This window comes from Cupressus sempervirens, chromosome 8, assembly GCF_028749045.1.
Source record: "Cupressus sempervirens isolate cs-2001-9-10 chromosome 8, ASM2874904v1, whole genome shotgun sequence".
In the NCBI taxonomy this organism is placed as follows: Eukaryota; Viridiplantae; Streptophyta; class Pinopsida; order Cupressales; family Cupressaceae; genus Cupressus; species Cupressus sempervirens.
In genome coordinates, this window is record NC_143125.1 from 572,039,943 (window position 1) to 572,328,300 (window position 288,358).

Below are 288,358 nucleotides of genomic sequence, written 5' to 3' on the forward strand. Positions count from 1 at the left end.
GGTGATGCATTAAAAAGAATCAAATTGAAAATCAAGCTGATGTAGTATTGACAAGGACATATTGCAGATGAATCTATACTCAACGTACATTGGCACTAATTAGAATTGTCTTAGGCATGTACTGTCAAAGAGAGAAAAGTTTACTATCATATTTTTTTTAGAAATTTTGTAGAGGGAGAAGTTAAGAAATTCATTCACAGAGGGAGAACACTATAACAGAAGTTTTCTGCATAAAATCAAAGAGGGAGAAACTTTCTGATAGAGGGAGTCTTGTTCTCAAAATTTCATTGTGTTATGGCATGTTGTGTTGCCATCAATTCCAAAGAGGGAGATTGTTGGATACAATTGATTAATTGTGTGTTGTCTTTGATGTTACACAAATGTCATATCAGTTGGTAGTTAGTACATGCTAAGCTCAATTGATCAATGAAGACAATTTTCCTAGTCTACCGAGCATTCATGAGTTTACTCTGTGCAAAAGGCAGTTTCTACCGAGCTCACTCGGGCATCGAAAGAAGGTAAGTAGAAAAGAGTGTTAATCAAGCTCACTCAATTAATAGAGGGAAAGTTGAACAGAGTCAGTGTTAACTGAGTTCACTTGATTACCAAAGGAATTTTGTAAGTTCGCAATGTTAACCGAGCTTTTGTTGGTTAACACAGGAAATCACTTCAGAATCAGTTTCTATCGAGTTGGGTCAGCTACCAAAGGATTTTCTTATTTTGGCATGTAAAGTTTAATTATTTTACCTATTGATTCTAGTTGACTGAGGTGATGAATATTGTTATTCTAATTTGTATTTGAGCTGACTTGACAATTTGAAAGGTATAAGTAAAAGGTCAAGTTGTGATTTTAAGTGTTAGATGCAAGTTGAATAAGTTGAAAGAGATAAGAAAGGAAGCAAACTTGAAGGATAAATAGATATCCTTGTGGAACAAAAAAGTATTATTCAATTAGAAAGAATCAAGTATGAACCAGAGCAGAGATATGTAATCAACAATTCAATTGCATCACAATCAAGTCATTTCATTGTTACTCTCTAACCATTGTAGCAGTGAACTAAAATCTCTTAACAGAGTTGGTTTAACATCCATTTGTAAATCCTCTAACAAGGTGGCAATTCCATTGAATTGTTTCAAGACCTTTTGTAAGGCCACTCCTAATAGGGTGATTAAATCCTTTAATAGAGTCACACCTAACAATGTGTTTTGTAACCTTTAACAGGGTTGGCTCCTAACAAAGCTCACTTCAGAAGAGTGAAAAATAGTAACTAGTTACATTGGTGGTTTTTTCCAAATTGGGTTTCCATGTTAAATCCTGGTGTCTCATGTGTTCATGTTATGTATTTCATATTTGCAAGTAATTACTGATAACATCTTAAGATTCACTAAAGTAATTCACACTTACATTTACTAAGTTACAACAATTTATGTGTGTTTACCGAGTAGCAGCAGTAATCAATTTTATCAATCTAAATTTTATAGTTGACGTCTAAGGGATCTAGGATTTATTTTAGTCGTAACTGATTCACCCCTCTCCCCCCCACTCTTAGTTACTCTTCTTATATTTCCAAGAAGAACACCACACATCTACCCATATGTAGTGAAAGAAAAATTATAACATATCTACCCACATGTATATTTCTTTTAAACTAATGCATATCTACACATGCAAAAATGAAAAAAAGCATAGTCACACACGTATGCCACTTTTTAGAAATCAACATATTAAATGCATAAGTAAATGGTTTGGCAAGCACTAAAATTTGTCAATAAAATAGAGATCGATACAAAACATAATGAATCCTATTCTTTGAATGTTGACAGGCTGAGAGAAGAAAAATGTAATGCATCGATCCCCGCCCTTCCTGATGCCACATTACACCAAACTATGAAGGATTTAAACATCAACAGTCAGACCCTGGAACTTATATAATCAATTCCAAAAGTTGCTTGTACATATACATCATTATATAGAAGTTTTTTTTTGAATTCACATACAATTGAGGGAACATTTACATCTAGGAATTTATATTCAATAAGAAGACAACAACCTATCTATGAGTTTACATTCAATGATCATCTCACATAGTCTATTGTGAAGTTCATACTTTGTTGTAAATATACATAATCCATCTAGAATTTCATAAACAACAAGTTCACAACATCTTATCTAAGATTTCACTTTCAGCAATCATACAACAATCCAAAACATAGAACTGAAATTCACTATAATATGCATGAAGGAAAGCTTCTTATCTACATCACAGGCGAACAACACACACATATAGCTAATTCTTATTCACATCTTTGGTGAACAACATGCACAAGTGGGTGTCTCAACTACATTTACTAGATGGTTCTAAAGGTATTATATCATTTATCTGGTTAAAACCTACAATTAATGTGCTTAAAGAGAGAAGAGTTTGTTTTCACAACAATGGAACCACTTTTCCCCATTCCAATCCCTTGTAGTGTCGTTGTTGTTTTAAATTTTTTTTACCTTTGCTACTATTGTTTAGGAATGTTGTACATTGCTATTGTTGTCTTAAAAATGTCTTTAAATTTGCTAAGGGTCATCTTGTGTATAAAATTTATAGTTTACCAAGTAGTCGTGCATGCATTTGATTCTACAACATTCCTTGCTATGTTGGGAACTATACAAGTGAGAAAACAGAGTGACAAGGTATACCAACATTTTGTCAAACAGTTCACAACAAATTCTCTTAAAAATTTGGGATGCTTACATTGATACTCCTATCTTATGCTACTGGCAGATAGTTCACAATAAGAGAATGAATGAAAGCTACCACATGGTTAAATACAACACTAAATTCTTCCTTGCTAACATGAATATGATGTGGGAAAAGAAATAAGTCACAGATTTCTATGCATAGCCAAGCATTTTAAGGAAAAGTTGTATCAAGAGTAAACTTTAAGTATTTTGCTATTGCTTAAGGGTTTTTGGAATCATTCTCCCCCAATTTGTGTAAAAACATAAAAGAGCTAGAACATAACAACAAACATGCATTCCATTAGCCAACCATGATTTATAGAAAGAGAAAAGAGTAAAAGAACCTGGAAACTCACGTGGGATCAATTCTTTCCAGATTGACTATCCTCCAATTGCCTAAGCTTGGCCCCAAGACTTAGTCTTTGTCTTCTAGCCATTAGATCTCTTTTTCCCCAATCTATTGAACTCCTTTTATCTTATACACTAAGGTCCTTATCAAATAAGTGTAATACAAGGATTCAAGAGGACCATAGGTCAGTAGACCAAGCTAAAAAGGATTTCCTTAGCCCCAACTTCACTGAGCTTCTCCCCAAATTCTTCATGTTGTCCTCCACTACCTACAAGTTCCTTCTTTTTACCTCCAACTGTCCATAATTGACCTAACTTGCATTCTTTTTCCCCAAAAAATAAAACCCCCCAAATTGTTTTAAAATCAAGATGCACATATCTAATCATAAGTAGGCCATTTCATCATTTTATACACTTGCTTCTCTTCCCAATTTTTTTAAAAATTGAAATATGATCATAGCCTAAAGAAAAACACATGTAATTAGTTGATATAAACATAATTTTAAGAATGTACATTAAATAATTAAATTTAACCATTAACCTTTGGAACTTAGAAATATTTTTATCCTTACATGTATCTTGTAGGAATTGGCATGACATAAAATATATAAGTAAACTACTCATGTTTAAACTAAGTGGTGTGTGGGTTGCACAGATTATATGTCTATCCCCTTTTGAGAGGCCAACCCTCTCTACTTCAAGCACACCCTCGCCTTTGACAACTTGCAATCACTCATTCGCTCTCAACCAGATAGAAGTTAATATCCATAAAAATAATAACTAAATCAACATCTTAAAAATGTAAATGTAATAATACATACATTAATATCCTCAATTTCTTCATCATCATGTAATCTAACTCATTACATCATTAGCACAAAATGAAGCCTATTATATCATCATAAAACAACTTAAAACATAATCATGTTTAACATTAAATGACATAATGAAGACATTTCAATGCATTTAATTATTCATTTAAATCTTCCTAATTAACACATCATAATTTAGTAATTAACTTAATCATTAAATAAGTCATGTTTAAACAAGGTTGACCAAGACAAAATTAACAGGGTTGCCACATAAGCTAAGACAAGGATGGTCACAAGATGGGACATGACATCCCTCCACTCTAAGAAGAGGCATTGCCCGATGTCAATCACAACAAAATAAGCACACACACACCCAAAACTGAGATATAGTTGAAAAAAAGCAAGCTATCCAAATGATGGGAAAAGGATTTATATAAATCCTCTGCATCCTCCCAAGTGGCACTATCCACACCAAATTGGTCACATTGGACTTTGTACTAGAGGAAATCCCTATCTTGTACCGTGATGGTACACTGCTCAATGATTCAAGTGGGCTGAACTACCATCACCCCTGGATCCTGTACTTGCAACACATGCTAGTCAAGAACATGAGATATATCACGATGGTATAGCTTAAGTAAAGAAACAAGGAAGATGTTATGAATGCAGGATAAAGTAGGAGATAGAGCAAGCCAATAAGCAACTAGGTTGATAACTTCTAAAACCTCAAAAGGGCCAACAAATCTTGGTGCAAGCTTTGAGCTTTTACCAAATGAGAGTGAACTCTTATGTGGTCTAACTCTCAGAAACACCTTATCCCCAATCTGGAACTGTCGAAAAGTGTGTTTCTAGTTACCGTAGCTATTCTGACGATTTATTGCTTCTCTTAGCCAACTACAGATCAAGATCACCTGCTCTTCCATCTCGTTTAACATTTTAGGACCCACGATAATCCTATCCTCAACCCTATCTTAGTTGATAGGAGTTTGGCACTTCCATCCGTAAAGAGCCTCAAATGGATCCATACCTAAGGAAGAATGACAGGAGTTGTTATAGGAAAACTCCACCAATGGAAGATACTCCTCCCATTTGTACTGTTGATCCATGCAGTACATGCATAAAAAATCTTCAAGCACTTAGTTCACCTTCTCAGTCCATCCCTCAATCTCAGGGTGGTAACCTACACTAAAATTTAGGCATGTACCCAAAGCGGAGTTCAAGGTTGTCCAAAATCTTGAAGTCATTTAGGTATCCCTATTAGAAATGATGGTTTCTAGAATACCATGCAGTCAAAATATCTTTTAGACAAACTTTGTTGCGAAAACTAGAGATCCGTCATTTAGACTGCAAGGAATGAAATCGGTAGCTTTTGTTAATTTGGCAACTACAACCAAGATGACATCATGCTTGCATCAAGTCATGGGTAAACCCTATACAAAGTCCATGCTAATAACCTGCCATTTATATTGTGGGATCTCATGTGGGTATAGAAGTCCTGCTGGATGGACATGCTCAACCTTGACATGCTGACATTCTAAACACTGGGCCACATACTCTATCACATCTCATTTGAGTCTCAACCAAAAGTATGAAGGTCTCAAATTAGTCATCATCTTGTTTACCCTCGGGTGCCCTAAAAATGAAGTGCAATGCATCTCCTCAAGAACAACTTTCTGCAACCCCTCATGGCCGGGAACATATATCATGTTCTGGTAACTAAGCACACCATCATCGTTAAAAGAATAGTCATCAAAACATGAATTAGTGGCATCGATGTCCAAAACTAACTTCACCCATTCATAATGGGTATCTCCAAGAAGGTACTAAAGAATATACTCTCTCATACGATTTCAAGATGTAGTGATAGCAGTGATATGCCTCCTATGACTAAGTGCATCTGCTACTCTGTTCTCCTTGCCTTTAATATACTCAATGTCAAAATCATATTCACTAAGGAATTCATGCCATTGCTTCTCTCTAGCATTCAGATTAGGTCGAGTAAAAATAAATCTCAACCCCATATGATTTGGATGTCAACTTTTGCAAGCATTTAGATGCATAAAGATGATTAAATGTTAATGATTACATTGATGATGTTATATGTGCATGTCATTATATTTTATGATGAATCAAACGATGATGAATTAGATGTGTTGGGATTGCATTACTTGATTATGTTTCATGGAAATTGGCCTAATGATGTAGACGATCACTCAATTAGTGAGCACCACATGTTAGATGGTAATATGGTATGAGTTTAAAGGAAAACATTGACTCTTGGTGATTATAATTCCATACTTGTCTTCTTGAGCTACTGACATTGGAATGAGTTAAAGGTATTGTGAGTGTAGATGAATAAGTATGGCAGGAAATGGATATGAAGTACATAATGGTAGGGTCAAATCTAGTTGATGTCAAGGTATGATAAGTAAGCTAGGGTATTTGTTTGGTATCGTGTAATTTTAAGGTAATATGTTACTTAATTTTGAGACTTCTTGAGATAAAAGAGTAATTGATTTGATATTCCTTGGGTATTTGATTGATTTGTGATGTATGATGGACTAATACTTTGGTGTTGTTCCTATAATGCCATAGAGGGAATGCCACATCATAAGAAAGGGGGAATATTGTCGGAGAGAGGTAGTCCAACCTTCTAAAATTATAGAGAAGTAATGGAATTCACGCACTCACATGTAGAAAATGTTCTTGAAATGATTACTTATACGTGTGCTTCATTAAATGTGTGTTATTTTCTCTAACTTGTTACTTCAGCTATATGTTAATATTGTCTTGAAAAGATAGTTCCATGACAGTTAATGTGTTAATGACATGAAGGTTTCCTTTAAGAAAACACAATTTTGACTTTATTGAGTATATGAAAGTCAATATTATTGATCATTAAATTATGGATGTTTTGAATTCTAAGCATATATGCATCGGGACGATGCATTTTCTAAGAGGGAAAGGATATCACAACCCGTTTCTCCTCATCCTAATAAATTGACATTATTGTTGCCACTCGTCTAGAATTTTATTTTTTATAAAATTATTGAATTCGAATTAAGCTTGATTGTAACTGATTAAAATTATTTGGAGTGTCAATTACAGAGGGATCCGTTAATTAGGGATATTTACTACCACTAGGGTGGTTAGCGATGGAGGAGGGGTTGGAAGAATCGAGAGAAACTGAGAGAAGTGGGAAAAATAAAAATAAAAATCCTTAGATCATTAGCTATTTGGCAAAGATCTCCATTACGGCTCGTACATATTTTGGAGTGAGCGAAGAAATTCCAAGGCTATTAGAGATGTAGATGGGGTTAAAGATTACCAGAGACATAAAATGGGCAGTGCAACATATATAGATTTTAAGTTGTGTAACTAAGAGAAAGGATGAAATAAAGAGCAGCAATAGTCAAAGTACAAGCCACAACTACTTATAAATTGTGTCCACTTTTTTTTTCATACTTCCATAATGAATGAGATTAGTCTAGGCACAGAAGCAAAGATATGAAAATTGGTGTGTTGATCAAATAGTATCAATGCAGACATAGCTACAAACCCTCTCTATCGATGGTGCCACCATTTGGTCAAGTAAGTATTACACTTGTTTCTCTGAGAACCTTTGCTTATTAGAAAAAGAAGACAATTGTTGGGGAATTGGCAGCAAAAGCAAGAAAGAGATTGGGAAGAAACTCAAGGAAGAAGCTTGATCATCGTACTCCAAGTTCCCTTCTTTAATGTTGCATAACTTGAATGAATGCAAATTTGGAGTTAAAATGATTTTGATTCAATAAGTAGCTCTAGCTTAATTCTTGACAGTTTTGATTGTAGAAGAGCATAGAACATTATTTTGTGTTTTTTTTAAGTACCTATGTGTAGTGTTAGTTCTGAATTGAAGTTTGATGGTAATGACTTATCATGGCAATTTCCTTGTTCAAATAGAAAAACTTCTCCTCCCTCATCACTATTTCCCTGGCTTTGTGCTTGATTCTTACCCCTTTTAAGTATAGCAGTGGTTGTATTATTTACTTTTACTCAATTGAATTGCATGCAAAAGAGGTAGCCCTAATCTTGGTGTTTCTCCTTAAAACCATTATGCTCACTGGGACATAAATAGATAGTTCTTGACATCAAATGATAGTGAGAGTAGAATCATAGGACTTTGACCTTTTTTTTTTTTTTTCAGATAAAATTTAATGATGCCAATACACTAACAAGGCAGTCCATTGCATGTTATAAATAGTGAGGTTGTCAGTGTAGTCCATTGCATGCTATAAACATTGAGAATGGATTGAATATGAAATTAAGAAATGTTAGATCTTTACCAATGAAACTTAAGGAATGTCACTTTGCTTTTGTTTAAGGGGTTTTGATACCCAATTGTATGGGATTCCTTTAACTTCTTGCCTAGAAATTATGATATTTTTAATTCTACTTCAACATTCTGAACAAGGTTTCACGAGCAAAAATATAGATACATAGAAAAAGGAATTCAGAAGTTCCAGCTTAACTTAAAACACATAATTTATGCTAGAAAAATGCACACTGATGGCATTTTCTTTTCAAACCAAGAGGTATACAATTGAACAACAAGTTTAAACTATGCTAGTAATTTTTGGTTGTTAAAGTTTGGATAGAGACGGAAATGTACATAGTTAGTATACTGAGTGTAAACTTTTAGAGGCATTAGACTTTAAATTGAAACAACATTGAACTACAAGGAGTTAGCAAAGAGCTATGAGGGGTGTAGATGTAACTAGCTTTGAAGTGATTGATTATAATTTTGAAAAATGTGGTCTTTTGTCATCCAAGGAGTTGAAGAGGAAATTTTGTTAAATTAGACACATTTATGTGAGAAAGTTGAGCATTTCCTTACACTAGTGAAGTGGTGTTGGTAAACTTCAATGAATATTGAACTTATCTTAGTATGTGTAAGAAGAATGTCTTTGTATTATCTACTTAACATGATGTGATTGTGGACCATGATATGCTTTTTGTGACAATGTAATATGTGGAAGTTATATTATCTTGCAATAGTTATCCTTGATGATGTGTGATCAACTATGATATTATTGTAGGAGAATTTAGGATGGAATAATATGTTGATTCATGTATTTTGCTACCTGCCAATAATGTGGTCATTAAGCTTCCTTGGGCTAAGTTTTTATTGCATATCTATTTTCTATGCATGGTCAAAAGTCCACCTAGATGGCAAATATTGTATGAGTTGACCTAAATTCTTGTTTATTTCATTACTATGGAAGTTCTTTAATGTAATTATTATTATGTTTAAAATCATCATAATGACTAATAATCAATAATTCATTTTCTTATAATATGATTTTGGCTAATGACTAGATCTTTAATTTAGAGGAAAACATGCAGGACAAATATGATCCTATGTGATTGGAAATATTATATAATGGGTGCACCTTGAACATTATGGATGCATAATTATATTAAGTAGTTGACTTGTTTCATGTGGAATCAATAATTGTATTAAGAGGGTTACCTACATTGGATTAGATATCTATAATATTGCACATAGAGATAACTAAGTATTGATAGTGGGCTCAATATTTAGATTTATTGTGACATGATTTAATTGAAATGAACTACGAGTCACTAAGAGAGTGATTCTACTAACTTGCTATTATGAGCTGAAGTCCTAATTTTTGGAAAGAGGTTTCCTTAATGTGTGATATGCCTTCCTAATGGAGATATGAGAAGAAACCTATTGGGCTTAATTACTTTTCCTATGTGATTGATTGAAATATATCATCTTGCATTTGGCTACAAAAATTTGTGTTGCTTGTCTTGCAAAGATGCATTACTTGTCTGGTTGAATCATAGACAATTTGTTGCACAATTCCACTACTTTTATTGGTTTTACCTTTTTAGTCTCCCTTGAAGTCAGGCTAGGTATCTTTCATGTCAAGAAAGATTTTGGGGAAGCTTAACAGCTTCGTGGTAGGGTGGTAAAGCACTTCTAAAATATTCTCATCCTTGTATCCTTAGGTTCTAGAGCTTCTGTTGAAATGGTAGACATAATCGGTACATCATGGTATTCTGGTAATGAAATTTTGTCAAATAGTTTCGAGCAGATTCTCTTAAAAATTTGGGATGCTTACATTGATACTGTCATCTTATGCTACTGGCAAATAGGTCACAATAAGAGAATGAATGGATGCTACCACATGGTTAAATACAACACTAAATTCTTCCTTGCTAACATGAATATGATGTGGGAAAAGAAATAAGTCGCAGATGTCTATGGACAACCAAGCATTTTAAGAAAAAGTTGTATCAAGAGTAAACTTTAAGTATTTTTCTATTGTAGTTAAGGGTTTTTCGAATCATTCCCCCCCAATTTGCCTAAACACACAAAAGAGCGAAAACATAACAAAAAACAAGCATTCCATTAGCCAACAATGATTTACAAAAAGAGAAAAGTGTAAAAGAACCTAGAAATGCACGTGGGATCAATTCTTTCCAGACTGACTATCCTCCAGCTACCTTTTTCCCAGGCTTGGCCCAAAGACTTAGTCTTTGTCTTCCAACTATCAGAGTTATTTTTCCCCAATTTCTTGACCTCCTTTTATCTTATATGCTAAGGTCCTTATCAGATAAGTGTAATACAGGGATTCAAGCAGATCATAGGTCAGTAGACATGATTGTAATCAAGCTAAAAATGATCTCCTTATTCCCAAATTCATTGAGCTTCTCCCCAAATTCTTCTTGTCATCCTCCACTACCTATGAGTTCCTTCTTTTCACCTCCAACTATCCATAAATAGCCTAATTTGTGTTCCTTTTCCCCCCAAAAAAAAAACCCCAAATTGTTTTAAAATCAAGATGCACATAACTAATCGTAACTAGGTCATTTCATCATTTTTATGCACTTGCCACTCTACCCAATTTGTTTTAAAATTGAAATATGATCATAGCCTAGAGAAAATAACATAATTAGTTGATATAAACATAATTTTAAGAATACACATTAAATAATTAAATTTAACCTTTTACCTTTGGAACTTAGATATATTTTTGTCCTTATATGTATCTTGTAGGAATTGGCACGAGATAAAATGTATAAGTAAACTACTCATGTTTAAACTAAGTGGTGTGTGGATTGAATGGATTATACTTCTATCCCCATCTGAGAGGCTAACCCTCTCTACCTCAACCACAGCCTAGCCTTTGACAACTTGCGATCACTCAAACACTCACAACCATATAGAAGTCAATATCCATAAAAATAATAACTGAATCAACATCTTGAAATAATGTAAATGTAATAATACAACATTAATATCCTCAATTTCTTCATTATCATGTAATCTAACTCATTACATCATCAACGTAAAATGAAGCCCATTATATCATCATAAAATAACTTAAAACATAATCATGTTTAACATTAAATGACATAACAAAGACATTTCAATGCATTTAATTATTCATTTAAATCTTCCTAATTAACACATCATAATTAAGTAATTAACTTAATCATTAATTGAGTCTTGTTTAAACAAGGTTGACCAAGTCAAAATTGACAAGGTCACCACATAAGCTAAGACAAGGAAGGTTGCAAAATGGGACGTGACAGTTTATGTGGTATTTCCCTTGATTTGTCTTCACTTGTGGGCATCTCGTAGTAGAAATGTAATTAGTGGAGTTGCTTATGTTTCCGTTAAAGCCATTGCTCTTGTTAAAGTGTTAGCAATGACTTTAACATGGGGGCATACACTGTTCTCACCTATTGCACACATGCACTTTTCAATACATATATATTATTTTTCAAGATACCTTTTTCCCTTTTGGATTAGTGACTAATCCTTAAAGCCTAGATTTATATTTTAGGATCTCTTGACATGTCCAGTTTCAAATATTTTTTATCCCTTAAGGTCGAAGGTGTCGTTAAGATTGGACCTCTTTTGCTTTTTTGTTTTACTCTTATAAAATAGAAATTCTTAAGAGTAAATCCTTGATAGGTTGACTAATGAGTAGCCACACTCACTAGATGGTTCAATTCCATCTTTCTAGTTGCATAGTTTCCTTGTGTGGTTCACAATGGGACATAAATTTTCATTGGGCGAGATAATCACACTCTTTTTCCTTTTCTTTTTTTTAGAGATGTCTCTCTTATTGTGATCTTGGAGTTGATGAAGACTTGAGTCTCTAGGGACTTGAGGATCTTTTGGTCACTTTGATTTTAATAAGACTATCATTTCATTACAATCAACTTTACCAAGAGTTTACATCGAGTCCATACTCTTGCTAAAGTGGGGACTAAATGTATTGTCTTAAAATGGAAGCACTTCCACATTAAGAGTTTTTAGCCCTTCGAATAAGTGGTTTGGGGTCATGTCAAGTGCCTTGAATAGGTCTTTACATTAATCTGGCTATTTTTCCCTTGTTTTGCTTCTCTCTATCTATTTCCATCCTATTTCTGGCAACTTTCTCTATGAAAAAAACTTTGACTTTCTGGGTCAAAGATGACCTAAAGAGTCAAGGTTGACCTCAACCCTGACCTAGGTCAAGGACGACCTTGACCTTGACCTAGGGCAAGGTCGACCCCGTACCTCACCCTAGATCCAATTTTCATTTTCCAAAGGTTTAAGGATATCGAGCTTCGGAAAATTTCATTTTTCCACTTCCAGGTCGACTATTTTGGGTTTTAGAAAGGTACACTCTTAAATTAAATTTAATATAGGTCCATTTCTAGAGGTTAAGGTTCATTAGGATTTAATTCTCCCATGTTGGCCTTTTCTAGAAGTTTGTGCCCTAGATCTCTATATAAGGAAGCCTTCTTCCCTCATTTTGACATCTATGATTTATCCACCTACTATGAAGTTTATGCACACAAGAGATATTTGATGAATGATTATTCTATGAAGTGAAGATCTATTATCCTTCAACCATCCAACTCATCAAGGAGGTCCATTGTTAGCTATTGAAGGATTCAATCCTTATGGAGTCGTCTTGTTGAAGATTTCCCCATCCAATTTCATCCAAGTCTTTTTCTATGCAAAGATCCATTCAAGATTAGTGTTGAATATCTAATGTCATTGATTTGAGACATCCTACATACATTTTTACATTCATTTAGAGCATTTGTACTTGTGGATTCGAAGATTTGAATCCTCCATAAGGATTTTAGTATAAGCAAGGTGAATAATTCCATTTACTTTGTTTATTTATATTGCAATTTAAATTACATTTCAAGGTTGATTCCAAACTAGAGTTTGACCAAGGCAGACCCCCCATCCAAAAAAAAACCCTTTTTCTTGTAGATATAGGTGTGGAACAATGAATTAAAGAGTAGATTTGGATACTTTTTTGTCAAACTTGCAAGATTCGCCTACAAAAATTTTGTTTGAGTTGTGCAGGTCAAGGTCAACTTTTCGGGGTACAATTGTGCCCCAAGGTAAGATTGTGCCCCTCTACTTGGGTCAAGGTCAACCTACCTTCAAAAAGTCAAAATTTTTCTTGGATTTCTCTGTCTCGACATTTCTAGTCTGAAATTGGTTGCAGAATTCCCTCAAACTATGCACAGACATCAAAAATCTACATTTTCCATATTTTCTCTACTTTGAGGTTAGTATTTGTCTTCTATTTATTCAAGATTTCAAGTGCATACTTTTCCATACCAAGATTATAGAATCTCCTTTCTTCGTATTCTTCATTGCTTGATCCATTTTTGCATTCATCACTTCCGTGTGGTTAATCAATTAGGACCATTCCTTTTGGGAATTGAGGTTGAGGATAGGTCCTATTTTCTTCCTATTCATTTTGGTGAACCTGACACACTTACCCTCTTTTCTTTTGAGGAATGCCCTATTGTGTTTTGTGGTGTTAGATTTATTTTATCTTAGTAGTGTTACATTTGTCTTTTATAAATCTTGCACGCTAATTCGATTTCTTGCATTTATATTTCATAAAATACAAAAAAAAAATTGCAAAATTTCTTTCAAAATAAAAAAAATATTCATGTTTTATGTTTTCTTAGTATAGTTCATTTGCATTGCATTGGTTTATGAGCTTTATTACTTCTAGTTCTACTTATAATCTTTCAATTAGATGAAGTCGTAGACTTATGGGTATCTTTGAGCCTGAGTCTTCTTCTCCTTTCCATAGGATCCGAGATGAGAATTTGATTCTTCCTAATTCTAATCCTCTTATGGAGAAAAACTCTTCTAACACATCCCATGATGAGGATCATGCTTTAAGAGTTCCTCCTGAACAAGTCCAAAAAATTTCAACTGAACTTGATAAAATGGGTAACTAGCTTATTCAAGAAAACCATAATCAAGATTATATTCAAGCTATAGAGGCTCTTAAGAAATTTCTTCGTGATAGTGACAAGGTATTAACCTCTTGCATGGAATTACTCATATTGTGCATTCCAATGTTAAACCTTTAGCTCAAGAAGCTCAAGATTTAGGGTTGTTTCCTCTTGTCACTAGTGTAGAACCTTCTCCCCTATTCCTTTACCTAGTGTTCCTATGTATACTCCTTTGGTGACTACGACAGTTCCCTCTATGAGTGTTCCTCTTGGGTCCCTTCCTACATTACAACCTTCTTATCATAACGTTCATTTTACTTATTCCAATCCTCTGCCAACTGTAGTCCCTAGCGTTTCTCTAGTTGTGTCTCCTATTCCTATAGCTTCATACACTTTACCTAGTGTTTCTAATGTTGTTATTCCTTCTATTTCCTCTAATGGTTCAACACTTGTCAGTTTGGTTCAAACTATGTCATCTTTACAACAACTTGCTACCTTAACTCAAAACAAGTTTAGTATTCCTACTTGTGACATGGGAAGTCCTTTGTCTCCAAATATCATTCGTACTCCCATTCCTCAGCAAGTTGATATGCATCGTCTTGAGAATTACAATGGTAAGGGAGACCTTGTTCATCATGATAAAACATTTCAAATCCTTTGAAGTGATTATGCTCATGATCATAGGATTTTAGCCAAGTTGTTTGCTCAAACTTTTTGTGACAAGGCCTTACAATGGTTTTGTTCTTTGAATCCTTATTCTATTACTTCATTTCCAAAACTTTCCAATTATTTTATTCAACAATTTCAAAACAACATTAGCCCGCAAGTGTCTTCGACTGATTTGATGCATTGTAAACAAAGTTTTGAGGAAAATTTGACTGAATTTATTGGTAGATTTAATCATTTACATGTTCAGATTTCTTATCATGTTCCGAATATTGATATTTAACATATGTTTATTCCAAACTTGCAAAAGGATATTAGATATAAGATTTTTCTTACTAAAGTTACCTCTTTTCAACAACTTTTTGCAGTGCTTCATCATTATCAATTACAAGTGAGTCAATTTGAGAGCAACACTCTAATGGCTCTTGTTCCTATTGATAAAAGTGATTTTGTTCCTAATCCAAATAAATTTCAAAACTTTAACAACTATGTCAAGATAAATAAACAAGCAAATGCAGTTGTTGATAAAGTTGTTGTTGCATCTCACAATGCCACTTCTGCATCCACTACTTTTTGATTAAATCGTACTATTACTCCTTACTTGAATCTTTACATTCTATTATAAATAGGTTGTTAATTGCTAATATGATTATTTTACCTCCTATTCAACCTCTTTTACCTACTATGATGGCGTTTAAATCTTTTGACCCTAAAGTTTTTGTCTTCTCTTTATTCAAGATTTCAAGTACATACTTTTCCACACAAAGATTATAGGATCTCCTCCTTTCTTCATATACTCCATTGCTTTATCAATTTGTGCATTCATCACTTCCTTGTGGTTAATCAATTTGGATCATTCCTTTTAAGAATTGGGGTTGAGGATAGGTCCTATTTTATTCCTTTTCAATACATACATACATGCACATATGCATACAATCATCATAATCAGTTATCCTTGAATATGACCAAAGCTATTATATATGAACAAGAGATGCATGTTTAGAAGGGGAAAAAAAAAAACTCTCCTTGAAGAAAATCGTAGAGCAAGGGCATGACACAACAATGAAATGCATTGATCACATGGGAACGACAACACAATCCTAGATCACCATTGATCTCCACCAATGTGCAGAGCTCTCAACTCTTGTTCGGAGCTCTCCACATGCATACATGAAAACAACAATGCACTTTCTAAGAGTTTACAATTGTTCAAAAAAATTAATCTTTTACAAGAAAATGCACTTGAAGAACTATTAGCTCATAAGCAAGAACATGGTGTTGAAACAGTACAAAAAGTGCTTGACATGAGAGGTCCACAAGTGAGGTTGTTGACCAATCTTGAAAACTTGAATGCTGAAATGAAAGCCATTGATGATCAAACACCTATGCCAGAGTTACAACACAATGTGAAGTTGATTTTAGATAAGATAGAAGCAGATATTCAAAATTTTGATAATCAAAATTTAAGGCAAGAACGCGAAGGAGAAGGAGCAGCTTAAGAAAGGGACTGCATGATAGAAAAAATAGCTGGACAACATAGAAGATATCATGGGAGCCACTGAAAAGAATTCAGGAAAGTGTTGCAATAGGTAATATGACATTGTAATCACTTGCGTCTTTGAGAATTTACAATCCAAATATCAAATGCTTATAAGAATGTTTCAAGTATTGGCATAGTCTCCCTATGTTGATCCCAAGTATCAAATGCTTATAAGAGTGTTTCAAAGTTGGGAACCACTTCAACATCCTTTGCATGGTTTAGAGGTAATGTCATTGTGGTAGAGGCTTTTGTAAGGGAATGAGCCTTGTGATTATGGCATTTACATAGGAGCAAAACATGCTTCTTCAAATTCTTACACTCAACTCTTCACTGAAGTTATTCTTCAATTCCTTGCCTATGCAATTTTATCACCTTGAAAAATTGTATTTGACCCTGCTAGTAGAGAATAGCCGATTGTTTGTTTTATTGTACATAATTTGATGACAATTCTATAGGAATTTTTAATCAACCCAACTAATCAAACACTAGACCCATTTAACTAGGTTATGGCTAGTTTCTTTCTAAAAATATCTACTATAATATTTTTTTGTAAAATTTCTTGTGAACTCTGCCCATTTTCCTTGGTCTACATTGTTTTTGTGGAGGATCTTGACTAGGTAAGTCACTTCGCATGGGTTGAGTGAGTACTATTGTTTTATTATTTGGATTTTGGAATATGTATGTAGCTGGACCAATTTTTCTATTGTGCTAAGATGTAATAAACACCTTTAAAAAAATCTCTAAATATACATGTTTAGAAGGACATATAAAGAGATGCATGTTTAGAAGTAAAAGAAACAAACATTTATATAGCCCTTGAAGAAAAGCTAAGGCACGACAATGAAATCACATCACAAGGGCATGGAGATCACAAGGGCACGACATGGCAACAAAATAGTAGAGCAAAGGGATGACAACGAAATCATAGAGTAAGGGTGCAACAACGAAATGTAGAGATGACAAGGCCATGGAAATGAAATCGCAAAGGAAGGGCACGACAATGAAATGCAGAGATCGCAACAACAAAATTGCAAAGCAAGGGCATGGCAATTAAATGTAGAGATCACAGCAACAAAATGCATCAATCACGAGGGCATGGCAATGTTCAAAGCTCTCCACCCTCGTTCGGATCTCTCCAGCGTCTTTTGTGTGCAGCTCTCTACAATCAAAACAAATGGGGAATGATTTATGTCATGTTTTCTTTTTTTTGTTTATACTCATGCGGGCATCACAATTATGATGCCAATGATATCATTGTGATGGCATCAGGGACAATTGCAAAAAAATACATGAAAAACATCACAAATTAAACTGTCATCACAAATTATCGTTGCAATTTGACCCCAAATGTTGTAGTGATAAGTGACTTAATAACTAAATCAATATGATTTAATTGATAAGAAAATAATTTATTACTCTAACAAATTCCATCAGGTGATTGATCTTCCCCATTGGGAGTAATCCATCAAGTACATTATCTAACACAATATCTGGAAACTCTTCCAAAAAAATTATAATTTCTGCAAGCACCTCCCCAAATCTTCTAACCCATCTTTTGGATTTTCAACAAAACACATATGCCACGCATCATACCCTTGAGAAATTGTTTTCCATCAACAAAAACATATTTTGGCAACACTACATACCTTTTCTTCTTTCTCCTTCAATGGCTTCAACTTATGTTTCATTCCATCTTTTGCCAGAGTGTAGGTATTTGCATGCCCATCATGTACAACATGTCTATCAAACTGCCACAACCTACCTAATAACATATGACATGTCCATAGGTATCATATCACAAAGTATCTTATCCTAGTAGCTTCCAATCTTGAACTTCACTAGGCACTGTTCATTGACAATGACCTTATGATCATCTTGCACCCAGACAATATGGTATGGACGCAAGTGTTTCTACATCTTGATAATTAGCTCTGTGACCATTTATTTTTTGCCACATTGTCAGTGCTTCCATAATCAATGATCACATCACAACACTTATCTTCATATTTGCACCTACTATGAAACAAGATCCTCCTTTGATTAATTTCAGTCTCACCACTCAACAAGACTCTTCTGTTAACTAGGACTTCTCCTCTTATGAGAACTCAATAGAACTTCTCAGTATACTCTAGAACTGAACTTCTCGTTTGCTTCAAACCTTGCATTTTCCTCAATAGATCAAGCTCATAATCCATGAGAATGAATTGTCACTTCAATTTGGCCATCATCCAATCCCATCTTGTGATTTTTTCATTTCCTCTTCTATTTTGCTACAACTAAATCTCCTACCACGAGATCTTTGTATGACTCGTCAATTTGGCCTTCACAAATTTGACCCTATCTGAATCTTTAATACCTAAATACTCAAAGTGGTCCTCCAATTCATTGATCCAATCAATAAACTCCTCTAGGTTAAGATTTCCTAAAAATGTAGGACCTCAAAGTTAGATCATTTTTCGGTGCAAATTGCCTCCTAATCTGCGATATGTTTACACACTCAAAAACTCTCACTATGATACCACTTGATGAGAGGTGCTCTCCTTAATACCACAAGACAACATAAACAAAAAAACAAGATGAATTGAGAGAGCAAAATAAGGATTTCTTATTATCACCACAAATGCAAAATTATAGAATAACAATATGCAAACTCAAATGGGTGTCTTCCTTAGAAAAGTCTGAAAGATAGAGCTACGACTACCACCCAAAATTGTCGTAGACAACCTATGAGCTTTCTTTATACATGCACTTTTTACCACTTGAGAAGGTTCTTGACACTAATCCCTAACCCTTGAGGCTGACCAACCTCATATTATATCATTTCATTACACTTCATTACAGAGGACAACTCAAGGCACATGTCCACTTCTCTAGACCATAACTAGCAAACCCTTGACCCGATGGGCTATTATAACCACATTCTAGAATCCTTGACTAGCAATCTACAATGTTTGATCATGCAAGTGTCAATTAGCCAAGGTTTCACCTTGTTGTAAGCTATTTAGGCTTTCATCACTAGACCTGAAGTTCGATAACAAAAATTCATGCTCAAAATCTACAATAACTATACAAATACATAAGATATGACAATAAAACTCATCTGGCAGGCTGATATGTCAAAGATAAACCTCTACATATGAGATTAGAACAATTTAAACACATAATACCAACTTACTAAAATTAGAAAGCTCCCTCAAATAGAAACTCTACACAAGAATAACCCTTATTGAAAACACAAAATTGGAAAATTGGAAAATTGGAAATAGCAATCATTTTTGGGTGATGCAAGACTACTCATGCACCCGACATGCTCATGCATTAGTATTATTTCATTTTATTGGCTTAGATTTACTTTACTTACACTCTTGCATTTCATTTAGTTAGCTTTGCATTTGCATCGAAGATCATGGATACTAGAACTCTAATTGCTCGATGTCTTTGAATCTTTCATTCTATGGTGCAAATTGCAAGTGTTTTGCTATTGGATTCATTTAAGAGCCACCACTACCATTTCTTACTTCCTCCTTGCGCGTCATAGATAGGAAGCTATAAGTCAGCGTTTGGGATTCCATATCCATTGGATAACTCAAATATAAGGGTTTATAAAAGCAGACATATTTTTTACACACATTTTTTATGCCCACAATGGGGGTGGCACTAATTTTCAACTCTAATTCTTTGGAATTTTTGGATTTTTTTTCACAGTTATACTATATTTTAGCTAGAATATGAAATATCATATGACAGAACTCTAGTCTACATATAATATTTCTCTGGTCTATGTACTACTTCTTTCTAGAATATCATCTAACTTTTGTCATTTTATCATTTGATTTGTAGGGTTCTATCATTTCTGTGATTTATATCACACAAATTCTAGAACTCTATCGTAATATACCCAGTTGAAGTTTTATTTGTCATTATATTTCTAACTAGATAGTCCTCAGGTTTTGACAATAGATTCTTAGTTTTATCTTTTCATTTTTGGCTTTATGATTTTTGACACTAGATTATTAGATCTAATCAAGTGGTTTTGTATGTTTATTGTTCTTTCATTTTGATATTATATGTATTAACTTTTAGGTGCATTGGCTAATATAGGAGCATTGTTGGGTTGCTAGCAATTTTGCATCCACAAAAAGATATTTTCTTATTTTATGTTTTTCAGTTGCCTATCTAACAGTTTGATTGAGGATCATGGATACAAGCACTCTTATTGCTTGATGTATTTGAATCTTCCATTCTAAGGTGCAACTTCCAATGATGTTTCCATTGGATTCATTTGAGAGCCACCATTATCATAGCTTACTTGATTCTTGCATGTCATAGATAGGAAGTTATAAGTCAACATTTGGAACTACATATCCATTGAATATCTCAAATATAAGAAGGGTTTATAGAAGTGGTCACATTTGTTACATACATTTTTGGTACCCATTGTGGGGATGAAACTAGTTTTCAACTCCAACTTTTGGAATTTTCAGATTTTCTTATCACAAGTCAACTATTTTTGCACTTGGGTATGAAATATCATATGACAAAACTTTGGTCTACATAAAATATTTCTCTAGTCTGTGTACTATTTCTTTCCATAATATTGTCTAGGATCTACATTTTTATTATTAAATTTGTACGATTCTATAGTTTTTGTGAGTTCTATCACTTGAATTCTAAAACCCTATCATATAATGCCTTGGTGAAGTCTAATATGTCATTCTATTCATAGCTAGCTAGTCCTCAGGTTTTGACAACATATTCTTGGTCTTATCTTGACATTTTTAGTTTTCTATTTTTTCACACCAACTTATTAGATCTAATCAAATGGTTTTGTAGGATTATTGTGCTTTTATTTTTATATTATATGTACCAACTTGTAGGTGCATTGGTTGATGCAAGAGCATCCTTGGGTTGTTGGAAATCTTGCATCCCCAAAAGAAAAAAATTGTTTATTTTCTAATTTCTAATTACATGTCTGACAGTTTGAATTGGTGTACACTTGTTTTCCTTTCTAGATTCCACGAGCTTGGCTTATTATTGCAGACCTATCATGGATCATTTTCTAGCATGAACATAATTTAATGTTTCAATTGGTAGCAGTTATGCTTCATCTTCTTAGGTGTTTGTTTCCTATGTTGTTCTTCATATGATGTGTGGTATTTGTTCTAACGAGGTTCTATATGTAAGAGCTAGATTATGCACTCTTGGAGCTAGATAATTGGATAATGTATGGACCTATATCTAAGACCATCGAAGTTATTATAATGTATTATGTATTTTGTCGTTAATTCACTAAGGTTCAGTCCTATATTGTATAAATGTGTTTCCTATTATTAGAGATTGTGAACTCAAAGTCAACCTGTATGTCCTTGTCGCTATATATGTAATGTAATTACGTCTCGTGAGGTAGTATGGAAGAGCATGGTTAGTGGAGCAAGAGGATAGCTTGAGGGTGAAGAGTTTGGTCTATAATCTGGAATGTGTTGGCCATAACTAGGAAGGCCTTACAACTTGACATGTATGTGGTTCATTTGATGTAATTCAAAATTTGTTGTTAATAAAAGAGTTTATTTTCAATTGTCTCATGTTTACTTCTATTTTTTTATTTGTTGTGGGCTTAGTAATCTCCTTTGTGGATACACTTGCCATGTAATACATCGGATGTTGTCAGAGTGAAGGTTGATATGATTGTGACTGATCTATGCATCATTAATCTTGGTGGACTTATCAAGGTCTCAACTTCTTGGTTGTGAGGTGGCAAATTGTGGCTTTGGCTCACAATTGCACATGACTTGCACAAGTTGTGTTGGCAACCTATTACAAATCTATTGACTTCTTGTTGGTGGATAGATTTCCAAAGATTGAGGTAGTTACACCTTATTTTAATTCAGTATGTTGCTTAGAAGGGTGAATCCTAAGAGGTTAGAACATATGTTTGAAGAATCCAAGGAAGATATGAGGAATGAAATCTAAAATATCTTGAATGGCTTAAGAAGAAATCCTAAGACAAAGGATGAATATGTGGATGTTGTTGAAGATCCTGAAGTACTAGAAGTAGAGATCCTCACAAAAGAAGAAATATTATTGAGAGTTGTGACACAAGTTGGTAAGAGGCATAGAATGGAGGTCTGAAATTAATTAGGTTCTTTAGATCATGAGGAATTGATAGATTGGATAAAAGAACTTGAGGATTATTTTGAGCTTTAAAATATTGTAGATCCACAGAGACTTAGGTTAGCACAAACTAAGTTGAAAGGTCATGTTGCCTTGTAGTAGAAAGAATTGAAGAGGGATAGAGAAGATACTGATAAACCTAAGATTACTAGATGGAAACCCATGGTTTCTAGATTAAAGGCTAAATTCATCCCTGAAGATTATGAACTTGAATTATTTAAGAAATTGTAGAACTTCAAATAGAAAGGATATGTCTGTGAAGGAATACACTAAAGAATTTTACAAGATACAAATCAAATCTGGACATCTTGAATCTTTTAAGGAAAAGGTTACAAGATATGTAAGTGATTTGAAATTTAATATTCAAGATGAGTTGAGTATGTTGAAACTTAATTTAGTTGAAGATTATTATCAATATGTATTGAAAGCATTGACAAACGTGGATAAGGGTAAGTAAGTAGTTTTTGATAACAAATAGACATTCAAAGGTACTTGTTTTAATTGTGGAAAAGATGGATACCAAAATTTTGGAAGTCCATGTATGAAGATTGACAAACAAAACTTGGTAGTACAGGAAGATTAGAAAGAGGATATTTCTAATGCTGATTTGACTTCACCTGAAGTTGGAGAATCTCTTTTGATGAGAAGGACCAAGTTGGCTAAGCATGATAAGGAACCAGTGCAAAGAAGGAACTTATTTAAAACTAATTGTAAGTCTAGAGGTAAATGTTGCAAGTTTATTATGGATGGAAGTAGTACTAATAATCTTGTTTATGAATGAATGGTTAGGAACTTGGATTGCAGAGATTGAAACATTGTACTCCTTATGGTATCAGTTGGTTTCAAGATGATTATTGGGTGCAGGTCAGAGAACAATACTTGGTTAATTTCGGCATCAAACCTTTCAAGGATGAAGTATTATGTGATGTGGTTGATATGAGCACTTGTTGCATTTTACTTGGAAGACGCTAACAATTTGATAGACCAGCTATACATGATTGCAAAAAGAATACTATTACAGTTGAGAAAGACAAGAGAAAGTTTTTTTTGATTCCTTTAAGGATGAGGAAGGGGGAAAAGAAAAGAACCCGAGTGGTTTTAAAACAATCAATTTGAGAACAACAGAACTAGTAATTAAGGTTAATACTCAAAAATGACAATCTGACTAAAGGAAGTTACCTAAACTTGCAATTAAGAACATAGGTAAAGAAAAGAAGACTTCTAATCAGATGAAGGAATGGAGCAGGTATGCTCCATTTGATCCTGGAAGTAGCAACAATAGAATAACTTAATATCTGATGGAATAGTTGGTTGGGACAGTGAGTTTGTGCATGCTTTTGTGTTGATTGATGAAGAGGATTTACAGGTTAAGAATGAGCATGAGATTTATATTCTGAATTCTTTCGGATGTTCATAAGTCCTTATAGAACATCTTTTGTCACCTTCGGTGTGTGCTGCAAGCGCATCCTTGGGCAATTGGCAATCTTGCCCCTAAAAAGATATTTTCTTATTTTTTGTTTTCTAGTTGCCTATCTTACAGTTTGATTTGGAAAACACCTACTTGTTCTTTTCAAATTATGCAGGCTTAGCTTCTTATTGTTGACCTATCATGGATCATTATCTTATGTGCTCAAAATTTAACTTTTCAATTGGTTGAAGTTATGTTTCATCTTCTCAAGAGTTGATTTCCTATGTTGTTCTTTAGATGATGTGTGGTATTTGTTTCGATGAGGTTCTATATTTAAGAGTTAGCTTATGCGCTCTTGGATCTAGACAATTTGATAATGTGTACACATATATCTAAGGCCACCAAATTTATTATAATGTATTATTTGATTGATCATCAATTCATTGAGGGCCAATCCTATACTGCATAAACATATTTTTTATTATTGGAGATTGTGAACTCAAAGTTAACCTGTGTGTCTTGATAGTTATATATGCAATGTAATTGAGTCTTGTGAGGTAGTATTAAAGAGCATGGTCAGTGGAGTAAGAGGATAGCTCAGATGTTAAGAGTTTGGTCTATAATCTGGAATGTACTAGTCATAACTAAGAAGGCCTTACAACATGTATGTGGTCCATTTGATGTAATCCAAGATCTATTGTTAATAAAAGAGTTTGTTTTCGATTGTATATTGTTTACATTTGTTGTGTTGTTATTTGTTGGGGGCTTAGTCATCTCCTTCGGGGATACACATGCATTGTACTACTTCAATGGCTAAGCAAAGGAAAGCAAAAATACATATCTTTTTGTTATTAGCTTTTATTTTTATTAGGCACATTAAAAGCCCATGAGTAGGGGTTATTCCAATGGTAGGAAAGTATGCTCTTGTCTTTCTAAGACAATTAAAAATATAGAACCTTTAGTTTAATCATAGAAAATAGGTTGGGAGAAGGTTGCTCTTTAATGACGTTAATAAACTTTTCTTGGTCTGTTTGGGATAAGCTTGTGAAGTAGAAGAGCATGCTCTTCACCTCTATGAGGGAGATGAAAAAATCTAAACCTTCATAGGGTGTGTTGTTAAAGGAAAAATTTCATGGCAATGACCTAAGTGGGAGCAAGTGAACCTTTCTAATATGAATCATTATAATAAAGAATCCCCTCATTGAGACTGAAGTCTTCGAGGAAATAGTATTACTATCCAATTATTGGGGCCCTTGTGGTCTTAATATTTCTTGAGAGACAACTATTTTGGGTATGCTTATTTGTTCTTGGGACCCTTGAGGTCTTAATCTTGCTTGGGAGACCATCACATATAAGTACTCTTGGGGATGCGAGGTCTTAATCCTATATCGAGTCCAAGGGGGATACTTTGAATGTAACACTCACTAAAAACCTTAGTTTCGATGTCACCCTATTTTTATTGTATCACTATCTTTGTGGAAGGATTGATCCAAGTAGACTACTTAGATCGCCCAAAGATTACTCACCATATGTCTTTTAGGTAGATATTGCTTGATGTGTCTTCTAATTGTGCTAGATCTATGGAAATATATTGAACATACACATTGATGGTACTATAGGGCTTACACCTTTGAGACTTCACAAGTGTTTGTATTTTGCAAGGTTTCTTTTTCCCTTGTGAGATTGTTTGAAGACTGCCGGTGTAACATTTTTCTTTGAGTGAGTGAATTTGAACAACAAACTTGCTTCTCTAATTGAGCTTAAACATTATCAAATTGTTATACATTGGTAGAATCATCAAAATAGTGAGTCAAACTAAGCTTTTTGAGTCAAACTTTGGGGCATTTTGCATTTCTTGATTATTTGGTTTCCTGAATTTCTAATATATTGCACGACTTTAGGTTCTATCATCTATTAGCTTTCTAGATTATGGCTCTTCTTCTGGCGATTTTCTACCTAGGTTCAACAATATTATCATTTATGAGAGTTTTGTCACCTACTTTTAGACGATTTATCATTTTATTTATAGCATGTCACCTTCATTTTAGAGTTTCATTGTACGATGTTGTTCCAAGTCTCTTTTGTTTAAACTTAATCTTAGTTGCTTAGGGCCGCTAATACTTGGTCATTTCTACTCTTTGGGTCTACACCAAGTTATAGTTGTCTTTAGCTGAAAAGATTGCTTGAATTACTTGACTACAACCTTGGTTGGTAGATTGCATCACTTGCCCACATATTTTCTTATCATCTCTTATGATCCTTTTTATCTTAGTTTTGCTTGTTCACAAGTGTCATACATAGGGCATATCAAGCCTACAACTTTGGCATCTTGTGACAAGTTACCCTTTTCTATTTACATCATCATTTTGGACAAGTGTACATTTTTCTTACCTAATCAAGTTTATTCTAGTTATCCTTAGCTTTGTGCATCTCCTCTCATGCTAGTTGTAACCAAATATCATATTTTCCAAGGAAATCAACCCGAGGAAAATTTTGACAAGTCACCTAGAAGAAATCTGAAACCTTTGGGGTTTAATCCATTTGCTAATACCTTTAGTGAGTCTACACTTTCCTCCCCTATGTCTAAAAATGGCATTTCTTACACTTTGACCATGGTAAAGAAAAAAAGGAAACTTGACCTTTTGAAACAACTAGGAGACAAACACTATGGAAAAGATAATCGGGAACATTTGAACAAATATTTCAATTATCAAACTTGTAGACATGGTTCATAACATGCGTCACAATATAGTAGACATGTATCACAATATATATCCCAAGATGATGATTTGAATGTAGAGATCACTGAAGAAGGCATTCTACACTTTTAACCAGACAAAACTTTGCAAAGGCGCATGTATTTCACCTTGAACCAAGATAGAAACAAATATTTCACGCATCTAGCCTCTCAAGGAGTGAAACTACCACACAATTTCAATGATGAGGACATGATCCAAAAGGAAGAACCATCACCGTTAGAGGTTGTAATCAAATAAATGGAACAAATGAGGAAGGAAATGTTACAAATGAAGGAGAAGGACCAACCAAAGACATTTTTCACTTCAAGTTATATGTTTATTTCCTTTTGACAAAGATTTATTTATGCCTCTAATGTAAAGGCAAATATGGGGTTTCTTCAAACTTGAGACAATCATGTCAAATGCTTCAAAGTGTTGTAAAGTTGCACAATGTTCCTTGGTAACTTGATAGGCCAACCTAAGAGCCCAACATTTGAAGGGGTCTACTAGGGCTCCAATGAACTCCATAAACAAAACCCAACCAAAAGGATCAACTCAACAAGTTTCAAGTGCCTATCTTATCAACAAACTCCAAATGTTGTTCTACTAGGCCTAGAGGGTAATTAGGCCTTCGGTGACTATCTTCTCAACTTTTCCTAGACTCCTAAACAAATTGAAAATTTTAGCACCCATTTGGCTCTTCTTCAACATATCATAAACTCATTGTGACTTGTTTTGTACCATCACACCCTAATGGTTAACTATGACAACATTAAGGGCTTAAATACCCTTACTTTTACAAAGAGGCTCTATCCAATTCTTAACTCTCAAGCTTGTGACTTGGTATTGACTCTAATTAGAATAATATCCAATCAATTTGGATCTAGAGGATTTTTATATCCAAAAGCCCCAAATCACCCCACAAAACCTTCTAAAACCTAAGGGTTCCTCAATGTCACCCTTCCAAACACTATTTCAATCAAACAATGGTTGATTCCTGCAACAATAACCTTACACCAAAATTAGTATTCCTTCAAACAACTATTCATGGTGATCACCCAACTTCATCAAACCTTTCTGCAAAACTGGATAAGTTTCATATTGTAAATGTTAAATCATGACCATTCCATGAGAAATGGAGAGAAAATATTCATGGAATGGCCATTAAGCCACCAATGCACTCAAATTGTCATGTAGAACCAAGGAACTTGAAGGCTATCAACAACTTTTGAAAATGGCAATACAAGATTACCTTATATCATTCATAGGGCTTGTAGAATGTCTAAACTTAATCCTTAAATCATCCTAGGAAAAAGCTAGCACCTATAAAAAAATCTCTACATGTGAGATCCTTCTTGTGCCAATGGAAATCTCTTCATAATATATATGTATAAGTATTAATACCTTTTTTATTGCAGCTATTTATTATTATAGATTAATATAATTAAAGTCTAAAGCTTAAATATTTGTTATCAACTAAATTTTACTTGGGATGATCTAAAGTTTGCAAGTAATGTGACTGTCAATAGCGAAAGATCATAGAAAAGAGATTCAAAAAATAATTTTCCACATAAATCTTCCATTCAAAATTCATTGCATTGGATGCTTATATAATCTACTTCTTTCTATTGCTTTAATTCTCTATACATGAAAGTTCAACAATCAAAATGATAAATTTTGCTCTCTATTGTTCACCAAATTCCTCCACGTTAGTGACAGTTAGAGGCTCATTGGTTTATCCCATACGAAATATTCCTCTATTCATTGCATTGGATTCTCATATAATCTACTTCTTTCTATTGCTCCAATACTCTATACATGAAAGTTCAACAATCAAAATGATAAATTTGTCTCTCCATTGTTCACCAAATTCCTGCAAGGTAGTGACAGTTAGAAGCTCATTTGTTTATCCCATACGAAATCTTCCTCTAACTTGCCCACTCACTTAAATTTGACCATTACAAGGTATTTATAACCTTCTTACAGTTCCCTAACTGATCTTAACTACCCTTATGGAAAAGCAATTTCTCATTTTCAATGTTTGTGCAACTTTGCAAAATCTTGCATTTTGTAAATTTTTGACAAGCTTTACATTATGACACAAATGACTTCCAAACTAACACATCAAAATGGACTATATATGACCATTTACACCATTTTTACCCTTCCATGGGCTTATTTGCATAACTAGACCATATGGACCAATTGAAGACCTTACTAGGTAAATTTGAAAACTTTGTACAAATGGCTTTATTTAGTCTTTACATATTGATTCATCATGACTCAAAATGACATTTAATTGACCTTACAAACTTGAGAACTGATTAAGATATCACTATTAACCTCCTTGAACCAACAAGAACTAGGGGTTCTTGCACCATATTGTTGACCTTGAAAAGGTTCTTAGTATCATGGAAACATAGAACAATAACCTTTAAGGACACAAGATTGTCCTTGTAGTCACCCTCTTAGTTACTCTTATTAGTAGGGCATTTTAGTGGTTGCATCACCCAAGTGCTTTATCAGTGAAAAGTCCACCTCTTGTACTACTGCAACACTCACACAACTTTCTTTTGCATCACCTAAGAGTCCATTCCTGGCCTCTCCCTATCTTTTGGCAATAACTAAACCATCCATCTTACCCAACAATTGATCATAGAAAATACTTGTCACTCTTCACCTTGCACCATCTATCACCCAACTTAATCTCCATTAGAGAATGGTCATAACAGACCTTTCCTTGTCAGTCCACACACAAGCAACCTCAAACTTTTTGCAATTAGATGGACAAGCACCTGCAACCAAAATTCATTAGCAATATCAAAACAAAAAACTTTTTCTCAACCTAGATCTTTTGCTAGGCTCTAATTTGAATATGATGTAGAGCATCAAGGAAATCCCACCAAGAGCCCCAAAATCAACCATGAAGTTCCAATCTCAACAATCAATCACCTTCATCTTCACAATCATTAATCCATTATCAAGATCCACTCACATAGGTATTAACCAAACATTATCTTTTTAAGATATCACCATAACCATTAAATCCTAACACCAAATCACAATTCATACATCAACCAAGACTCTAGGTCTATTGGGCCTTATCAACAAACATAAAGCTAGGTGTAATGTTCCCAATCCCATAGGAGTGGTCACTGGATTCGTATAGAGCTATGAGATGTTGTACAGTGGAGGTAAGGATATATGAACTAGAGGGGAGAAGGCATACAGGTTGGAGAAGAGATTAACATATAGACTAGAGGAGAGGTTGGCGTACAGATTGGAGAGGTTTGGCATATGGGTTGGAGAAGAGGTTGGCATACAAGATGGAGGAGAGGTTGGCATATGAATAGGAGAAGAGGTTGGAGTACGAATTGGTAGTTGTGTGGTTACTGCCAGGAAGTTGTTTGGATCCTGTCAAGAAATTCTTGGGCATATGATATCTGAAGTGGAGGTACTTTGTATGGGGTGTTTATGTCATGGGGACCAGGTCAATATGGAGTTTAATATCCTTCATTAATGAACCAAAGAAGATATCTAATTGCCAACATAGACATATACCATATAGAAGATACATAAGCGAGCCACAATTTACAGAGAATATAGTTGCAAACAATGATAGTACTCAGATTTGCTAGATCCAAGTAAAGTATTACAGAGAATGGAATAGGGTGGGCGAATCCCACCGAAACCATGATAGCCAAGTAGGGAAGGTCTTGCACTTCTGAAGTGGCGAACAATACTGAACTCCAAAAAAAAAAGTGCAGTACAAAGAAATAATCCAAATCACATACCAACAACTTCCTACATATCACACATAAATACCCCTTTGAAGAAAACTCCTAAGGGTTTACAAAAGAATCTTGACACAGCAAACACCTAAGGATAATTAATAAAAAATGGGCCCCTTTATTAAATAATTAAAGGTCCACAAAATATTATTTACATTTTAGGACCCTTAAGTATTTAAGGTTTTTTATTAAAATTGGGAACATTACAAATCCTCACCACCCAAAGATTGCTTGTCATCAAGCAATTCACAAACTCCAGGATCTCAAACATAGCTATATATATTGGAAACTCCATGCTTCTTCACGATCAAATGAGCATATTTGAATTCAATTGAGATGAGTAGACCACCACTAGGCCTTCATTGCACCACTCTGATATAATAAATACTATGTCCAAAACCACTAGGATCCCATGGAAGAAAATCTTTATACACATTAGGGCTCTAATGCAAAACCTTCATGGGATCACACACACCAATTTCCTCTAGATTCTCTTGAGTCGGGTGAATCTTGCTACTTCCATGAGAAATGTCTTGCATCAACACAGATCCAAGTGCATCACACTCCACCACCATCACTATACCCATATTTGTCGACATTACGATCATAGCGCTGAAGAATGACTATCTTTTGCTACTCCATTCTAATATAAACATCCATTTCAAATTTTTTTTGTGCTACATTGTCATGTCTTGAGTCACAAGGATCTAAAAGAAGTTAGTCACAAACTACATCGATACTAGATCCACAATCTTCATGTAATCATCTACCTCCTTACAAATCTCACAACCCGTGTAGATCCTATTGTTTTATGAGCCCTTTACATTGAGAAATTGCAATCATGTATGAATTTGGCACAATTGAAGGATAATCCATATTCAACCAATTGTGGTTGCTCCTGTAAGGAATCATTCGTAGCATGACCATGAAGTTGAACAACTACTGGTAGAGAATTTCCATCAAGTTGATCGAGGAGTATTGGTTTAATGAAATTAGTGCAAGCATCTTCTTCACCATTTTTGTCATCTTGAAGTTTCAGGTCTCCACTAGAGGAGGGGAATGTGTACAAGCTTAAGGAGAGGTTGGAGTACAGATTGGAGATGATAGACATACAGGCTAGAGAAGTGGTTGGCATACGAGATAGAGGAGAGGTTGGCATATGGACTGGAGAGGATAGATGTACGGATTGGAAAAGAGGTTGGTGTACAGACTAGAAGTTGTGTGGTTCTTGCTAAGAAATTGCCTGGTTCCCATCAGGAAGTTGCCTAGTTCCTATGTGTGTGTGGAGATGGGTGGAGGATCATGTGGGGTATTTGCATCATAGGGAGTAGATCAATATGGAGTTTAATATCCTTCATTAATGAACTAGAGAAGACATTTAATTACTAACAAACAAACGTACATCATATAGCAGATACACGAGCAAGTCACAATTTATAGAGAGAATATAGTTGCAAACAATGATGGTACTCAAATTTGCCAGATCCAAGTAAAGTATAATAAAGAATGGAATAAGGTGAGGGAATCCCACCAAAATTGTATTAGCCAAGTAGGGAAGGTCTTGAACTTCTGAAATGGAAAACAATATTGAACTCCAACAAGAATTTGTACTACAAAGAAATAATCCAAATCTTGTGCTCACAACTTCCTACATGCTACACATAAATACCCCTTCGGAGAAACCTCCCAAGGTTTTACAAAAGAATGTTGAGATGGAGAACACCTACGTATAATTAATAAAAATTGGGCCCTTTTATTAAATAACTAAAGGTCCAAATAAAATTATTTAAATTTTGAGACCATTAAGTATTTTATTAAAATTGGGGACATTACACCAGGCTTTTCTAAAACACTAACTCCTTTAGTTACCAAACAAAATGCCCATTAGAGTACTCAAGCAACCAATATCCTCAAAGGATTCAAAAGTCCCCTTTATTGAGGTGTCACAAGTACTCAACCTCAACTCACATTTCAATATAACATTATCGCATTCATGGTCAAGGTCATCCAAGAACCATTTCAATCGTTATTATAGGAATTAGGCATCAAAACCTATTTAGTTACAATGTCACTTATTCACAAATACTCTTATTCCCCTTGCCTTAAAGGTATCTTACCATACTGTCCCTTGTCTCATATCCTTCAGTCTTCTCTATCTATTGTCCTTATTTATATCTATTGTATAGAACTACTAGACACAATCATGTGATCCAACCTGTTCTCAATTCAACCTTTGATAGGAATATCATTTTATCTCTAAATCATCCCTTAAAATGCCAAATAACCAATCAACAAACAGGATTGCCCTTCATTAATGTGACTGTCATCTCTTTGACAGTTAGACTGCATACATCAAACACATTTGTGAAGAACTTCAACCTTTTGTGAAATTGCATTCCATACATGTTCCAAGGTTTATACGCATTGTCATGATCTCATTTAATCATTAGATTCAATTCAAAAACTATATTGTTTTCAATTAAAATTAGTATCACTGTTTGTACCATCCAAACACAAAATTTCACTGACTTCTACCTGCTAGTGTATATGCTACTTTAGTATGTTAGAAACACTAAATTAAAACAAGCAAAAGCATTTGCATACTAATTTAACATAACTTCATGAGAGACAAAGTGAAGTCTTCAAATGAGAATATGAGCCATGGATAGGCTCTCTCAATGAGGATGATCACTTGATGTAGAGGTGTGTCTAATAGCTAAGATGGCTTGATTATTTATGTATGCTCAAATGCTCAAATGGGCTTCAATAGAGAATTTTTGATAGATTTTGGTGAATGGATTTGATGTAAAAATGGCTTCTCAAAATGGCATTATGGCTTTACTTTCTAGATTGTGTTAAAATGGCTTGGGAGAGGATTCCTTAAATAGGCAAAGGGCTTGAGGGATCAAGGGCTAGGATGCAAGGATGGGAAAAAGCTTATGGAAGGTTTAGATTGAATGAGAGGAGAGCACATGGATTGTGCTTCCTTACAGCCAATCAGGGAGTGACACATGTCATAAGGTCATTGGTTAGAGCAAGAGGGGTTGAGGGGTCAACAAAGGAGGCTCAAAGCTCATAAAGATCCTCATAATGGCTTGTAAGAGCAATGAATGGGCTTGTAAGAGTCATTTATGGCTTCGTGGGCTTCATAAAATTTTATGGTTGGGATATTTGTGAGAGAGTTGAGATATTTTGACTTGGGTTGGATTAAAAAAGTCTTAAGCTTGACTTAGGAATGTGCAAATGATTAAGGCTTGGATTAGGCTTGGGTTAAGATTAGATTAGGGATGTTAGAGATGGGCAAGTGGATGGCATTTACTGAGGGTGGGTGAAGGAGGAGATATTTGTTAACTTTGGCTTGGGTTAGCAAGTCTTAACCCATGTTGAGGTAATGTGACAAGGTTAGGGGGGGGATTAGGATTAGAGGTAAAGATAAGGATTGACATCTTCTAGAAGAGTCTAGGCTTTGGATGAGGATGAAGACTTTCTAGAAGAGTCTAGAACTTCCTAGGATGAGGATAAATAAGGTCATAGTTTTATTTATTTCAAGGGTTTGGGTTGAGCAGATATTTATTAAAATATTTTTAATAAACATGAGGATTAATATTTAATCTTAATTAAATATTTTGAGTTGGGATTAGGGGTAGGAAATGATGGGATTAGCCTTTAATCGAAATTAAAGAAGGATTAGAAGATTTTGGAAGAGGTTAGTGGTCTTAAGGAAATTGACCAAGTTTTGGGCAAAAAATAAATTATTTATTTATTTTGAGATTTTTGGTCAATTTATTAATTAAATAATTAATAAATAAGGAAATAATGTTTAAATAAGATTTAAACATTTTTGGGAGGGATTCCTTAATTAAATATTTTTAATTAAGATAAAGGGATTTAATGGCATAAAAATAAATAAATTAATTAATGATGATGTCATCAGGGACTTTTTTCAGAAAGTAAAAATATTTTATTTTCTAAAGGATTTTTAGGTGTCTACAGCTAGGGCATCAAGTTTCTCATAAAGTTTCAAACCATTCGATCCCAAACCAAGTACATTACAAAGTTCATTGAGTCTACTTAAAAATGAACCAAGAAACCAATTTTTTCATTAGTTAAAACTTTGTCATTGAGGGTTTTACTACAATTTTTACAAAATCTATTAGACTTCTCTCCAGGATCTGCAACTGCATCTCTAAATTGATTGAAAAGAAAGTTCATTCATCATACTACATTTTTAAATAACAATTCAATCAACTTACATATAGAAAGATGCACAAAACCGATGAGTAAAGTGCCTGTCAATAGTAAAAGGTCAAAGAAAAGGGATTCAAACAAAAGTTTTCCTCATAAATCCTCCATTCACAATTCATTGCATTGGATTCTCATATAATCAATTGCTTTCTATTGCTCCAATACTCTATGCATGAAAGTTCAAAAATCAAAATGATACATTTTGTTCTCCACTCTCCACCAAATGCCTGCAGGGTGGTGACAGTTAGAGCCTTGTTGGTTTATCCCATACAAAGGTTTCCTCTAACTTGCTCACTCACTTCAATTCAATGCATTACAAGGTTTTTCTAACCTTCTTACAATTCCCTAACTATTGAACTAATCTTATGACCGATCAACTTCCTTTTTTCAATGTTTGTGCAACTTTGCAAAACCTTGAATTTTTGTAACTCGTCAACAAATTTCACATTTTTGCACAAATGACTTCCAAACTTTGTTTAAACCCTCCTAACACATCAAAATGGACTAAATAAGGCCATTTACACCCGTTTTACCCTTCCATGGGCTTATTTGCATGATTTGACCATATGGACAATTTCAGAACCTTACTAGGCACCTTTGACAACTTTGTACAAATGGCTTTATTTAGCCTTACATGTTCAATCATCATGCCTCAAAATGACCATAAATATCACTGATAAGTCACCAATAAGCCAACTTCTTGTGAGAAGTAGAGGACTGCGAGAAATGGCTACAAATTATTGTCAATGCTAAATTGCAAAATGTCGCTGGTAAAATGCTAAGTTACAACCAATAAATCATGAAAAATTTGGCAATAAATGACTATTTTCTAACATCCACAGGTTTGATAAACTATGACAACCCAACAAAGGACCAAAATATATTTTGATAATGCCTCTTGAATTTCAGAGAGGGTAGAAAGGTTTAGGAAGAGGAATGCCATCATTTACAACCTTATAAATCAATTTATTGTGGATTTGAAGCAGATTGAAAGAGATTTTTCAAGCAAATTCACATTCACAAGTAACTTTTCAAAATTCTCTCTTTTGTTTTAAAATTGTGTTGTCTTGTATGAAATGCATCTAAGTTTATACAAACCATTTCCAATTTACTCTAACTCCTTTTAGAAGGTAATGAATAAGATCTAATACAAATTTTTAGTAATTTTTGCATATATTTTTCTCAAAATATTCATCTTTTATTTAAAAAATTTATAAGCTAACACCTTTTTTTCTTTCAAGTTTCAGCTATGTCTAAACTTATCTAAAGTTTTAAACTTTGTTTCTAAATTTCTTTATTGAATTTCTGAACTTGTGCCCTCATTTTGTGTGTAACATGTGTAGGTTGATTCTTCATCAAAATGGCAAGTACAAATGCCTCTACAATTGGGCCTGTCAATGCCCCAGGAGATGCATGTCCATCGAGATATGTAGGAATGCATGCTAAAGGGTCTAGAGACAAGGCACAGGCGTATACTTTTAAGGGCCTAACTTTAATACCATAATATGCATAAAATGCGAAAAAGTTATTGGTCAAGGCATATCTTGTGTGAAAGACCACCTTGGAGGGATCATAAAGCATGACACAAGGATTTATGAAAACACCACAACTGAAATAAACAGAGATGAATGCCTTGCTATGTGCCTAGGAAAAAACAAAGTTATAGAGGGAAAAAACAAAATTGGTCATGAGGGCAACCATTCCCAAATCACAAGGTATCTCAAGGCTCACACTATCTCTTTTTTAAGAATCATTCATTATTTCCCAATCACCATCCTTTGTTTACAATCTACATTTTGCTAAAACAATGATCATTGATTCATTTCATAATAAAATAGTGTGGGTTGTGACTAGGTATCCAAGAAAACCTCAAGGAAGAAGAAGCACTTGAGGGCATAGTGGGCTCACAACATGGCCGATGGATCCGCAAATCTACCATTCCCATGGCTTCCACTTAAGCTGGTTCTAGTAGACCACAACCACACACATCTTCCTTAGATGGCTTTTTTGTGCACAAAAACACTTCAGGAGCACAATCATCAATAGAAGGTATTGTGTGGAACAACGATGTGCATCGGCAAGTTGACATTCAATGTGTTGATTTTTGTTTTTTCAACATCTCATTCAATGTTGCAGCTAACCCCTATTGGCTAAATTTTCTGACTTGAATTATTGTAGTAGGAAAAGCCTACAAGGTGTTAAGGGTTAAGATTGTCTAGAAGAATCTAGAGAAGAGGCTTCCTAGAGCCTTCCATTGTACAACCCAGATTAGATGTAGAACATTCTAGGATATAGAATACTCTAGAAAAGGAGTTTCTAGATTTTGGTATTACATGTATAAATATGTTATGTGCACATACAAGCTGTGCATTGTTAGAAGACCTGATGCATGTAAGCAAGCTAGAGTAATATATTGTTGTTTATCGGCTATATATCTATGTTTTGCCCTACTTTCTACATTACAACAGTTATTACTTTGGTTTTTATGTTGTTCATGACCTGTTTTAACACAAGGTACCTACTGAAGAGCACACGATTACACTGAGAATGGGGATAAATCAGTACAATAACAACTTTTCCAATTTAAAACATTTTTATCTAAACAATTACTTTAATAACCTTAGATGTTAAAATAGACAATTATGCACATGAACACAAATACACAATGATTTATGTGGAACTGAAAATCTAATACAGGAGAAAACCACAACAAGTATATGCTTTTATATAAACTCATTCTTTTACAATGTAGACTCCAACCTACTAGAGGCTCCAACCCCTATGTTTATGAACACTGACTCACTAGAAGCTCCAATTCCCACACTTCACAGGCATCGACCTACTGGAAGCACCAACTCCCACTGATGTCTTTGTGAGTACCAACCCACTACACACAAACTGATTCTCCACCTTGGCAATCTTGTCAACTCAACTAATGATAGACAAATAAATCATTCCCTTTTGTACTTCACTTTATAGCTCCACTTCAAGTCTAGATAGATTCTTTGACGCACCTTTCTTTTATAACTTGTCTTCCTGAAGTCATTTTTTACTAAAGATATGTATTTTTCATTTACTCCACAAACTCTGATATATATTAGATTTTCAATCTTAATATATATGTGTATTTATTTTTACTACTCTTACTTCTGATCTCTCAAATATTTCCACACACTCACTTTTTACATTTCTTTTGCTATCTCTTATATACCTTATTGCATACCTTCTTATTGCTTATTCATTTTTCTTTTCTTCTACTCACATTTCTATTTTTTCTATCTTTCACTCATATTCTTCCTTGACTTCAGATAATATTTTAATTCTATTCAATCATCATACACACTCCACTCTTCTCTATTTTATCTATTCATATATTTGTCACTGTTTGGCTGTTGGAATAGGAATAGGGGAATAGGAATAGCTATTCTGGAATAGAAAATGGGGCTATGTATTCTTATTCCCTATTTGGTTCAGCCAATATTTGATGAAGAATTTGCGGACCCCAAAATTTATGTTTTCTAAAATAAATAAAAGTGGAATAGGAATACATATTCCAATAACACCTATTTGGGTGGAATTACAAAACCTCGTTTTTGGGCCAAAATTGGAATACGTATTCCTATTTTACTTCGTATTCCAATTTCGATTTGGTGCATCCAAACGAAGAATTCAAAATTTTAAGAATTTACGTATGCTTATTCCGCTTGTATGCTCGTTGCCAAACAGGCCTTACATTTTCATTTTCCACATCTTTTATTTTTCTTCAATCAAAGTGCTATATATATGTATAAGCTGTGAAAGGACACATCTTTTCATATGAAACGTATCCTTTTATTAGCCATATCTCTTTACTAATATATTTCTTAATTACCTTTTTCTAATCGCTGTTTTCATTAATCAATTTGGATTTTTGATCCATCGGCTACGCTTTAAAAAAATCTTTATTACTCTAATTGGCATAATTTGAATTTTAAAATTCATATGTTATCTCCAGCATGTGGTTCGTGGCTGACGTGTTTGGTCTGGATAAAACTTCTTTCATGTGTATTATTGATCATTACTTATTTTCCAAAAACCATGGCATTAATAGTATATAAAAGACGCAATAATATTATGTAATGTTGGCTCCTTCATTAAGTGTCGATTTTGTCTTACGTGGATCTTTTATATACTTTCCTCCGTGACGGTTCTTTGGCTCACCTGCTGTGCATTTAATCGCTCTAGCGAAATTATTTCATCTCTTTAAAATATAATGTCAGCCTTAGGATTATCTGTCTTCCACAATCCCTGAGTACGTCTCCTCTGTTCATGCAACTATTTTATCTCCCCTTTCATCATCGTTATCTGTATATTAATAATTGCTGCTTGAAACACTTTGAACGCTGAAAGTTATCTATCATTTCTTAACACTTTCACGATAACCATTGTCTCCAAATCTGATTTCTTAATTCTGCCTTTTCCTTATACGTTTGGAATTTCACAACTCCATCACTACTTCAAGTTATTTTCTATTTGTTTCCCTCACACGGCTTATGCAATAATTTAATGAAGTCTCTGCCTTTACTTTGAATGTTGGAATCATAGATGGTCGCTCATTACCGTCATTGCTTTATTTGGTATTTGTCGTTTCTATAGTCTTGGAATATGTCTCGCTGAAATTGCCACTATTTTCTCTGTATTACAAGCTGCTTACAATTCCATCTTATCGGGTTATATAAATACTGTCACATAACCTTCCATATTGTGGTTCTTTTCCTTTGTATGTTTTTAGTTGTTTTTAATTTGAGCGTTGTAATCAAACATAGTTACGTATAAACTTTGTTGTACGGCTATCGCTGTTGGAAAAACGTCAGAGTCTAGACTTTCTGTAATAATCGTCTTGACCAAGTCTTTCAGCACCATGTACGGTCTTACATGGCTCTTGACCATCTCTTCATTTAAATCGGCCGGGCTTAACCGGCACTTCGAGTGTGTCATACAATGTGGGACCACTTATTCTGCAACACTTCTCTGTTTGCATCTGCCCTTGTCTGGCATTTAACAGTCACGGTCACTGCAACTTCTACGCCATCCAGTTGTCACTCACACTCCATTCATAATTTAATGCTGGCGGTTACGTTTAAATTTGAATTTCAAATCTGTGGTCACTCACGATACATTTGTCGGGCTCGGTTCTATTAAATATTCTCTTGACTCGCTTCACCTGCCGAAACAGAATGCTGCTTTGAAGTTTTTTCTTTCTCTATTGTTGCATAGAAATAGAGAGAGCCATGAGCTTCAGAAGCCATTTGAGGCTACGATCTCCAATGGTTAAGCCCAATGCCTTGGACAAAACGTGGACAGAGGAAGAAGGAAAAGCTGAGAGAGATTTAGGCGTTTTGAGAAGGAACGATTCTTCATGGTTCTAAATAAAGATCTGCCCAATGACCCCGATGGCTTGTTTTTAAGATGATTTTACTTGACTTCATAGGAAAGGTAGGTTTCATTGCGAGATCAAATGAGAAGGTGCAGGTTTAATGTTTCCTTATACATTGGTGGATTGAAAATGTTGAGTTTAATATATAAATCAAACATCACTAAAATTGCACGCTCTTTGAAGAACGAAAATGTAGATTATAAGTGAAGATTACATCTGGACTACTGATTTTTTGGACTTGCTCCGCGCCTCATGCTCCCTTGCCTCACTAAAATTTTGAATCAGTACTCGTTGAATGACTTACAATAGTCAACTTTCTGGATAGTCTACCTGCAGGCTTTGTAAATATGCCCTTGTGGATTATACACTATATTAATAAATGTTGTATGGGTTATATAACATCTTCATCTAGATTCAACAGTTCTTTTGTTTCTACTAAGTTAATCATTTGTAATGTGAATAACCTTCTTTGTAAAATAACTCTCCTACAATAATATGAAGGATCAATGCTAATCAAAATCATATCAAGCTTTTGTTCTAGCCATTCCATTTTTCCTCAAAGGTTTTGCTAACTCTAACAATAATACAATATTATAAAGAAGAAAGTGTTTATTTGTTTCTTGTGAACTGTTTTAATTCAGATTTTAAGTGCTCCAAACAATAGAAATGTGTTGCTTAAGCTATATGTTGTTTTTAATAAATCATAATCTTGTGTACCTAATCTACAATGGTAAAAGAGCAATAAAAACTTATTCGTTTTACTCTCTATTATGTTTCACAACTTAAATTTCTCAAGAATGCTTGATATTTTTTCATTATCCTTAAAATGAGTGGATTGGATAAATTCTGCAGAAGCAATTCAATGAAAGTTGTGATATACATTTATGTATCCTTTCACATGTCCTATTAATCTTGTAAACTTTGCAGATTTATCTATCATACAACTTATGTTTCTTAAGGTTATATATGGTATAGTTGAAAGAATTAAATATTTGAATGTATTTTAATGATTGTGATAGTAACTATTGATTAAATATTTACATTTTTTCATCTAATACTTAATATTACTTGTAGATTTTTGCATAATAAAAATGAAGGTGTGCATGTTTTTTCTTACTAGGATTAGATGAGTCTACTATGTGAAAAATTATATTTATCCTACATTATCTTTAGATCATATTAATGATCATTTGAAAAGGTAAGCTTTGGTTGAATAAACATTTGTAGTCCTTCCACTTGAGTTCTATATAGAGATATGTTACATTAAGTCAATAATTGGTATAAGGGATCTAATTGACTTAATTTTTCACTATTCTAGATTGACAAAAAATAATTCTCACATATGAGAATCATGTATAATGTATAATCTATCATCCAAGTCACATGAACCATTGAGTAATGCTCAAAAGATCACACTAAATATGCTACACTTTAACTACATAACACCACATTATCTACCCTTGGTAACCTACTACTAGGAAGATAATTAGGAAGATGTAATATGTCCATAAATTCAAGGATGCCTCAATCACTTATACTAATAAGCCTATGCCAGTGAAAAGAGCCATATTATGCATGCACAAACTCTTTGGATTATTTTTTCATTGCATAAACTTGGAGCAAAATTATTCTCTCATGTCAATGTATAATTGTAAACTATATGAACACCCCTACAATTCAATGGTAGTTATCACATAGACAACACATTCTCCCACACTTGAGAATCTATCAATAGAGAAATCAATTTCATAATGCAAGTCATCTATATGCACAAAAATTTCTCTAATCACCTACACTATATATAAATGAAGAGAAATTATGTGAGGTATAGATAGAAATCACCTACACCATATATAAATGGAGAGAAATTGTGTGAGGTATACATAGATGTATCTGTTAAAACAATGTCCAATTTTTGAGAGTAGGAAGAATGAATAAAATATTAAATGTAAAAAGCCATCACTTAGATAATTAACAATCTTGAATAGTCACCTCATTACACATTCAAAGATTAATAAAGAAAAACAAAAATACAATAACATCACACTTTTTATAGGGTCTTTAATACATATATAAAAGGGAAAAAGGAGGGACAAATTATTGCCAGACATGGATGAGGAGTATAAACCCAAAGAGGAAGCAGAAATGATATAGAGAATATAGAGGATTTTGACTTATGCATGGAGTGTGAAAGCCTAACTTGACATAATATAATATCACTATTAAAGGTGTAACAAACTTTTACAACTTTTTAATATATAAAAACTCTGCAATCACTTGTTTAAAACCCTCTCACTCCTCTATATATCTCTCTCCCACATTATTGTCTCCCTCCCCTTTTATTACTCTCTCTCTCTCTCTCTCTCTCTCTCTCTCTCTCTCTCTCTCTCTCCCTCGCATCTTTTTGTGACTTGAGACAACTGGTTGTGAACATTGAGAAGACTCATGTTATGGTCTTCAATGGTTTGGAGACCTTTCATGTCCATTTCCACTTCCAAGGTCGAGAAATCGAGATTGCTTCATCTTACACATACCTTAGGGTTAAGTTCTCTAGGCCCCATTTTAGGTTACGAAAAGCCATTTAGCCTTGAATTTGCAAAGCATTGGGTTCCCTTGCCATGCTTGAGAGATAATTCTTTAGACATCACTTCCTAGATACCTCAATTGTGTTTACCCTCTTGGATTCCTTAGTTAGACCTACATTGTTCTATGGTTCAGTGATATGGGGGCCTTCCATTTTAGACTCGGATTGGGCCTTGATCAAGATTATCCATATTTTTCTCCTCCATCAGATTAACAAATGCCAAAAATCCACCCCCCACAATGTTATTTTGGCTGAGTTTGGTGCCCACCCTTTCAGATTGGCGGTCAACTTTGACCTAATATGGTTCCTCCACCACCTTTGTGGCTTTGCAAACTCAACTAAAGGATGACACAAATACCCTTCCTTGGTATACTACTCTTCAGTTGCTATTACAGATTCCTTTCCCACCTCTAAGGCCCATTATTTGTACACCCAAGCTGCTATCCTTCTGAGATTGGTCGGGATAGACATTAACTGTCTCCCTCTCTACCATTTCCCATTGGATGCTCCATCTCACCTCCTCCCCTCTTGACACGAGTTCAACAGATATGTTAGACTTGACATCTATAAAAGGAGGCTTAGCATTTTGTGCTAATATTTGGCCCATATGATAGTACTTGGATCTACCTCTTAGATTTTCAAATTTTTGTTCAATATCAATTTGTTTCTGTCTTTTATTTATATTTTTCTACATATTTATCTAATTAGTACCTTATTTAGGTACAAGATTGATTACTAAGAGGGGGTTGAATCAATAATCACCAATTTTTAGATCTTACAACTTTTAGTACTATTTACCAATAAGATTCAATTCTACCTATAATACTATTATCGATTACGTGCATGAACATTCACATAGAATAATAAAGTAAACACATAATAGTAATATCAATATTTATCTCGTGGAAACCTATTTTAGGTGAAAAGCACAGTGTGAGAACAATGCTCCCAAATACTACACTCTTCGAGAATATGCTATGTTAGAAGCTTGCTTGATTAAGGGTTACAAAACACTATAAAATATACCTTGTTAAACAATTTTCCTCTCTCTCTCTCTCTCTCTCTCTCTCTCTCTCTCTCTCTCTCTCTCTCTCTCTCTCTCTCTCTCTCTCTCTCTCTCTCTATCTATCTATCTATCTATCTATATATAATGATATTTACACTATTAGGAATAACCTTTCTAAAGGATTTCGACACTATAATCTAAGAATTTTACCTTGTTAAAGGTTTTACAATAGACCTATCAGGATCACCCTTTCAAGGGATTTCAACTATTACAATGACAAGAAGGTAACATAAACAAAATTATCTATAGTTTTCACTTCCTTTCTATATTAGATCCCTTAAATCTCTTTAGCATAATAATATACCATCATGCCTTCAACTTTGATTATAACTCACTTACTACTTCTACACAACTTTGTCAATAGCCTCTACTCTGCTTCCTTTTCCAACCACACTTCTTCCAGTCATGATAGAAAAACTTGTCTTCTTTCTTTCACTTAAATATAGCATGAGTCATGAAAAATCTAAACCTAGTTCCAACAATCATAATACCATGATTTCATCCTTTTGTTTAAACCTCTCAAACAATCTTCTTTGCTTTAACCTAATGCTGACTTTTGACATTTCTCGCTACTTTGATAAGATATTTAGTGCTCTGATAAGTCCTACTTCTATGGTAGTCCAATAGGAAAACTCAATTACTAAATTTCTTTTATTGTTTATGAGCTATACTGATGTAAATTGGGTTGGCAGTACAATGGACAAAAGGAGCACTTTAGGGTGTTGTTTCAGTTTGTGATCAGGCATTATATCTTGGTTTAGCAAGAAGCAAAAATATGTGGCTCTAAGTTTAGCAAAAGCAGAATACATAGCAGTTATCATGGCGACATGTGAAGCTATATGTCTTCGTAAGTTGTTAGTAGCCTTGTTTGGTCAAAAAGTTGAAACTACTATGATACACTATGATAATTAGAGTTGCATCAAGTTTTCTGAGAATCCAATAATTCATGATAGGTCTAAACATATAGACATCAAATATCACTTCATCAGAGATTGTGTACAACGGGGGGTTGTTTATCTACAGTACATATCTATAGAGGAGCGGGTAGCAGACAATCTAACTAAGGCATTGGGGAAGGGGAAATTCATCTTCTTTAGAGATAAGTTGGGTGTCATGCAAAACAACTTCCTCACTAAGAGATAGTTTTAGTTTTAGGTAGCTTGGATAGTTGTTAATCCTTATGTGATTAATTAGAAAATATTTATTTATTAATTGACTCCTTCTAGAAGTAACTAGTAATCTATTGGTTAGGTTGTTTTAATTGAGAAGAAACTAGAAACTTCTTGGTTAGGTTGTTATCAAGAAGCAACTAGAAACTTCTTGGTTAGGTTATCTTGATCAAGAAGCAACTAGAAACCTCTTGGTTAGGTAGTATAAAAGGGGGGTCAAGGGGGGCATTTGGAGAACATAACATAGGAACACAAGTTGTAGAAGCATTTGTAGTGATAGCAAATGGTCTTGCAATGTTAGCAAGGGTACAGTGATAGCGTTGGGCATCGCAATGAGGAATATCAGGACGAAGGTTGTCTGAATTTTTCTAGTGAGAGGCAAGGAATTTTATATCTCTTGATTTGCTAAAGTTAATATATTTTTGATCTACAGAACTGGTTTTCCTTTAGGGTTTTTTCCAAGGATGATTTGTCCAAAAATATTGTGTTCTTTGTGTTGTGAATTTATTTCCGTATTTTATTGGTGAAGTTGCAGTTGTGTTAGATATGAATTATTTTTTCAGCAATTTAATAATCGTTTGCAATAGGAGATAAATAATCGGTGGCTGCAACAGGAATTTTCACACTACCTCCTGAATTAAGGAAAAGGTAAGTAGAAGGAAAGTGATTCTTTAATATTAATATGAAGATTATTTTATCAAAAATATTTTGTCACATCTTTATTTTATTTTTACAATTTTCAAAATAAAAGATGAGCATTGAAACAACGAAATTTTATAAAATATCTTCAAATTAATTTTCACATTATTTTGAATATTTCATGAAGATATTAAAGTTTTGAAAAATGATAACGAGTAATCAACTTAATGGAAATTTATTGGATCTTTATGAAAGCGCAATATTATAAACATAATACCATCAAACTAAAACTTAACATATTTATATATAGTGAGGGAAAATGTTCTTTATACATTACTTAGTAGTACTTGTGAGAAAATATTTATTTTTGAATTTATTTTTTAAATCTCTAATATTGAGAAACGATGAGTTATTTAGGGAAATGTATTAATGCTACATTTTTATTTCAAAGGTATAAGTGCATATATTATATATCATTCAGACATTTCTCTTAGCATTTATCGTTAAAATAAAATTTGAAGGTAATAATAAAGTTGAGGCAAAAGGTATATCTTTGAGGGTATTAGAGTATTTTAAAGAGAATATTCTAATTCATTTTTATGTTAAAACTTTAGATGAGGAATATATTTTCACGGTTAAAAATATACACTCCTCACGATGAAATGTTTAAGGGATATTGCTTTCCTACCATATATTAATAAGAAGAGTCAACATTAGGGTAAATTTTTATTTTGAAAATATATCTTTAAATCATGTTTAAAGTCCAATTAAATATTTTATCAAAAATAAATTGTTTTGACAATGTTTTGTGTGTAGGAAGGATGCATAAATTATCTGGGATAAACATAAAGATGAGGTAAGGTTTTGATTTATTTTAAATTAAGTTATCTTACCATATTATTTTTTGTGTAGGATTTGTTTCTCGGGTGATCAAGAGCATGGGAATATTTTTTGAATAAAATAAATGAGAATCAAAGAAACATTATAAAACACATTTGATTATCAAAGATTTAATTCTCAAATCAAAGGATGTCACTATTGAAAAGAATGGTGTTCATGATTTGAATCTTTGGAATTGATATTTTAAGATATTTAAATTGCATTGTAATTAATGTAATTCAGTTGTATTTAGTTAATAGTTAGTCTAGTCACAATGGTGTCAAGCTTGTATGAATCCTTTCATTTTCTATGAAGATTGTTAAGACCGTTTGCAATAAAGATACAAAAAGATACACAACATTAGAGTATAATAGACATATCAAGAACAAATGATTTTATAGTTTTAGGTATGTATTGAAATTGAACATCACATAATTGTACTTCCTTATTTTGAAGCAATTTAAAGATTATTCTTGTCATCTCAATTTGGGAAAAAATAATTTCAATTACTTGCATCAAATATTGTCCTCTTGGATTCCTTACTGTCGTTTGATAGATTTAACCTAATATATTCTCTTGATCATCAAAGTTGTATGCTATGCAAAATTTATTTAACTAGCCTTCTTTGGCTAAAGTTATATTCATTTACACTAGGGTTTTATATTTTAAGTTCTCCTTGAGTAGTGTTTGATGGTTGTGCATGTTGTCTCCAAAAGGTTGATGATAGTTAGTCCATGTAAGAAAGAATTTGTTTGTTCACAATTGGACAAGGGATCGGTCTTGCCTATTCCATTTAAGTTGACATATACCTCTGTAGTTGGTCAAGCTCGTTACCTTATGCATATTCATATAATTGAATCAGTATCATTCATACTCTCAATTTTTTATCAAGCATCCCAAAAGCATTTTGGTCATGGTTTTGATTTATCTCAAGAACCTCTTTCCCTCTTGAGATAAATCATTTGAAGCCTACAATAAAAATCCTTTAACTAGTTTCGAAGGTTAGGGTATAGGTTAGCCTACAATAAAAATCATGTAATACTTTAAGAGCCTAAAGTGCAAGGGATTTTGGTCTTTGAGGATCATTCATGTTCATTGGCCAAATTTACTTGGAAGATCCCAAGATTGAGTAGGAAAACTCATAGGATTTGCTACTAGTCGATTTGGGCACCAACAGATCTCACATTCCATAATCATTTCTCTTAGTAATGCATATATTTTCATCTACATTATCCATAACCAAATTCATTTTGATTAAGATTTGTCTCTTGAACAAACTTTGATACAATTCTAAGATTATCACTTTGTCTCTATGACCATGTAGAATGGTGATTACAAAAACCACTACAATATGTGTGTTAGTCTTAATTATGCTTTGCATTCATCATCAATTATAATCTCAATTAAAAGTTCACCCTAGAATGACATCTCTCTTGTACCTATTTTAATGTGAATAGTGTATCCATTGTGAGAGAATTCAATTCACAATGGTCACAAGATAGCTAGAGGGACTAGTGTAGAGAAACAATATCTAATATCCTGTTTGAAATGCCCTTGTAACTATGCATGCATCCTTTTTAGCCTGAAATGGCTTAAGGAACACATTGCAAGGATTTTCATGTCATAATTAATATGAGTACAACATCTTATATTAGATGAATATATTAATGATTAGTAAGGGTGGAGACAACACAAAAATTTCATACAAAAGAGAAAACACAGATGGGCTAAACATGAGAAAAAGTAATGAAAGAATAATAATTAATATAATTTATTTTTTGCATGTAGTCATAATATTTAATATAATTTACTTAAGTATAGTAACATATAAGTTTGCAAAATATAATAATTTAGTCAAAATCGAATAATTAATTTGAAATTTGATAATTTAAGAGTGAAAACATGAATTATTTTATTAAGGAAAATATGATTTGATTTAAAATAAAACTAATTATTTATATAATAATTTTATTAATCAAAATTATATAATATTAATTTTTAATATTTATAAGGCAATAGCCTTTAACACAATGATTAATTATGAGTCTCATATGTGAGAGGTTTTGGGTTGAATCTACAACAACTTAATAAATTATAGTAATAATTCATCAAAGAACATAATAATAATAAGTCTTTATTTCTGTACTTAGGTTATATAGCTAAATATAAAAACGAAATTTATAATTATAATATACACTTATTTAAGAATATTATGCCTATTTGTGTACAAGTATAAATTTGTATGTTTTATAGGTAAATAAAAAAAGTAAAATTTGCACATATTTATATTACTAATATTATAATTACATATGAATTATTATAATTTTGAAAGTTGTATATTGAGTTTGTGAACAAATAATTATAATATAAATTATTTTTCTCACACTAATGAAAAATAATTGTGATGATATTATAAAAAAACAAAAAAACAAAAAAATTAGATGGAGATAGATTTGTTTAAATAGATGTATAGCTTATAGAAAATACTAAGGCAGGGTCTCATGAGGGGGGGCTATAGGTCTATTTTTCAAGTAGATATAAGAGGTCCCATAGGAAATGTTTTGAGGGGCTACAAGATTAATTAGAATATTTTCCTTCATAATAGGAACCTCATATTTTTAGGAAGAGATGAAAATAGGGTGGAGTTGGAAATAGCGCCACTAGCTTAGGGGAAAACTAGCCATTTGTCAAAAACTGACACTTTAAAACTAAAAAAGTCTTTATCATAAAATAACTTTTAGAAGGTTTTTCAATAAATTTGGGAGCTGAAACATTAAAGTGAAACAAATTACAAAATCCATAGGACCACTCAACTTACAAATTTTCTAAAAAAATTCAGGGTGTAGCTCTATTTTTAAGGAAGCTGGCATCCATGAGACTCCAGCCTAGTAAGTAGAAAGCCTTTTTTTAATCAAAACATGTATCTTAATTATAATTTTAAAATTACATTTTTTATAATTTTCAATTTTGCAAAGTGGTTGCTTTTATGTACAAGACGTTGTTCAACTCGTCAAATGACAGAGTAATGCAGCTGGAAGACCAAGTTGATGTTAATGGGACTATGTTATGTTATGATACAGGGGAAAAGCCCATATTGACCCGTTCTTCCCAACAATAAATTGTCACGAAGAATATTCCTTTGTTCATATATTCAAAAACAAACTATTCGTGAAACTCCATGGCATAAACAATTTTTCTATGAACAAGTCACACTACTGTAATGAGTTTGGGAATGAAACATAAGAACGTCTTATATACACATTATTTTTTAATCCTTTAGTGCTTAAGCCTTTTCTTTACGATGTAAAGTCTCCATGGCATTCAGGGGTCATTGCTAAAAAGTAGGAAATAGGTGATATTGGGAAAAAAATTGATTCTAGTAAAAGAGTTATTTTTGATGTGGACGAGTGCCCTCTCTTTTTTGCTGATAACTCTTTACAACTTTAGAAAATTGATTCTTGTTTCCATACGAAGTAACAGCACAGCAAATATAAAATCAAAGATCCAGTCAAAGATCCAGTCAGCCTAAAAGGGTGAAGAATCATTCCTTCTCAAAATGCCTAAATCTCTCTCAACTTTTCCTTCTTCCTCTGTCCACGTTTTGTCCAAGGCATTGGATTTAACCATTGGAGATCATAGCCTCAAATGGCAAGGTGATGGCTCTCTCTATTTCTATGCAACAATAGAGAAAGAAAAAACATCAAAGCAACATTATGTTTCAACAGGTGAAGCGAGTCAAGAGAAAATATTTAATAGAACTGAGCCCGGCAAATGTATCTTGAGTGGCCTGGGCGGGAGACACAGATTTGAGATTCAAATTCAAACCTAGCCGCCAGCGTTAAATTATGAATGGAGTGTGAGCGATAACTGGTTGGCGTACAAGTTGCAGTGACCGTGACTGTTAAATGTTAAACAAGGGCAAATGCAGACGGAACTAACGGAAAAGAGAGAAGTGTTGCGGAATAAGTGGTCCCATATTGTATGATACACTCGAAGTCAAAGCTTCGAGTGTGCCGGTTAAGCCTAGCCATTTAAATCTCATCAATTTTTTTCATATCGATAATTAGCCTTCCAGACCAGGCTATATTAATATCGTTGCTTCTTACTTACTTTGGTTCCATTTTTACATAGTTGTGTATCCTGATGACATTTGTATATTGTGCGACCTTGCTTCTAAATTTCCACTACTATAGTTTGATCGCTGGAACTAGTCATGTAGCCACATCATAATAAAGAATATAAAACATAATTGCCAAACTCATTAGCGACACCAGAAAAGTTAGTCAAGCAACTCCTGTATTGATGTTTTATTTTATCACTATAGCTTCAACACAGGTTTGTAACTCTTCTGAACTCTTCTTAAGCGGATCTAATTCTTCTTTATCTTTAAGTCACTGCATGTGAAGTTTGCTCATCTTTCATATCATTGTATGTATTCACTGTTCCATTCGATTTAATCATAGATTAGAACTTTAGACTTGATCATCCTTATAAACTTAGCGATATAATCACAAAGTTCTCAACATCTGTTTCCACATCGTAGACCCTTTTGGATAGCACTGATGTCTCATGCCTTTGACAATGATGATGCTAAAATATGCTCATGAAATCCTTTGACATCAATGACAATACTTTCATCACCTACTCTTAAGGACTTGAGTGGGAGGTTAGTTGACTTGTTTTATTTTTCCAATGTCTTACGGTTTTACAATTTACTTATTTTTGTTCAAAATAAGTTTTTTTAATCAAAATTTTGTACTTAATGTCAAGTTAATTTCACACTTGTAGGTTGCTCAAAGATTATGTTTCTAGGGCCAAAGATGTAGTTGATGATCAAAGATTACAATGGAAACAGTTTTTCTGCACCATACTTTCAAATGGATGGATAGATGAAAGAAATCGTACCATCATAAAAGTTTTCATTTCTTGCAAGGATCAAGTGGTCTTTTTGAAATCCTTGGATGCCTCCTTGAAAAAAACTAAAGACAACTGAAACTTTGGCTCTAATGTTAGTGCAAGTTGTGATGGAGGTGGGGGTTGCTAATGTGGTACAAATAATAACTAACAATGCGGCAACATATGTGGCAACTGGTAGGATTCTCGAAGATAAGTATAGCACACTTAATTGGTCTCCTTCTGCAATGCATGTCCTTGACCTTCTTTTGAACAAATAAGAAAACTAAATTGGTTTAGACTGGTTGTAGAGGATGCAAGAAAGATAACAAAATACATCTACTATCATCCCTTGGTTCTCTAATTGATGAGAGATTTTACCTATGGGAAGGATTTTGTTAGACCAATTGCCACAAGGTTTGCATCGATTTTCTTAAAGTTGCAAAGTGTTATTAGCTCTTTGAATCCTTTGAAGCAATTGTTTGTGAGTCTACGACAATTAAACTCAAGCAATTCAAAGAAGCCTAATGGACAAAGTGTCACATACATTGTCTTTCACAAATGCTTTCTCGATGGTGCTACAAAATTTGTGAAGGTAACTTGGAAGCTTCAAAAGTTGAATATTTGATTTTGTTGTATTCAGTAATCAAATATTTCATTATTAATTTCTAACTCTAGTCTCTAATTAATGATAATTGTTTTCTACTTTTCAATTGTAGGTGACTGAGTCCTTGGGTTAAAGTTCTTAGCTTGGTAGATGGGGAGCAAACCCCAATCTTGTATCTTTATGAGACCATGGATGTTGATTTCCTAATATCGCTGCAACTATAATGGCACTACCAATTTTGGTATGTGTTTTTCAATTGCAACAATCAATTATATTTAAATGGAGAATTGAGTTAAGAATAGACATGTCTCTTCAGGGACATGTCCATTCATAATAATAATCATTATAATTATATATGGGTATGTGTAGGATCATGGTGTGTCAAAAAGTGGCGATGTGAAAAAAAATAGAATTTGAAAACGTCTACAAGCGTTTCAAAATTCATTCTGACTTTTTTTCCACTCATCCTAGTACCAAACCTGGAAAGTAGGCCCCCAACCCTTATCGGGTATCCGATTTGATATGGGATACCCGATATTATCAGATATCGAATATAAAATCGGATATCCAATAATATCGCATATCCCATATCAAAACGGATACCGAATAACTGTATTGCTATTTTTAAAAAAAACACAACCCGAGGGTTGCTGTTTTGACAGTGATATAGCATTTTTCGAGCTCAGATATCCATTTTGTAATTGGATATGCGATAATAGGTTTTTATTTTTATTTTTTAAATCAATTTTAGTATAAATTTATCAAATTTTATTATAAATTTATTAGTTTGTTGAATTTGTTAGAATTTAAGTTTTTTTGATAGGAATTGTTAAAATTTAGGTTTTTTTTAATATAAATTATGTTTTGCAAATTAATAGGTATGGCTGACCAAAATGATGATACTGAGGCAAGGAATACTATTCCTCATAACCCCCCACCAAACGATCCAATTTCTCCACAAAATTGTCCACCAAATGATCCTTTACCCCCTCAAAACCCTCCTCGGATCGAGGATTTGATATTTAAAAATCTCACTGAATTAAGGGCTTTGCGAACAACATATAATACTATACCTACATTGGCTCCTATGTTATCTACGTTAAACACCATAGTAGATAACATTGAAACACTTACCAAGGAACAAAATGCCACTTCGTTGGCGTGATGAAATGCATGAGATGTTTGATGATGGGTTGGACTATGATGAGGTTGCGGCCCTCAATATAAGTAAAGATGATTTGGTTGACCTTTTTGTGAACCCAAAAATCAGTTTACTAGTTGACTGCAAAAAGCCCAAACTATTAATTAAGTGGTGCACAAATGATGTCATACGTGCGAACTTTTAGAATCGTTGGTGGATAGTTTTTGACATCACTCCACATAGCAATTTAGAGGTGTCATTTTATTTCCTTAGAAAATTGTATACAGAATTTGTGTTGAAACTCAAGGTGAACTATTCAAGCATGAAGCCCAACATGGGTGTAGGACTAGGAGCTCCTCAGGATAGACCCTCTTCCTAGCAGAAGAAAGTTCACACTTTTGTCCCCCTACCAATGTCTCCCCCCCTCCTCGAGTGCAACATCTTGATATTATCACGAAGGCTAGATCTTAGACCATTAGAGCCATCCATGGACTAAGTAGCCTATTGATATCTCAAGCTAGGTCAGTCCTGCCTCCCCATGTTGATGATGTTGGCATGAGTTCATCATCAGCTAGCTCATCACACGTTTATGTGTCTCATATTTGCATTACATGGAATAATATTTTTCTAGGTCCCATAAGTGATCTTCCTAAGTATCAGTTTGTATTAGCCAAGGATACACAAACCTTGGTGCAAGAGAGGAGGGGCATGCAGAGGCATGGACTCCTTCTATGTCGGTATGTGTATACATTTTATTGTTAAGACATATGTGATTTAATGTTAATTTTTATAATAGAGTAATTTTAATTTTTAAGCCATACTAACTTATACATGCATGTGATCTTCATTCATGTTTAGTTGATGACTGAGGAGGAGCTGTGACAAGTTGATGATGCCACACTCTCGGCTATTTCATTTGGCCTTGATACATCTAAGGTACATTATGTTGTGTTATCATTATTTTTTCTATTTGATATTGTAGCATATATGGTTTCTAATCTTTCTTTTATCTTGCATGTACCACCTGTCCTTGGGGGACAAAGTGCGGGGATGAGCTAGGATCGATTGCCAAAGGAAACGTAATAGGTACTTTCTATGTGATTAAATATCGATGCATTCTTGTAAAATGTTTGTGGTAATGAAATTTAATTACATTTTTTATTGTATAGGGTGTGGCTACTGGCAATGAGCCCATGCAGATTCTGCGTCGTAGACGCTCAGGCATTTCTATTCGCACTGAGAGCCCCATTATATATATAAGTATCATTTATTTTTTATTTTCCTTATCTTCATAAATAAATTCAAAACTGATTTATGTGATATTAACAACTACTATTTTGTATCTCATATTGCACACGAGGTTGGAAGGGAGAGTTTTGTATCTTTGATGATGCAACCACTATATCCTGAGGAGGAGCCTACACTAGTAAGTTGTAGTTTTCTTGATTAAATATGTTATAAATTTAGCATGCTATGAATTATAATGTTATTGTTTAAGTTGTAGATTCATCTTACAAACATATTTGAACATACACAGGCCACAATCAGTGAGGTACAAGCATTGTTGAGGGCGTACGAGAGGACTCCTGACCAGCGCAGGAGGTCAAAGAGAGAGGTATTTATTATGAAAGTTTAATAGTATAAAAGATCATTAAAAAAAAGATCACTATGCATTTGAGTAATTCAATGTTAGATACAAAGAATCATATGAATTTAGTAGTCTAACTTTGAGTTTTCCTTTTTTGTTTATGTAGGAGGCATCTGATCCACCTAGTGCAATGAAGAGACTGCATTTTGATTATCCACCAGTAGCCTAGGAGAGTATAGTTTTCATAGGATGCGTCATGAGACATTTTGAGATGGCATATGCCACATTGTTTACAGAAACATTGATATTATACACATTCTGATAGCATGATCAACCACATTTTGTATATGGATCTATGTATTTTGATGTATATTTGTGTAATTTGTCTATGGATACATCAACTTTGATATATATTTGTGCAATTTGTCTATGGATACATGTATTTTGATACTTATTATTGTCATTTATGTGCACAATGATATACATATTAATTTAGTATCTAGTATTGTTCAATTTATCGTGGATCATGTGTATTGTCCATGTTTATGGAATATTATTAATTTTTATCATGTTTGTTATAATTGATTCAAATGCAATAATTTGTGAATAACATTTTAACAACTTTTATTATCAAATTTGGATGCAATGTTTAATTTGAAGTGCTATGATGACATAAACACACTTGTTAACCTCCTATACAAGGTTCACATAACCCCAAATCTGATTTTAAACTCCATCTTCAACCTTGAAACTAACTCTTGGCTTCAAATCTAATCTCAACACACTTAAGGACTCCACTACTCAACTCTGGATTCTATTCCCAGCCACGAACTCATTCATAGACTCATAATCTATGATAACTAGACCTTCACTTTGTACATAACCTCAAGATATCCCAACTTAAGAGACTTGATTGGATCAAACCTTTTTAACTTGGTTCCCAATACTATTATTATATGAATAACATCTATACATTTCTCACATTGATCAGATTACCCATACTGATCCACTTAACAAAACTAGCTTCATTAATGCATACTATCATTTCACACCTTATATAGGTGTTTCCAACCTTGTATGGTCGTGCTCAAACCCCTAATTGACTCTTTGCACTCATTTTCACTTTGCAAGAAAAAGTTGCAACAATTTTGCAACTTTTGCAATTTTGAGCAATTTTTGCTACAACTTTAAATTCTTAATTAGACGAGTTCACCAAACTTGGTAAGGGGTTATCGATAGCCCGCACGAGCTTTGAGTTATGACCCTCGAAAGATTGACCTCGAAACGCACTTATAGCGCCTTGGAGTCTCCTCGGTACGAGGTGGCCGTAGACGATGGATGGTCTCCACGACCGTAACAAGGGTATCACTAGGGTTCATCCGCCCATCTGGAGCTAATGGCGCTGACAATTCAATGCCAAGATCAGCGGTTTCAAAGTTATGCTATGGTGCACCTATGAACTAAGGCACACTGCGAGTTTTGGCATCAAGCGAAATTGTTGTGTCGAATCCAAACGGAACATGATCTCTCGAAAATGAGATTGGTTATTTTAGGCATCGGCGTCACCGTCTTGTAGCATTCAACGTTTCATCGATAGCCCACACGAGCTTCGAGTCACGACCCTCGAAAGATTGACCTCGAAATGCACTTAGAGCACCTTGGAGTCTCCTTGGTACGGGATGGCCATGGACAATGGATGGTCTCCATTGCCGGAAGAAGGGTGTCACCAGGGTTTATCCACCCATCCGGAGCTAAAGGCGCTGACAATTGAATGCCAAAATTAGTGGTTTTAAAGTTACACTATGGTGCACCTATGAACTAAAGCACACTGCGAGTTTTGGCATCGACTGAGATCATTGTACTGAAACCAAACGAAAAATGATCTCTTGAAAATGAGATAGGTTAACCTATGACCCCTCGCAACACATTTCATGACAACGTATGTCCCTAGGGGCCCTACGACCCTTAGGGACACATGTTGGTTCTAATGCGTCGAGAGGGGTCACAAGTTCAACGCATTTCATGACAATGTATGTCTCTAAGGGCCCTGTGACCCTTAGGGACGCATTTGGTTGGTTCCAATGCGTCGAGAGGTGTCATAGGTTAACCTATGACCCCTCTCGACGCATTTCATGACAACGTATGTCCCTAGGGGCCCTAAGACCCCTAGGGATGCATGTGGTTGGTTCCTCGACACATTTCATGACAATGTATGTCCTTAGGGGCCCTAGGACCCTTAGGGACACATTCCTCTCGAAGCATTTCATAACACTGTATGTCCCTAGGGGCCCTAAGACTCCTAGGGACGCATTTGGTTGGTTCCAATGCGTGAACAGGGGTCATAGGTTCTCGACGCATTTCATGACAACCTATGTCCCTAGGGGCCCTAACCTATGACCCCCTTCGACGCATTGGAACTAACCAGATGCGTCCCTAGGGGCCCTAGGACCTATGACCCCTCTTGACACATTGGAACCAACTAGATGCATCCCTAGGCCCCTAGGGACATACGTTGTCATGAAATATGTCGAGGGGGATCATAGGTTAACCTATGACCCTTCTTGATGCATTTCATGACAACCTATGTCCCTAGAGACGCATTTGGTTGGTTCAAATGCATCAAGAGGGGTCATAGGTTAGACCCATTTCATGACAATGTATGTCCCTAGGGGCCCTACGACCCCTAGGGATGAATGTGGTTGGTTCTAATGCGTCGAGAGGGGTCATAACACATTTCATGACAATGTATGTCCTTACGGGCCTTAGGACTCCTAGGGACACATTTGGTTGGTTCCAATGCGTCGAGAAGGGTCATAGGTTAACCTATGACCCCTCTCAATGCATGTTGTCATGAAATGCGTCAAGAGGAGTCATAGGTTAACCTATGACCCCTCTTGACGCATTTCATGACAATGTATGTCCCTAGTCCTAGGGCCCCATTTGGAATGCGTCGAGAGGGGTCATAGGTTAACATATCACCCCTTTCAATGCATTTCATGACAATATTATATTTAATAATAATATAATACTGTATATTTTAATATAATAATATATTATTATTAGATTATATAACAATAATAATCATATATGTTACTAGATTATAGATTTAATAATAGTAATAACCATATATATTATTATATATAATAATAGTCATATAGTATTACTATATATATTTAATAATAATAATATTTATCATATACATTACTATATTATATTTAATAATAATACATATTACTATATATAATAATAATAGTTAATAATAATAGTTAATAATAATCATAATCATATGTAATAATAATATTAATGTCCACACTTCCCCTAAATAAATTTCCCTCTAAAACCCTCTAAAGTTTCCCTCTCAAATTTCTCCCCAAAATTGCAATTGGAAAATTTCTTCTCTCAAATTTACGTCCCTCCAAAATTGCAATTGGAAACTCTTTCTTCTTAAATTTCCCTCCAAATTTCTTCTCTCAAATTTCTCTCCTTCCAAAATTGCAATTGGAAAATCTTTCTTCTCAAATTTTCCTCCCTCCAAAATTGCAATTGGAAAATCTTTCTTCTCAAATTTCCCTCCAGGTAATTGTAAAAAGTCGCAGTGATTGGATACCCGATTTCATATTGGGTATCTAATTATAGATCGGAAACCCAATTTTATTTCGATTATTTGATTAGGCTTGGTATTTACCAAGCCTATTTGGTCAACCCAAAAAAACGTGTTTGAGAAGGGTTTCACTGACACTCAGACTTCGGGTAGCCATCTGACAATATTATTTTCATTGAAATTGAATGAAATGAAAAGGGTTTTTTTTATAACACTCTTGAGATTCTATCGATATAATTGCTATCAAATTCTGAGTTCGATAAGTATTTATTAGTTAATTTTCAATGAAGATGGTTGTAAAGTGTTGATTGACATACTGATTGAAAAATAGTTATAACTTTCAAATGGTATAACATTTTTTAAATCCAAAAGTTGCATCACATTCTATGCTTCCCCTTGTATGAGGAAAAAAAAAATTGGTAAAGTTTTCAATTAGTTAAGGTGATCAGACACAAGAATTTTTTTTTCTAAAAAAAATTTAGTAGAAAATTCATATTTAATTGTTTATTTGGAATAAAAATATCAAAAATATGTGTCACATCTAGGCGAGTCTACTTTTTATATCTATAATTATATTAAAAAATATTATCATTTGATTTTGATTAAGGTGGTCAGACATACACCTATTTTTTATTTTTGCCCTAAAATTTTCATAGTACCACATTAAAATTCAAACTTTTGACCAATCAAATATTTTTTTCTCCAAATAAGGCCTAGTAGTTTAGAAACTACATTCAATTTCCTATAGATTATTTTCTTACAACTTTTTGATATAAAGCCCAAAACCAATTTAAAATTATGTGTCAAGTTGAAATAACCTTGATTTGCTGATTTTTCACTGCCACTTAAGGCCATAGTTTGGTTGACCATGATCCTGCACATACCCATATATAAAATCTCTTTCTCTAATATATAAATAATAATGATCTGTGTGTGTGTGTGTGTGTGTGTGTGTGTGTGTGTTCACTAGAATTTATTTGACATAAGCTACAAAACATAAACACTCCCTCTTACTTAGGGAGGATAAACACATGGTTAGGTATTACCTCAATGTAATATAAGATTATCTGTGATCAGAAGATATTCAACATCTTGATATTACATTTGATATCATAAGTATTGACCTTCAGAATATCAACAAATGATATTCACCAGATAGTATATTCATAAGGTATGTACAGACGCATACTCAATGATGCTTACCATATGAATAGTCATGATCTGTTTAAGGAACTGAATCCACTATGCAAGTAATCATCTATAGTGATCTTCTCAGACATCATAAGATGTCCATCATAATAGAAGGTCGCGATCCATTTAAGGAACTTAATCCAACATGCAAATAATCTTTTATTGTGATCTACTTAGACATCATAAGATGTCCATCACAATAGAAGGCCATGGTCTGTTTAAGGAACTTAATCCACCATGCAAGATATCATCTATCATTATCTGCTTAGACATCATAAGGTGTCCAACATAATAGATGGCTATGGTCTATTTAAGGAATTTAATCCACCATGCAAGTTTACAATCTATTATAATCTGATTCAGACATGATAAAATGTCTATCACAATAGAAGGTTATGTTATTCAAAGGTTATGTTATCGATAACTTCTATAGATACTATTGGGAGGTTGGTGCTTTCGTCCCCTCTAGGTGGAGGTACTATTCAATATAGACCGATGGATTTGTGACATGTGCTTAACTGCCTCTCATAGATTCATGTCTTTGACTGTTCTGACATTCATTGATAGCTCGAGCTTTTGGTGTAACGGCAATGATGATTACAACAAGTGGCATAGGAGGTTGGGTTACAGGTTTAAATCCCTCAAACCATGCTAAGAGGGGGATTGTTGGGAGGTTGTCGCCTCCATCCCCTCTAGGTGGACGTACTCTTCAACATGGACCGATGGATTTGTGACATGTGCTTAACTGCTTCTCATAGATCCTTGTCTCTAGCTGTTGTGACATTTGTTGATAGCTCGAGCTTTTGGTGTAAGCGCAATAGTGATTCCAATAGATACAAGTGATAATCATTTGGAATTCATCACTTCGTCATGATGTACACAATGGTAGACCCATCAAAATCAAGCAATCACACACATGGATTTTCAAACTCCCTCTGAATATCAATATTCAGAGCTCCTCATCCAAAGTTAGTCAGACTCCCTTTGAATCTAATATCAATCTCCCTCTTTTTGCAAGACAATTCTTAGAAAAACAATCACAGCAAATAGTTGTTATAGTAATAAAAATCACCTATAACAATTATTCTCAATAATAATATCACTATAATAAGAAAAATAAAAAAATTGATACTATACTTAATGTATGATGAATCAATTTTATTACAATATTGGATGTAGTTATCATAATTTATTTTCATTAACATATTATAAATAAAAACAATAATTTTTCATACTTTATCAAACCCCATTTCCTATTACCTTAGTCTTTATTGCGTACAAGTTTGAAAATGTTCGATAGTCAAGGTCACACAGTCAAGGCCAGAATGCTCCCAAATGTTCAATAACATGGAATGTGATTTAAGATAATTTTGAGAAAAACTATTAGAGTAGTCTATGTAAGCCATACTAAAAACACATAAGAGTTGCATCAAATTGGTCATTTCAAAATTGCAACCAAACAAATGCCCATCTAAAGACATCACAAGGTCTCATCGATTTCTCCTTTTGTCATCTAAAACATCTAAACCGTCTCTTCTGACTTGGTCATAAAAATTGTCGCTACTCCTTTGGTGTAATTAAGAACTTGATACGAAAGCCCCTGTATTGAACCCTTATTATTGACCTAAGCACTATCATTAGTGATTATAACAACATGTGGCTCAGATGAGACTCACATTCATGCAGATTAAGTTATAGCACATGACACCCATCATATGTTGGTGGGACTTCTTTTCTATATGCCTTCCCATATTTTTTGTAGATTACCTTTATAAGTTTTCATGCCCTTTTTTAGTGATTACATGTCTTTGTTCACATAGATAGATCATTGAGCTTCCTCCCAACAACCCATTTTCTCAAATTGATATTGTTGCACAATGTCTGCATGATCCAATCTTGTTCATGCCTGGTCTGATTTGGTCCTATCAGAAAATCCTCAGCAAGCCTTACGTAGATGTGCCAAGAAGATCATAGGATCTCAACAACAGTACACAATTCTGATTCGACACTTTCATCTTAGTGGCCATCATCCCAATCATGATCAGTTCCGAGCACAAGATTGTGGTGTTCACCCAATATGATCACCTTCTCTGTTGACTCATTCTCATTTGTACAAACTGTAAAGATTGATTTCTGAAGAATATCTCTCTCAAACTTCTTTACATCTGTAACTAGGCTCTGATACCATGTTGATTTCCTAAGATTGCTACAGATGTAATGGTACTGCCAGTTTTGGTATGTGTTTTTCAATTGCAGCAATCAATTATATTTATATGGAGAATTGAGTTATAAATAGACATGTCTCTTTAGGGACATGTCCATTCATAATAATAATCATTGTAATGAAATATACACAAATTAGATATATATATATATATATATATATATATATATATATATATATATATATATATATATATATATATATATATATATATATATCTTCACTAGAATTTATCCAACATAAGCTACAAAACATCAATAATGGATAGGGCTAAAGAGTTTGTAAAAGAATACTACGAGGAGGACAACCTCAAATATGGCCCCAGATGGAAAATTATTGATAAGAAATGGAACAATCAGCTCCAACAACCCATCCATGCGGTGGGGTACTTTCTCAACCTTTGTTTTTGCTTCTCTCCATTGTTAAAGATGATTAAATTTATTTCAGAATTGACTATATATGTTGTTTTCAACTATTCATAATATGGTTATAGGTAATCATTGTACTTTTCTGTGGATTGTAATCAGAATATTGATAATCTTGAACTTGACAAATATGAAGGTGATGCTAAATCAATATTAAAAATATTGATCATAAATTCACATGTCTGAATTTTATCTAATGGTATTCAATCTCCAAGAGAATTATGTTGTAATAATGACTAGTGCATATATTTGTAGCTTATATATATATATATATATATATATATATATATATATATATATATATATATATATATATATATATCAATGAAGTTTGAACTCCAAGTAGTATGCACTGATAGATTATTGTGTACACCTTGAGGTTTGATCTTCATTGGCATATATATATATATATATATATATATATATATATATATATATATATATATATATATATATATATATATATATATATATATATATGTATGTATGTATGTATGTATGTATGTATGTATGTATGTATGTATGGAGGAGGCGGCATGTTGATGAATAAACATGCCTCCTCATAGGAGACATGTCTATTGATCAACATGTCTTTTATACATACCCCTTCATTAACTTAACATAACCAATTGTTATTAGTGGTTATGCAAACACAATATAACAAATACAAACCCAATGATTACTGGCCATAATAATAATTCAAATGCATCATGATCAGTGGCTATAATATGAAGTCTAATCCATAGTTTCAAATACCAATCGATGGCTAGCAGTATTAAGCCCGATCTTGCAATACAAAATTCCAATAATATTCGATCTATCATGTATATCGATCAATATGATTTGATCATTTTCAAGCATGATGTAAATTTGCAGCGATATAATTGGAACATATTTGATCTGATTATATGGATGATCAATTTGCTTTAACAATAAGATCAACATCATGATCTAAGTATGTATATGTATCAATAGACACAATGTATATTGATACATCTACATGCATACAATCATCTTGTTATATTGATCATATTATTATGCATATTTATCTAATCGAAGCTACCAATTTGAACACTCCCTCTTAACTAGGGAAGATGAAGGTTTGGCCAAGTAACTAGTGATATCACCTTACTAGTGATATCAGAAGATATGGTATGCTTCTTAAGATTGTCAAGTCACATGACATTCTTCATAACATATCTTCATTATGGTATGTGCACTGGCCTCAAGTCTCATGATGTCTATCGTAATAGATCATGGTATATCCATGGACACACTTATCCACCATTATTATCTCTTAAGGTCCATAATGATCTTCAACTAATAGCAAGTCTCATGATATCTATCAAAATGTCCAAGAGGTACCATCATGACATGTCCACGGATATCAAGTCATATGATATCCATAATGAGAGTGAGACTAATCATTGTAAAGTCATCATCTTACTATGTCAAAATACAAGTGTTCATTATTTAAAAGATCGTCACATTTAAATAATGTACACAAGGGGGCCCATAAAGTCATGGACTTACACATCTGACAAAAGAGTTTACACATTAAACATCTTTCGAAAATATACATTAGACAAATAAATAATTTGAGATTCAATCTTAGTAATGAGTTACATTTTTAGTCATTCCAAGTTTCTTCCTAAAGTGTTCAACTTTTACTCTGTGAAGAGGCTTGGTGAGAATGTATTTTGTCTAATCACTTGTACTAATATACTCTAACTGAATCACATCCTTTTCTGCCATGTCTCTCACATAGTGGTAAGGAATCTTTCTATGTTTTGATCTATCATGGAGCACTAGATTCATTGAAAGCTTTATACAACTCTAATTATCACAATGGATAATAGTAGGATTCAGTGGCTCGCCAAATAATGCCACAAGTGATTCCTCGAGCCATACTACTTCTCTTGTTCTCATGGAGGTTGCAATGTACTCGGCTTTTGTTGAGCTTTGTACTACTAAAGATTGTTTCCTGCTGATCCAAGAAACCACAACCAATCCTAAATTGAAGCAACAACCTGATGTGTTTTTCCAATTGATTACACTTCCAGCCTAATCTGAATCAGAGTATCCATGTAAACCTAGGTCTACAATTTGTATTTGAGACCATATCCAATGGAAACTTGAAGGTATGTCAATATATGCTTCAAAACAACAGGGTGTATCTCCTCTGGTTCACAAATAAACTGGCTTAGAGTGTTCACTGCAGAACAAATATCAAGTCTTGTGTTAACCAAGTACGTTAATGATCCAATTATTTGTCCACAAAGAGTAGGATCTACAAATTTTACTTTTATTTTTGCTTTTTTATGTTTTTGTAAGTTAGTTTCCATAGCTATAGACAAGGGTCTACAGTCCAACATCCCAAATCTCTTCAGAATATCAACAGTATACTTTCCTTGATTGAGAGTGACACCGTTTAATTTATGCTAGACTTCCAATCCAAGGAAGTAATGTAAACTACCCAAGTCCATATCAAATTTTGAGGCCAAGTCCTTACATTGAGTAATAAGGTGATCTTCTCCTATGATTAGCAAGTCATCAACAAATAAAATAAGTATTAACATATCACGTTTAATTACCTTAAGATAAAGATTTGGATTTGTGTCATTCTTAGAAATTCCTAGTCCCATAAGATAGTTATCAATCCTTTCATACCAAGCTCCAGGGCCTGTTTAAATCCATAGACTTTTTTCAATTTGCATACATGTGAATCTACATTATGTATCACAAAGCCTTCAAGCTGTTCTATATAGACTTCTTCAATGGTCTCATTCAAGAATGCAATTTTCACATCCATTTGATGGTTCTTCCAGCCTTTATTTGTTGCAATAGCTATTACTCCTCTAATAGGGGTGTACTAGGCAACAAGAGTAAACGTCTCTTCATAATCAATACCTCTGGCAATAAAACGAGCTTTTTGTTTCTCTATATTGCCATCTGCAACATGTTTGATTTTGAAGAGCCATTTGGAAGAGACAACAAATTTCTCTTTTGGTCTAGGTACTACATCCCATATATCATTTTTTACAATGGACTGATACTCTTCAATCATAACATCTTTCCATACTTGATGTTTGAGAGCTTCTGTATTATTGGGTGGTTCTGAATTAATGATCTCACTCATCAGCACAACATAGCTGGAAACAGTCTATAGGGTCTCTTACATCTGTAAAAGTTCCTTTGGGTGCTACATAATTTTCAGCTTTCTCGATCATCTTCTTGGCCCAAAGTGGTCTCTTTTTGTTGTCGATGGGATCTTATCTAGATCATATTGATTTTCATTTAAGGTTTCTTCAAGAAACTCCCTCTAAATCACAGGAGCAAGATCATCCTCTATGTCTTTAGGGGAATCTTGAATTTCAATCTCATGAGAGCTCTTAGATCTTTTGAAAGCAACATCTTCCTCAAAGGTGACATCTCTGCTGAGTTTAATTTGTTTGTGTCCAAGTATGTATATTCTATCTAGGCTTTCGATGTTTCACTATAACCCACAAAATACCCTTTTTTCCATGGGTTCTAATTTAGAGATGTTTTCATTAGGCACATGGATGTAGACAAGGAAACCAAAAATCCTTAAGTGACTTATATCAGGTCTTACTCTAGTAAATGCTTCTTCGGGAGTTTTGTTATCTAGATGTGAGTGGGGACATTTATTTTGAATGTAGACAGTTGTCCTAGAGGCTTATGCCCAATATGAATTTTCTATATTTTGGTCATACCACATTGCTCTAGTAGCTTTTACAATAGTTCTATTCTTTCTCTTAGCAACACCATTTTGTTATGGATTGTAGGGTACACTAAACTCCCTCTTAATCCAAACATTTATACAAAATTCGTTAAAAAAATTCTGTAAAAAAATTCTAAAGTGTATTCCTTCCCATTATCTATTCTCGGAACTTTGGTTTTCTTCCCGGTCAATTTTTTTGTAAGAGCTTTAAACTCCTTAAACCTTTTAAGGATTTCTGCCAAGTCTTTACACTTAAGAAAATAGATCCAGGTCTTTCTAGAAAAATCATCTACAAAGATTACATGATTTAAGAAACCACTAGTAGAGGGTACAAACATGGGTCCACATAAGTCAAAGTGGACTAAATCTAATACATTTTTGGATTTACTAAAACTATTTTGAAAGGTCCTCTTTGTATTCCTTCCTAGGGCACACCTTGTGCATGCTCCTTATGAATTTGTTTTGCTTTGGGCAACCCTGTCACCAATTTTTCTACTAAAGGTGGGCACAACAAATGAATATGTCCTAATCTTTGATGCCAAATTTTATTTGAGTCATGGGTCTCATGAATAAGATCTTGATTTATGTCTGTGCAAAGTTTGTAAAGATATCCTTGTCTTATACCTATAGTTTGTGATTTTTATGGTGCAGTTCTTTGGCCATGCCAAAACTTTTTCATACATAAAGGTAACCCTATATCAGTTGTCTTAAAGAGCAAAGATGGACATAAGGTTCCTCATTATTCCCAACACAAACAATACTCTAGTGAGTTGTAGAGAGATGCCAAACTTCAAATTTATGGTGGAAGTTCTAACCCCCTTTACTCATTGTGTGAAATCTTCCCCGATAGTTACTTCGACAATTTCTTCTACCATAGTATCTGAGTAATATTTGAATCTCATGGTGTCTCTCGATGAACCACTATTAATCACTCAAGTATAGAGTTTCTTTAATACTTGGCTTGATAATGTTGAGTAGAAAACAAATTTCTTAGAATTATGTTCTATATTTGTCTTTCCAACTTTAGCAAAGGATGCTTGTTGTTTTGTTTTATCAGGGCACTTGATTGAATTGTGTCCATATGGATCACATCTAAAACATTGTGTTTGGGAAATGTATTTCCTCTTCTTGGACGACACATTTCCATAAGTATTCTTCTTTCTTTTGAGATTTTTCTTCTTTCCTTTCTTATGAGAATTTGTGTTTAGCAAATGAATATCCTCATCTATTGAACTTGATTGTTTCCTCTGTTCATCAGTTTAGATTCTTCTTGTAAACAATATGCTCTCAATCTATCAAATTCAAGGAGTTTTTCCCTTGCACTTATTCCCTAAATAAATGATTCCTATGTATATGATAGGCCACCTAGAGCTATTAATGTTAACTCTTTGCTATCAATTTGATTTCAAACTATTGAGAGTTAATCTCTTAGTTCTGTGATTCTCATGAAATGTGTAGTGATTGACTCTCCCTTTTTCATTATTACATGATTAAGTTGCCTCTTTAGAGAAATGATTCTACTTGTGTTATTTGTTTCAAATGTGTTTTCAAGATATTTAAGCATTAGATATACAGTATCTTGTTTTGATTAGATAGGTACTATATGATCCCTAACTGCATCTACAACAAGTTTCGTAGCCTTTTTGTTGTTCTCAATCCATTGAGCTTTCTCAAGATCATTCTCTAGTTCTGGTTTGTTTTATTTCACAAAAGAGTCAAATTTATTTTCTTTTGAAATCATCATGATTCTAAATTTCCATGATGTAAAATTGGTTGCACCTTCAATATGATCCTCAAATCTGTTTACACTTGACATTATGAAGAGTGGAATGTGATTTCAATTTCAAGAGGGAAAATGCTTAAGTTTTGAATAATCTAATTTCTCAAATTTAATCGGATCTTCCTTAGCGAGTCTCTGATGCCCTGTTAAAGATTATTAAATTTATTTCAGAATTGACCATACATGTTTTCAAATTTTCAGAATACGATTCTAAGTGATCATTGTACTTTTGTGCAAATTGTAATTAGAAATTGATAATCTTGAACTTTACAAATATGAAGGTGATGCTAAATCAATATTGAAAAATATTGATCATAAATTCAGAAGCCTGAATTTCATCTAATGGTATTTGATCTCCAAGAGATTCATGTTGTGATAATGATCTGTCCTTCAAATATATATATATATCTGCAGTTATGGACTGCACTTCAATTAAATCTCAATATGAAGAATATATATATATCAATGAAGATTGAACTCCAAGTAGTATGCACTGATAGATTACTGTGTGCATCTTGAAGTTTGATCTTCATTGGCATTCATATATTTACATGTCAAGAGGAGGAGGCATGTTGATAAATAGACATGCCTCCTCATAGGAGATGTGTCTATTCATCAACAAGTATTTTATACATACCTCTTCATTACCTTAGCATAACCAATTGTTATCAGTGGTTATGCAAACACATTATGACAAATACAAAACCAGTGATTGGCGGCTACAATGATAATACAAATGCATCATGATCAGTGGCTATAATATGAAGCCTGATCCATAGGAACAAATATCAATCAGTGGCTGTCAATATGAAGCTCGATCTTGCAATACAAAATGCCAATAATATCGGATCTATCATGCATCTCGATCAATATGATTTGATCATTTTGGAGCATGATGTAAATTTGCAGTAATATACTTGGAACATATTCGATATGATTTTATGATGATCAATTTGCTTCAACAATAAGATCAATATCATGATATGATTTCAACTACTAAGTATGTATGTATATGTATCAATATACGATGTACATTGATACATATACATGCATACAATCATCTTGTTATATTGATTATATTGTTATCCATATTTATCTAACTGAAGCTACCAATTTCAACATCCACCCTATGGGGATCCCAATGGAGAGGTCATGAAGGGCTTCATTGATTGCATACAAAGGATGGTACCTAATTTTGGGGTGAGAGACCTCATTGTGGCTGAGCTGGAAGTGTATTCTGATGCATTGGGAAAGCTATTCTTCTCAAACTTGGCAAGAAGAGGAAGGAACATGCAAACCCCAGGTACAATATTTGGACATTTGGTGTCTTTCGCATGATTGATAGGTAAATAAAAACTAAGTTACTAAAATATGTTTTCACCTTGATTTCTATCACTTTACTATTTATCTTGCAGGTGCTTAGTGGCAAAATCGGGGTGGAAATGTTCCAAATGTGCAAAAACTTGCCCTATGCATCTTATGTCAGCCATGTAGCTCATCCAGTTGTGAGCGTCTGAAGCTTATTTGAGGCCATTCACACGACAAAGAGGAACAAGTTAGCACAAAGACACCTCAATGACCTTGTTTATGGCATTATAACCTTAAATTGTGCATAAGAAAGGTAGAGTTAACAAGAATTGGTCCACTTGATTTGGAATTACATAGATCCCTACTGTTATTGGTCATCACAAAAGCAACCTCTGTTGTTCATAGACGACGAGATCTATGATTTGGAGAGGCAAGTTATGGAGGAAGGTGGATCCGTAGTGACATTGAGGAGGATGCGAGCACTAAGGGTGAAGAGGATGCAAATGATTAGAAGGCATTGCCAGTGTAAGCACCATCTACATCTAAGAAGGAGGTCCAAACTCAGCCACAATAGTCTTCCGGGGCTAGATTCCCTCCCACTCCAATAGTTTTTACTAGAGCTGTTGGGAAGGGGAAGACGAAGATATAGCCTATTTTGAAATCGTACTTGACATTTGTATTTGCTTATAGTTTTACAAAGATAATTTGCTATTTTTAGTTTTCTTTAGAGTTCAAACTATCAAACTATAGCTATGAGCCATCAACATTCCACACAAGGATACAATTTTGTATCCTATTTGCATTTATATATACCTAGATCAGCTTGTTTGGTTGGTTTACTCATTTACTGACTCATTAGATGCATCTTGTTATTGAATTTTGCAAAAAAAAGCATTTCCAATTAAATTAAAGCAATTTTTGGAAGTTCCTGATGTTTTCCCGATAAGTTCCCAGCTTATCTTTGATATTTGCTGATTTTGATTTTTTGGCCCTGGCCAATAATTTGCCAATAACGACAAGTTCAACTATGGGAATGACCTTACGAACTTGAGAACTGATTATGATATCACTCTTAACCTCCTTGAACCACCAAAAACTAGGTGCTCCTGCACCAAACATAAATCTCTAGGGGTTCTCAAACACTAACATAGAGATAACAATGGGTGATATTCAAGATTGCTATGTGAACAAAACAATCATGTAGAAAAAAAAACTTATGTTAAAAGAAGTTAAACCCGCGTGGGAGCATGGTGAAAAAGAATAATTAGTATCCACAATCAAAGGAAAGGACAAAATTCTAATTGCTCAACTGAGAACCAACTCATCATTTGAGATGTGAAACTAGTAGATGGAAATTTCCCAAAAGAGGAGTGGGACGTTATAGAGGGTGGAAATGGGGTGCAATCGGGCTGACATTTTATCTTAGTTGTTGATTCGTGACACGAATCCGATTCGGGCACGTGAATCGGATCCGTGGATTTGGGATTTTTTTTTTTTTTTACCAATTATGATTCGTGGAGGATTCATGCATATATATATATATATATATATATATATATATACACACACACACACTAAAAAATAAGAGAAATATACATAATTCTAAAACTAAATCATTTCATAGTATGAATCTAGTATACTTGATCAATGACATTGATAATTAATCTATTTTCACGATTATAAAGAAAATCAACACATTCACATTGAATTACTGAAAGTGAAAGTTTGTAACATTCAAAATATAGATCATTAAACTTAAAGTTTATAACATGATTTACTCATAAAAGAGTCAAGAGTCAACACTAAAGTTTTTTATTTAATCATCAAATGGATTTTCAAGAAAATCCGCATCAGAGGGGTACTGGTGAGCTGCAAGTGCTGCATCTGTATCAATAGAGGAACCCAAACCACTAGTAGTAGAGGGGATTGTTAACTCATAATCCTCCTCCTCATCATCCACATCAATCAAAGTGGATCTAGCAAGATCTCATATGGTCATATCTAAATCAAGAGTCTCGGGTGCTACATCCCAAAGCTTTTCGGGCCCCTTCTTGTACTTAGGATCCGTCCGTGACAACAAGCGCAAATTGTTGTGAATGAACACAAGGTCTTCTGATTTTTTTGGAGCCAACCGGTTGCATTTGATTGAGTGGATAAAGGAGTAAGTACTCCTATTCCGCTCAGTGGCAGAAGAGCTGGCAACCTAAAGAGAAATTAAAAATTATCAATACAACAATCAAGATAGATAAATTAAATAATAAATTCAAGGAATTGAGAATGTTAACCTTAAGCTTAATTTTACAAACTTACTTGGGATAGGACCTTTATGGCAAGAGGTTGGAGGTACGTGAAGGCTTGCCCATGAAGGTACCACCATTTGATGGCACCCATCCTGCTTTGGTCTGCTATGGCAATAGGGTCGAAATCCTCACTTGAGTTGAAAGCAACAAATTCACTCCTCACAATTGCCCCAATCTCTGGATCTTGGAATATCTTAGCTAGTGCCCTCTTATACCCATCTGCAACCTCTGCATCTCTAAATGGTGGCACTCTACCTGGAAGGCAAAGTACATCTGCACTATAGTACCTGGGGATAACAAAAGACAATTGAACACTATAAAATATCAATAGCACAAACATTGGATAAAATAAGCACAAACATTTGATAAGAACTATAGTACCTCGAGGATAGAGCATATGCAAGGAGGTGCAAAGGTGTGGTCATCGTGTTCCATCGATGATGAACAATTTTTTCCACCTTCTTGTAAAGGGTGTCCTCAGGATCATTCTCCCTCCTCTGTATGACCTAAGATATGAAATATGAATAATAATTATAATTAGTGAATATGTTAATTTAAAATTTAGAATCTAGATATCTCTCAAATAAAAAATTGTTGTAAAAGAGCGTAAAACTTACCATTTTAATTTTTTCCAGCATACTATCCATGGAATCATAAATATCCCCAAGGCATGGCTCATCACTATCTGCGAAGCGAAGCATTGCCATTATTGGATCGGTGATTTCCAACACATAACTCACAAGACCCCACCAATCCTCATCTAGTATCATTCTTCTCACATTTAAAGCCCTTGCTATATTGGAATTCTTCCAAATGCCCCATTGGGGGCTAATGACCATATGCTTCAATGCTTCTTTTACCTTCACAAGTCGTCTCAAAACAATTGTGTGAGAGGCAAAGCGAGTTTCAGCAACCTAAGAACATGTTAAACTCAAGTTAGTAAAACATTTAAAAACTAAAACATGTTAATGTAAACAACAACAAAAATTAATAATTGTGGAATCCAATAATATTCAATTATATATTAAATATAAAAATTTACCTTCAATAACTCCAAGTCCGAGAAACTCCTAAAAATTGCTTGTGACATGTGGTGATTTGTCACAAACATTTGAATCTCTTCAGCTTCCTCATATATCATTTTCACCCAATCTATTTCGGTGCCAATTGCTTTCATCACTAAATTGAGAGAGTGGACGGTGCATGGTGTCCAAAAGATATGATCATATCTAGACTCTACAATTATCCCTGCAGCCCTGCAAACTTTTGCATTGTCCATGACCACTTGGACAACATTATCAGGACCCACAGACTCTATGGCATCAATGAGAATGCGTGAAATAAATTCTGCATCTTTCACTTGCCCTTCACAATCAACTGCCTTCAAGAACATTGCCCCCTTAGGGCATACAACAATAACATTGATCAATGGACGGTTTCTACAATCTTTCCAACCATCTGAAATAATAGACACACCCGATTGAACCCAAAAATCTCTTATTGGTTGAAGTTGAGCCTCTACATTTTTCCTCTCATCATGTAATATGGTAGTGCGCAACTTCTCATAACCAGGCGGTTTGTAACCATGGGGTGCATCATTTATTGCTTCCACCATCTCCCTAAAATAAGGTGATCTAGCAAAATTAAATGAAACACCATTTGCAATTAAACAATGTCCAATTTTGTGATCAGCAATGTCTCTCTTTTCAATTTGGAATGCCCTATCTAGTGGGCCTCTCTTGCGGGTGAGTGGAGATGGGTCTTCATCTTCATCATCTGTAGTTGGCATAGGCAAAAAAGGATGTGTTCTTGTCTTTGTTTGATCAGATGATGGTGTTGGTATATTTTTTTTTTGGAAGCACCACGTTTTGCTTTTGCAACTGCTCTATCAGCATCATCTTGTTCTTTTGCTAATGCTGCTATTTGTGCAGCTGGTAATCCCTTCTTATCACTACCTTGACACATGTGAATTCCTTCACCCGCAGGGCCCAAAAAATGTAGTTTCACTCGGGAATAGGAGCTTCTATGTTGTATGTTGCAAAAATTACATTTCCATATGTATGCCCCACCCCCAGGACATTGTGCAACTCTTGTTGTGTGTCTCCATAAAGGAGACCCCTTATCAATTTTGAAGCTTGGTGATGCAGCCCCACCCCCACCCACTGAGCCTTGACTACTCGTTCTATTCTTGCAATCTAGAAAAAAAAAGTGAAAGAAAACCATGCTTCACACTTGCACAAAAACTTGAAAATTTGGAAAACTAAAACTAAATCAATAATCTATGAAAGAATTCAAGAATATGGTTGAAATGCATACCTTAAACACTTCTTGCAAGGTATTTGAAGCTCCACAACCGATCTCCTTCGAATCCAAGCACTTCACTTCAAACTAGCAAGTATGAGAGAGCAAAATGAGAGAGCAAAATAGAGAGCAAATGAACTTGCATTGTGATTTAGAGGGTCATTTTTAGGGTTTAGGGCCTTTATGGCAAAAAAAAAACATTAAAAAATGATAATGGGCTCACGTTTTTGCAAGTTCCTCTTGTCATTGCCGCGGATTCACGCGGATCCGCGCGTGGATCCTCGAGGATCCGGGCAGGATTCATAATCCTGGCTGTGGATCCGTAAGGATCCGCGGGCCGCGGATCCTTACGGATCCACAAGCAGTATTACAAATCCTGCCCAGATCCTCACGGATCCATACGTGGATCCGGATCCAAATCGGACCCGAGTCCGGATCCGGCCATTTCCAGGCGAATCCGGTAACTAAGCAGTTTATCAAAGAATGTGTATCTTATGAAGATATTCACAACTAATACAGACATAACTTACAGGTGAATAGTCTGAATGAATGTTTTGAAGGGGCAAGATTACACAAAACAACAATTTTCTTAATGCAGATCCACAACAAAAGGGTCAACTTGGCGAAATTTCAAAAGGCAGATTAATTAGTTTTCTCTTGGTCCCTTAGACTGCTGGTCTTGTGGATGACATTAAATTCCTTCATCCATTCATTCCAAAAACAACAATAGGTAAATAATGAAGGATTTGCAGCTCTATACTAGGCTCTAAAATTTGTGGGAATGCTATACATGGGGTTAGAAGATCACACACTCCCATTACAGGGAGAGAAGATACACACGTGGAATACAAGTATTTAAAGCTACATGAGGATTTAAGAGAGTATACACACATGTAATGGAAGAATTTAAAGCTACATGAGACAATAGGAATCCTTAGATAAGGTCAAATATGAGTCATCGCAATGTTTCTTGGTACAGTGTTTCACATTAAATGATATGGGCATATCAATATTTGAAGTTAAAAGAAGAATTACAGTTTCCTCATAATGTGTGAACCTGAGTGCATCATCTATGCTTTGGATTTGAGAAATGCCACCATATTCTGCACAATGCCTTTATTATAGGGATTCTTAAATTTCTTTCCAGCGAAAGGTCGACCTGAAAGAATAATCAAAAGACAAAAAAATATACTCAGGTCTACACATTATGGAATTATAATCAGAGTGCCAACACTAGACTATTATATGAAGCACACCTGGCTCAGGAGGAGTTTCAACTTGAAACTCTGGATATTTCTCCCAATTCACCTGTAAAAGAAAATATTCGATAAACAAATAAGAATGGCAATCTCATTGAAAACAACAAAATAATGGGAGGATAGGAAATAAGAAATATGTGATTACCCATTCATCTGTTGTGATATTGAGACATATACAATACAAGTGCCAAAAGAAGAAGGGTACCTGCCAAATAAATCAAGAATTCAATTTTAGCCCGAAATTCAGAATTTTTCTAGAATTTCATACACATATAACTGGAAACAAATGCAGTTTGTTGATCTGCTCAAACAGCTAGTTTCCAATCCATAGCTTATCTCAATGACAATCTCCCTGGTTAAATTTGGCTTTTGGTAGGGCAGGGTTGTCTCTCATTAGGATTTCTAACAGACAGTTTTCCATTTTAGTCAAGAAGCCAGCAATTGATTCCACTTTTAGAGTTTTCATTGAAGCACCATTAGCACTTTACGTGAGTAGCATGCCATCTCCTTATTTGACCTTCAATCAAGCATTCATTGAAAGCCGATATCTCAACCACAGTACCAGGAAGAGCTGTAACTTACTAAAATTTGAAACAATTCTTAATTTCTTGTTAAGGGCTTGGTTGCCAATAAATGTTCAAGACTGGAAAGTTATGCCACCATACACGAAATCATCAATCAATCACAGAAGGGATGCCTCCAAGAGCTGACTGAGAACATCAATCACAATCAATGTTATCCTCAGTCACCAGGTACATATCCGTGTAGGTATTCCACATGAGATGCTGATGCCATGAAGCTTAGGAAAGAAAACTTGCACCTTTCTCATAATGTATCCACAACCAACATATGTACTTACATATAGAAAATGGATGCACTATTGATTATGATATGAACACCTTTCAAATCCTTGAAAGAGATACTTATGCCACTAGATTTCCTTTCAAGTTGCGCAATGCCCCTGGATCAGCTAGAGCGATTTCTCTACCATATTTCATCTCTTTCTTTGAGTCTTTATCTATATTGTTGATGTTCTGTATTGCTTTCCACAAGCTGAGTTTGTTCATTATAACAGTATTAATGACATGAATTTGTACAGTAACATTTCCACCAATTTAATCAACAACCAGCTTTAATCTTTATGCAGAGATGACACAGGTATGCTTGTTTTTATCAAGACACAAATAATGGTCTACATGCAAACATTGTTTCGTCAGGGCCACCATGGGCTCTGATATGACTAAGGGTGTAATTTTAGTATTTCATTATAGTAACACATGATCAATAAAATGGAAATAAGAAATTCTAAAGAACAAAAGATTGTACACAATATATTGTGCCTTATTTAAGGCACAAAAAATAGTACATGCCATGTACTTTTTTATGCAAAATTATCATGGAAACAACTACCGTTCTTGACACATTCAATCACACAAACACAAATGATGTGTCGCCCAATCACCAACCCAAATTTATCCTCTTTAACATTCTTTTTCATCCTGTAACACCAAGTGTGATATCCCTGTCAAAATAAATCCATATATATATATATATATATATATATATATAGGAATAATAAATAAATAAATTATTAACAATGTTATAGTTATAATATTGATAATATTACCATAACTATTGCAAAATATATTAGTATTAAATATGGGAATTAAAATTTAACGATAGAATATAATATTTAGATTAATAATCTAAATATATTATGCATTGAAGTAATAATTTTAATATTAATACATCTGATATTATCTATATTATTAATATAATTATATTATCTATATAATATAATTGATATTTATGTAAAGACATGACACTTAGATTTAAAGTGTATAAATAGAATTAAAAAATTTGATAGATATCATGCTGACTTGATATCTGTTGTGTATCAATATGCTCTTTATGAGATAATCACGGTGGATGTTCTGGGACGTAATATCCATGGACATGCCATGATATGTTATGGTACACATAATATGGCATAATGTCAATGCACATACCATAACAAGAATATATGAATTACGAAGACTTGATGTTCTGTATACTCCTTGATATCACGTAGTAGGTGATATCTAAACCAGTTCATACTTAGTTATCTTCCCTAGCTAACAGGGAGTGTCAAATTTAATATTGTCGGTCAGAATTTAAGGATAAACTGGTGAACTATGTGAGCATGTACATACACATACACATAGAAATATATGTATATACAGGAATGATCTTGTCATGAAGTTATCGTTGCGTTACATTGCCAAATCCAAGTATGGAAGCCTGAGAAATCGGATTATATTCATCTCTCTTGAATCGGGCTTTCTATTGCTGATTAATATTGATTCTGTATGCTTCAGCATGAATCGTGTGTATAATTCACTACAGATCAAAGGGTATTAATGAAGGATGTTTAGTGCATAAACATAACCAATCACCATCGGTTGGTTAGTAAATAGTTCATAATTATCGGGTCCGTTTGATTAATACATCTTAATGATTGTGTATCTTCAATGAGATATAATTCCGAACAGTCATGACTATTCCTTCAATGCTTCTTGGTGGCTATTTATATGCAAATGGTTCATGAGAGAATATCATCGAAATCAATAAATGATAATTATCTCTTCAGATCGGGACTGCAGTACAGTAATAGAATTACATTCAGACTTTGCATTCAGTTTTGCAGAATTGAATTAATTCATATCCACACTATCTTGATTATTGGTATTAGAGCCAGGCTAAGGAAGATCCAATTAAATTTGAGAGTTCAGATTATGCCAATGTCGCAGTCTTGAGAGATCAGTGCTCTCTCAATGTGTGCCAATGAGGCAGCCTTGCAGCAGCGAATAGAAATTCATCATGAAATAACTATGGTCCATTATGAAGGAGCCAAACAAATTCAATATGCAAAATCATAATATTCATTTGGCAGTTCCAAATTCCTTATACCTGCACTAAAAGTTGATTAAAGGTTAATAAGAACCAGTGCTTAGCGTGTCATTTGGTCTTCTATATAAACATTGATGACACACAAAGTGTCTAACTGATACAGAGATCGTTGTAGCAATCACAATAATAACTTCCAGACCTCATGATCACGGATGTGCATACCAAAAGGATTCCTCACCAAAAAAAAAAATTGATTCAATGAAACACCACATACTGATAATGTCCCAACAAGATGTTAGCGATAATGTCTATTTCATAGCTATATCAAATGCCATGGCTCGAAGGATACCAAATGCTTGCTAACCGCCAACAAAATATTCAATGAACCTCTTGCCGCTGAAGATTGAAGATACCCTTGTCAGGACCAATGCCAACAGGCACACAACTTCCACATGGAAACACAACCAATGAATAGGAGTGGTGACAATTACCATATGAAGCCATTCCACCTTCAACCACTTTCTTAGCATCAAAGAAATGTGATTGACATAAACTGTGAAACAAAGGAACAGTTGCTTGCATATTCACATGAACAAAGGGAAAGTCAATACAGTGAAATGAATAGAGCATAGAGTGATATAACAGAACATCAATTTAATGGATCAATATGGCATAATAAATCATTCACCAATACATTACGAGGCATCCATATAATATAGTAGAAGTTGACATTACATATACAAATGAATTGCAAAGAGAAGTCTGTAGGAAGATTATGCATATAGCGCACACCCTCTTAAAAATGGCGGGCATGAAAAGATATAGGAATGGATAAGCACTAACTACATGAGTATCGGGTCTCACCCTAATCAGGGTGTTCGTGCAATGACACATCTATTCAATAGAACAAAATAAACAAGAAAACCAAAATGACATTGTAGAACCTTTAATTAGATATTTGCCTAGTTATAATCGACAGTGCAAATACAGTAAGTGGATTCATCGTTCCACCAAACTAAATAATTCTAGAAGACAAGTTTTGGGTTCTCAGTATGATCGGTGATGTGAAAGTGAAGATTGTGAATTGCAACCCTATACTTAAAACAGGAGTCTCATATGTCAGATTCTTGAAACAAAAATTAAGAGCTATTTCGTTGCCATCATCAAAGAACCTTAAAGAAGCATCATATAAGATATAAGCTACGTTACCGGATTCGGACCCTGGAGCTCGAGCCCGGGTCCGAATTCGAGCCCAGGTCCGCTATGGGTCATAGCAGCGTCTGTACAGACCCTGCCTGGACTCGTAGTAGACCCAGTCTAATCTGGGAGGACCCGCGGCATGTGGGGCCATAAATTGGCCATAAAAACATTAAAAAATGAGGGTTTTTTTTTTTTTTTCAAACCCTAAAGTATGGCATATCAGATACTTTTCATTCATCTAATCTCTCATTTGCTTTTCCATTTTGCTCTTTCATTTTGGTGTGGCCATTTTGCAAGTTTGAAGAGAAGGTTGTAGAGATTGTTTGTGGAGTCTCAAATCCTTCAAATAATCAGTGTTGAGTGTTCCAAGTATGCATTTGATCCTTCCTTTTGCTTCTTTCATAGTTTGTTTTTAGTTTTTTTAATATTTATTGTTCTAATTTTTTATCAAGTTTTGTATAAGTTCTGAAATACTTTTTTTTTAAAAAATTGTTTTAATAGATTGCAAGAATCATAGAATGAGTAGTCAAGGTTCATTGGGTGGGGTAGGATCCCAAAGATTTAAAATTGATAAAAGCTATCCTTTGTGGAAGTATACAATAAGAATTGAGCAATGTGTTGGAGGGGGAGGGTATATATGGAAATGCAATTTTTGCCAAAACCAATATAGAAGCTCATATTACCGAGTTAAACATCATTTGATAGGCCCACCAGGTCAAGGGATTAGCATGTGTGAGGGCCCCCCAGAGGAAGGTAAAAAGGGGTTGTCGGCCTATCAAAGCAAAAACCACCAACACCACCCTCTCAAACAACCACTAGACCACATCCCTTCCTACCTACCCCATCTGTGGATGAAGATGAAATAGAAAGTTAGAAACACCCCCATCCCACAAGAGAGGCCCATTAGATAAGGCATTTGAAAATGAAAAGAGAGAAAAAGATTGGGCGTTGCCTCATTACGAATGGTGTTTCATTCAATCTAGTGAGATCACCTTATTGGAGAGCGTTGGTGCAAGCAATAAATGAAGCACCTCGTGGTTACCGAGCCCCTGGATATGAAAAGTTGAGAACCACCATATTGCATAATGAGAGGAAAAATGTAGAAAACCTCCTCAAACCAATGAAAGATTCTTGGATCCAAACGGGGTTGAGCATTGTCTCTAATGGATGGAAAGATTGCGAAAACCATCTATTAATAAATGTGATTGTTGTCTGCCCCAAGGGGGCAATTTTTTTGAGGGCAGTTGATTATGAAGGCTAGGTAAAGGATGCAAATTTTATTGCCGAACTTCTCATTGAATCCAAAGAGTCCATGGGAGTTGACAATGTTGTCCAAGTAACAAGGGACAATGTTAAAGTTTGTAAGGCTGCAAGTGCTTTGGTAGAAGCACAATATGAGCATATATTTTTGACACCATGCACTGTCCACTCCTTGAACTTGGTGATGAAAGCAATTGGCACCCAAATTGAATGGGTGAAAAAAGTGTATGAAGAGGGTGAGCAGATCCAAATGTTTGCGACAAACCACCATATGTCACAAGCAATTTTCAGAACTTTCTCCCACTTCGAATTATTGAAGGTAAATTTTAAATTTTATTTAGCTTCATTTATCATTTTAATTTTTGTGTCATACTTTACATAAATTAATACATATTTTTTAATTTTTGTGTTGTTTACATATTTGATATTTGAAATGTGTTATTATATTAACTCAAAATTTGAATTAACATGGTAATAGGTTGCTGAAACAAGGTTTGCTTCACACACAATCATCCTTAGACGACTTGTGAGGGTGAAAAAGCATTGTGTCAAATGGTTATTAGCAATAAATGGGGTGGATGGAAGCAAACCAATACAGAAAGGGCTAAAATTGTAAAGGATTTGATCTTGAGTGATGATTTTTGGAATAGGGTGGAATATGCATTAGAACTCACCAAGCCCATCATGTCTATGCTTCAGTATGCCGACACTAATAAGCCTTGTTTGGGGGGCATATATGATACCATGGACTCCATGCTAGAAAGAATGAAATCAATAAGTTTAAATTTTTATACAATACTTTATCCTTGTTTATTGAGAGATTTTGACTTTTTATTTTAATTAAGTTATTAATACTACATCAAGATAACTTACATGTACATCATTTGATATCCCCAGTCATTCAAAGGAGAGAGCGGGATCCTGAGGATACCTTGTACAATAAGGTGAAGAAAATTGTTCTACATCACTGGAACAAGATGACCACACCTTTACCCCTCCTAGCATATGCACTTTCTCCCAGATATTATAGCGGTGAGATACTTTCTATTCCTCGTAGGGTGGCACCATACAGAGATCCCGGAGTTTCTATTAGGTATAAGAGAGCATTTAGCAGGCTCTTTAGTGATCCTAATGTGGCATCGAATGTTAGGAGAGAGTATGTAGATTTTGTCTCAAGAAAAAATGCAGACCCTGATGCAATCAATGACCAAAGTAGAATGGATGCCATCGGATGGTGGTACTTACATGGGCAAAGTTACATGTACCTCCAACCTCTTGCCATTAAGATCTTATCATAATATGTATTTAAGTTTTTTTCCCTTTTCTTATGGCCGCTTAGCTTGTCGAATTAGCACTCTTAAATTCCTATTGTATTGTAAATTTACAATTTCTAATTTTTTTAAATTGTGTTGGTTCTCTCTAGGTTGCGAGCTCTTTTGCTACTGAGCAGAATTGGAGTACATACTCCTTTATCCACTCAGTGAAGCATAACTGGTTGGGTTCAAAAAAAGCAAAGGACTTGGTATTTATTCACAATTGGTGCCTCCTATCACGCAAGGATCCAGGATATAAGAAGGGACCAGAGAAGTTGTGGGATGTACTACCCGAGGCTTCTGACTTGGATATGACTGTCTAGGATATATCTAGAATTGCCTTGCTAGATGTTGAGGAGGATGAGGAGGAGGATGTGGTTGCATCTAGGGCTAGTGGAACTAGTTTGGGTTCCAATGATGAGGAAAATGATATAGATGAGGATGAAGCCATTGATCCCTCATATTTTGATGACCCATTTGACCCTTGAAGGGCACTTGCATCTTTGATAAACTATGTTTAAACATTTGTCATTGACTCATTTATGATTTATCACCATGTTTCAAACTTTATTAAATTATAATTTATTATCTATCAATCTGATGAAGTAGTCTATGTTTTGAAATTCCATTTTGCATTTTAATAATTCAATGAATGATTTTATTTACAACATTAACATAGATTAATGAGTGAGTATTTAATGTTTATCTTTGACATTTGGCATTGATCAATAATCAAGTAACATTGATATATTCATACTATGAAATGACTTAGTAAGTTAGTTTTACAACTATGCGAGTTTCTTTATATATATATATATATATATATATATATATATATATATATATATATATATATACTCACAAACCCACCCACGAACCTGAACCCCAAACCGAAATTCGTCCCTGAACCCGAATTGGCAACCTAGGATATAACATGAGAATTATGCCATTCGTTCTTGGATATTCGTATTGGTGTTTCTGTCAGGATTTTGTTGGAGTTTAAAATTATGAGATGACAGAGTGCCTTGGTCTAAGCACATGAAGCATACACAGTGAGATGTGGATTTATGTCTCAATCTCAAATAAATATATAGAAAAATCTCCCTTGTTGTGAAGAAGCAATGTTAAGGAGAGATAATAACTTTTATGGTTGAGAGGGGAATAATGGTCTCATAGTGTGTAGATCAACAAGGACACATAAAATCAACATGGTATAATGATGAAATAGTTGAAAATGACTGTAATTATGATAGTGATGTGTTTGTTGACCAGAACTGAAAACTCAGACTAATTGCTTCTATTGCATCGTCCCATTGTGCAAATATACTAAGGTCTTGAGATCTATTAAACAAAATGAAGTTTTCCATAATGATAATTAAATAGGAGTTTTACATTGTGAGGGGGAATAATAACCAATGTTTCATTCCCATTGTTTGACAAATAATTATATGGACGCATTTTCTAATTTGATGCATATGGACCTTCATTAGAGCAACTTGTATCAAGGATGTTGAAGTACAAATAAGAACTTATTATCCTCAAAGGATTTTCTTGTAGAAAAAGAAGAATGGTACATTGGGCATGCTACCAGATATTATGCAATCTTATGAAAGTAACTCCAAAGTTTTGATCTAGGATTCATTAGTCATCTAATGTTCATGCTAGATAAAGTGAGGCTATTGGAACAATATATCTTTTATGATCAGAATCATGAGTATCCTTCTATAACAAGAGGGGGTCTGACACTTCGTTAGAGGCAACCTTGGAAAGAGAAAGAGCAGATAGAGGATATGGTTCATTCAACTTTTGATGATCTCAGTCATATTGATTCAAAGGGAGAAGATCATGTCAAGATGACTTCTCTAGTGACTAGAAAATTGTAGCAATCAAGAAAGAGTTTGATAATCTACCAAGACGAAACCGTAGACAAGAAGGTTTGAAGGTTAATATGCTTTTGTGAGATAGGGAGTAGCTAGAGAAACTACTTTAATTGACTATCAAGGATTATATTGGTTCAGAGGGAGTGTGATAATATATCAGAAGGTTAATGTCAAGAGGTCAATGCATGTAATTGGAGCTTCATATAGAAGCCACATTATCATGAATGTTTGATGTCACCAAGCGTGAGGATAAATCCAAAGCTTATTACACTCACTCATGTTACTATAGAATCAAACAAGTATATTTGCATATGCAAAACTACTCCAACAGATAATTCAATGATCAAAACAAAGAGTGTTGCTAGAAGATCTACCTAGAGAATTTTTGTAGTGATTTTGGGGGAGTAGACCATGAAGATAGTTTCTAGACAAGGTACATTATCACTAAAGAATGAACGAGTGATATTCTCATCAAGTCCCATACCAAAGTGAAAATTGTGCATTTGGAGACTAGTGTGGAGTTGTGAAGAATGAAGCCCTTGCGAAGGAGTCTTGACATCAATAACTTCTTGAAATGTACTTTATTGGGTTCTTCTCTATGAGAAAATGTTCATCTCTTGTACTTAAAGGATGATGCCACAATCATAAATCTCCTTTGGATTGATTTTTAGATAGGATGTTTATTGCTTGACATCTCACTTTGCTTCACTCCCATCAAACATAGTATTGATCAAATAAAATGAAGACGCTTAAAGTTTTGATCAAATTCTTAACATGGGTTACTCCCTCTGAATCAATATAACCAAGTTCACCGAAGGTTGACTGAACCATATTCTCTATTTGCTCCCTCTCTTTCAAGGTTGCCTCTAAAGAAAAGCCAGGCTCCCTTTGTATCTTAGTCTCCCTCTTCCAAAAATAACATTCTTGGGGGAAAGATCAAGGCACATAGCTCTTATAATATGCATAAAATACAAGATTAACTTCAAAAAAATGGATAAAGGTAGTTCTCAAGATATAATACTTAAAAAATGCTTATCTCTTGCAGTTAAAGGATGATGCCACAATCATGAATCTCCTTTCGATTGTATTTAGATAGGATGTTTATTGCTTGACATCTTACTTTGCTTCACTCCCATCAAACATAGTATTGTGTTTGATCAAATAAAATGAAGATGCTTAAAGTTGTTCAAATTCTTATTTTTCCAATTCGCTAAATTCACTATATATATGAAAGAGTTATTTTATTTTGCACCCTTGAAGTTACTTGTTTTCAATATATATTTTATATTTATTGTTTACTTAATAAATTTGACTATTATAAATGGTGATAACTTCACATACAAAGTATATAACACCGATCACTTCAAAATGTATACAATCAATGCTTATATACAAATCTTTTAATATCTTGTTTTCAAGACCGGTCCACCACACTTTTCCTTGCGGGACCCACTTCACTTCACTGACCATTAACATCCTATACTTCCCATCCCGTACTTCACAGTAAAGTGGCGCAAGCTAATGGAGCCCCACTGATCAAATGAGGTGGCAGAGGACTTGTTTTGTTATATGTTGGGGTTTAATTATGACATGATTCAAAGTGGATATCCGTGCAAATATTTCAAATGGATTTGATCGAGGGCTAAATATACATTGATTGGTGTTTTTATTCAAGGTGAATATGTTCATTGACGGTTGCAGTCAAATCACCTAGGGTAAGTCTGAACACAAGGTCCACAATAATGAGCCAATAGTAATTGGCAGTTGCAGTCAAATCACCTAGGGTAAGTCTAAACACAGGGTCCACAATAATGAGCCAACAGTAATTGATTTTTTCCGTAATGCTCCAACTTTCAATTTTATTAGCAGACTCTATTACTTCTACACAATCATTGAAGGGGCCCGTGACTCAAAGTTTTGTTTGTACATACATTAGCATGGAATCATGATTCCTATAGGAGTGATTGATCGATGTCAATATTGCAATCGACATCAAAATATTCACATTGTGGTCAGTCCATCCACATGGTGGTCTAATTCAAACACGACACGAATAGCAATGCTACAAGTTTATAGGAGTCACAAGAGCATTTTACAATAACAACTACCAATGTTGGACATTGTCTTGGTTCCAAGTTGTAATAGTGGTTTTATTTATAGAAGGAATGCCAAAATTAGATGACGCAGTGGTTCTAGATACTTGAGACTTAGTAATTGGATGTGTTTTGTTTTCATAGGCTTCATAGTTTTCTATGGCTTTTCCTCCACTAGGTTTTGAAGCCCACAAAAATGCTAGTTAGTTGGGTTTCACAATGTCACCACATTGCTCGATAGAATCATAATGATATTCGACATGGCTTGACAAACTGTCAGATCCATTTTTCTCCTTCCGCTCACATCTCTTTGTTGGGTTTGATACCTTACTTCATCCCTCTTATACAGAAGCAAATATTTATTCTGCTCTTCTCATGGTCATTGCATTTTTATGTCCACAATAGGTAATGACTGACAATGAGAGCAAGGCTCACCATAAATTCTTCATATGTTCTTTTATATTTGAGATTTGGTTCTAATACCATGTTGGTTTTCTAAGGATTTGTTGCAAATTTACTAAGCACTACCATAATGTCCGGTATGTCTTTTCCAAATGGCAGCAACCTCTTATTTATATAATGATAATAAGCCATGAAGAGACATGTCCCTTAATGTGACATGTCTATTCATTAATTAGATAAATAATATATAAACTTTAATCATAGTTATATATATATATATATAACAACAAACTTATCTCATATATGCTGAACACACACACACACACACACACACACACACACACACACACACACATATATATATAAATTATATCTCAATATAATTATATATAGTTTTATTCGACTGAAGCTACCAAACATCACCAGTATCCTATGGAGCCCAAGCACCATCATTGTTCAACTCTCGGCCTCCCGCGATCACTGGATTGCTTGCGACATATCAATTATTGGCTCTCTTCTGACATTTTTTCCCCTCTTTAATGTTTATGGCCCTATCAAAACAAAAGACAGAGAGAGTTTGGCAGGAAATCTCCTCCATTTCCAACTAAAAACTTCTCCTTTTGTCATTTTTCTCATTTGCACTGGCCATTCTCTCAAATATGCATGTCCAAGTTAGCAAATAATCAATCCAATAATCAGATGTCTTTTCCTTCACAATGAGCTTATATTTATAATCCCTTGTTGACAAAGTTTCCCAAAAGAACTCAACTCTTGAAACTTTCAAACACAACTCTTTTAGTAACATTTAATACTTGGCTTAGGCATATAATTAATTAAATAAATGCTCCCTTCCAGTGATGACTCAACACTCAACTTAAGTGAAATTATATATGCTCCACATGGACGTGTTTCTAGCTTTTTTAGGCTCATCCCTGTATTGGATATGAAATGGGGACGCAGATACCTATTTTCGTCGTCCCTTGCAATGTCCCGAATTAGGGAAAAGGGGTACCATCCCTGAAACTTGTGATTTTTTTTGCTAGGAAATGGGGGTACAGAATCTCGTACTTGGGAGTCCATTCTCATCCCTTGACCATCCCCTTTTGCTAATGCCATCCCCTTTTACCCAGCCGGTGACAGCTAAGTTAAAAGCCAAAAAAAATTGTTTTTTAATTGTTTTTTCATTTCTGCCCAAGACCCACATAGGCATTGAAGATTTCTAAAATAAGTGAACCCTAATGTGGCTTCAAATAACAAAAGGTAAAAGAGTATTTACTATTGTTCATTTGGAGTTTTTGCAAGTTGGGAAGAGGAAGAGGAAAACAGCAACAACAAAAGGGGAGTGCATTTTGGAGGTGCAAGAGGAGGTTTTGCCTTTATTTCTACTTCATTCCAGGTATTTTTTTATTTTATTTTTGTTTGATTCAAACTTTATTGTTGTTTGTTGTCATCTTTCAATTTTTCCAATGACATAGAGAGGGCATGTTGAATGGAACATTGATATATTTATTTTTTCCATAACTTGCAGCAGTATAATACATAGTGAAAAACACGAGCAGCAATGAGAGTGAGGGAAGTAGTGATAGCATGGATGTTGTCATTCAAGAAACTCAAGTATCACATTTACAAAGACCAAGAAAAAGACCTAGGGCGGCCATGAATGATTTTTCAAGTGAGCCTAATATAGATGTCCTTATGGAAGATGCAATGCCTAATCCATCTGAGTGTCCTTCTAATGCCCTAAAAAAATATGCCAAAGGCCCATTCAACTCTAAGAAAACTCTCCTACATTTTGCCACAAAAGTAGAGAACAATAAGAAGAAAAATTCAGGGGGTAGTAGGGAATGGGAGTGTCATATATGTAAGAAACATTATTTTAGGAGCTACACAAGAGTGTATTGTCATCTTTTATGGATAGGTAGGCAAAAGGTGAAAGGTTGCAAAAAAATTATGATGAAAAACTTGAGGCCAATAGGTTGTATGTGGAGAGGGGGTTATTGAAATCCGAGGGTCCTATAGGTAGCACACCCACACCCTCATTCACTCCCACACTTACTCCCACTACCATTGCTAGTAAAGGGAAGGGAAAAGCCAAGAGAGATACCAATGTGGCTAATTTATTTAACATGCAAGCAAAAGAGAGAGCTAAAGAGTCCATTGGTAGATTTCTTATTGCTCATAACATACCATACCATGTTTCTCATTCGTCATTCTATGAACAAATGTGCAAAGATATTTATGTTGTTGGTCCCTCATTTGTACCACAGGAGAGACTAAATTACGCACCACTATCCTTGACAAAGAGTACTCAAAAGTAAACATTTTGATAGAGGATATGAGACAAACATGATGGATGTTCTATCATCGTGGATGGTTGGACCGATATCAAACATCGGCCACTCATCAATCTTATTGTCACTAGTACAGCAAGGGCCTATTTTCTTATAGCCATTGATTGTTTGGGAAAAAAGAAGGATGCATCCTTCCAATTTCAGATTTTAAAGGATGTTATAGAAGAGGTATGGGCTTCAAATGTTGTCCAAGTAGTGACTAATTCAGCTTGGGTGTGTAAATCAGCTAGATTGATAGGAGAGAGCACCTATAGACACACTTTTTGGACCCCATGTTGTGTACATGCATTGAATAACACCTTGAAGGACTTTGCGAAAATTGATTGGATAAAGACTATGGTGTTTGAGGCTAGAGATGTGCAAATGTTTATTTGCAATCATCACACATCTCTTGCATTATTTAGGACATTTTCCAAAAAAGCGTTCCTCAAGCCTGTGGAGACTAGATATGCTAGCTACTTCATTTTGTTGGAGAGGATTTTTGAGGTCCAAGAGACCTTACAAATTTACAATCCGTGGCGGTCAATGCAAAGTGGAATAGATTTCATGAATCAAGCACCCAGCATGCAAGACTTGTCAGACAAATCAAGCACCCCGCATGGAAGACTTGTTAGACGAAGAATCCTGGATGAGAATTGGTGGAAAACAATGAGGTAAGAAACTTAAATAATTGACATCATAATTGTTATTGTTGATTTAACAAAAATATTTCTGATTTAAGTACTTGCTGTTTTTTTAACATATGATGTTTCTCACTTGCAATTTTCTTTCATTTGCAGATACATTTGCTCCTTCATTGACCCTATTGTGCAGGTCATTAGATGTGTTGATACTGACTCTCCTAGCCTTCGAGAGATTTCTGAGACCTTTGATAGCATGCTTGGGTAGATCAAGCAAGCTATTAAAGAGAAGGATGTACTTTGGAGTTCTATGAGGAGCATCTTAAGCTCATTGTAACGAAAAGGTGGAACACTATGAACACCCCACTTCATATGGAAGCCTATGCAGTCAATCCGAAATGGTATGCACCAAGGCCTAGGAGAGTGTCTCCATCTTGTGATGAGGAGGTGAGTTTAATTTATGTTTAAAATTTCTGATTTTATGATATATTTTTAAAATTTTGATTTTATTTGTAAAGTTTATAAGCTCTAACTTCTAAATTTTTGTTTGTTCAATATAGGCGAAGGAGGGCTTCTTCAAGGCCCTTTCAAAAATGTATAATGCAGAGGATGCTGCAAAAATTTGAGAGCAATGGCTTGACTTTTCCAATCTTCACGGTCCAACATTTGGTAGACCAGAGGCAAGGACTGATAGAGCTACATTAGCTCAAAGGGACCCGATTGGATGGTGGACATGGCACGGTAGAGACGCACCTAAGCTGAAAGGCCTTGCCAACCGTCTTCTCTCACAGGTAGTGAGTTCCTCTGTTGCAGAGAGGAATTGGTCTACATATAGCTTCATCCAATCGGTCAAGAGGAACAACCTTACCTCTAGATGATTGGAGAAGCTTGTGGTTGTTCACAGTGTATTGCGACTACAGGAGCGAAAGAGTCTTTGAGTATCGACAGACTCCAGCACTACGTTGGGGTGTTAATCCTGAGGATGCATTGCAGATTGATGAGGATAACACACCTCTAGGGCTACTTGGTGTTCCATTGGATGAGGACCCTCTGCCTACCCCTGTCAATTATTCAGAGGAAGAGACTGGCACTGATCTTGATTTAGATTCCTAGAGGACAGCCATATATTTGGTTTTCCGCTTTGCAAATACTCAGATACATTATTGCTTTTGATTATAATGGAGTTGGACATCTCATTTACACTTCTAGTATTTACTTTCATTATGTCATTTTGATTTCATGCATGCTGATACATTGATACTTGGTGAATGGTTTATCAATGTTGAAATATATCTCTAAAGAAGTCTAATTCTCCATATACATAAAATTTTCAATCTCCTATATTTTATAGCTATCCCCCGAGGTTCTGTCCTTTAAATTTTGGCTTCAACCTGTACCCATACCAAAAACATGTTACCACCCCCTAAAACATCCCCATCCCAAAAACTCCATGGAGCATAGATTATAAAGTTAAATTATAACTTTATTATAAGCCATTTAATGATTTCATAATAATTTAGCCACTTAAAATATAATAACTCCCAAAATACTCATCATTCAGATTTGTCGTCTGAAATAGGGGCCACACCTATTATTTCTCCATGTGACCAAATGCACATTCCAAAAATAGAAAGGGTCTATCTCAATCAACACCCAACTTACCACAAATAGTAAGTACACAAAACTAAGTCCAAACGAAGACCAACCAGTAGCTTACTGAATTGCGGAGAAGACTGAACCCTCCCAAGCCAAGCCAGTGCCTTAAAAGACCCTCTATCCACAATAGTTAGCTTACGAGGATCACAATAATAGGCTAATCTCTGAAACCTTGATGCAAGCAAAATTGGGGACATTACAGATTTCCAAACTTTTGGTAGACTCCTCATACAATTCATCCTTTGAACTTAATGCTACATAAAAATGACAAAATCCAATACATGAAACCTGGTCACATTCAGTAGTATAAATCATAAAAATTATTCTTGTACAAATTGTTTGGCAAAATATCATAGTAAGGAATCAGCAAACAAGTATGTTATCTCTAAACTCTAGGAAGAACAACTGAAAACTCTCACCATAACGTACATGCAAACTGATTGGTAAATTGTTTATGAGAATAAGGCACAAAAAATTAGTTGCAATAGCGTTGGCCTCCTCCATATAAGCAACAATTTCTTCTTAGGTTCTTGTGTTGGCCAATAACTTGTCATCCATACTATTGCTAACACTTAGTGCTCACCGAACATTGTCAGAGAATTGATGCAACTAGGTGGGGCGGCCATAAACACACTCAGAACCAGAGATAATTCTTTTGCCAACCCTATCATTTGAGTTGGGAAGTTATGCAATTTTAAGAGATATATCTCTCTGAGTGCTAACAACACTTTTCACAATTAGATGCAACATGGATGCACCTCTCCAACATGTAGCTGGTTTTGTTGAATGTGATTTTACCTTAATCTACATGGATACTAAATGGAAGATACCCATATTTAACATTTGTTTATGTATCTTTTCACCCCTTTTAAGCCAAAATTCTTTTGGAAAAAAAAATGTGTTTTGTCCAAATCTATATTTTGCTAGAAGTATTATGAACAATTCCATTCATCTCTACATATAAATCTAGAGATCTAGCAAGAGTATTTCCTAGCAGTGTAAACATGCCTCAACCCAATACTGCAGTGGTAAATTTGAAATCTAACATAAGGTTGCAAATTACAGAATGTTATTGTCATTGAATTAGAAATGCAAACCAGCATTTATCTATTTAACCATTTTTCTGCCAGTGTCATAAATCTTTTTCTATAATGAAGACTCTATCCTCTAGATTCATAAAGTAATTAAACAAATAAAAAACATGTGCGCAATTTTTTTGCCACAAAATTTCCATACTAGGGCTCCAAACTTTTGAGGTCCATGCATCCCATTCGACATTAAATTTACAAATCAATCTATGATTGCAAAACTTAGCTTCTTCATATAGAATCTCTTTAAGTAGAGAAAAAGTATGGAATATCTCTATACATGGGATTTCTTAATATCCACATTGTTGCATAACCTCTATTGCGAGTGTATGCATCAATCTTGCACAAGCATCTTCCACTCCATCCACTAAGCACCATTGCTTTTGCTTTGAACTTGGTATAAACACCACTTTGGCATTTACCATCCACCACTTTAGATGGCTTGCATGGTGTTTTAGGGGTCATAGGTTCCTTGGAAACCACTGGACAGGCAAGCAAATCAACAATCCCATTTTTCAAAACAATTGTTTCCTCTATCAATAATCCATTAGATTCCAATAGAACCTACCTCAATGCTACTACGGCCTCTATTGTTATGTCCACAAGATTATGAATGAATGGAGAATGGATACGAACAGCCATTCAAATAAACTACATGCTATCCTATCTACTCTATCAAGACATAATGTGGCATGATATCACCATGTTTGCCAATATGAAATTCAATTAACACTGACAACAATTATCAATATAAATAAAGATGACTATTTGATGATAGTCACATTTTCACAAGAGATAGACCAATGGATTGATGATACAAAGTTGTAACATACAGATATGACTTCTAATGTTGGCAGATGATTCTCTTTTCAAAATTAAGTCTTTGATTTGAAGCCACCACAACAGTGGCTTAAATATTAGGGGCATACATTCAAATTACGATGTTAGACTTGGATTCTTTCAAACTTTTGCATTGCATATTTCACTAGAGCAAGCTACAACTAATTTTTTTAATTTAGAGCTGTCATATATACAAATATTTCCATAATCAAGTAGAAATCCTACGTTAAACATTTCATTCTAATGTTTTTGCAAATGTATATGGAGATTTTTACAAAGATTAAATGGCATTATATTGCTTTAGAATTACCTGCCAAAACACCTGGATAATTGCAAATAGTGATGAGCTAACTATCCATGGAACCAAATGAGAAGCCTGTGAATCATACAGACAAGTAGGCATGTAAAATATTTAAATTTAGAAGACTACAATACAACTACATAAGAGCAACACGATGCATTTAAAACCAGAATGAGGTGTGCAAAATCATTATTTAGAAGAGCATATTGTTGTCTACGAGAAAAGCATGATGAGGCCTGAAGTATAATCAATGCAGTTTTTTGCAACATTTCAACCGTTAAATACATGAATAAGCAAAAGTAATCAAAACAACTGTTTACATATAAATTGCCCTATTGTGATTACATAACAGACTAATCATGTTTTCACATGGTTGAAATTAATTCAAAAGATATCACTTTCAAAATAGGCATTAATGCTAGATTTTGAACAGGAGTGAGCATTGAGCATCACGATAATGGCCCACATTACAACTAAACCACAACCTGATTGCCAAAATAGTAAAAATTTAAATGATCTCTTGCATGTTTAACCCTATGATTTCGTGAATATATCTATGATCTCTGGTTATGTAATTAATAATGAAGATTGCCAAAAGAAACAGAATGCTGGAATAATTTCTGTAATCTAAACCAGAGGAATATATTTAAAATTGTTGGCGGATATTATATTTCTGGGAAATAAATTGAGTTCTGACACAAAGCCTCTGTATGCTCATATTGATGCTATTGATTAAAATACTACTGAATGTGCCAATCTCTGTTTTATGCTGCATTATGAATTTGCACAAACTGGTGAGTTCTGTAAACTATAAAGAAAGTGCACATGTCCAGAAACATGAAACCAGTAAACTGTTCAACATAATGAAACTGTATATTCTGCGAAGAAACTCTGAATGATTTGGTGGCCAAGCGCGTGTCTAAGCGCCTAAAAAAAGTTTCCTAAGAGGATTAGCCATACAGATTCTACTTGGCCAAGATTCCGACAAGGGATCTTACACAGTGGCAGTAACTCCTCACCCTAGTCTGTCTGCAAATTATCAAATTCTTTTATTATTGGTGCTATTGATTAAAATATTATTGAATGTGCCAATCTCTGTTTTATGCTGCATTATGAATTTGCACAAACTGGTGAGTTCTGTAAACTATAAAGAAAGTGCACATGTCCAGAAACATGAAACTAGTAAACCGTTCAACATAATGAATCTATATTTTCTGCAAAGAAACTCTGAATGATTTGTTGGCCAAGTGCGTGTCTAAGGCTCTAAATGCCTAAAATATAATTTCCTGAGAGGATTAGCCATACAGATTCTATTTGGCCAAGATTCCGACAAGAGATCTTACACAGTGCGAGTAACTCCTCACCCTAGTCTGTCTGCAAATTATCAAATTTGTTTAGTATTCTTTCTAAGACTACAGAAATAAAGATATCGACTGAACTGAATATCATGTGCAGTATAAAAAGTGTACTTTGCAGGCAAAATATTATGATTCAGAAAATAAGTGTGTCATTGATTGTATTAGAGCAAACCTTTGCTAAGCACACAATATATCATCTCATTTGCAAATCCTTCGGATAATTGTACAAGGGTGGGTTATTATTATCTCCTAAAGACTAGAGTTAAGATGTGATTTATTATCAATAAAGGTGTTTGATAATGTTTGGAACATTTATACATCATTGTGGAGAATACTTGATTCAATACTATTGCAAAATTGTGGAGTTCAATTATTCAAAGGTCTGATATTATGAAACATCATCAAATTTACATCAAAAGGAGGCTTTGATCCCATGCAATAACATATTATCAAACAAATGTAATATTGGTGGACTATATATTTGACGAAAATCTTTCTTATTTTGTGGGAATTCAAATTATATAATGGGTGCTATTTCTGATGGTAACATTCCATCCAAACTATAGCCCCTAAAGATTATATATTATTGGTACAATACATAATATATGATTTTATATTATGCGGATGGAAGAAACGTGTAATTTAAATCTTTGATTATACTATAGTTTGACCAAGAATTTTGACAAAGAACCATTCCTTTTAGCTGAAGAATTGGGAGGCACATTTGATGGTGCTTAAAAATGAAGTTTGGACACTAGTTTAGTTCTCCTTAAAAATAACAAGATAAGACTAAATAACCATAATAACAAGATTCACCACAAGTCAGGTGAGTTGTCCAGGTCGACGAGTCAAGTTACCTTGGCCGGGTCAAAATGACCCATGAACCTAACTCAGCGAGTCAACTGGGGTGACTCAGCGGATTCAGTTGGCTAACTTGGCTAGCTGACTTAACTGACTCATCTGACTCGTCTGATTTTTAATTTTTGTTTTCAAAATTTTCTTAATCCATCTGATATTTACCTTTGTACTTATGTAATCAATGTATGTTATGTACGTGATCAAATCACCTTCTATTTCATGATGTTATTGTGTCTTTAAGCATTATTCAAATTGCATAGAATTTCTTTAAATCCTACAAAATCTCTAAATTTCAAGGGTTGTGCCATTTAGCTGAGTCATTACCAAGTCACAGACGAGTCAAAGTTGAGTCATTAGTCGACTTACCCTTGCCGAGTGTGGGTCAGGTCCAAGTCTTGTTACTTTGCTAAGTACTCCTCATAGAAGAGTAGTCCAGAACCGAAGGATACGTAATCCTTTTTGTCGGACAACCAAAAATATTTCAAAGCAATTCAATAATCTATCATAGTAGTATCGGAAATATAAGGTAGGCTAGGTTATTGAGAAGGGAGGGGTGAATCAAGAACCAATAAAACTTTAACTCACTTCTCCAATTAATCCTTCATATATTATTCTAATCTAATTGCATGGATGAAAGAATGAAATCAATAAAACATTCATAACACTTTGACACAATATATGGTAACCCAAAAAGCTTCCAATTAGAAAGTAAAACTGGGGTGGGGATGATACCCACAAGCTTTAGTACTACAGTATAAAGTTGGCATGTTAAGGCTTACAATTGACCACTTTGGGTGATCTGCCCTGTTAGGAGCAATAAGAACTATTAGGTCCACCTTGTTAAAGGATTTACAAACATATAGTGAAGTATGCACTCTGTTAGGAGATTTAGCAAAAGACTATTAAGTCCACCCAGTTAAAGGATTTGACTAATGCACCTGTTAGAATGAATCAATGGTTGACCTCTGAATTGCAACTTTGATTTGCTGAATGAGATTCCTTGAATTGCAATGATCACTTGACTGTGATAAATAAGTCTTTGTTGTACCATATACTGCTTGTAGCCTTCTTCAATTCGCACTCATCTGCTTCTTACTTCTTTATATACATTCTTACAATTACATCTTGGATATGATACAATACATTACATATATATCAATCCATTTGATTACCTTCTTGAGTCGGCTACAATACCAAATTCATCATAACTCACAAAGTTGGCCCATTGCTATAACTCAGGTTCTGAAGTCAACTCGGTGATGTCCGACACTAGGCAAACACTATCAACACTCGGCAAACTCTGGCACTCGATTGAAGTTGAAGCTCGGTCCATACTGATCACTTAGAGTAGCACAAACTCGGCCAGCACTATATGACTTGGTGAACACTGAGAAACTCAATAGATACCAAATCACTCGGTTGACACTGCATGACTCGATCAACACTAAATTCTCTTTGTTAACACTACGAGCTCAGTAGACACTGTAGAACTTGGTTAACACTACAGAGCTCGATTAACACTAAGATCTTCATCACTTCTACTGGAAAGCTCAGTAGACTCTGCTACGCTCAGGCGATACTATAAATTGTCTCAAATGCTCGGTAGACACAGTGAAGCTCGGCATGAATTGCATTCTGACTATTTAGCTCGGTAGCAATGAAAACAACTAAGTGTTAAGTCACTAATAGACAAATCCCCCCTTTGGCATTAGTGACAAAAACACTTATCATACCAAAATATCTGAATTCTCAAAATTACAAGTCAAAACCTTCTTTCATCAACATTTTGTGTCTTCAACTCGGTTTTGAAGACTTACTGTTGTTGTAGCTCGGTAAATTATTCTACTTTTTTGATTTTTCAAAATTGTTTTTGTAAACATATTTTCTGCTTAACTGTACATGTGCTTCATATTACGACTCCCCCATACATATATCTCTTCCCCATACATATATCTGAAGTATGATAATATTTTCTATATAAATAATCTTCTCTCCCTTTATCAATAATATTCTCCCCCTTTTTGACATAAATGTCAAAGGTGTAAAATGTTTACAAGTTAATACCAAAATCTGACAAGAAATCAATATGTACTTTCAAAATGATTGTCATGGTCTTGTTCTAATTCTCTTGCAATACCTTACTTGCATGCAATGCTATTTGTATCTTTGCAAATAGTTCCATCATGTTGTCGGCTATGGAAAAGTTATTATCATGGACCAATGTTTTTACATGTGCAATATGTTTTTGCATTGCATCCATGTTTGGAAGAATCATGCCTTCGAATTCTACAAGTGTGGCCCTAATCCTAGCTTCTTCCCTTAACAATTCCGCTTGTAGATTTGTTAAGTATCTGTTCTTAGTAAAGTGTGTAGAACTAAAATTAGGATCAAGTGGCAACTAATGTGCACTTGCCTTCATATCCTCATCTATCTTGGATAATTTATCCTTAATCTCCTTAGTAAAGATAGATGTGTCACTCAATTTGACAAATAAAGAAACAACATTATTTACAGATGTTTCTAGTGTAGCAAGAATAGTAGACAGTTCTACTTGATCAATAGAAATCTTCTGTGCCACTTGGTCCAAAACTTTTTTTTCAAATTTTCTCTCTGCTCTCTGCAATAGTCTTTCTTGTCCATCCAATTCTTCAATGTACTTGAGGACAATTTCAGCTAACTGGTCCAAAAAAGGTTGTTTCGCATCAACCTATATATTCAGAGCATCAACAAATATGCTCTTGATGTCCTCAAGGACTTGGTTTTCCTTTTTCCTCTCTTCTCTAAGCCCTCTTCTTCCAAAGTTCTCCAATGGTATCCATCTCTTCAGGAGTGAGGTTAGAGGTATCTCATTTTGGAATAACAATGTCCTCATCTAGATCAATTTCTTCCTCTTTACCCTAATCTTTATGAATAATAGATGAAACAATTTCTTTTCCCTTATTCAAAACTTCAGCATTCGGTTGAGACTGGGTCTCAACTGCCATTGCACTAGCTATGGTGGAAACAATAGTTGAAAAAGTAGGAATAGCACCAAATGTACTAATAGTAGAAGTAATATTAACAATAGGAATACCTTGTTGTTGCTCGGTCAAGCCTAATGCTAGGAAGACTTGCTGCTCAGCAGATGAAGTGTTAGACACTTCAGTTATTGAAACACTTGACAGAGTAATTCCAGAGATTTGTTGGGTGCTAGGTGATCTAGTTGTAACCACAACCAACTCGATAGAAGCCTTCACTAAGCCTAATTGCACTAAGGCTTTTCTCAGAGAATGAGGAAAAGAAGTCATAACTTCTGCCACAATCTTTTCTACATCAATTCCTCAATACTCTGAATTTTTGGAAGACTTCTTCAAGTGGTTTCTTGTTCTTCTTCCTCATCATCAAGATCTACATTGTCTATTTCATCATCTCCGATTTCTACTTCCTCTTCCACATCATCTTCTTCAACATCTTTGTCATCTACTTGCACAACAAAGTCACTAGGCTTATGCAACCCATAGATATTTTTCCATGTGGTAGTATTGGATTTCACCACAGATTCAATGTCCTTTGGCAATATTAGACATGTATTGAATTTAGGTGTAAGCTTCTTCTCATTCATTTTCAATGATTCCTTCACCTCTTTTTCATTGAGACTTGGCATAAGCTATCTCAAAATTTGTTCACTGATGTATTTAGCAACTTTCTTTTATCCCATTGAGGTTTGATTGCTTTCAGAATTATATCAGGAACTTGTTGTGTTAATTCATTAGGTGAGTACTTCCACTTGCCCAATTTATCCACAAGCGCATCCTTTGCTTTTTCACCTCTTGGCTCCTAGTCTCATACTTGAGAGACTTGAAACATGTCATACATGTTCCCTGTTCCAATTTCATTTTTCTTGAAGGGTAGGGGCAGACCTTTGAAATATAATCTATTCAGCTTCATCCTTTTCACCCAACTTAAGTTTCCTCTTGGATTTGGTAGATCTTCTTGTGAACACAGCAGGGGAAGACTTTGCAGGTTTTGTTATTATCACCTTCCCTTTCTTCTTAAGAGGTTCCTCTTCCTTAGGTTCAGCTTCCTCTACATTCTCCTCTTTATCTTCATCTTCAACTAAGTCATCTCCCTTACCTTCAGTAAGCATGAGAGGAGAGTTTGATTGCTTAGGGCCTGTTTGGCAACAGGAATACCCCTGTAATAGGCATTTGTGTATCCCTATTCTTTGTTTGGGTGCAACAACTTTGAAATGGTAATAGGAATACGACCGGAATAAGTATTCCAATTTTACCCAAAAAATGGGCTTATACAAATCCACCAAAATAAATGGAATAGGAATACTTATTCCTATTCCATATATTACTTTGTTAGAAAATATATAATTTCGGGTCTGGGCCCTCAACTTTCCCTCTTACTTCAGTTTGTCACTCATTCTTCAGCTTACATCCGTGGAAGTTGGAAGAAACAATCGATCCTCCATTTTTATCAGGTATGGAGCAGGGTTTCGTTTTTCGTTTTCGTGCTTTTTTGTGCTTTGGTTTTGGGTAATGCTTTTTATGTGCTATGTCTGAATATGGCGTGTTCGAATACGGTTGTGTTTAGGGTTGTGTCTCACAGAATTGGTGGCAAGAAGCTTCTACAAACTTTTCATGGCATTGTGTTTCATAGGTATGTAAACAATGGAGTTGTTTAATCCGTCATAACAGCTGAGTCTGGTGATTTTACCTCAACTGTGCTAAATGTTTTTGAGGATCCACCTCATCCCCGTGAGCCGACATAAACAAGGGTTGTTAATGCTGATGCATTATAATTGAAAAAATTGTTGTTTATTTCTTGACGCTTCTACTTGACAATGGAATGGAGTTTCTATTATTGTTTTTTATGCTACATCTCTGAAATACTGCTGATTCCGGTAAATCATATTCTTTATTGTAAAAAAGCCTCCAGTATTGATTCCCGCAGCTAGAAGAATAGGCCATATAGTGATAAAAGGATGTCTTGGTTATTTTTGACCTACATGTATTATAGCCTACTATTCTTTTACCAAATGAGTGTCCAGCCACTACAATACATCTATACATAAATTACCTTCACATAGAATAACTTGTGCTTTAATCATAAAATCATATACCTCTGTTTATTGAAAAATAAATAGCAAACTACTTACCTCCAGCCGGTTTGTCCAACTGACAATCAAGGCACGATCCTTGGTTTGATCAATGAAGCCCTCTGGTAAATCCACGGGTTTGCCTTCTGCCATGTCAGATCTCAGAACCCACAAGAAGGGCAACCAGAAGCTTCCAGTCCAAGAGCCAGTTCATGCAATTGCTTTTCAGATTTTACGGCAATGCTACCAAAGGCAACATATAACACTGAAGGTTGTATTTTGCAGAATTTAGGAAATGCAGTTTCTTGTTTCTATTTTTAACAGTTCTGAAGCATCTGGGGATTTGATTTTAATGCCCCTCAATCCATTAGATATCCAAAGATAGCTAAGAAGTGGATGAAGAGTCAAGACATCATTTGAGATTTTGTGAAGGAGCTTTGGGGAAAGAATCAAGACATTCATATGAAAGTTAATAACAGAAAATGGAGCCAAGGCAGAGTGTAGCACTATAATGTCCCTTAATAGAAACACCAGAAATTGAATTACTACCTAAAGTTTCCATTGCCAAAGACAATTTTTTTTGCATATAAACTTCAGAGAAGTCAAAATGTATTAGTCATAAACTGTAACATTTTTATTCATCGTTGCCAACCATTGAACTTGAGTACCTCCCCAGTCAAATATATAAAATTCAATAAATAAACAGAACCTCACAGTATTGCAGGTCAGATGCTTTGGTCATTCCTGGGGATTATATTTATTACTTTTTTCTTTTGATACAGGGGATTATATTTATTCCAAGGACAGGCTATAGGGGTTTCATCCTGTAAGCTCAAGCTGTTTGCAGAGACAAAAATCATAAGAAAATAATTGCATGAAAAGAATACTCTTTTATTACCAAAATGCTGGCCTTATAGGAGAAAAAGAAAACACACAGCTGGAAATGTAATGACCACATCTTCAAACTCTTAACTTAATGTCCAAGGCAAGTAAAGGCATGCTTTCTTCTAAATCTTTAAAACTTCACTGGATCCCACTTGAATAGTTAAGTGAATTATAAAAAACCCACTTCAGCACTAGAGCTGTTTGCCAAATATTTAAAACACTGCCAGGTACCTTTATTTATTTAATACCTTAGCCTATGAGGGATGACAGTAGGCTAATACTTTTTAATTTAATTACGAACAGCTATTCAAGTGGGTACATTACAGATTGGTAAATGAGGAATGGCTCAGGAAAGGGTCAATTTCTTAAAAGAAAGGAAATAGCGAACTTATTTAATGTCTACAATGAAGCAACAATGACTGACAGGATCAGTAAGTGCATCTAAAAATCAAAATTGAGAAGAGCACCAGGATTGAACTTATATTAATGTCAAAAGATAAGCAAATGAGATCAATGAAATCAGATGAACTTAGGGGATCTACCAGCTGATCTTGGTGTACCTATTAACAAATACCTTCTTTTTTCCCTCTTCGTAGACCAATTTACTCTACCAAAATCATGCTCAGACATTCCTTTGATGAACTCAATTCTTGAGACTCCCAATTCAGCTGCCCCTACATCATATTCAGTCCTGTAACTTGTTTTAGGTAATAATTGTAAGGATAAATAGGTTACATATGGGGAAAATGTGTTTTTTTGTTTATGTTTTTATGTTTTCATGTCAAACAATAACTCCTATCTATGATTATAGGTCATTCAATGGATCTTGCTAATGATTTAGAAGTTCAATGAAGCATCATTAGAAAGATCACATTCTTGCGTGTACTTGCTGTTTTGCTTGTCACCCAAGCAGTATTCATAGTAGCATCTTACGAAGATGCTAGAATACATAGGTGTAATCGAAGAAGAGCTACTTGTCCTTTCTATAAATGTATTGTATATCCCAATGACATGGATTGTCACGACCAAATACGAATGAGTAGAGAAGCTTTCTTCAAACTTTCCAATATTCTAAGGGAGAAAGGGAGCATTGAAGATACAGTAAACATGAAATTGGAAGAATTGGTCATGTTCCTCCATACCCTTGGCCACAATCTAAAGAATCGTAAGATTGGCCATAATTTTGGTCACTCAGGAGAGACTGTAAGTTGCTACTTCCATAAGGTCTTGAAGGCTATCATATCACTCCATAGCATTTACCTTTTGCCCCCTTCTCCAGCTACTCCTCTAAAATTTGTTGGGAAAGAGCGTTTTGATCTGTACTTCAAGGTACATCTCCTACTGACATGTATTTTGTTGCTTGAGTCTTAAGTATATTCCTACATATTTGACAATAATATTTCATACACTAGGATTTTATTGGAGCAATCGATGGAACCCATATACCAATTACCATTGATGTGGACAAGCAAACAAAATATCGTGATAGAAAAGGAAACTTGTCACAGAATGTACTAGGCATATGTTCGTTTGACTACAAGTTTCAATATGTTCTTGCTGGTTGGGAAGTGCCAGCTGCAAATAGTTGTGTTCTTGCTTCAACTCTGTCAAGAGTAGATCCACTACTAGTTCCCCCAGGTATCTTAAATCCTATAATTAAGGATTATATTGTCATTATTGTAATACATAGTTTTTATGTGATTTCTAATCTATAACTTTTTTATCCCTTTGTATAGGAAAATTCTATTTAGTTGATGCCGGCTATCCAAATGTTCCTAGATTTCTCGCCCCTTATCGATGTACGTGGTATCACCTTAAAGAGTTTTTCAGGGCAAACCCAATCAACAATGCACGTGAGTTGTTTTACTACCGACACTCCTCTCTTAGGAATGTGATTAAGACCACATTTGGTATTTTGAAGCAACAATTCCCTATCCTAAGGCATGCAACATCCTATAATATCGCGACTCAAACAAAGATCACATTAGCATGTTGCATACTACACAATTTTATTACGATAGAGGATGGGGTTCCACCTGATGTGAAAATTGAAGATGAAGATGATTGTGATGGGATAAATGTGCTAATCCTTGACACTTATGGGATGACTCCGAGAGATAGAGATGACTGGGGAAAGTTTCGAGATGAAATAGCACGAAGGATGTGGGAGGACTATAGATCTCAACATTAGTTTTCTTTTTCTCGTATTGACACTTTTAACTTCAATTTTGAAGAACTACAATAATTGCATCGACACTTTATATAGAATGTTCATTCATTAAAACTGATATATGATTAAATTATTTAGATTGAGTGACATGAAATTGTCTCACCATTGATTCATCATGTAAATTGCGTGCTTTCTCACCACTCCTTACAAACTCCATTTTATGCACATTTTGCAATCATTTTATAGCGTTCCTTGACATAGAATTTCTTATATTCATTCACAGGCATTCTTTTATATAATGTTATGCTGTCTTATAATCTGTTATACATTTTACAGTGCATGACACTTTCTTTAGTAAGAGTTTCTATTATGATGAGAAGTTGCTTCTTTAGTAAAAGTGTATTGAACATAGACAAACTTACAGTCTTCTTGCCTTTGCTTTACACATAAAACCATTTGGACTTTCACTTCTCTACTACAGGTTTCACAAAAAGCAAAGCACATGTTATTCTAGTTCTCAAGGCTCTAACAGCAAATGCAGCTTCTGTGGAGATGCAAATTTATGGGAGCATTTTCTTTTATTGTGTATAGTTTCTGGTAATAATTGCATCGATATTTTAAATCAAATTATAAATATGATCAGTTCTAAACTATATAGGTTTATTTAATTGATGTTTCAGATCCAATCTATATGATCCATCATTAACAAAGAAAATAAAGAAAAAAACAGAATGGAAGCTGATTCTGCATGAAATGATGTTGAAATCTGACAAAAAGAAAGCTCAGGAAGAAACAATAGATTACATAAGACCTTTAATTTGAGTTTAATTGCTATGTAGACAAGAAATATAAACAGCTCCCTTGCATCATTTATGGCAGCTGCTTCTGCAACCTACAAGAGGTGGAGCTAATATACAACATATGGTTTTATACCACTATCTCCGGTTTCTTTTTCTTCCTCTTTGACTAGTTGATCCATTTCAAGTGCTCTGGATGATTTTCCCTATTCCTTTTGAGACTTGACCTTTTGAATTTCATTTTCTTGACTCACAAGTTTGTCTTTTGAGGGTGACATTGTAACCGTCGATTTGTTAGAACCCATTGCGTCTCTATGTGCATTCACAAGCTCTTGGAATGCCTCACTAGAGGCTAATAACTCTTGATACCTCCCACTTATTTGAACCTCCTCATCTGACATTAACTGCAATAAAGTCTGGCCTTAGTGTAATGAGCGTAGTAGAAGTTGCAAAAATTTCTACCATTAAATTCATATAAATTATTGGAATGACATTTTATACCATTAACTAGAAAGCATCTTGATGCAACTCCCTTAAGCAATACATATGGGGTGAGGCATCTCCTTCTCACTAACCAGTAAGGTATCAATTTCTTGTAGAAAATCAACTTGATGTGTTACAAGGATCACAGTCTTTTTTGAAAGTGCATCCATTATATAGCCCTAAACATCATGATTTGCGATTGTAATGAAAACTAAGGAAACAAAAAAAATCATAAACATGTAATTAGATGGAGATGAAATTGTTCCCATGACTCAATTCATCGTCTGGTATTTATTGTGAAATGGTGGGGTTGGCAAAACAAAAGAAAGCTTGTACACCAATTAAATGGCATTCATCTACAATTTCTTTGTCTCATTTGTTAAATTTAGAGAACAATCAATAGATTCCCAGTTTTGAATATTTTATATAAAGTGTTTTGTTACTGTTATTTTAATGAAATGAAGATTTAGTGTTTCCCTTAGATTAGACCGGCTATGGCAAGTTGAACATTGGAATCAATTTCTCTTTTGGACAGCAAGACCGGAACTAAAGATGGAGATGCAAATGCAACATCAACCAATCAGACAATGGCCCCAGAAGACATGGCCATGACCTTGCCTTTTTCATTTCTATGCTTAACATTATTTTGCTTGGAAAAATGCAAACACTATGAGCCACCATAAATAGTAATTCCTTATGCAACACTATTTGCATCTTACTATCTTTGCTTATGGAGTCTTTCTAAGTTGGTGAGTCACCAGAATGTGTTGTTTACCTTCAATGTGCTATGTAGATCGGACTCTACTGTTGAATCTGTATTTTTGTGAAATAGCAATACTTGCCAAGTACTTTAGTACTAAAACTTTACGCTCGTGATCAGGCAAAATTTTGAAATCTACATACTTTCCTTTATAATGGAAATATGTATGATGTTGCTTATTGAAAGTGTACATATTTGAATCTGAATCTGAAATCCACAAGCTTTACTGCATAATGGAAATCTATATAATGTTGCTTACAGGAAAAATGAAATCTGTATAATGTTGCTTATTGAAAGTGTTCATATTTGAGTTAAATTCCCTCTGTACACAATATTGACAAGCATACATGAGGAGGTTCGTATGCCCCCCGTTGCCACCCCCATTTCTACCCCCGTAGGTACCCCTACTGTTAGTTCATCTAGAAGTTCAAAAGTGGTATGGAGTAGAGAGATGGAGAGAAAACTCTTAGACTTGCTCCTTGAGAAAGTTACTCTAGGAAGGAAAGCTGAAGGAGGTTTTCGTAAAGAAGCGTGGGCGGCTATAGAAAGGAGATTCAATGAAGAGCTGAAGTTGAATCTTGGAAGAGATAACTTAAAAAACAAGTTGAAAACGTGGAAGTCGGTGTATAGAATAATGAAAGAGTTGAGAAATACAAGCGGATTTGCTTGGAATGAGACAACTCAATGCATGGATGCTGAGGATAGTGTATGGGATGATCTTTTAAAGGTGATGTTCTCTTCAAAGTGTTTTTCAATTCTAATATCAAACATTTATCTAATTATTTAATTTTTCCAATGTGTAGAGAAACGAATTCAGGATTGTAAAAGTTTATAGGAGGCAGCCATTCACCTATTTTTATGATCTAGCAGTCATTGTCGGGAATGACATTGCAGAAGGAAATGAAGTGGCAACAGCACAAGATACTAAAGATGGTAACCTTTTTGACGAGGCTGTTGATCTGGATGATGATGAGGGTTTTAATACACCTGTGAACGTTGCTGCTGATTTAGATGAAGATTTCCTTCAGTCAAATCAATCCATTGCATCCACTAGAAACAATCGTTTCACATCTATGACTAAAGGGCCAATGAGGAGGAAGGCAAGCATAGCCGCTTCTTTGGATGTAATTTCTGAAAGTATCCATATGATATAGGAGGGAATGAAAATGCCTCAAACTATAAAAGTTAATAAAGAGGATACTAAGACAGATGCTGCCAATTTGTTTGCTGCCTTGAAAGCAATCCCCGGACTTAGTCAGGAGACTATGACTAGGGCATCTGACAGTTTTATGCATGAACCAACAATAGCTATTTGGTTCTTAGAGATGGATGGAGAGGCGAGGGAATATTATATCAAATATAAGTTTGGAGGATTATAATATTTTTACTGAAACCAACATTTACGCTAATGTCACTCTTTAACTGCAGTCTGATGTATCAAATGCTATTTATGTTTCACGTTTTCCCACTATTGCAATTGCTGTTTCAGATCTATTGTTAATAGTAAATGTGATATTACTATCTTAAGTTCACATCTTATGTAAATATTGCAATTGCTGTTTGAGATCTGTTGTTAATAGTAAATGTGATATTACTATCTTGAGTTCACATCTGCTGTTAATATTGCAATTGCTGTTTTAGATCTGTATATAATAAATGTGTTTAGAATAGGATAGTTTCACAATAGATAAAACATTAGTTGTTCATGTGCTGCTGATTTTGTTCCTCTACATGGGATGCACAGCCTATGACCATGACGAAAACAAGTGTTGATGATTCTGTTCCGTTTGTGATTATTGTATATTTGGTAAATGATAAAATTGTTCATGTGCTGCTGATTCTGTTCCTTTACATGGAATGCACAGCCTATGACCATGACGAAAACAAGTGAAGATGAAAAGAGATTGGAAGTTACTTCCTCATCTGATTCTCACTCTTCTTCTTTTCATTGTGCTCCAGTGGCTGTTGTTTGTGTGGGCAAAGATACTAGTAAATATCTCCCATCCTCTTTTGAACCTTCAATCTTCCTATTCCCTGCTACCTCTTGTTCTTGGTCCTCCTGTGTGCCCAACTCCTGCAGCTCTTCATTCCTTCACAATTTAACCTTTGCAGACTTTGGGATGCTCACATTCCAATTCTATATCCTTTCCCCGCATGTTACATACACTTCTTATCATTCATTTGCCAAATATGCTTGCATATAGCCATGGTTACAGCCCAGATTTGTGGTTTTTCTTAAGCATGGTTTTTTAAGATCGAGATATTCATTTAATGAGACAATTTTCTATTTTTTTGGGTTCTGATTACTTGAGGTATTATAAAGAATTCTAATGAAATTTGAATAGTTGTTAACACATTTCAATTTTATGAGTGAATTTTTCTCATTTGGTCATCTGAAAATTTCTTATTTTCATTGTGCTCCAGTGGCTGTTGTTTGTGTGGGCAAAGATACTAGTAAATATCTCCCATCCTCTTTTGAACCTTCAATCTTCCTATTCCCTGCTACCTCTTGTTCTTGGTCCTCCTGTGTGCCCAACTCCTGCAGCTCTTCATTCCTTCACAATTTAACCTTTGCAGACTTTGGGATGCTCACATTCCAATTCTATATCCTTTCCCCGCATGTTACATACACTTCTTATCATTCATTTGCCAAATATGCTTGCATATAGCCATGGTTACAGCCCAGATTTGTGGTTTTTCTTAAGCATGGTTTTTTAAGATCGAGATATTCATTTAATGAGACAATTTTCTATTTTTTTGGGTTCTGATTACTTGAGGTATTATAAAGAATTCTAATGAAATTTGAATAGTTGTTAACACATTTCAATTTTATGAGTGAATTTTTCTCATTTGGTCATCTGAAAATTTCTTATTTTTTCATAATCTTGTCTAGCATCTGTAAACATTGTAGATGGTTTTAATGGTTTGAAATATGGAGTAACATTGTTGTCTACTAGTTTTGGTGTTTTAATGTGTGTGTAAAATTATATCATCTTCCTCATTGAATGTAATTTTTATTGTTTTATATGTTCATTATTTATACAAGGTTGATGGATTTAAATTTACCAATGTGTGAGTGTGGCGTTGGTCGTATAGTACTGTAGACTTCGCACACAACAAATAATCCAGAACGTAAATTCTTGTGTTGTCCAAATGCCAGATAGGTTGTTACTAATTTTTTTCTAGGTTTACATTTTATGTAACAACTAATTATTGTGGCAACCACTAATTTAGATTTGGTATTGTAGGAGGAAAGTGGCTGTAATTACTTTCAGTGGGTCGATGATGTCCCGCCCACATCCACCATAGCGAAATCTATAACACATGAAAGTAATGATTGCAAGTTGTGCAAATTACGAGAGAGTGAAAACATGTTTCTTCGCAGCATGTTGTGTATTATAATTGTTTCAGTCTTACTAGCATATTGGGACCATGTGCATAAATGAAGTTAAAAGTTAGAGCGACTATGTAGACTATAACTTAACTTATGATTTTCTGTAGAAATGATGGACATATTTAACAACGATTTGTCTATTTTTTTGTTTAGAACTTATTTATGATCATTGTAACTAATTTATGATTGTGATTTGTAGAAATAATGAATATATTCTATGAGTTTCATGGCTTTTTGTCATGATTGTGTCTAATTTTTTTATAAATAAATTCCAAAAAATTTAGCTTCACTCCATATAAAATAAATAATTTTAATTTTAAAAAAAAAACCAACTCAATCAAATGTAAGGGAAAGAATATTATATTAAAAAAAAAACTTATTCCAACTCTTGTTGTGCACAACGAAACATAAAATAGACATATTCCCAATCAAATTCCAGATGAGCGAAACATGAAATAGGAATACGTATTCCCATTTTCTATTCTTGGAATAACAAATCTAGAATACGTATTCCTATTCCTGCCACCAAACGGGCCCTTAGTGTTCTTCATTATTTTCTCTATCATTTTCCTTCCTCTATTCACTGCTTGCGGGTAACTTAATCTCAAGCTCAATTCTGGCCTTGGCCTCTTCATATGTTCCAAAATATGTTGCCTTAAGATCCATAGGTTCGTTCAGTAGAGCCTTAATGATATCTTTGGTGTCATCTATTTTAACCTCATATTCCAGAGGTTTAACCCATGCCACTCTAGGCCTAATTGCTTGAATGTATACCTTGTCAGAGTCAACCAGAAAACAAATATCCTACTCATAATCTTCTACTAGTTTCCTTGGTATCCTATATCTACTTTGCATTTTCTCCTTGAATGTCTCAAAATAATCATCCATAATACTGTCAAAGTTTTCTCCCATCTCTGCTATAAATTCATTAGTTTGATACAATCCTAGAGTATCTTTCTTCCATACTATAGTTCCTTTAAAAAGGAAAAACTTTTGAACATAGAAGAATAAACATGTCAAGAGAGAACCAAACTTACACGGATTGTTCTTGGAGACTCGGCTACTCTCCATGTTCTTGCTCGATTGATTTAGCAATAGCTCGGCAAGGGCGAAGGATAAATTGGTCTTTACCACCTTGTACACCAAGTCAACTATTTCACATGATACGTTGTTCAACCAGCTTGAGCTGTAGATTTTGTGAGCTATCATGTGAATGCTAAACTTCAATTCCATGTCAATTACACCACCTAGTTTTATGCCTCTTCCATCCCATTCGGCAAGAGTCTGTTTTGCCAATTCAACCTAACCTAGGGTTTTTGTGGTCCTTGCTTTGTTCAATATGGGCAATCCAATAATCCTATGCATCATCTTCTAGGTTATCAAAATAGGATGATCTAACCATAACTGCATGTTATGAACAAGGCTCAAGGTGCATCTGATCCACTTCACTTGAAAGACCCTCGAAATATGTAAAATATGCGTCAAACCCTTTGTCTCCAAATGTGCATGCGCGGGTTTTAAGACACCACCCACACATAGTTCGTTGTATGCCCCATTCATCTCTAGGGTTCCAAGCTCTTGAATAGAACAATGATAGAATGATCGAATATCATGAACAAGGAGTACCTTAGGTGGAATCTGAGATTGCGCTCCAACAGGGTCGAGAGCCTCTGCAATTGCTGGTGTCAATTTGAACGCAGGAGCCTTGCAATCAACTCCACGAACCAACATCTTAAAACCTTTCTTAAGCTTGCTGCTAGAAGATGCCATCACTCATTAGGGTTTTGAACACAGAGAAATCTTCAACAACAATTGCTTAAATTGCTCGGAGGCTCTGAATTCACTCTTTGCTCTATGCTCTAAAAATTCGCAGTAAAACAATACATTCAATTTCCTCCTTTTAACGAATTTCAGTCTTTTTGATCGTCATTAATGCTTCGTACACATATACACTTAGTGACAAGTTGTCCTCCACTCGATTTTGTCTTTAATGCTCAAAAGACACCTTCAATTCAGTAAGGTTACCATTGCTCGGTCTGAAATTGGTACACGGTAGAGTCACGAACTCGGCATCTGCATCTAGAAAAGATAGGCAACCTGACCATGCTCGGTAAGGTCTTCAATTTCCTCATCACTCGGTGATCCTCGTGCATCTTGAATGTTGATATGGATCTTTCTGCTTGCTAGTTGGAACTGATGTTAGATGACTTCTTCTGAATCACAATTCCAATGATCTCCATATTGACTTGGGTGTCAACAACTTCAGGACTTTGGCTTGCATTCTCTGGAGATTTTGCACCCATTGTTGCCTCATTTGTTTTCTGATGTTGTCAGCTTTAGTTTTCTTTTCATATTCTACTTTGCCTCTCTTCATACAATTCTCGGCAAGATGTACAAGTTCTATACAAACAAAACATCTCTTTGTAGTGAGTCTCTTTTCCTCATGTGATGTATCATGTTTTACACAATTTGCTCCAATGTGCCCAAACTCACCACAGTCGTGACATCTACACCAAGTGTTGTAATCCCAACCAAATATTGCTTTCACAATTTGCTTTGTTGGGTTCCACTTCTTGGTTTTACACTCTGAAGATGTGTGTCCTTGTATGTTGCAATTGTGACACTTTCCTTCAAACTTAGGTTTCTTTGTGCATTCACTTGATCTATGACCATGCTTATTGCAATTGTAACATTTCCATTGAATTTTGTTTTTCTATTGCTCCAACACTTATTTGATGTATGACCTATCTTACCACAATGATTGCAAGTAGGTCTTTTATTCTTTTGAGCTCCTTGTTGAGATGATTCACCTTCTTCTGTTTATCCTAATATAGCTTTGCCTTTGCGTCTATACTGAGTTTTCCCATTCAATTGATTCATGCTTTCTTGAGATTTCGTCATTCTCTCATTGGTTTGTTTTTCCATGCTTAGATCATTCTACAGTCTTTCATTCTCTGTTCTCAGATCAATAGCTCTTGATTTGCATCATTGAGTTGATCAATAAAGCCTACTTGTTGAAGGGATAGTTCTTGGATTTCAATGCCCTTTTCTTCTATCTCTTCTTTGGCTTTGTCCTATTCTTCCATGACTTCACATAATCTAACTGATTGAATTTCTTGTTCTTTTTTTAACTTTCTAACTTTTTCTTCAAGAATGAGATTCTTTTCAAGTAGATCTTTGATTGTTGCATCAGCTTCATCTAAATTTCATTTTGGGCATAAATTTTCAATTCTTTTTTAAATTTAGAGATTGTCATCCATTTGTGCTGCAAGATCTTTCCTTCTTTGCAAGAATTGAGAGAGTTGCTCCTTTGCTTTATTAAGTTGTCCAGTAGCCAATTCCAAATCCAGCTTTTCATTCTCAATAGTTGTTGTGAGGTTTTCACACCATCGCCCCTGTTGGTTCCCAAAACCGCAAATTGGAAATCCAAGAGCTTGCCACTTCTCCAATAGGACTTCTCAATCAGTTTTGGCCAATGAACAGGAATACTTTTTGATTCCCTTGCACTTCGGGCTCCGCTACATTGAGGCAAGTAAACCTTCACCTTAACACTAACCGTCTAGTTCAAGGCTTTTCTAGAGCGAATTCAAGCTTTGGAGATCTCCAGCTTGCAAGGTCCTCAAACTCAATGAAAACTGGATGCTGAGTGTTTGAATTGAATGGATTGTAAAATATTTATAAATAATTGATTTGATACTTGTAGGAAGGAAGTTACAAATTTTCTAAGACTTCAATAATAAAAAGACCTGTGCCTCTGCTCATCTGGGTAATAGAGTCAACTTCAGTGAATTTTTATGTACAAATTCATAATGTTCTTCACACTTTACTGTCAACAATTAAATAATCGAGATGCAACAAACCAAATATTATGCAATGTTTAAATTAGTCCAGATTAAATTTTAACTCCTCTGGCAAGGAGACAAGCTGGACACAGATGCACAAACAATTTTTTATTGCACAATATTTGCAATGATCGAATTTAAAATGCTAAATGACCATGTCCACTTATCCGACATTTAAATTGTATATAGAATTCCAGAAAATAATTACAAAGGACAATTCCCCTACAGTTTAAATCTCCATGCCTTTAATTATAAACAAAGAACATTTTATTTTATTATTAAAACAAAATAATAGAATTTTTATTACAAAGTCATAATAAACTGCTTATCCCTCCGTACAATAAAATAAATATAAAATACTTCTCCAGAGTAAATCTGGATGTGAATGTCCGAATATGTCTTTTTACTTCTCCAACTTCTCACATATTTATATCTTTCTTCATTTAAAGTCACGACTTTTCAAAATGAAAAATCATATCTAAATAACGCACCTTTTACAAATCACATTATTATTTTCTTTTAATGTAATCACACTCTTAAACTTCAAATCATTTTAATTGGTGGACAAGAAGCTTAATTGCTTTATCCTTTTCTACACTCACCTCGAGTTGCAATACATTATAATTTATTTTGTCTTCTATCACACAAACTAGCTTGGTAAATCTCTTAGACTCCCATGATCCCTATTTTGTCTTTGTTGTGCGATCCTTGTCAAAAATAACAACTTCTGATCGTAGAGAACACATCGTAACCTCATCCTTTGCTTCCGCAAGCACTCAAAGATGCTTCCGCGTGGACTGGAAAACCATAATCATTACTTCGGGTGTTTCAAGAGCAAATATGGTGCAATCTTCCATTTTCACCTTGATTTGTAGACACACGACAAATACTCTATTATTCTAGTATCTTCAAGTGTGACCTTCCTTTGATGACAATAATGAACTCAGAATCCTTGTGCAAATTGGCATCTTTGTCACTCATACAGCTAAGTGTATGACATTAACCAAGATGTTCAATATACTTCTCGTTGATGGCCCAAGTTTGAATCCTGACTTCTTTCCAACATCCCGTGTCAAACATTGGAGCTTCCAATCTCAGATGGGAATATGAACTCGCTAATGATTGTAACAAAACCATTTTCATCGAACGGGATTATCTGCAGACGTTCACCCACATAGATTATATATTCTTCATTATCAAAGGAGTGTTCCAAAATACTTGAATGAGCACTAAGAGAATTTGAATGTACAATGGCAATCTTAGGTGTATCACAAACTTAATTCTTCCATTTCTTTCATCAGATATATTGAAGTTAAGCTTCATATAAGCTTTGTATTGTCCAAACTTCTCTAATGCAAAACCCATCATAGCAGTCTGATTTCATCTGCAACTGCTAAAAATAAGACCTTCAGAACAGTTGAAGACCATTTATTTTGAAATACTCTTGCAGTCTGTTATTATTTAGCCCTATAGACAGCAAGAGCATTGACTATGACTATGTGTTGTTGTTTCCCTGATTTGTTGATGACATTTTTCCAGAAGGGAATATGCACATATAGGATTAAGATTTGAAAAGAATTCTTTGTTTATCATTAATCTCTTTCACCTCCTCATGGTTCAGTAGATTTTATTTATGACTGCCTTTTTATAGGGGCTTCTAATTCAAAATTTTATCTAATTCACAAAATGTGCAAAAATAGAGCCTCTAAATTTAGAGCTCCATCAGTGGCTCTTTCTGGGGACGTATGCTCCCTATGAGCATAGCGAGATTATAGCTATCTTTGAAGAAACGGACTGAGCATCCATGCTTAGCACAATGCAAGGTGAAATTTGGTGGCCCCAGGTCCTCCCAAAAAAAATGAAACTTGATTCTTCCCTCTATCAAACACTCAATTCTGTTTGTGTAACACTTTGAACCTGCTGAATATCATATCATCATTTTTATGAACAATACTTATTACTTCCACTTGATCAATGCAATCTTTGGTATCTATTTTTGAGAAACTATTAAGTGCATTATGGCCCTTCCTACATGGAAGATTCCTGAAGTCATGCATTCGATCCATTGATAAAACATCAAAAGAAATCCTCTTTGCCTAGATATCCTCTTGTATACACTTTGCCCCATCTTCAAGATGTTTCTCCTCATGTCTAGGAAACACTACTTCCCCTTTATCAAGAACTTGATCAAGTGGGATGCTTGGAAGAATTTTAGAATCACTCAACACATTCTCCTTATTATGCATATCTGATTTTGTATCTCCTTCAAAGCTTTGCTGCAACTCCTGGTCATGGGATGAACTAGAAGATATCCTACCTTTTGAATGTATGTCATGAGTTTCATCAATTTCAGAGCCAAACCTGCTATCTTCATCATGATGCTGATGGACTTGGCTGTAAGGAAAATCCTCCTCAAACAATGGATTTGAAAATATAGTGAATTCAGATCTGTCTTCTTTTACTTCTTCTTCAAACAATGGGTTTAGGTACATGGAGAATTCAGGTATACTATCATGAGAACTTTCATTTGAATCAGCAAATGTTTCATCAAATAGTGTACTAATCTGATCCCAATGCCACCATGTTGCAAATGGTGTAGCAGCTCAATGAGACCCAACCAATCAGTAGCGCTAACCCTGTCACCGCCAAGGTCCCAAAGTAAACGAAACTCACATTCACCCAACATGAGAAAGTAATAGACCAAATCTCCCTCTACATTCTATCAATTCCCCCATTGGTATGGTACCCAATTGTACTATGAAGATGATAACTCCCTACGGTGTTTGTATTACAACCATACTATCCATCTTTTGCTAAATTGCCATGGATGCACTAACTCTACAAGTAGTCCCCCACTTACTTGCAATCACCCACCCTATCAACTAAAGATGGTTTATACCCACCCTATAAAGGATGGTATGATCCTAGAGCCCATCCACATCGACGCATAACCAAGTGCTCTACTAATGGATCAAAAGAGAAATGATGTGTTCTCCTTATTGAGTAGTTAGGATATAAGACTTTGATCTCTATCAATGACTCATCACTAACAACTCTAGTATCAAAAGATGGCTGTAATCTTTGACCCTAAACAACTCATTAAGTAGATGCACTGCAAAGCCTATCAACATGCCCAATAGCATATTCTCTATCATGAAACAAGTGGAGATATTCTAACTTAAGTGCCTCCAAAGCCCTTTGGATGAACCTCAAGTCACAAATATGAGTACCAACCTTGACCCCATATTGTCTCTCCTTAAATTCCGCTTTCCGAAGTAGATACTCAAAATATTTATGTAATCTATCAAAATAAGGCAAGGTTGAATCAACCTTCTCTCCTGAAATCTTCAACTGGTCCTTTCATGTCTGAGTGTCAACAAACTGTCGAACGGAAACGAAATAACAAGATTGTTTCCAAAGGAAAACAACCCAACATGAGAATCAACCTCCCGGCCAGATGGTAATATATATCTATAGATAGATAGATAGATAGATTTATTGTATTCCTTATTAAAAGAAAAGTTAAAGTCTGAAACTGTTAGTTATTCCAGTGCTGATTGTACAAGTCTGAAAACTTAATATTGGAATAAACAATTGTTAATGAAATAGTGAATGTGGTGGTACTATTTTGAAATCGTTTGATTTTCCCAATATCATATTTAATCTATTCAAGCAACTATACTTCCAAATGCTCCAGTCAAATTTTGGAAACTCGTTATTCATCTTGCAACCAAACTGTTTGATAAATTTTCCATGAGCAAAAACAAACAAAAAAATCAGAATAGGGCAGACCATTACATTTTCCAATTCATTTTTTGGTTGTGTACCTTTGATTGCCTTTCCAAAATGTTTTTGACACTTGAAAGCCCTGAATTCATTTGAATCAAATAAAAACTGTGTTAGTTTAATCAGGTGCAAGTTGTGAAGAATATAAAGTCAAAAATGTTTTTTTAACAACCAGAGCTTCAAACAGGAGAGAATATATAGAGACAGTGGTCAAATAAAAGAAAGAATTGTATTTCACAAATTTTTGAAATATACACTAAATCAATATATAATTTCAAAAACAAAATGCCCATGAAGTTTTTGCTGGTCTATAGGTTGACTTTAAGTGTGTGAAACAAACACATAAACTAGCCAAACACAAGATTAGAGCTGGGATATATTACACACACAATCAAGTAATTGTGTACTCACAAGACATAAATTGGTCAAACACACATATTGAAGCTGGGTGATGAACTCTCAAACGATGAGATTTGACAAGAAGACTTCCATCACATTTGGTATTAGACATACCATTCATGGTGTTACATTCCAAAAAAATTATTTTTGTGGAAGTTGCAACAGAGATTCCTAAAAAATCATTTGACTTCCATTTACTTGGCTAAAAACAACCTCTCACAATGCCAAGCTAAACCTATGATGAGTTTTGAGCCACTAGAAGGCACCATAGACAGATATGGATAATGAACAAAGCATAGGTTCAAACTCAAAGGCATTGTGTCCAGCTTGAAATGCATATCAATATATACTGTGTTCCATGGTGTCTCGGGGATGGGCACTTGACAGGATGGGGGAATGGCAGAGGATGCATTTTGCGTATAGCAATTTGAGAGCCATTTATGGGAATGGTAGGAGGGAAACACATATGATTCTCAGAAGAGAGAGAGAGAGAGAGAGAGAGAGAGAGAGAGAGAGAGAGAGAGAGGATCAAATTTCTACTAGTTAAAGGAAAGCAATAAATATTAACAAAAATAGCATTTAGTCATGATAGCAATATGACAATAGATCAATCATCTCAACAATATATTATACAACAATGTAATGTCTCCTTTTGGCTAACCTGCAATATTGAGACATTTACTTCAGCTTCTGACACCTTAATCTATCTAATTCTTGCACTTAAAGATTAAAATTGAGAACATGCACAATATCACTTTCTATTCCTCTTATATGCAAAATGATTATATATATATATATATATATATATATAGACACACACACATCAATATGGTATAAGCTTCTTCCGATTTGTCAAGGTAAATTTTCTATGTGGACTTGTAGCAATCTCTATTTTATAAATACAAAGTATGCTATGGAATATGATATTCTGTCACTTACGGTGAGCTAAGATTAGTTCTGGGATATATACAACAATATGTTGCTATTTCTGATATAGTGATGTGTATACGCAATCGATATGGTCTTGCTTGCAGCAATATACATTGTTCTGTCTAATAGAACAATATGAGTATGCAAATGTGAAGAGATCGCCATCAGCAATAGGTTGCTGTTTCTGATCTTTCTCGTATGCTTGCAACATTGGTTCTGTCCCTGATCTCTTCGTATGCTTGTGCAACAAATTTGCCAAAGTAGGCAAGTGCTCAAATGAGCAGACCCAAACTGGATATAAAAGCTATAAAAGGTTCCTGTATAATGCCTTAAATGATTGATGAGAATGACTTCTTATATCAGCATTCTTGAATGAAAAGTTGCATCGGATGAGGCACATCTCATGCCTTATGATGATCGAACCATTTAGTAACAATTCTAATTGTTGTGTTAATTAATCTCTAGCTGATTAACATTGTGTCATTTCCTTAAGATTAGTCTCCATTTCAATGTTGTTTCTCTTCATAACTGAATGCTTAGTTGCAACTTTTTAGCATGCTTAATCCTCCAATTTGCTATCATGTCACTTCATTTAAAATCCAGTGCAAATTATTTTCTCTTAATCATCATTTATTTATTAGTTAAGATGATCGCTTACGTAGTAGCCAAATATCCCTAGTCATATTGATTTCTTGATAAGGATGACAGCTCTCCTTGCTGATATCTACTCATTCAAGGATAACTGATCTGTTCATAGGACTAAGCAAACACATATGTGGGGAAAGTATATTCTTCACTCCTTAAAATTGCTTGTTCACGAGCAATTTAAGGTTTGGATGTTTGAAAACTTGCTTGTTCTCCCAAGTTACATCTTTAGTTGGAAGGTTTTTCCATTTAAGAAGGTGCTCCTTGATAGCTCAATTTCTTAACCTTCTTTCCTTATGTTGATGACCTTCTCAAGTGAGTTGGTGAAACAACCACAAGAGCCAAGGATCATCTGCAAGCAAAACACCTATCACACAAAACAACCAAGAAAAGATAATATGCTCTACAAATACCTTAGAATTTTGTATTGATTGCACAAACAATTAATCAAGATTGGTGATTGGGATACATAAGAAAGATTCAATGACTTGCTTTATAGAAAACAAGACTAATAAAAATATCCAAAAACTAACTTTTACTAAAAATAACAAACTATAGCTAGATATGCAAACTAGAAGTGCATGATATCCACAATATCCAAAACAAAGCCTAACTAGACTAGACAGACCTAAATTTCAGCTCAACTAAGTAAACTTAAGCTAGAGAATGAATGACAACATGTCCTCAATTATGCATAGTAATATGCATGAGATCATTCTTGCACATGTCAAATGTGCTTGATGCAACAAATATGCATGTTCTAGCACCACCCCCCGCTCCCCACCCTTAGTGAAACTTAGGGAGACAGAAAGCTCTAAGCATGTAATACATGAATGAGTCTTGACAACATAGGCCTGATTAGGTGCTCATTTACAAAGCAATGCAACTTGCACCAATAAGGTCTCTCTAAACAGAGAAAGGGAGAAAACTCACATGGGATAAAACCCCTCTCCAAAAGCGAGAGATATTATGAAAGAAAGTACATGTGACAAGCATGAAGGACTCAAGATGTACCCTCAAGTACTGAATCTATCACAATCTATGTTCCCCCGAGTTTCTGGTACAGGGAGGGCGGGACGGGTTTCTTGGACAGCAAATTTTTTTGGCAATTTTGGGGACGGGGGGGATGGCAAACGAGAACAGCTATACATATATAGGGAAATTTTAAAATATATATTGAAATTTGCAAATATACATGTCATTTATATGAAACTAAGCACAAAGCATGTCATTTGAACACTATAGGAACCATAACATACAACATTTGAATGCCATTTAGGAAATAATATCCGATTTCAGTACTCAATTGTCAAAATGCATATCAATATCAGTGAACAATATCATAATGATAAACATTATAAATCTGATAATCTAAATCTAAATATGCCTAACGCTATAAGCCCAAAGGCTAGAGGGCTGCCATAAAGTATCAATGTATCATAATCATGTTGACGTTCAATATAAAAAACATACAATAGAAAAATGAAGCAGACTACTGCTCCTATTCTGCCTCTGCCGAATTTAGAGGGGTGGGGCCCACCTCGGCGACCTAGTAAGGAGCCTTAAAATTATTTTTTAATATTCACTTTTTAATTTTTGTGCAATAAAAAAAAATTTAAATTTTAAAATTTTAAAAACAAAAAAATTGGGACGGTTGGTCGTACTTGGTATGGTTGGAGGACATCTAGGCATCCCCTTTTCGTACCAGGGATGGCTTTTTTCCCCAACCATTCCCAAGTTTCGAGGACATCCCCTGGTAATTTGCCCTTTTTGGGGACAGTTGGGGGACGTCCCATACCCGTCCCCCTGTCCCCAGGACGTCCCCGTTTTCGAAACTCCTAGATTTAGGTCGGGTACACGTCCTCGGGGAACATAGATCACAATAGTACAATGAATAAACCCCCCATTAGAAAGATTGACTGAGGATAAGAAACCCCCCAATGAAGAAGTAGTTCTTATACCAATGATCAATGCCTAAGGATAGAATATGATCCAGTGCGTACAAACAACATTTCTACCCTCAGGAATAAATAAATCCACTAGAGATAATGGAAGCCACTCCCATGAATTGGAAGATGTGGGAATTCAAGACCAAACTATACGTGCCTATTGAAACTTCTCAAATATTGCAATGTCCATGATAGATGAAGATGTCACAAACCAATTAGGTACATGGGCAATTAATGTAGGAAGTGACAAATCAGAACTTTACAAAAGTTGATGAAGAACAACATCCTCGAGTGATAAAGATAAGTTTATATCACTAATGTCGCTATCAGCGAAGAAGAGATGAATGCCCTCAAAATAATCCTCCATACCTACAACATGAGATTCCAAAAACAGGGATGATACATCTCCAAGATATAAATCTCAAGTAGCCACATTTAGAAGAAAAATGTCCTAGTGCATTGAATCAATGGGGGATACCGACAAGCCAATGCTAATATGATCAAGAACAACAAATGATGAAGATGACTGACATAGGATCTCAATATGAGTAGGAACATGAAGATAGGCCTCTAATCCATTAGAACATGCAAGACCTCTAATATACACAAACTCCTCTATAGTATTATCATTATAGGGTATGAGATCTGTACATGCAAGACTAATGAGACAATCTATTGAGGGGTCCTCTAGGAATGGAACGATATGAGGATCTCCATGCATCTCCCAAAGTTGAGTCCCAAGTGTGCAAGGACACTCAAGGTCCAATACAACACACATAGTATTATAACCAAGACTAGAACAAATCACCCCTACAACATTTTTTTTGAGATTACCCCAAGTTGATTTACCTCGTCTAGATATTTATTTAGGTATAAATCCATACAAATATGGAAACACATCTAGTCACCTGAGATCTATCGGGATGCCTTATCAGCAAGACTAATAATAGGCCTTTGCAAACAAATAACAAAAGGATAAATAGAAAAATTAATTTAGAAAATTTTAAAATATAAAACTCCATCCAACTTGAAAAAGTCAGCATAGTAAATTTTGCTTGATTTTAGGAGCCCATAGAGGTATATAAGGAAGAGAGAAGGGGATGTATGGGGCCCTTACCACTTCTTAGAAATTTGAAATTAAGTTTTAATTAAAACTTAAAAACCATGCACCCCCTTATTTTGAACTTTTGAATGCCTTTCTTTGTCATGAAAATGTGTGTGGGCCTTCTAGAAAATGGGCTATTTTTACGAAAGAGCGAGATTTTTGGAAGAATAATTAAAAACTGTTTATGTTGTAGCTTCTTTCGGATTGAATTGACCTAGAGATAATCCTTCTATGGTTATTAGCTAAACATTAGTGTTGGAAGTCTTAATTGGAAAACTAAGATACTAAGGGGGGGTGAATCAGGATCTATAACACAATCTTTTAACAATACTTTAGTGCATTCACCATATTTACCATCTCATATCTAATGCATGCATAACATATCTTGTAAAATCAAACTGTAGTAACATATAGATCTAATCTATCAATCACATGCATGAAATGTAAGCACATAACACAAAGATTTTGTTACCCACAAACCCTCCAAGGTAAAGGTAAAACTGGGGTGGGGTGGGGATGACACCCACAAATCTTCACTACTGCAGTAATAAAGTTAACCTGTTAGGGTTACAATGTTGATCACTTCTAGTGATCTACCCTATGAGGGGTTTTCCCTGTTAAAGGTTGTTAAGGTTGTTAGGTCCTACCTTGTGAGAGGATTTTACACTTACAACAAAGTAAGGACTCAGTTAAGAAATTTACAAAGATCTGTTAAAACCACTCTGTTAAGAGATTATTCCTGACTCAATCTGTTACAACTGATTCAATATCTGATCCTCGATCTACTCAGAAAAGCTGGTTTTGGATCTCCTCTCTTCAATCTGATTTGATCTTTGATCTGATATAACTTTATTGTCCTTCACTACTTGATAAGGTCACTTCCTCTATCCTGCAATAGCAAAACTCAACTCTCTTGCCTTGTTTGCAATGTTCGCACTTTCACACTTGATCTGCTCTAATAGCTTGCTCGCTTCTTCTCACCATGTTTCAAATAGGTTTTGATATGCTCTATTTAAAGATTTCTTAAAGAGTTTTCTAGATGCTTCACTTTTTCGCCTCTTCGTCTAATTGGTTGAGCATTGCTCATAGGGCTCTGTAATCCATGTCATAAAACGTTTAATAGCTTCTAACAACCTCTACAAATATTAAATGTCTTGTCCATATCGCCCAAAATGGTTTACCTCAAAGTTTGCATTATTCCTTACTTGAATGTCAATTCTGCATTGCATAGCACTTACTGTCTCTGATACTCGGCATTCACTATTCTTGTTGTTGTTGTTCGGTCTCTACTGTGCTCTACAGCTTCTATTTAACTTGGCTTAAATGTGCTGGAACTACTCAGCTTATACTGAAAATACTAAGCGACCAAAGACTTGCTCGGCTCCTATAGAGCTCGGTTCATACATGTTTATTTACAATTATTTACATGACTTGTCCTATATAGAGTAGCTCAATCGCAGTGATGTCTGTCTAACTCTGCCTAGTATATGACTAAGTGTTTGACACTAATAGACAACCATAGTTAGAGATACCAACAATTAGTGCAATGGGTTAATCACCATTTAGAAAAACTCACATATATATATATATATATATTGGAGAAGTTTCTACTAGAAACTCCCTGAACAAGTAGTAGAAACCAATAATAGAGAATATCTTGGGGTAACTTATTTCTGTCATGTGATGTGCTGAGATTAGTTGGACTTCATTAGATAGTAAGGTGTTTGCATCTTCTATATCAGACAAGGAACCTTCCAAATTGAGAATTTGTTGGGCTCATATTTGTGGTAACTAACCATCTCAAACGATTTCTAGAAAACATGAAGATAACTAGAATGAGCACCCAATTGTTTCCCCTGTTGTGCCGACTGTATACATTCAAGTGTCTACTTGTAGTATTGTGCCGTATATAATGTGACTATTGAGGTCCATAATGAATAATGGGTTTTGATATTTCTTGTTTCCTTTTGCTTGGATCTTATATATTTATCTACTGTTTTCCATTATCCCACCAATTTCTTTGGAAAGTTTCATGTTTTAAAAAACAAAATCTAGTAAATGATAAACCAAGGTGTGTCTATTTAAGGTTTTAAATATTTATGTTTCTCTACAGAAAAGGATATGAAAACTTACATGAAACGGCGCAAAGAAAGTAGCATATCTCAGAACTGACAAATACTATTAGCAAAAAGATAAATAGGCGATAATTTGATTGACCTGCAAATAGCATCAATATGTCATGATTGGTCTACAGGGAAAGTGCTGAACATTGAATATAACTCTAATCCAAGGAAATGCTTCAATAATCTTAACTTAGTGATATGCACAATGCTTGAAGATAGAATAACATTACCAAGTTAATAATCATTACTCTTCTGACAAATTTCTTTCTTATAGATATAAAAACTAAGAATGAATGCAAACTATGCTGTGTTGTGCAAATCTGTCTACAGAATGATTTGATATGGCAGAAAATTATTTATCCTTAAATTTAACATTCTTGCTTAAAATGAATAAATTTCAGCTATAATTTGCTTCCTATTGATCCAACAATATTACCTCTTCATCAATTCTAGTCAGTGGACATCAAACACAAGTTACACACATCATCTTTATTTAATCAAAGTCCCATATTGCCACCAAGTACAATGTTTATCCATACAAGTGTCAATTGATATTCCAATGCCACTTAGTAAATTATACCTCATTATTCTACTTCTTTAATGAACTGTTTTCGGTAGACCATTTACCTGAACTCCTTTTTCTTCCTTCTAGAAAAAATATCACAAAGTTTGTTAACACTATTACATGTATGGATGAAAACGAGAAATCTTAATAAACTAATGATATTTCATCCAATCATATTAATAAATCCTTTAAAAAAGACAGGAATCTACCAATTGTAAGCATCAAGCTAACCTGAACATTGTGCATTGGGGAATCGAGTTGAAAAAAAAACAAGAAGGATAGCACCAAAAATATTATAGAGAGATAAAAGAGTATCCTAAGGATTATATTTACCCACCCATCATAACATTTGTACTCTCTATGCTATATCGATGAATGAAGGCTTCTGCTAGTTTGGACTGTTTCAAATTTTCAAATAAAATAGGTTTAGTTACAGGTAACAAAGAAGGATCAACTATATACCGATCAAACCAAAAACAAAGGATCAACTATATACATCATGGTTTCAATATAGGGAAAATGTTTCAATGATACCTCTTTTTTCCATGCAAATCACTATGCAAAGACGTTATTGCAAATATGAAACCTTCTTCATGCAGGAACAGAAACTAAACCCATTTTTGTGCAGATCTAGATTCAATATGGACCATTAATGAACACCTATTGAGAATTTGATCTCATTTTCTTCGCACATATTTTTAAGGGAATGCAAGTCACTGCAAATTTAAAATCTAATTCCATCCATACAGTACTTCCAATAAATAATCAGAACAAAATTCTGAACCAGACAAATACAGATTATTTGTGAGCATTGTTACATCCCACTTTTTGTTAAGATTTAAAACCTTCCATATAGCCGTTGAGATTTTTATATGAATTGAAAATGAATGGTTAATTTGATTATTCATTATAAATTCTTGTGAATGTAAAATGGTTGGTTAAATTCGTAACTCAATATGAGTTCATGTGGATTGGAAATATTGGTTATTCATTATAATTCGTATGAATTAGAAATGGTTGGTTAATATGGTTATTGATATGATTGGAATTATGCTTTCACCCTATTGTTTCTTCTTCCAAGCGTAGTGAAGGGGGGGAAGCATTAACAAAGAGGGAACAGGGCACAAGCACCAACCTGTCACCAAGTTAACAGGTATTCATCTAAACCATTTTGGCCAGGGAAAAGCAGACTAGGAGAGACTAAATAATACCAAGTGTCCACTATGAGCTGACTAGGTCACCTGATCAAAAGATACATACATATATAGTCATATGACCAATAAGAGAAATAAAATTGTTACCTTTAAATTTAAAACCTGGGAGTTCTGCGCCATCTGATGTCAGATGTGTTATATTATAAACAATACCCATGATACCTAGGTATATTTGTACAAGTATATTTGTAGGTATATTGGTACCTAGGTATATATATGTCTGTGTGTGTGTGTACCTTGGAATAACACATATGTACATACATGTGTGCGTGTGTGTGTGTGTATTCTAATGTAACACATACATATATATGTGTATAAACAACATGTATAAGTACACTTAGATAATACGAGTATTACTATTATAATTTGGGAAAAGACAAAACACCAAAACACATTAATTTATCAAATATAGTCTAGCAGCCTCTTATGTTCCATTTAATATTTTGGCCTTCTTTATTATTCATATTTTTGCCAAGATTACAAACACGCGCCTCGCCACCTTGCATTTTTAGTCATGCACATAACTCCTTGTGCTCATTTATTCCTGTAATAACCAAGCCTTTCTATTATGTGTGTGTGTACCTTGGAATAACACATATGTACATACATGTGTGTGTGTGCGCGTGTGTGTGTGTGTGTATTCTAATGTAACAGATACGTATATATGTGTATAAACAACATGTATAAGTACACTTAGATAATACGAGTATTATCTATTATAATTTGGGAAAAGACAAAACACCGAAACAAATTAATTTATCAAATATAGTCTAACAGCCTCTTATGTTCCATTTAATATTTTGGCCTTCTTTATTATTCATATTTTTGCCAAGATTACAAACACGCGCCTCGCCACCGTACATTTTTAGTCATGCACATAACTCCTTGTGCTCATTCATTCCTGTAATAACCGAGCCTTTCTATATAGTTGGCAATCGCAGACACTAAGCGGCTTGCTCTAAATTCATCCAATAACTATTACCACTCTCTAGTGCTCGATCAGAGATATATTTTCCAACAATTTAGTTCTTGATCTACTAGCTTACATTCGACTTTGCTAATTGATTGAGACTCATTGGACACTATAGATTGGGCAGTAAGAAGCATGTGATATATACATCGCAGCCTCTTGTCGAATTGTATGTCCTGAATATCTTTTTCCATGTTATTACTACTTAGCCAATAGAAGATTACTGTGCATAAATTTTTCTTGTTTTTATAGTCCAATAGGCCCTGAATATTATATGCAAGCAAGTACAAACTAACGATGGACTATCATACCAATCTTCCACAGGAATTGTGTCTTACAATCTAGTTATGTTTCTTACTCTTTAATTTCTCTTATAAACTTATGTATTGTGATGAGGAGAATATTGTGTATAAGTCGTATGCTCCATAGTACAGAGGCATCAAACTCACGTCTCTAAGATTATAAAGGCATACCCCTTGCTGAAGGGTGTCTAATTACTTAGAAATCATTACTCTTTCTTACCTTCATTTAGAATACTCTTTAAAAACAAAGAAGACTCTATTATATCATTTACCAAGCATATTGAAAGCTGGATGGTTACACCAGAGATCATCAAGGAAGGTCAAGAATGGTGGAGATAAGTGATGTAGTCCATGTAAAGTGGACTATAAGAACAATTTGCAAAAAAATAGAAAGATGTATCAGAATTAAGATCATGGCGAGAATCGGGTATTGCTCAAGTCTGTCAAGTCAAGTGCAGGGTGATCAAGCACATAGTGTCCTTTGGAAATCCCTAGTTAGGGGAGTTCTACTGGTGAATGATGCTACTATCATCACTAGAGGTCAGGATAGCTCATAGTCAACTGGATAGTATGTCTAGAGGGTTCCACGGTCTAGTCAACTATGTAATTGACATCTGTAACACCAGAATGCTCAAGTGGAAGGATGTAATGTCCCCAATTTTAATTAAATGTTTTAAATACTTAAGGGTCCCAAAATTTAAATAGTATTATAAATGGACCTATAACTACATAATAAAGATGCCCAATTTTTATTATCGGTAGGTGTTTGCCATGTTGGCATCCTACTGTAAACCCTTGCAAGTTTTCTTTAAGGGGTATTTAGGCGTGGCATGTACGAAGTTTTTGGTATGCAATTTGGACTAATTTTTTGTACTGCGAATTCTTGTTGGAGTTCAGAATTGTTCACCATTTCAGAAGTGGAAGATCTTCCCTATTTGGCTATTTCAATTTCAATGGGATTCAACCCTCACCCTATCCCATCTCTATATTACTTTGCTTTGGATCTGGCACCTCTTGGGCACCATCTTTGTCAACAATTAAAATTTCAGCAATACATTGCATATATGTATGATTGATCTTTCTTGTTGGTATTCATCTATAGTTTGAGTAAATATCCTATTTACACAATTTGGCACCATGTTTCAGCATCACATATTTGGTTATGCAATCCTTGGCGTAGGTGTATCTTCAGATGTTAATTGTATGACTTGCGATCTATCTATGTATGATCGATTTCCCTCCACCTCCATCTATCATCTACCATCATGCCATCTGCCATTTACCATTCACCACTTGTCATCTACCATCCCTCAGTATGTTGTATTCCCATCTTCCATCCCTCAATACGCCATCCCTAAGTACGTCGACCTGCCATTTTCCATCCCTCAATATGCCATCCATCTACCATCCCTTGTTTTGCCATCCCTCGATACGTCACCTCGCCATTTGCCTTCCTTTGGCACTACATTTGATTTTCAATTGGAGGTGAGAGAAATTGTATTCCAGGAACATTAAGGGGCAAATACTTCATATCACCATACGGTCATATTACCACCACCTACAAACTAGCCACTTCCATTGTATGGACATAGAAATCCCTCCTCCACCGTACAAACTTCTCATTATTACCGTACGCCTAGTCTAGGTTTCACCTCTGTATGAACAAAGCAATCTTCACATGTTCTACAACCATACAAGATTTCATACCTTCTTTGCCAGAAATCAAGGCAATCAGGCATAGTACAGAATTGGAACATTACAGTTGTATCAGAGTTGGCAATCTTGCCAACCTATTGGGATGATCGAGAGATTTTGGGAATCGAATCACACTATGGACCCACTAGCGATGAGAGCAGTGGTTGAAGGCACTACAAAGGACAGGAAAGGAGCTCAATAATGGTATTGACCTTCCTCTGGACATGCTAGAAGTATGTTTGAGCGAGGTGAACCAATCGCCATCAAGCTTTATTCAGTGGACCCTTGCCCTGATTAAGATGACTTTTAAGTCACCCTAGATTGTTAAGACACCATGACAAGGAAATCAAGTTACCAATTGCAACATGTCTAAGTGAGATTTTGAGAATATCAACTCCTTGAGAACCACAGGACGATGACACCTTAGTATTGTACTTGATCATTGATAGCTTTTAGAGTTTGGATGACATCAATGGTGATCTTTTTGGCAAGAGGTTTACGATATTGAATAATTGTGCAAATGTCAAAGTATGTAACCTTCTCTTAGATTTAGGGTTGGAAGATTTGATCCATAATATGTTTCATCACTTTTTGGTCACCATCAAGGAGTATCATGAAACTAAGTGTTTAGTTGCTATGGAGAAACTTATGATTTCATGCATTCAAGAGATGGAGGAGATATCCCAACCTATCACATCTATGTTATGGGTCATTCGCAATCTTGAATGTGTTCCTTCTATTGCAACATGTAAATTGGTCAATAATGTATTCAAGTGTTGCAAAGAAAAATTGACATCTCAATTGCACAAGGATAAGGAGGTTGGTGATGGAAGTCAGAGTCGTGAGGGAAATGAAGAGTCACATGAGGATTTGCAAGAATCTATTACTATGCCTACAAGTAGAGAGCACCTAAAACTTGTAGGTGACGAAAAAGTTAAAGAAGATGCCTGCACTAATTTCATTGAACCAACACTTGTTGATCAACTCAATGAAAATTCAAGCCCTATTAGTGTTCCTCTGAACGAGCAAGCTCTACCAACAACTGTTTAATTTCATGGAGATGCTACCGATGATTCATTGCAGGAGCAACGACAATTGGTTGAATATGGAGTTTATCCTTCAGTTCTAAGTCGTGCATGATTGCAATTATTCCATGTGAAGGGCTTCCTCATTAAAATAATAGGATCTACATGGGTTGTGAGGTTCCTGGGGAGATTGATGATTACATGAAGTCTGTGGATCTAGACATCGATGTTGTTTATGATTGGCTTCTTTGGGATCCTGGTGACTACAAACCTTTTCTCTTCACTAATACGGTGGTAACACTAATTGGTACAGTGCAAGTGTCCACTGGCGTAGTGCCTGCTGATACAAGTAACTCTACCAACAACTGTTTAATTTCATGGAGATGATACCGATGATTCATTGTAGAAGCAACCACAATTGGTTGAATATGGAGTTTATCCTTCAGTTCTAAGTCATGCATGATTGCAATTATTCCATGTGAAGGGCTTCCTCATAAAAATAATAGGATCTACATGGGCTATGAGGTTCCTGGGGAGATTGATGATTACATGAAGTCTGTGGATCTAGACATCGATGTTGTTTATGATTGGCTTCTTTGGGATCCTGGTGACTACGAACCTTTTCTCTTCACTAATACGGTGGCAACGCTAGCTGGTACAGTGCAAGTGTCAACTAGCGTAGTGCCTGCTAGTACAAGCAACATGATAGTGTCATCCAGCCTTGTGGCAATGTCATCTAGTATTGCGAAAGCGTCTGGCATGGTACCAACTGGTATGGGTATGGTGCAAGTGCCAATTGACAACATGACAACATTGACTGATACAAAGGAAGTGTCATCAGCCATGACATAAGTGTCAATTGGTATAGTGGTGAAGTCAGTACAATAGCAATGTCAACTAGTACAATGCAAGCAATAATAGGTATGGTGATAATGTTGACAAGTAAGATAGCAATGTCGACTGGTACGAGTACAATAGCATTGTCGACTAGAACTGGTATTGTAGGAGTGCCAACTAACAACATGGCAGTGCAGACTGGCATGGTGGCAATGTTGGGTACAGGTTTGGTAGCAATGTTCGGTACAGGCATGGTGGTAATGTTGATTGGCATTATGAAGGCATTGACTAGTACAATGGAAGTGTCATCTAGCATGGTGGTAGTATCAAATCATGCAAGTTCAATGGCAATGTCGCTCGACATCATGGTCATATGGATTGGTAATGTGAAAGTGTTGACTCGTATGGTGTCGACTAGTACGAGTATGATGGAAGTATCAACTAACATCATGGCAATGTTAACTAGTATGGGTATGGCAGCAATGTCAACTAACATCATGGTAGCGTGAAAATATCATCTAGCATGGTGCCAATACTAACTGGTGTAGGTATCTTGGCAATGCCAATTGGTACGATCATGGTGATGATTTTTTCAGTGGTAATGATAAATCATACAATGGTAATTATGGGAATGTTGATTGGTATAGTGACAGAGTTGCAGTGCGACGCATCCAGTGAAGGCATTGTATCCGCGTTGATACATGACCAAAGTACGAGCATTGTGGCAATGCCAACTGGGTTGGAGTGCAATGCATCCAGTGAAGGCATTATGTCCGCATTGATATACCATAATGTCCCCATTTTTACCAGCATCAGAATTTCAGGGATTAGCCTATGATTGTGATCCTCATAGGCTAATTATTGTGGATAGAGGGTCTTCTAAGGCAGTGGCTTGGCTTGGGAGGGTCTTATCTTCTCCACAATTCTGCAAGCTACAAATTGGTCTTCGTTTGACTTAGAGTGGACTTTATTTGGGTTTAGTTTTGTGTACCTGCTATTTGTAGTATGTTGGGTGTTGATTGAGATGGACCCTTTCTATTTTTGGAAGGTGCATTTGGTCACATGGAGAAATAATAGGTGTGACTCCTATTTCAAATGACATATTTAAATGATGAGTATTTTGGGAGTTGTTATATTTTTAGTAGCCAAATTATTATTAAATCATTAAATGGCTTATTATAAAGTTATGATTTAATTTTATAATTTCACTTAAGTTGACGGTAGAGTCATCATTGGAAGGGACCATTTATTATATGCCTAAGCCAAGTATTAAATATTTAAAGTGATGTTGTGTTGGACAGTTTCAAGAGTTGAGCTCATTTGCGAAACTTTCGAAGTTTCTAAAGTTGAGTTCTTTTGGAAACTTTTATCAGCAAAGCATTCTAAATATGAGCTCATTTCATTGAAAAAAGCACCTTGAATATTCATTTGCTTTTGTTGCCTTTGTGGCTTTTTCTGAGTTCTGATTTTTTTGCTGTTGCTGAAGTATAAGGGTCTGAAATCTGAGTTGTTCCATTGGATCTACAGCTTAAGTATTGTAGATTCAATTCTGAGATTTTGTTCTGAGTTCCATTGGCAATTGTGCTGAGATATACAATTGGCCATCTCTACTACTATGTTTTCTTGTGGCTAAAGAGAAGTCCATTACTGATGGTTGTGAGCGCTCCATTTCTATTGCTAAGGTGTCAGATATAGATGGAAGACTAGTGTCTATTTACTGCAAACGCGACTCTGATTTTTGGTGGTCTACTACTGCTCTTAGTGTTCAGCCATAACAGATGTTCATGTCTCCCCTACATTCTGACTGTATAAGGATTGATAGTTTGGCATGCAAAGCAAGGGTTGTGGGATTGCTGAAATTAGACCAAATGCTGGAAGTTAACAAATTTATTAATTTGTAATCGCTTCAATATTGTTGCAGCAGTAGTATATGAAAAGACTAAATTTATTTTGTATCAAATTCAGTTGAAAATTTCTAAATGATAATTGGAAGGTCAATATGTCAGTGGCCTATGAATTTCAATATTAATTATTTAATTATTTAATTAATCTTGAGCTATCGAAGGATGATTGCCAAGTGTTTGATTAAATGCCAAATTATGGAGTTGTGAAAGAAATTTGCTGATTGTATAAGTTATAACCAGCTTGGGTTATTACAATGGTATCAAAGCAGTTTCTTGCCAGCCTACAGGAATTGAGCTCAGTTTGATTAGTGCTTTATTTTGGAGATTTGGTTTTCAACATTATGGATGGTGACAGGAGGTTTGGTATTTATTATACCTGCACAGGGCGTACTTCACCTAGTGATGGAGAATCTAAGATACAAGGTATTGTGAAATAGTTGGATGTGCTAGTGAATGAGTTGAATCAAAATCACAAACGGATGACCCAACTGATTTCAAATCCAAGATTTGAGCAAAGCGTGATATCACTTTTTCGAAGAGTGAAATGTAATAATACAATGGTGGCTACAGATTTGCGGGACATTTCTTATGAGACACCGCATGAGATGGACACGGTGGATGTGAAGCATGATGGGAATTCATGTCAGATTGAGTCAAATGCTACAGTTGTTTACATGAGTCCCCAGGATTGTGCATTTGATAGTGAAGCAATGATAGCGGAGGTAGGAGCATGCAAAGATACCATAATATCAACAGCCACTCTGTGTCAGTTGGGCCATCTATCAAGTAGTTGATCGGTATGCATGCGGTTGTAGATGTGTGCTATGATCATAGTACACATGTTATTGATGATGAGGTGAGTGATCTAGAGACCGAATTATGTTATACTATTGATCAGCTCAGTGTTGGTGTTCACTTTGTGGACAATCCTATGTTCGACATGGATGCAGCATTGTCTTATGACAATCCCCTTTTTGAGATTGATGTTGATCACTTGCCTAAGTGGAGTTGGCCTAAGTTTTCACCATCTGTAGATTCCATTCAGAATTTTGTTGCACTAGTTGGTGATGTTCCTACATCCACATATTTTGACGTAGCTACACTTATTCTTTATAAATTGGCATTAGTGCATACGGTTCACCTGCAGCTACATCTTTTTTAGGAATTTTCGGTGATGATCAGTATTTTAGTCCAATATATATTATGTGGGTGGATACAGGGAAGAAGAGGATGCATAGATCTTCTATGGAGTTGTCTTCTGGTGACTTTCAGACTTCTACATCATCAGCACAAGTTTTGGGTGCTATGTTGTAGGACATGTGGTTGGTTCTAATGATGCTCGTTTGCAGTTGGTTAAGTGTCAACAAGGATGTCACACACTTCTTCATTTGGGATCTAGGTGGAGGTTGGAGTTCATTTTGTTGTCAAATTACTTGAGAGCAAGCAATCTCAAGGAGGGAGGACTATAATGTCCCCATTTTCACCAGCATTGGAGTTTTAGAGATTAGCCTATTATTGTGATCCTCATAGCCTAATTATTATGACTAGAGAGTCTTTTGAGGCAGTGGCTTGGCTTAGGAGGACCTTATCTTCTCCACAATTCAATAAGCTACAGGTTGGTCTTCATTTGACTTAGACTGGACTTCATTTGGGCTTCGATATATATATATATATATATATATATATATATATATATATATATATATATATATATATATATATATATATATATATATATATATATATATATATGAAGGAATACTAAATCAATGATGATTATCACAGAGATATAGTGCATAAACTCTTAATAAGTTGAAGTAGTAAATAGAGCAATATTGCTAAGGAGTAAACGAAGTCAAAAGGCTAGAGATATATTTCATTTGATTTAGCAACAAAGGAGAATTATGAAAAAAGAAAAGGTAAGTATCAATTCAAGTTTGAGACGAGAACTAAATAGTTGTCATAAAAACCAAGTAATATCTTGGTAGGGAACATTCATTGTGAATGTTGAGTTTCTCATAAGGAGAACTCAGAGGCTAGAAAGCATTCTTAATGGAATGATTCCAAATAGGAACCTAGAGAGAGATTTTTAGAGAATCTCTTAGAGACAATATACATTGTAGTGGTCAAACATCTGCAATTGTCAGAGATAAAAGACTTGGTAGAGGTGGGATCTCTACCAAGTTGTGTTACCAAAGATCCCAAAGAGGCTAAAGGCAGAAGCTCTTTCTATGACAATTCCCTAGTCAAGACGTAGTTCTCACCAGAGGGTTAGGTGATTGGAGAAAGGATCTCTCCCAAAAGATTAGGATGGGTAGCTTGGGTAGTATTTAGATTAGTATTTATAATATGTTTTACATACAATTTTCAATATTGTACTAACAAATGGTTGCAGGTTACAACTTTAGAACCTAATCGAAAATCAGGGATATTACACATGCCCAAATCAGAATCAGAAAGAAAAGAGTCAAATGGACTCCTGCCATGAAGGCAATCGTGAGAAACAAAATTATCCAAATCTGGAATTCTAAACAAACTGATCCACTTATGATGTATCATGCACCTTGTATCGGGCAGAATAAGCCCAAGGAAGAAAATGTACAAGATACCCATAGATAGGGTCTATGATTTCCTTAAAGAGCAATGTTAGAAATTTTGTACTCATAACAGTGGGTAAATTTTTGTGATAAATGTAGTTGCAATTGCAACAGAAATCCATTGTCTTATATTTCTTTTTGGAAATGGAAATTAATAGTGTTCATAACAAATGAGATTGTGTACTTCCTTATTCATGTTATCTCTTAGCAACCAACTTTTTTTAAATATAAATATAATTGATGGATGAACCAACTATATTTCAAAAAAATTGATCAAAAGCAATGGCAAACAGTGAAAACAAAAATCATGTGCAAAATGAGATATCCAAAAAGGCTAACTCTCAGGGCTCTATCGTCCAACTTGTTCAAGTTCTACTTGACACTCAAGCACATGATGAGAAAATGGAACAAAGAATGAATGATTTAGTAACCAACCTGGGCAAGGGCATGAAGATACCCAATCCTAACCCTACCCTAGGACTAAATCAGAACCATCTGCTCATAGTAAACAAGGGAACAGGCCACCTCCATCACAATTGGAGATTTAAAGAAAAAATCAGATAGCCAGTGAGTTATCCGCTAACATAAAGAAAACCAAACCCCCTAACTTTTCAAGATTTGTGTCTGAGGATGTTGCTGTAGCACGGTTGACAGCGATGCAAAAGTACTTTAATATTAGGAGTTTCTCCAAGTCCTCAACGGTTCTTTGGCCAATCTATCAACTTACTAGAGAAGCTGATACTTGGTGGGAAAACAGTAAAATGAAGCTGAATCTTAAGATCACCAAAATTACTTGGGACAAGTTTGTCGCAATCTTTAAGATGAAATGGTTACCACAATCCTTCTATGATAAGAAGGTGTTGGATTTTCAGAATGTCAAACAAGGGGAGTTGTTGGTGAACAAATATTGGGAAAGGTTCATTCGACTCTTGAAGTATGTCCTTGTCTGCTAGCAGGATGGAAATTTCAAAGCTAGGAAGATTATCATGGAGCTGAATAACATGATCAGGGGAGCCATAGATGTACTAGCACCCCGAACCATAGAGGAGGCTCTTGAAAAGGCTACTAGATAGGAGCAAATACTAAGGAAGGATGGTTCCATCTGAGATAATAAAAGGAAGGCAAATTGGAGTTCCTCTAGTTTGACCAAGGAACTCACAAAAAGAGCTTCAAGAACTTCAAGACCAACAAACCTGAGCTCAAAAGAAACAATAATATGATTTCAAGGGTGATTCCAACAGTAGTAATAACAGCAAGGGAAATGAAAAGAAAGGATAACCAAGGGGATACTTTGTCTGTGGTGGAGATCATCAGCCAATCAGTGTCCTAGTAAGGGCACATCTAATCAGCAAGCGCGTCCTCCATTACCACCTTAGCAAACTGTCCTTCAAAAGAGGATGCATGCAAATAATTGTCAAGCAAAGCACTAGCTGGAACCTGTAGAAACCTTGGGTAAGATATATGGAAACCCCATTTCTATATTAATTGATATTGGAGCCACTGAGTGTTTTATATTTCCAAAGTTATTAAGTAGATTTCCAAAAAGAATTGGCTATATGGAAAACCCTTGGACTGTTGAGTATGCCAAGTAGTCAAAGGCTCAGGTATATCAATGTTTTTCTAAGGCTCGAGAAGACTTTGCAACTTTCTCAACTGAGGATAACCTGTATGTAGCTCCTCTGGGGTCCTATGATATTAGTATGGGAATCAATTGGTTTAGTGAACATAAGGCAAAAGTAGATTGTCTTACAAAGATAGTAGAATGCTTAGATGAAAATGGAAAACATGTGATTATTCAAGGAATACCACATGAAGTTAAAATTTGTCAAATATCAGCCATGCAACTTAAATTATGTAGATGAAAAGGGTGTAAGATATATGCAATAAAAATAAAGGATCTAAATGAGGTTCAGGAAAAGGTTTACCAAGATGATTACATTCTAGAGGATAGGGAAATTAGAGAAGTAATAAAAGAACCTTTTGTGGAAAGGTACCCTCACCTTGAGAATTTTCAAGATGTGTTCCCAAAGGAGCAACGTCTATTACTTCCTAGAATATTTGATTTTACCAAAGATTTGGTGCCTAAAGCATAACCCATATCTAGATAACCCTATAGAATGACTAACACAAAGTTGATGGAATTACAAGTGTAATTATAGGAATTACTAGACAAGAAACTCATCTACCCTAGCATCTCTCCCTGGGGAGCCCCAATATTGTTTGTTAAAAAGGATGGAACCATGAGATTGTGTATATATTACAGAATGTTTAACAAGGTCACCTTAAAAAATAGAAATCCACTTCCCAAATCGATTATCTATTTAAACAAATGAGAGGGGCAATGGTATTCTCTAAGATTGGCCTTAGATATTCATAAAACAACCTTTAGAACCTATTATGAGTATTATGACTTCGCAATCTTATCCTTTGGATTAACCAATGCCCTTGCAACACTTATGAATCTTATGAATAGTATATTGCAGGATAGTCAAGACAAGTTTGTATTGGTCTTCATCGATGATATTCTTATTTATTCTTGGAATGAGGAAGAGCATCTAGAAATAGTTCTTTAGAGGTTGCGTGAGCACATGTTGTACGGGAATTGTCTAAATGTTCTTTCTATCAAAAGGTGATTCAATAGGATCTCGTTCTGATGAAGTGCGGGCTCAACATCGGAAGTAGCAGTCAGGAGTTACCTCCCCCTCACCACTACGCAGGAATGTGCCAGCCAATGTGGCAACAAAAGAACATGCTATAGAGGCCAACACCCCCCCCCCCCCCGCCCCCACTATATAGGCAACAACTATTAAGCAAGCAGCCCTCTACATGCATGCATGCACCGGCCCCCACTCATCTACCTAAAAATTATAGGGTATTGCTCAGGCCTATAGTTTCTCTAACCTGGGAAGGTTAATATTGTTGGTGTGGTTGGGGGTTCAGAACCAATAACCATGGATAGGATCACCTACCTTGATTGAGTAGTTCACTCCTCGCTCAGAGGTTACTAGCTGTTATCCTACTCTTCCCCTTAGAATAGTAGGGTTCTATTCCAATTGGAGCACTAAAATTATAGGGCTACTCAATGGAGGTAACTAACTCAAAAAGAGTTTATTTAGACGAGAGACAGGACAATCCATATAGTTTAGCTCAGATTATATTATATGCATGACATGGGCAACTGGGGCCTCTGCACGCACCACAATGTTTCTACCTCCCTGGAGGCCTACCCACCCTGCATAAGCCGATAGATCTTGATGGAAATCGACTCACTGGCAGTCGATATGAGGTTCCAGGGTGGGATGGATTCCTTCCTCACTCTCTCTCTAGCAGTTGGATCAGAACTTGATCATCGGTTCCCATGACAACTGAACAAGATGGGGGATCGGCTCCCGCCTGCCGACAAATCAGATAGAGCTAGAGAGGGATGCTTTCAACGGGTCGGGTAGACTGCCTGCAAAGGTAGGCTCTTTGTTGGAATCACCACGCGCCCCTGCGAGATGGCACCCGCCGCCAATAGGAGGGATTGGATCGCCCCTCGCATGCAGGGGTGGGTGGGAGGAGATAGAGGGCGGTGATAAATGCCTTGCCCTACTATTCTATGGGCAATCCCCTATCTATGTACGGGGCATACGCCCTACTATTCTAGGCGAGCCTCTCTCAGTTGCTCATTGAGATCAACTGAAAGAAGTGGATACCCCGAGAGAGAAGGAAGGGGAGAGAAGAGATCGGATAAAGTATCGATTGTTGATATGGAGAGGTTATTCCTCCCGCCCTTTGCATCCCCACCCACTGCTTCTGCCTATTGTTTCTTTAGCCAAGTGGCAGCGCTGGGCCCTATGATTCCAAAGGGATTGTTGGAACGCACTAAAATGAAATGCCCATAGAGGCCCTACACCACTATTGTCGTTCTTCCAATTATTGTAGGGCATATTATCTCAGCAAAAGGAATTGCAGTAGACCCTACTAAGATTAAAGCAACTAAGGAATAAATTGCAACTAGAAACATGTTAGAAGTTAGAAGTTGTATGGGACTAGTTGAGTTCTATAGGGAAATTGTTAAAGACCTCTCAGATAGCTCACCCATAACTACCTTGCAGTGAAAAAGAAAGAGGTTTGTATGGTCAGAAACATGCCAATCAGCTTATGAATTATTTAAACGACAAGTTAACAACAGCACTAGTACTCAGAGTGCCAAATACTAAGGGTCATTTTGTAGTCACTAATGCATTAGGTGAAGGATTGGGGGTGTATTGATGCAAAATTGTCAAGTTATTGCCTATGAGTCCAGGAAGATAAAGAACTATGAGCAAAATTATGTACTGCACAACTTAGAATTGACAGTCATTATTCATGCTCTACATATGTGGAGATACTATCTTATAGGGAAACCATTTGAACTAAGGTCAAATCACCATGGATTGAAATATATATTCACTCAACCCAACCTTCATGGTCATCAAAGGAGATGGTTGGAATTTCTAGTAGACTGTGACTTTGAAATCAGCTACATCAAAGGGAAGGAGAACCGAGTAATTGATGGCTTGAGTAGGCGATAACACATTTCTAATAACGATAAATACCGGACTTAACAAACACGTGCTTTAGAGATTACCAAGTGGTGACTTCTATAAACAAGTGTGTCAAGCACTCTAAAATGATCTTTGTGATATCACATACGAAGGCTGCTAGCTAGAAGCAAATGGACTCTTAAGGTATAAAGGGAGAATGTATATACCTAAGAATTCTGAAATCTAAAAGATGATTTTGAGGAAAATCCATGTTGCCTCTTACTGAAGACATCCTGGGGTGACAAAAATGCTAGCCTATATGAAACCATTGTACTTTTGGAAGTGTATGAAGCAGGAGAGCCAAATTTGTTGCAAGTTGTCTCGAATGTTAGCGGGTCAAAGCTGAACAAGGTATCTAGCAAGGTTGATACACCCAAATGAGGTTCCGAAATGGAAATGGAAAATAATTAGCATGGATTTCATACAAGGGTTACCTATGACTAGAAACAGGCATTTTACTATTCTTGTGGCAGTGGACCAACTTACAAAGGTAGCTCACTTCATTCCAAGAAGTCTAACAGATGGAGCAACATAAATTGCCTACAAATTAGTAAGAGACATCTTCAGACTTTATGGGGTTCCAATAAAAGTTATGTCAGATACAGATGCTAGAACTATTACGGAAGTAGTTGGTAAAATACTTGCTTGTCATTAACAGAGATTGAGAGATCTATATATACAAGAGACTAAACTATGTTTCCTTAAGAAACAATCATAAGGAATAGAAACATTCTATTCTAGAAACAGAAAACTAAATATTAGAAACATTCTAAAATTTACAAAATCATTCTAATATTTAAAGAAGAGTACAATAGATAACTAATGGATGCTAAACAAAGATAACAGAAACTATCTATTATCATAATACCCTCCCTTAACGGTTAATCTATCCAAAGCATGAAGCTGTCAAAAAGCGTACAAGGCAAATTGTGTCTGCTCAAGGTGCTCTGCATTGTTCGATGTGGATTGCGAACCAGATTGCTTAGATAGGGCAGCTAAGCGCTTATGACATTCAACCTTCATGTACCCAAAATTGTGGCAATAGTTACATTGAGTGTTTTTCTTCCAGGACCCTTCTAAATCTAGAGTAGAGGATGTTTGCTAAGAAGACTGCTGAAATTGGCCTTTATCCTTCTGAAAGGATTTGACAACCAAAGCTTGCTCTATGGAGGTGGAGCTGGAACTACTACCGAACTGTTGTTTCCACCAATCTTGCTAAAGCGGAAGTGTGCAAAGATCAGTGAACTTCAAATCAACACCAAAAGATGTGATGTTGAGAGTCTTGATACAATACTTGTAGGATTTGGGTAAACTCCGGAGAGTGATAACCACAATGTCCTCCTCCATCTTGTGACCGATGGCAAGCAACTGATCACGGATTTCCTGAATCCTATTGAGGTGAGCCTAGAACGAGATTTGTTCATCTATGATAATAGAAAACAGAGTGTTCTTCAAAGAGAAAGCTCTACTTTTGTCAAAAATCTCATGAAGATCTTTGAGATGTGCCCATATCTCGACAGCTGTCTTGTTGGATGGAAATCTGAGAGAGATAAATCATCAGCCACAGATAATTTGAGAAGCATCACCAACTCTCAATTATTCAAATCTCATGAATCATGTTTAGTACCAAGGGCAGTCAGACGCTATATAACACCTAGAACAATTTGATTGATATTTCGATATTCAAAAATTGCTATGATCTGCTAGTTCCAAGTGCCATTATTTCGACCATTGAATTTTGAATTGCTCTCGAACAGAATATTGGTCAATGATGTCATTGCACGTTTTTCAATGAGAAAGCATGAAAATCTATGAAGGCATGTTCTTCGAGGCAAAAAAAAAAAAAAAACACCAAAAAAAATTGAAGGGATACCCAGAAGAGAGCTCGGAAAACCTAGAAAGAATATGTTGTCGATTTTTTGATCCATTGACTCGAAAATCAAGGCACAAAAAACAAGACACCAAGAAAAATATAACCCAGTTGAGCTCTCGAAAAACCCATCAAGAATCTATGATCAAAGAAAAAGAACCGAAAAAGGTAGGTCAGCAGCAATGGATGAAAAATTGCAGAGGAAAAAGGCAGATTTGGACGGAAATGGGTTGTAGAGCCGAACCAAAAGTCAACGGATTCAAATCTCTCAAAACAAAAACCCTAGTCGGATTATAGAGAGAGTTGGAAGCAAATATGATTCTAAATGATTTTGGAAATAAAAGGCCGATAATTTCAACCAAGAAATTATAATTATTTTTCAAAAAAAATTAGAGTATTGACTCTGATACCATATTACGAAAGTAATTGGTAAAATACTTACTTGTCATTAACAGAGGCTGAGAGGTCTATATATAGAAGAGATTGAACGATGTTTCCTTAAGAAACAATCATAAAGAATAGAAACATTTTATTCTAGAAACAGGAAACTAAATATTAAAAACATTCTAATATTTACATAATCATTATAGTAGTTACAGAAGATTACAATAGATAACCATTAGACACTAAACAAAGATAATAGAAACTTTCTATTATCGTAATAAGAATGACATCAGGAATTTGGCAAACTTTGTTCTTCGCTTTGGGAACAAATTTGAGTATCAGTTTAGGTAATCATCGAGAAACTTACGGGAACACAGAAAGGGTAAATTAGGTATTAAAGGATCTTTTATGGGTAAACTATATGGGTCAGCAATACTGTTGGGAAATGTATCTTCCACTAGTAGAATTTTCATGTAATAACTCATATCAATCTACTATTAAATCCGTCAAAGGTCAAAGGAGGCGAATGATCGTCGGAAGAGCTATGGAGATGCTAAATGAACTCCTAGAGAATTTGAAGTGGGAATAGGTTCTCTTAAAAGTAAAATCCCAGAGGAGTGCTATCAAGTTTGGTAAAAATGCCAAGCCAGCCCCAAGATATGTGGGACCTTTTAGTGTTGGAAGTTGTAAACCCTATGGCCTACAAAATTGCTCTAAGTCCAACCCTTGCCCGGATGCGTAATGTGTCCCATGTATCTTATCTTAAGAAATAAATAGCCAATGTTGAGCATGTCATTGATTGGAATTTCTTGCAAGTGCAAGATCCAAGGGTGGTGGTAATAGAACCACTTAAGATACTCGAGGTGCATAAGTAGCACTTACGAAATCGAGAAATAACTCAGTACAAGGTCCAGTGGAACCAATATGTAGAGGAGAATGCTATTTGGAAAGATTATGATGAGATCCCCAAAAATGTCCCTATCTTTTTCCATGAATATGAACTTTATATTGATATTGTTACATTGTGCTCTAAATTTCCACTCAAATCCGACTAAACCTTAGTCAAATTTCTGTATAATAATGGCATTATACAAATGAAGATAACAATGAAAATACTAGCAAGGTTTATATCACACCATGTTAAGTGAAGTAGAATAGATCTATCTTGTATAATTCTTGGCATTTGGACAAGAGAAGCATTAACAGAGGTTTAACCTCCCAACCATGGACCTAGTGCAATCCCCCCTTATTCTGAACCGAGAACGGCCCCACCCTACAATGGATAAGGCACGAGTACACCATCTCATCTTGCCACCTAAGCATTCTAGTGTTAGAGATGTCATCTACATGTTGAGTTTTGGAGGATGTCTACAAAATATAGTAGCACTGCCTTACTGGTATGTACTTTCCAAATGGCAGCCATCTCTCTTATATTAGATGAAGTATGAATAGACATGTCCCTATTCATTAGTATTTAATATAATAGTTTGTTATTTAACACACATCATATATTTGTATTTATTTATATAAATATCACATATATAATATATATATAATATATCCCATATATCTAATTAATTATGTATCTCATAAGATAAGATAAGACAATAATATTAATGTCCACAAAAAACCACGAGGGTTTATGGGACTAAGCATACAAACAAGAGAGCCGAAAAAAGCAGGAGCACCAAACAGCGTCCGAGAAGAAACAAAACAAGAAGCCAAAACAAAAAAGCCAAGGCAAGAACTAGGGATCCTTCCTTGGTACAAAGAAATCAGTCACAAAAGGGTATAATTGTGGAAGATCCAGAATCTTAGATCGTTGTCGAGAATCGCTAGAGGAGTGTCGTTGCCTGGAAAGAATGGAGCAATGCCTCACTGAACTGGAGTGAGTGATATTAGACGACCTTTTCGTGCCCCGTGGTGGAGACAGGGCAAAGAAAAAGGTGGTGACAAGCTGATCTGAGATATGACACTAAGGTATAAGTGACTGCAAGGTATGCTCGCGGAGCTGGGTGGCCTCCTAGAGGTAAGTTGTAAGGCACCACTAGTCATCTTTAGTGATTTTTATCTGACTGAAACTACACTAACATTAACACTACATAGCCAACTAGATTGTTGAACTCTACGGACAGACTATCCATTTGACTATGAGCTATCCTGACTTCTAGTGATTATAGTAGCATCATTCACCACTAAAACTACCCTAGCCAAAGATTTGCAAAGCACACTATGTCCTCAATCACCCACCGCTCAACTTGACAAACTTAAAATATTACCCAATTCCCACCATGAGCTGACTAGATTACTAATTTCAGATTGTAATTTCATCTTGATTTTTATACATCTTTCTATTTTTAGCAAACTGTTGTTATAGGACACTTTACATGGACTACACCATTCATCTCTGCCATTCTTGGCCTTCCTTGATGATCCTTTGTGTAACCGTCTAGCTTTCATTATGCTTGTTAAATGATCTAACAAAGTATTCTTTGTTTTTAAAGAGTTTTCCGAATGAAGGTAAGAAAGAGCAATGATTTCTAAGTAATTAGACAACCTTCAGAAAGGGGGTATGCCTCCATAATCTCAGAGACACGAGTTCAATGCCTTTGTACCATTGAGCATACGGCTTATACACAATGTTCTCCTCACCACAGTACATAAGTTTTTAAGAGAAATTAAAGATCAAGAAACACAACCAGATTGTAAGATACAACTCCATGCAAGATTTGTATGCCAAACCATCATTAGTTTGTACTTGCTTGCATATCATATTCAGGGCCGATTGGATGGTAAAAACAAGAAAAGATTTATGCACAATCGTCTTCTACCGGCTAAGCAATGATAACATGGGAAAAGAAATTCAAGAGATGCAACCCGGCAAGAGGCTGAGATGTTTATATCACGTGCTTCTTACTGCCCATGATGCATTCTCCAATGAGTCTCAATTGGTTAGCACAGTTCAACATAAACTAGGAGAGCAAGAACTAAATTGTTGTGAAGATTATTTCTGATCGATCACTGCAGAATATCAATAGTAATTGGATGAATTTAGAGCAAGATGCCTAGTATCCACAATTGCCAACTATATAGAAAGGCTTGGTTATTACAGGAATAAATGGGCACAAGGAGTTAAGTGCATTAGTAAAAATGCAAGGTGGTGATGCACGCACTTGAAATCTTGGCAAAAATATCAATAATAAAGAAGGTCGAAATATTAAATGGAACATAAGAGGCCACTAGACTATATGAGATAAATTAATTTGTTTTTGTATTTGGTCTTTTCCACATTATTATAGATAATACTCATATTATCTAAGTTTACTTATGTGTTGTTTATACACATATATGCATATGCATTACATTAGAATATATATACATATACATTACGGTATACATATACAAATATATACATATGTGTTATTCCAAGGTACACGTATACACACAAACACACACAAACATATATATAATGAAATAAGTACAAATATACCTAGGAACCATGGGTTAATTTATAATATAAGATATCCGACATCAGATGGTGCAAAACTCATAGGTTTAAATCTAAAGGTATCAATTTACTTTCTCTTATTGTTCATTTGACTATGTGAATGTATCTTTTGATTAGCTGACCTAGTCAGCTCATACTGGACTCTTGGTATTATTTAATCTGTCGCAGCCTGCTTTTCCCTGGCCAAAATGGTTTAGGCAAGCACCTGATAACTAGGTGGCAAGTTAGTGCTTGTGCCCTATTCCCTCTCTATCAATGCTTCCCCTCCTTCGTCGTGCTCGCAAGAAGAAACAACAGGTTGAAAGCGTATTTCCAAATCATATAATTGTAATCATATAAATAACCATGTTAACCAACCATTTCTAATTTGTAAGAATTCATAACGAATAACCAATATTTCCAATTCACATGAACTCATAATAAATAACCAATTTAACCAACCAGTTTCAATTCACAAGGATTTATAACGAATAATCAAATTAACCAACCATTTTCAATTCCTATTAAATTCTCAACGGCTATATGGAAGGCTTTATAATCTTAACAAAAAGTGGGATGTAACATACCCCCTCCTTGTCCTTGTGTTTCATCGTCCCTGATGAACAATTATAATAAGTACATGGAATAATAACCATAGCAATTATATAAGAGTTGTCATAAAGTTTCAATTTGGAGCACAATGTAACAATATCAATATAAAGTTCATATTCATGGAAGAATATAGGGAAATTTCTAGGGATATCATCATAATCTCTAAGTTTCCCCATCTTTTTCCATGAAAATGAACTTTATATTGACTAAGGTTCTGAGATCTATTAAGTAGAAAGAAGTTCAATGCAAAATTGTTCACCAATATACAAGTGGAAATTTTACATTGCAGGGGGGAATAATAACCAATGTTCCATTCCTACTATGTATCTAGAGTTATTTTTTGAATTGATGCATTTGGACCTTCATTGGAGCAACATGCATCAAGGATGTTAGTGGGCAGATCAGTATTTAGTCTCTTGTTATATATATGTACCATTAAGAGTTATTTGCCTTGATATTTTCCTTTGTCTCTAAGGATGTTCTTGTAGGAAAAGAAAGTTGGTACTTTACACATGCTACCAAGTATTGTGGGGACTCAATCTTATGACGATAGCTCAAAAGAAGCTGTGATCTAGAATTCATTAGTCATCTGATGGTCAAACTGGATAAACTAAGGCTCTCAAAGCAAATGTTCTTAATGATTGAGATTATGAGTATTTTTCCATTAAGAGGGAGTCTGACACTTCTTCAAGGCAATGCAGGAGCATAGAAGATTGATGCTCAAAGGGAGTCTAGAAATACATGTGTGTGACTGCATGATTTTGATGGGCCTACTCCTGTGTACATAATGAGGAAGTTATGACTTATCACCAAAAAGTCGGAAGATCGATATTAGATTCAGAGGGAGTATCAATTAACCAATGGCTTCCTAGGATCATTGTTCAGAGGTAGAATTTTAAGGTGCAATCCCTTGTGCATGATATCTTCTCTATGAGGGAGAAGTTCTAAGTGAAATACCTTGTAATTAGACATTGCACCAGTCTTTCCAAGTAGCGACACTCCTCCAGCAATTCTCGGCAATGATCTAAGACTCTAGATCTTCCACAATTATACCCTTTTGTGACCAACTTCTTTGTACCAAGGAAGGATCCCTAGTTCTTGCCTTGGCTTTTATGTTTTGGCTTCTTGTTTTGTTTCTTCTCGGACACCATTCGGTACTCCTTTTGTTGGCTCTCTTGTTTATATGCTTAGTCCTATAAACTCTCATGGTTTTTTGTTGGGCATTAATATTATTATCTTATCTTATCTTCTCTGTGAGAGAGAAGTTGAGGTGACAGTGAGGTGGTAGCCTTTGTTCCACCCTCTGACTTGGTTCATGGTGGTCATTGTTTTGCATATGTGGATTATGTCATGAAAGGTGACGATCTTTCATTGATATATATATATGGAGGATTGCTATTGTAAGGTGACAATCTTATCAATAGCTTGACCTGTTATCATGACAAATTACATTAAATTTCTGTCCCGAAGTGCTTGTAGTCATGATAACAAATGTATCGTGATCAGACTAAATTAACTTGGTGTCCCAGAGTGCCGAAGATCATGATACTTGTCATAATAGAGTTCATGACATGTTGATTACTAGTTATATGATTGACTTCATTAAGTTGTTTTCCCGGACTGCTGGAAATCAGGTAACTCATATCCTACTAGGATATAACATATTCTTTTGGTAGGCATCAAAGATTTTTTTGATGCCAATACACATACCAAAAGAATATAAGTATGATGAATTTCATATGATTGATATTTCTTGTTGAATCATACTTCAGATGATATTGATAGATAACATCTAAGTTGATAGATGTATGTTGATATCCTTAAAAATGTCATTCCAAGAATATCATATTGAGATGATATCTCTCTATATGCTTGAGATCATAATGTGTTCTATAACAATCCTCCCTAGCTCAAAGGGAGTGTTAGTGTTGTAGCTTCAGTCAAATTGAATGGACCTAGAGATAATACTTCTATGGTCATTGGTTAATCATCAATTAGACAAACTATATATATGTGTTGCATATAATTATGTTTATATATATTATTGTTAATAAATTGTCTTATGATGATTGACTTATATTTACCATATAGTGACATGTCTCTTCATGAGACATGTCTCCTCTTCTCATATTTATATGACATTCAAATGTACATTTAGAACACACAGAAATAAATGGTAGTGTCATTACATTTGCAGAAATCAATCCTACGATTTCAACAAATTGTACTAGGTCCATGGTTGGGAGGTTAAACCTCTATCAATGCTTCTTCTTTCCTCCAAATGCCACAAGTTGTACAAGATAGATCCGTTCTACTTCACTTAACATGGTGTGATCTGAACCTTACTAGTATTTTCACTGTTCTGTTCATTTGTATCTTAATTCAGTTTTAGCTATTTATATTATGCAGTTACTTTTCTGTTTATATGAAATGGTAGTTAAAATATTTCAGTTACATAACGTTCACTTATCATGTGTAATATATTTGGTTAGTTTAATTTGATCAAAGGTAGTAAATGTTTCAATTGGTAGTAAAGGCATATCACGAGAATGCAGTATATTCAGTTATAATTGTTAATCCTTTTCATGTGAATAGGTAGCTAGCTTACGTTATTCAATAAAATTGAAAGTATTTAAGGTTCAGGAAATTTAGTTGTTGCAAGCATAATAACAATTACATCCACACTTGGGATAAGCCTACTTTTCATTAATAAAAGCTCAGCAAGGCTTAGCAAAACTCTACTGGTAACATTGACTCAAGCTCTGTATTGCCCTCAAGCTTCTTATTTGATGTAGCCTATCCACTGCTGTCACCTGCATCTCTGCCTCACCACAGAAATAATTTCATTATACAAACAAATTAGGAGGATAAAAGTATATTCAGTGCCAAGTTCGTTACATGCTTAAGAAAACCACTGGCGATTATGAGCAGTGGCATGTGTCATGGTCAACACGACTCATCAATTTAACATTATGTATGGAGTATAGATGAAGAAAACATCTTTAAATTTGCACTGAAAATTCAGCTCCCTCTTGTACAATCTATATACAAACACCAAGCTAAGTATAGATGACAACTTCAAGCCTGACCTTCTTCCATAATCTTAGTTCCCCTTTAAATAACTTCATTATCCAGCTAAATAAGGATGATAAAATATGTTCAGTGCTAAGTTCAAAACATGCTCAAGAAAGCTACTGGCAATATATGAGCAGTTGCATGTGTCATGGTTAGCACAACTCGTCAATTGAACATTGGGGATGAAGTATGGATGCATATCTAGAAGAAACATCCTTATGTTTACACTAAAAATTCAGCTCCCTCTAGTACGATCTCTACACAAATACCAAGCTAATTATAGATAACAACTTCAAGCCTGAGATTCTGCCATGATCCTAGTTTTCCATCTACCCATTTGTCCTAGCTTACTTTGATCCTACTTTCTGACTAATTTTTTTTTCTGCAATCTGTCTACTACTACCAAGTATGCAAAGTAGAAATTTCTCAATTATGCCAAGTATAGAGCCACCTACCTTGATAAATACAAGTACAGTACAAGATTGAGAATTACATGGCAAAAAAAACCACAAAAAATGAAGGGATAGACTGAATAAGCAACAGAGTTCAAACAGATAAAACATTAAGTCAAATGAAGATTGTAATTTTGTTTTGTGGCCCGAGTAAAAATCCTCTTTGGTGGAAATTTTACTTCGCAATCCAAATGAAAATTCACAAGCATAAACAGAAATGCTTTTCTCAAAAATAAAATAAAAATAAATATGTATAGAGAATGAATTCTGATTTTATAGAAGGGGAGCATACCCACACAATTGCCAAAGGCAGGGCAATGATGATCAAATCGATTGACATAGGCCTGACATTTTTTGCACAACCTAGTTCGTGTATGGAACCTGCAGTCTTACAACACATCATTATGATAAGAAAGTATTAGATGGAAAAAAAACTTTATAAGGTAACAAGAGCCATAATAAGATATAACAAAGGCATAGAAGAGAGAAATATATTGCAGGCACACATATGACCCCAAATTATTAATAAAATTATTAATGTAAAGAGCTTACTACTATGAAACAAAAGGGAAACTTGAATATATATATTTATAAGATGGATTTCTTCATTTTATATTTATTATTGATAACTGATCTACAAGCTTTCTCTGTGCTCTTTTGCCATGTCAACTTGATGCAGTAACACTGAAAAACTATGTTCCCCAGGGACACGTACCCGGCCTAAAACTCGACGTTTCAAAGACGGGGACGTCCTGGGGATGGGGGGGCGGGTATGGGACGTCCCCCAGCTGTCTCAAAATGACCTTTTTTTTCAGGGGATGTTTCGGAAACTCGGGGACACGAGGGGGACAAAAAGGGGACGGCCAGCCGTATACCGGGTACGGAAAGGGGACGTCTAGCCGTCCCCCGACCATACCGGGTATGGCCGGCCGTCCCCCTTTTTTGTATGCACATTACTTTTTAAAAAAACATGAAAAAAACTTTTAAAGCCTCCTTCTTGGTCGGCTAGTGGGCCCCACTCCTCCAAAAACCCTAAAATGTATATAACTCCACACATTTAAGTTGTTTTAACAATTGTTTGGTCTTCATTTTATGTTGCAGCCGGCTGGAGTTTTCATTTTGCAAGTAGAGGAGGTAATTTTTTTGCTTCCAAGAGCTTGAACAAGGGTTTGATCTTCTATTTTGTCCACTAAGTAAGGATAAAACTCTTTGTGCTTCCATCTATCATTTTTTTAATAAATTTGCAGCTTGCAAAGTCTGATTTTATTTTTATTTTTTCATTGTTTCAGCTCATATATCTATTCAATTGCATATTTAAACACAATGAGCAGCAGTGGTAGTACAAGTAGTAGTAGTGAAGAAGAAAATGTAGGGGTTGATGTTGCTAGTAGTGACACTAGGCAAAAACCCAATCCTAAAGCTGATTTGTTTAAATGCCCTTCCGCCATTATGAAGAATTTTGGAAAGGGTCCTTTCAATAGGAAAAAACCTCTTCTCCAATATGTCACACCTCAGCCAAAAGATAAAAAGAATTCGGGAGGGACTAGGGTGTGGGATTGTCATGTTTGTCTTGATGATTTTAGGGGCAGCTATACAAGAGTGAAGTCACATTTTTTAGGTGTTTCATGCCAAGGAGTCAAAGCTTGTCCTAACCTAATTGATGAACAGAAATTAGAATGCCAAAGATTGCACTTAAAGGCTGAAATGGAGGGGCAAAATTTGACAGTGACATCACCATCCATTCCCTCACAATCATCTAGGCATATTCCATCCGCTATTGGTACTAGTGGCAGCCCTATTGGGTCTAGAGGGAAGAGAAAAATGAGTAGTGGTGAGAAGAGCTCGGTGGAAAGTATGTTTAATGCACAGGCAAAGGAGAAGTGTGAGGCATCCATTGGTAGATTCTTTGTTGCTAATGGTATCCCATATATGCAGCAAGTTCCACTTATTATAAACAAATGGTGAAAGATATTTTGAGCATGAATTCATCATTTGTACCCTCCGATGAGCATAAGCTACGAACCACTATCCTAGATGAAGAGTACTCAAAGGTTGCTTTTTTATTTGAGGATATGAGACGCACTTGGGTTAGGACAGGCTGCTCTATTGTGATGGATGGGTGGACTGATGTTAGACATCGGCCACTCATCAATATCATTTTCACATCCCCTGCTAGCTCTTATTTTTTGAGAGCCATAGATTGCTCAGGAAAGAAGAAGGATGCAAAATTCCAGTTCACCATTTTGCGAGATGCCATAGAGGAGATTGAGCCCTCCAATGTTGTACAGGTTATCACAAATTCTGCATCTGTGTGCAAATCAGCTGGTTTGATGATAGAGGGTGCTTATAGGCACATATTTTGGACCCTTTGTTGTGTTCATTCCTTGAACAATGCATTGAAGGACATAAAGAAGTTTGAATGGGTGAAACAAGCGGTGCTAGAAGCTAGAGAAGTGAAAATGTTTATTTGCAACCACCACACTTCACTTGCTCTATTCAGGTCCTTCTCTAAGAAGGAGTTCCTCAAACTAGCCGAGACAAGGTATGTCAATTATAATTATAGTTTACTTTTAGTTTGTTTTAACTTTAAGTTATTTAAAAAAATTATTTATAAGTTTACTTATATCAGATGTGATGCTTTTACCTTTAAATTTTAATCATTAATGTTTAAGTTTAAATTTTAAATTTTTAATTGTTGCTATAGGTATTCCACATATTTCATCTTGATGGAGAGGATGATTGAGGTGTATGAAGCCCTTCAATTGATGGTGGTGAATCCAGAGTGGGGACGATGGTCTCATTCTAAGTCCTCTGAAAGAAAAGCGGTGAAGCAAAAGATCCTTGATGAGAGTTGGTGGTCCACAATGAAGTAAGTTGTTGATTTTTAAATTTAGTATTAGTCTTTTGCTTGCTGATTTTCCTACTAATAATCTTAAAATTCTTAAAATTCTAATTCTGATTTTTATTTTTGTTGGCATCTTGATCTTGCAGATATATTTGCTGTCATAGCACCCATTGTTGATGTCATTAGATATGTTGATATTGATGCTCCTAGTTTGGGAGAGATCTATGAGACTATTGACAGCATGTTGGGTAAGATTAAGAGAATTGTTGAGGCAAAGGATCCTGCATTGGACTTTTATGAGGAGCATATTAGGCCTATTGTGACGCGGAGGTGGAACATGATGAATACACTGCTTCATATGGCAGTCTTTGCTCTAAGTCCCAAATGGTATGCATAGTTGGGTGGAAGGGGCCTCCCATGTGATGATCTTGAGGTTTTGGATGGCTTCACAAGAGCAATTGATAAGATGTATTCAACTCAAGATGCCTCTACTCTTCGTGCACAGTTCCTTGACTTCACCAACCTTCGTGGCCCAAACTTGGGTAAGCCACAAGCAAGGTTGGATAGAGTTGTTTTGGCACAGAGGGATCCTATTGGATGGTGGACCTGGCATGGAGAGATACACCTGAGTTAAAGATACTTGCCCGTCGCCTCCTTTCACAAGTTGCTAGTTCCTTAGTTGCAGAGAGGAATTGGTCCACATATTCATATATCCACTCTATCAAGAGGAATAGATTTACCTCTAAAAGAGCGGAGAAGCTAGTGATAGTGCATCATGCTCTTCGACTTGTTGATCGTCAGACTCCAGAGTATACGTAGACACATTGCGATGGGATGTTGAGCCTGAGGATGTGGCCCAGATAGATGAGGATGACACAACACCAGGACTGGTTGGGGTTCTATTAGATGACACTACGCTTCCTATGGAGGATGACAGTGAGGAGGACTCTGATTTTGATGCCATGGCAATAGAAGCAGAATAGGAGCAGTAGTCTGCTTCATTTTCTATGTTTTGTTTTTTATGTTGAACATGAACATGATTATGATACATTGATAATATGATACTTATTACTTTATGGTAGCCCTCTACCCTTTGGGCCTATAGCTTTGGGCATATTTTGATTTTGATTTTCAAATTTATCATGCTTATCATTATGAGTCTTATGATATTGACAATTGTTAATAACTTAATGTTCATTGTTCAATGTTCTCTGATATTGTATTGATATGCATTTTGACAATTGGGTACTAAAATAGTAAAATCGGATATTATTTCGTAGATGGCATTCAAATGTTATATGTTATGGTTCTATAATGTTTAAATGACATGCTTTGTGCTTAGTTTCATATGAATGACATGTATATTTATAAATTTCAATGTATATTTTAAAATTTTCCTATATATATATAGCCGTCCCCATTTGCTGTCCCCCCCTATCCCCAGAATTGCCAAAAAAAATTGTCGTCCCGGAAACCCATCCCACTATCCCCCGCCCTCCCCATACCGAAAACTTAGGGGAACATAGCTGAAAAATGATTTCCTCATGTATAGTTTATAATGCACAAAATATTTCCTACAGACCAAGGAAAATTTATATTCTAGTACTATAGGATATATTAAATTTTATTTTCTAATGCTGAGATAGATAGAGTTTTGAATTTGGAATTTTATTCGAACAGTATTTTCCATCTCATCTGGATAACTCTGCTTTAGTGCCCCAATCTAAGTCGCAAGGTTTAAATTTGAGTTTGCCAATCATAAAATTTGGATGAAATTCAGCAAAGGTAAAAATTCGGAAAAAAATTGACATTAAATTGAGCTTATATATATATATATATATATATTTATTTATTTATTTTTAAATATAAATAATACATCCACAAAATTATCAAAATAGTTTGACATTGCTAAATAATTTTTCTAAATAACTTAATATTATTTTAAATTAAAAAAATATTATTATAAATACCAATATTATATTAAATATCATAGAATTCGGACCAAGTTCTGAAAGGGTAAGAATTCGCTGAAATTCGAACTTCATGGATGAAATTTGGTGAATCCTGTGACTTAGGCCCCAACTATTTCAGTCTTATTCTAGAAAGAGTTCTATCAACATAATTTGAATGTTAAGGGCAGTTCCCTTGTTGCAGCCTAAAGACTAGATCTATGCAGATAAATAGGTATTTATCTGCTACAAAATAGAAAATCCATATTACTAAATGGGAGGAAGAAGAGATGTTACACAGCTTTGGTAATTTTTGTCCAACCTTCTACTCTCTAACTTAAACATGCAGGTACATTAATACCAAATGATACAAATGACTAAGAATTGCATCAAGTGCAAGCAAATCCATTATTTTCTGATAAAATACAGTCCATCTTTATATAATTACAATATTCAATTTATTAAAATACACATTTATATACACTACAACAGCATTAAGAAGCTTATGAGAATAAAGAATTAAAATTGTTTTATTGCAAAACAATCAACAAATAGATCTTTTTTTAAATTATTTAAGCAACGGAAAGATCATTGCTAGAGATGTTTTACATTGAGGAAAACAAGATAGCCATTGCAAAGGGAGGGTTAGCATGTACAAATAGCATGGCCTAGACACATGGAGTATAGATTTGATGAATTATATTCTGTTTGCAATTGCAAGGAATCTACTGATTCAAATGATCCTTGGCCTTCTTTTTTAGTATGAAAAATCGTAGAGTTTGAGACATAGGTTTTGGACATACAGGATACTACTACGACTTTATCATAAATCACCCCATTGCAAATGCGGACCCCCAATTTTTCACTTTTAGGCTTTTGGTGTTTTTGTTTCAGTCTCTAGCCTGTTGCTAGCGCAAGGTTTGGGAGTTCACTCTATCATGAGGTTATATGAGTGTGTTGTGGGCAGGTTTAGGATGCCTCGGGGGTTTTTTGGACCGTATTCAAAGCACCGTCAAGGTGAAACAAGACCCTCTTTCCCCTACTCTCTTTGGTATCTACATTGATGAGCTTGAGACTTTCCTCCCAGGCTTCTTACTTCTTGGCAATGGTAGTTACTTACACAAAGTTTTGATCTCCATTTTGCTCTTTGCAAATGATGTGGTTCTTTTGGCTTCCTCTCCTAAGAGGCTCCAACGGCTTCTTGATGGATTGGCCTCTTTTTGTGATTCTCGGCAGTTGGTAGTAAACTTGGGCAAGACCCAGGTGATGATCTTCAACTACTTGAAGACCTCGCATCTCCACTTCTACTTTCAGGGTGAGGAAATTGAGATTGTTAGAATATTATAATGTTTCTTTAATGGTCATCCTAGTTAGTCTTTAGTGTGTTAGGTAATTTCTATTTAAGTCTATAGTTCAAGATTGTTTCTATTAGAAACATCATTTTTGTGAATCTATACAAAGAGCTTTCATCTCCTCTGTTTAATACAACTACAACAACATCAATTTACCATAACATGGTATCAGAGCAAGTCAATGGGATTTTATAAAATTTGGTGAATTTTCTAAGACAAATTCAAGCCTATTCTAATCTGGATTTTTTTCCAAAATTTCCTTTTCTATTTTTAGAAATAAAGATCATTGGAGGTATTTTATGAAACTTTTGTGATTCGTCTTCGAGGATTTTTGTTGGAAATTGCAAGCCTGGTTAAGGTTTTTGATCTCACGATTTCTTGGCTACAGCAGAAGTCTCTGATTTTTTAGGGTTGCATGTGCTTGCATGTGTTGGTTTACCATGCAAAGTCTCATGTTTTGCCGCCCTTAAAAATTCTGATGGGTTTTCATAAATTTTTTCCCTAAAAAACATTTATGGGTTTCTATAAATTTTTCCTTAAAAATTTATGATTCTATAATTCACAAAGTTGCATGGGATTCCTTTGTGGGTTGTTCAATTTTTTAATTTTTGTCCTAAAAAAATCGTGTTTTTTCGTAGTCTGTTTTGGTGCATCATGCTCATCTACGAAGTTTGAAGGGTTTGTTGATTTTTTCTCAACATCGTGCTAGTTGTTCTTAGTGTTTATCTCTGTCTCCAGGGAAGAGCAGCTTGACTATCCAACACCACGTTGGATGTTTGGTATATTTTCTAGTCAAAGGTTTTGTTGATTCTGGGAGGGTTTGTGGCAGACTCATCCTAGTTGCAAAGCATTCTAAAGAAGGGGTCACCCTTCTCTGCTATTTTATGGGCGAATTTTGGCTTCTTGGTCTTCAATATTTTGCAAATCTAGAGAAGGTCTTAACAATAGCAAAGTGTTTTTTACAATTTGTGACCAAAAGACAACTGCTACAAAATGACTATTAAGAGAGGGTATTAGAATATTATAATGCTTCTTTAATAGTCATCTTAGTTTATTAAGTAGTTTCTATTTTTGTCTTTAGTTCACAATTGTTTCTTTTAGAAACATCGCCTTTGTAAATCTATATAAGGAGCTTTCATCTCCTCTATTTAATACAACTACAACAATATCAATTTACCATAACAAAGATCACTTCCTCATATGCTTACTTGGAGGTTAAGTTCTTTGGACCCCACTTCAAATTGAGACCTACTATGCAGCCTTGAGTGAATACGGTGCTTAGCTCCCAGGCTATGCTCAAGAAACATTGCTTCAAACATCTCTTTTAGGACACCATGACCAAGATGTCCCTTCTAGACTCTTTGGTCAGATCAACTATCCTCTACAGGTCCATTGTGTGGGGACCATCCCATCTCGAGTCTGATTTGACTTCTATTGAGCAGGTCCAGCCTCTCCTCCTTCGATGCATTATCAGATATCATTGATCCACCCCTCATAATATCATCTTGGTCGAGTTTGGTGCTAATCCTTTCAAGTTTGGGACAATCTTCGATCTAGTTTGGTTTCTCCATCGGTTGCAAGGCTTTGCTGACTCCTCTAAGGGTCAACACATATACTCCTTACTTGACCTACTACTCCTTTGAGGCAATTGTGGGGTTCGATCCTGTTGGCAAGACTCGATGTTGGTTTGCCTAGGATTCTGCTTTTCTTGGTTTGATTGGGATCTCGATGAAGCGTCTTCCTCCCTTTCAATTTTCTCCGAACACCCCCGCTCACCTCCTTCCCTCTCAGCGGGAGTTGAACGAACACGTCAGGATTGACATTTATCACAAGTATATTATCACAACATGGAGTAATCCTCTGGGGGTTCTCTGGTCAGGGATGGCTTTTTACATTGGGCACTACATGTTGGAAATGTAAGAGTAAGTGAGAGGGGAAGGGTGAATCAGTTACCACAAAAACAAATCCTTGTCCCTTAGATGTCAATACAAATTTCCACTAATCATACAATACTAAATAGCTTGGTTAACGCTAGAATATAGCAGATGCTTGGTTAACAAAGCAATCTTAAGATGTGTTAATCTGCTTTATCCTTTAGTGATTTAGTTGCAGAAATATAAACCATAAGTAAATAACATGAACACAGATAACACCAATATTTAACATGGAAACCTAATTTGGGAAAAACCACCTTGCAACTAGTCACAATAGTTTTCACTCTTCTGAAGTGAGCCTTGTTAGGAGCCAACCCTATTTAAGGTTATAAAACATACTGTTAAGTATAACCTTGTTAGACGATTTAGTTCAGACTGTTAGGAGTGGCCTAGTTAGAGGTCTTCCAACACTATTAAGTCACCTTGTTAGAGGATTTACAAAATAAATGTTCTCTGTTAAGAGATTTTTTTTACTCCTACAATGGCTAGAAAGCAACAACAATTTTGACCAGATTTAAGTAGCAACTGTCTTTGCAGATTCAGATCTCTATTTTGGTTTGACCTCTAAATCCTTCTTGATCAGATGTTACTTTGCAGCTTAACTTTCACACTTTCTTGCTCTGCCTTTTGCCTTCGCTCACATATCCATCTTTTTGCTATTCTTTTTGTTACACTTTATCCTCACAACTTGACCTTTCTTATATATCATAAACTAGGAAAAGTCGGCTTGAAAACCCTTTCAAAACATCAATAAACATCCAAATAGTCGTACCTAAATTAATAAAACATTTTACACTTTCAATCTGTTGTCACTCGGTCAACACTGGAACTAAACACTCGGTTGACTCTATGACTTCTTCGACCACTTGGTCAATACTGAACTCTTTCGATGCCCGACCACTCAGTCAATACTACAAGCAGGTTCCTTCCATTACTCAGTTACTACTGGAAAGTCTTCATAACCCAACTACTCATTAATATTGAGATATATGAGGTTAATATTGCAAACTCTATATATTACTAGGTTAATATTTACATATTTGTAAACATCAATAACAATATACAATTGAATAATTGATTCCAACAAACTCCCTCTTTGGCATTAATGGCAACAAAACATGTCAACATAAACTGTTGAAAGTATGAGCAATTATAATATCCTTGGTTTCATTCTCATTCTCATCCATACAAGCTCCCTCTAAGATTCTGCTTGGATTTGTCTTTGTTGCTTTCCTATCACTACTTTTGCTGTCATTTTTTCCCTCTTAGCTATAGACCCCATCATTAAGACTTGCCCTCAATCTCATTAATATTGAGCTTTAGACAAACTTCCATGTCACTCTTCCATGTTGACATTAAAATCTCCCTCTTTGACATCATTTGCCAAAGGATACAGACATCTGAAATTACAATGTACCTTATGTACTGATTCATATGCAATATGCTTTGTATTTCACTGCATCAACTTGATTGATCTTCAATAGAGCTTGGTTGATGCTTCACTATCTTTTGCATTAGTGAACATCAGTGAGGGGAATAACCCCTAGTTTACTTCTTAAATACATGAACGCATCCTTAGGTAAAGCTTTGGTGAATATATGTGCTATCTCCTCCTTAATGTTCACATATTCCAATCTCACCTCTTTGTCTTGAATCAATTCCCTTAGGAAAAGATATTTGATTGCAATGTGTTTTGTCTTTGAATGCATTACTGGATTTTAGGATATATTGATTGCACTTGTGTTATCACAATAGATAACCCCTAGCTCCTTGATTTCTTCCTTCATTCTTGACATCAACTGCTTGATCCACATTATGTTGGAACAATTTACTTTGCTTCTACTGTGGATTGAGAAATGCAATATTGCTTCTTACTTGTCCAACACACTAGCCTCTTTCTAAGAAAGAATGCTCCTCCACTAGTACTTTTGTTGTCATCAATGCTTCCTGCCCAATCTGCATCAATGCAAGCTCTTAATTCAAGATTTCCTCCTTTCTTGTACCATAACCCATAGTCTCTAGTTCCTTATAGATATCTCAAGATTCTTTTGACTGCCACCATGTGATTATCTTTAGGATTAGCAAAAAATCTTGCAACTATGTGAATTGCTAATGCAATATCAAGTATTGTGTGAACCACATACTGAAGTTTCCCAATCATTGATCTATAAGTAGTTTGGTTTACCTCCTTTGAATCATCATTCTGTGAGAGCTTATGTCTAGTAGAGATAGGTGTTCAAACTAGTTTGGAACCTTACATTCCAGAGACTTTCAATGTTTCCCTGATGTATTTTGATTAAGTAATAAATAACCCATCCTTCATCTGATTGACTTGAAGGCCCACAAAAAACTTGATTTCTCCAAACATAGACATTTCAAATTCTTTCCTCATTTCTTCAAAGAATGATTTACATAAATTATCATGTCTTGTAAATAAGATATCATCTACAAAAAAAATTGCAAGCAAAATATTGTCCTAAGGTCCTTCCTTGATATAAAACTAGCTATTATCATTTGTCTTCTCAAAACCAATTTTTACTAAATATCCATAAAGTCTTTCATACCAACATTGGGGGTAGGAAATTGTAAACAAAAAAAAAAATACTTGAAATTCCCAAAACACAAGGGACCCACGTGACATCAGCAAAGCAAGAGCCAAATGCTTGGTATAAAAAGGCAAAGGCTTACAAAGCCTCTAAATGCATGAGTCAACCATGGATAGGGAGAGTGTGTGGAGGGCCCACAATCCAAAAAGATGAGGATGAATTTGTAAGTGGTCTACGATCCCCTTAACACTATATACATGTTTACAGTATGGACCATGCCTTTTATACCACCATATATATGATGACATCATAGTACTCGGTGTAGATGCTTATAATTAAATAAATTCTCTTGGAGCTTGCTTTAATCCATATAGGGCTTTATGAAGTTTACATACCATGTCTCTTTGGCTTGGATCTGTGAAACCTTCAAGTTGAGCAATGTAGACTTCTTCCTCTAAGACTCCATTCAAGAAAATTGATTTGACATCCATCTGATATACTTTGAAACATTTTTGTGCTGCATATGCTAGAAGTGTTTTGACTCCTTCAAGTCTTGCAATAGGGGCAAATGTTTCCCCATAATCAATACCTTCTTCTTGAGCATAACCTTTGCAGACAAATCTTGTCTTGTTTCTTGTTACTTCATCTTTCTTATTCATTTTATTTCTGAATATCCATTTTGTACCAATCACATTTTTATCCTTGGGTTTAGGAACAAGAGACCAAGTTTTATTCTTTTCTATTTGCTCAATCTCTTCATTCATTGCTTCTATCCAGCTTTCATTTTCTAAAGCATCTTTTACATATCTAGGTTCAACTTCACTAAGTAAACATGTTCCTTTTAGTTTGCTCCTTGTCAATATGCCTTCGGTCTCTCCTCTAATTATTTGGTCCTACATCCTATCTCTCCTTGACCTCTAGATCCTTCCTGATCATATGTTATTTTGCAACTTAACCTTCACACTTTTCTGCTATGCCTTTTGCCTTTGCTCACATATCCATCTTTTCCATATTCTTCTTGTTACACTTCATCCTCACAACTTGACCTTTCTTATATATCATAAGCTAGGAAAAGTTGACTTGAAAACCCTTTCAAAACATTAATAAACATCCAAATAGTCGGCCTCAATTAGTAAAACATTTTACACTTTCAATATGTTGTCACTCGTTCAACATTGGAACTAAACACGCAGTTGACAACATTACTTCTTCAACCACTCGCTCAATACTAAACTCTTTCGATGACCGCCCACTTGATCAATACTGCAAGCAGGTTCCTTCCATTACTCGGTTACTACTAGAAAGTCTTCATAACCTGACTACTCGGTTAATACTGAGATATACAAGGTTAATATTGCAAACTCTATATATTGCTCGGTTAATACTGGCATTTTTGTAAACATCAATGACAATATACAATTGAATAATTGATTCCAACACTACATCGATATTCAAGACGGGGTTATTGAGTGCCCTTGGCACCTCACTCAATGTTTAAATGCATCCCCTCTGCATATCATTGGGATCTTTCAATGTGGGCTCTCATCAGTTACATATTCAGATTGATAGAGAGAATATGATTCGTCATCTTTGCCGTCTTAGGGAGGCAAAAATTGATACCCTTTTGTTTATTGCTGCCCCATTTTCTATGAGATCAAAGGGAGGTTTTTATGCTTGTTCAAAGAGTGCAGATCCATTTCACCTTTGTTCAAGTACACTGATCAACAGTATCTTGCACTTTATCTCCAAGAGGCCTTGTGACTCTGTGATCACATCTTACAACTTCAACTACCTTCAGCGCAATCGTCTAACTAGCTCACCACCTCCTTTGCTCGAAGGTCCTCAACCCGAGACACGAAGCGATCCCTTTGCTATTCTTTGGATCACACAAGTCTATGAGACCTCACAAAGGGTACTCTCAACAATACCACCCTTTCTCGAGCAATTCCTCAAGACAATCTAGGGCACATCCTTGCCCAGGGCAATACCCCTCGATTCTTGACTACTTCTCACTATCAGGAGTAGTTAGTCTTCTTTTGACTTATATTCTCTTGCTTTCTTGTCTTTTTGATTCCGAGAACACCGTTTGTTGCTCCTATTGCTAACGGTTGCCTTTATGAATGCTTTTAAATCCCTTACACCCTTGTGGTCTCTTGTTGGACATTAATAAATTTATCTTATCATGATATGCTTTCCTTTAGCTCCCGCAATGATGATGGCTCCCGCGACAAAGGCTAACTCCAGTGACATATTTTTTGCTTGTCGTAGCACGATCTGTGTTGCCCTTCCCACATGGTTCCTTCTCTAATCTTTTACATCTGTGTTCGTCCATGTGCCCTTCGTCAACCTTTGCTTGCTTTCTTTGTTTTGTTTTGTTCTCTATCGTTCTTTTCTCTCTCACGTCTGGTGCTTGGATTTCACGAGATCAAGGTTCAGACTGGTCTTTTTCCTTCGAGGTCCTAGTGTCTACTTCTAACGGATTACTGGCATTGGTTTTGGGTTATTACTCGACAATTGTTTGCATTCCTACTTCCTTCTGAGCTAGGATTTGGTTTCTCTCATTACTAGTGATTTTTGGCTGTGTTTTTCATGGGTTTCCTTCACCTCTTCCACCGTTCATTCACCTCCATCTCCTACCATTTGTGAATTCTTCTGCTATCTTTTTCATGGGTTGCCTTGTCGAGTATCTCCATCTCCTACCATTTGTGAATTCTTCTGCTATCTTATTGCTTCAACATTATTGCCTCACATCGGTTATCTCTATTTTATTGGTGTATGTGGATACATCTAGGGCATACACGTATCTGTTGGTGATTGGTCTTATATATTCTGGATCAACTGATTGCTGCAATGACCATAGGTAATAGTTGTCTGCCACAGCATCAACTTCTGACCTAGCAGAGGTTATGTGATCATGTGACGAAGTTGGAGACCGATAACACTTTGCTTAGAGAACAGGTTGTTGCACTCACAATAAAAATTTCAAAGATCAAATTGTCTACAGAACTAAACACCTCAAATATCAAACAATTTTCTAATACCTTCATCATTGAAACAACAGGCTTAAAATCCAATTTAGTATTTGTTATTGAACAACTAGATGGGCTGGAAAAAATCAAGGAACAGCAAACTGAAATGGCTACAATACACTCTTCTCTGATTGCTAAAACCGAACAAAAGGTGAAATCATGGGCCTCTCTTTGTACCAACACAGATACTACTGCACCCCAAGTGAGCTTAGATAAGATTGTCCAAGAAAAGATTGATGATGAGCACATAAGGCACGCACCTAAGCTCAACTTGCATGTTCGGGATCTCTCACCCACCGCTGACCCTATTGCTGCTAGGCATTCTTTCCTCTCTGACTAGCTCGGTATCTTCGATATCACTTTAGACAAGTGTTGGTTTGGTACAAGTGATACTCTTCTCGTCAGGTTTTTCTCTTTTTTTGACAGGCTTCGTGCCCTTAGAGCGAAGAGAAAATTGTTTTCTCTCCCCTCTAAAATTTATCTTGATGAAGATCTCACAAATGCACAAATTATAGAGCTGAAACATGCACAGGGAATTGTAGTAGATGTTAGGCAGGCTGGAAAGTGGGTTGTTATTAGGAATCTGAGAGCAATTGTTCGTGATCTTCCTCCTATTGGTTGGGTAGTGAAGGAGACCTCCAAAACTGCATGACAGTTTCGATAGTAGTCTGACAAGAGGAAATCCCCTTCTCTTTTAGTCAACTGTTGGAATGGTAATGACTGTTTATCGTCATTGCTTGGTCTCTTTCACAATGCGGTGGGGTCTGTCAATATTTTGGCCACCATTGAGACTCACAAGAGTCCCATGTGCCCTCTTCTAGGATACCTTGGATACCAGTGGCTATCAATTTGTAGAGAAGAGGTTTGTACTTCTGGTGGGGTCTGTGGGTCCGGAGGTGTTGCTTGTTTGACTAGAGATGACATGTTCAGGTTCACATCAGTGGTTCACTTTGATGCCTTCGCCAGATTTATGTGGGTCCATATTGGGCGTCGGAATCACTAACAAATGACATCTTTCTTGCAATATGCTATTTTCCACCAACCTCTTCTCCATATGTCATAAATGACGCTAAGGATGGGGATCCTTTTGGTGACCTTCAAGAGAGCATCTCACAGTTTGCTGCCTTGGGTGATATCATTATTCTTGGAGACTTCAACACACGAACCAAGAATCTCCAAACTCCTATACATAATTGTGGCTTTGATTGGATCTACACTTTTGAGATAGATCCAACCAGTATGGGACTTCAGCGTACCTCAGATGATACCTCTAGAACGCTCTCAAGTTATGGTCGTCACCTCCTCCAGCTGTGTGAGTCTTCTGGTTTGTTGATACTGAACGATTTATCCTTCTTCCCAGGCTTTGATCTCTTTACCTACTGGCCACACTATGGTGGTGCGAGTGTTGTGGACTATGTCATCACCTCTTCTTCCTTCATTCCCTCCATTCACAATTTCACCATTTCTTGTCTTCCCTTTGCTAACCATGCTCTTCTTAGCATTGTTATCCGCATTTCATCCCATTTGTCACCTTCCTTTCAGCCCTCCCCCATCCTACCTGACACTGCCTGTACCCCTACTCATTTCTATTATCCCAAGGGTGACGGTGAGCTTTTTTCCTACCATCTTAGGAGACTCCTGACACCATCTAGTTCCAGCGATTCGCATGCAGCCTTTGCCGTGTTTGATTTACTTGCTTCTGCCATGTGGGTGTCCACTCTCCTTTCTATTCCTCACCACTCCCCTCCCACTCTCAGGTCTTAAGCGTCAAAATACTTGTGCTATGAATAAATGGTTTGATGTCGATTGTAAAGCTTTCCATCACTCTGTTCGCTTTGCTTTTGAGAGTCACTCCCCTATCTTCTTGCATTTATCTTATCTCTGTTTTCTTCACGATAAGAAGCGTTCTTTTTCTTTTTCTCAGTGCAAGTCCCTTTGCTCCACACTTATTCAGAATCCCCAGATCTTTTGGTGTACCCTCTTCCCTAGATGTCCCCCCTCCCCGCACTCCATCCTTGACTTCCACTCTTTGACCTCCCACACCATTTCACTTTATGATATTCCGAGTCAGCCACCCCTTCATTCCATTCCACCTCCTTACTGCCATCTGTTCACCCCCTCCAGTATCTTTGAGGCCATTAGATCCATGAGATGCAGTAGAGTTGCAAACGAAGATGGTTTCTAGGTAGAACTTTTCAAACTTGCTACTTTAGTCCTTGGATCTCATCTTCCTACACTCTTTAATAGAGTGGTCTGTATTGAGTTTCCTGAGTCTTGGTCGCACCCTGTGATTTATCCTATTCACAAGTTTGGGCCTACCTTGGACCCAGGTAACTACAAGGCTATCATGATTGGGCATACTTTTGCCAAACTTTATGCCATTGCTCTAAACACCATGTTATCTAGAGAGCTTGATAGGAGAGGATGTCGGACTAAAGGGTAGGTCGATTTCCGTGCAAACTATCATACTATGGATCACATCTTCACATTGAGGGCTATTATTGAAGGGGCTATGCACCGCTCTAAGAAAGTCTACTACTGTTTTGTGGATTTTTGCAAGGCTTTTGATTTTGTTCCTAGGATGGCCTTATCAGAGACTTAGTGAGATTCAGATCTCTAACATGTTGTTCGCTACTATTATGAGACTATATGAGAAGGTGACTGGTAGGCTTAGGACCCCGGAGGGCTTTTCTATTCTGATTCATAGCACCATTAGGGTGAAGCAGGGTTGCCTTCTTTCTCCTACTATATTCGGATTGTATATTGATGAGCTCAAGGATTTCCGTGTGAACTACTCACATCCTAGTGACGGATGCTATTTGCATCAGGTTTTTCTCTCCATTCACCTTTTTACAGATGATGTTCTCTTGGCTTCTTCACCTGATAGTTTACAAAGACTTCTTGATGGTTTGGCTTCTTTTTGTGATCACCGCTAGCTTGTAGTCAATCTGGTTAAGACTCGTGTTATGATCTTTAACTGCTTAAAGACCTCTCATCTTCATTTCTTTTTTCAAGGGCAGGAGATTGAGATCACTTCTTACATGTATCTCAAGGTAAAGTTTTTAGGACCCCGCTTCAATTTGACACCAGCTATACAATCCAAAATTAGTAAGGGCATGGATTCTTTGGCCATCCTCGAAAGACAGTGTTTCAAACATCATTTTTAGGACATTTCGTCCAAGCTGTCCCTCTTGGACTCCTTGGTTAGACCAATTGTTCTCTATGGGTCGTTGGCTTGGGGGCCTTCTCTTCTTGTTTATGATTGGGCCTCTATTGAACATGTGCAAACATTGTTTTTACGGCACATCATTAGGTATCACAGACTTACCCCCCATAGCATTGTCTTAGCCGAGTTTGGAGCTCATCCTTTCAAACTTGTGGCCATTTTTGACTTGATCTAGCTTCTCCATCAACTTCGAGGCTTTATGGATTATGATGTTGACCAACACAGATACTCTCATCTGGCATACTGTTCTTCTATTCAAATTATGAGATCCAACACTAGCACTAGATCTAGCTATTGGTTCGATCGGAATTGACATTGATAGTCTTCCTCCATACCAATTCTCACTAGATGCTCCTGCTCACCTCCTCCCCTCATGACAGGAGTTGAACGAGTATGTCAGACAAGATATCTATAGACAGTACATTATCACCACTTGGCGTAATCCTCTTGGTGGATTACGTTCTAAGATGGTCTTTTATGCAGAGCATTTTCTTGAGATTCAGAATGGTATTATTGTGCGTCTTGCTTATCTTTATTGGCATTGGTGTCAAGCCCTATGATTCGCTTTGGGCTCCTTCAAAGCTGGCTCTCATCGTCTTTAGGTCTAGACCGATCACCATATGGATAGGGAAGACCGGATTTGTAGACTGTGTACTTTGGCGAAGGTTGAGACTGAGACCCACTTCATATTCCGTTGTCTTATCTACTATGAGATCAAAGGGAGATTTTATTGTTTATTCAGAGATTGTTTTTCTCTTTCAACGTTCTTCAGTTCTCTTTCAAACTTCTTCAGCTATGTTGACCGGCTGTGTCTTGCACTTTACCTTTGAGAGGCCACCCAACTTCGTGAGCATACATTGTAGTCAGTCACACCTTAGGGCCATACCTCAAACCAGCTCATTGCTGCTTTTTTCTCACCCTTGTCTCCACCATAGGGTGTGAAAAGGCCATCCAACATCACTCCCTCCAGATTGGTCAGACATTGTACCAGTCTTTCTAGGTGGCGACACTGCTCCAGCGGTTCTCGACGACGATCTATGACTCTAAATCATCCACGGTTATATCCTTCTGACTGATTTCTTTGTACCAAGGAACGATCCTTAGTCCTTACCTTGGTTTTTCTGGTTTCATGTCTTGTTCTGTTTCTTCTCAGTCACCATTCGGTGTTCCTGCTTTGGCCAACTCTTTTGTTTGTTTGCTCAATCCCATAAACCCTTGTAGTTTTTTGTTGGACATTAATATTAGTCTTATCTTATCTAGATTTAGAGATGTCAAAAAGAAAAAAGAGAAAACATGACCAAAAAAGAGTTTTGATATGACATAAGTGTTCAAAAAGGCCACAAACTAAAGACGGACATTACTTGGGGTAAATTTCTGACAACTACTTTTTGGGAAAAAGTCTTTTTCCTGCTTTAAGCCTCTCTTCTTTTGGCATTTTGGAGCCAACCCAAGAGCCTTCTATTGTGCTTCACTTTTTTTAATTTAGAAAGTTGTTTTTTTAACATTCCTATCTTTAGAACTTTCTATGTTTATAGAGTCAATGGTTGTAAAATTCTTGTTTTCAACCTTAGGTTTGTCTGATATTTCATCAAAAGCAAGATAAGTGGAGAAGAATTTCAGAATTCAAATCAAGGAAAAGCATTCAAAATTGAGAAAATTCTAGAATAAAATAAATAAAATTCTACAATAAAACAAACATATCAAATCTTGAGAAAATTCTAGAAGAAAGAAGGAACAAGAAAGGGAAAAAAAAATTAATGTTCTTTCTTCTAGAAGTTTGAACCATATGGAAAGGATAAAAAATTGAAAATAAAGAAAAATCAAAAACAAGATAAAAACAAAGAAATTCTTATCCAAAGAAATTGCACCTCATTTTTGGATATTATAAATGCTGAAATTAGCAAATTTAAAGGATGAGAACAAGGAAATCTTATCAAGAGAATTTTATCTCTTTCAATCAGTTTTATTCATGTTCCTCAACCTAAATCAGTTTGTTTTTTATTTTCTGATTTTCAGAAGTTTTTTCAAGAATTTTTCAGCATAAAATAACATGTTGACAGGTTATGAAAGGATTTTTCATCAGTTCGACGAATAATTTTCAATAACAGCTCGAATTGCTTTCAAGGTTTTTGATGCAAGTTTTTCCAACTTCATGAATAGATTTAAGAGAGCTTTCATGTAGGTTTCAAGAGTAATTCTTCATGAAGTTTTAAAATTCTGATCTGAAATTTTCAGAATTATGACAGGATTAATGAATTTGTTTAAGTGTTGAGCAAGTTCTTTTCTTTCTTTTTCATGCTCTCAGTTCTAATTCTTGATCGAACATTCAAATGTTTTACAGAACTGAGGAGAAATTTTGAAATATAAGCTGGTTGGAAAAAGAAATGAACTTAAAATAAAAATCATTTCTAACTTAAGATAGTTTTACAGGAAATTGCATGTCTCAAGTTAGCAGTACTATTGAGATTTCAGACTAAAGAGGATGAGGAAGATCAAGATGAAACTCAAAGAGGAAAACAAGCACTGTTTGACTTTGAAAGTTTAAAGGAAAGCAAATAAAAAAAATTGAAGTGTTCAAAGCAAAGTAACGATAATTGGAATCAGATCAGAATCAGCAAGGCTGAACCGAATCACGAATCATCCATGAATCGGAATCGAATTGGCCACGAATCGGAAAATTTAAAAAATCCATGAAATATCGAGATTTTAACAATTTAAAACTTATTTCATGCACCCTTTATTGAATTCAACTTAAACACACCATAACATCATCAAATAGAAACTAACATACATAAACATGGAACATAAATGATAAATCCATCACATGCGTAACTACGTTACACGTAAAATGTAAATTGTAGCTGAAGTAAATAGAAATCATAGGATCATTATGAGTCAAATCATAGAATGTATGTAAGATGAAGATCCATGCAACGTATGTCTATCAATATCTATAACAAAATGAAAAAACAAGGCTCTAGCTCAAGCCTCATCATCATCCTTTCACTTTTCCAATTTTTCGCAATTCACAAATGTGATTTTGGCGATATTTTGCATGAATCGGTGATTCGTGTGATGAAATTGCTGAGCTGGTTCACCGGTTCAAAAAAAATTGGCAACCATGAATCAAATCGCCAAACCAGCGATTCAAGCGATTTCATGGCGATTCTCATTACTATGATTCAAAGATCCTTATTTCAATAGAAAGATTGCTCCAACATGAATAATTGGCATAAGGCATGGCAAATTTCTCAAATCGGCAAATTTCCCATTACTATGATTCAAAGATCTTTATTTCAATAGAAAGATTGCTCCAACATGAATAATTTGCATAAAGCATGGCAAATTTCTCAAATCGGCATGAAATATAGTCATAGAGGGCGTTCTTGAAAGTCAACCAAAGCGGACATTCTTATGAATGTTAGTCATAGTGGGTATTCTCGAATGTCGGCCACAGATGGCATTCTTGGTGAATGTCTACCATAGAGGGTGTTCTTAGTGAACACCGCCATGCTTGGTAGAGGGTGCTATTAGTGAGTGCCGCCATTATTGGCAAAGGACATTCTTAGTGAGTGTCACCATTGTCGGCATTTGGTACAAGTGCAACTTTTCTTCCAAGGCATTTCTTGACTCCTCTTCCATGGTATCTACACAAATGGCCTACCACACAAAAATATGAACTATTCCTTTCTACATCGCAACCTTGACATTTCCAAAGAAATGTACCACCACTTGGAAGGGGTGTTACAATATCAACATGCTTCTATTAAAGACAATCAAACTGGGGTTCTATTCTTTGTTTGGTATTGCCTATTGAGGAAGAGGTAGATGCCATTGTAGTTCCTTTTCCTACGGCAAGAAATTGTATGCATATTGAATATAAAAGTTAGACGTAAGAGAATGAGAAATTATAGAAAAAAACTGGTAGATCCTATGGACAATGAAAGAGAAATGAAAAAAACTAAAAAAGGTTAAACAAAAACAAAAACAAAATGGAACAAGAACTTACCTTTTCCACTCATTCTAAGCTTGCAAAGGTGTAGGTATGAGGCACAAACACTTGAAGAAGGTCAACAGATCAATCTTCCAACTCCTTCCACAATCAAAATCTTGCTCAACCACTAATATAATCTTTCCATAGACAAAATAACCTATTTGCACACCACAGATGCGAATGAGAAATCAACATAAGCCTTTCATATCTGCGTTTTCAGGTTGTAGATGTCAAAATATTACAAAATTTCCAAAAAAAAAAAGATTTAAAATACATCTGCAGGTCCCAGTTCGACATTGGTTTGACCTGAAGCTGACAGGTCTACTCAAGCACAAATGACTGACAAACTAGTTCAAACTAGGTGGAAAAAAATTTAGCCTACCCAGAGCAGCAGTCGAACTATACCAGGATCAAGTAACAGTTCAGACATTTGCTTGGTCTAACAGCCAATATTGGTGAGTTGGACATCCTAGTTGTAAACACATACCAATTGGACACTTTGTAAATCGCCCAAATTAAAGGAGAGGTGTTGATCAATTCACACTACCAAGTCAATTTTCCTCGTGTTGGAGTTTTTAAAATAAAATTCTCATGTTATGGTGTTGTTCTCGTTTTGCTTTTTTAATCATTGTCCACGTCTTGTTTCCAGCAACAAATTCACAGTATTTCTAGCACAATTGTTTTTCTATTAATGCTATCATTTGAAGCCTAAATCTAGTAGCACCAAATTACATTTTACATGTAAAGACCACCCCTACTTTTTTCAAAAAAAAAACTCAACTAAAAACCAAGCAACAAGCAATCTTCAGTATACCTTCTGATCACCAAGATCCCGACATGTCCAAGGTGAAAGCATACAAAGCTTAGGATCACACTTGTACTCAACCCTAGAGCCACAAACCCAAAACTGCTTCCAACATAATTTGATCAACAAAAAATCATCTCATAATGAATTCTCTACAACTAAACACCTCCAAAACTCCACGAGTCACTCTAGAACAAGCTGCAAACTATCTCTTAAACTCCCACACATACCATACTCCAACATTGGTGCACCCCCATGAAATTGTATAGCATTTTAGTGAAGAAGTTGCATGAACATTTCCGTGCTCAAGGGTTTTTGGGAGGAACACATTTTTTATCCAGAATGTAGAAGCAAAATAAGTTCATCAACAACAGAAATAAATGTAATGTCCCGTCCCTAATAGAATCTAACTATAAATACTAAATTAATAATTGAAATATTAATAATAAATTACAATATAATTTATTATTAATATATGATCTGTATTAATTATTATAATGTAATAATAATAATAATAATATATCAATATAATAATATTCATTATATAATTGTGAAGACCCAAAAATAATTTGCAAGTAAATAATATATATATTTTCTAATAATAATAATATAATAATAAAGAGATTATAAACAGTTAATAATTAAATAAATTAGATAAGCAGAACTACTTCCAATGTATCCCTTGGTACAAATAATTAAAATCTTATTTAAGTTCCGCAGACAATAGACAAAGGGACGCGTCTAGACAAAAGACCATTTGTGGAAGCCCTTCAGGTATATAGGATGATTAGATGGATCAGGGAAAGTGAGGGGATTACGACAGTTGCAGACCCAAGACAGAAGAAGGCGAGTCTTATAGCATTCGGGCATCAGAAGGAATTAATAAGAAAGGAAGCAGAGGAGTCTTACACAAGCAAGAGAAATAGCAGAGCGCAGACTATATGATGGAGAACATTTCTCATATTGAGTCAAATCTGGAACAACAACCTCCATTATCAATAGAGAATTATTGCAGACACAGTAATGAGGATTAATGCAGAATAGGAGTAGAGATAGGGGGAACGAAGAAGCCAAGCAATTAGCAAATAGGAAGGAGGTCAAGGGATTGGACAGAGCAGAAGCTGTCAACAATACTTTCTCTCTCCGTGTTTTTTTTAGCACGGGTATATTATATCAAACAGGATTCACATACATAGAAACGGCAAGAAGAGTCCAGTCAGCAAGAGAATATTGAAGGGAGGGCATACAGAATAGAACAATACACAATAATCATGGGAGATTACGATTAAATACTTGTGTTTATATGCAGCAGCTATATCAGAACAACATACACAATATTCAGTATTATGTCGCACCCATGATATTCTACCAGAGAACATTCACAGGCAGCATATGAGAGTCAATATATATTATATATACAGGATGGACATCGAACAGTGCCACTGAGATTTATGAAGGTTATTTGTAAGGCATAATAACAGCAATAAGAAGCGAACCAGAACACTGAATATAGTTACAGAGAATCATAGTTGATTATTTTTTAATAGGGTAAATATGACAAATTATAACTATAACTTTATACCAGTATAAATCCACTTAGCTCAAGTAGCAGCTGTACATCATAGCAAGAAGATATGAATTTATAAGAATCAATAGATTCAACCATACCAACCAATATCTAGAGCTACACTTTGAAGGATTACTCTACTTGATCTTTTAATAGCTACGAAAGTTCAAACACGAGGTCAGACGCATCAGAATTGTCTTAGATAAGAACATTATAATTGGAGGAGCAACAAATTATCAAAATTATAGATAGCACAAGTAAATCAGGCCAACCCCCACAAAGTATTTTGGGCTATCATAACAAATCTACTCTTACAAGATAGCTTCACATATCATATCACTATAGGTACTATTTATTGGAACCATATTCATACAAACTTTATCTTACACAGCCTAACTTAAATATAGGGGTGAAAGATCTTAAATAAACTCAGCCCTTAATTTGAGTGACATCACACCCATTGAACCAAGAAGCTTTCATTATTATAGAAGTTTATTGCCAATGATATTTTGTGCATATGATCAGTGCAAATCTCACATATTGCTTAAAAGAAGTCTTTGTTAAATGTTTTTGAGAATGTTTCCTGGATATCCCAACCCATTGGATAGGGGACATTACAATAAATAAGCCCTCAACCTTCTTTTATAACTTTTTAAAGCAATAAAAAAAATCTATTTTGCTCCAAAACTCCTTTATGAAATAAACAATTAACTTTATATAGTACTTCTCACCTTTTTGATGAATGATAACATCTTCTGATAACTAAAGTCTTTTTTCCAAAGATTTCATTAGAAATAGCTTTTAACACATTTAAATTGGGCTATTGAACTTACTTGTCCCTTTTAATATTTCCAACATTGGACAACTTAAGTGAGATATTAATTAAATAACTCAATAAGATATTCAAGTTGCATAAAGTGCCCAAATGATATAATTTTGCAATTTTGATCATACCAAAGTACTGTTGAAGACTATGGATGATGATTATAGTCAAAAAGATGACTATTAAAAAATATCCTTATTCTCCATCAAGTTTGAAGAGCACCCAAAAGGTTGATGTAACTGAAGATTATTTTATCTAAATCTTGATAAATCTCAAACAAAACTAAAAGAAACTCCAAGGTTACAAATAGATCTAAAGGATGCTTCCTTGCAATTTTTCTTCTCTACACTAATGCAGCTAAATATATTCAAACTAGCATTTTTAGTTTCCTTGTAAAGATATCTACCAATCTCACAAATATTCCTAGATCCATCGTATCATCAAATAATCTGGAAGTGGGAGAGGATGAGCATACATGAACAAGTCATCCACACAAGTGATCCACATCAACATTAATGTTGTGCACAAAATATAAATTTCGATGAGCACACACTTATTATGACGGGAGGGAGATGTCACTAGAAAATAAACTTTTAAATATTAAAATCTAACAACCACAATAACAGAAATCACAGAAGATCTAATGATTAATGACACGAGAATTGTGTGGTAAGTCTTCTGAGAAAAATCCATTTGAGAGAAAACCACACACTAATAAGTTCTACTGTTCAAATCCAACCAAAAATTTATTAAATAATTTTACCATATTTGCAGTCACCAAACCACCTAAGACAGATCACTACTTATAGAATTTGCATGGACCAACCTACCAGACACACCAATCTACACAATTGAGCGCTAACTCAACAAAAGACAAAAATCTCTTCTTTTTGTAGGTACCAATCTCTTCAGCAAAATTTCAGATTCTTCCTTCTAGAGGTTTCTTCAACAAATGAACATATTTTTCTACACTTCACAAAATATGATATCTATTATCTACGTTGCATTAAATCTTTTCTATACTATGTTTGGATGATAATGCATTAAATACACACACACTAACACAAAAACTCACTTCGCCATGTATACCACTTCATGCATCAAAATTATATGCATTTATCATATAGGTCAGCCATGCAAAAGTAATTTGTATTAACCAAATTCCATCAATTAGCCTCCAATTATAACTCTTTCAAAATAATAAAATTCCATGAGTCGGCCTTCAATTACACCTATTTCAAAATAAGAAAAGTCCACAAGTCTCCCTCCAATTAAAGCCTATATAAAAAATAAACTCCAAAACTTTGACATCACTAATATTCACCATGAGTCGGCCTTCAATTATGCCTATTTCAAAATAATAGAATTCCATTAGTCCCCCTCCAATTAAAGCCAGTACAAAAAATAACCTCCCAAACTTTAACATCACTAGTATTCATCATCAACAACATTATTTCAAACAATCTCACTCTTACATCAATGACCATATTTCCAACAATCTTCCTTCATGAACAAAACACACTTCGACATCAGTGACAATGTTGCCAGCAATCCCTTCCTTTGTCATTGTTGGCAACCTTATAAAAATTAATTATCTGTGAACACCGAAAGAACATAATACACCCTCTTTCTGCAAATGCATCCCCTTTTCTGCTACTCTCCTTTTGACATTAGTGCCAAAAGGATGACCAGTGCTCTCACAAAGAATCTCCCCATTTCAATTATTCTTCCTCTTGACACTGATGACATTGTCTTCTAAAAGAATGTTCCCAATAAATCTATAGGGCTGAACGATAATACAACCATTAGCTCCCCTACAATTGTCCTTCACCTTAAACACTCATAACTTCTATCTAAGATAAACTTGACATGTTTCTCTGCTACCTTACTGCCTTTCATGTATGCTTTGTCTGAAGATCTTGTTTGCAACATAGCATTTTTGCCATGTATTATAGTATTATACATCCACAACAAGATGACACGACTATAATCACAATTTGCATGCCTGGTTTGAAAAATAAAGTTAAATATTTTAATAATATTTTGACTACCTGCACACAGGTGTCTCTAACATAATGGTTAACCTTGATGTTTTTACATTTAATGAGTTGCATAACATTGACTTATAAAGTTTGATTATAAATAGTTTGCATGGCCTATTCTTCTATGTCATAACTAGTTTTCATCTATTTGTCCTATATAACGTCTCTATCAATTGATCTCACTAAGGATGTATAGATTATTTTCTGCTCTAATTGCCTTTGCAACTAACTTTCTTATGCCTACCTTCCTGATCTCACAACATTGAGCATTAAATACAAGGGTATGTCCTTGATTACACATTCAACTAATAAAAAGAAAATTATACTTTAAACCTTCACCATACAAGACATTTTTGTTTTCTATTATCCAAGCCAAGAGTATATTTCCCAATTATCCTTTATATGTCTACAATCACCCTTGGATTCTTTTCTTGATGAGAGAACACACCCAAGAGAAAGAGTCGGGTGTCAAATTCACAATAATTTTCTTATCGTTGCAAAGTATTCATAGTTCACTAACAACTTTGAAGCAAAAAGTGTAAGTCAAGCATGGATAGACTCAAGTTATTCAAAGAAGCAAAAAGGAGTGACCAACTGTTTGCACAAACAACTACATAGATTGTAAAGGTGACTTGAAAATTTTGAACTTTTAATGTCTTTGTATTGAAGTCTTTCATTATTGATTAGTAACACAATGATAAAATATTTTGTGTTTATCAATTACAATTCTCGGAGCCCTTAGTTAGAAATCTTTGCTTGGCAGATGCGGATCAAGCCCCAATAGAAGATATTTCTATGAGGCTTGGCCATGGATATTGAGAAAAAATACATACACATATATATGCATGTATGTATATGTATAATGTAAATAGAGCTCCCTCATTGACTGAGCACCTATGTTTGTTCTTCGATTTTGGAAGAAAAATATTGTTTCGGAAGCGGGTCGACACCTAGAAGTGGTTGTAATTACTGACCCAGATTATTAAAACAGTGGATTTGTTGGCTTGGAGACATTACAATGTACTCCTATTGGGCAATAAGTTGTTGTAACTAAAAAATAAAGGAGAATGAATTAAATGAAATCATGATCAGAAGTCATTTCTTATACAGTTGTTCTTAATTACGCATTGACAACAATAGTTGAAGTTGAAAATTTGGAGTTGACAATATTTGTGGTCGTTGGTAATGTGTAGTGCGTGCAAGTTAAGCATCTCCAGGCCTTGACACCAACTCCAGCTTCAATGCAGTGGTGAACACAGAGGATGGCATGAGTAGGGGATAAATAATGCCTCTATGTTGGTCATTCACTCAAAACGAAGCAGGGAATTTTGGGAATCATTTTGGATTCAAAATATTACCTTCTAATAAAATTTGCAGAGATTAGCCTCTTGTCATATTTAGATAACTATCCCATTCGAGCATTGCATTGTCATGAGGAAATGAATAATTTTGTGGCTAAATTATTTGTGGGCACTTAGAAGATTGCAATTACTGTGAAAGGAAATTTCTCGTTGCATCTCTACATGTCAGCAGCCATGCTTTGGAAAGAGTATAGAATTGGGTGAAATAATGATGTCTTTACCATAGCACTAGAAATGCAGTTGTTCAGAGGAGTTATTTTTAATTAGTCTGCACAAAGTATTTTATTATGATTTGACATTTCTCAGGCATCGTGAGAACGATTACAGTCTGGGTAACATATAAGACTTAGTTGAAGGGACAAACCAACTTTTTTGGTGAAGTTGAAATATTCGCGTGCACTTGAAAGAGTTCTCAGGCCATAACCAGTTGTAGACACAAGCATTGAAGATTATCATTGTTAGCATAGAGCTAGCGGTTTGGTTGAAAACAGGTGTGATGTTTACCCCTTTAGTTTGAGTCATATTCCAAGGAAACAATTGAAGCTTAAGAGGGAGTGTGAAACACTATTAAAAGATTCTGATAGTGGAAATGGCAAAAAATAACAGTTTAGCCAAAGTGATTTATGAGACAAGTAGCAAGCTAGGTTTGGATTCACAAACAAGGGAAAAGGTTCTTGTCACCTTAATTCCAGTTGGAAGGATACTTAACCATTATAGTGCAATCACCCCATGACTTGTTGCAATGACTAAGTTCAAACAACACAAGTGGTTAAAGCATTCAGATAACGAGGTAAGATTGCTAGTTACTATTACAATAATAGATAATTGTCTATTATTAGTTAATGGTTATCTATTGTAAATATCTAGTTAGCTTTAGTTTGCTTTCGTTTTTTAGCTTTCTCTATTAGAATAGAACGTTTCTATTCTTTATGATCTTTTCCTAAGGAAACATCATTTTATTGTTTTGTATAAATTGACCTTCTAGTCTCTATTAATAACAAGCAAGTATTTTACCAATTACTTCCGTAATATGGTATCAAAGCCAATACTTCAACTTTTTTGAAAATTTTATAATTTCATTCGACAAAATTATTCACTAAAATTTTCTGAAATAATTTCTAAGGTTTTTTTTCAAATTGCCCATCTAGGGTTTCTGTTTTTCTTTTGGGAAATTCATCTGTGAAGAATCTAAGTTTCGGTTAGGTTTCTTTTATAAAAATTGTGATTCTGAGAACTCGTGTTTAGCCTGCAGTTCATGACCTACAAATCACGTCCGATCTCTTGTGGAAACTTGCGATTTCTCTGCTCGCATCTGGTGTTATGCTAACCTGTGATTTTTCTGCTCACAATGCACATGTTGGGGCTCATTGTTTGGTGAAAAATTGTGGCTTCATGGACATTTTTCTGAGATTACAGGTTTTTCCAAACATAGCGTTTTGAGGGTGAAAAATCTCCTTTTGTGTCTTAGTTTCATCCCCACTACTGTCTCGGTCAAAATGCCCCTATTCTCAAAAAAATCAAACAGTTCTTCTGCTTGCAACCACCATTTTTCTGTTGTTTTTGACCTCCATGGCCATCAACCTAGTTTTTTGCTCAAAACCCAAGTTTTTTGAGTTCGAAAAAAAATTTTGATTTGATTTTAAATTCTTGGTGGATTTTTCAAGAGCTCAACTAGGTTGTCATCAGATTTTTCTGTGCCTCAATTTTTGAGCCAATGGATCCAGAAAATGACAACATATTCCTTCTAGATTTTTTGAGCTCTCTTCTAGGTCACTCTCCAAATTTTCTGTCTTCCATGTTTTTGACTTGAAGAATGTGTCTTCATCAGTTTTCACGGATTTTCATTGAAAAATGTGCCATGGCATCACTGACAAACATTTTTCTCAAGCACACCTCAAAATTTAATGGTTGAAATTATGGCACTTGGAAGCAGCAAACCATCGCAATTTTTGAATATCGAAACACCAATCAACTTGTTTTGGGTGTTGCAAAACGTCTCACTGCTCCTAGTTCTGATCAAGATACATGAGATCTGAAAAATCAGGAGGTAGTGATTCTTCTCAAATTATTCGTTCTGATGATCAACTTCCTCAGATTTTGTCCAACAAGATAGCTGCCGAAATCTGGATACTTCATGAGACTTCTGACAAAAACAGAACTTTCTTTCTGAAAAAAACTTTATTTTCTATTGTCATGGATGAGTGCACCTCGCTCCAGGCACACCTGAATCGGATTCAAGGAATCTGTGATTAGTTACTTGCCATTGGTCGCAAGATGGAGGAAGAGGAGTTTACCAAAATCCTATGAGCACTTTATCAAGACTCTCAACATCACATCTTCTAGTGTTGATTTAAAGTTCACTGATCTTTGCACCCTGCTGCTTTAGCAAGATTGATGGAAACAACAGTTCGGTAGCAGCTCCAGTTCCACCTCCACAGAGCAAGCCTTTGTTGCGAAATCCATTCAGAAGGATAAAGGCAAGTTTCAACAACCATCTCAGCAAAAGTCTTCTGCTCCAGCATCAGATCGTTCTCAAAAGAAGAACATTCAATGCAACTACTGTCACAAGTTTGGACACATGAAGGTTGATTGTCAGAGACACTTAGCTGTACAGTCTAAGCAATCGGGTTCGCAACCCAAAGAGAATAGTGTAGAGCACACTGAGCAAGCGAAATTTGTCTTTTACACCTCATGGCTAAAAGATCTACAGATCATGTGAAGTTGTATGCTTGGTACATTGATCTAGGTGCCTCTCATCATTTCACTCACCGCAAAGACTGGTTTACTGACTACCAACCTTATTCAGACTCTATTATTTTTGGTGGCAAACAAGAGTACACAGTCGTCGGCAAAGGCAACATTCAAATTCAGTCTACTGGAAGGAATCTCATATTCCTTGATGTGTACTGCATTCCAAGGATGGAAATAAATCTACTCTCGGTCAGTCAATTGCTGCGACATTCTCCACACTTGGCAATCACCTTTAGTTCATATCAGTACACCATCACTGATCAAGTGACTAAGTCCACTATTGCAATGGGTCTTGAGGATCATGGTCTTTTTAGACTTACTGATTCTGGTGATTCTCAAGACTTAGCTATGGTTGCTCGGTGGTCTTCTATCAGCACACATTGGCATCAGCGATATGGGCACTTAATGTGCATTATCTCTCACAACTTTCTTGGGATGAGCTTGTTCTTGGATTTCCAAAGATTCAAACTCAACAGCTTGGAGTTTGTGATGCATGCCAGGCTGGGAAGCAACATCGCACACCTTTCACTAGTGGTGATTCATGGCGAGCTTCTCAAGTACTTCAACTTGTTCATGCCGATATCTACGGCCCTATGGCAACTCTTTTTGTTCTTAGGTCCAGGTATTTTTTGTTGTTTGTTGATGATTTCAGTAGAAAAATGTGAGTGTATTTCCTTAAAAAAATAATTGATACATTTCCTGTATTTCAAAAGTTTAAAACTTTAGTTGAAAACGAGTCTAGGAAATCTATTATTACTCTTAGATTAGACAATGGAGGGAATTTTGTTCTAATGTTTTCTCCAACTTCTTCGATACACATGGCATCAAACACTAGTTAACCACAACCCCACACGCCACAACAAAACAGTGTAGTTGAACATCAAAACAGGACAATCACTAAGATGGCTCAATCCATGCTCAAACACAGACATGTTCCGAAGAAATTTTAAGCAAAAGCAATTAACACTACAGTTTATCTGTTGAACCGATCACCTATAGTGGTGATCAAAGGTAAAACTCCAAAAGAGGCCTGGTTAGGTCGCAAACCCAAAATCAGTCACCTGAAGGTTTTTGGCTCCCTTGCTTTAGTTTGGATACCTGATGCATCATGCACCAAGTCGGATGCCAAGAGTCAGAAACTCATGCTTGCCAAATCCATCAGTCTTCACAAAGCCTACCGCTTGATCGATGTTGAGACATCCCGTCTCATCTACAGTCGAGATGTAGCCTTTGATTAGCAGCGAGGACCATCCATGCCTGTTTCTCCTGTTCCTGATCCAGCAAACCAGCCTATGATGGCTCATGATTTGGGAGATCGGCTTCCATTAGGTCCACCTGATGGGAGGGCTCAAATAGCTCTATAGCTCCAGTTATACCAGTGATACCTATACAGACACCTCCGGCTTCTCCTGCAGGATCACCTCGTTTTGTAGATGCTTCACCTAAGTTTGATCCAGATTTTTTTGATGAGGAACCTACTGATCAAGCATCTCCTGATACTCATGTTGGTTATTCCCCTATCCAGCCTAAGTAGTGGGCTAAGACGCTTGTTGAGCTTTCATGATGATGAGTTCGTTGATGGCAGAATTGCTCAGAAAAAGAGTAAAACTACAGATTTTGTTAACTTTGCTCTCATGGAGAACATTCACAATGTGTTTGAACTTCAAACATATTCCGAGGCTAAAGGAATTCCAAAGTGGGAACAGGCCATGACATCTAAACACCAAAGCCTGCTAAAGAACAACACCTGAGTCCTTTCTGATCTTCCACCAAGGAAGAAACCCATTAGCTGCAAATGGGTTTACAAAATCAAATACAAATCGGATGGTACTTTGGACAAGTACAAAGCTCATTTAGTAGCGAAGGGCTTTTCTCAGCGTTACAGCATTGATTATGAGGAGACCTTTGCTCCTATTGCAAAGATGAGCACCATCAGATTAGTCCTAGCCATGGCAGCACAGTTTCGCTGGAAGGTCCATCAAACGGACGTCAAGAGTGCTTTCCTGAATGGTGATCACCATGAAGAGGTATGATGCAGCCTCTTAGTTTCAAGGTTGTTGGTAAAGGCCATTAGGTTCTCAAATTGGTAAAAATCCTCTATGGCTTGAAGGAAGCCCCTCAGGCATGGTACATAAAAATTGATAAGTACCTCAGTGATCAAAGCTTCAAGAGGAGTTCTTTAGACTCAAATTTGTACATCAAGACTACTGACAGTGACATCATCCTCTAGTTATTTATGTGGATGATTTGATCATAACTGGCAGTGCGGCAACTTTGATTCAGGGAATCAAACAGAATTTATGCTAGTCTTTTGATATGACTGACCTTGGGCTCATGCATTATTGCCTAGGTGTTAAAGTTTGGCAATAGTCTTCTGTATATTAATCTCTCAGTCCAAATATGTCAAGGCCCTGTTAGACAAATTTCGTATGTAAGATTGCAAGCCTGCATCTACACCTATGGAAAAAGGTCTCAAGTTATCCGCAAAGTCTAATTCTCCTTCCGTTGATGATACTATATACAGGCAACTAGTAGGCAGTCTCATCTACCTCTCTGCTACTAGGCCTGATATCAACTTCGCAGTCAGCTATATTTCATGCTTTATGACAACTCCTAAGGCTGATCATTGGATGGCAGCAAAACATATGCTTCGTTATGAAGGGCACTTCTGATTATGGACTTTTGTACTCTTAAAGTTCTAATCCTAAACTCACTGGGTTCACAAATTCAGATTGGGCAGGCTCTGTTGATGATAAAAAGTCAACTTCTAGATATATGTTCAGTTTGGGATCCAGTGCAGTCACATGGACTAGTAAGAAGTAGCAAGCAGTTTCTCTCTCCTCTACAAAGGGACTATTAAGGCACGATGTGTAGCTGTTTGACTTCGTCGAATGCTTGGGGATATGCAAATGTCACCAGCAGGACCGACCACTTTGTTGATAACAAAGGCGTTATCAAGTTAGCAGGAAATCCAGTCTTCCATGAACGAAACAAGCATGTGGATGTTCATTGTCATTACGTATGACAGTTGGTTGAAGACGGGACTATAGATTAGCAGTATGTTCCTACCACAAATCAAACTGCATACATTCTCACCAAGACTCTTGGTCTTGATAAGTTTGTCAAATTCAGGGGACAACTTGGTGTTCTAGATAAATTTACCATTAAGGGAGGGTATTACGATAATAGATAATTGTCTATTATTAGTTCATGGTTATCTATTGTAAATATCTAGTTAACTTTAGTTTGCTTTCGTTTTTTAGCTTTCTCTGTTAGAATAGAATGCTTCTATTCTCATTTTATTCTTTTGTATAAATTGACCTTTTGGTCTCTATTAATAACAAGTATTTTACCAATTACTTCTGTAATAGTTACTTCTTGTTTGATGGAGGTTACAAGAATCTTAACACCTCAGGAACCTTACAAAGAAGACATAATAAAGAATGTACTTCAGCTAATTATTGATAATTTTCACAATCTTGGGGACATTGGAAGTCATCATTCTCAAGAAGTGTTGCCATACTAAAAACATATGCAGAAATCAGATTGTCTAATCTTATTCTTGACATGGGACTGAATGGCTTAATATACACCATGTTTCAGTATTAATTGGTCACAATAAGGGAAGAACACGATAGAGATGTTATTGCAGTTATGAAGACTTATGACGATTTATTAGAGTGTTGTTCATTTTCAGCCTCTTGTGCATAAGTTATTAGAAATTCCAAGACAAGAACAAGATGCTTCTAAAGCTGTTTACAATCTGATCAACAAAGAGCTTACACACTGTGAATGGAGAACTGAGGAGTTCAACATACAGTGGGCTGCAAAAGAATTAATATCATCAAAAGTACAGGTTACAGTCTCCCAGAAAGACAGAGAATCAATTTAAGTTAACAAATAAGATACATATATATCACTGAGTTCAGCAATAGATCATCACAAATCAGAAATAGCATTGTGGCGTTTGCTTTATATTCCTCACCAAGAGCAAAGCAGAGGAAGATAGACTAAAGTAATTAGAAACATAACAGTTTAAAAGACTTAACATTGAGATGAAAGTTTTGGTTTAAAAGATGAAATGTCACTCAATGTGAATTCCTATTGTACATTTGATGACAGAAATCATGATGTACAAAGCATAACAATACTTCATCCCAAAAAAAAAAGATGATAAAATATGAAATGTCTCAATCATTATGAATTCTTGTTGGACATTTGAAAGAATATGACAAGCATCATAATTTGCAAAGCATAAAAATACTTCATTCATATTTTTAAAAAAGTAATATATTAATATTTTACATGCTGTGCTGCAGATGCTACTAGCATAGATATCTTAAATACATCTATCTAGCAGGTGCTTAGACATATCAGTCTCAAGATGCCTATCTATGTGCATCAAGACTGATATCTTAACTATTTCAACTTTGTTGGCATATTTATGTGTGTACACTTTACTCCCATTATTGATCTTGTTTTCAATCTATCTGCCAGCTCATTTTCAATGATAAAGGATGATATTAGTTTTCAAACTTAGATTTTCACAAATTTGTTCGAGTCAAAATATCTGGAAAGTTAAAATTACACAATTATATATTTCAATTCGTTTTTCTAATACAGACAAATCTTTGTACCCATTCTTTTTGTTTTGTTTTGGTTTTGTTTTTGTTTTTTTAAATTGTGTACCCACATATGTTGTAGACACTAGCTTTGTTTGACCGCTCATTGATACATCACATATTGTTATCAATATAGTACAATCATTACACCAAACAAAAATATACCAAATATGTTATTACTCACCAGAATTTTCTTGAATATATGTACCTTTACCAAAAAAATAGCCCTGTAAAATACAACACAAAGGCTTAAAACATACATAATAAATGTCACCACAAAGCATGTCCTATACAACAAGCAAAGATCATTTAAACTAAAAAATGACTAAGTATTTATCTGTCCCTTTTCTTATACAACTGTCTCAAATTACATTCCTCACCATGAAATTTGATTTATCACTCCCTGTTACTGTGAGAGCAGTGCAATCCATGGTCTCCAGGGAAATATTCTCACTTTTAACATAGCCAGGGTCAATCCATAGCATCCTGCAGTCAAAACTGTAAAGTTTTATAATCGATTTGATGGAGATAGAAAACTAACTATTGTAGGTTGAATATACAGTTCTGAATTAAATGTTTCTTTACTTGATTTGAGCTTTGATAAATATTAAACTTCTCTCTGATCAATTTATGTTTCTTTAAATGTATTAAAGAATAGTACTGAATGATATGAATAATGCAGATATATATATATATAAGCACAACCTTACTGATTAATAGGATCAAATAGCAGATTGCAGACTGAATCGATGACTGTGTTAATGCATGCCATGAATTGATGATCTCCATCAGTCATTCGAGAGATATAAACACAGATATGAAGTCAGCCCAAGTAGGGGCATGACCCTACGTGGCTTATGCCATGTAGGGTCATGACCCTACGTTGGCCTTGTCAACAATGGGATGACCGATACTTGAATAGTTTGATTCTTAAGTAATCGATTTGATTATAATTCCAAATGAGTACTTTAATATATGTTGACTATATTTTATATGTTTATATCAAGCTTTCACACACACACACACACATATATATATCAAGCTTGAATTTATCAACCTATATTATACATTGTAATACTTCAATTCACTATGAAGCTAATATTCTCAACACTCCCTCTTTAGCAAGGAGGGAATTGAAACACTATAATACAAGTTTAAACACTACTTTAAGTGTGATCTGTTAAGTTATGAATCTGGCCCAAAGAACCATGACAATTAATTTTCATAAGGTCGTCACCCTACAATAGTGATCTTACACATATGAAAGGTCATCACCTTTCATAACACAAGTTTGCAAACAATATAACTTTCAATTACTCATGAATATATGTAACTTACTAATGTATTTACAAATTTGTCATACCAAGTTTACCTCTGAAGTACTCTATTTTCAACCTTGCAGGAGACTTGGTGAAAATGTCAACATTTTGCTCATTAGTGCTGATATAAATCAGCTTGATAATATTTATGTTGACCATGTGTCTTATGTGATGGTTAGGAGTCTCGATGTGCTTTGATTGATTGTGGAAGACAGGATTAGCAGAAATTTTGATGCAGCTCTGGTTATCACAATGAATCATTGTAGGACTTATTGCTTTCCAAAGAGTCCAAATTATAGCTTTCTCAACCACATTGCTTCGCGAGCTCCCATGGAGGCTGCCATATATTCGGCTTCGGTGGAACTTAAGGCAAGTGTTGGTTGTTTTCTATTGAACCAAAATATCATTGTTGATCCAAGACTGAAGCAACACCTAGTAGTACTCTTATGGTCTATGAAACAACCAGCCCAATCAGAATCAATATATCCTTCAAGTTTGATTTCAACATTTTCGTACAAATACATAAGTGATTCGATGATCTGTCTATAGAGAGTGGGGTCAATAGACTCTAAATTTGCAACTTCTTTTTTTAGCTTGTGTAGATTTGTTGCCATTGGAGTTTCTAGAGGTTTGTTGTCCATCATCCCAAATATAATCAAGATATCATGGGTGTACTTTCCTTGATTTAGAAAAATATGATATTTCTTTTGACATACTCTTAGACCCAAAAAATAGTGTAATAGACCTAGATCCTTCATTTCAAATTCAGCTTTAAGATCTTGTTTGCATCTTTCAATTAGGTGATCTTCACTTGTTATCAATAGGTCATCAACATATAAAACAGGTATTAACATGTCACCATTAGATATTTTGAAATATATGTTAGGATCGACTTCATTTTTGGAATATCCTAGTTTAAAATACATACATATAGATTCTTATCTTTTATAACAAAACCTTAAGTTTGTTCAATATATACTTCATTTATGATACTATTCAGAAATGCAGTCTTGACATCCATTTGATGTATCTTCCATCCTTTGGATGTCGCAATTGCCATAATGGTTCATACTGAAGTGTATCAAGCAACTGGAGCAAAGGTTTCTTGATAATCAATACCTAACTTCTAGGAAAAACCTCGAGCAACAAATCTTGTCTTATGTTTTTCAATATTGTCATCTGAAGCATATTTGATTTTGTAAAACCACTTTGATGAAACAACCGATTTCTCTTTAAGCCTAGTACAATATCCCAAACATCATTTTGTAATATGGATTGATATTCTTCGACCATGGCATCTTTCCAAGCTTGACAAGTTAGGGCTTCTTCGACAATTGATGGTTTAGTTTTAGTAAGCTCAATTACTAGTGCAGTATAACAAGATTTATTTCTAGTTTTCTTGCTCTCCGTGGAAATTTCATCTGGCTCAACATTATTTTCTTCAATCATTTTCCTTACCCATAATGGTTTTTTTCTTGATATTAGAGATGTCTCTATTTTCTATATCTGGTAATGATACATTCTCCTCTGATATGTTCTCCCTCTGATTTTCAATTTGTAGATTTTCATCTAAGTCTGTGATGGGCTCATCTTCTGTACTTGTTGATAGTTTTAAAGCAATGTTTTCTTCAAATATGACATCTCTGCTGATTTCAACTTATCTATGCCCAAGTACATATAGACTCTATACCTCTTTTGGAGTTATGTTTTCTAGAATTGAGTGTGGGCATTTGTTTTGAATATATACAACAGTATTAGTGACCTCCGCCCAGAGTGAGAAGAGTAAATTTTGATCATGAAGCATGGCTTTTGCTACTTCAACAATGGTTTTATTTCTCCTTTCTGCTACCCCATTATGTTGAGGATTATAAGGTACAATATACTCCCTCTTAATCCCAATAGAGGTGCAGAAGTCTGTGAAATTTTCACAGATATATTTTCCTCCATTGTCTGATCTTAGAGTTTTTATTCTTTTTGATGTTTGGTTTCCCACTATTTGAACTCTTTAAATTCTGATAGGACTTCATTTGATTCTTTGACTTTTAGGAAATAGATCCAAGTTTTCCTAAAGAAATCATCAATAAATATTATGTAGTATGAGAATCCTCCTAGAGAAAGTGTTGGCATAGATCCACATAAATCAAAGTGAACTAGTTCCAAAACTGATTTAAACTTGTGTTCGCTAGGAGGAAAAGGTCTCTTTATATTCTTTCCTAGAGCGCATCCTTTACAAATGCCCATATGGTTTGAATTTTAAGTTAGGTGTTCCAGTGGTGATTTTTTCTACATTTGGTAGTGTACTGAATCTAATATGTCTGAACCTTCTATTCCATATTTCATTAGGATTTGTCACTTCATGACTTAGGGCTTTCTTTTGAATGTTAAATAATTTATATAGGGTTCCATCTCTAGTCCCCAATTGTGATAGCATTCTTGAGATTAGTATTTTTAGGCCAGTACAACACTTTGTCTTCATTAAAGGTGACTTGGTACCCTTCATCAACAAGTCCAGAGATGGATACTAGATTCCTTGTTATGCCAGGTATGAAAAGAACATCTTTTAATTTTAGAGTTGCCCCAGTTCTTAGTTGTATAGAACATATCCCAATTCCTTTTACTGAATAGGTGGAGTTGGCTCCAATGGTGACTCCTTCAGTGAGATAATTTCCAAAGGTTACAAACTTATCTCTGAATCCTGTTATGTGGCAGGAAGCACCACTGTCTCTTCTCCACACATTTTGGTTGGATTTCATCTCACTTGATAGAGCTTAGTAAAATAACGGAATTTTATCTCTTTTTGTTTCAGCTAAGGAAGCTAGGATTTTTTTCCCTTTCTGCACAATTTTGAAAGTATGTCCAAATTTCTCACACTTATAACGTTGAACTTTGGAGAAATCATTTCTTTTGTAATTATTATTTCCTTTCCTTGTATCATTTTTCTTCCCTTTGAATTTCCTAGTCTTCCCTCTATTATTAGAGATTGAGAAGAGAGCTTGATTTTCTCCCTCTTGATTTGAAATGATCCCTCTAGAGATTTGTCTTGATTCTTCTGAGGTGCAATCATTTTAAGTTGATCAAAAGTTGGTATAGACGGTCTGCTGACAACTTGGATGAATGCTTCCCAAGATATAGGTAATTCTCTAAGTGCTATTATTGATAATTCTTGATCTTCTACTTTGTTTCCAATAGAAGATAGTTGATTCTTTAGTTCAGAAAAGTAGGATGAGATTGACTCTCCTATATTCATAAGTTGATTTTTAATGTAAGCAACCTACTTGAGTTGTTGATCTCAAAAGTATTCTTAATTGTTTTGAATACCTTGAATGCTTTCTTGAGATTTGATATGAAAGGAAGGATATGATCTTTTACTGAATCAACAATGATTTTCCTAGCTTTATTATTTCGCCATCTCCAATCGGCCTTTTTCTGTATCATCTTTAGGTATTGAATTGTCTGATTCAATGAATGATTCTAATTCCAATTCTTCAAGGATTGTTGTAATTCGGATTTTCCATGAGAAGAAATCTGTTGCTCCTTCAAGCCTATCTTCGACTCTAACATTGTTTACCATGATGTTTTAATAATTTAGCTTTGCAATCTCTCTACCAAATTGGCTTTGATACCATGTAAAGTTTTATAAGATTGATTTGGTGGAGATAGGAAACTAACTATTGTTGGCTGAAAATACAGTTCTGAATTAAAAGTTTCTTTACTTGATTTGAGCTTTGACAAAGGTTAAAATTCTCTCTGATCAGATCAACTTCGGAAGTGTATATATCAATTTATATTCCTTTAAATGTATTACACAATAGTACTGTGATATGAATAATGCAGATATATATATGACAGATATATAAGCACAACCTTACTGATTAATAGGAACGAATAGCAGATTGCAGACTGAATCAATGACTGTATTAATGCATGTCATGAATTGATGATCTCCATCAGTCATTCGATAGATATAAATATAGATATGAAGTCAGCCCACATAGGGGCATGACTCTACATGGCTTATGCCACGTAGGGTCATGACCCTACATTGGCATTGTCAACAATGGGATGACCGATACTTGAATAGTTCGATTCTTAAGTAATCGATTTGATTATAATTCCAAATGAGTACATTAATACATGTTGACTATATTTTATATGTTTATATCAAGCTTGAATTTATCAACCTTATTATACATTGTAATACTTCAATTCACTATGTGGCTAATATTCTCAACAAAAACAAAATATCATCACTCCATTTAGGGTATAATAAATAACCTATCTAACAGCTTTTTTATTTTCATGGTGTCACAGAAATATTGTACTCTTTCATTGTGAATTAAGCATTCTTTTCGAAATGGAAGATTCATCATGTGCATATACCCATTGCACAGATCTGAATGATGAGCCAAGTCTTGCGAATGCTTCCAACAACATGGAAATCAACTTTTCTCTAGAAACTATAAGATCAGAACTGCTAAATATTGAGTCTTCACTGTGCTTTCATAGTACTAAATGTCATTGATGTCTTGAAAGAGGCCTTGGGTTTCAATAAAATCAGTCTCACTTCTAAACCTTTACATTTTCTCATGTGCCTAATTTCTGTAAAACTATAATAGAAATCATGCTATATAGCCAACATTAGAAACCATCTTCCATGTCTACAATGTTGAAGGCAAGCAGTGAAAATCCATAGAGTTTACGTGAATGCAATCCTAGTTATGAACTAAGCTATGTGAACGATACAATCCAGGACTGTTAGCAATGAGAGTTATCCTTCAAGGATATGCCATACCATAATAAAACCTCAAATAGACAAATTTCCTCCAATCATCAACACCATGTGGTAATTGTTACCCTCTCTGCCCTCGGACATGAATAGCTAAATAACAGGGTACTCATGGAATGTTGAATGTCTTGCACCTAGTCCTAGGATTAAACAAAAGGATTTAAAGGTATCTTTGTGTGTTAAATTTTATATTGACTGATTGTCTTTGTTTAAAAGGTTCCATATATCTTCTGCCTCTAATTAGGGGTTAGCATTTACAAAATCTTTATAAGCCTTATTGTTTTGCCAAGTCCACATGCATGAACAATAAAACTACATTGTACGAGTTGTAGGAAGGTTTACTTAGAGAAGAGTTTAAGTTTCAATAAAACAAGTTGACCTCGTTAAGGTTTTTGTCACATGCAGGCCTCTTTTAATAATGTCTGCAGGTCATCATGGAAATCGGGGCTGTTTCACATCTCAATGGTGATTTGATCCACTACAGCACCCCTACACAAGTTACATAGATGAAAGATGCATTCAACATTGGGTTCCACTATTATTTTTTAATTTCAACATCCCAAAAAGGCGCCAGAGCGGGCGGCTTCAGGTCCAGCTCTACAATGTCTTCTAATAACCACCACAAAGAATCTTGAATGACCGTATTTTAGAATCATATAACTCCTTACAGAATCTAATGATCAGTGAACACTAGCTGACAATTAATATGACCAGTGAATACTATAACAAAGAAGCACCTCCAAAAAAAGGAAATATGTGTGTCTTTCATCTCACAACTTATATCATGGAGAGACTGGCCCGAAGATGACAATGTACATGCAACTGATCACCATTAATGAAACTGCTGAAGATATTCTAAGGGGAGAAACGAACTCTAATTTTAATGATGACTAACAATTATTACCTAGAGTATGAATCTGATTCAAGAGAAAGAGGTGATAGCTTTGCTACACTTGATGCAACGGAATAGTAGCCTAGTAGCTTCTTTCTTGAAGGACCCCAATCAAGCCACAAATTCTCAGAATATCACCCTTCCGGGTAAGGATGCTTCATCTTTTGGCATCACCAAAATTTGTAAAGATTCTCAAGAATCAAGCATGTTCTTTATACGATCCATATGAAGGTCACCAACTGATCTACTGACATAGCATCCCACTCGAGGCCAAAGACCAGCGCGACCTTAGAGGGATGGAATTGGATTGGTCGAGGTAATTATTAAAGGTAAGGGGGCCCTTCTTTGTTGGGTTAGATTGGGCTCAGTTGGGTTGGCCAAACAAAAGAGAGAAAGAAAGCACAAGAAAAAAGGCAAAAGAAAGGTAGGGGCTACACCACTTCTTTTCTTTGTTGTCTAGACTAAAGAAAGGAGCTACGCCCCTTCCAACCATCTTTCCTTCCAAGTGCTACTCTCCTAACAATGGTTGGCGTGTGGTAACTCTATATCTTACCACCCTTTCTTCTTCGTGTTACCAACCAGGACTGCTAACCACAAGTCGCTTGTATCGTAAAACCTCTAATAAGTTGAACCTTTTCTTCATGTTTCCACCCGGGACTCTCGTCAAATCACATAATAATCATAACCAGACTTCCCTCCTTACAGTACTTTCTATTTGAACAGAATGGGGTTGGGCAAGGGCAAGATGAAAGACAATAACAACATCAACTCTAAAAATACAATCCTTCCATGCCAACATCCATCTATCAACTATATATATATATATATATATATATATATATAATAGTGGTGCCAGCTTTTCTAGACTTATAACGGTAAGGAACCCTCCCAGGGGACCGGACCTTAACATGAAAGGAAGACAAGTGAATAGATTTTGGAATGGACTTTATCATGTAAGGAAAGGGACTCGTAGCCGAAAAGCAAAGGGGGCCAATCCAAAACTACACAAACCTAAAAGGACAGTCACAACCAATGAACAATCTAGGAATGCAAGAGCGATGTCAGAGCGGCCTAACGAGTAATGGCTAGCACTCGAGAGAGAATACTCCCCACTATTTATTTCGCCAACCTCTCTGCCCAAGAGATAAAGAAAGGGAGGTCAAGGACAATCAAAAAAGAAAGAGGGGAGAGAGCTACACTTCTTTGGCTTGGCCAGAACAAAGAATGAAAGGCGAAAGGCCCTATCCTTCTATCTAGCCATAAACTACACTATATATTATAATGGTGCCAACTTCACTAAAGTCTAGGTAAGGGACCCAAGGCCCAAACCTTAAGATGAAGGGAAGGCCAGCCAGAACAGACAAAGGGAGGGACTAGCCAATCAAGAACAGTTAAGGGAGGGCCCTCTACTCCCTACTTGGAGTATAGTTTCTATCGGTTGGTGCCCCTTTGGTTTTCACTCCTAATTCTAGTAGGGCGAGCTAGTGGGAGTGCCCGAGCAAAGAGAGGGCCTTTTCAAACCACAACAAAGATTAGCAAGGGTAGGGGCAAATAGTAAGGGAGTAAGGTTAGGACGTTAATTTCATTATCTATTTAACATGCATATCCTTCACCCCTCGCAAAAAGAATAATATAGTAGAGGGTGGGATAATATAGTAGAGGGTGTGTTGGGACTCAAAATTGCATGCTCGTTTTGAGTCACAAGTTGAAGAAATTTTGAAATCTAGCTCCTATGAATGGTTTTCATGCATATGTAACCGGCTGTCATTTCAAGGCTTAGGTGGTGTTTCAGTTGTCTAACACCCTTCATTTCGCATATGCATGTGTTTCGTATTGTTATTTTGTCATCCCGATTGATTCGGTGAAGTCCTATTTTGAGCAATGTTCATTTCTGCATTTTTCCCTGTGTCAAATAGCAACAAGAGGCCTAGTTTGCATTCAAATATCTTTTACCTAGTAATGTTTCATGACTCACCACTTTGGGATTGTTTAGTATGCATATCAATGAACCTATGTTTCAATTTTCGAGTTGTTTCGATATGTTGACTAGGTTTTGAATCCCTCAAAGTTGGTTACTTGTCTCTGTCATGCTGATGCATATTTCCCAGAAATCCAAGAGGTCCTGTTTGACCGATTATAACTTTGACCCAGTTGACCATACTGAGAAATTTCCTTTTGCATTGCATTCTAGAGGTAACACAATTGCTATGTTTCAGATTTGAGCTTATGACGAATCCATTTGATTAGTTTTCAAATGCGATTCTGATTGCAATTTATAACTTTTTACTGGTATCATAAAATGCAAATTGGTTAGTACCCTTGTTCGGGATGTCGTAACTCTGAATTCGCAATAGATGAAATCAAATGGTTTGTACCACTGCATTCTACTCCAAAAATACTTCAAGTGTGCCGGTTTGTAAACCTTGACAAATCTGTCTGCACACTTTCCCAGGCCCATTCCATTTGCGCAAAACACTTTTCTACTGTTGTTTCCAGTTCTGCAATTCTAAGTAGCCCACTTTGCCTACTCGCCAAACTTGCCTTGTTATTCTTCATAACCTCAAATCATAGGATTATATTCCCCTCATGGCAATGAACTAATTCCCCATTTTTTGAGCCTTCAAGCATCTGTTTGCCCAATTTTCAAAGCCAAAACTAAACGCAATTTCCAATTTTCTAACTTGTTTATCTGCAAGAAGTTTCAACTAGGCAACTTCAAATGTCAATATCTTTTGATTGAATGGTTGTGATGTGACGAGATCTAGTAGGGTGTGAGATTGCGGAATAAAATATCTGCATGTCAGCTTTCAGAGCCATGTTATCTGTTTATGTCAGTTTTTAAGGCCAGCCAATAGGCCCTGTTAGCAGAGAATCACAGTTTGCAGATAAGTGATAAAATGAGCTTTAGTGATCAATTAATGCTCAAATTCAAGCTTAATCAATATCAGGTTTTTCAATGGATTAGTTTGCAATGTCAGTTGTTCGAAAACAAAAAAAAATTCAGCTGGACCCACTTTGGGGACCGACTAATTCCATCAAACTGATGAAAATATGTGCAAGTCGAAGGTTTTTTGAGGGGGAAGTAGTAATGATTTTAATTGTTACAATGTTTCATCATAGGCATTATCAATATTTGAGCTCAATGAATGTGTAGGGTTAGACACTTTGTGAATGATAAAGGAGTTCAATAAGTGCAAGAGGCCATTTGTTTTGACTATACAATGTTCTAATGAAAAACAAAGTTAAATGTGAAAGGATTCTACTTTAATTTGAAAATTAGAAGTCAAAGAATGTCAAATGGTGTTTTAAAATACCGATGTCTTTCATTGTGGAGATGCACAATGATTTGAAATAAAGATAAACAATGAAGAGTTCCATGGGCACCCATTTTCCATGTTAAGGGAATGGAATAAAAAAAAGGCTAGCTCAGGAGCTCCACACATATTGAAGGAGAGATCATTCACATAAATAAATAAATAAAACAGAACAGCCCACAGTTTTGGGGGAGTTGTAGCCCACGGCAGGGGCAAGAGGGAGAAGGTGATACATGGCAGAGCATTGACGACATTTGCAAAGAGATCAATGGCAGAAAAAGTTAGAGAGAGTCCACAACTTGTGGACAGGTTCACTGCATGAAGGGATATCCATGACTTCTACAGCTCCACGCAAATGAGGAGCTTCACGGCATAGGAGGCAGTCCACATGGAAGAGCAGGTCATCCTCTCACAAGGGGAGCCCCACCCAGCTCCATGGCGTTGGGAAGAGTGCAGCATCAATGTAAAAGGCCGCAGTAGGTATATGGGCATCCATGACACAAGGGATACAACATAAGAGGCAGGGCCATCCACGCTGAAGCAGGGAAAACCCTCATATCATATCCCACATTTGATACAAGGGTGTTTTATTTTGTTTTTATATGCTCCGTTACAATCAATGTTAGTGTCTTAAAAGACATGTTTGAAGACAAGCAAGGCCTATGGAGGGACCCACTATGTGGGGCCAGCTGGAGGCAAGGCGAGATAAATTTTAACCAAATGAAACACCAAAATGGAGTGCCACGTGGCGGATTGTGAGGCCAGTTGGGAGATTGGGAGCCGGATTTCAAAAGCCTACGATTCTACGATCCATCGTGTGATCAGGGAGGACAAAATTACGATGGAAGATGCTATGACGAGGCCCATGCCATAAGGTCATAAAACAAAGGTTTAAGCCTTGAGATATTATGATTTAAGATTCAAATGGTGAGTTTGTCACATGATCTAAGATGTCAGAAAATCGTAGGAAAACTAAAAAATTTCAAATACATAGTGCTATGTGGGACCCGCCTGATGGTGTTGACGAATGAGATTTAGCCACGTAGCAAGAGAGATGAATAAAGGATGAAAAAAAAGATTTTATTCAGATTTCTCTGCTCTAAATGCATATGAATCTCAAATGATGAAAGATTTAAATATTTTTAATGTTTTTATATGGTTTCTAACTATATAGTGTATTCAGATTTTTCATCTCTATTCATGGCCTGAGGCATGAAATTTTGAATGCACCATACATGCATGGATTTTGTCCAAAATATGGACTATAATATACCATTGGAACCAAGAAGAAATGAACTATCCATTTCCGCAATCAGTTTTTATACAGGTATTCACTAGATGCAGCTACAGGAGGATTTGCAACTTTTGGGGCTCCTCAATGAAAGTGCAGATTTGATGTTTCAAAGAGAAATGAAACCAAATATGATCAAATTTGCATAAAGTATGTTTTCATTAGCTGTGAAGGATGATTTGATTGTTTTTTAAGGCAGTTGGAAGTAATCAAGTTTTTGCCAACAGTACAATTGAATTTCATGGCAAAAAGCAGAACTGACATGCCAAAATCAGAATTGAAGCTCCAACACAGATTTGATGTGTGTATGATATTTTCTTCAAGGGATATTTTACAAATTGTTTTAAGGGTATATCAGATATTTTGTTACATCAATGATGAGATTTGATTACCGACAGATGAAGAAGTTCAGTTTCAACAAAATTAGAATGAAGACAATTTCTGTGGGACACATGTCAATTTCAGATTCTAGATCCTGAAATATCTTCTCTTCTATATATCTTTCTTCTTTGCTCATTGAAAGAGATTCCAGACTGCTGTGATACCATTCTCAGTTTTTCTTTTGTTATGAACAGCAGCTGTGTATTTCTTTTGAAGCATTTTATACTACACGGTCATTCCTTGGTGTTGTTTTTCTAAGTTTTGATATATAGGTGATGTATTGGTTTCATTGAGATTAATACAAGAGCTTCATTTTTCTTAGTTTCACTCCAATTCTCGTCTCCTTCCACTGTTATCTACAATTTTTTGGGTTTAAGAACGTAGAGTTTAAACTCAATTATAATTCCTTAAGATTGTATGTCTGGATAAATTTGCTATTGGAACAAAGGGCCAAGTAAATGCTTGTTTACATTGACAAGGTTGCAATTTTCACTAAGAGGATTTTACAATAAGTATGAGAATTTTTATGAAGACAGATGTCTATTTGCAAGTCAGATAGATAGATCAGATGTCTGAATATATGAGTATACTTCAGGTGTCCATGTGTATGTTAAAGTTTAGTTGATGCCCAATGGATAAGGGATTGGTCAGCTTAGAGGTTGCATGTTCTCTGTTGTTGCATGCCTAGGTTATGCTGAATATCAATTTCAGCATATCTTTAATTGAATATCAATTTCCCTTTTTATGTATTGAAGAACTATAAGTGTTGGTCATTGCTTATTTGCATCTACTTTTTGGTTGCCATTAGCTGCTATAATCAGGAAGTTTATCTACAAATCATAGAAGAACATTGACCATTTCTGCTATAGGGGGATAGTATTGTAAAGAAGAGTATCAAGTTAATAAGATCAATCCCTTAGGTTTGCTAAGATCAATCCCTTAGGTTTGCCCGCCTTGACCTTGCAGAGCCTAAAGTGAAGTGAGTGCTGATGACTCTGTTAATGTTGGCCCAAAACTAAGATTTAGCCTTGCTAAATATAGGATTTAGCTCATCCTTACGCTTGTCCCTGTCTTTGTTTCCTGGTATCAGGTTTAAATCCACTTGATATGTTCCTTACCAGAATGAACTCCAACAGGGTGGTTAGTTGGCATGTTCAATCAATAATGAAAGAGAGGGTATAACTTTTTTACCAAAACTAAAAAAGCTAGTCCATGGGTAGGGGAAAGTACTGGTTGTACTTTCTAGTAGGGATAGGTAGGTCCCCCCCAACTTGAACCGATTGATATCTCATTCATACACGATAATTCCTTTTGGTTCATTTCTGGCTCCATCCCACTCGCAATAAAAAAATGATTGGAAAGGGGGCTTCTCTCTTGCTATTAGAGCAGTCCAACTCACAAATAGTCTTTGAAATACCCTTATAATAGAATGAAGAAATAATAGGGGTATGGTTGGTTGTTCATCTACCTAAGCCTTAAACCAATCCCTGACCTCTGGTAGTTGAATGGAGGCCCCTCTCACGTTACATAGTAATATGCAATATGGTCTACCAATATTATATAGTAAGTAAGATGGTCTACCCATGTGAAGTATAGATGTGCACTTCACATCAGCCAGCCCCATCGGATAAACTATTCCCCGCACATCGCATCACGTTGGGGAAGCAATGTATAAGGAACATGACTCTCTATTTAGCTCATTAAGAGATTGATCTATCAAACAGATAAGTTGTTGTTTAAACATGACTATCTATTCCTCAAAGCGATAGCAAGTTGTTGTTATTTGCCTTATTTTGTGAAGTGCAATCAAACAGTATATATTGGTTCAACTCAATGCGCTCTCATTGCATTGATTAAGTACGAGATGGTTGGGAATCAATAGGCTCAGCCTTACACTATTGCTACCCAATGCTCTAAACAATTTGCATCCTTGTCTAGTACGTGAGTTCTACATTATGCCTTCCCACCCTACATAACCTTTTGAAGAAGCAACGTTGGGGCGACCCAAGTGGTAGGGCTAAGAAGAGAAGGTTGATGCGAAAGGCCTTGCATCGAGTCTCATGACAGTATAAGGGAACTTAAGTCTAGCCACATGGGCAAAAACATATAATGTGGCACGTGGACAGCTCCTCATTCCTTTTTTCGTATACTACTCCACTGTATTATCTAAGTCCCCTTGGGACATCCTTGAGGGGGTAGCCTTATGGGAACCATAAGCTTGGGTCTGCAATTTGCTTAATGTGCTTAAGCATGAGAAGAGCCATCCTTCAACTATCTTAGTAAGGGAGATAAGGAGCCTTGTGACTTGTGTCTGCCACAAAATATTTGGAAGTTGAGATATATTTTTCCCTTGCTCTCCTGAAATATCCCTAGGGGTGGCCTTTTGTAGTGGTATGGTAAGAGAGGGATCGCACACCTAGTTGGGAATGAGAACCACAAGAGCTCGAGGTTCAAAGGTGTAGTACATTACCAACTACTGTCAAACAGGAATGCGCCATTCTCGTCAAGGAAACGAGTTGGGAGGTGAGGAAGTTCAATTCACTTGATCCCTTGTTTACAAATGTTGATGACATCTTCCCGAAGAATGGCTCGGCTCTCATCCATCTATCTTGACCATGTGGGTGATTAAGGGTATAAGGATGATCCAATACATTGAGGAGTAACACAATAATGCCCTCAATGGAGAGATTACCCTTCCAGGACTTGTATCTTGCCACCCCTATTATTTTATGGATGGAAAAATAGGAGGATACAAGTTTTCCAGCCTCAAGATAAGTGGACTTTCAATGCTTGCACTTTCAGTATGAGCAGTACATCCAAAGTTCGCTATGATGAAGTTGGCAGTTATTGGGTGGTGGGAACATAGAATAGGTCATAGCTTGCAAGCTCTCTGAGTACTCTCAGAGTTGCCGAGTACTCCCAAGTTTTTTCACTGAACGAGTACTCTCAAGTTTAACTCTCGTGTATTTATAGATTTAAAAAAATGTAGGTAAAAATGTTGATGCACGAAAAACATTGGATTAGATACATTTTTCACATCATTTGTGCTATAAAACTACACATTTTCTATATTGAAATGTCAATTACTAATTTAATACAATTTGTAATTGTATTCTACGATAAAATATGTTTCTTTAAGAGATTTTAAATTTTTGTACTTACTAAGTTGCCGAGTTTTCCCCGAGTTTTTGTTGAGTATATGCCGATTTTTTTTCAAGTTGAAAATTTTGGGCTTGCTGAGTACTATCTGAGTCCGAGTCTGCAAAATATGGAATAGGTAGTGGGGCAAGGTTGGTTAGTTGTTTCGGACTAAATAGCTATCATATCAACAATCAATCAACCCAACAAGTCAAACTCCTTATTACTACCAGAACCAACCTAATACTTACCCCCAACCAACAAAATAGAATAGAACAACCAACCACCAACCTATCATTATTAATGCCCGCCTAGAATTATAAATGTTGGTTTCTTGGTTGAACTTTCAATAAGAAGAAATATTTGTTGAGAAAAGAACTCAACTCTATAGCCCCTCAAACCTTTATCAAACTTTGGAACCATAATTCTTCTCGATGAGAATATTTCTACTAATGTAGAGTGAGATGCATTCACTAAGAATTGCTAATGCCATCTCATCACTCTGAACCCAAGGTCCAATATCAGCCCAAAATTATGCCTAATGTAAGTCACCAAAGAAGATTGGGTACCCCTTGGGTTGTGATATTCCATCATTGCAAAGTACTGGAATTGCATGACTCCACTTTAAACTATTCAATGCAATGGAGATACCCTTTTAAATGATGTTAGTACTCTTATTGAGAGAATCCTCCCAATGAGATATTGGGCAAAAATGCATGCTTCACCTATCGGCCTATTTGACAATGTCCACTTACTGCCTCAAGTCTAGAGTATGAGTGTCGACTACCCCCTTACTCTAGACTTAACCAAATCAGCACCTGCGAAAGCCCTAAGGTCACCTACAAGATACTGAGTTTAGTCACAAATGATAGCAACTCTCTATCAAAATATCCATTGCTTTGAAAGTTGCTACTGAACTAGAGCAATGGGTCCCTTCAATCGATATGCTACTATAGGTATGAGTATAGCAAGACTTGCTCCACTGATAAGCAATAAACAACCAGAGAGGTCGGCATAGAATTATCCCCCTAAGAAGGCCAAGGGAAGAGTCATGTTCTCTCTATGCCTATTCACAAGAACGAACAAGATTCGAAAGTGTTCTTCATATCATCCATATGAAGATACACCCATTGATCTACTAACATAACATCCCACCCAAGGCCCCATACCAACCCGGCCTTAGGAGGGATCGTATAAGATAGGCCTAGGTAATTATTAAAGACAAAAGGCCCCTTCTTTTTTGGGTTGGATTGGGTTGGTGAGACAAAAGAAACAAAGGCGGGACAAAACAAAGGGGAAAGAAAGGCAAGAGCTTTGCCTCATCTTTTATTTGTTGGCTAGACAAAAGAAAGGAGATACGCCCCATCAACCATCTTTCCTTTTGGTTGTTAGTCTTCTAACCCCAGGTGGCTTGTATGGTAACTTTATATCTTACCACCCTTTCTTCTTCTTCATGTTACCACCTGAAACCCCTAACCACGAGTGGCTTGTATCATAAAAGTTCTAATAAGTTGAACTCTTTCTCTGTGTTTCCACCCAAGACTCTTGTCAAATCAAATAATAATCGTTAACGAACTTCCCTCCTTAAAGTACTTTCCATTTGAACAAAATGGGCTTGGGCAAGGGCAAGATGAAAGAAAATGCCAATATCAACTATATACATATCATCCTTCCATCCCAACATCAACTCTATACCATCCATCCAATCATCAAATATATATAAAATATATATATATATATATATATATAGTTGTGCCATCTTCCCTAGTAAGGGTCCCGAACCTTAAGACAAAGGGAAGCCAAGTGAATTGCTTATGGACTAGACTTTATCCTCCAACAAATGATGCGACTTGCAGCCAGAAGCGAAGGGGGTCTGGGCTAAACTATGTAGGACATAAAAGGACAGTCCCAACCAATGAAAGATCTATGAAAGCAAGAGCAATAGTTGGAGCGACCTAACAAGTGACGACTAGCACTCCAGAGAAAGTAAGTACAACCCACTCTTTATTTGGCCAACCTCTTTGGCTAGGAGATAAAGAAAGGGAGGTAGCCACCAGTCAAGAAAGAAAGGGGGAGGGAGCTATGCTTCTTTGGCTTGGCCAGTACAAAGAATGAAAGGCAAGAGGCCCTATTCTTCCATCCATCCATTAGCTAGAATATATATTATAGTGGTTCCAACTTCCCTGAAGTCCAATAATGGACCTATGGCCCAAATATTAAGTCGAAGGGAAGGCTAGCTAGAACATAGAAAGCGAAGGGCCAACCAATCAAGAATAGTTATGGGAGGGCTCCACCTCTCCCCTCCCTACTCAGAGTCTACTTTCTATTGGCTAGTGCCCGTCTGGTTTTTACTCCTAATTCTAGTGGGACGGGCTAGTGGGGGGGCCCAAGCGAAGAGGGCCACTTTTGGAACCACAACTGACAATAGAAAGGGTATGTGCAAATAGTAAGGGTGGAGGGGAGTAAAGGATAGGCGTAGGGTGTTAATTCCATTATCCATGTAACATGCATATCCTCCACTCCCCATACAAAAAGAATAATATGGTAGAGGGTGGGATAATATAGTAGAGGGTGGTTGGCTGGCATGTCCAGTCAATAATGAAAGGGAGGGTATCCCCTCCCTATCCCCCTCTACATTATTCCCCCTATCTATAAAGTTGCATACCTTTTTTACCAAAACTAAGAGTTACTCCATGGGTAGGGGAAGGTAGTGGTTGTACTTTCTTGTACTAGTAGGTAGGTCCCCTCCAACTTGAATTGGTTGATTTCCAAAACCAGCCTTTTCATTCAGTTCACAATAATTCCTTTTGGTTCATTTCCAGCTCCAGCCTGTTTGCGATTAAAAAAATGATTGGAAAGGGGGGCTTCTCTATCACTTAGATAGAAAACCAGTTTACACTTTGATAGAAAACCAATTTTTAAATAAATGTATGGAAAGGGGGCTTCTCTATCACTTAGATAGAAAGAAAACAAGTTTTAAAAATATTATTGGAAAGGGGGGCTTCTCTCTCGCTATCACAACGATTATCCTATGGTGGAGGTTGGGGGCTTTCATTATATAAGTAGATGGAAAACCAAATTAAAAAGAATAGATAAGGCATCCTAGGACAACATAATTTTTGAAAGAAAATGGGTATAGAAGCATTAAAACGACCTCCACCCCGAACATAACTTTTGAAAGAAAATGGATACACTACCAAATGTTTAGTTTATTATAAACTGATAATGATACTTCACAATGTTCACATGATGCACAACGGGGATTAAAATGTTGCATTTCTCGAGGGAAGTAGTATTGCATCCTAGGGTGCAGTTTTTATGCTAGAACAGCATCAAAATATGTGGAAAGATGTACATTACTTAGTAACTATACCTCTTCATTTTCTTGTGTGTGAATCAGCCTATAGATTCTATTTCATCAAGTTATTGGTTGCCTTGAAATGGTGCTGTCATCACAGTTAGGCCAAATATAGGCATCATATATCAAGAATGCTCATTCAACGTACTCTCCAAGGGTATAATCCCCCCATTGTGACTGTGCCCTTTGTTTCATTTTATTTTGTGTCCATGTAAGGATCTTGGGTTCATGCCACGTCATTGCATGAAAGTTCAGAAGATCCACATCATACTTCATAATAAACTTTACTTCTACTGAAGTTTCATGCAATCTAATCCACTGGTGATTAGATTGTTTTTTCCTCTAAGGTCATTGGATTGAAACATATACAACATGATTAGCAAGCATCTCTGTATCAGTCACATGGATTTTCAGCTTGTGGAAATTGTCTAATGTATTATGATTAATTCTCTGGAACTGATCACGCATCAGCATAAAGATTATTCCTAAAATATATAACCAGGCAAGCCTTGTCTCACGTTTCATGGACCTTGCCGATTGAGAATGCATGTATTGATGCTAGCTGTACACCACTTTTATTTCTCTTGTACTTGTTCACAAGTTGTAGTTAAATCATCCTCAAAAATTGTCATCAGGTGAAACCCTCGATTTCAGATATCTACATATGTTTGAGTTCCCTTACACCAATTTGCAATCTAACATAATATATATGAGATGCACAAAAGCAATAGGAATATTTGGACGGTAGCTAATAATAAACGTTGAGCTATTTAATGTGTTTGCCTATGAATGTGTAAACCATAGTACACATTGAAGCTCATCCAGATTACCAAAGACAAAAAAAATTAATCTGAAGAGCACATCAAAAGAACTTGATAATTGTAAGAATTTGCCTAAGGGCAAATTTCACCCAGGAACTAAGAACTCAAACACAAGCACACAGTAGACTAAAGAGAGAGAGAGTATGATCAGAATAACAATGTATTCAATAACTGGTTCATCTTGAGAGTACACTAGGAGTGCCTGAATATAAAGGCCTCAGGAGAGCTTCTAGAATGCATAGAAGTTAGCATCATGATGTGTCATACAACCAAACACATGTCCACCAAATATGGGTTATCCTCCATTAAGCACGGAAGTAAGTGCGGTGATGAGAGGATAAGCCTACAAGGGTGTGACACGCAAAATAGTGTTGTAGACACCATGTGCTTAATTAGAGTTGCGTACTCCTGTGTTGTCTACATGACAACTCAAAAGGGTGTGCAAACTCCTAAGTGTCTCACAAATAAAAATAATAAAATAATGCAAAATAATTAAATAATGCATTAACCTAAGTAAACTTAAGTGTAATAAGTAAATACTTATTTACACCAACACCCCCCCTTAAGTGCAACTTAGGGGAATGCCCTTAAACTTACGAACTAGGATGAAGATGCATAATGGGTCCTAGCTACTAGGCCATATTAGATACCCATGTACATAATGAAAATGCAATCTCCCATAAAGCGGGGAAAGAGGGAAAACCTCATGGGAAAAACCCTCCCCCAAAAAGAGAGATAAATAAGGATGCATCGATGGATGGAGTAATCAAGACCCCCCCATTACGACATACATCTAGTATATACAAAAGAGAATAAGAGAAGGAAGAGCGACAGAATAGGCTCCCCCCCCCCCAAAAGAAGAATGCCAACAAATGAAAGCTGCTCCAATGAAGAAGCTAGTCCATGAATTCAAAAAGGTGTTCCTCCCCTTAGGAAGAAACAAAGCCAAAGGTACAGTCCTGAAGATGTGTGTTGGCCCTGAAACCTGCTCAAGTATCTCTGTACTGATGCTGAAGTTCACCCCTTCCAACTGTGCTGAAAAGAACGAATGTAGATCAGTCAAGGATGTCTGTTGAACCTATTCCACTAAACCATCTGTCTCCTCAACTGACAAAGAGACGTCCACTAATTGTTGTTCATAAGGATCCACAATCACGCCAACCTACAAAGATTGATCATGTAGAGAATGCACATGAGGGTCAGAGTGAGCCCTCGCAACAACTGTAGAAGAATCACCATCAATGAGAAGATGTAAGTCCTCAAGTTTGTCTCCCAAGTCAACTGAAGCTGGAGCTGGAAGACGAGATGTACCATGTTGTGTTGGACCTTTCACTGTGGCAATATAAGCACGTGGACTGGGCTGATGTGACCTGTCACTGCAACTGTCGACAGAACCCCACATGTCTGAACCTGTTGAAGCACTATCGCTGGTGTCACTATCAGTTTCCACTGTGTATGAAGTGCGAAGAGGAGTAGAGGATAAGCTGGGAGAACTTTCCTCAAAATGTACATCCTTCTCCACAAAAATCGTATGTGTCTCTGAATCCATAAGTCTGTAAGCCTTCACATTGTCTTCATAACCAATAAAGGTACAAGGCCTAGGTGTCGGTGCCTTGCAACTCCTAGAGGATAGGTTTGCCCATGCTGGACAACCGAAGACTCTAAGGTGACTCACAACTGGTTTTCTGCCACACCATGCCTCAAAAGGAGTCTTGCCATCTAAGGCTGGATGAGGAGATCTGTTAAGTATGTGAGTAGCACTGCTAATGGCTTCAACTTCAAGTGTAGGATTAAGGGACTTGGCCTTTATCATGCAACTTGCCATGGTCTTGAGAGTCCTAATCCTCATAGCTACAACATCTGTCTTGTGCGGACTGAATGCTGGTGAGTTTTGAAGATCAATCCCCTCAATTCTGCAAAAGTTCTTAAGTCTTCTGTCTACGTATTTGTTCTCATTGTCCACCCTTAATACTTTGATGGCTTTCCTTGACTTGTGTTCAACATGAGTCTTGAAGTCTTGAAGCTTATGAACTACTTCATTCTTGTGATGAAGGAAGAAGACCCAAGTGAATCTAGAAAAGTCATCAACAAATGTGAGTATGTAGCGGCCTTGGCTGACTGAAGTCACTGCAACAGTGCAAAGGGTCCTGCTAATACCATGTGAACTAGCTGAAGAATAACTGGAGCTCGAGAAGACTTCCCTTTATCATACTTCTCCTTGAGATTCATATCCACTGAACAAGATGAGCATTCTCCCTTAGAAAAGCTGATGTTGGGTAGACCTTTGACCATGTGTTTTGAGTAGAGTTGCTGAAGAGAGTGGAAGTCAAGGTGACCAAACCGCTCATGCCATAAGATGTGTGAAGTAAAGTGAGTTAACAAGGCTTGGGAAGGACTCTTAGGCACAAAGTGGGAGAAGGAATAAAGCCTCTTGTCATCATTGACTTTCCCCACTGTTACCAATGAATCATCTCTAAGACTTCGCACCATCACTGAATCTGGAAGGAACTCAACCTTATGACCATCTCCAAGGTGAGTGATTTGGTAAATTGATAGGAGATTAGAGCTTAGATTTGGAACGTAGAGAACATCTTTGAATTCCCCATCTTCCATTTCAACATGTCCTTTACCTTCAACTTCCATTTTAGTATCATCTCCCACGAAGATGTGTGGCACCTGTGACTGCTTCAATGAAGAAAAATCTTCCCTTGAAGAACCCATGTGGTAAGAGGCACCTGAGTCAAGTATCCATTCCGAAGAACTTGTGTTGGCCATAAGTGCTTGACCTTTACCTTTTGAAGAGGTAGGAGTTGAATCCTTGGAAGTACCTGGCACTTGAATTTTATTCTTCTTGAGTAGATTTTCTAACTCATCGATTCTTTTTGTTTTGCAATGATGCTCGTCATGATTTGGCTTTTTGCAGTATGCACAAAAGAGTTTGTCTTTCTTTTCATTACTTCCTTTCTTGTCTGAAGAAGAACCGCCTTGTTGAGAGGAGTCATGTTGTGTCTCAATTTGTGTTTTCTACTTCCACTGCTTCTTCTTCTTCTTGCTTTTTCCCCCTTGACTAGATTTCTGAGCATCACTAGCCACCAAGGCTTTGGTCTTAGATAACTTGAGAAGTCCAAAATCCACCAAGTGAGATTGTTCAACAATCAACATGTCTGCAAATCCATCAAAGGAAGGCTTCTAGTAAGCAGATCCCATGGTTAACCTGTGAGTATTAAAACTTGAAACAAAGTTGGCGTACTCAGAAGGTAGCTTCTTCAGGATGTGATGAATCAACCTGTCATCCTTAATGGGATTTCCACAATCTTTTAGAAGTGCCCTATACTCATTGACTTTAATGATATAATCCTGAATTGTGTCATAATTCTTAGGATTCAAGAGAAGTAGATCATCTTCAATCTGAAATCCCTTTTCTTCATCCACTTTACCATACTACTGTTCAAGTTTATCCCAAGCTTCCTTAGATTCTGAACAATTTTTAATGTGAAAAAGAAGATCCCCATGTACACAACTCCTAATTACACCTAAAGCTTGTCAGTCTTGTCTTTGCCAATCAATGAGTTCTTTAGCATCTGTAGGTTTGGTAATTGTACCATCAACATAAAGACTATATCCTTTTTCCATTAATCTACTCCATGCAATATCTTTCCATGTAGAATAGTTGCGTGAAGTTAAAGGAGGACATTTAAAACCCATGATGCAGAAATGAAAGAGCACAAAATAGAGACAAAAAACACAGTACACACCCCCCCTTTTCACTCAATCAAAAGACCCCCCCAAAAGAGATGCTTTTGGCACTTTATAAGTAGTGCATTTACAATGGGCCACTTGTCAAAATGAACAAAGTGGACTTTCTAATTTTGCTTTTACAACTGCCTTATAAGGTTGAAATCTGTCACTTAAGCACTGTAGCTTAGTTGTACAACAATTCTGAAAAGAATCAAAGCTTTACAATGCCAAAGAAGGCCTAATTCTGAAAGTGAGAAATTGGTCCACACAACCCTAGAATCTGACTTCAGATCTAGAAAGTAGACGAAAAAATGCAAACTTTCAAAAAAAACAAAACCTGAAAAAGTGACCAGATGTGCCTGTATGGAGCTTCTGAAGTTGCAAAACGCAGGATTATGCAGGTACAGTTGCCAAAAAATGCAATTTTTGCAAAATCTAGGCACCAAAACCAGAAAACAACACCACCATTGGAAAATTCAAAAAATTTTACCTAATTTCAAAAAAAATTGCACCTGAATCGGAGTTCGGATGTCCGAGTTACGAGCTCGCGAAGTCGGGCTACCAAACTGAAAAGCAATTTGGAGAGGGGTCTGGAGGAGAAATTGCGATGCTAAATTTGACGGTCAAACGACCGTCAAGGCAGTTATAAAATGCCTAGGAATGATGGTCAAATGGCCGTCAAATTTAACCTAGGCAAATGGTGACGTCAGCAAAAAAACAGCACCCTGGCTGACGTGTCACGCTGAGTTGGACTGTCTGTACTGTACGGATGGGACACGTGTCAATTCCGTACTGCAAACGTGGCATAAAAGGCTGGATTCCATGTGGCACGTGGCAGTTTCGGTTGGTGAGTTTGTAGTCCACATGTTGATTTTGCAGGTTTTTGCGTAGGGTCCGCGTGGCACAATATAATTTGGCCACGTAGGGCGGGTTCTGTGCTATCGGAAATATGTGAGCAACGGCGAGGTATCTGCCGGAACTTTAAAAAATCGAGGGTTTGTAAAAAACCGCGTGCCATGAAAACCCAAGCGCTCGCCAAAGTTTAAAATCTGCAGGCGGCCGGGAAAATACTACAAATCCTGCCAAAAATTTTGCTTCACCGGTACTTTGGAGCGCTGCCAGGAACAGGTGGGCGAGACGAGAAGAAATTCACGCCGGGCAGAAGATACAGACAATCGGCACCAGTAACAGGAATCCGCGTGGCCAGGAAACTATTGCAAGTTAAAACTCTACACGCAGGTGGGAGGTTAAATAGCAGCAGCGCCCGAATTTCGAACAGTCGCCAGAATCTCAGCTACCAACGACGTCGGGGAACCTGCTGGGGGGGACGAAAATCTGCAACGCGGAAGAAGGTAGGACACGCCGGAAAACGGAAAACCCTGCCGAGGTTGGGATTAGATATCCCACACGCAATGTGGAGAAGGGCTACGGCCTGTTAAAAAACAAATTACCGCCCACTATGAAACAAAGCGCGGGCTGGGAAAGCCAAAAGTGGCGCCGAGAGTCTGTGACCGCGGTGACGAATCTGTGGACGGAATATGCCTGTGCTGCTGGGTTTGGTGGATTGCGTTCGACCGGCAGTGGGTCTTTGTGGCCGGATTTTGTGTTGTAGCCGCCTGCGAACTTTGCAGATTTGTACAAGACGTCTGTAGGAGAGAATGATGCAGAATATTCTCTGCGACCAACAAAATAAACCTCCACAAATGGCAGATCCAAGGTGTCACTGCCCGGGTCTGCTAAAAAAAATTCTCTGAATTTTCGCTAATATCCAGACGGAAAATAAAAATGCAGAGAAAAATTAAAAATGCAGATTTGAATAATCAATTAAATCTGCAAAAAAAGACCATATTCATACCGCAAATCAGGGCCTCCAGGTTCCAATTTGCAAAAAAAAAATTTGCCTCACGATCGACTTTGGGCCAAGGTAGCCAAGTTTATAGTCGATTTTCACCGGTTCAGCGTTTCGGACGCAATGGCGAGGTTAGATTTGACACTAGACACTCCCAATTTCTACAACACTCCGGATTCAAGCTGAGGTGATGAAGCAAGAGATCTTGAACGACTTGTGATGAGAAAATCTCCAAGTTGCTCTGATACCATGTAAGAATTTGCCTAAGGAAAAAATTCACCCAGGAACTACAAACTCAAACACAAGCACATAGTAGACCAAAGAGAGAGAGAGTATGATCAGAATAACAATGTATTCAATAACTGGTTCATCTTGAGAGTACACTAGGAGTGCCTGAATATAAAGGCCTCAAGAGAGCTTCTAGAATGCATAGAAGTTAGCATCATGATGTGTCATAAAACCAAGCACATGTCCACCAGATATGGGTTATCCTCCATTAAGCATGGAAGTAAGTGCGGTGATGAGACGATAAGCCTACAAGGGTGTGACACGCAAAACAGTGTTATAGACACCATGTGCTTAAATAGAGTTGCGTACTCCTGTGTTGTCTACATGACAACTCAAAAGGGTGTGCAAACTCCTAAGTGTCTCACAAATAAAAATAATTAAATAGTGCAAAATAATTAAATAATGCATTAACTTAAGTAAACTTAAGAAAGTGTAATTAGTAAATACTTATTTACACCAACAATAATAATATTACACATTATGTTAATACCATTGACACATGCAAACCCAAATCTCAACTAATTCAAGAGGCAAATGATTGGGATATCATGGTAAAGCTACAGAATCAACTGTATGGGGACATGAAATAAAAACAAGCAATTTATCACTTGTCATTTGAGTAGCCTATTGTAAGGAGTCCTGATATATTAGCTCAATGTCAAGGCTAGGTGCAAGTCAAGGGAAATTGTTATGAAATTAATATCCTTTCCCATGGCATCTTTGCTGAAAGTGACTCCACCAAGAACAAGAGTGAGCTAGTTTAAAAAATAATAAAGATAATGTAATCAAGAAACCCTCACTGACAATAAGAAAATACTAAAAAGCTAATGCAAATAATAGCACCAAGTATAACCCAAAAACATTATTCTGCATGCAAGAAAAGATATGCCTGTCCAAATCCAAACTAACCTCCAAAGACCAATTGATAATAAAAAACATTGTGTATTGAATGTCATGCCCACAACTGGACCAACATCTGCATAAATCATGACTAAGGTCAGTTTTATTGCAATGGAAATGTAAAACAATCAGAACTAGAAATCAAACCAATTATATTGCGATAAGAATGCAGAAGTTAAAACTTAACAATTATAGTTATTTAGGTTTTACAAAGTCAGATTTCTACAGCAGCAGTTGATCAATAGAGAAAACTAGATTAAATTGTCTAAACTCTAATTCAATGGTCAGGACTGTAATGGAGTATATAGAATGTACATAGAATCAATATCATCAAGCCAAACATTTCACAATGATGACTATATTAGTCATCAGTAATACTCAATGATGGCAACCTGGTACAAAAACATGTATTTTAACACTTTCAACAAGCCCAACAAATTCATATCAGATTGATTGAAGTTACACCATTTTTTTGGTAATTGAGTTGCCCTCTCTCCATCTCAACACCTTTTGGTTTGACTACAAATTCTGGGATTGACTTAAATATAGTCACCAATCTTAACTTGGAAGAGCAAAAAAAATTCTCGCAGCTACAACTTCATATGCTAGGCAAGAAACTGAATCCCTATTAAAATGCAGAGATTTTCAAAATATCTCCAATTGACTACAACCCAACAGTAGCAACACTTTGTTGGTATTCTACTATTCTGAGTTGAAAGAAACAATTTTCTAATGCTGGATAGCATCCCAAGTGCCAGGGTGCCAAACTTGAGAAGAACACCACAAAACCTTTATTAAGCTCATGCAACTAAGGCCCAATTATTGAGGTCAGGTGAAACCTTTTTCACTTTTGATTCAAGATCACCCTTGGCTTCCCTAAAGTGTTAAGTTAAATGCAAACCATACCCATTGCATATTATACCCCTATAAAGGTTGTCACAGGCTATCCATGTGCTGGTTTGAATAATCAAGGATACAGCTCCATAACAGAAAAGGGCTTACTAGGTAAGTGTTCAAAATGTGGATTTAACAAGCCCTATTGGTACTATATACTTGCAAATAGAAGCAGGGAAGAACAATCAACTAAAAATGAATATATAATGTTTGGCTTGTTTTTGTATGTGTTGAAATGAGGGAAGGGGAACAAATCATAGACCAATGCATGTGCCCAACTGGGAACAAACTATGCATTTTTTATTTTTTATTAAAGTTAGAAATGAAATATCTTAATCAAGATAAAGAATATAAGTATATTTTAAATTTATTCAAGTGCACATGTAAACTAGGTTTTACACATGCAAATGAGTAAATAATAGAAGTTGTGAAACTTTATGAATCTGCTTAGAACTTGAGCAATACATGTTTATTTTCTTTATTGATCTTGAAAAATTGCAATAAATAAGTTTTGTACTTATTTTATGGCCTTTTGGCTTACCAACTAATCAAGAATCTGTTAAGACAATACACAGAAAAACTCATCGAGACGCTGAAAGTCAAGTCTGCTAGTTACTCTATTTCTGAGCTACTCTATTTCTGACCAGCTCATCACTGCCTTTTCTCTCCCTTGTCTCCTCCACGAGGTTTGAAAAGGCCTTCCAGTACTTCTCATTCCAGATCGGTTAGACACTGCACCAGTTTCTCCAGGTAGCAACAGTCCTACAGCGGTTCTACACGGCATTCTAAGACTTGGATCGTTCACAAGTTTACCCCTCTATTACTGATTTCTTTGTGACAAGGAAGGACCCTTAGTCCTTACCTTGTCTTTTCTCTTGTTTTGTTTCTTCTCAGTCACCGTTTAGTGTTTCTGCTTTGGCAGGCTATTCTGTTTGTATGCTCAGTCCCATAAACCTTGGTGGTTTCTTGTTGGACATTAATATTATTATCTTATCTTATCTTATCTTATCAAGATTACAAATAGACTATAGGACAATTAAGATAAACCCACATCCAAATAATCTCAAAATACAATACATAGAACTAGGAATTGAAACCTAATGGCAGGAAAAAAGTAAGTGTAGATGTGATCACCAAAGAATTTACTGCACTTTACCTCAAAAGAGTTTGCAAAGTTTCATATTGAAAAGGTAAAATCCAAACAAGGATAAGAATTCATGTGTCATGTCCCATCAGCTAGATATTTGTAAAGACGTAATAGAGTTAGACAAGATAAGGAGAAATAGGAGAAATAGAACATAACTAAGAGAAATTGTATATGATAGAAGATGTAATAAGAAGATACAAGGACAAGATAAATGTATATGACAAATCAATGATGATATCAATATACCGGAGTTCTATATGTAATATGATATGGCTTATAGATGCTTCATGCTTTTATATTCTATAACCGAGTTAAGTACTCTATTCAAATTAACTCCTTGATACATTTGAATAATTAATCTGGGGTATAAATTGAACACAAAAATTACTGGGGGCTCAAAACTTTGGTCTATGTTTCAATGTTGGGACCCAGGTTAGGCTGTTTAAAGAATAGCTAGGTTATACTCAAATTTGAAAACATGACATCCTTCATCAGCTTACAGTTCCTTATACCCCTCAACAAAATTGTGTTTCTGAGAGGAAAGAATACTTCAAGAGATGGCTAATTGCATGATTCTGTCTCAAGACATGGTGGTTGTTTTTTGGGCTAAGGCATTAAATTGTGCCAATTACATTCAGAATTGGATGCCTCATGAGGTATTGGGACAGTTGACTCCTAAGAAAGCTTGGTCCTACCACAACCCTGATGTATCTTCAATCAAAGATTTTGGGAGTGAGACTTGGTCATTTATTCCAAACTGACAAAAGTAAAATCAGGGAGAATAGTCAACCAGTCATCTTTGTTAGCTATTGTGACGATGTGAAGGCATACATGTTTGATGAGTGTTATCCCCTGGAGGCTTCTTTCTCTAATGCATCTCTATCACTTTCTACTCCTTTACCTTTTGAGGAATGTCTCAAGTGGGCCCATCATAATGTTAATGCAGCTAGAGATTGCGCAAGTGATCCCAAAGCTTATCGTACTCCATCACAACTTTCTAGGGTTTCTCTCTTGATTCAAACTATTCTGGCTAAGCTTAAAAGTTTTCTAGAGTGGGATGAGGTGCATTCTTCACTAATGAAGAATCATACCTGGGGTCGTGTTCCTCTTCCTAAGGTAAGAAAGTTGGTGAGATGCAAGTGGGTATATCATGACAGCTATGTTGTAGATGGTTTCATTGATAAGGCCCATCTTGTTGCTAAGCAATTTTCGCATGCTGAGGACATTGATTATTCTTAGATTTTTTTCCTTATTGCCAAGATAGATTCCATTCACGCTGTACTTTCAATTGTAGCTTCACAAGGATGGTCGATTTATTAGATGGATGTAAGGAGTTCTTTCTTGCATGGTGATCTTCATAAGGAGATCTATATGGAGCATCCCCAATGCTTTGTGCAGGACCATTCACTAGCTTGAAAACTTCAATGTTCATCTTATGGTCTCAATCAAGTGCCACAAACTTGGTATGAGAAGGACAATTCCTGCTCTTCAAATTTCACATGTTGACATTTTGATCATATAGTCTACACTCAACAAGAGGGAGATCTTTTGAGATTGGTTTTGTATGAGGATGATTTGCTCCTTACAAGAAGCTCTTGTTCCATGAGTCAGAGTGTTTAATAAGCCTTGATGGGGCAACCTGATATGACAAATCTTGGACTTATGCAATATTTCCTTGGTTTTCAGGTTATTCAGTCTTTAGATGGGATTTTTGTTTGTCACTAGAAGTGTGCTCTTGACATGGTTCAAAGGCTTGGCATAGTTGATTGCAAGCCTTCCCCCACACCCTTTCAATCTGATGTTGTGTTGCCTGCCAATTGTTCATCTCCCTCAGTTAAACCTACATTATACAAACAATTGGTTGAAAATCTTTTCTGCCTGACACATTCATATCCTAAACCTTCCGTTGCGGTTGGATTAGTCTCTCATTTTCTGTATGATGCAAATGATAGTTAGCAGAAGGTTGCCAAACATATCTTGAGGCACATCAAGGCACTACTCATGTTGGCATTCGTTGTCCATCAAGCAAATCTTATGTTGTTGGCTTTACTAATTCAAATTGGGTAGTTGATGTTGATGATCAGCATGGTCTTGTAGATAGTCTTCTATACATTATCGTCTTAGGCTAACACATTTGGAGATCCACAAAGGTGTTTTTCCTGCTAAAACATCTAAGATTAGTACCTTTAATATGGCTATAAGGCATAAAGTCAAAAAGACCTGAAATAGACTCAGAATTAGACTTGACAATTGGCTGCCCCTTCTAAACATCTACCTAGATACCTAGACTAAGCAATGAACTAATGTCTTTTAGTACTTGGACAAAAATAACGTACAACTATGTGCAATCAAAATTCACTGAACATAAATAGCCTAACCTACACTAACCAGCAATGACATTCATACTCAAGCAAAAACACTGACTGGTTCAGTGAAGTGGCTTCCTTTCCTTATGAACTTATGATACCTTTTATGTTTGTCAACAACCAAAAAGAGAAGGAAGAATGATAAGTGTTTTTGTACCTGACACATGTCCTGAACTTTCCTTCGTGGTTGGACTAGTCTATCATTTCTCTTATGATGTACATGCCTTACAACTATGTGCAATCAAAATTCACTGAACATAAATAGCCTACAACTATGTGCAATCAAAATTCACTGAACATAAATAGCCTAACCTACACTAACCAGCAATGACATTCATACTCAAGCAAAAACACTGACTGGTTCAGTGAAGTGGCTTCCTTTCCTTATGAAGTTATGATACCTTTTATGTTTGTGAACAACCAAAAAGAGAACGAAGAATGATAAGTGTTTTTGTACCTGACACATGTCCTGAACTTTCCTTCGTGGTTGGACTAGTCTATCATTTCTCTTATGATGTACATGAGAGTCATGGAAGGTATCTTGAGGTACATTTGGGGCACTACTCATTTTAACATTTTCTATATATCAGGCGACTCATGTTGCTGGCTCCACTGATTCGAATTGGGTTGGCAATACTGACGATCAGCATGGCCTTGCAAGTTGTTGTCTGCTATGGCATTATCATGTTGAAATGGCATAAAATTTACACCCTTATGTAAAAGTCATTTTGTGCTCCGTCCCCCCCCCCCAGTCTAAGACACAAACTCTCTACCTTACTCGTCCTCGTCACCATGCCACTTCAGCATTTAGCCAAAATCCGGGTAAAGGAGCCCTAGTGGCCACGGAGATGTGTGTTGCAGAGACATCCACAAAGCGTGCTAGTATCCACAAATCTGCAGACGTGCAGAGAATCATTTAAGCATTACAAACCCACATAAGATCGAGAGCAGAAGGCTACAGACATCGTAATACTGATATCGCAAAGGATAATAACCATATCACAGGAGATTATACTGAGGACAGTTCAAGGTCATCGCAGGAGATTATAAAGTGAACACTTCATGCTCATTGCAGGAGATTCTTTGTGCTCATATATATAATAGAAGACAATATCATATCAAATTATATATTCAGGCTGATATCAACGTGTACACATTGAGATCAATCAAATTTATATTTATAGTCAATAAACAATTGTCGTCAGACTCAATAATTTTATTATAGTAAAAGGAAACATTATTGTTGGGTTTTTCAACTTCAAAGTTGAAGGTTTTCCAAAGGTACCTTGGAGTATTTGTATTGATTTATAATTTTTTCTTCATTTACTCTGATAAAAAACCAACATGGTATCAGAGCAGGCTTAAGAAAAGATTGGATAAAATTCAAAGAAGCAGGGTTATCCTCTCAATTGCCTTCAAATCTGATTGCATTTTCTAAATCAAGATGGCGAATGGACTTAAAGTCAAAGACAGACTTGAGGGTGCATCAAACTTCGTCTCTTGAAAGTTCATAGTCATGCTGGCCTGGTAGGAAAATTAATTAAACGAATTTGTGGAGAAAGTGGTTCCAAAACTAGATGAAAAAGATAAAAAGCCTCAATGGAAGAGAAATTTCACCATAGCAAAGAAAATGTCAGTTGACTCTGCGAAAGATCGCATTGTGCCAATCATCTCTAAGTTAACATCTGCATGCGACATGTTCAAGACATTAGAAGAGATGTATGAGACCAATAGTAGACATCATCAACTCTCGCATTAAAACAAGAACTTCTTCACATTAAGATGGCAAAAGAAGAATCCATCATCACGTATTTCATGAGGATTACTAAATTGAGAAATAAACTATCCACCATAGGACATGTCGGTTCCCATAACTGCAGATTGGAATCCTACGAGTCTTGCCAACTCGATGCTGGGATATCCAAACGGTTATGGCCAACTTCACAGGACTGATCAATGCAATCCAAATCCCCTGCACTTTTAGCTCTACAAAACCAAGGCGGGTGTACGTAATCCTAAACAAAACACTTAAGCCCAAGATGCTTATAGCAGAATGGTTAAAATGTGAATGCGATGAAAGCTTTCCAAATAGCAAGAATTATAGAAAACTTCTAACTTTGCAAATTACGAATTAAGAATAATAAATGAATATATGAGTTTTTTTTAATAAAAATAATTATTATAGATGATGGCAACAAATGAATACATTAATTCTTTGATGCAAAGATATGAAATAATTGCCAACATATGGATTGCGAATTATGAATAATATAAATACCAATGCCAAAGGGCGTTAGACTCAGTATTATAAGTTAAAAACATACAACTTTATAAAATTCTACACACATGAATTATAAACAATTTAGTAATCAAGATGTGACAGATCAACTATATGGACACAATTTTAAAATAGTCTAGGATGTATTTTAACTCCTATGGTTCGGAGACAAACCAGACATAGATTCGGAAACAATTAAATATTTCTCAATATCTATGATGTTCAATTTTAAAATGCGATAATTGATCCTATCCACTTATCTATCATATAAATTATTTATACAATTAAAAATAATAGTTATAAAGGATGAAACTATATAATATTTTAACTCTAAAGCTTCATGGAAATTAAATATAATAAATATTTCTTATTGATCATGTTGGAAATAAAATTGCACTAGAGACGCTCCTTACGGAAGATCCATCCAATGCAATTTGACTCTAGAATCACATATAAATATATTTACTCAATAATCCAGAATTCACGAGCTTAGTTCAAACTTTCATTCATTTGCCAATGAAAGAATATAATATATCAAATGCGCATGTATATTGAGTATGTAAAATTTGTAAAATTTGTATATGAATATGAATTGTATGTTGTGTCTTAAACATCCCTTATTTATAAACAATGTTGAGACATATCAACCATCACACCCTTTATAAAAAATAACTGACTACTTCTAAAATTCTTAACTAATTGCGACTGGAAATTCAAATTTCACATCTTTTGCTTCAAGTGGTAATCAAGACTTAGTTCAAAACTTTCACTCAAAAATCCCAAACTCCGTATATGCACAGATCCTTTGTCTTCAGCTTGTGTTCAAGAAACCAAGCATCATAAAATTTTGCCACACGTATAGTTCCCTTTTCCTTCGCATGTGAACCCCTGGATAACTTGCATCAGTTGTGGCAAAACATAATCCTACTATTGTGCATCTCAGAGACTTGCGATGGACACACAACAATCAATCAGTAAGTATTTAATGTCGTAAGACTTCCCGTGCTCTTCCCTAATGGATGAATCATGATCTTCTAACAAACTCTTAAGTGCCAAGAAACATAGAAAAGACTCTCGACACCTTTTGAAGAATATCGAACAATCAATAATGGATTGAGACCATCATAATTTATATTCTCTGAATATACACGTACAGGCACAGAACACCATTCTTTAGGCATTCAAAACCTTTGTTGGTTATAAAGCTGCCTCCTCTTGCTTATCGCATATACTATGTGGAACTCTAATAAATTCGTTCATTCTTTTACTACCACAGATGTACACTTGCGGCTTTAGTTGGGAGATACAATTTTCTGGAATAAAACAAGATATCAGGAACTTCAAATGCATCCTCCACTCCTACGGCATGATATCAGAGTAATCTGAAGAATATCTTTTTACATGGCATAGGTTCTTGTCATAAATTATTTTCTTTCACTTGATTCATACCCATATTCCTCTTGTGCCTGTATTTGTTTTTGACGTTAAGCATGAAATTGGAATATTTACTTGCTATCATGGAGATTAATTTGATATATTGAAACACAAAATTCTCTTTTAATACAATTCTGCTTCTGCTCAATGCCTGAGAATCTTTCATTGCCGTGAGCACGTAAGGTAATAGATGCAACATTAATGGACTATGCCTCTACTTCGGTATTTTTCATCTTTTTTGTGTAGCTTGTTAATAACAATAGTCTTTAATGATCACCGTATATGTTTTCTGATATAAGATGATGCCGCATCAAACTTTTGACTTCACTTGCTGAAAGAACTTCACAATGGCATGGGCTCGTTTTGCTTCTATATATTTCTATATCACTTCCGGCAATTGTTCTATTACCTTTCCACTATACACTCTAATTCCAATTTCTTACTGACGTATTCCTGTATGTCTGGCCTCAGTCTCTGTACTTCAACACTGATTGAATGCTCCCTCAAGAATAAGTTGTTTTGAAGTAATTTGTATTTGTCAGCACAAGGTCTTTGCTACCATCATGGAGGTATTTCATCACCTCTTATGGACAACTCTATGATCAGCTGCTGCAATGGAAATATATACAGCATCAAAATTAGAACCTTCAATGCCTACTTCTTTTGTGAGATATTAGACTTGCAACATTCTCTGTGTAGTGCTTGCTACTAAATTGCTTCAGTCCATGTGACTGAGATTTTTACATTCAACATATGCAGACATTAACAGAGAAACATCTTTGATTGTAAGGAGAGCCAAGTGAAGTCTACATGTGTATATTTTGTAGTCTTTCCTTTTACTGCTGAATGTTTCTATTCATTTTGAATCCAGATCTGCATGCTTGTTTTTAAGTTTGAATATCTAGGAGCATTTGAATAATCACCGAGTATCATTGGGACCAATTTTAGCTATATATATGTTTGATGAATTTATTACTGTACTTCAAAGGCAAATTGCAGATTGTACTCTTGTCTTCATTGCTAACTTACGTTGCATTTAGCTACTTCCATTTGGACTCAGTGTTTTACTTCTGCCCATCAATTAATTAGTATTGTTGTTTCTCACTCACATAAATACGCTTTGATCATATCCACATCACTCAACAAAATCTGTTTGATCGTGCATATATGTCAACCCTCCTATAACCTCTCCCTTAGATGCCCTCTTCATCATCACAATTGCAGCCTAGTATATATGCACAAAGTGCCCCGTCTTCATGTAAGGCTTTGCCTTATCCATTAATGCAATAGCATCCATATTTCCAAATTAAGCTGCAGTCATAGGTGCCATCGTGATTATAATATCCTTATATAATCTGTCGAAGCTTGTCATGTATCCTTGCTCCAGTACGGTTCAAAATATGTGTTCAAGATTTGTGCATTTATATCTCTGCACTTAATCTACCTTGAGCTATAATGCCTTGATATTAATGACCTTTTCCATCATGAATCCTCAACAAAACTTTGCAAATGGAGACAAAAATCTAGGCTCCCTCAGGATAGACTATAGATAAAAAATTATTCATGTACTTAACGGTCTCCCTTCATCATAAGTCATTTATACAAGGGATAACTGCAAGATTAAAACTCCCTAAGTTTAATCGTTTGAAGACAGACCGCATTCAAGAAGATTCAAAGTTGATTATGAGAGACATTGGACAACATTCTACAAATGAAGATATTCATGTTCTTAACTTGCACTCCTCAAAGAAGAAGGTAAAGAATGGACAGTTCTAAAGGAAGAAAGATAAGGAATCCAATAATAGTTCTACATAAAATAGAAGGAAAGACATTTCAAAAGTCCAATGCTTTAGATGTGACATATATGGTCACTATGAAATGAAATGTCCAAATAGGCCTAACTCTCAAGCTTCCATTGCTGAAGTTCGTGAGATTCTTCTAGAAAAGGATTCAGATGGATTCACATTCTATTCAGCCCTCTCATGTCAAGTGCCTACCAACCACAACACTAGCTTAATTGACAGTGATGCATCTCGACACATTACTGGATTTAGAGGTCATTTACATGAGTTAATGCAAAGAAATTTATATGATCAGGTAACCATTGAAGATTATTCTAGTTATTCTGTGGAAGGAGTTGGGACCTCCTCTCTTAAATTAAATTCGGGCATTTCCTTGCAATTGAATGATGTACTATTTGTTCCAGAAATTAAGCAAAATCTAGTCTCCATCTCAACTTTGGAAGGTGAAAGATATTGTATTGCATTTGCAGATGGCCAAATTGTTACATGGCCGAAGAACTCAAACCTCAAGACGGCTAAAATCGTTGGAGTTTGTTATGGATATCTTTACAGACTTTGCACTCTTCCTACTCAAGCCTTATTTCATGACTCATAAAGCTCTTGTGATTTGGCATAGAAGATTGGGTCACCTTCACTTTCATGCACTTACTACAATGGAGAAGATAGTTGCAAGCCTTCCACAACTCAACCATGAGCATGAAGGAGCTTGCAAAGGTTGTGCATTAGGTGAGAACACTAAAGGTACATTTCGTAGTAGTGAGAGTAGATCCAAATTTATTTTAGAACTCATTCATTCAAATTTATGTGGTCCTATGGCTATTGTTTCCTTCAGTGGTTTCTTGTACTGTGTTATCTTTATTGATGACTACTAAAGAAAAACTCGGATCTATTTTTTGAAAAATTAAGAATTTGATGAAGTATTTATGAGATTTAAGAAATTCAAAGCTCTAGTAGAGAACATATTCGAGAAGAGAATCGAAGTCCTGAGAACTGATAACAGAGTATACCTCCACTAACTTCCATAATTTTTGCATCGAAACTAGGATAAAGAGTGTTTGTGTTCGATGTAATCCACAACAGAATGGTGTAGCAGAAAGGAAAAATATAACTATTGTGGAAGCAGCCAAATCTATGATCCATGATCAAAATCTTCAAACTTCTTTTTGGGCTAAGGCTTCTAGAACTGTTGTCTATGTTCAAAATAGATGACCTCAACGGATTTTGGAGAACAAGTCACCCAAAAAGGCATTCATAGGGAAGTCGTATGTAAGTCATTTGAGAATCTTTGGTTGTCTGATGTATGTACATATACCCAAAGAGAAAAGAACTAATCTTGAACTTTCTAGCAAGAAGGAAACATTTGTAGGCTATAGTGAAAAAACAAAAGCTTACAAAATCTTTATTCCAAATCAGAAATTGAATGAATTAAGTACGGACGTGACATTTAAAAAGGATATTGCATTCAGAAAATCCAAGGGCACCCATGAGATGGATTGTGAAGATCAAGAGTCTCCTCAAAATATGGAAGAAGACCATACTCTTAAGATTCAAAGCGAGATTCATGAACTTAAAGAAGATGATAATCCAAATGAACACTTGGATCCTACCAATGGGCCTAAAGATATTATTATAAACCGTAAGACCTCTTTGGGCAAGTCAAAAATTACAAGTGGCTGAAAATTTTGCAGTCCCAAAAGGAACATTTAGGGAAAGTAACAAACCACATAAATTTTATAGGTATGTTGTGTTAATGAGTCAAATTATTAGCTCGGAGCCTACCAATGTTGAGGAAGCCATCAGTTAATCTTAAAAAAAGATGTTTGAGAAATTGTACCTAGATCAGAAGGTAAATCTATTGTTTCTTCTAAATGGCTCTTTAAGATCAAACATGCTGCTGATGGAAGTATTGAGAAATACAAGGCTAGGTTTGTGGCTAGAGGATTCTCTCAGAAGGAAAGAATTAACTACCAGGAAACCTTTGCTTCAATTGCTGGATACACTTTAATTAGATTCATCATAGCTATTGTTGCATCTAAAGGATGGAAGATTCATCAAATGCATGCAAAGATGGCATTTCTAAATGGTATAATCAATGAAGAAGTACATATCGAACAGCCCAAAGGATTTGTGGTACATGGGAAGGAAACTCATGTTTGCAAGCTAAAGAAGGCACTGAATGGGCTTAAGCAGGCTCCACATGCTTGGTACGAAAGGATTGATCACTACCTGATGAGCTTGGATTTCTCCAAGAATGATGTTGATTCAAACTTGTACTTCAAGGTGATTAATGGAGAAACGTTAGTTATGTTGATGACTAGAGAAGATCATCTTATTATCAAATTTAAGTAGTTGGCCTCTAAATTTGAGATGAAGGACCTTAGTTTATTGCACTAATTCCTCAGGTTAGAAGTTTGGCAAAAACCTAATAAGATCATTCTGAGTGAAGGGACATACACCATTGATATTCTATTGTAATCTATTGTAAATATTAGAATCTTTCTAATATTTAGTTAGTTGTTAGTTATCTGTTAGCTAGAATAGAATGTTTACATCATTTATTCCTTTGCAAATATTGGTCATTTGATCTTTGTTAATAACAAGCAAGTATTTTACCAATTACTTCCCATAATATGGTATCAGAGTAGGTCGAGAGATTTCATAAAATTTGGCAATTTTTTTAAGGAAAATTTGAGCCTCTTCTAATCTAGATTTTTTTCTAGAAATTTATTTTCATTTTTAATAATAAAAATCATTAGAGGCCTTTTATGAAACTTTTGTAGTTCATTTTCAAGGATCTTTAGTGGAAATCGCAAGCCTAGTTAAGAGTTTTGATCCTGTGATTTCTTGGTTACAACAAAAGTCTGATTTTTTAGGGTTACATGCACTCTGCATGTTTGTTGCATGTGCTTGCATGTTGCTTGCATGTGCTAGTTTATCATGTGAAGTCTTGTGTTTTGATGCCCTTAAAAAATTCTTGTGGGTTCTCATTTTTTTTTCCCTTCAAAAAAATTTCTAATTGGTTTTCATAATTTTTCTATTAAAAAAAATATGATTCTGTAATTCACAAAGTTGCATGGGATTCTTTTGTGAGTCTACATTTTTTTCCTCAAAAATTATCTAGTGGTTTATAATTTTTTTCTCAAAAATTATCTAGTGGGTTTATGATTTTTTCCTCAAATTTATCTATTTGGTTTTACCTATTTTCCTCAAAAGCGAAGTTTTGTATTCTATTATCCATGTCTTGGATTCTGTTTGGTTTTGATTGATTTTCAACTTAAAAAATCATGTTGGGTTTTGATCAAATTTTCACCTAAAAATTGTGTTAGGTTTTCGTCGATTTTTCTCCTCTAAAATCGTACCTTTTTGCAGTTTGTTTTGGAGCATCATGCTCACCTCCAAAGTTTGGAGCCTCAAAATTGTGGTAGCTATTCTCAATGTTTGTCTCTATCTCCACAAAAGAGCAGCTTTTGTGATGATTCCTAGTTAGATGTTTTGTTGATTCTGAGAGGGTTAATGGTAGACTTATCTCAGTGGGAGAGTCAATGGAAGGCTCTTGTCTTTTGTTGCAAAGCATTTTAAAGAAGGGGGCACCCTTCTCTGTTCTTGCATGGACGAATTTTGGCTTCTTGGTCATTAACATTTTACAGATCCAGGGAGGGTCTCAGCAACAAAATGTTTTGAAGAATTTGTGACCAAAAGACATCCATTAAACAATAACTATTAAGGAAGCGTATTAGAATATTATAATGTTTCTTTAATTGTCATCTTAGTTAGTCTTTAGTTTATTAGGTAGTTTCTATTTCTGTCTTTACTTCAGGATTGTTTCTTTTAGAAGCATCATCTTTGTTCATCTATATAAGGAGCTTTCATCTCTTTCTTTAATACAACAACAACAACATTGATTTGCCATAACAAACCTTATTTTCCTTAGAACTTATTTGAATCATGGTCTTATCTCCTAGCTCGGGGGAGTGGACCATTTATGGTTTCGCGTGGTTGGATGGTTAAATATTTTGAAGTATTGTTCATGGTTCAAGTAAATCTTTTAAGATGAAGATGGAGATCTTTCTTATTGTGTCATTTATTTGATGCAAAAGATGAAATGTAGTTATGTAAACCCTAAAAAGGGTATATTTAACGTATATGTATTTCAATGAAAAGTAATCTAAAAGGGAAAGGTAGTTTAGGGATAATGAATAAAGGGGGAATTGTATTATGTACTTATAAATGTTGTAATGGAAAGGAACTATTAAATATTTCTCTCTTTTATGGTTAAAGATTTAAGAAAAGAAAAAGGTGTTTAATTTACCTTTAGGGCTAAGAAATAACATTATGTAATAAAAGTTAATCATTATTTTTGGTTAAATCTGAAAGAAGTACTTATATTGTAGGATTGCATATATGAAATGAAAAGAATTTAGTGTTGGTTAGGAGTAAAGGAAAAAGAATGTAATTTGCTTAAGGTAGAAATGTGATAAATCTCTATCCTATTCTTTTACGAAACAACAATGTAGTAAAGCAATAATAAAGGAAAAGTAAGAATCGAAGTTGAAAGTATTTCATATTTCAATAACTTAGTAAAGAAAAAACGAAAGAAGAAAAAATCCACTATGATATATTTAGGAATGCTAAGTGGATAGGAGTAAGTTGTAAATTTTACTTGGGAATTTTTAGTCAACTTAAGGCAAAGGATTTAGATGAAGATTAACATTAGGGAACCTAAGATGACTAAGGTAAATTGGTGGTAGATGAACAATTTTTTTTAAAAATATGTCAAAATTTATCAACTTTAAGTCTTGTCCTTCCAGGTTCCATTGCGGGGCATGACATCTCATATGAATGTACCATATATAAGAAAATTTCCCTATATATTTTATATTTTCCCTATATCTATATAGTCATCCCCTTTGTTGTCCCCTTGTCGTCCCCAAAAAAGGCGAAAAAAATGTTGTCCTAGAAACTCGTCCCCCCATCCCCTATTGTCCCCATCCTGATAATTTTGTGTAACACTAAGTTATTTATATCTATTTGTAGGTTTACTGAGTGATTAGCAATATGAACAGTACGTTCGCTACTCCATTTTCTGTTCTAGTCCAAATTTTAGTTTTGTATGAGAGCCTAATGATAGATTGCAGGTTGAAAGAGATCAAAGATTGTGTTAAGTGTTAAAGTTTGTAGCTGTGATAGAGATCTTTATCTCTAATTTTATGAGATAGAAATATGTTTGTTATGACTGTTATGATCATCTTCAACTAAAAGAGATATATGTGATTATATTTAAGTTAATATCATGCAAAAAGACGTGTCATATGTCATGTGAAGAGGCATGCTTATGTAAGAAAATGTGAAGCGTTGAATATGTGAAAATATGAAAGGGTCTTATTTTGGGACTCAAAGAGGCCTTTGCCTGAAAGATGAAAAGTCTTATGCAATATATTTATATGATTGCTTGGTATATTGTAAATCAAGAAAGTGAAATCCTTGTACTCAAACACTTTTATTATCAATAAAAGAGATATTTTGCTGGTGGTTGGGTTTTTCCCTTCAAGTGGAAGGGTTTACCAAGGATAAATTGTGAGCTTTTTGTGTATAGTTTTCACTTTTCTTTGTTGTTGTTTATTAATTTCTGGGCAAAAACATTAGCATGGTATCAAAGCCAGGTTAGATAACAGCCTAAGAGTTTTATGGAAGCTTGGTTCTTCTGGGAGTGTATTCAAGACACTCACATTTGTGCAAAATTGGTGAAGTCGTTCAAATAAGTTTCATTTATAATATTAGTGGTGCTTGCCTGAAATTTAAATTTATGAGTTTTCTATCTTTCCATAATATGATTAGCTATTGGTATTATATTCGATTTCTATTAGGCTTTATGTTTATATTTTCAAGGGAGACTTTTTCTTTTAATTTCTATCTTACCTCGTGGGTTCACCATTCATCTGCAATATTTATTTCCAATAGGATCAAATAACCTTCATGTGCAGGATCTATGGGTTTTATTATCTCCCGTTGGCAGAATTTTGCTGTGAATTTTGTGTGTCCTCTTCAGAGGGAGACTTATTTTTTATTATTCATGTTTTGGTGCTTCTTCACGCAGTTCCATATAATAATATTATTATCTTTTATGTGCAGTAGCAGCGGTTATGAGATTTATTTATTCTTTTGTTTGTGTCTATTGATTGTGTGTTGATTTTGCTATTCTCCACATCTTCAGATATGAGTGGCGGCTGATTCCTTGGCTGTGCATCGTCTTTGAAGGAAGTCGTTCATTTTCAACATAAAGGAGAGTGTGATTACTGAACTTCGTTTTGGTGTTGGAAACCAAGTGGTAACTTGGTGCAGTGATAGGAATGCTCAAAACTGAAGGTTAAGGATTCAATTTTTCTTATGAGCTGCTTGGAAATTCACACACGTTGGTGACTCTTGATAAGATTTCACTCGGAATTTGATTCAAGCTTCAATCAGATAAGTTTTTACTGTATCAATTTTTAAACATTCTATATTTTAATATAGATTTTGAATTTAATAGAGTATAGCATTGATCTAAATATTTGGAGGATGCAGGGTAATGCAGATTTCATAAGGATGCTACTTGCAGTTTTGAATGGAATTGATGATGAGGTTTAAAAAACAAAATTGTTTAGTTTGGAACTGCTCTAATATTTTATTGGGTTATATTTAGCAAGCTGTGTGAGTGGTGCTTGTCAGGAACCTACTCTGTTGTTTTCAGTTTAATCTGTTTTGTGCATGTGATTTTGAGTCAAAAAAAATTCATATAAGAATCATGTGTTGTTTAAGGGTATAGGCTTTTGACTATCATCGTGCAAGCTTTGATCGAACATTACTTGTGATCTTTTGTGCATCTTCATTATTGTATGCATGCAGAATTACACTGTGTGCATAGAGATTTTTTGAAATAATCGACTATAGGCTGTCATCAACATAAAGTATAGTGAGATATTATTATTGCAAGATGTTGACGATTGATTGAATGATTAACAATTCATACGAGGTTTTTATGTTTGCTGTCCTCGGTTATGTGTATACTGACTTAACTTTGTGCAAAAGCTTGTGATGAGACTGGCAGGTTATTCTGAGAGATGTCAGTTCTCATTTTCTTTTATGGTAACATCTTTATTAACACGTTTTGTTCAAATAAGTTCTATCATATAATGCTGGTCTGCACTTATTCATTTTATTTGCTCATACTGTACTGAGATCAGACTTCAAAGAGATAAGTATTCTATGATTTTTGTATCTTGGCATTGACCTCTATGATAAGAGAATCTTATGAGTTGTGATAAATGTCTCTTGGATGCTGAGTGCAATGGGATGGTGAGAGATTATACACCATTGTTTAGAGAGAGAGACTATTCATCTTCAGATGGAGTTTATGTGACAGAGGGAGATGTCCAACGCTTTGCAAGTTTATGAAATAGTCAGTCATATTATTTGTAGTGATTAAAGTTGTCCCTGCTGAGAGGGAGTCTCTATTATTAAAGTTGTCCCTCCTGAGAGGGAATCTCTGTTATTAAAGTTGTCCTTGCTGAGAGGGAGTCTCTGTTATTAAAGTTGTCCTTTTTGAGAGAGAATCTCTGTTATTAAAGTTGTCTCTGCTGAGAGGGAGTCTTTGTTATTAAAGCTATCCCTGCTGAGAGGGAGTCTCAGTTAAGATAAAATCTCAATTATCAATACATTCTTCTATGGGAGAAGTCTGAGGTGAAAGCCCTTGCTCCACCCTCTAAAAGTTGGTTCAGTGAACCACATTTTGTGAGTAAACATGGTGGAAATGCATTCTTCTCTAGGAGAAGTTTGAGGTAAAAGCCCTCTTTCCACCTTCTAGGATAGGTAGGTGGATCGCCCTCTACGAGTAGGCATGGTGGAAATGTATGCTTCTTTGGGAGAAGTTTTGAGACTCAAGTCTTTGTTCTACCCTCTATGAGCTGGCATGGTGAAAGTCTTGTGTGTGACTTCATTCTATGTGCTTATGAAGTAACTATGGTAAATTATGCTATGCTGAGATAACATATGTGAATTTATCACCTTTGGTTGCAGCTATGTGTGCATCCCTGAATAAAGATCTCTCAATTGCTAAGAGGGAGTGTTAAAGTTTGTAGCTGTGATAGAGATCTTTATCTCTAATTTTATGAGATAGAAATACGTTTGTTATGACCGTTATGATCATTTTCAGAGATATATGTGATTATATTTAAGTTGATATTATGCAAAAATACGTGTCATATGTCATGCGAAAAAGCATGCGTATGAAAATGTGAAGTGTTGAATATGTGGAATATGAAGGGTCTTATTTTGGGACTCAAAGAGACCTTCGTGTGAAAGATGAGGAGTCTTATGCAATCTATTTATATGATTGTTTGGTATATTGTAAATCAAAAAAGTGAAAGCCTTGTACTCAAACATTTTTACTATCAATAAAAGAGATATTTTGCTAGTGTGGCTGGGTTTTCCCTTCAAGTCGAAGGGTTTTCCCAGGATAGATTTTAAGTTTTTTATGTATAGTCTTCACTCTTGTTTGTTGTTGTTTATCTAATTTCTAGGAAAAAACATTAACATTAAGAACTGTGAGAGAAAAAAAATCTTAGTTCACATTTGTAATTTGAGTTGTTGCTCTTGTAGGCAAACACCAGATTAAAGACTGTTTAAAAAAGGAATGAAGGCTACAAAAAGGGCTCACTGCCAATTTCTGTTGATTGAGTTCACTGTGTTTCTTTGCTATGCCATTTTCTGCTTTCGTAGTTTTCACTTTGTTTAACAATTTTAATTAAATAAATTTAGTTGGTAGAGGGGAGAATTTGAATTGTAAGAGAGGGAGTCATATTTCTGCCAGTCATCAGATTGCTGGCATGACAGCAAGGTGGTCGTTGTGGCCTAAGAGGAATCTATTGTGGAATTGCTTGTTGTGGGATATGCAACAGAGATCAGAGTAAACACAAAAACTCATTTGAGTGTTGCTTTTGAGTTGGAGGAAATTTTCGAAGGGAGATATCTATTCCAAGAATTTGTAAAGCAATAAGAAAGAAGACAATGTCAGCCATTGTAGAAGAACCATTTGACATTGATAATGATGATGATATCATTGATTAGAACAATTTGTTCCATGGAAGAGGTCAACACTTTGTAGACAAGGAAGGATGCAGTAGAAAATACTTAAATGCTCAATAGTCAAAGATACTTGTGGATCGGAAAATCTATGCTTTGTTTGTGTTACGAGACATACATGTAAGAATAGGTGTCCAATTGTCAGAGAGAGAGATTTGATATCTGGAATTTCAGCACCATACCTTTATAAAGTACTTCATATGCAAATCGGTGTCCAGTGATGTTAGGAACTTGGATGATAGCAACTATAGCTGCAGTTGAGGAGCAACGTGAGGAAGTCTTACCAATCTCAGAACTCTTTTCGAAGAATGGACTATACAATATGCATTATTTTATGGTGTTTGTTAGTTTAGTGTTGTTGCATTAACAGGGGGTGTTGGAATATATGCTCCAGCAGAATTGCATAGTGTTGAACATGTATCAATACAGAATTGTACACATGTATTTAAGTCTATTAGTTATCTGTCAATCACATACAATTGTCAAACACAATTAGCAGTATTATATAATGTCGTTAAGCTATTTGTATCTATTTATAGGTGTACTGAGTGATTAATAAAATGAGCAAGAAGTTAGAGGAGATAAACATCAAAAAAATAAGGAGTGCGAATGAAAGCATAGGAGTCTAGGGTTTCTACACAGTCGAAGAGCTTTTTGGAAGCCTCGGATTCGAAATGACAAGGGGAACAATGGTGGAAATGGTTTTCGGAGGCACAAGGGTTATCGCCATAGTGGTGGCCAAAACTCTTGGTGGCCCTACACTAGGAGGAGGACAAATAATGAGTCCTTTGTGTGGAGACAGAAACTGGTTGCTGGTGCGAGAAGAGAAAAAGGAGAAGGGGGAGGACAAACAGCGAGGTATGGGAGCTACCAGACTGAGCAACAAGGAGTCAATCCAGGATCACGTTTTGTATCCATGAATCTGGGAGGACCTGTGGATTTTAGTGCGATACTGCAGCAACTATGGCGACCAAAGTTTGCCAAAGATCAGGAGAAGTTGTTAGTTGAATCACTAGCTGAGATTCATAGCACGGTGATCACAATGAAGATGAATGGGAGCAAGTGGCAAGAGATGGTAAGTTTTTTAAAAAGTCGTGGTTTTTTCTTAAAATAGGGAGGGGAATGGCCAGCTGTAAAAAAGATAAAAGATTGGTGTGATAAACAATGGGGCAAGGTAAGAAGTTCTAGGACTTTGGAAAATAGTTTCTATCTGATAACGGTGCCATGCGAGCATGACAGAGACTTGATTTTGAATAGTGGCCCCTATATGTTGGAAGGGAAGGGTTTTTACATGAAGCCCTGGTCAGCAAATTTTGATCCAACAAAGGAAGAAATAAGTTCTTACCCCATTTGGATCGGTCTCCGAAATCTAACACAAGAATACTGGATAAAGGAATCGTATAAGCTGATAGGTAATAAACTTGGCACTTATGTTAAATCAACATAAACAGTTGATCGGATCACCTTGCAAATGTTCCCCGCATATGTATCCAATGGGATTCTTGCCATCTAATCCTAGAAATGGTTGAGTTGATTTTGGATGAAGGGATCCTAGAGAGAAGCTTTGTGAATTGAAGAGGATCTGAAATTTTGCATTGAATGCCTTAGTGAGGAACATGATTCAGATAGCTGTGTTGCAGTTGGAAAAGGGAAGGAATGGGAGGAGGACAAGTTGTTTCACAAGGCGGTTAACCTAACAGAATCTTATTCAAGAGGTAGGGAAACCTATTGCAAGATAAGCCTGGTGCAGGTAGCAGAATGGGAATGCGGCCTAGTTGAGAAGTCAGCTCTGATAAACAGGGAGGAACTAGGGATGGAGGGGTGTGGCTCTAGTATCCAGGGCTAGACTTGGAAAGGATAGAGGGCTCATTGAATGAGACAGACATTTGTATGGAGGATGAGGAGTCTGGAGTGAAAGCAAGGCTTGAAGGGAATATCGATTCTCTTGGACAATAGATAGAGGGAGCTGAGCAGCCCTCGTTAAATGACGATGTCAGTTTGGAAAAGTTAGGCTGGGAGACAGAGGGGAATGCAATACTGTGTTTAACACAAGAAAAACTTTGAGAAGAAAAGGCAGAAGAAGCAAAATCAATTGCAGAAACCCGGTAGAGATGAGAATGTTGACTTGGGAAGGGATCAGGAAGATGGGTGTGAGATCCTTGATAAGGCTGGAGAAGAAAGGGAAGAAGGCGTCAAAGATATTCAAATATCTCCGATTCATAACCTAGAAGGTGCCTTTGATCCTGTTAGCGATTCAAGTGGAGCCATAGTAATATCTGAAACAGAATATGAAACGGAGATGGATCCTGAGGAAGACCTGTTGGTGATGGATGATAACATGGCGTATGCAATGTAATGGGGGTAGGTGAAGGCATGAGGGTTTGAAAAAGGCTATAGTTAAAGCCTTCTATAATGTAATGACCGATGTAATGCTTGATAGTTTTATATTAATAAATAAATATTATTAACGACCAATAAAAAAACATGAGCAGGAAGTTCGCTGGTCCATTTTTTTGGTTCTGCTCCAAATTTTAATACTTCTAAGGGAGGAGTTCAAATCCTCCAGAAACGTCGATTAAGTGTTGAGATTGGGTAAATCTCAACTCAAACTTGTTAGATGAGAAAATCGCAAAAGGATGGAAGATATATTCCTCCGGTGTAGCAAATACTGTTTGCACATAATAAGAATTTGGTCGTGGAGAAGGGAAGTACGATACAATCTTCTATGGCAGATCAGATTTTCAATTACAAAATCGAATATAAAATTGCAAAGAAATTCCTTAACGAAATTTTGTGGCACCTGAAGAATATGATTGAAAAAATGAAAAAAATTCAAAGTCGGGAAAATATCTAAACGCACCCGTTCGAAGAATGAAAATGTAGAGAGCCCACAAGAACCAAATATTGACGAACACAAACGTAGGTGCAGAAGCTGATATCCCTAGACGTTTTTTGCACCATCTACCTTGTATCAACCAAACAAAGAAACCTACAGCTGCACAAAATAAGTAAATAAAACAAACCCTTAGAAATCATAAGCAAGCAAGCCTTATTTTACAAAATGGCTGGTTCAAAAAGCAAAGTACGTGGAATCTGAGATTTTGTAAGGAAATTTTATGCACCAATTGCAGGTAGTGAGGCAACAATTGATTTCGAGATCCATAGATAAGCAGTAGCTGCAAATGTAAAATGCATTGCCAACGCAGACAACGCAGTAAAGCATATGGATGTCCATTTTCTGCTCATTTCTTGGCCGTCTCTGTTAGACAGCCATTTATACATCTGCCACGGGACTGAGAAAGAAGCTTTTTTCTAACGGCATAAATTTGCAATTACGCCCAACGAGTGGAGTCGTCCGTTTCCTTTTTGGGGTTGTGGGTAGAGTCGTACGTCTGCATTGAGTGGATTCAACAAACTCATGCTGCTCATCCAAAAAAAACCGTGTTTTTTCACACGTGTGAAGGATATATTAATTTATTTCAAAATATTGTTTAATATTTTGTAATATTATAGTTTAGTTATGTACCAAATGTTTAATACAATGCGACAAAACATATTTTAAATGTACAATGTATATTTTCATGTTTCAAACATTATTCTTAATACAATAAAATGTAAGATGGAGTGCTTAGATTATATATAGATTTTGATCGAAGACAGCAAAATCTATGACAGAAGAAAAAGGGAAGGACGAGGAACAATCTAGAAGGAAGGCAGAAAAATGTAATTTCGAGACTAAAAGTTGATTATCAATTTGTATCGATGTACTTTATGATGTATCAAGGTTTAGGTTGTTTATCTATCCAAAACAAAATGTATATATTAATTTATTTCTAAATATGTTTAATATTAAGAAGTTAAAATATTTATTTTTGGTAATTATAAGTAGTAAAAATTAAGGTGTTGATCTTTTATGTTACAACAATTTGAAGGTCAACAAACATAGTATATTAATAGTAGATAACAAAACTATATAAAATATAAATAAATAAATAAACAAGTCTTTAATAGTTTATACACATAATCATTAGCATTAGAGTAAGAACTACAACTCTTGATATGACAAAGGGAAGTTGTTATTACCAATTAATGATAAAAAAGGCAAAAAGAATGTCTATCTGCCTAGTTGGGTGAAACTTTTTTAACCACCTCTTTGAAGAAATAAGCACATGTGAGTTGTAGCTTGTCACAAATAGGAGTCATTTTAATATAGCACGTATAACATACCTTTCATTAAACAAAGTTTGATGATAAATATAATTCACACCAACCTTGTAAATCCTATAATATCATCTCATCATGTGATGGCACTTCTTGGGAGTAATATAATCAAAATGATTACATACAATCTATCTAAGAAATGGTAAACAACTACACCATGAATGGTAATAAATGCCTTCTTTGGAAAAGCAATTTCAAAAGGAAAAGTCATCTTGCCATGTCATCCTTCCCGTATTCAAATTTTTAAAAAATTGTGCATTACCTACTCTTGCATGATACTTAAAAGGTGAAAATAATGGGGACCCCAAATACCCTAAAGTTCTAAGAAGGAGACATGACATCTCCACTTGTTTATTACATTTTGAGTACATGCACATAAATAAGGTATCAAAAAGATGTCACTCATCTTTTTGGTACCTGAAAAGGCATAAGGTGTGCACCATATGAGGTGCCTACCATACGGGTTGATGTGTTGAGCCTGAGGCTTGGGCATACCAAGCCTAAGACATGGGCATTCCAAGCCTATATGATGTACACCATATATAATGCAAAAAAAATGTGGTGTTCCTCTAATGTGTGCAATGCTTCACATGTAGTACACACCATATGTGACATGCATTATATGTGGCATAAGCCATATGTTATATTATGCCAAAAAAAAAGCTATAACATTAACCCCTATGCCTTAAGCCCTTGTTATTCCTTCTCTCGTTCTCTTTCAATAACCCTAAACTCTAAATCCTAAACCCTAAATCCACTATTTCTCTTAAGCCATAAGCTTACTCCCTTCCCTATACCCTATTATAATCCCTCATCCCCAAGCCCTTGAGATAGAGTGAGAATTGGAAAAAGAGAGGGGGTAGGGGGGTAGAGAGAGATAGGGAGAGAGGACAAGATTGATAGAGGAGCAAAGAAACATGGGGAAGAGAGATGGAGTGAGAGAAGGCACAAGAGAGGGTGGGCAAGATAGAGAGAGATATGGAGAGGGGTGGGGTAGAGAGGGTGGAGAAGGAAAGAAGAGAGAAGTGTAATCCATAAACCCCAAAATCTAATCCCGTATCCCCATACAACTCTGTAAACCTTATACTAGACCTAAACCCTAAATATTGAGCCCTAAACCATTTTCCCTAAGTTGTATAATACTACCTAAAGCCAATATTATGATCCTTGATCTATAAACTCTAATCCCTAAGTTTTAAACCCTAACTCATAAATAATATACTAGACCCTAAATCATAATCCCTAATCCCTATACCCTAAACCTTGTATTAAGCCCCATGGCATATATGCAAGTAATAGCAAGAGAGGGGGGGGGGAGAGTGGGGGGGGTGGAAAGATGCAAATGGGGATAGGGGTAGGAAAGGTGCAGAGGGGTATAGGGTTGGGAAGGGAGAGGAGAGAGGATAGATGTATGAGAGAGAGAGAGAGAGAGAGAGAGAGAGAGAGAGAGAGAGAGAGAGAGAGAGAGAGAGAGGAGGAGGAGGTGGAAAGATGTAGAGGGAGATAAGGGTGGGAAAGGTGCAGAGAGGGATAGGGGTGGGAAGGGAGAGGAGAGAGGATAGATGTGTGAAAGAGGGAGAGAGTTGGATGGGAGAAAGAGAGAGGGTGGGAACAAGTGATAAGGGAAAGATGGATGGATTGAGATAGGGGAGAGGAGGGGGAAAATATATAGAGAGAGATAGGAAGAGGACAGAAATTGGGTAGAGAAGAAGAGAGGGGGAAAGCACATAAGTGAGGAGAGATTTGGGAAAGAGGGAAAGAGTATGAGGATGTAAATACAGAGGTGGAAAACAAAAGATAAGGGAAAGAGGATGAAGTAAATGAGGGGAGAATAGGTGGGTGAGATTAAGATAGCTAGGGAGAGTGGGGAGATTAGATAGAGAGGGAGAGAGTGGTGTGGAAGGAGAGAAGAGAGGAGAGAGTTGGAGGAAGGAAAGAGAGAGGTGGGGAAACAAGAGAGGAGGGAAAGAGTGATGCAAGTAGGATACCAAGGACACATAATCACAACTTCATTACTTATCAGAGAAATATTACACACTTTGCAAACTTAAAACCAAATCAATAAACTAGGACAAAATTTTCCACTTGAGAACAGATGATCATAACTTTCAAAAATTAAGAGATAAAACTAATTCATTTTATGAGAGAGTAAAAATATCAGTGGAACACTTTTTTCCAAGGTTATAGCTCAAAATGATAACCAGAATAAAAGTTATTACACTTCTCCCAAAATTGCTTACATAAAAAATAGGTTCAAACCAGTTTGCACTCAAATATTCATAACTTCATCACATCACAATGAAATTCGACCAAACCAAAACCAAAAGAAAGATCACTCAAATACCTTTCCAAAACTATAAGTTTTAGGTATGCATCTATTCATATGAATTTATACCAATAGAAAAAATAGTCAAGTTTCTGGAAAATTACATAGAAAATTAACATAAAACTTGCAAAAACCAACTCCTTTCATTTCTATTCTTCTCAAAAATATTTCCAACCATTACAATATGTAAATAGCAACCATTACATGATATTTTAATGTCTTTTTGATTCCTCTAAATATTGGATACCTCCTATGACTCTTGACCTTCTCTTTTACATCAACTTTACATTTTGTCAATTTTTTGTAACAATATTCTATTACATATCTAAAAACTTTTGCATTTTCCCATGCATGACCTCCAAAACTCCTAAAACTATAAAAATATGGTAAATAAAGCATAAACCCATTATTCATATCATACTTGATGATATTTACTTACTTTTATCAAACTTGACCATATGAACTTAGATGGACAACATTGACAACATTTTACAAATTGATTCCAAGGCTTAACTTAGGCTTACATGTTGACTCAAATATATTGACAAACATTAACTTGATAGTTTAGAACAAAAATCAAGGGGTAAAAAGAAAGCTTATCTTCATCTTCACTTTTGGTCTCTCAATTCTCTTGCTTAAGAATATGAACTTGTCATGAAAATATTTATGCAATTCACAATCGGATTTCTCTATCACCTGCATTGAAAATATCATAATGAAAAATTCATGGATAAAATAAATGGCATTAGTATCAAATTCAATCATAAATATTGCATCTTTCCTCTCAAGTCTTCTTGAGAACTCTTCACATTTGTCTTCGCTTTCAACATACATTCGATTACTCTCTACTCTTTGTTCATCCACAACCCTTATTTCTTCTTTTTCAATAGAAATATCATCATGAGATTCATCAAAAAAATTACCATCCTCTTGGTCTTCAACCACAACCATATTATGAGTAAAGGAGTTTGTTCATCTTCTTTCACAATTTGGACAATAGGTTCATGATTTGTCTCTTCCTCTTGAGCTGCAATATTCTCTCCCAAGGCTTGAGTTTTCTCTTTAATATTCTTTAGCTTTACTGTCAAGTTCATTAGTTCTTCCTTTATCTTCTTCATCTCTTCTTCTTTTCTCTTCCTTCTTTCTTCATTTTTCCTCTTCTTTTCTTCTTCTTCTTTCCTTTTATTTTCATCCTCTTTCTTCTCCTTTTGTGAATCCTCACCTTGCATAGACTTCCTAAAAATTATTAACCCTCCAAGAAAGATTATAACTTCTTGCCCCATATTTTCTTTCCTCACCTAGGGTTTCCTCTCTTTTCCACTACCTAGTTTCTTGGCATCTAGGTTCTCTCTTCAACCTGCAAAACACAAACACCAACCCCACACAATTTTCTTTGCCCAGACCTTTTGGGCTCTAATACCAAATATGATGCAAATAGGATACCAAGGACTCACAAATCACATAATCACAACTTCATTACTTATCAAAGAAATATTACACACTTTGCAAACTTAAAACCAAATCAACAAACTAAGACAAAATTTTCCACTTGAGAAGAGATGATCGTAACTTTCAAAAATTAAGAGATAAGTCTAATTAATTTCATGAGAGAGTATAAATATTAGTGAAACAGCTTTTTACAAGGTTATAAACCAAAATGATAATTGGAATGAAAGTTGTTACACTTCTCCCAAAATTGCTTACATAAAAATTAGGTTCAAACCAGTATGTACTCAAATGATCATAACTTCTTCAAATCACAATGAAATTTGACCAAACCAAAAGAAAAAGAAAGATAACTCAAATAACTTTCCATAACTATAATTTTTAGGTCCATATCTATTCATATGATTATTACAATAGAAATAACAATCAAGTTTTTGGAAAATTTCATTGAAATTAGCATAAAACTTGCAAAAACTAGACCCCTTTCATTTCTATTCTTCTCAAAAATATTTCCAACCATTAAAATCTATAAATAACAATCATTACATAATATTTTAATGTCTTTTCAATTCCTCTAACTATTGGATACCTCCTATGACTCTTGACCTTCCCTTTTACATCAACTTTACATATTGTCAAATATTTGTGACAATATTTTATTACATATTTGAAAACTTTTGCATTTTCCCATAAATGACCTCCAAGACTCCTAAAACTATAAAACTATGGTAAATAAAACATAAACACATTATTCCTATCATACTTTATGTCATTTACTTACTTTTATCAAACTTGACCATATGAACTTAAATGGACAACATTGACAACATTTTACAAATTGATTACAAGCCTTAACTTAGCCTTACATGTTGACTTGAATATATTGACAAATATTAAATTGATAGTTTAGAACAAAAATTAATGAGATATGTATTCTTTATATCCATTTTTCTAGGTTGTTCTGCACCATGCTCCAGACTTTCAAATTTTTCCAAGTCCCTTCGAAAGGGGTAAAAAAAAAGCTTATCTTCATCTTCATTTTTGGTCTCTCAATCCTCTTGCTTAAGAATATGAACTTGTCATGAAAATACTTATGCAATTCTTAATCTAGTTTCTATATCAGCTACATTGAAAATAACATAATAAAAAATTTATTGATAAAATCAATGGGATTAGTATCAAAGTCAATCATAAAAATTGCATCTTTTCTCTCAAGTCTTCTTGGGAACTCTTCACATTTGTCTTCACTTTCAACATACATTCGATCACTCTCTACTCTTTGTTCATCCACAACATTTATTTCTTATTTTTCAATAGAAATCTCGTCATGAGATTCATCAACATTTCTACCATCTTTTTGGTCTTCAACCACAACAATATTATCAACACTAGTATTTTCTTGTGTAGGTTCCACAGTGAGTAAAGGAGTTTGTTCATCTTCTTTCACAAGTTGGACAACAGGTTCATGATTTATCTATTCCTCTTGAGCTGGAATATTCTCTCCCAAGGCTTGAGTTTTCTCTTCCATGTTCTTTAACTTTTCCCTCAAGTTCATTAGTTCTTCCTTTATCTCCTTCATCTCTTCTTCTTTTCTTTTCCTCCTTTCTTCATTTTTCCTTTTCTTTTCTTCTTCTTCTTTCCTTTTATTTTCATCCTCTTTCTCCTTCTGTGAATCCTTACCCTACATATACTTGCTAAAAAATCTTAACCCTCCAAGAAAGATTATATCTTCTTGCCCCATATTTTCTTGCCTCACCTAGGTTTTCATCTCTTTTCCACTACCTAGTTTCTTGGCATCTAGGTTCTCTCTTCAACCTATAAAACGCAAACACCAACCCCACACAATTTCCTTTGCCTAGACCTTTTGGGCTCTGATACCAAATATGATACAAGTAGGATACCAAGGACTCACAAATCACATGATCACAACTTCATTACTTATCAGAGAAATATTACACACTTTGCAAACTTAAAACTAAATCAATAAACTAGGACAAAATTTTCCACTTGAGAACAGATGATCATAACTTTCAAAAATTAAGAGATAAAACTAATTCATTTTATGAGAGAGTATAAATATCAGTGAAATTTTTTTTTCCAAGGTTATAGCTCAAAATGATAACTGGAATAAAAGTTATTACAGTTCTCCCAAAATTGCTTACATAAAAATGAGGTTCAGACCAGTTTGCACTCAAACAATCGTAACTTCTTCAAATCACAATGAAATTTGACCAAACCAAAAGAAAAAGAAAGATAACTCAAATAAATTTCCAAAAATATGATTTTTATGTCTGTATATATTTATATGAATTTATACCAATAGAAACAACAATCGGGTTTTTGGAAAATTACATAGAAAATTAACATAAAACTTGTAAAACCAAACTCCTTTCATTTCTATTCTTCTCAAAAATATTTCCAACCATTCCAATCCATAGATAATGACCATTACATGATATTTTAATGTATTTTCAATTCCTTTAACTATTGGATACCTCCTATGAATCTTGACCTTCCCTTTTACATCAACTTTACATATTGTCAAATTTTTGTGACAATATTTTATTACATATTTGAAAACTTTTGCATTTTCCCATAAATGACCTCCAAGACTCCTAAAAATATAAAAATATGGTAAATAAAACATAAGCACATTATTCCTATCACACTTTATGATATTTACTTACCGTTATCAAACTTTACCATATGAACTTAAATGGACAACATTGACAACATTTTACAAACTGATTCCAAGGCTTAACTTAGCCTTACATGTTGACTCGAATATATTGGAAAACATTAACTTGACATTTTAGAAAAAAATTAATGAGATATGTATTCTTTATATCCATTTTTCGAGGTGCTCTTGCACCAAATAGGTATAGAGTGAGAGAGGGGAAAAGAGAGAATAGGAAAGGAAACAATATATAGGAAGAGGGTGGAGATGGGGTAGAGAGGGAGAGACAGTTAGAGGAGAGAAAAGAGGATAGATGGGGGGAATAAGAGAGAAGATAAAGAGATATGGAGTGAGAGAGGAGAGAAGAGAGAGGATGAAATATAGAGACAAATAGGGAGAGTAGGGTATGTATAGAGAGAGAAATAAGGGTGGGAAAGGAGAGAAGATATGAGATATGTGGGGAAGGCCCTAAAACCCAATATATAAATAATATTCTCGACATTAAACCCTAAATCCTAATCTCTAAGCCCTAAACCCTAAAATCTAAACTCTAAGCCCTAACCCCTATGTCATTCCCTTGCTTATAATACCTAGAAACCTTCAAACATTCAATTCTACAAGTCTAATTCTCCATTGGTTTATTATCTAAAACCACACATATATAAAAAATAAATTCAAATGTAATCTTGGGTATCAAATGCCAAGAATAGCAACTACTATTCCCAACTATCCTTCAATATCTTTCACTTTCCATGTAAATTTCCAATTGCCAACACAATCCATAAGCTTCAAAGAGAAACCAATATGCCAAAATAAAATTTTCCATTTTACACAACAAAGAAAGGCAACTTTCCTTTCTCCAAACTTGTACAACTTCCAAAGAAATTTTCCATTTCTCTAAACTACCAATGAACTACTAATTTCCAAAAAAGACAAGTCATGTGAAGTTTCCCAAATCTCCAAGCCAAATGGTAGGAAATATTTAAATAGATACATGTTGTATTGGAATAATATTCAAATCTTAACCAAATTACCAAAATTATTGTTATTTCCTAAACTACCATTTGATCTCGAATCTCTATTTCGGGACTTTTGACATATGTTTTTTAGTAAGTTCCTAGTTTTATAAAAAAAAAATTAAAAAGGGACATGCCAAGTCCTCCCTCTCAAAAAAAATTCTCCTCAAGTCATTACAAACATAAAGTTTCAACTTCTTAATTCCCAAAATATCTAATCATTCTGAAGTGTGTAATAGATTATGATCCTAAACTTGTGAGTGTTGCATCTTGCTTCCAAACATTGCATGTTACTTAAGGTTCTATAATGATCCTCCCAACTTTTTTCCAAAAAAAAACCATTTCCTTTCAACTCCTCTCCAGTATTGTCTATGAACACTACCACTTGGAATTGTGGAGATATTTCATGTAGGATATATAGTAAACTAATGCAAATGTTGTCCTTATTTGAAAGATGTTTGATATAACTCGAGGATCAAATTTGAAATAGTAATAACATATATGAAGCACAAAAAATGTAATTAGACAACATAAAAAACTCCACCAAAATCTCAAAAATGATTTTACAAAAAAATGTCCCTTTTGCTAAAAGACTATGAACTTTCTAAATCCTTCCATAAGAACCATCTTATCTCCACATAACATTTTCAACAAGAAAGTCAAAAGTAATTTAATGAATTTTTATAAATTTTCAAAAGCTTATTTGACATTCTTGGTATTTTCCTCCTTGAAACTCTTCCAAAAACTTATGTCTTTACAACTCAAAATATGTCTCAAATTTCTAGCTAGTGGTATATTGTGATTAGGTAGTCTACAACTAAAACTTTTGATAAATTTGATAATGATATTGATTTAAATTTTTCTATTATTAGGAATGTTATAATATCCTTTACAAGCTCTACCACAAAAAATATTTATATTTAAAGATCTTCTATTAGCCTCTACATGATGAGATAAATATCATGAATATGCTCAACAAAAGACACAAACATCACCTTAATCTATGTGAATTCACTTGCAACCTTGTAGATTGGTTTAATATAGTAGAAGAATAATATTACAATAATAACATTCATCCCGTGATATTTTAGGTATGCAAAAGATAAATAATAACTTATTGTATAGGATGTCAATGAACTTTCTAGAATCACCCCTTGGTACATACTTGGCATTCTTCATATTCAAATTTTAAATGTTATACACAAATACATTATATAAATTATTAGCTTGTTGGAAATACCATGCCCTCTATATAAGGTGAGAAGATACCAAGAACAAAGCATACTATCCATTTATCACCATCTTTTGAAATAGACATTTATGTAGCTCATCATTCCAAAAGTGTCAAACCTCAAAGATTTCCCATTTGATGCAATCATCCTCACTAAATATTGAACATGAACCATAAAATATTTGAATTATTTCAAAGCATAACTAAAATTTAAGACCTTAACATAACTTGTGAATCCATCTTTTGAAATGATGAGCTCAAATTCATTGAGATTCTATATTTATAGTGAAATCTAAACTATACTTTTTTCTATAGAAAAAATACAAAGAAACTATGGAAAAAAAATCACATAATTGAGATGATTACCTTAGAAATACCTTTCCATGATTTTTAATTTCCATCCCTTGAATTCTTATGACTTGACCCAAGTGGATGAGATGATTACCTTGGAAATACATTTCCATGATTTTTTATTTTCCATCCCTTGAATGCTTATGACTTGATCCAAGCGGATGAATACTATGTTTTGAAGTTCATATTGCTGATTAATTCTTCTAACCATTTCTAAATTTTCTAAAATATCAACTAAACATTAAGGTTTAGACATACATGGCGATACTAAATACTAAGATAATAAATCAAAAAATAAGATAGAAAAAAAATAACACAAAGATTTAACATTGTTCACCCAATATGGGTGACATCCACTAGATAAATAGTCATTCACTAATTTTAATTATTTAGCAAAGAGAGTATTATAAGCTTGATGATTTCACATTACACTGCAACTTATTTATAGGCCTTTTAGGTAGTTTACCAACATTAATTAATAAGTTAACCTATAAATGCTTAACAAGTTAACCAAAAACACTTAATGAAATAATTGCAATGAGGATACATGGAAAGTGTATAATACATGCATGATTAGTCACCACAAACCAATAAGCTCCCACATGGAGACTAATTAGACTCCATAATAAACAATCTTCGACTTGGAGACTAATCCTATAGCAATGGTGTTATCCCTAAAGCTTCTATTGGATTGATGGACTTAGATTGGAGTGTTTCTCATTTACATTATGATCAAGCTTAAATACCAATAATAACTAAGTAGGAAGTTAGTTTCTCTCATGTTACTACCATGGAGAATGTATTTACAAGATTCTTGCTATTATATACCTTATCTAACTTCAATTATCCTTTAAACTAAGTATACCATGGAGAATGTATTTGCAAGATTCTTGCTAGTATATACCTTATCTAACTTCAATTATCCTTTAAACTAAGTGTTATAATACTTAGATATTTTCTAATTAAATATATTTAACTTAAGCTAAACTTTAGGCATCTAATAATTATTTCTTTTATTAATTATTATAATGCAACCTAAGTTTTTCCTTTTAGGGTTTAGATCTCCTATATAAGGATGATCTCTCTTTGTAAATTTATGCATTCAATGCAATTTGCAATTCTTTTTTGCACATCAAGAATGTCTCATTTTTTGTGGATCTAGAAATTCTAGCCTCCATAGCTTTTGCTCCTCTCTTTTTGTGACACGTGTTTGTATGTAGGTGATTCTTGGGAGCTGTGAGGTTGATCTTTCATCAACTTCAACATGGTATCGGAGTTCTAGATCTTCGTGCCCCTATTATGGTCTTCAAAGATTTGGTTTGGTTTTTAGATCTGATTTTGCAGAGGAGTTTTTTATTAGATTTAGGGACCTATTTTTTAGAGCACTTTAAGCTCAAATAGACATCACCATTAAACTCAAAGCACTAGAAAACTCTCATTTTCATATAAAATACATCCAATTTGGATGTTGTTGAAATTTGAGGCCAAATTTTTTTACCCCACCTCATGTGACATAGGCACACATCCTGAGAAGTGGTGATATATTTTTCACTAATTTTTTTTTTTAAAAATTGTATACTATCGAATTTGACAAAAGGAGGGGGACATTTTGAGTATGTGGGCACTACGCATGTAGGCTTGTACTCTGTCCTGCAGTGGTCAGATATTTTTCCTAAGAAGAATCCCTTTTGGTTGGCCCTTTTCATAGCCACTCAACCATTTTTCAATTCTTACATCGATGGTGAATTTTTGATTAGGGTTTGTGCAATTTTTTGGAGGGGACCTCTTGTTGCAAACCCCTATTCATGCCTTGGTATCCGTGTGTCTTCCATGGTTTTTTTTTGGCTCCTTTATCTATTCCTTTTTGATGAATGACTCAAATATCCATGCCCTTGTTGACTTTTACTTCATAATTTTTGAGACCTGCATGCAGTTTTGTGGCATAAATTTTTGGTCTTTGCACCACTAGTAGTCCACATCATCTATGAGACCATTATTTTTTCCCTTCCTTGTGTGTCAGTGTTGACCTTTGGTTATTGGCCCACAATTAAGCCATGGATTTTTGCATTATTTTTTGTAGATTGGAAACTTTCAGATTGGATGGTGTACATATCTTTTTTGTTTTGCAAACAAAGTTGGGCATACATTTATATGAGTGGGCCCATGTGCATTATCAGTGCTCCTTCCTTGGATCTTTTTCCCACTTGGTGGATATGATTTGGCATGGTCATTGGTTCATGTTGCACAATAGGCAGTTGTTTTTTAACCTTCACCACTATTAGACTTGCATGGTGGTTTTTGGGTTTATGAAAGTGATTTTCTGGCATCTTTGTATTGTTTCTGGTGACTGGATTTATTTTTCTAGTAGGGGTCATCTTTTAGGCATTTTTTTTGCCTCGATGTCCATTTGATTGTGAATTTGGGCTTGTCACTCGTTGACATCAATGTTGCATCAACACTACATGTTTTCCCTTCTAGCTCTATTTGGACCTACCTTCACATTTTTTGCTCATGCCTTAGGCATATGGACTATGTTTTCTGCAAATAAGATATCACCGAAAAGGTGGTTTCGAGGCCATCACAATGATACATGTAATTTTATGTTTTGATGATTTTTTGATGACTTTATTTGATGTCAAAGTTAAGAGTTCTATTTTGCACTTCGTGAGACATATCTAGAGCATTTGATCTTTAATTTTAGAATTATTTATATTATTGGAAAGGTATTTCAGATCTCTTTCTAATGATGGTGGTTGCTTTTCTAGATTCTACTCGAGGAATATTTTATTCATTTTTTTTGCATTTTTGCATTCTAGTAGATATCTTGGTTGTTGCAGGTTCAAGGATTGATTTTGTTGGTTTAGATGATTCGTCATGGGTTGTATTATCTATTATATCAGCCTTATGTCTCTTCTAGTCTTTGTAGACATCTATTTATATGTATTCTTGCAAACGCACTGAGATAAAGTTCCATATTTCATCTATATTTTCATTTTAGTTGTTTTACCTTGTTTTGCTTTCTAATTTGAGTAGTGTCACCTGAGGACACTCATGCAGATTATTGTATTCTTGGGATTCACCATATCTTGTGCCTTATTGTACATGCACTACTTTGTTTAAAGTTCCATGAGGGGTTGAGTGTGAGATAGATCACCTTAGTCCACACATATGTATTATTTTGTGCATCATGATCCTGGTTCTATAACATGCAATTCTTTTGGCCCACTTTTCGAGTTGCCTATCACCTCACCCTTGTTTGCATTATGAGGGATTCTTTTGTTAGTTCTTATGCTTCCTTGTTTCAATGGAGTGAGCTATGTATTCAATATTTGTTCCTATGTACTTGGCAAATATAGGGGTTAGGTACCTATGCATTTTGGTGAGATGGATCATTTATCATTTAGACATTTTTATTTTTGTTCCTACTTTGGTTGCAGCCTTCCATGTTTGATTGATCAACTCTTTAGGCTTTGGTGTTTTATGTCATTTGTATCTTCGAGTTTAGTTGTTTGCTTTTGTGTGCCTCCGACACTAGTACATTTTGACAAAAATTGGTCAATTTTTTTACTCGTGTTAGTCTAATTTTCAACCAATCGATTTGTGGCTATTTTTTCATCAAAGATTCTACCAAAGCTTGTAGGTGTTGAAATTGTGATGATTTATTTGGTAAAATTTCCAAGTTTGGTCAAAATTTCAACCAAAGCATCGACGAGGATGTCAAACCATGATGACATCTTGGTTGATAAATTGGTCAAAATTTACACCAAAGATTAGTCAAAATATCCACTAGTGGTGGTCGATGCATTAGTCAAATTGTCAACAAATCTTTGGTGGAAATGTCAACCAATATTAGTCAAAAGTTCCACCAATGTTGGTCAATGCATTAGTTAAACTATCAACAAATCTTTGGTGGAAATGTTGACCAAGATTGGTCGAAAGTTCCATGAATGTTGGTTGATGCATTGACTGAAATATCAATAAATCTTTGGTAGAAATGTCGACCAAGATTGGTCAAAAGTTCCACCAATGGTGGGAAACATTGGTAGAAATTTTGACCAACATGTTTTGTTTATAAAAAAATTACTCGAAGATAAATATCCAAAGTAATCACCAACGATAGCCTGGTCAGTGATTAGTTTGGATATTTATCTTTAGATCTTTGGTGGGTCTACCACCACCTTGAGATGAGATTTGATAGACCTATATTGATGGCACTACAAGTGGCTACAAATGGATGAGGTTCACATCTACTAGGATGTCTCATTCCCTACATCTAGACCATGGAAAGGGAGAGAATATATGTTGCGGTTGTAGCATGCTGGCCCACCTATACCATGAGTAAGCATGTGAGTTAACCTTATCGTATTGATGTTTAACTCCCTCATACCCACATATGTCAAAGGTAAACTAGAAAAAACAAGATTGAATCCACACACAAAATAGAGGATACCCACCACACTTAATATCATATTCATAAAATGATCAAAGCTCTTAGCAACACAAGGCCTCCACTAAATGATTAATGATTAAGGCACCAAGATTAAGCTAGCCCATGCATTCGTCTAATTACAGATGGCTTTTAGGAAAAGTTATTTTGAGCTTGTAGTATAATTGCTAATCAATTCATTTTCAACATAAAAGTTATTCAACAAAAAATAATAAAAAGAAATTATTACTTAATTAAATGAATCTAACTACAAGAGAATTGCATTGCCTCAAGTAGTCACTACTTTAGGAGATGTAACCTCAGACTCATGAGTAACCTTAACACATTATCAAGTCATTCACTTTATTCCTCTAAAATAGTACATAGTAGACAGATGTAGTAACAACTTAGTGAAACAAAAATCAAGGCAAAATTTAAGTATTAAGTATATCACATGTGCATTGGTTGATCCACCAACTGTTGGCAAAATTGGACTTAGAGAGAGTGAGCTTAGTTACATCTTAGATTCTACTAGGGAGACATGTCACACCTCCCTAACATTGAGGGTGACTTATTCCTTTATGAAACCAAAAGACCTCAACTAACTAACAGGTGTCTCAATCATGTTTGAACTCTTAATTAGTAGACAAGAATACATGAACATGCAATAATCACTACACAAGTTAATGAGACACGATATTATCATCCTCCAATCTACTCTAAGTCCTCTGGGTGTTAATACCTTCCAAGGAACAACTTAACTAAGAACATTTGAAACTTCATATCAAGCACTACTATTATTTCAAGCTTACATGGAAAAAATGAAAATCAATCATTACCTTGTGTTGATGTCCATAAAATAACTAGGCATTTAGTATTTACTAGTTTATCTAAAAAAAAAACTTATAAAAGTTGAACTAGACTTACACTAAGTGACATATTATTGTCAAACAAGTCGTATTCTAAAGCAATATCCTAAAGTCCTCTTCCTGTCACCTGCATCTCCTGCCCAATCAAAACCCACACTTCCCTGCAACATTAATTTATCATTCCCTAAATATCTCATACCAAAATGTATTGTGCCCTTCAATTGCAATAACTCATTGTATCTACCTTGACTATTTCAAAGACTATTTCTAACATAACTAATAGATGTGTATTGTGTTGGGACTCAAAATTGAAGCCTTGATTTTGAGTACCATTGAAAAAAACAAGCCCTTAAATGCTTTTTGATGCATATGTATCTGACTGTACTTTTGAGCCCCAAGAGGTTTTTAATGCTTCTAGCACCTTGCATTTAGTAAGCCTATGTGTTCCATGATGATAAATTGTTGTTCTGAGTCATTTCGTGAAGTCCTGTTTTGAGCAATTGTCAAATTTGCATTTTTGCATGTGTCAAACAATGACATGAGGTTGTGTTTGCAATTGAATATCTTGTACCCAATAATGTTTCATGACTCGCCACTTTGGGAGTGTTTAGTGTCCATACAAAAGAACCTATGTTTCAGATTTCAAGTCATTTTGAATCATTTGGCTAGGTTTTGAATCCCTCAAAGTTGGTCATTTATTGTTGTCATGCTGATGCAATTAGTTCTGAATTCTAGGAGGCCCTGTTTGACTTGTTATAATTTTGACCTAGTTGACTAAAATGAGAAAATTCCTTTTGCATTGTATCATGGAGGTCAAAGACTTTCTATGTTTCAAGTTTGAGCTTATGATGAATCTGTTTGATCAGTTTTCAAACATGATTCCAACCACAATTTCTAACTTTTATTGGTGTCAAGAAGTGCATATTTATCAGAACCCTTGTTTGTGATGTTATATCTCAAGATTTGTGATAGGTGAGATCGAATGGATTGTACCCTTGTTTTGTACTCTAAAAATACTTTATGTGTGCCAATTTTCAAATCTTGACGAATCCGTCTCTACACTTTCCCAGGTGGATTCCATTTGCAAAAAATAATTTTCTAACATTGTTTCCAGTCAGTAAATTCTGAGTAGCCCACTTTGACCACTCGCCATTTGCGCCCAGTTATTCATCATGAGCCCTAATTGCAGATTTATACTCTCCTCATGATAGTGAACCAACGCCCTAATTTTTATGCTCCCAAGTGTCAGTTTACCTAGTTTTCAAAGCCAAATCTGAACACAATTTACTATTTTTTGACATGTTTTATTGCAGACAGTTCTGAGAGGGCAACTTTGATAGTCGATATCTTTTGAACCTAATGTTTTCATGAGATGAGATTCAATGAGGTAAAAGCATGCAGGATAGAGATTCAGTATTGTTGATTTTAGAGCTTAGTTATCTGTTTGAGTTAGTTTTTAAAGGCAACCAACATGCCCTGTTAGCTGAAAATCACAAGTTTGCATATTAATGATAAAATGAGTTTTTAATGACAAAGCATTGATCAAATTTGAATCTAGTAAATTTTAGATGTTCAATAGGTTAGTTTGAGAACTCAATTGTTTGGGAATATAAAAAAATTACTTAGATTCGCTTTGGGGTCCTACTAATTTCATCTGATTGCATAGATATGGACATGGGGTTAGAGGAGTTTTTAAAGGGGTAGTCTTACAATGTTTTAAGTCATCATACAATGTGCAATATACATATAGCATTTTAAGTCCATTTGAAAGTAAGGGACTGCACAGACATTGGAATACCAAAAAATAAGAATATAATCAAAATGTGTGTAGTGCATGCACTCTAAGAGCTTCATGTGAGTAGGCTTATGTAATGCCACATAGAGAGGACACTGGATGCACAGTAGATGTGATGTAGGTTTTAATGACTTGTGCATACCATCCTCTGATTGGTTCTTCTAAACACAAGATACAAATGAGAAAAAATGTGAAAGCGTCTGCTTGTAAATTATTAAAGAAGCTAGATGAATTATCTATAGCTCCACTTGATCCAGATCTCCCTAAGCCTACCTTTGTGGGGCCCGCATACAAAGTGAAAAAATCTCAACCTTTTCCTCGAAAAAATTTGGGACGGGATGATATTGCAAAGTTGAGAGGAGATTGGCAATGCCCAAGGTGTGATTTCATGAACTTTGCCAAAAAAAGTCAATGCCTACTATGCGATGAGATTCAACCTAAACCAAAGCTACATCAAGGGGAATGTGTCATGCCCAAACTATGAGGGAAAAACACACAAATATATATATATATATATATATATTTTTTTTTAATTTTTTAATTTGCTCTAGGTTTTGGAAATGATTGATTACAGTTTAAGAAAAGTTTCTCTACGACATCCTTGTTTTAAAACTTTTGTAGAGGAATACATTGTCAGGATTTTGAAGTACTTCGTTATTAGATTGATATCAATGTTTACTTTATTCGTTATTACATGGTTTAAACAATCATGTGAAAATTATTTAAATAACAATCTAAAAAAAAATGGGTTTAGATTATTCGCAAAATCCAATCAAATGAACTCAAGTTTAAACCTATAACAAATAGTCAATTAACCTTTCATACTTTATCTACTTAGGACGATCTTAAAACATTAATCCCATAACTTAATTTAAAGGTTATTAATGTGAAATCTACACTAGTCCTAAATTAGTTTACTAACAACTAACTAATTGAATCTAAAATTGATCTAACCGTGCACAAACAGAATGCCTAAACTTTAAATAGCACTTAACTTTATAATTCAAATAAAATTAAAACTATCTAATGGAAACATGAAATAAATCTAATATTAATCAAGAAATATAAATGAACTTTAAACAAAATAACTTTAACAAGTTTACAATTTTAAACTTAATTTAAATTAAATACTAAAACCACTTACTAAAACAAAACTTAATAATAATAAAACTAATAAACAAACAAACTAACAAAATCTAATTAAACTAAAACCCAATTAATTAACTAATCCTAAACTTAAAAGTAATATTAACTAACAATACATTTTTAAAAAAACATAAATTAAACCTAACTAACTACCAATTACTTACCCTAAGACACCTACTCTACCCCCTATCACCCACTTGGCCACTAGTCAGGTCGATTTGACCTCTCCCTACACCTCTTCCTAGGCCCCACGCAAATCCAAGCCTTCACATCAAAAAAAGGTACGCAAGAGCATGGAGGAGATGAAGTTTAAAAAGAAGATTTCATTGCAAACTTTATTACAAACTCCTAAACTTAAACCAAGGACCTAAAATAAATCATGACACTGACATGGCAGTACTCTCCCTCCAACCCACGCAGCCCAAGAGGAAGGAAAGTGCGTCCTAATTCGTGGCACATGAGCAGAGACCAAGAAAAAGGAGCTTAAAAGGTAAAGACAACTATCAAACTCACTTTCACATAAATATGGAACCTTCCCAAACTGGCCGCTAGAAATGGAGGAGATCTTGATGGGACAGGGTGGCAGGATGACATCACTCTCCCATCAAGACAACTTTGCATAAAGATAGGACAAATAACATTTTAAATTCATTTTAAAACTGATGTCCAAGGCCAAATGGCAAGCAATAACTCATAAAGTTTTATAGGTGAGGAAAGGATGAGATTAAATATATATTTTTGAATTTCTTTTAAAACTTTATCATGTAAATCTTGCCTTAACCTGATTTTGTTTTGCCATAAAATTTAAATGAAAAGAATATTTGAAGGAATATTCTCTGTTGCTCCCCTTCAAATTAAAAAGGTCTCCCATACAATTTCCAATGAGCAAATTTGCTCCTGGGAGTGTAATTTTTGAAAATTATTCTAAGTATAGAATTTCAAGGGCAATGTATGATATATTATTTTTTATTTTTTATTTTTATTTTTGAAAAGAATTAAAACATGGGTACAATAGTTTGAGGTATAATAATACCATAATTAGTATGATCTCCTGCGAATTTTGAATTGCAATGTATCAACCCTAGATGTTATTTTCCTTCCTGAACTTGATTTTCATTATGAACATATAAGGAACATGTAATGAACTTGAAAATTTGCTCAATCAATTTGAATCTACATTCATGATATAATTTTCATTTTCAACATAGAGGTAAACTTGAAATTTTACCAAATTGACATCCTCAATTCCATCCTTTTTTTTTTTTTGAGAATCATCCATCTAAATTTAAACCACGAATAATTCACATGACAAACAAATTATTCTCAACACCAATTTTATTGGCAAACCTGATTCAAGGCTCAGCCGGGAAAGAATCAGGAAGAAAACCTGGCTTCGTTGCCATTTACAATAAGTTTAAAATATAATTTACAATAGGATCTCAATCCCAAATTTCAACAATTTTAATAGAATTTTCTCCATGATCCTCATCAAGGGATTATAATGTTTTCTGCAATACATTTCTAGAACCAAGGAGGAAGCAAATTCTGGTCAGGTGACCCAAAAGCATGACCAAGAACACCTCAAAACATGCATGTTCATACAAGGTTTTTCACAAAAAGATCCACAATGAATCAACACTAGCGAAAGGTGGATTCTTCCAACTAGGAGAAGTCAAGCACAACACCAAATCAGATGCCCAATCGGGGCTATTAACCAAGAACTTCCGTTCTGTCATTTAAACATGCCATACTCATACCAAGTTTGTGTTGACGGGTAAGGGCCCATAACACCCTACCCTTTCTCCCTCTTCTCATCCTGAGAAGAGACTCTACACTGGTTGGAGTCCAACTAAACAGACCTTTCCCAAAATCGGTCACTTCTGCCCTCTCCAAGGGTGAGTAATACCAAAACACCCATGCAAGGAAAAACTCAAAAATTGCAAACATAAACATGAAAGGAAAACAACCAAAATAACACAGTTTTCAAATTTTCCCAACATACCCACAACCATACAATAGTGAAACAACAACAAGGTAACATGAACATGAAACAAAACATAAAAATTGAATAAGGGAGATGAGAATTTCCTACCTTCACAAAGAGGTAATGGCAATGAACAAGTTTGAGTAGAGTATCCCTTTCCTTCCTTCAACCTTCAAGAATTCCTCTCTAAATGTAGAGATTGGGTAACAACCTCCACAAGTCCAAGAAGGGCCTCTAAATAAGCCTCCAACTCAACCACCAAAAAGGAGTAATAACTATTTCCACCCACTAGCAATTCTAGAAACTCCTAACTCAACCTACACCATGGTTAAACCCTAAGTGGAGATGAGGTGAGGTAACTCAAGATAACCATGGTCAATTTCCGCACAAAGGAAAAAAGGGACTTTTTGAGTGACCTCATAAGTCAATAAAAGGGGCTTAGGGGTTGGAAAAGACCCCTAACCCATACCCATACCCTTTGGGTATAATAATTTCATGATTTAAGCCTTAGGAAAGAGGTTTAGAGCCAAATAAAATCTAGGAATAAAATAGCACCTTCTAACTACTCTAACATGCAAATAAGCACTAATCCGGATTAGGGATGACTAACCTCAATTAAGAACCTAATAGCAATCTGTCACTAACTTAAACCAACTTGGTCCAAAGGTTAAACAATTAACCCTAAACAACACACTGAAGCACATAAACATTTTACGAGTGTTAAGCGACACTAAAAGAACATAATTACGAACATTAACATTCACTGAACAAAGAAGATACATACATATATCTCACAATACAATATGTGAATTACGAACAACAAGGCTTCCAAAATTAGCACAAAGGGACCAGTTATGTTCCTCCGTAGGGTTTCTTGGCTAAATATCTGCACACTCATTGCGCACATCAGTAGTCCTGTAAAATCACATGTACATAAATGTATACGTATTTAGAATTTCACATAAGTTAAAACATACATCAATAAGGGTTTCTTCATCCTACTTAATTCTTAATCATTTAAAATCTCTTAAATCAAAGTCTCAATCCTACATTTACTGATTCCATCAATATACATATACATGAAACATTAAATGACAATCATCAAATATATCTGAAAATAACATCACACAACATGAAATAATAAAGTATGTTCTAAGCATCAGATAATGTCTCGACATCTCGAGTCGTGAATATCAAAATAATAGTAATGTATCACTATGCTACGATGGGTCGGGGCGAGGCCTCACAGAATGGGAATGCCCAGGATGTGGTTATATAAATTATAAAAAGAATTTAGCTTGTCACAAGTGTGAATGCAACAACCCTCAGAGTGGTTATACAAATTCTTCCAGACGGAGTACTCAACAATTCCTATTTGTCGAATGGAAGTGGAAGAAGCTAGTTGACTAATTGAACTCTTCAATGCCCTTAAATGATTTTTTTTTTATGCTTATTTAATGGAGCTACTAGCACGTGAAATTTTGTAAATTGTTGAGTGAATTTGTGATGGCCCTTGAATAGAAAATTGAGAATTATTTCCTTCAATATCAGGAAGCTATCATCATCCAAACCAAAATGGAGTGCGATTCTCTGGAGTTGAAGTGTATCCTTTTTACAAACACAATGATCATCCTCTACTTGTGTACAAAGACCCCAAGCAAATTGTCTTTTGACTCTCCTGTGTTAGTAGAAGATATCAAATCTGCAAAGAGTAGTAAGATGGCATGGAAAGAGAGGAAGGAAATTAAAGAATCGATGGGCATAGGAAGAAAAACAGGGAAGTCATTGAATGCAAAGAAAAACCCACGCAGAAAAGAATTTAATGCCTAAGGAGGCCACACGCAGGGCAACCCATGGCTTGCAGATAGTCAATGCTAGAGTAAGCAGCATGGGATTAAGGAAAGCCAATGGAAGAGCAAGAAAATGGTTCCTACAGTAGGTCACAGGGATTCCCATGCAAGGATTGAGCTCTGTTTATTAATTTTAGATAGCCACATTCATTGATATTGCACAAATTGAAGAAAAACATTTGGTTTTTAAAGAATTGAATCTGGAAAGAAGTTGACTAGAGAGGCCTTTTAGGAGGTTATGCAATCGAAAGCAGTGGCATATCTGGATAATAAAAATAAAACATCACCCAAACCTCTTCTAACTATTGTGGATGTTGGTCTTGTTTACAAGCATTATGGATTGGAGATCATTGCCAAGGATCTTGGTCTAGATGTAGGGCATCTAGATGTAGAATGTGTCTGTTTGGTAGTATATAAGAGTTTTGTAGAGGTCATTGATGCAGGTGGCAGGATTTGAGGAGGACGACATGGCACAATGAAGCCACCAGTGAAAGGAGGCACTGCAAAATATAAAGTGGCAAGGAAATAAGCAATATGTAGCTTTGAAGAAAGCCTGAGGCAAAATGAAAAGGCTTGTGAAGCGCTGGGAGAAGTGCGCCATGAAATGAAGGCTCTAGTTAAAACTTTTAATCCAACATTTCTCGTATGGGGGTCTCTTTTTTTATTTAAATACAAAAGCACACTATAAGTAAGTGTCTTAAAGACACAAGGCTTTTGAAGCCTGAAACATGCACGTGGGTCCCAGTCAGCGAGAAGAACAAGTAAAATTTTGAGTGGACACGTAACACAAAAACTGATGAGATCAACATTATTGAGTGTCAGAAAAGCTAGAAATGTTCATTGTAAAAGGTTGAGGATTTCAGTGGTTGCCATGTCACCACCGAAAAATGGAAGGATCTCGCCAGTAGCGACATGGTAACCTCCTAGAAAGTTGAGGTTTTGACAAGTGACCCATCGAAAAACCTTTAAATCTGGCAAGAATAATGTGAGTAGTGACATGGATTTTTGACCAACTACGTGATGACAAGTGGCACTGCATGGAAGATCGAGATTAGAGGTCACCAGATTGCGACACATGGTGCATCCAATGGTTGTCGCTATGTCGCCAAGACAAAGATGCACGATGGATAACATAGCAACATGGCAACTCAATCAAAATTTGACATGTGGCAGTGAGCTGGCAGTGAGGTGGACGAGTTAGGAACTGACATGTGGTGGAGGTTTTAGATGTGGCACACTTCTTGAGGTGCTGAAATGGCGAGAAGATGACATGTGTTGCAAGGTCGCTATGTCACTGATGATGTGGCAGAATGCTAACTAGGATATCAACATAGTGACCGATGATGTGGCATGGTCACATAGTGTAGTGACGTGGCAAAATAGAGGACCAATGAGATGATGCCATGTGGCACCCAGTTGGAGGGGTCAGACGACAAAGTAAAAGGTGAGCCAATCATGAGATGACACATGTCAAAAGGGTGGTTAACCAAGTTTGACCTGGATAGAAAAATGAGGGAAATTTCAAAGTCAAAAACTATTTTTTTATTATATCTTCCCTTGTAGGTCCCTTTCTAAATAAAGTTTGATTTACCCTATAGTTTAAACTTTATAAAGAGGTCAAATTTTTGTAATATTGCTTGGCAGGACTACGAACAAGAGCCTAAACTTCAAATGGCCACCACATGCATATTTTTTGCTCAAAATATACACTCCAATATACCGTTGGAACCAAGAAGAGACTAGCTATCCATTTTTGAGGTCAGATTTTGCACAAGTGCTCACTGGTTCGAGTTATATGCAAATTTGTAATTTTTAGGGCATTCTTAGTAGAATGGGCAGTTTTCATCATGGAGCATCAAAATTAGCTAGGGGGAAAACATTGAAGTTTGTTGAAGCCTAAATGAATTCTAAAAAAGTTTTTGTGCTTCTAGAGTTCATTTTTAATTGATTTTCACTTTTGCCTTGAGTTCAAATTTGGCATCAAAATTAGTTATGATTTTCAATCAAATATCTCAAATATTTCTTGCTTTTGGAAGGCAAAATGATTGAAGATTTGATATGTAGTTGTAGAGAGTGATTAAAGAGAATCTTTTCACTGCTAGGAGAGGGAATTTCAAGTGGACACATGTCATCTTTAGATTAGATCCAAGAATTCACTTCCTCCTATATCATTCTCTTTCTTTCTCATTGTAGAGGTTCCAATTTTTCACTGTAAAACTAGTTGGTTCCAGTTTTGGAGAAAAAAGGACTCATTGATGTGATACCATGTGTGTTCCAATTTGGAGTTTTCTCATATTTGTGAAACCAAGGTTCCAGTCTTGATGTGTTCCCATTATTGTGACACCAAATTCCTTTAGCAATTTCTCTTGGAATGAATAGCAAACAATGAGAATAAAGATAGTACTGATTTGTTAGGTAGTTTTATATTTCAATTTCATGCATCTCTTGTATTTGTTTCAAAGAGATAAATAAAATTTAGTAGCAAATTAGTCTTCATTATGAGATCTTGTCTCTCATTCATGTTGTTTGTGATCCTTTGTGTTTTGTAAACAAAGAGTATGAAACTCAGTTGCAATTTTTTGGTTGTATATGTTGATTTATTTTGCTTATGACTTAAGGAGTCATGTAAATTCTTAATTCATCATCATCATAGGATTGTAGATCTCATGAAGGGATAGGTCGAGTATGAGATTCAAAAAGATGTAGATGTCTAATTCACAAAGTGGATAGATACATCAAGAAGTCCTGATGTATGGCATATGTCAATGACTTTCAGGGATGTGTGTTAGGGATTTTTGTGACTGCCCAATAGATAAGGTATTGATCATTTTGAAGGATCATAGGGTTATGTTGTTCATGTCATGTTCTACTGAGATCAACATCATTAATCAAATTCTTTTCCCTTTCATGTTGAAGAGTTGAAAAGGATGCCCTCACTCAGCTTATGAATTGCATTGTCTTGCATTTAGCTATTGTAGATCTATGTTATTGCATGAGTTAATAGGAGAAATAGGGGTTAAATCTACTTAATAGATTCAAGAATATGTTTTAGCATTGGTACCATATTAATTGAATTTGAGGTCCACCTGCCTAGGTTTTGCAGAGCATGAAGTAGAAGAAGGGTCTAGCCTTATAGTTGGCCCGGTGTCTAAAATGACATATTAAGGATGGGAGTTAGCTACCCCTAGATGTGTCTTGTTCTCATCGGGGTAATTTGAAACCTATAGCATTTCAAGACACCAACATATTTTATGTCAAAATACGAAACAATTTGGCATGTTCTCTAGAATGAAACATATTGTGGTTGTTTGGGGGAAGAAATCATTAAAATGAGAGCTCTTCTTTGTAAAAACCACTCATTTTGAAGTTATCAATTTAGGAACTGGTATGGTAATGGGATCTAAAAGACCATCTGGCTATAATAAATTCCCTTTCTTTGGCAATAAAGATGTAAGTTAACTTTTATTGGTACCTCCAACCTTTACCTCAGAGATTTGCCTACTTCTAAAGTTAAATCAAACAATGGATATATGGTGACATGATAGACTTTTGTGCTAAGACAAACATGTTGGCTCCAATTTCCTATATAGTAAAATAAAATGAGTACACCCATTATTTAGACTAGTAATATAGGATATTATTTTTTATAAAACTCTTGCCATTATAAAATAATCAAGAAGCAAAGAAAGGTCAAATCAGCTAATGAATTGAAAAATAATGATTCAAAAAAGCTGCAAAAATTAGATGTTGTAACATGCAATAGGATACAATTAATATTAATAAACATCTTACTTGGGATCTTGAGTTATGTGGTGCAACACAAATGGTGACTCCATTGTCTCAGGTCATAGAAGGTTATGACAGTCTGCATATCTAATTGTTATGTCATCCAAGAACTCAGAACCTTTATTTTCTCCCTATAATTCATCTTCATAAAATTCATGTTTCAAAAGTTTCAAATTCATAATTATACCCTCAAAACAAGCTACATAAAACATGAGCAATAAGAAAAATAAAAAATGTATTTGATGTAGGTTAATAATTCCTCCAAAGTAGCTCAACTATGTATGAAAATGTGCAATTTCTATTGCTAGGTCAGCCAGTAATTGTTACAACATACATCTCATAACAAGCCTTCATGAAGTTGTTGATGAAGACAAAGGGGAAGATAATATTGATGAAGAAAGAATTATACTAGTTGGTACCATTTTGTGTCCCTTCAAGATTGGGTAAATTTTTTTCACAAGGATGGTCAAGGTTAAGAATAACAAGGTAGACACTAAGAGAATGGTGAAAGGCCAAAAAAATGGCACAATGATGATTAGAAGTTGCTAATAGGGGTAGGGGTATCTAGGCTTGAGGAATACGAAGATTCCATGTGAAAACTATTCGAAGCATGTGTATGGGGACAACAAATACTAGTATGAAGGTATTTCTTTGGTTTTTTATACTAAGTATGATTTTTTTATAGGTGTATTGTCATGTGGTATGAATTTCTATCATGGTGGACTTCACAAGGTTGTGTCAAAGTCACATAGTGGCAAAGTTAAAACATGAGAAGCATTCCCTTTTGATGGGGTGGTTGCTGCATAAATCTATTGAGATGTTTAAAGAGAAAATATATTAGACATGCTTTGGGAGAAATTTAGATAAACAAGCACACAAGACTAGTGCATGACTTCTACCAAGGCATGTGTTAAGTGCCTAATACCTATATTAACATGCATAATAATTTCACTATATGTCTAAAGTAATCATCTCTATAGTGATTAAAGATAAACTTTGATCTTTTGTATAACATATTGATGTTTCACCTGTATGAAAACCATCCAGATGCAATAAATATTTGGTATTTTTTAAGCTTCTAAAATCTATTTTCTTAAGAAATTTTATAAAAACACATAATTGAATACTAAGAAAACATAACAAATGCACAAGTCAAAGACCTCAATTGATAACAAGAAGTTATAGTCACATAATTAATAATAATAAGATTAGGTATCACAACACTTTCATAGAATTCATCTACAAAAAATTCCAAAATGTGTATATGATATTTATTTACAGTGTGTAGAACATCTCCAAGGATTCAATTTTTGCAAACACTTGAGCTCAACATCTTTTCTTGCAATGATTTACTTCAATTTGGAAATCTACTCCTTGAGATCTCTAACATCCTTGCTTTCCTTGTTGCTACGTGCAACACCTAATTCCAAGCTGGACACTCTCTTTGCAAATTCCAAAGTGCTGATTATCTCCAAGTAAGAGTCAATGTCTACATTGAGATGTACAAACATGAGTGTCTTTGCTTGGCCACTTAGGGAATCCTGAAGAATTTGGGTTAGTTTGTTGTTACAATATGGAAAATGTGCACTCTTATTAGCTAAAGCAAATATAACATCCCCAAGAGAAGAAAGAGATTTGTTTATGTGTGTTGCTTCTTTAAGTATTTTCCCAATGACCTCTAACTTGTCAATCCTCTCACTCCTTGCAAGATCAATTGAATGAAGGCATCCTCTTATGTTTGCTCCATAAGATAAGTCTTTCCATTTTGGTGGAACTCAATATTTTGCAAATATTTGTTCACCTTTTACCTATTTTCATTTCTTACCTTTATATATCTTAGATAGATTTTGTGATTAAAATAAGGAATCATTTATTGCATCTCTTTGTGTTTTGATAGGAAATAGCTATTTATGACTCAAGTAAAAGAATCCTATTGCAGAATTGCACTCCTAGGGCTTACTCATCACATGGCAATATCTAGGCCTTGGTCCTATTTGAATTCATGGAGATATTCTCTTTTTTTAGATTATCGCTACAACTATAGCGATGAGGAATAAGATATTGGGTTATCTTTTAGCCATTATAGTTTGGGTAGCCTTGAAGTAGGGTATGATATCACTATAGTATATAGTGATTGGATTCATTATTGTGCGAAGAAGACTCATTATCGATATGGTGATGAGCGATGGAATGTAATTATCGCTATAACTTAAAGTAGTATATCTCATCAATGAGTGGAGGATATGGAATTCAAGTATAGTGATGAGTGATGAGTCTTCTTATATCACTATATGTTATAGCAATCATCATCTATCACTAAGCGGTGAGAGCACAAAAAGGATATAGCGATTAGCGATGAAACTTGGAGATCTCTATAACTTATAGTGATGGAAGGTTGTATTATTAAAAGGGCATCACTGCGAGTTGTGGTGATAAGTTAGATGTGATCACTAATTGCATTTTGTGTTATGGAGATATAACAATCAACGATAAGTTGCGGGATTTCTCTATATGTTATAGTGACATTTCAAGTGCCAATATTGAAGGTTGAAGTTTTGATATTGCCATACCTAATAGTGAGAAGGTGTGTCAAAGATCGCAAATGAAGGGTTTCTAGTAATGTGATAAGCGATGGTGATATTGCCATTGCTATGGTGATATCACCATTGCTATGGTGATATCGCCATTGCTATAGTGATAGACATGAAGTTAAAAGTAATTTGCTATTTGTGAGAATATACTATATAGATCATAATTTCACATATTTATATCGCTGAAAGTTTAGAAATCAAATATTTTAATATGTTTCATCAGGCACGGAAATAAGTGCCCAAAATGATTTCTGACAGCCATTTCATTTGCTGCAACGATAAAAAATGGCTCTATGTTTCAATTTGCACGAATGCAATCTATTTAGTAATAAAAGATGATCATTACTGGTTTGAGCTCGTGAATTCTTAAAGGAAAATTGTGAGATTGTTGTTTATATTCAGTTTTTATAGAGTTGTACTCAAAGAAAGTTTAAAAAGGTGTCATGGAGAGTTCTAGTTTACATAGAAGAGGAAAGCCAATAAAGTCAAGAAGGGTAAAGCTGATAAGAAGTAGAAAGAAGATGATGAAGTTCCACCAAGAAAATTGAATGAAGACCTCATTGAATAGATGGCTTTTGTAGGTCCTAAGTCAAGAAGAAGCAAATTCACATCCCTAGACAAAATTGAAGACAAGTAAAATGACATTGGAGATGTATGGATTAGGACTAGGGGTTATGAGCTCTTTTTATATCATGATGTGAGAAAAAATCACAAGGCACCTATATGTCATCCTTGGGAGATGAATTTAGGAAAATTGACAGTGCCAAATGTGTTTGTGAATGTGGAGTTACTCAAGGTCATTATAAGAAAATATAATGCTGAAGATAGATGCATATACGACAAGGATGAGGGAAAAAACATGGAGATATATATTTAATCTCTAAATGAAACTTTTAGACTTACTAACAGTCTAACTAAAAGGTTGTCATTCATAGAATTGAAAAATTAGTATGAGAGGTCAGATATTTCATATATGCAATGGAAATTGATGTTGCACAAAATAGAAAAAGAGCCTCTAATTGCAGCAGATGGACCTCCTTTCAACATCAAATTGTTTAAGACATACTTAGACATGACATACCAAACATGTGGACAAGTAGGAGGGATAGAAGCACCTGATTTGAGGGAAATTGGGCCCATGGTGTTAGCATCAAACATTCAAATGTTGGAGCCTAGACCTATGATTACGTAGAGTATGTCATTGATAACATTCATACTTCTTTTGTTAATTTTGATGATATTGAGTACCCTACTTTTAAACATTATTCCTTGCTTATGCATATGGTTTTATATTTTGGGCAAATGAGAGGATTATTTGGTAAGGTTTTGAAATTGAATTTGAGGGAGTCTAATGGGGAAATGAAGCCTATTCAAATGTAGACACCAGTATGGGATTATGGGTTTAGTGATTCTTGTTACCTTACATTTGAAGATCATTTTTTTCAACCTTTGTACACTTTGTTTGGACACCAATGTTTCCCTTAATTAGCCTTTATATTAAAATATTTTTAAGACCTAGGGACAATGGGTTGGGAGAGAAAATCAAACACAATTGGGGAGACTAGTATCCATATGATTACTTCATTTGTATTAGAGTATTTGGGTTTGAAGGAAGGCCATACATATTACCAGCATCAGTGCCTGATAGAATTACATATCTAGAAATTGTAAGGCAGATGTTTGAATCTAGCAAACAACATTTCAGAGGTAAACAAAGAAGACTTTCCTTCCAACAACTTTATCTTTTGGAGAGTTTATTATTTGTGCAATTAATAATATGACAAGATAGGAGAGAAATTGTAGAATGAATATCACATGTACACCATGGATTCCTGGAGGAATTATTATCCAAAAGGATACATTCACACCTATAGGAAATCACAGAAATTGGGTGATTATATTCACCAAGGCATTGAATATGAGGAAGGTTTCAAGAATTTTGAGTGAGAAGAAGTACTACAAAATATTCAGGAACAAAATAGGGAACTGGAAGAATAATGGGAAAAGGCCAGAGAATAGTTTAAAGAAGACATTTAGAAGATTCCATATTCCCCTATTCCATTTTCAAGAACTATACACAAGACAATATTTGAACCCTTGGAGCATGATGCGTAGATCCTTGACAATATAAATGTCAAGAAGGATGAAAGACTTTTGGAGTCCAGAAAATTTGTAAATGATGATGCTTTTATCAAATCTAGGGAGTTTATGGTTGTTTTGTATAAACACAAAGGCAAATTATTGGGACAAAATATTCAAAATATCTTTCCTAAGAATTAACAAGAACTAATGAGAACTTTGAAGGAAGATATCAAAAGGAAACTTGAGCATATGACTCCGGAAAGAGGAAGGTAACTATTGAATTAAGTAGGGTTATTGGTTCTACCTAGTTGGGATTTGAGTGTATCATACATTTTTGATAGTATAATTAAATTTGGTAAAAAGGATATGAAACTTGATGTACATGGAGTCAAATATATTATAATTGGTTCAAGATTTGTAGAAGATGAAAAATCAATTTTATTGTGGTCCTTATACCCCCCACAAAAAGGCCACAAATTATTGATGTTGATCAGGCTTTTGGTCATTTGATGACACTGAGAGTAGGGGTGGCGGATCCTGACAAGGTTGCAGGTATGCAAGTGGACTTGGCATTGTTTAATCAAGAAAGTGTGAAGCAAGTGACATTTTAGAGGGATAAATGGAAGACAATATATGAAAATATGTTAAAGTTAGGGCAGCCTCAAGTGCAACCAATGATACAATCATTTGCTAATGCTCTAAGAATTGAATTGGAGAAATTACAAGAAGAGAATGCAAAATTGAAAGATGTTTTGATGATTAGAAGAGAAGTCTTGGCACTCTGATCATAAATCATTTTAAGAAGTTTCTTGACAAATTAGGCCAGGTTTGGGATATTTATAGTACTTATAAACCCCTATCTTTGAGACATAATGAGATATATAAGAGCTTGCACAAAGAAAAGAATACCCTCAAAGAAGATGAAGATATTTAGGAAGTAGAAAGGTTGATTGAGGATCATGCTGCATATTCATAGGAATTTAAGTTTTCTTTTAGGTTAATGGAGGAATTAGTTATAGAACATAGAGTTATATCTTAGCAAGATGAAAATGGGGACACCATTGACTAAGAGAGATGGATGGATATGTGTTATGTAATGCAGGAACGAGCCCTAAAAGCTACATAGAACGATGACTTGGAGATGTCAAAGGCTAGCATGCAAATGGAGCAAATGTTCGAAATCAAGATCACTACAAGAGAAGTAATCAACGATGCAAATTTAGTGAGAGATATCAAATATGCAAAACACATCAAGAAATGCAATGATTTTATTGAATCATCATCATCAGAATAGATAGCATAATCCTTTGTTCTATAAACTTGTTTTACATGGATATAGTTAATTGTTAATGAGTTAGTTAATTGTAAATTTTGTAAACAAAGGGACATACCCTTTGACTATGTAACCAATCTGATGCCTATAATTATAGGGGCTGATTTTAAATAGGATATCATTTCATATAGAATTACTGTCAAGACATTATTCTTATAGTTATACAGAGAGAAGTTGATTCTATTGTTTACTCCAGATTATGGCTAGAATTGTCTGCACGTTTCTGATAGTAACAATACTATGAAAAAATAGAGTGATTTATTATGAGTAAATTAAAAAAAAATATTAGATAAGTTCTAGTTGTATGCTCACTATAATCTAATTGAACTTTTATATCAATTTATCTTGTATAGAGAATGCAACAAAAAATATTGCAAGTTACATTTTTGAAATTAAAGAATTAAATATAGGATTAGAAGTATAACAGTATCAGATAATTATGACCCTAATGAATAGTTTAAGATGTTCAATAACTCTATGAATCTAGTACTTCCATATGTATACTTTGGAAAATAATAATTATAGTAAGACACGTAAACAATAATAAATCATCAAATAACAAATGCAAACAAAGAAGAAGAAGAAGAAGATCTTGTAATAACTATACTTAGATAACTTCAATAATAGAGGAAGCTGATCTTGTGAATTCTATGAAGACAAGACAACTTGCTATTAGACAAGTGAATTTTATTAATGGTGTGTCAAGTTAGCTGTCTACTTTCTCTATAAGAACATATACGCCTTCATCAAGCATCATGTACATACTACTGTAAACTTTAATAAACATATAAACATTTAGGAAATTAATTTATTGGACATTGTTGCTTTCCTTTGGCCTCAACCACCATTCACTAGCTTGTAATCCTTTGCATCATTCTTCTCATTAACACTTCCTATTCTCTTGCGACCCCTACCAACACCTCTTACCTCATGTTGGGGAACTTTTGCATCACCGTTCTCATGTGAGCCCTACTTTTCCATGATAGAATTAGAAGACTAGTATGCAAGAACTACACAATTTCTTCTAAAATAAGAAAAATAAAATAAAAAAGGCAAAATCTTCACTTCCTCTTCCAATACATATATTTGTGAATCAACATCTCCTTCAAGCTTGGCAACGACATCATTAACCATTTTCAAAATCTGCATGGTGAAATGGAAATTAAATCCAAAATAATCAAAATAAGGAAAAATTCCAACCATCAAAATATAGGGTTTCTACTTTGGTTACGAAATAAACCAACAAAAAGAATGTACATGCAACCTTTCAGCTATGATTAATCATGAAAGATTGGAAAAGAGGTATCACCTCTAAGGAAATATTAGCAATTCAACCTTATAAAATGATAGAGTTATAGGTGTAGAACAATTCAGTTTCCATAAATTGAATTGGAGTCCCTTGAAGATGCTACATCTAACTTCAAGCACATGGCACTCAAAAACCTAAGCTACATGCTTTAACATTTATGATAACCACATTCAAATGGATATACTACTTCAAGTTGTTCATCATTAGCAAGCAACTAAACAAAAGCTATCAATTAAGAATAGCTCAAATAAAAAAGAGTTCATTATTTTCAAAGATTCACACCGATACCATACAGTATCATCCCATCATTCTAGACATACAATGAATAAAATTGATTAATTAATGAAGGTATTTTAGCTAGAGCTTCACTTAGTTTCAAGAATACTTTAATATTCTCTACTTAATGAGGCCAACCACGAGAAGGTGGAAGCTCATCCGGCCTCACCCCCACCTCCTGCTAACATCAATCTAAATTCCCCATTATCATCTAATTACATACTTCATTCATTCATTCATCCATTTATGAACTATAACATTCAATCAATATAATCACATAACATTCATTTATATGATATAAAATTCATTAATACACAATACTAATCAAGACTTCATTAACACATAACTGTTAGTCTAAAAATGGTTTTGACACTTGAGTGCCAACACACTTAACCACTTTCTACATTAAAGCCGAGTACACTATGTATGTCGAGTCACAAGATGTGTCGAGTCAGGAAAGCCATCAGGTGCCGAGTGAAGATCAAGCACCGAGTGACTACAGGTGCTGAGTATGATCCAAGTGCCAAGTAATATTCAGGCGCTAAGTCATAAACAATGTCGAGCAAGATAGGAACGATATAGGAGCCGAGTTACAGAAGGTACTGAGCATCAGGAAGCAGTAAGTGCCGAGTAACTCAGAATCAACATAAGAGTTTGTAACTTCACAAACTCAAATGTAAACCATTTTCATGGTCAACATATGACGAATCTCAAAGGATTTAAGTGATAAGATCAAATAATTTAAATTTCCTATGCAATCTACATGCAGCCAATAAGAAAAATGGAGAAGGCATGCAACCAATGATAGAAGTATAAGGAATAAGCAAAAACAAAGATTCAATATGGATCGTAGATCCACATCTAACCCTAAGTCTTTGAATGTCTTTATAAGGAAGACTGAGTCTCATTGTATAGGGAGGGACAAAGGTGTGGAAGGTAAACTATTTTCAGAGTGAAGTATAAAAAGACTTAGAGGAAGAGATCAACAGAAGAATATTCAGTTAATTAGAACAAAAGTAGGGGATACAAACAAATATCAGATCTCAGAGGATCAAGATCAAAAGAAAGCAGATCAAGTGCCTGTATTTAGCAATCAAGGATTGTAAGCTATCAGGTTTATTATACCTAATATTCTTTAGCCATTGTATTAGAAAGGAAATCCTATGATGATAGGTTAGCTTAACAGCTATTTTGTAGATCCTTTAAACAGGTGATTAAATCCTTTAACAAGGTAGCACTTCATGTAAAGTGTTTGTAAATCCTCTAACTAGGTCACTATTGATATAGTGTAAAGCCTTTAACAGGGCAGGCCTTTAACAGGGTAGACCATCAGAAGTGGTTAAACATTATTGCTGCAGTAATTTTTGTGGGTATCATCCCCACCCCAGTTTTACCTTCTTATTCATGAAGGGTTTCTGGGTTACCAAAATCTCAAGTGTCATGTGGTGATGCATATTTGTTTCTCATGATTGCTTAATGTTTATATGCATGCATGTTCATTTCAAAGATATTTTATTAAGGATTTAAAATAGGTCAAAAGCTAGTACTTTTGATTCACCCCCCCCTCTTAGAAGCATTCTTTCCAATAAGATATTACAACAATTGGTATCAGAGCTACTTTCTCTCAAAAAGGAGCCTGACAGCTTGGAGGAAAAGATCTAAAGATGGAAGTTTTCAAACTTGGAAAGATCATTGAGAACCAGGTGATAGATGTGCATCTCACTCTACAAAAAGTAGAAGAAGCTAGAATGGAATTAAGAAAATATTTGAAAAGAAGAAAGGAGATAGCCATAGCTGAAAATGATATACACTACAAGGATATTGATACCACACAAGTGTTTGCCAATGGAGACACTAAAGAATTTGATGTAGCAATAACAAAACTAATGGAGAAAAACAAAGTTCAAGCAAAAGAGATAAGATCTCTCAAGATGGAACATGAATCACAGGCCATAATGTTATGTGAAATCATTGAACAAAAGAAAAGAGTAGTAGAGGATAGAGTCATGATGGAAGATGACAAAATGAATCTTGCAAATAGACTGGAAGAAAAATGTACTGAATTAACAAGGATCTCAAACATGCAGATGGATGCACTTGCCCAAATGATGAATCTTCATCATGAACTTAATATGAAAGATATTGAGATCTGTACTTTGAGGATGCAGAATGAATTGAACAGAGAAAAAGAGATAGAAGAGAATCTCAACAAGTCAAGTGATTCCATAAAGTACTTTGAACAGTTGTTGAAATCCCCAAGATCCGCCCATGATACATCAGGACTTGGATACAACAACACTGAAGTTGGTGAATCATCAAAGAGTGTTGAGCAAAGAAGTGACAAAGGTAAAGATTCTAAACCCATTTGTCATTACTGTAATAAAAGGGGACATACTGCTAACATTTGTAGGAGTAGATGAATCAATCAGCAAAACACACCCAAGAGCAAGAATTCCAGTCACAAGTGCAACATGCAAGGACATATGACACATGATTGCAGATCCAAAGTCCCAAGGACACAAAGATTTAATGGACATTGTCATAATTGCAAGAAATATGGACATAGGACATTTGAATGTAGATCAAAGCCTATGTGGACAGCAAATCAACCAGCAAGAGAGAATGAAGGTCACTGTCATTGGGATTATAACACCAGGTATAGTTGTTACTATTGTAAAAAGTATGGACATATACCCTAGAATTACATAATAACACATTTCAAGGGGAACTATAAAAGATGGCTGAACCAGACTACTTGCTTCAATTGCTTGAAAATTGGACATGTCAACATAAATTGTCCAACAAAGGCCAAGGCACCCAAGACTAAAGTAAATAAGAGCAAAGAAAAGATTGATGTGGAACACATAAGAACAAACATGAAGAAGACATGGCAAAAAAAGGATGGATCAAGTACATCCTATGAAATGGTCACTTCACCCATGAGGTCAAGTGATCATTTCTCATCTAACTAATCACAAGACAAGCCTATAGGGCTGATACATAAGAAAGTATCAAACATCAACCCTAAATCATGAAGAAGCACTACAAAGTATAAATTTGCATGAGAAAAGATGCTAAGACTAAACTTGAAAGATGATGTCGAGTGAAATTGCTTTAGATGCCGAGTTATTAACAAAATGAGTAGATGCCAAGTAAGTATAGCTGCCAAGTGGATGCCGAGGTTAAAAACATTTGGAAGCCGAGTGACAGGTGCAGGTACTAAAATGCATTTAATGCAAAGTTTCTTTTGTTGCTTAAAAGTAAAAATTGATTCATTCTTGAGCCATTCAAACAAAGAGCGATTACTTTGAGCACGTCTGAGCGATTTTCAAGCTTTCAACCAGTGTTTTGCAGCTATTCAGCATCTACCCAAGCGATCTAAGCACTTATCCAGGTATTTCCTTCAAGTGCCAAGTTTTACAGTTTGAGAAGTTTGCTTTAATCGCTAAAACCCTAGTTCAGATATAAATGGCATCTAGTTCTAAAATGACCCAAGGGAAAATGAGCCATGAGATTCAACTTAAGCAACCTGAGTTTAGACCTATACCAGAGGTTGCATACAAAAACGATCCCGCTGGTGCCCTATCTGCCATCCCTGAAAAAGTTGTTATGGTTCAGGATGTGCGAAAGTGCTATAATTGTTAAATAGGAGCCATAAGAGATTTGGAAATCTTTAATGCCTATGACAAACTCTATGAAAATGGTATCCTGAAAGATGATTTTTCTGTCATAGAAAAGAAGGGTTTGACCAAAGCCCTAGTTTTTCCAATCGTATTCAAAAACAAGTGGATACACATAATACTTAGCAGAATCCATGATGGATCATTTTGGTTAGAACAAGGACTAGACAAAATTACTAAGAAAATGGTTCATAGGGTTACAGGTTTTCCAACCCTAGATCGACCAAAGACATTGAGGAGTGGAAAGAAGGAAACAATTGAGAAAAATACAGGTGCAAAATGGAACAATAGAGGAATGACCATAGATAGCATTACTGACCCCCTTCTAGACTTTTCTGTAAGGATTATATCCCATAAGTTTTATCAATCTAGCAGGTTAAATAGTGTACCATGCATAGCAGTAGATGTGGCACATAAGCTTGTAAAGAAAGACCACACCTATGACCTTGTAGAGCTCTTGTTGCAACAGATCAATGAAAATTTTGGAGCTATTAGAAAGTCCAAGGGAACATAGTGTAAATTTGGTTCAGTGTTGGTTTGTATGTTCTTCTATGTAATGAAGGAATTCCCTTCATTTGGAAAAGTCAACTGGAGTCAAAATAAAACCATTGTTGATCAAATTAATGATTTCATTGCACAAATGGGAGATAGCTTTGATGATCAAATGTCTATCTATTTTTAGGATTTCAAAAATGCAATGAAGAAAAGAATGAGAATACCAGTTTCACTGGTAGAAAAGCATATAAATGACATATGTTTTCTTGTTGATATTGATTATACTTACATTCAAGCAGTCCTTCCAAGAACAAGATGGCTTAGACCACTGGGATATGAGCTTGATGTTGACCAAACTTCTGTAGCCATCACAACATTACTTGCCAAGGAAATGGACAAATCTGCAAAGGCATTTGGGACATATGACACTGTCAAATCAAGAGTTGTTACAGAACTCAAGATAGCCATAGCCGTCAAGAAAAAGGACAAGCTGGTAAAGCAAATAAAGAAGAAATTTGGTGTTGCAGGCAAAGCATAAGAGATTAGTGAAGGAGAAGAAGAAGGTGAGCTAGAACAAGAGACACTTGAATTGCCTCAAAGTAAAGGTGAAGAGAAAGATGAGAGTGCCGAGGAAGCAGAAACCAAGGAAGCACCCATCAAGGGCAGAGTCATAAAAAGAAAGACAAAGACACTTCCTTCTTCTCAGCCTTCACCAAAGAAAGCTAGTGTGCAAATGCCTAAGAAGCCAACAACCAGAGCTACAACAAGGGCCTCTACCCAAAAGGCCAAAGAGGAAGCCACAAAGAAGAAGAACACAAAGGCACAGGAAGAACCAAGGAAAAGGAAAAGAAATGTGGCCCAACCTGATACTGATGAAGAAGATTAGATTGAAAGGGTAAGTCATCCTCCTAAATCTTCAATTGATATATTATGTGAGAAGATTAGGAATGGAGACTTAAGTGAAATGAAAAAGATTGATTTCAATAAATTCAGTAAAGAGGAACAAAATAGCATAGAAGAATCAATCTATGCATTAATGGCACAGTTCAAGTATACACCTCTTGAACTAGATGGACAATTGCCAAAGGAATTGTCTAAAACTATAGAAGACAGATGGCATTTCTATCTAATGATGGAGAAAGAGATGAGGGAATCAACCCTAGCAAACCTATTGCCTGATTTAACAAAAGAACAGGTAACTCAAGCAGTCAAAAGGCATAGTAAAAGGTTTACACCTAAATATAGGGTATTCTCCATCCTGCAAAACAAAATTGAAGAAGTTGTGTAGAGAACTACAAGAGTTTGGAAAAACTTGTACAAGACAACTGAAGATGTCCTTGAAGAGGTATACAAAGAGGAAGCTGTTGCTAAACCTGAAGAAAGAAGGAAGAGGAGAGAAGAGAAAATAGAAGAAGAGAAAAAGGTTGAAGAAGAGGAAAATAAGAAAGAAAGAGAGGAGGAAGGAAAAGATGAAGACAAAGGAACTGATGGACAACAAAGTGTGCAAGACACACAACTTTCACCTCCTAGCCCACCTCACTCTACAACCACACCTGTAGAAATCATAAAAATTAAGGATGTTGTTGACACCACATGTCAAAACATCAATCCATTAACTGCAACAGATCTTACTAAGATCCTTGACCAAACAACTCTACAAGCACAATTGTGTACAAGTCCTATATTGGTCAGTGTGGATAATCTTCAAAAGTTAGTAGATAAACTCAAAGAAGCCAAGGTGTTACCACAAGAACCACCTCAAACCATTCAAACTACTGGGCTTACATTTCTACCACCTTCGTCACCACCAATATTAGCCACTCAAACTCATCAAGAGCTGAGTGCAACAACAGAGGTAGTCACAGGGATAACAGTTCAGACAGTGAGTACACCTCCAACAACAGTAACACAAGAAGAAGCCAAGCAAGAAGAAGAGGACAAAGAAGAAACACAAGATAAAGAGGAGTCTGCAATACAAACTTTGGTTGAATTACCAAAAATAGGAACTCCCACCAAACCCAGTCATAAGTTGAGTACTGAAACAATGACCTTACATGTCAGTACACCAAGTTCAAGTTCTACTAGGGTAGCCAAGACCATTCATTATGGTATTCCTAAGCTTGATGAAGAAATCAAAATACCCTATTATGATTCAAGCACTCTAAACGAGGAAAAGATGAATGAAATATAGAGTGCATTGGATAAAAAAAGGAGGCAAGAGGAAATGAGGAAAGACTACAAATACAAGCAGGCAATGAATGAGATAAAAGATATATTCATGGATGCTTTTGGTCTTCAACCTCTAGATGCAAATAGGCCAATACTTGAGCAACTATCTAATATAGTTGACCAAGTGAATAATGAAGACCATGATACTAATGTAAAACTAATGGAATTGTCAGAAAAGAAGTTTGTAGGCAAAGTCAACCAAAAAATAGCTAATAACATAATTTTGGGACAGGTTGACCTAGCCAAGAAATTGGAAAATGTAAAGAGTGTATTAGGGAACATATTTTCCCTTTATAGAAAATTGTGTGATTTTTCCAAGTTCACACAAGAAATAAATCCAAAAATTTTGAACCTTGAAAATAAATTAAAGCTCTCCAGCAAGCAACTACCCTCAGATCCTACACAGAGTGAAAAGCAATTTGTTCAAACACTTCACACTCAGAGGAAATTAGCTACATTATCAATAGAAGAAGCCACTATCAAAGAAAAGTTGATGCAAATTCAAGCCTCCATCACTCCTCACTTAGAAGTATTACACAAGGAGCAAATAAATGCAAAAATAGTCCTGAAGAAGGATCCAAATATTTCTACACATGAAGGACTAGTTGATCTAGTAGCAGAGCTTGCAATCCAACAAAAGTCATTGGATATTGCCTTAAATAATTGGGATGCAACTCTCCAAATACTCTTTGAGGTAAATAAGACATTTTTGGCCAAGCATGGAATTACTATTTAGGACACTTTGACATCCGTATCAAAAAGGGGGAGATAATATTAGAGATAATATTGTCAATATTGTGAGCATAATGGCACAAGACATCAAAATTCATGACATGACAAGGCATGATCAACTCAGGGGGAGTTATAATAATTTTTGAGGTATATATTGTAAGTTACAATATTTTGATAAAGTTGTTCAACACTTTGTATATATACCAAGCAGATCAGTGAGCATACTCATAAGATCAGATAAATAATGCATAATGCTTAGTTAAGTGTTTTTGACACTCATGTCAAAGGGGGAGATTGTTAGTCTAAAAATGGTTTTGACACTTATGTGCCAACACACTTAACCACTTTCTACATTAAAGCCAAGTACACTATGTATGTCGAGTCACAGGTTGTGCTGAGTCAGGAAAGCCATCAGGTGCCGAGTGAAGATCAAGCGCCGAGTGACTACAGGTGTTGAGTATGATCCAAGTGCCGAACAATATTCAGGTGCTGAGTCATAAATAATGCTGAGCAAGATAGGAACGATACAGGAGCCGAGTTACAGAAGGTGCCGAGCATCAAGAAGCAGTAAGTGCTGAGTAACTCAGAATCAACATATGAGTTTGTAACTTCACAAACTCAGATGTAAACCATTTTCATGGCCGACATATGAAAAATCTCAAAGGATTTAAGTGATAAGATCAAATCATTTAAATTTCCTATGCAATCTACATGCAACCAATAAGAAAAATGGAGAAGGCATGCAGCCAATGATAGAAGTATAAGGAATAAGTAGAAATAGAGATTCAATATGGATCGTAGATCCACATCTAACTCTAAGTCTTTGAATGTCTTTATAAGGAAGACTAAGTCTCATTATATAGGGAGGGATGAAGGTGTGGAAGATAAACTATTTTCAGAGTGAAGTATAAAAAGACTTAGAGGAAGAGATTAACAAAAGAATATTCAGTTAATCAGAACAAAAGCAAGGGATACAAATGAATATCAGATCCTAAAGGATGAAGATTAGAAGAAAGTAGATCAAGTGCCTGTATTTAGCAATCAAGCATTGTAAGCTATCAATTTTATTATACCTAATACTCTTTAGCCATTGTATTAGAAATGAAATCCTATGATGATAGGTTAGCTTAATAGCTATTTTGTAGATCCTTTAAACAGATGATTAAATCCTTTAACAAGGTAGCACTTCATGTAAAGTGTTTGTAAATCCTCTAAGCAGGTCACTATTGATACAGTGTAAAGCCTTTAACAAGGCAGACCATCAGAACTGGTTAAACATTATTGCTGCAATAATTTTTGTGGGTATCATCGCCACCCCAATTTTACCTTCTTATTCATGAAGGGTTTCTGGGTTACCAAAATCTCAAGTGTTATGTGGTGATGCATATTTGTTTCTCATGATTGCTTAATGTTTATATACATACATGTTTATTTCAAAGATATGTTATTAAGGATTTAAAACAGGTCAAAAGCTAGTACTTCTAATTCACACCCCCCCTCTCAAAAGCATTCTTTCCAATAAGATATTACAACATAACAATATTCATTAACATGACATAAAAATCAATATTAATACACAACATTCATAGATAATTACTTAAAACAAAGTTCTTTCATTATCCAACAAGGTTTATCAAAGAGCATTTTTTAAATATCATTTTTTTTTCTTAGCTTTCTTAAGGAAAAGGCTGATAGGAGCATCAATATCTTCCTCATTCTCCTCCTCTTTTGGCACATGTAATGTCAAATTGTGATGCCTCTATTGGAAATATAAGAGTAACTAAGGGGGGGGGTGTGAACCAATTACCACTAATATAAATCTAGATCCCTTAGATGTCAATTATAAAATTTAGACTGATAAAATAGATTACTACTGTTACTCAGTAAACACATAGAAATTACTGTAACTCAGTAAATGTAGAGTGTGAATTACTTTAGTGAATCTTAAGATGTTATCAATAATTACTTGCAAGCATGAAAGAAATAACATGAACACATGAGACACTAGGATTTAACGTGGAAACTCAATTTGGGAAAAACCACCAATGTAACTAGTTATTGTTTTTCACTCTTCTGAAGTGAGCCCTGTTAGGAGCCAACCCTGTTAAACATTACAAAATACACTGTTAGGTGTGACCCTATTAAAGGATTTAATCACCCTATTAGAAGTGGCCTTGTGAGAGGTCTTGAAACAATTCAATGGAATTGTCACCTTGCTAGAGGATTTACAAATGGCTGTTAAACCAACTCTATTAAGAGATTTTAGATCACTACTACAATGATTAGAGAGTAACAATGAAATGACTTGATTGTGATGTAACTGAATTGCTGATTATAGATCTCTATTCTAGTTCATACTTGATCCTTCCTGATCGAATAATACTTTTCTACACCACAAGGATATCTGCTTATCCTTCAAGTTCGCTTCCTCTTCTTATCTCTTTCAATTTATTCAACTTTCATCACACACACTGAAATCACAACTTGACCTTTTATTTATACCTTTCAGATTGTCAAGTAAGCTCAAATACAAATTAGAATAACCAATGTTCATCACCTCAGTCGGTTATAATTAATAGGTAAATTAATTGAGCTTTACATGCCAAAACACAAAAATCCTTTGGTAGCTGACCCAACTTGGTAGAAACTGATTCTGAAGGGATTTCCTATGTTAACCAATAGAAGCTTGATTAACACTATGAACTTACAAAATTCTTTTGGTAACTGAGTGAACTCAGTTAACACTGACTCTATTTAACTTTCCCTTTGTTAATTGAGTGAGCTCGGTTAACACTCTTTTTTTCTTAACTTCCTTTGACGCTTGAGTGAGCTTGGTAGAAACTACCTTTTGCACAGAGTAAACTCAGGAATGCTCGATAGGCTAGGAAAAAAATCAAAGACAATACATTATTAATCAATTGTATCTAACAATCTCCCTCTTTGGCATTGATGGCAACACAACATGTCATAACACAACAAAATTTTGAGATCAAGTTTCTCCCTCTTTCATTTTATGCAAAAAACTTCTCTTAAAGTGTTCTCCCTCTGTGAAGGAACTACTTAACATCTCCCTCTACAAAATTTTAGAAAGATATGACAGTAAACTTCTCCCTCTTTGACAACACATGCCAAAGACAATTTTGATTAGTATCAATGTACCTTGAGTATAGATTCATCTTCAATATATCCTTGTCAATACTATATCAACTGATTGATCTTCAACTTGGTTCATGTTGATGCATCACTAAACTTTATTTAGTGAGCTTTAGATAAGGGAATGGCCCCTAACTTACCTCTTAGATACAAAAATGCACCCTTAGGTAATGGCTTGGTGAATATATTTGTAATTTCATCTTTTGTATGCACATATTCCAATATGATTTCTTTGTCATGAACTAATTCTCTTACAAAGTGATATTTGATAGCAATGTGCTTTGTTTTAGAATGGACTGTTAGAATTCTAGAATAACTAAGTGAATCAATTATCCAAGGTCTAAATGCCCTAATAATACTTTTTCTGAACCCTTAAACTTTTCATCCATCCAACCTTAAATCAATCATCTTAGCAAGTTACAGTAAATCAATATACAACAAAAAAACATGCAAGATCAACACATGACACGGTGATTTACGTGGAAACCCAATTTGGGAAAAACCACCAGTAACATGCTACTTAATTCTCACTCTTCTAAAGTGATGCCCTGTTAAAAGCCGGCCCTGTTAAAAGCTTAAACACACTATTAAATGTGACCTTGTTAGAAGATTTCACTATACTGTTAGGAATGGGCCTGGTCAAAGGACTTTAGAACATTCAATTGGAATGCCACCCTGTTAAAGGATTTATAACATGGTTATTAAATCAACCTAAGTCCATAGGATTTAAATTAATTGTTACAGTTGCTAGAGAGTAACAATAATGGCTTTTTGATCTGATACAACTTACAACATATTTTATAGATTACAGATCACACTTCAGTTCAATCATTTGCTTGGCTTTTAATCACTTCAGCTCTGATAGCTTGTCATCTCAAGCTTCGTCTCCTTGAGTCTTCTTACTCATCATACCAATGCAACCATATCTATGGTCATCTGTTGGAGCAGAGTAACTATGCTCTGTTATTCCTTAGCACCTCCTTCAACACTTTATGCTTTTTGACCTTCTACACTTTTGCCTCGTAGCCTTATGACTCCTTTAAAAGAAATCTGGATTGTCTTTCCTGCTCGATTCTCCCTCTCCAATTTTAGGGTTTTAGGTAGATTAGGTAGGATACAATGTATCTACCCCATATCTTGCTCTTATCTATAAAATTCATCTAGAGTCCAATTGTATTCTCCAAAAATGTTCTACATAGTGTTCTGTGCCACCAGCTCATCATTCTTATCTTCTATTTGATTCATAGAATTCGAGATAACAACCTTGTCAGCTTAGATCTGGCGAATCTTCGATCTTTGAAATAATACAACAACTCGACATTATTGGTTTACTGATGCTCGACACCTCTGTATTACTCGACACTTGTATCTACTTGGCACCTGATCTTCGCTCAACATCTGATCTTTACTCGACACCTGAAGATCACTTGGCATCTGTTCTTTAGTCGGCATCTGAAGATCACTCGACACTTGATATTCACTCAGCACATACTAAAGTTGAACTTGCTCAACTTCAATTAAGAATCTGTTTGGCACTAACTAGCTTGCTCGGCTCTCTCTCTCTCTCTCTAATGAACTTAGTTAGGCTTTACAAATGACTTAGCTAAAACCTTACATCTTTGATGTATTTCGGTGTGCCCATTCTCTGTGTCTTAGAGTATGTCATCAATATAGCATTTCATCAATGGCTTAGCTGATCCTTGTACTTCATTACAACATCATAACTTCAACCTTTCTCTAGGTCTTCTAGTTACATCTTATTGATTGCCTCCTCCTTGTCAATCAACAAATTGATAGTATTTGGATCACTAAAGCAATTATCATTCCTGCAAGTAGCAAGTTTGACATCAATGACAAAACGATGATTGAGAACATTCTTTACTAGTTCCATTACTTTTTATGTATGATCTTTTCAATCATTTCCAACATGCACCACTAGATTCTTTGATATGTTGATTGCACTAGTGTTATCACAATACATCACTATTGGCTCTTTGATTTCAACCTTCATTCCATCTAACAACTATTTAAACGAAACAATGTTAGAGCAATTCACTGCTGCTACTACATATTCTACTTCTACTGTAGATTGAGATGTGCAATTTTGCTTCTTGCTTGTCCAAGATACCAACCTTTTACCAAGAAAGAATGCTCCACCACTGGTACTCTTTTTGTCATCAAGATTTCCTGCCTAATCAGCATTAGTAAATACTTTTAGGTGAAGGTTGCCTCCAAGTTTGTACCATAAGCCATATTCTTTAGTACCTTTCAGATATCTCAAGATTCTTTTTATTGCCATCATGTGGATTCCTCTAGGTTTAGCTAAGAATCTTGGCACTATCCCAACTACTAAGGAAATGTTAGGCCTTGTATGTACCACATACTATAGTTTCTCAATCATTGATCTGTATAAGGTCTGACTACTTCTTTGGAGTCATCATCTTTGGTAAGCTTAAGTCCAGTACACATGGGGGTTCCAACTATTTTGAATCTTCCATTCCAAATTTCTTAAGTATCTCTTTGATATATTTAGATTGAGCGATATAGATACCATTTCTATTTTGTTGTATTTTCAATTCAAAAAAGAATTTTATTTCACCAAACATGGACATCTCAAAATCTTTTTTCATTTGTTCTAAAAATTCTTTGCATAAGTCATCATTTCCTCTGAATAGAGTATCATCCACAAATATTTCTGCCAACACAATCTTCTTATCTAGTCCTTCCTTGATGTATAGGTTGTTGTTATCATTTGTTCTTTGAAAACCAATCTGTATCAAATAGTTATATTTTCTTTCATACTAGGCTCTAGGAGCTTGTTTAAGACCATATAAAGCTTTGTGTAATTTGCATACTATGTCCCTTTTATCTAGATCAACAAAACCTTCTAGCTGCTCAATGTAGACTTCCACATCAAGAATTCAATTTAAGAATGCAGATTTAACATCCATCTGATATACTTTGAATCCTTTGTGAGTTGGATAAGCCAGTAAAGTCACTTGGTGACACCAGTGGCACTGCCTTGTTCAACCATCACCACCGCGGAGCACAACCCACTTGCCACTCGATCTTGCAATAGGGGCAAAAGTTTCACTGTAATCAATACCTTCATCTTAAGAACAACCTTTACATACAAACCTTGCTTTGTTTCTTGACACTTTTCCATCTTCATTCAACTTATTTCTAAATACCCATTTCGTACCAATTACATTTTTATCTTTAGGCCTAGGTACAAGAGTCCAAGTTTTATTCTTTTCTATCTGTTCTATTTCTTCATTGATAGCCTCAATCCAAATTTCATTTTCTAATGCATCTTTAACGTTTCTAGGTTCAAATTTAGCAAGTAACCATGTACCTTTTAATTTGCTTCTTGTCATTGTTCCATCAGATTTGTCTCCAATAATTTGAACAGGAGCATGATGCCTTCTGACATATTTAGCTAATATAGGTTCTTTGACCTTTGAATGAATTGTACTATCTTCATTTTGAGTTTCAACTTCTGGCTTGGGTCCTTCTATCTGTAGCTCAGGTTCTTTAGATTTGGTATGCACTAACTTGGTAGCCTCTGAAAGTGACTCGAGTCCCTATGACTCGGGTTGCACTTCTTGGAGCTTAGTAGCTTAGGAGATGAAGTTTCCTTTTGTCAAATGTGTTTGGCAATGTATTAGGTTCATAGTAGACAAACCTTCTGTAGTCTTCTATTGCTTTTTTCTTTAGTCTTTTCTGCAAACTCATCAATTCTCACATGTGCACTTTCTATAATTTTGTGAGTAGACAGATTCAAACATTTGTATGCTTTACTTTTGTTGGAATATCCTAGAAATATACCTTCATCACTTTTTACATCAAATTTTCCTTTTCTTGATTCTTTTAAGAAATAACATTTGCTGTCAAATATTGTCAAGTAACTTACATTAGGTTTGTAGCCATATCATAGTTCATAGGGAGTTTTGTTTGAGTCCTTCTTCAACTGAACTTAGTTCAAAGTATGAACTACAGTGTTGATAGCTTCCTTCTAGTATTTGATAGAAATATTCTTCTCAATCATTAATGTTCTTGCACAATCCATGATGGATCTATTTCTTCTTTCAACTATTCCATTCTGCTAAGGAGTACCAAGGGCTGATACTTGTCTTTTGATTCCTCTTTCAATGCAAAAATTGTTGAATTCACTTGAGATGAATTCACCACCTCTATTTGATCTCAAGCATTTCAATCTTTTTATACTCTAGCTAGTTACCATTTGAATTTCTCAAAAGCTTCTAATTTTTCTCTCAAATACATGACAATAATCATTCTAGAATTATCATCAACAAAAAGAATGAAAAACTTCTCTCCATTATAAGTTTCTATTCCAATAGGTCCACACAAATCAATATGCACAATTTTCAAGACATATTTTGTCTAATAGTTTTTGCTTTTAAAACTAGTCTTTCCCATTTTACCAATTTGGCAATTCTTGCATGATCCAGCATTAGGTTTCTTTAAACTAGGAAGACCTCTTACTCTTCTAAGTTTGCTAATCTTGATCATATTATCAAAGTTTACATGACATAGTCTTCTGTGCCATAACCAACTTTCTTCTATTTGAGCAATGGAACATGAAAAATCACTAAGATCAAGATAAAATAGGTTACCTTTTGTTTGCCCGCCTGATCCAATTAGATTTCCTTGGTTATCCAGTAGTCTTTCCTTTCATTCATGAATTCTACCTTGAATCCAATGTTGTTCAGTTGTGCCACACTCAGTAAATTATGTTTTATTCCTTCAACCCAATAGGCATTGTCACATACAAGTTCATTGGTTAATGAGATTCTGCCTTTCCCTTTTATGCAACAAGGTTCATTATTTCCAAACCTTACACTACCTCCATCATAGTGTTCAAAATGTTCATACTTAGTTTTGTCTCCAGTCATATGGTGAGAACATCCACTATCTATGATCCATGTGTCATTCTTGATAACATGAGAGACAAGTGCCATCTTATCTCCTTCATCATTAGATTCATCTTTTACAATAATATACACTATTTCATCTTCATTGTTATCAGAATCTTTAGCCATAAAATAAGTTTTCTTACCTTTGTCTTTGTAGGATTTGTGACCTTGAATTCCTTGTTGCCTCTATACTTGTGGCTTTTCTTCTCTTCCTTGCCTTCTTTGTTTGGGCACCTAGCAATAATATGACCAATTTCTTCACAAGAAAAACATATTAGAGAGATTTTACCTTTGTACTTTCCTCTGCTCCTAGAATATTTCTTTGCAAGTAAAGCTTCAACAATTTCAAGATCATTGTCTCAAATTTCTTCAGTTTCTTCCTCACTTTCTGATTAATTATCTGTTATTTTCTTTCCTTTTTCTTTGAGTGAGAGTTTAGCTTCAAATGCAGATTCAATATTCTTGGAAGCAGGACCATAGTTGTTAAAGTTGTCTAATTCAAAAGCTGTCAATCTTCCTACTAGGCCATCCAAACTTAACTTGTGATTTGGATCACATCTCTTTTCTTGAATAATAGATACTCTAGTTGCATAGATAGGAAGCAAAATTTTGAGTACTTTACTTACAATAATTTGTTCTTTGATTTCTCCTCCAGATGCTCTGATTGCACTAACACTGACCTTGATTCTTTCCACATATTTTGCAACATTTTCATCTTCTCTCATCCTCATTTGATCAAATTTTCCTCTAAGGCTTTCTACTTTGGCTCTTCTTACATTTTCGCCACCTCCATATATTTCTTTCTACTTGTTCCACATATCAAAAGCAGTTTTACAGTCTTTGACTTCATCAAATTCAACATAACTGAGAGCAGATGCAATGTCAATCATCATGATGTTATGGTTCTTCTTTTTAGAAATATCATCAACTGATAATGTTCCAATGGGAGTTTTATATTCTTCATCAAGATATTTACATCCTAAATCACTGATGGTAGCTATATGAAGCCTCATAAGTCCTTGCCATGTTGCAAAGTTATCTCTATTTAGCTTTGGAATCTCTCTCTTGTAAGACATCCCGATCTTTAGCTTAGGTCATTAAAACCTTCTCTGCAAGCACCAAAAGCTTTGATACCAATTGTTGGAAATATAAGAGGAGTAATTGAGAGGGGAGTGAATCAGTTACCACCAAAATAAATCTAGATCCCTTAGATGTCAATTATAAAATTTAGATTACTGCTGTTACTCGGTAGACACACAGAAATTGATGTAACTCGATAAATGTAAAGAGTGAATTACTTTATTGAATCTTAAGATGTTATCAGTAATTACTTGCAAGCATGCAATAAATAACACAAACACATGGGACACCAATATTTAACGTAGAAACCCAATTTGAGAAAAACCACCAATGTAACTAGTTACTATTTTTCACTCTTCTAAAGTGAGCCCTGTTAGGAGCCAACCTTATTAAAGGTTACAAAACACACTGTTAGTGTGACCTTGTTAAAAGATTTAATCACCCTATTAGGAGTGGCCTTGTGAAAGGTCTTGAAACAATTCAATGGAATTGCCACCTTGTTAGAGGATTTACAATTGGCTGTTAAACCAACTTTGTTAAGAGATTTTAGATCACTGCTACAATGGTTAGAAAGTAACAATAAAATGAATTGATTGTGATGCAACTGAATTACTGATTACGGATCTCTATTCTGGTTCATACTTGATCCTTCCTAATAGAATAATACTTTTCTACACCACAAGGATATTTGCTTATCCTTCAAGTTCACTTCCTCTTCTTGTATCTTTCAATTTATTCAATTTTCATCACACACACTGAAATCACAACTTGACCTTTTATTTATACCTTTCAGATTGTCAAGTAAGCTCAAATACAAATTAGCATAACCAATATTCATCACCTTAGTCAGCTACAATCAATGGGTAAATTAATTGAGCTTTACATGCCAAAACATGAAAGTCCTTTGGTAGTCGATCCAGCTTGGTAGAAATTGATTCTAAAGCAATTTCTTGTGTTAACCAACAAAAGCTCAGTTAACACTATGTACTTACAAAATTTCTTTGGTAACTAAGTGAACTTAGTTAACACTGACTCTATTCAACTTTCCCTTTGTTAACCGAGTGAGCTCGGTTAGCACTCTTTTTTGCTTAACTTCCTTTAACGCCTGAGTGAGCTCGGTAGAAACTGCCTTTTGCACAGATTAAACTCAATTTCGCTCAGTAGACTAGGAAAACTATCTTTACTGACCAAGTGAGCTCAATATGCACTGATTGTCAATTGATATGACATTTATGTAACATCAAAGACAACACACAATTAATCAATTGTATCCAACAACCTCCTCCTATTTTGAGGAGCATGAGGCTACTGCACTAAAGGGGGCTTTGTTGCAATAACAAGTAAATGGGTTAAATTGGCATTCTCTATCTCTCTCTCTCTCTCTCACTCTATTTTTTTTCCTTTTCTATTAAAATATTTCATTAACCAGTAGAACATAACATTCATTTTTCTTACTTGACAATGCCACATCATGTACAATAACATTTTCACTCGCCACCAACTCAACATGTTGAACACTTTGAACATGCTCCACTCCTTCACCATGATGTTCAACATGCTCTAAAATATTAAAAAAAGGTTACACAAAAAATTGCAATTTAAGATATTAAAATGTATTCATAATTGCATAATTAATTTCTAATTGAAAATTAATACCTCCACCACTATGATGCACATCACAGCCTTCATTATGCATAGGTTCTATGATAGGATTTGAAGGTTGCAATGAAATGTTATGCAATCAATTTATGTTGGAAACTAAGACCAAAAAAGAAATTTCTCAATTATTCAATTTGGTTTACTTTTCATTTGACCAATTTACCTATGTCTCAGTTAGTGCACTAGATTCTTGGGTATGGCTTTCAGATTCTTGGCATATGTGTTCATCCATGACTTTATAGCCTTCTATCAAGGAATTTTTTTTTAATCTTCATCCATGCGCTCTACATTGAATTTTGTGTCCTGTATTTTTTGCTTGATATCATTAGTTTTGCATGTATGATTTGATTTAAAAAAATTGTTTGCAACATTATATAATTATTTTAATATGAAATTACATTGCTGCTACTTATAAGTCGAGAGTGAAGATTCATATAGCCGCCAAGGCCAAGTTTGTATTGCCCAACCTTTTGGAGTCCCGCTTCTGTAGCTTTTGATGTCTCCCTTAGTTTATGAAAAGTTTGAAACATTTTAGATTATATATTTACAAAGATCTCTAAGTAATGCATGATTACATTCTACATAATACTATCACGACATACCTTCTTTTACTCTTTTTTGGTTCATTTCCTTTACCATGTAGCCTTTTCTCTTTTGCATCTTCTATTATTTTATTCCACTCCATTGGTGGAATCATAGGAGGATGCTCAAACCCCTTTTATATTGGTCTCTCACTTTCTTTATATGTTTGGATGCTCTTTTAAGAAGTAGGGCACTGCCAAAAATGTTTTTTTCTAAAAAGGTCCTCAAAATATGTAATGAGTTGATTTTTTTTCAGGAACCTGTTCATTCCACTTTAAAAAAATAAAAATTATTAGATCAATAACTTTAATATAGTACAATAAATGGAAGAAAAGAAGAATATTGTAGCAATGATACGAAACTACGTATCTTTTATGTATGGTGGGTCCAAGCAACTTCGATGTCATTTCAAAAATGATCATAGAAAACATCATTTCCTACAAAAACATCATGTGATTATCAGTCCAAAATGAGTTATGTTTAAGTAAACTACAATTACACTATAAATAATAACAATTTTAAAGCATCTAGAAGCTTTGGTAATTTTAACGAAAACATAATTTTCTTGTCCAACAACAATGTCCCCACAAATGAACAAGTACTGGTCACACAGGCTATTCGAAGAAATGGTTCAACTTTAGTAGTACTAGTCTATGTTGTTCTATCAACTGATGGTGTGTCCATTAGTGCACAAAATAGGTCCATGAGTATAAAATCCACCCAACAAGAAAAAATGCATGATTAGTACATTACAAAATATAACAAAATAAGGTTTTACCAGTTGTACTTGGCATAGTCGAAGATGTATGCAACCTCCTTATTGCTGACAATATAGTTAGAAATATTAGAGAAACAACCGAAGAAGGCATTCGTACTTCATCATGAGCTGAATAATACATTGTTAGCAAAGATATTTCCAATGGATAAAGATCAAATGGGATAATAGCTAGAAGCATCTGAAAATCAATGTTAAGTGTTATAATGTTGATGAAAATAAAAAATGTTGCAGCACTAGGGCCACAATCTTCTGTTATTGCTCATATTTTTTCACATGTAGCCTGTGAACTTCATTTATTGATTCTTTCATTTGGAGCAATAGATCCAACTCTCTCATCATATCAATATGGAATGATTGGTTTCTATGGGAGAAATGGATAGCTTCTTATTGTGTTTGCATATACATATGATATGTATTCTAACGCTCCACTAGGTGACCTAGAAGAAATTAACTTAAAGTTTCACTAAGTTTGCCACACATTTTTTTTGAAAGATAATAACTTAAAAACAACATATATAATATAGCAAAAGAATTATAATTCACATAAATACATACCATAAAATAGATTACAATTCTTAAGGGTCCCCTAATATTGAATCACATTTAAGTTTTAATTAATAATAAATCCAATATATAACACATCCATATTAAAGAATAACTACAAGTACAAATCTATTTAAATGATATACAATTTTTTGAGAGATTATTGGAAGCATGAATGCTAATGATATTCCTATGGGGAAGTATTGTGGATATGTTACTATGATAATATGTTACATTCATGACTAAGTTTGTCATTGATGTCAACATAACAATCTTCTATGGAATCTAATAGAAGAACAACAGAAAGATCAAGTTGGTATAGACAATTAGTTGAATATTCTAACTATCTAGGTTTATGGGAGATACATCCAAGTATTAGGTATACATAGTTAATGTCAGAAGAAGAAATGATAAGTCTAGAAGAAATTATGTAAGTTTTGGTGATGTCTATTCTGAGATAGAGTTTACAAAGGCATGTTTTGGTAAGATTGTTATATCTCCTAGCATAATTTTTATTCTGAGAATCAAGGTTGAGGATGTGAAGAAGACATGTTGGTGATGACATGGCTAAGTTACCTCGTCATAATATCATGTGTATAGAAAGTTATTCAAGTTACAAGGTGGAAGATTAATGTTATTGCTAAGTGTAACGTGTTCTTAATGTAGTCCTATAATGATCAATTGAGAAGGTCTAACAACTGAATCATGGAATTTTATTATGGACTCGGTATAAAGGAAGGGCATTTTCGTTTATCAATAATGACATGGAGAAGTAATTTTGTAAGTAGTACAAGAGCGGAATGTGAAGTTGAGTAGAGCAGAGCAAAAGTGAAGGAAACTTCATTGCCAAGGTTTTGCTGAGTGATTCGAGGTTTGATATTTAGATCCAAGGTTTGTGACCTAGTCTACAAGGTTTGATAGTGATTGGTTTAGTTGATGGAACAAAGAAAAGAAGAACATAATAGTAAACTACTTGTTTGAGCAGCGAGCTCTTCTAGGGTTGGCAAAACTCCTAATAGGGATTCAAAGTCTCCTAACATGGACTCATATGTACTAAATTTTGTAATAGACTCCTAACAGGGTTCATCCTCTAATAAGGAATATTTATATTAGTACATTAGCTTGTGGGCATCATTCCCACCAAGGTTTTCCCTCTAATCAAGGATTTCCCTAGTCAACATATCTGGTGTAATTATCTATGTGCATTTTATTATGTTTTTGTTTACTTTGGTTGAATGCTTAAGTCAGTTTAAAGAAGATAAATGCTTTAATTGTTGGATAACTAATTCACACCTGCCCCAGTTATCTTGGTGGACTATTGTTTCTAACACAATTGTCCTAAATGCCATGATGTAATGCCCCGCCAGGTGACCCAAAAGAAATTAACAAAAAGTTTCACTAAGTTTGCCAAACATTTTATTGAAAGATAATAACTTAACAACAATAGATATAAAATAGCAGAAGCATTAGAATTCACATAAACACATACCATAAAACATAATACAATTCTTAAGGGTCCCGTGACATTGAATCAGATTTAAGTTTAATTAATAATAAATCTAACACATAACAATTCCACATCATTGACTAACTACAAGTATGAATCCATTTAAATAATATAAATTACAAGGATGCCACTTGGCAATAAACAGTATGCACAATCATCCATTATACAGGTCACAGGGTATGAAAGGCTGAAATAATATACATCATAAAATAGATAACATCATCTTGTAAGATCTATGTAATCAAATACAACACACTTAGATTATAACCATCCATCATAGAAATACAAGATCAAATAAAAGGAACATTTTTACAAACACATCTAGCAACGATATCCAACAATCGGATCTCAATGGTATAAGAAAATGCACTACCACCTGACCTCATGAAACCCAAAATGGTCCACTCTCACTGTGTTGAGGAGATAGTCTCAAGTCCCAAATAGGATAACAAACTCAAAATTCAAAACCAACATCTAGGTTCACGAAATCACCTGGAAGAAAACTATCTCAAAGGATACCAAGACACAAGTATCAACTAATCCCAAAGGCAACAAAGACACGTAGGAAATCTACTGTGGGCAAGTATCACCACATGAGCCAACTCTAAGGTTACCCTGGTAGCCTCTATGGACTCCAGCCCCCTAGTGTCTCTATACATTATCATTATCCTTTCATACAGACAAGACGTACTAACGAGTCAACTCTAAGGTTACTCTAGTAGTCTCTTACGACTCTAATCCCCTAGTGACATTATGTGGTACCATATCTTATTAATTCATTTTAAACCCATTTAATGAAATGTTATCACTTATTAAAAAAACCTACAATGGGTTACCCAGGAAGCCTCTTTAGGGTTCCGGCCTTCATTGCAAGCCACTTCCTAAAATGACATACAAATAACCTACCCTAAGCTTAGTAAAAGAAAAAGATCCCAAATGACTATAAACCACACATTAGTTCTTAAAAAAGCAACTGGAAAACACTCAAATATTACTGATCATAATCATAGATTCCACCATTACGATCATCCTAACATGATTGATCCAACATCAAATACACATAAACCAAATCTATGTCATAACATGACATCACCAAAAACAAATCATTTAATCACCTCAATTCTATACAAGCAACTGGAAAGCAATCACAAATAACTGATCAAAGACTCAAAGGGTTATACCATAAAAGTCACACCATTCACTTCAATTCTAAAAAAGAGATACTAGAAAGCAATGACAACCATCTGAACAAATTCCTTATAGAATACACACACATGACACATTACAGTGGTCAGGTATAAAAGATCGTGTACGAAACATCATCATGATATCACAGAAAAAACTCCCAAGCCTCTGGTAAACATCCTGATTTGGTTAAAGCTAAGTCAACCACAAAACCCCAACACCAATAAATCACACATCACATAAAGCACATACAC

At 35.2% G+C, this 288,358-nt stretch overlaps 2 protein-coding genes across 9 annotated transcripts; both read right to left on the reverse strand.

Annotated features, from left to right (window-relative positions):
* Positions 1-35,403: 35,403 nt before the first annotated feature.
* LOC149543679 (uncharacterized) lies at positions 35,404-232,241 on the reverse strand. 8 transcript variants are annotated; one of them, XM_089798434.1, is made up of 12 exons: positions 231,952-232,239; positions 231,690-231,824; positions 209,801-209,867; positions 184,097-184,214; positions 183,901-183,943; positions 149,163-149,258; positions 123,324-123,407; positions 116,204-116,244; positions 92,753-92,818; positions 74,996-75,055; positions 74,848-74,899; positions 74,509-74,750 (listed from the first exon to the last, which is right to left on the reverse strand). In XM_089798434.1, exons 1-12 carry the CDS (start codon positions 232,109-232,111, stop codon positions 74,662-74,664), a joined length of 1,011 nt encoding a protein of 336 aa, XP_089654560.1. In that variant the 5' UTR covers positions 232,112-232,239; the 3' UTR covers positions 74,509-74,661. The 8 variants fall into 8 exon arrangements, 6 of the variants coding, with proteins under 6 accessions (XP_089654564.1, XP_089654560.1, XP_089654561.1 ...); XM_089798435.1 differs by having other exon boundaries at positions 184,097-184,202; positions 231,952-232,237; XM_089798437.1 differs by lacking the exon at positions 149,163-149,258 and having other exon boundaries at positions 231,952-232,240.
* Positions 70,668-73,313, reverse strand: LOC149543680 (uncharacterized). Its single transcript, XM_089798433.1, has 5 exons — positions 72,333-73,313; positions 71,908-72,204; positions 71,672-71,796; positions 71,301-71,577; positions 70,668-71,193 (listed from the first exon to the last, which is right to left on the reverse strand). The coding sequence occupies exons 1-5, from the start codon at positions 73,077-73,079 to the stop codon at positions 70,978-70,980; spliced, it is 1,662 nt and encodes a 553-aa protein (XP_089654559.1). The 5' UTR covers positions 73,080-73,313; the 3' UTR covers positions 70,668-70,977.
* Positions 232,242-288,358: the final 56,117 nt, after the last annotated feature.

What these genes read in the sequence shown, in the direction of transcription:
- LOC149543680 (XM_089798433.1), bottom strand. Translation starts at nt 73,079, where the DNA reads ATGCCAACTACAGATGATGAAGATGAAGACCCATCTCCACTCACCCGC. An exon ending in TGCTGGAAAAAATTAAAATG is followed by an intron (nt 71,797 to 71,907) that starts GTAAGTTTTACG and finishes TTCATATCTTAG; the next exon opens with GTCATACAGAGGAGGGAGAA. An exon ending in CCATAAAGGTCCTATCCCAA is followed by an intron (nt 71,194 to 71,300) that starts GTAAGTTTGTAA and finishes ATTTCTCTTTAG; the next exon opens with GTTGCCAGCTCTTCTGCCAC.
- LOC149543679 (XM_089798434.1), bottom strand. Translation starts at nt 232,111, where the DNA reads ATGTATAAATGGCTGTCTAACAGAGACGGCCAAGAAATGAGCAGAAAA. An exon ending in TGCCTTTGGCAATTGTGTGG is followed by an intron (nt 123,408 to 149,162) that starts GTATGCTCCCCT and finishes TGCTATTTGCAG; the next exon opens with GTCAATCAAATTATCGCCTA. An exon ending in TTATCCAGGTGTTTTGGCAG is followed by an intron (nt 75,056 to 92,752) that starts GTAATTCTAAAG and finishes TTTATTTGGCAG; the next exon opens with GTACCCTTCTTCTTTTGGCA.